This window comes from Oryzias latipes, chromosome 7 (genome assembly GCF_053564925.1).
Source record: "Oryzias latipes strain Hd-rR chromosome 7, Olatipes_Hd-rR_3.1".
Lineage (NCBI taxonomy): Eukaryota > Metazoa > Chordata > Actinopteri > Beloniformes > Adrianichthyidae > Oryzias > Oryzias latipes.
The window spans coordinates 13,946,027-14,194,328 of NC_136243.1; the positions used below are offsets into that span (position 1 = coordinate 13,946,027).

Consider the following 248,302-nt stretch of genomic DNA (forward strand, 5'->3'; position numbering starts at 1 on the left):
TTTTAAATGTTGTTTAGCATTTGTGATTTAAGAGGGGGCGTTTGCCATGGATGAAAGTCAACCCCCCTGCCCTTTACTGTTTGCTAGGAAGCCAAAAATGATTCGGCCACTTAAACCTGAAATCCAGCAAGCACAGGCTAGTTCAAACAGAAACCTGCAACAGCAGCAATGATAACCTATTGATCCTGTCGGGGTTCTTTTGCTTCAACACTTTAACGTTATTTTGATGTTTGAAGCTATGCAGTATTGACATGGCTATTTAGATTGTTCTTGTACTGAGCCTAAAAAAAGAATTGTTCCCTCAAAATAATAATTTGGGCAGGGTTGGAGCTTAGGAGGTCAGGTACGCCCTACAGCAGAAAGCCTTGCCCCCCCCCCCAAATCCTTGACTCAATATAAGTATCATTGTTGACAAATATTAAGAAATCCTAAAAGATTCTTTAGGCTTTATTAATGGCACCTCAGCTAAAAGAACTGCTGTTTTAATATTAACAACAGTAAGAATAAGGAAACTGTTTAAGATATGTTCTTTTGCCCGTGTTCTCATTTGTCACACTTCTAAAGTCGCCCCCTCCCCCATATAAAATGTTTATCTCTGCAATGTCGCAACAGTTTATTATTCTGTGAGCATGAATTCATTTTTCGTGGACAGAAATTAGCTTTTTTTTTAGCACAGTGAACTGAGCCTTTTGTCCACACAAATTAGTATTTTTGTATCAATACCCACTAATAATTTGTAGCATTAAATACTCATTTGTGGCAACAAAAATGCTAATTAAGTGCTCAAAAAAATGCTAATTTGTGGCACACAAAACTTTAATTTGTGTGGCTACAAAACGCTAATAAAATGTTCTTGTGCCCATATAATGTCAAATTGTGGTTACAAAATGCTACATTGTGGTTACAGAATGCTACATTGTGTGCATAATATGGTAATTGTTAATGTGAGGGAACAATTTCTTAAATGTTTTGTACAGGGCTTTCTATTCTTGCTTTTACTTGCAATTGAATTGACCCAAACTTAGGCGTTTTTTTAAGTAACTGAGTTATTGTTATTAAAGGGGTTAGATCCCTGTATTTCCATTTGCTCAATGTTAATAAACACTTGCTAAATAGAACCTCCCACTTTTATTCAGATCTACTCTGTTTTACCTAGATATCAGTAGCGCGCGCCCGTGCGCACGTGTCTGTCAAGTCGGACAAAGCTGCGGTTCTGGGCGTACGAGCGTCAACGGAATCCCGTAGTGCGTCACAAAAGCGCTGTTCTCTCGAAAGGTGCTGTGATTGGCTGCACCATGGAAATCTCCCGCCCACTCATTTGACACGCATGGAAAATGACGTCATGGACAGTGCTACGCTAGAGCAAAAGTATAAGAGAGGCGGGGAGGACCAGAGGAGCCGGACGGAGAACCTGTCAGCTGGGAGACGCTGATCATGAGAGACGGTCGCTCGTAAAGTGGAGAAAATTCACAAAAATACTTTAACGGACTAGACAGGTAAGAAGCATCTTAGTAAATCAATCCTATAGTGTTTATTTGAACTGCTTTATTTTTATTTTTGAACGGAAAACAAATCATCTGACTTTTACAGCTGCACGCACATATGCGGTTTAATGTTTTTTGAAATCGCTTCACGTGTTTAAAAAGTCGATGAAGTCTTCTGAAGTTAGTAGTCTGCTGGTTTAATTTTGCACATGCGTGTTTTGGCAGTGTACTCCAGAGTGAAAGTCAACCCCGCTGCACTTTTCAGGCGTTACTATAATTACTAGGAAATGAGAAATGATAAAGTGGGATTTGATGACTGCTCCAACAAACAAGCACGACTTTCTAGGATTTTCTTATAAATGGAGGTTGACAGGGAAGAAACATGAAAATTCAAGTTAAAAATATTCACTTAAATTACAGAGATACTGTGTCAAAGGGTTGTGATAAACAATACTTTCAATACAAAGATGACAGCAGCAGTAATTATGGTACTCTTGGTTTTTTTATTTGATATATCAGTAAAACATTTGTATAAATTGAAGTTTGAAAAGCCAAATACTGATGCTCCATTGGTAGACACAGGAATTGAATCAGGATCTTAAGGATTGACAATAAGCTGCTCCACTGAGCTGTGTGTATACATTATGTATAACATTTCACTCTGGAGTGGAAGCTTGTTCTTGAAAGCTCATTGAAGACCTAAAATCCAAGCTAACATGTTCATTTCTCTCTCAGTCTCACAGTCATGACTTGCGTACACCCCCGACATGGACGTCAGCCCACTGAGAGCAGTTTCAGCAGCTCTGAGCTTCAGAATGCAGACTTTCTCTCCAGGCTGGCCGTTGACATGAGTGGCTCCCTGGAGCACCACTCTACTCCGTCCCTGCCAAGCATCGGCTCCTTGGTGGGCACACCTACGGGATCTTTTGATGCGTACTCATGCCAGTTCACTACAACCCCTGCCCATGTACCTTCAGCGTCAGGCCAGGAAAGCCCCTTCAAGCTGGACGAGCTCCAAGTTTATGGCTGCTACCCTGGAGCGTTCACTCTGAGTTACCCAGATGAGGCTGTGTCTCCCAGTGGCTCGGATTACTTTGGCAGCCCCGCGTCCGCCTCTTCTCCTTCGACTCCTGGGTTCCAGAGTCAGAATGTGTCTAACTGGGATTCAGCTTTTGGGCCATATTCCCCTGGTCAAGGATACTGGATGACTGAGGACACCTCAGGGCCACATACTCCATCTTTTTTCATGTTTGGCTCAGGTTCTGTGGAGGACATGTCTCATTTGGGTCAGGCACTTTTCCGAGAGCAGGAACCCTTTGCCGCATCTCAACCTCACCCATCTGCGATGCAGTTTCCCGCTATGGGGATGGAACAGGCCCTTTGTCTCGACAGTGCTGAACAGCGGGATGGAAGTCTATCGCCCAAGCTGAAAAGTGGAAGTGAGGGCGGCTGCGCTGTTTGTGGAGACAATGCCTCCTGTCAGCACTATGGGGTCCGCACCTGTGAGGGATGCAAGGGTTTTTTCAAGGTAAGAAAAGACAAACCAGTCCATAGTGGCTTAGTCGCTTCATAGAAACATAGCAATTTAAAAGGTAAAATAACTAATTCCTCTACTGTTTTCTTTTTCACAGCGCACAGTTCAGAAAAATTCCAAGTATGTCTGCCTTGCCAACAAAGACTGCCCTGTGGACAAGAGGAGGAGAAATCGATGCCAGTTCTGTCGCTTCCAGAAGTGTCTGGCAGTGGGAATGGTCAGAGAAGGTATGCAAAGTACAATACCTCATTGTACTATCATATTATTGAAAATAACAACTCTAAAGCTAATGGCAACATTAATATCAAGCATAAATGAAACATGATAGATTCTACATCAAGCTTTAAAATGTTCAATTGGACTGTTCTTTTCCTTAAACAAGAGTCTGCTTTCATAGCAAATATAGAGAAGAGAGATTCAGGGAAGATGAATAATTTGAGACTAACACTTGATGTCACCTTTTTCTACAGTTGTTAGAACGGATAGCCTGAAAGGACGGAGGGGTCGCTTACCATCGAAGCCTAAAGGTGTCAAAGATGCCACTCCCATTGTATCCCCAGTGAGCATGATTGCGTCGCTGGTCAGGGCCCACATTGACTCAAACCCTGCTGTTGGAAATCTGGATTACTCTAAGGTAAGCCAAAGCAGGGTTCCTCTTTTTTTGTAGTTCTGTTTTTGTATACTTTGAATAAAGCTAAACTCCCATTTGTTTTATGTTCTCTTAGTACCTCGAGAAGGAAGTCAGCGCGAACCAGAAGGAAGACGTGAGTGACATAAAGCAGTTTTACGACCTCCTCACGGCTTCTTTAGAGGTTATCAGAAAGTGGGCGAAGGACATCCCAGGTTTCTCTGACTTCTGCTTGGAGGATCAGGAACTGCTGGTGGAATCTGCATTCGTTGAACTCTTTATCCTGCGTCTTGCCTATCGGTGTGTGCCATTCTCCTCTGGTTTCTGTTCTGTTTATCTCTTAATGTTTGAAAAAAAAACAACAACACATACTTTTTTACCATTTATAAAGGTCCAATCCTAAAATGGAGAAGCTCATCTTCTGCAACGGAGCTGTCCTGCATAAAACACAGTGTGTCCGGGGCTTTGGGGAATGGATCGACTCCATCCTGGAGTTTTCTCAAAGCCTTCATCGCATGAAGTTGGATGTCTCCTCCTTCTCCTGCCTTGCAGCCCTGATCCTCATCACAGGTGAGATGTTTGTTGGTCTCAGGCTTCTCTGCACTAACACTAGCTATAGTCAAAAAAGTGTGCACGTGTTTCTTTGTCAGGGACACTAAACAGCATAACCATGAGAGACCGATGTGACAGGTGCATGACAAAGAGCAGCATAACTTCACGTACAGCACAGTAAAGATGGCATAGGAGACCTAAACAGAAACAGAGTGAAGGTTTTATTTTTGACTCAAGGCTTGTAAGGTAACAGCACTTTGAGAGGTTAGCTAAGTGACCTTTGTGTTTGTACAAAAACAGTATACAACAGTGTGCACACAAATGAGATAAACTCAGAGGTGGAAAGTACTTTTATTTGTGTTTATTTTGTAAAATGAGATTTGACAGTGTCTTGCTTTTTTCAACAGATCGACATGGCCTGAAGGAGCCCAAACGGGTGGAGGATTTACAGAACCAGCTCATCACCTGCCTGAAAGACCATGTGACTAGCTGTGGTTCAGAGTCCTTACGGCCCAATTATCTGTCTAGACTTCTCGGCAAGTTGCCCGAGCTCAGGACTCTGTGCACGCAAGGTTTCCAGCGCATCTTTTACCTCAAACTAGAAGATCTGGTTCCTCCCCCACCAATCGTGGAGAAGATCTTTATGGAAACTCTGCCGTTTTGAGTTCCAGATGCAAAGAGACCAACTGTGAAAAAAACATGAGTAGTTTATCTGGATGCCAAAGACAATGGACTTGGTGCTCACACTGCACAATACCTGTAAAACTTTAAGAGTTTTAACAGAATAATAATAATCCTAAGGGATTCTGCAGCGTTAAGGAGAGCACTTCTGAATCACAAAGTGAATGAATAGTTAAATACACACCTAGAGCCACAAATGCTCTTCCTTATTGACTTTCTGGGAAAGTGTGTTGTCTTCAGATGGAAAAAGATTGGCCAGCTCATGGACCAAATAGTGAGTGTTTACATGCAACAATGGGCAAATTATGGAAATACCCCCCATCGTTGCCAGATCTGCTGCTCGAGTATTGAAAAAATCTTCATCAAAGCTCTGTATAACCCTTGTGCTATCCTAGGCACTTTGACATAGGGAGTTGGGTCATCTAGACCCCACTAGACAGTGCGCTGAACTTTTTCCTTCAATGATTTGTGATCTTCACTGGTTTCCATGGATTACATGAAATCGTCTCCACCTTTATCCACCTTTGTCATGGTAGGGAGAACACGTCAATGGTCATCTTGACCCCATAGGATAGCACAAGGGTTAAAGCATTTTTAAAAACTTCCTCTTTGTTGACTGAGCTAGGGCTGCACAGTATCCCTTTATTGACATCAGTATCATTATCTCAACCAATTCACATTTCAGTTCAGTGTCCATTAAGGTTATGCACTGTCTAAAGTGTATGTTACTAACAAATATGAGTGACAGAGTATTAGTTTGAGTTGTTTTTCAGCTCAGACGAAGTAAATTGCATGTTTTCTTGGTGTTGTGCAGCCCTATATATGAGCCAGCAGGAAGCCAGCCATAGGTGAAACCTTCAGAATTGATCACTGGTATCATTCATGTATCATGAATTGTTTTTGAGCAGCTAATATTCTGTTTATTATCCAGTCTTACTCAAAGATCCTGTTTGTGAATGGTTTTTAAAGCTCCAACTGAGCTGTATTCTACAGTGTGGAGAATTGTTGTGGGGTTTTGTTTTTACATACTGAGATGATATTTTGCCATAGTTCAATGTGGAATAAAATAAAAAACATTTTATTTGCAGTGCATTTGTGGTTTTTACACGATAAGCAGAGTGATTTGAGTGTTTTGAAATACAACATTAAGGTTTACTGTGGTTTAAAGACCATCTGTCATTAGTGGTCTTTGTAAACAGACATTGCTCTAATTACAGCCCAAATAAGAGAAATATTGGGATGTTTCTTCCAGGGCCTATATCATGCTTTTCTTAAGCCTTTCAGAGTGAACTATATCCATATATGAGATAATATATTACACCTAAAAGCTCAAAACAAAAGATTTTGCATGATACAGAGCCTTTAAAATTTGAAATGAATTATATATATAAAATGTGTGTTTGCAAATTACATGAGCCAATATTTTATTTATAACAGAACACCTACACAAATGTTTTCACCTCTGCGAAGACAGGACTTGTCTCTGTCTCAGATAGGACGAGCATACTACTGTGGCATTACATCTCTTTTTCTATTATTGACAATTATAAATCGCCGGACTTTAGGATTTGTCTTTCTCGAGATTTGGGTTTGTTGGTTTTTTTTTTTGGGGAAATTTTCATTGAAAGACACACCAGATTCAGTGGGTTAATTGCTCGCCACCTGTGGCCTCACTCACTCTTTTAAACGCCGGTGCCCAGGCACGACTACCACTTTCAACCTTTACCATTGAATGTAGAAGAGAACTGGACTGAGTGACCCCCTAAAATTCCAAACAGGAAGTACCCTCTGGTTCAAAGAACCCAAAATCCCATAGGTTTCTATAGAAAAATAAACAGCTACTCAGTCATACTACTTGTCAAAATAACTAGTCTTGCTCTGTTACCTTTTTTTTAAACATCTTGCTAATCCATTTTTTTTTTCACAATATTTTCTGATGACTGGTTCCAACATGGCGACGTCCATATAGCAAAAAAAGGTAACTGAATTGGCGTCATTTCACTGGAGCAGGAAATAAACCTTTTTCTATGGGTGAAATCACAGTCTCAGTCAAGTTCTCATGTGCACTCATTGACATTTACTGGTGTGTGTTCCTGTGTTGAGGGGGGGGGGGGCACGGTTGGGAGGCTGAATAGAATATTGGCTCATCTAATTTGGAAGTCTTTTTGTTATTAATTTATTCCATCGAACATTTTTCCATTGTTCTTTTTTTCATGAGGCGGAGCAGAGACTCTTGCTGCACCAGCACCTTGGGTCAAGTGCAGCTTCCTCTTTTGGCTGCAGACCAGACCAGCTACAGATCATAACTGCTGAAAAACGATATCCCTCCCAGTTGCATGCTGGTCCCATTTTAGAAGGTGGTGGAATTCCCATTTCTGGTCTCTAATAGCCCAGACCACTACAGTGCAATGCCGCTCCCTCACATGAGCGACACATGTGAATGGCATCACATGAATGCATACCAAACAGTACCCAAACTATTATTCTTTGTTGGAAAATACCACAGTTGATGGTTAAGAAATTTTATTTGCTCACAAGGAGCATGTGGGAGCAGATCCCACACCACAGCGGCCTGCAATCGACAAAGTCAGCAGGAATACAAAGACTTCAAGGGGAAGCAAAAGTGAAACAGGGGCACGTCTCACAGAATGTCATGGAAATTTAAATCCCTGAGAAGTAGAAGTGATTTAAGTTGTTCCACAATCAATTCAGCAATCACAAGACAACTTCAACATGTACATCTAATAAGGATCAGCCACAGGTTACTGCATGAAAGTTTCACTGTAGCTTACTCTGCCATGCAAAGTGTTGTGCTTATATGTGATACTGCCATTTCTGGAACCCTGCTGGGAAGTGAGGCTCCTGCACAGCCAGGAAAGAAATACAAACACAAGGGAACGTGGGCATTCGCTGTCTAGTAGCTGTCTTTTGGGCAGATCTTTGGAGCAGGTGCTGTTTTTAGGGTTTCTTTTTATGGATTCTAAAACGTTTAACTCCCAATGTTTATTTAACATTGTTTTTTTTGTTTTTTTTTAAAGAATATGTATTTGTGTTTCTAAATAAAGCTGTAAACTCTTGTCCCATTTTAGCACCTTCCCAACTGTTGGTCCTTGAAAATGGAGAATCAAACGATGAGAAAAACGAAACGTCAAAAGGACGGTGGTCCTGAAGACCCAGTCATATCAACAAAGCACTCATCACAAAATAATTTAAGATCACTTTGACAATTAAAAAAGCAAAATAAAAAAAACAACTTTAAATTTTAGAAACCAAAACACACAACTTAAAAAATTGAAACCAAAAAAAGAACTTTTTTAGAAAAGTAATTTCCAGAAATAAAAATGAAATAAAATACAACAAGAAACCAGAAAAGGTAGATTCTATGGGGTATCACGTCATCACCCATTTAGTGATGTCCTATAAAATGAACCTTTTCAGATTTCTTATTGTGTTTTATTTTTTAACTTTTCATTTTGATTTCAGGAAATTACTTCTGTTTTGCCAAAAGGTTAAAATTTTGGTTTGTTTCATTTTTTTGTAATTGTGTTTTGATTTCTTAACTGTATTGTTGTTTTTTTATTATTTGTTTTCCTGTTTTTGTGTCGAGTGATTTGTTAGTGAGATTTGCACTTTAGGGCCACCGTAGTGAAAGATCAGGAAAACGAGGGGAATGGGGGGTGACAAATGCTAGCGCTGCACACCAAGATGTCAAGACAGTACACAACTGCTCAGATATATGTAGTCTTCTACAATGTTTCTGTTCCACGTGTGAGAGAAATCAGCAGTGATCCTGTTAGTTTAACATGGATTAAAACAGATTTCTAATTTACTGAGTTTTTTGTTTTCAAACTTTACCTTGCTAAAACATACAATCCTTGTTTTATGCAAAAAGTCGTCTTTTAAATTTCTAGTTTGACTACTTTTGCCGTACTTCATGATAGACCTTTGCCTTCAACACAGAACAGGGCACTATTAGCTCTCATATGATTGCACAAAAGCAATTGCACAACTTTTACATTTGCCCCGTGAGTCAAGGGTCAAGGTGTAGTGCTGAAAATAATACGTAAAGAAATAAGATACTACTGCAACACTGTTAAACGGCATCATAAGTCGCAGCTAGCTACTACATAATGTAAGAGGTGAGTGTTTACAGCTTACAAGTCGCTGCCTTTCAATTGTGGTAATCTCCATCACTTCACTTTCAGACACTCAAAGATTAACATTACCTAAAAGTGTCACAGCATGAATATTTAAAGATAGTGGAATTACAGCCTGACATAAAACAAGCAGTAAAAACACAAAATAAATTAGCTGTTACCACAGGCCTGTCACTGCACCCATCATGGCCCACAACTTCTAGTCTCTCTCTTGACCTACTGAAGTTGAAACGTTGCTGCTAATTCAGTAATTGAACATGCCCGTCTGAAGATTTCACATCTCTGTGTACGTGAGGCTTATGCAACAAGAGGATCTTGACAGTTTGCATCAGTAATTCAGTCACCCTGATTACCGAGCATCCACCGAAGGATATGGTGTGAAAGACGTTCGCTTCTGATCATGCTATCATCTTGCTGCAGTCGGGGGAAAATGGAAACAACACAAGGAGTCCCTGTTAGAAATGCTGGCGCTGACAGAAGATCACAGGCTTCACACAGCCTAGAGGGATTAGAAGGCCAGCTTCACAGCCCAAACTGTCCTCTCCACATTGTGGAGGATTTATATGAAATAAGAAGAGCCTGCCGCAGTATTGGAGTGGTTGAGAGGCTTTGGTTTCAGAGGCGTGCCTAAAGCTTGTTTGCAGAGTGTCTTTCAGGTCAGGTGTTGAAGTTCAGGGTCACATCGGACCAGCAGCATGAACTCTCCACACTGAGGTCTTTGAACAAAAGTTGTGTCAAGATCTACAGTCATTTTTAACAATGTCACGAATAAAAAAAGGAGTCTCAATATCACCAAGTGTTCATCATTTACAGAATGAGTTGTTCTTGTCACTCCAACAGAGTTCAACAGCTCAGTTTGCAGAGTAGACACCTAATCTTCTTCTTCCACTTTCGGCTTTTCCCATCAGGGGTCGCCACAGCGAACAAGTCGCATGGTAAATTTGGCAATGTTTTACGCCGGATGCCCTTCCTGACGCAACCTTCTCAAAGCAACCGGGCTTGGGACCGGCAGAGGAAGAGAAGGGAACAGGGAGCAGCCCGGAGTCGAACCCTGGTTTCACGGATGGAAGGCGCCGCAAACCAGCACGAGCTAAACTGGCTCCCAGAGTTCAACAGCTCAGTTTGCAGAGTAGACACCTAATGGATTTAGAAATCTAGTCATGAAGGAAAGGACTTGTCAAAGATCAAATTTAGCTTTAGGATGAAGATTAGGAAGGTCCTGGCAGAAAAATCCACGTCACAGATTTCAACTGACTTCAAACTAGCTTCTCCAACTTGACGATGAGTTCACTGTGCCCCAATAGGCTTTTCTATGAGATGTTTCCAAAACCTTGTTAAACGATGTTACATAGAATGGGAAGAGTTCTGAAAGTCCCACTCTGATCATCTTTTGATCTAAAGTGCTCTCAGTGGTCTTTCAAGTATGATTGTCATTTTTTGAAAAAAATTGAAAAAAATCTGTGTTTTCTAGGACATAATTTCTGTAGAGTGGAAGTAGTCCATCAGAAATTTGCGTCTGAGTTGTGGGTGGAACTAGAACGGAGTAAGCCCAACCCCATTTCCTATCATCCATTTGTGCACACACTCTCCTGCTAGCTTACAGCCCCTCACAACCTCAATCTAATATTTCTGGTGGAACAAAAGGGCAAGCAATATTGGAGCCATCCAGCTCCAGTTTTGAGCCAGAAACCACCTCAGAAAAGAACAACAAAGACGTTAATGGATCTAGTCGACTACAAGTGGATGCATCAGAATGAAGCGGAGCAGAGAGATGCGAGCGGAGCAGAGAGATGCGACTCTCGCAGCGGATTTTCTACGTAACACCCACAAACTTTATCCAAGAGTATTTTTTCGTCTGCTGATTCACAACGATTTGAAGACAGAAATACTCAGAAATGCCATTTCAAGCTTAATTGTCTTTATACATGTCCTTTATCATGAGAAAAATGCTGCTAGAACATGTTAAAAACAGCAAAAACAGCACTTTCATCTGAGGGATTCTTGAAAGAAAAAAAGTGTTCAGGAATGTTTCATGAGATTATTCTACTATCACTAGTGAGATGAATAGGCAATAGTCCAGGATGTTTTCATTTAATATCTTATTTTAAAATGAAAAGTTCTGCATACAGTCCTACCTTCAGCAGAAAAAAGTCCAACTGCTCTATTTGCAGAGAGGAAGCGTGATGAGGGCGCTCAGTTATCAGCTACACATACACAACACCTAAATTTCAAGGTTCGCAGTCATTTGTGGTATTTTGTGGAGTTGTACAATTTTACTTTAGTAACAGGAATTAATTGGGACTCGATCTGCATGACATAGTCGTTTTTGTGACGTTGCGCTGAAACATGGCCGGGCTTTTTGGAGCTTGTATCGGGATCAAGAGGTCAAGGAAAAGTAGTGACTAGGTAAATAACTGTGATGCAAAAGTGACGTGGTGCAAAAGTCTTTAGATAAACAGAGAAGAATCTATTCTCTTGCAGTAGATGCCTTTGAAGTAACTTTGTGTTAAATCAAATAGAAATGGATTGTGGAGGTTAACCTGATGTGTTCGTGTACAAGTTCTGTAGGGAAGTCTGAAAGTGGAGCTGCACTGTTTTTGGTGCATACATTTTCAGGCTTTGAAATCTCAACTATGATACAACTGTGCAGACTTTTTTTAAACCTCCTCCTACAGATGAAATCCTATTTTTCTTCCTGTCCAGGTAACTTTAAAAGAGAAAACTATGGAGGAAAAGGGGAAAAAAAAGACTGTTCATGGGCTCCAGTTTTAGACACAACTAATGCCGGCGCTTTGTAATGCGGGCAAGTCTATTTACACACAATAATGTATTTGTATTTAGAACAAGGGAATGGGTTTCTCCTGTGAACACCACTATGCAGCTCTTCTCTTCACTCTGAACACAGCCAGTCCTGCCAGTGTATTTTAATGACCTGTGAGGAACAAGATGTGACAAGACTATCCAGTTTCATTTTACACTCCTGTACGCTGGGAGAGTGAATATAGATTTGGTTTTAGGTTTCAGCCCTGAATTAAAAGGGTTTCAATCAATGTTTAGTTACTGTCTGATGCACAAAGGAAAGCCAGCACACGGGACACCTGTAAATTGTGGATGAACGTGAAACACTAAGGAATGCTGGACAGGAGTGAAATGGATGTTTTTTACTTAAACGTCATTAATTCTTTTTTAATGCAGAAGCTTAACGTTTTCCCTTTTTTACCAACCTTAAGGTTGTTATAAGAAAACACGTAATCAAATACGTTCCCAGCTGCGTGCATCATAACATGCCTCCAATGGGAATACTGCACGTCAGAGGGGACAGACACGTTTAAGGTCCAAGTAACAACATACAAACCCTTCTATTGCAGCATTAGGTCCATCAATGAGGATGTGGAAGCTCCTTGAAAGAGATTAGAGTCCTAGATAGGCCCGGGCTCCTAGAGGTTCCCACTGCTGAGAAGCCATAGCTCATCCTTCGAGGTGAGACATTATGTACACTTCTAATAATAGCTGTAGCCAAAATAGACAGTCATCACATGAAATCAATAATGCCACTTTGATATAACAGAGTGAGTTGGCAGGCTGTGCCCACACTTGAATTACACTGACATTACCCCCCACCTCCCTCACTCCCACCCAGAGTCCAGTCCTGAACAGCTGCTTACAGTGAAGAAGGTCTTATGGAGATGAACTTCCACTCCAGCACATCGTCACCCCATTCTTTTTTTGTTTATTTTTTTTTTCCAGAAAAGGAAGAATTTTAAACGAAATAAACTCTAAAGTGACCAAACACCTGGAAGTAGGCAGCCTTGTTAAAAACTCTTTAATTAGAAAATTGGTGAGTGGCGCCACCCTGTGGTCAGCTCTATGTGAAGGCTCCGGATTTGACAAAACATTTATTCTGATTTATTTTATTATTATCCACATCTGTGGTCATATCTACTGCATCCATCACGGCATTGTTTTTTTCATCAAGTCTTTTGTTTTCACAGTGCAGGAATTTTTATTTTAATAATCATATTAAAATGTGTGTACTTTTTCTTAATTTAGTTTGTTACTGTGGACAATTTTTCGCTGTTTTGTTTCATAACTGCCTAAGTACTCTGAAAATCTTCTTAAAGATCCACTCAGATGAAAACTGTTAACATGTTCTTGTAGGCTTTTCCTGATGGCTGACATATATAAAGTAAATTAAGATCAAATTAAATGTATAACAGCAGCATTGGTTGACAACCACAGATATGAACAAGATTGTTGGTAAAAAAAAAAAAGCATACAAATTGATCGAGAAGTAGATAATTGGTTTCTTGCAAACTATGTCAGTTTCTGTTTTTTACTCATTGTCTTTTAATGTGCACTGTGGACAACAAACTGGATTATAAGGCAGATTTTCTATTTTTTTAACATATTCAAGGATTTAAAGTGCATCTTATGGTTTGACAAACACAGTAAGTCATTGGGTCAGATTAAATCTTAGTATGTTTGTCCATTTTTGGCTTAGATGCACCACAAACAGTAAAAATGTTTTAGACTTACTGCTGACATTACACTAAACTACATTTACTGCATTAAGATGATCCAATGTGACAAGGTGTCTTATTTTGAAAGATAGTCATTAGACCCCAGTCAAAAATAATAATCCAGTCCATATTTTGTAAAGTCAATTTTCTCTTTTTTAACACCAAAGAGAGCAATAGTTTATATTTATATTAGTAACAATAACTATTGTCTTATTTTCCTAAAGATATAGTGGCTTCTATTGGGTTGTGGTCAGTGATACGTAAACTCAAACGGCCCAAAGTGTTAAAGGTTACACATCCCTGGTCTAAGTCGTTGTTCTTGATGATTCAGACGTGCATATTCTTTGATGTGAGATGTTCAACTAGTTTTACTTCATTTATACAATCTGCTTTTGATTCATTTCTTTGCCTGTACCGTTACAATGCATGTATGTAATTGTTGACAATTTATTGCAAAGTTTTTTTTATTCCCTTGCTTTATATTTTCTCTAAAGTGTAAAAAATACTATATTTTGGCCTCAGTTAACACAGAGACTATCTCATTGCCACATTTGCGCAGACCTATTTAGATTATTGTAATTACTATTTTCATAGGCTGTTTGCACTGTGGGTTAGGAGGAAAGAAATTTCCTCTATCCTAAATATCTTGTGTAGTATATTTGACAAATAAAGCTGAATTGAGTTGATACACAACATGTGTTATGCGGGGGGAAATACAGAGCTAGTCTTTTCGATAGTTAATCTTTGAAAAAAACAAAGTGAGCATTACCACTCTGTGGGGAAAAAAATATGGAAAAGGAGATACAGTTAATGGTTTTTGATTACCATAATTAAAAGATTATTCCACCCAAACATTCTAGTTTAAAACTAGCTTTTAGTGACAACCATCCAACTTTAACATTTGCAACCCCTAATTAAACAATTCAAATCTATGTAATGAAGAAATCTTTTTCTGCTTCGAATTGTTACGTTTATTTTGCGTTGTGCATAAACAGGGCTGTAAAAAATAAAATAAAATAACACTTGCATCATTACTTCAACAACAGTACCAATTTGACAAAAAAACAGTAAAAATTGGTTTAAAAAAATAAAATATATATATAAAAATAAAAACCTGCTGCATTTTGACCACTGCATTCAGCACTTATTTGTTCAAACATTTGCAATAAAGCCTTTTAAGCATCCAACAACAAAGCAATACAGAGATATAAAAGACAATAATAAAGGCTCGTCTGCATTCAGGTCACATCTAGTATAAAAGATGCTTTGAAAAATTGACCAACAAAAGTAAAAGAAAAAGTTCAATAGAATGCTGAACCCAAACTTAAAATGTATTTTAATTAAAACTTTTTATAACCGAGGTTAAAGAATGCATGGTTATAAAAAGGTCTGCATTAATAACCATTACTGTCTAAAAGATGCCCAGGGGAGGCCATTGGGTGCTTCAAAACGTGGAGGAAGATTGTTGATGGGCCTAACAGGAAAAAAGAAAAAACTGTTTAGGGGAAAATGTGAATACAATATGTTTCAAGGCAGGAGGAAGTAGAACTCTCACTGTTCATTCAGCTGGGGGTTAGCGCCCCACACAAATGGAACAGCATGGTCTTCTGCTTCTGCAGGAAGGACATTAGTTCAACATGAATGTCTTTGTTTCTGAAGAGGATAAGGGCTAAACATTCACATTAAAGTTTAAATGCTATTGTCAATAACAAATAAAATAAAAATCAGCAGCTTTTCTGCAAATATAAGCAACGTAAGAAGCAATACAAAGACTGTCCAGTTCAAGAAGTGAAAAAAAATGTTGATAATCGTACCCATGTCCCAGTCCTCAGTCTTGCATGAATTTTCCCGTGCAACAACAGGAACATACCATGCACAGTTTTTATCTTTGCCTTCAGCTGTTCAAAGAAAATGAAGGTGATCAGACTAAAGCTGTGGAAACTCAATGTGCAAGTCAAACATGATCAATCTCACATTTTGTAGGGTCTGCACGATTCTCACAGATCTCAACATGGTGAGCCAGCTCTTGTTTGGGAATCAGGTGGCGAGCATTAAAAGGACATGCTTTCAGCTCCTCGGCCAACTTCGGGTGATTCTGGATAAAAGAGAAAAGACATTTCTGCAAGCAGCTGTGGTTGTGGTACAACAGGACAACTGTGGGAAAAAAAAAAAAAAAATTCTGCCTTGTAGGAGGCAAGTTCAGAATCTAATTGTTGGTATAGTCAATGAATCCATTACCTTTCATTCTAAAGCACTTTCCATGTATGGTAATCAAAAAGGGGCTTTACATGAACCAAGTGCAAAAAAAGGCAAACACAGGATGTAAAATAAAGATCTTATAAATGGAAGAAACAATGAGAGAAATGAAAGAATTTAAACTTTGAAATCTGTTTTTTTCATTTAAATTAAAACAGAGCAAACTGTTGAGATGTAATCCATCCATCTCCCTCCGCTCATCAGGGACGGGGTCACGGGGGCAGCAGTCTAAGCAGAGATGGCCAGACTTCCCTCTCCCCGGCCACTTCCTCGCATTGGGTAGCGACAGACTTGTGTGAACACCATATGCTAGAAGCGCGTTTGAAAATACCCATTAAGCGATTTCTCGAACGCGCCACACATGGCCGCTGTGTATGCAGCGTCAGGCACTGTTGAGCAATTGGCGGGTACCAAAGATCGCATTGGTGGTTGTTTTCCCAACATGCTTTGGCATGATTCAGCTTGCTTGACACACCTGATTAATGTAATCAGCAATAAGTAAGCCGATGAGATCTGGAAAGCCTGGAGTCACAGCAGCCTTTGAGGCCTGAAATAGCTCATCACATGTTCTTGAGCAGTGGCATGTGTGCATTGTCAATAGAACCAATGACTGTGAAAACAATGGACAAATCAAAATCCCTCCCCTTTGCTTCCCGATAAGGGCGCTGCCATGTTGAAACCAATTGACAGTGATTGTTCCGAGTCGCTCTAAATCATCGTATCTATGGCAATGGCGACAGTGGCCGTCATTGATACAATGACTCAGAGCGACTTGGACCAACTACCTTCGACTGGTTTCAACATCCCATTTTGGAACACGAGAAGAGAGGGGTTAAGCTGTCCAATGTTTTTACAGTCAATGACTAAAACTGAGATTTACAAGATCATCAACTCACCTTCCTGCATTTAAGAATGTGATATGGAAACCTGCAGTGGCGGATCTGGTGGTTTTTGTCAAAAGGACACTGCACGATTTCGTCTGGGTCACCGTTTTCTGTGTCATTAAAGAAAAGGGAAGTTATTATTTGTTAACAAAACAAAAAGTATAAAAAAACGTTTTACCTTTTGCCTCCAAAAGCTGCTCTTTCCCATCTTCATCATGGCTCATCCTGCATGGACTGGTAGATGATCCAAATCTGATCCTGGTCTCCATTTGTTGCTGAGACTTGCACTGGATTCAAGATACTGAGCCAATTTGAATGATGCCAAAACACTAAAATGTTATTTAACATCATTACGTTTTGTAAAATAAAAAGTTTGGAATGGAACAACAAGGAATCCAGCAAAACGTTTCCCAGAAGGACTCAGTCAGTCAGAAGTTTTTTAAACACCTGATTAACACGCTTTAATTAAACACATGGTCTGCAACTGGACTAAACAAGACTTCAACTATCGCGCACACACTTACTAATTACGATTTTACAGCACTGTTAACGAAGCCTTCTCATCACTCATTAAGTAAAAACGGTGATTCGTTAATCGTTCGCTGGCAATTTTGCGAGCGAGAGCCTGAAAATAACCGAATTTAAACATCACCAAACATTAACATAATTACAACTGTGATGTATATTAAAAGGCTTGTAGTGTTTTAAAAATAAAAGTTAAAAATTCTGAAAGTGAAGATTCTTACCCCCTTAAAAAACGTCACCTTTGCCCTAACAGAGACCTCACCGAGAAAATCCGATTGTTTGAAATTGTTGACGGCTCCTAACTTTTTATCCTTGCACGAAATCACGCGAGACTATGACGTCAAATAGTCGTAAAAATTCTGAATTGAGTTGACTTCAGTCTTACTCCAAACTATTTATTTTCTAAACTCGGTGGCCTCCGTTTTCTTATTCAATCTAATTCTAACATTCAATAGTTGCCCATCAAATTAGCCAATTTTCACAAGCAAATGCTTCTGGCTTGGTCCCTAATGTATAAACATTCATTTTCCTCCTCACAACTTTCATATCTGGAATAATACTAATATTTTATGCAAAAATAAATCTTTATTCTTCCTTCAATGGTTTAAAATAATATACTATATGTAAATCAACTTTTTGACTCAAGAGGGTGTTTAATGTCCTACAATCAATTTTTAACCACTTGTATTTTCCAGTTCCCCCAAAAGAATTTGCAATAGTCATGGATGCTATTCCTGAAGGAATTGTAATGTTATTTAAGGGTCTTGCGCACCCTGTACCCTCACGTTCAGTCTCTTTTTTTTAAACCAATATTGATAAGACCTGCTTTACTACGAGAACTTCAACAAAAAATAAAAAAAATAAGATCCTTGTTTCAGAAAGATATTGCAGTTGTACCCTTTGTGATCCACTATTGGAGAAAATTTGCCCCAGATATTGAATGGAAGAAAGTTTGGTCTCTATCCTCGAAATATTTTATTTCAAATAAACCCCGAGATGTTTGCTTTAAACTTCTTCACAGATGCTACCCAGCCAAATCCTCATTACACATAGACACTGATAAAAACTGCTCCTTTTCTAAATTAGACACTGAAACAATCATAAATCTATTCTGGAAATGCCCCCAAACAGCAACTTTTTGGAAAGACTTCACCTCTTTTGTTCAATGTAAAATTTATAAAACATTTGATCTGATATACAAAGATATATTATTTGGGTTTTATAAGGTTAAAATTTCATTAATAACGTAATTAACCTTTTAATAATACAAACCAAATTTCACATTCATAAATGCAAATTTTCTTTAAAAAAGCCCTTATTCAAACTTTTTATGAATGAATTAAACCAATATACCAGAACAAAAAAATCTTCTTCTAACCCCAAAGCTATAATCCTTTTTTCCTTTGTTCTTTATGTTCCCCTGGCACATTTTGTTACTCATTATTCTATCTGTTAACTTTAAAGCCGATTCCATTTTGTATTATGATCCTGTATATCTTCAATAAAAAAATTTTAGGGAAAAAAATAAAGAAAAAAAAGAGTTGACTTCAGTCAAAAAAAAACAAAAAAAAAACGAGTTGACGTCAGTCAAGCTAATGACTATTTATTTTACTTATTTAGTTTTTCCTGTGATCCAGTGTTTTATTTGTTTCAATATATAATACATTTTCTTTTATGTGTATGTAGGCTAGTCTTCAAAAAATTACTTAATGGCTTCACAAATGATAATTAATTTTTTACTTGTTACTTTATAGTATATTATTAACATTTTTTGCAAACTTTACTGAGTTGTGACGTAAGATGTAGACAAACGACAAAAACTTTTTGGCAGGAAAATGACCCATTTCTTTAGACCAAAAAGATTGGCACTTTCTGACCAAAAGCAGGAAAAAATCTAGTTCAAAATATATAAATTGAATATGATAAACAGCCTGCTTTTTTAATTAATTAAAAAGTGTAAAAGTGAAATATCTTCCTACACAACAAACAGCATCTTCTCTCAAAAACTGTTGGTGGCGATCTGTTTTTAAAACATATTTAATAAAATGTGATGAATAAGAACAAACTTATCACACCAAATCAAACTTTATTTTTTTTAAAAGCAATTCTCGTGCACCTCGAAGCGCTTTACATTTAAAAACAAAAAAACATTCACAGTATCACAATTGAAACCCAACCCACCCTTTACCCCCACCTCCTCTTTGTTAACAGACCCATGACCCCACAAAGAAAAAATACTTAAGGATTCTCAATGACCTGAATCTGTGTTGGGGAGGTTTAATGTGATTAGAAGTTATAAACCACATAATGATCATTCATGAAAAGAAAATCTGTGTTGGGGAGGTTTAATGTGATTAGAAGTTATAAACCACATAATGATCATTCATGAAAAGAAAATGGTAAAGTAAACGGGGTGGTATTTTATAAATTCACTTCATTCCACTCCCTTTCAAGCAATCTTTGATTTGATGACTAATTATCCTTTGTTGGATGCGTCTCCTTGATTGCTTGACATAAACCATTTCCAAATCCAAACTTAACTCTTGTGCTATCTTAGATGACCCCACCCTTACATTGACGTGTTCTCCCTACCATGAAAAAGGTGGATAAAGGTGGAAAGATTTCATGTTATCCATGGACACCAGTGAAGATCACAAATCATTGAATTAAAAAGGTTCAGCGCACTGTCTAGTGGGTCTAGATGACCCAACTCCCAATGATGAAGTGCCTAGGATAGCACAAGGGTTAAGGCTTGGCTCTACTGTTAGGAAAAAGTATTTGGGAATCTCTTCATACCAGGAGCCAGCTCAGACACAGGAACATTGACAAAGTGCCCACCCAGACCTGGACAGCATTGGGGTCTACTTCACAGTTGTAAGGCTGCAAACACTAAAATTATTATATTTATACATAATTAATAACTAATAAAATATTTTAACATATTGTTATGTTAAAATTAAATACATAAAATGTATGTTAAAACATAAAATGGAAAAAGCAAAATTTAAAAGGTGGATCTTGAGTCTCTATTTTTAAAACCTCTACAGTCTCTGCGGCCCTGAGGTTCTCCAGCGGGCTGTTCCACAGGCGAGGACCATAATGGCACAATAAACCGACACTGCCATTAAACTGTTCTTCAGGAGACTTAAAGTCCCACTCAAAGCATCTTATGATCTATTTCAAAAGCATTCCAAGTGGTCGTTTCATTATGATTATGCAGTTTTCAGTCAAAACAGTCAACCTGTCTTTTCCCAAGACCTGGTTCCTGCAGTCGTTCATTAGAAACTCATCTCTGAGTTGTAGGTGGGACCGTTGGCGCAGAGCCATCACCCATCTGTTTACACACAACCCCAGCCTGAAATTAACAGTGCAACAAAAATGGCAAGCAATATTGGAATCATCCAGCCGTACAGTTTTGAGCTAGATTCCAGCTCAGAAAAGGAAAACAAAGACGGATATGATTCTATTTGTCTGCAAGTGGATGCATCAGAATGTGGCAAAGCAGGGAGCTTATGATCTGATGATTGTATTTTGTACGTTACTACAAGATTTTTCCAACTGCATTTTTTTGTGTTTGCTCCGGATTCACAATGATTTGAACACAGAAATACTCAGAAATGCAATTTTAAGCTCAACTACCTTTACATATGTCCTCCATCATAAGAAAAATGCTAAAAATGGAGTGGGTCTTTGAAAAAATAAGCCTGGAAAATAATGTCTATCATTTGTTGCATAACTGTTTAAGGATAATCCCTGCCATTTCTGTAAATGTCAGTGAAACTTCTTGATCTACTAACAGCTAGTTTCACCCAACTTCTTGCTAACGAACTACTGAAGCTTCCTAAGGCTAAAGTTTAATGAATGTCTTCTCCACACGACATGTTTCAGCTCTTTAGATGTTTAACAACCTGAGCCACATGCAGGCCTCCCTTATTGTCCCCCAGCCGGACTGTTTTCTGTTCTTGTTTTGGCTTATTTCAGCATCTAAAAACATACAATCTGATAAAAATATTGCACGAAGTCCACTTTGGCTCATACAGCGACAAGTGGTGCTATGTCGCTATGTCGCTTTTACAATTTGTCATGTTTTATGCTCACTATGTACTTTTAGCATGGAGTTCACCGTTCATGCCCTTGAGGCTTATTCTAGGTTCTCCAGGAAGCATTTTGAGCATCTCTCTACAGGTTTTATCTTACACCAGTCAATTTGTCGGCATATGTAGAGGTACTTTCTCAGAAAAGCCCCAAACAGATCTCCAAAACAGGTTTTTCCAACTAAAATATGTCAATTTTAGTGTGCACGTTTACAGCTTTCATGTAACACAAAGACTGACCTCTAGATGGAACAGATGTCCAAACAGTAGAAGAGAAATACAAGATTGATTGTCTAATCAGTAATTATTGAGCAGACTTAAATATAATCACAATTCAGAGGATGTGTTGTGGGTATATCCACTCAGACACAGAACACCTTATTTAGAAGATTTAGAAATCTCCAGTGCTTGACAGTATGCAGTTTACCTCCTCACACCTGCATCTTAAAATGGATTTGATTTATCTGGACTTTTCCAGACGCTCAAAACGCTTAGAATGTGACCATTATTCATTCACTCCTATTCATACTTGGTGATGGTAAGCTACTGTTGTAGCAACAGCTGCCCTGGGGCAGATTGATAGAGGCGTGGCTGGCAGTTTGCGCCTACGGCCGCTCTGACCATATCTCCGGGGACATTCACACATCTCGGCAGTACTGTTCCTACTGACTATGTAGTTTTATGATCTGTGAAGAACAGGATGTAAACAAGGCCATCCAGTTCCATTACACTTGTGGATTCCAAGGGGGTAAATATGGATTAAGTTTAGATTGCTAAGCAAAAGGTGAAAAGGTTCCAAGCACTGAGGTTTCATCGGTGTTTAATACCGACAGAGAACAGAACAATGAACACTTGCAAAGAGCCAATTTTTAAATAGTGGATCTGACATCCATTATAAACTATGAGATACAGACAAAATGAACACGCTTTTACAATTTGTCATGTTTTATGCTCACATTTCAAGCTTGTCCTTTACCTTTTTTCTTCAACTCTTTGATTTTAATCTGCAAATGATTTTTAAATTGTGCACACTTGCTGGCATCTGCATCACAACATGCACTGTGAGCTTTATTCATCACATTTCAGTCCATCAACTGCTTTATAGGTGAAAACAAAACTTTTAAGGCACAAAAGTTCAAAATCAAAACATTATTCCTAAGATTCAATTATTTTCCCATCTTGAGGGAGACTGGAGTCCCACATAGGCCACAGCTCCAAGAGATAGCCCACTGTTGAGAGGTTTTACCACATCCTTTAAAGTGAGACGTCATGACCACTGCCAATAATAGCAATAACCAAAATAGACAGTCATTACATGAAATCAGTCATGCCACTTTCCTTTAGCAGACTGCATTGGCAGGCAGTCTGACACACTGCTCAGTCATTGAACAGCTGTTTTCTCTGAAATGTGATTTTTCAGGACAAATTCAACTCAGCAGCGACATCATGTGCTCAGAGACCCAAACTTCAAAACATGCATGTAACATTTTAAATGTGAATAAAATGTGAATTAAAGGTGAATATGCTCCACAGACCAAGTTTATGTAAATATAAACAGATTTTTCAGCAAAAAATGCTTCCAATTTCACGCTCTACTCTGAAATTTGGGGTAACACAGCAGCAACAAAAACTATGGTCCAAAAGAATGAAGAAAGGACACAAATCACCTGTAAATAAGGTTTTATTTTTAATTTTCTTTTCAAGCTATATCCAACTTGAAAAGAACATGTAAGAAAAAAGAAAGAAAATGAACCAATTTTTAAGTTAATGGATAAAACCATATAGATCACAGGTTTATATTTGGCTGCAGCTTTTTGTTTCATTTTCACTTTGGGTTTAATATTTTTGATTTTGTGTCTGCTGACTCCTAATTGCTTTACTTTATTTTAAGCCCTCATCCAACCCACAACTCAAATTGATAAGCATATGCTCTTTTTTGTAGCACAAATGCACTGCTTTTTGAAGTTCCGCTGTTTTCTTAAATTATAACCCGTATATCGGTCCTTGGACATGTCCTTTTTTGTACGAATACTGGAAGTTAGTTATCTGTCTTTAAACATGAGTGCTGTTTGAAGTTTCACTAGTTCCCATAATTTTAATAAACCCGACTTTAAAAAAAGTGCATTCGTACGTGTCCCTTAATCCACACCATGAACGATTCAAATAAGTCTCTTTGGTTAAATGTACAAAGACTGTAAGCTTGTTTTATAAGCATTGTCCCAAACGTCTACACTGTACTGTAAATATGGTAATATCCACAAATAGTAATAGTAGTAAATGTGATGTGTGGGTGAGTGTATGCTTTGTTTTTCCCAACACTTTACCAGCTTAGTTTTGGCTCGCTTTAAGATTGTGGCTTCCAGCTGATTTTGTGGTCCATAGTTACTCCAAAGAACTCAGCTTCAGCAATTCTTTCCACAACATGATCATCAATAGCAACTTTTATTTTCTAAAACTGCAGGAATGTAGCACTTTCCAAAAAAAAATGTTTTAACATCTTACTTAAAAACATTTTACACAACTGTTCAAAAATACCGATTAGATTAAGCAACATTTTGACTGCAATTCAATTATTAATTTTTTGAAAACCTCATAATATTTGTGTTATGGAAAACCCTAAGTTATTTCAATATTTTGTGACAAGCACATTTGAATTCTATTTTTCATTTGAAAGAGTTGATACTCATGCACTGCAGTTGTGAATTCAATCTGGAATTTTACCGTTTGAGCAATTTGGATAACAATTATGTCCAGGTTATGCACATCAATAAACACTGTAAACCACTGAACAGTTTAAGATCTTTATAACAAAACAGCCAACCAGAAAGGGATTCAAGAACGTCAGAAGCTGCGTGAAGTAGGCTTAGCATATAACAGGTGGTGATAATTTGCATTTGCAATCATCAAAATATACACATATAAACACAAATAATGCAACTTGGAACCAAAACAGAAAGACATGTTTGCATCAATTGGATGTTAGAAAATCCACTACATACTATACAAGCTGCAACATGCTAGAATTAATGATTGCTAGAATCCCAGGGGAGAGTATTGGTGGCTCCAAATTTGAGATCAAAATGCTTGGAAGGGTTTGCTTCTTTCCTGTAAATACAGAAAAAACAGGTCATGCATGTCCAAACTGTGTCCAGAAATGAAATTAAAAAAAACAAAAAAAACAAAAAGTGTAAAAATGCTGAAAGACTGTTCTGCCCTTTCTAGGGGATCCAGATGAACGATTCCAGACAACCAAACAAACCTAAAGTCTGGCTCTATGCAGAGTCCAATTAATTTACAAGACAACTGATAAAACATCAACTTTAGGATGTGAAGCAAAAAGGCTTCAGGGTGAACCACTGCCAAAACAACAAACAAAACTTTAACCCATCTAACCCCAGGAAAAAAATAAAAAAATCTTACCTGAACCAAAAGAAAAGGGAAAACAAAGACAACCACTAACCTCGCTGGACCAACATAAACAGGAGAAAATGAGTACTAGAGAGAATGGCCATTCATCCCTACAGCTTCACTTTTTACTTACACTAAACAGAAATTATTCAGAGTGGGCCACTACACAAAGACAACACAGAACTCTACAAAGCACGTCTGCTCAACACAGGTTAGACTGAAATGGAGAAGAGAGCCGAGCTGAACTGAAGTCATGCAGAGCTCCCTTCTCTAGGGCTGGATGTCCAGCCTGGTGCTTTTAAAGGTTGTCTACATCAGCTCTGGTCCAACAGGAGCCACACCTTCAACACCACACCTGCAAACAATCAGAGACAGACAGACACACAAAGATCTACAAAAACACAGAGGTCCCACTCTGATACAGAAAAACAACACAGAAAACACAGAATAAAAAGAAAAAAACAAAAGTCATGCGGCAACAGCCGTAACAAAGACGATTAAAGTTGATGGCTTACATTTGTCTCAACACAAGATCAGCACCCCACACAAATGCAATACCCTTGTCCTCTATTTCTGCAAAAAAGAGACACAAACATCCTTTGGCATCAACACCATAGGGTGACATTTTTTTATTTGCAATACAATTAAAGAAAATTTGCAATGACTTATGAGAAAAATTAGATGAGATTTTTTGTTTAAAGCTGAAAAAGTTGCAGTAGTTCTTTAACAAACCTTTGTCCCAGTCCTCGGTCATGTCTGGATTCACCCATGCAGTGATTGGAACCTCCCATCCTGTACAGTCATCTGTGCTTGTAACTGTTCAAATCAGTCAAATAATCTTTATTTGTAAAGCGCTTTAACATCTACTAGAGATCCAAAGTGCTGCACAGGTACAAAAAAATAAATAATACAATTACAAGTTAAATCAGTAAAGTCAAAATGCTGTTGAACTGCAACCATTGTGACTCCTATATGCAGGTGAAGACAAAGCAAATTGTCAGTCCAACCTTTCGGGTCCACGGTGACCCTGTGGGCACAGGTCTCCGTATGGTGAGCCAGCTCGTGTGGAGGAATTAGGTGGCAAGCATTGAATGGGCAGGTTTTTAGCTCTGCGGCCAGCTTGGGATGATTCTTGGTTGAGAAAGACATTAAAGAAACATCAAAACATTCACGACAGGTGATAAAACAACCTGAAACTCAAACAAGAACAGATGAAAAATGGCTGAAAATTGTCCTGAAAAATCAGACACTGCTTTTGTGTTATTAAACCGATTCATTGAAAAAAGATGAACAAAGACAAAATTTAAGTGCTTTTAATGTTAAAAAGTCCCAGCTGATGTCACTCTATTCCGACATTTTATTCCGACATGCAAACGCTGCAGACTTATAGAGAAAAAAACCATCATGTGACACTTTGAGCTGCTGCTCTTTCTGCTCTGACGGTGCTGGGTCTCAACTGAATCACAAACCACACATCCATCCACAGGCAGGTCTTCAGCAATCAGGAGGGTTAATCGTGTTGCTAAGAGCCTCATTCCAATCATCACTCGTAAAAGCATTCATAATGGTCTTTTAATTATGGGTTATGCAGATTTTAGGCAAAAAAAAAAGTGTCGTTTTCTAGGACAGTTACTGCAGGATGGCTGTAGTTCATTAGAAATACACCCGAGCTGAGGGCAGAACTGTTGGGTCAGGGTAAGCCAGCACTCATTTCCAATCATCCTTCTGTTTAAATTCTCTCCCAACCTAACCTTACCGGTGCAAACAAACTTGCAAGCAGATTTGAGGCAGATGCTCGTGGCCCGCCAATAGTAGTTTGTAAGTAGAAACTACAAACTTTTTCAAACAACATTTTTCGTCTGCTCCTCATTTGCCACCATTTGAAGAACACAATACCAGTACTCAGAAATACAATTATAATTCTAATTTTCTTTATTCATGTCCCCCATCATGAGAAAAAAAGCCTTGATTAAATGTGAAAAACACCAAAAACAGGTCTTTAAAAAGTTTTCTTAATTTACAAAATCAGCAAGGGATGAAATACTCGTTTCCTCCACTGTATGACGGGAACATCAAGCTGCTTGGAGATGTTCCTACTGCATAGTCTTTACTTTAGCATGCTTGTCCTTGAACTTCTGATCTCTTGGAGCAACCCTCTTTATTTTTTACCTGTCAAACTGGCTAATTCAAGTTTTGAGACCCACCTTAATTTAACATGTCCAAATAGTCTCATATATATTCTTAGGATAACATAGATTTCTCCAGATATTTTTATTAGATTGAATTTTTCATTATTTCAATAAACAATTCAAAATCAATCTTTGTTTCTTTCAATAAATTTTAATTTAATCAGTTTTTGGTTATAATTGCTGTGATTTCTGTCTTTAATAATAGTAAGGTACCCACATTTTTGTGTATTTCTAGTTGTTTCTAGAGTGAGATGTACACCAGAACTCTTTTGAGAATACATTAAAATGTACTCAGAATTGATCTCAAGCAAGCAAATAAGTAAGGGACAACAGGCGTTGAAGTGTGCATCATCAGAAATGAACGCACGCCATGGAAGCCTGAACTGTAAGTGCGTTAAAATCTGATAATCCACTCTTTGTCAACCATTATCCCGCTTATACCATGGTCACTTACAAAAGAAACAAATATTCAGTGTTTAGTACTTTATTCTTGTTATTTTTTTCAGTTTGGATCGCTTTTTCACAAACCAGCACCGATCTCGACTGCAGTGCCAAAGGAAGGCAATAAATATGCTGATTGTCACGATGGTTTAAAGAAAGCATCAGTTCAGAGAGAAAGTTCACCTCTTACTGCTTGTTTTTGTCCAGATGATGAAGCTAAAGTTTGTTTTAAAGAAGCCAGCGCAGTGATACTGAACATTTAAGCTAGGTGACCGGAACTTCTTTTTTAGGGCACGCATTATTACTTTTAAATCCACACCCAGCAGCCAATCAGAATAGAGTATTCACCCAGACTACGGTATAATGTGAAATAATGTCTACTTTTTCCCTGAAACAAATTTTTTCAACCCACCTTCCTGCACTTGATCAGATGGTAAGGGAAGCGGCAGGTGCGGATTAGGTGATTTTTATCAAAAGGACACAGCAGGAGTTTTTCTGGGTCACTGTTTCCTTTTTCATCTAAAAGAGACACATTTTTTAATCAAGCAAAAAACTCACATATTTAGTTACTAGATTACAGGAAAAGACATACTATAAGTGTTTTAAATTGGCTTAATGCAGATCCAGTAAGCCAAAGGAGAAAATTATGAGATAAGGTGGATTTTCCCCCCCAAATAATCTTGATGACCAGGTGAAGTAGTATTGGATAAAGGTAAGATCTAAATCTTACCTTTCATTACTACTACTAATAAAAGGTTTTAAAGTTTTACCATTTTCCGCAGACAGTTGTTCTCTCTCTTCAACTACTGTCCTGGCAGATCCAAAAGTATTGGTGGTTTCCATTTCTTGTTAAGGTTCAGAGTGAACAAGCAAACTGTGTAAAAGAAAAAGACTTCAGGTGAAAAGGCAATAAAAACAAAACAAAAAATAAGCTTTAATTTTGTAGGTTTTAATTATAGATCATAATATATTTAGAGTGTTTAGTCAGCCAGCAATTTTCCAAGTTCTCTCACTTAAAAAGATGAGATAGCCCACTAATTTTCTTTATAGGTATACCTCAACTATGAGAGTTAAAATGAGAAAAAATAATTCAGAAATTTGGATTGTTGTTATAGAATATATTTGGTGCAAAATAAGTATTTGGTCAATAACAGACTTCAACTCAATATTTTGCCATACATCCTTTGTTGGCAATCACAGCAGTCAAATGTGTTCTGTAAGACTTCACAAGTTTTTCCACAAACCGTTGCCAGTATTTTTGGCCCATTCCTCCATGTAGATCTCCTCTAGAGCAGTGATGTTTTGGGGCTTTTGCTGGGCAACATGGACTTTCAACTCCCTCAAAAGATTTTCTATGGGGTTGAGATCTGGAGACTGGCTAGGCCACTCCAGGACCTTAAAATGCTTCTTACAAAGCCACTCCTTTGTTACCCGAACAGTGTGTTTGGGATTGTTGTCCCAAATACAGGTAAGGAGTGGAGGACAGAGTTACAAAAGTTACAGGTCTGTGACTGACAGAAGTCTTGCTTGTTTGTAGGTGACCAAATACTTATTGTCCTCCATAATTTACAAATAAATTCTTTAACAACAATCCGATTTTCTGAATTATTTTTTCTGTGATGAATTTAAATTACATGCCTCTCTCATTATTTTAAGTGGGAGAACCTGCACAATTGGTGGCTGACTAAAAACTTTTTTGCCCCACTGTGCATCAGCAAACTAGATTTCGATTCAAGTATAATCCTTAGCTTTCATGACTTTTTTCACTTTATGGTAAAAATGAACACATTTTTATCTAAGCACGACGTCAGGTAAAACCAAAGGCATATTTTAGCACTAATTTTACACAAAAAACCTTTAGTATTTACCTAAAGCTTTACTTACCTACTTACTTACTTAAGCATCCCCCAAATAGATGAATTAGTGAAAGTGAACCGATGTTAGCAAAACGAAGCTAGCTTAGTTAAATGTTATCAAAAACTATCATCAACTGAACTTTATGGTGGGATATATTGATTTACTGGAAAACTCCACGAAAAAACAACAACAGAAAAATGCAGAAAATGGTATATATGTGAAAATAACTGTTTACCTGGGCGTTTTTCCAACTGAAAAAGGAATTTAATACCTTCGTCCAACTGACTGTATTTGAGGTTTCGGCCTGGATTATGGGTTAGTGGTTCACGGACAGTCACGTGATGACAAACAACCAGCATGCACTCCTTTAAAACAATCCAAAGAAATCTAATTAATATTCATTACTAAAACGTTTTTGTTTTTTCATTTTATCAAATTTTCTTAAAGGGTAAAACAAAACTTTGCGGCTCCTACTATGTTTTATCAGTAGAAAACAAGCACAAATGGCTCTTTTACTGTTAAACGTAAGGTTGTAGATCGCTGTAAGCAGACTGTTGGAGGTGTTGGAAAAAATAAGGATGCTAGTTGATATTAGCCAACTTGTAATTTATTTGGCAGCAAAGGTCCGATACATGGTGGCAGTAAGAACAGTCAATGCAGTTCAAATCAATATACTCAAATTGCAATTAAAGCATCTGACGTCTCACACTGACATCTAGTGGAACAATAACAAAAGTGTTTTGACTGACATAGGTAGTATTTTTTACATTTTAACAGACTTTTTTAAAATGAACTTTATTAACAAATATTGCACATACAAAATACCAAACATTGGCATTCCACACTGTGTGCAAAAAACAAACTTTTCACATTTGCCAGGAAAATAAACAAAAATGTAAAAAAAAAAAGCCATAATAATAGCAATATAAAACAGGTTAAAAAATAAAAATAAAACAAAAATAATAAAGATAAAGGAATCTGTTAAAGTTTTAAAATGACGATATTTCAACTGTTGTAACAGCTTTTTATTAAGTGCAGGATTTAATACTATTAACATACAGAATCATTTCTTTATGAAGAACACAAAAGACTGGTTCTTTTTTGTTAGCCTCTTGTGAATGAAATATTTATCTGTAATTATAAGTAAGTTAACTATATAAATTTTCGCTACATTAAATCTCCAAAAAAAAAAACATGTTCATAGAATAATTCATCTTCACATAGATGGGTTGTTATAAAATGTGTCAAACGTTTGAGCAAAAGTGCAATAACAAAAAACAAGGGGCACAGTTTCTGGTGAGGAATGACAAAACGAACAGTTTATGTCCAGATCTTTTTTTAAACTTGGTTTTAAAAAAAAGTGTTTTGCAGGGTGGAATGTATGAATAATTTTGAAAGAAATGTCTTTAGTTTTTATTGGGGATGAAATATTTTCGGGGCAGGGACCAAACTTTTTCCCACTAAATTCTACAACCAAACCTATTCCAGTGGTGGACAAAATTGTTGGAACCCATCAGTTAAAGAAAGAAAGTCCACAATGCTCAATGAAATGACTTGAAACTTATAAAAGTAACAATAAATTAAAATGTATTAAAATTTAAATAATCTAAATCAGCCATTACTTTTGAGTTGTTGATTAACAGATTAATTTATAAAAACAAACTGATGAAATAGGGCTGGACAAAAATGATGGTACCTTCATAAAAGACAGAGAACTAAATGCCCAGGGGGTCATGATGAACTCAGGTATGTCCTTTAATTGACATCACAGGGAGACAGGGAGACAAATAGTCATGTTGCTGTTTGGTGGAAAGGTGTGTACCACACTGAACATGGACAACAGAAAGAGAAGGAGAGAATTGTCCCAGGACATTAGAAACAAAATTATAGACAAACATCGTGAAAGGTAAAGGCTATAAAACCATCTCTAAGCAGCTTGAAGTTCGTGTGACAACAGTGGCACATATTATTCAGAAGTTTAAGACCCACGGGACAGTAGCCAACCTCCCTGGACGTGGCCGGAAGAGGAAAATTGATGACAAGTGGAGGAGACGGATAGTTTGAACTGTATCCAAAGAGCCCAGAACAACCTCCAAAGACATTAAAGGTGAACTCCTAGATCAAGGTACATCAGTGTCAGATCACACCATTCGTCGTTGTTTTAGACAGAGTGGACTTCATGGGAGACGACCAAGGAGGACACCACTGTTGAAAGGAAATCATAGAAAAGCCAGACTGGAATTTGCAAAAATGCATGTTGACAAGCCACGAAGCTTCTGGGAAAATATCCTTTGGACAGATGAGACAAAACTGGAGCTTTTGGTAAGGCACATCAGCTCTATGTTCGTAGACTCAAAAATGAAGCATACAATGAAAAGAACTTCGTCCCTACTGTGAAACATGGCGGAAGCTCAGTTCTGTTTTGGGGCTGCTCTGCTGCATCTGGCACAGGGTGTCTTGAAGTTGTGCAAGGTAAAATGAAATCTCAAGGTTATCAAGGCATTCTGGATAGAAATGTGCCAGTGTCAGAAAGCTTGGTCTCAGTTGCAGGTCATGGGTCTTCCAACAAGACAAGGATCCAAAACACACAGCCAAAAACCCCCAAGAATGGTTAAGAGAAAAGCGTTGGACTATTCTGAAGTGGCCTTCTATGAGCCCTGATCTGAATCCCATTGAACATCTGTGGAAGGAGCTGAAACATGCCCTTTGGAGAAGACACTTGTCAATCCTGAGACAACTGGAGCAGTTTGCTCATAAGGAGTGGACCAAAATACCTGTGGACAGGTGCAGAAGGCTCATTAACAAATACAGAAACCGTTTAATTGCAGCGATTGCCTCAAAAGGTTGTGCAACAAAATATTAAGTTATGGGTACCATCATTTTTGTCCAGCCCTATTTCATTAGTTTTTTTTAATAATTCTGTTAATCAACAACTCAAAAGTAATGGCTGATTTTGATTATTTAATTTTCAATAAATTTTAATTTGTTTAGTTTTGACCGTTTCAAGTCATTTCAGTGAGCATTGAGGACTTTTGTTCTTTAACTGAGGGGTACCAACATTTTTGTCCACCACTGCAGGGTTTTGTTGCAATCTCACTTTGAAACAGTGAACAGATGCTTTGATTATTTTTTCCAGCTGAAAAACATATTTTTCCAAACCACAATTCTGTAAATATATGGGAGGAGAACATGGAGTATTTGAAGGAGAACTGCTACACAGAAGTCTAACGCCACTTGGGATGGCTCCATTAACCAATGCAAACTCTGTAGGTGAGACATGCAGATTAGAAACTCAACGTATGACATCATTACCTTGTGGATTAATCAGTTGTGTACAATAGAAATGTTCTTTTCAAATCAATTTTCAAGAATAAATATTCTTGTTTTTGTGTAGAATATCTGCGTTATTCCACATATAGTATATATTCAGAATAATTCAAACCCAACTTTATTTGTAGAGCACCTTTCATTTCGGTTGAAAACACAAAGCGCCCAAAATAAAAGCAAATAAAGTCATAAAAAGTGAAAATTAATTAAAACAGAAAACACAGGACAATCACACACAGATGGGACACCTCTCTCACCAGATTCCTCCCTCTACCCACCCAGTCCCCCCAGTAGAACCCTGGAAAAAAAGTAAGAACTGCAGGTTAAAGAGACAGTCTGGCTTGGCACTGCTGTGCAGAAACGAGATCATGGGGATCCATATGTTCCAAGGACCAGGCCGACCACGCGCCCGCCCAACACAGAGCAGCCTAGGGCCCATCACTCTACAGCTATTAGACCGCAGAACAGGACCCCAGCCGGCTCAATGAGTGAGCGCCGCAGCAACAGCACCCCCTACAGGCGGAGCCGGTAGTTCCTCCTGAAAGATGGATCCACAAGAGGAAACACTGGAGTAATAAAAACGTCAGCACATAAATTATAATAAAATAACAATATTAAAAATAAAGAACAATATTGGGTTAATAATTTCTGAGAGTAGTCCCTCCCACACACACGTCTGTGATCAAATTTTTTGACAAGGGTCGAAAGTGAGTTTTCTCCGAGGACGCCGTGAACGCAGCAGTGACGCTGAGCTGCAGACATGGCGCTGTCCTGTTTGAGGATGTGCCGCCTCCTGTCACCGGTTCGACTGTGTTGTGTCGGTACCAGCAGTTCGACACCTAGCTTTTATCTCTCCAGTCTATCGCATCAGTCCAGGTAATGGTCGTAAAGAACACAATTGTCAACATTTTTACGATTTAGCTTAACTGAATTCGTTTAGCATGTGCTAAGCTAGCTGTTTTATTTTGAAAACGTGTGACCGCACATAACGACCTTTCCAAAACAAAATTAACCTTTTTTGTATTTGTTATAATTAAACTTCAACTATCAGTGGACTCCTCGGCACAGAGACATTACAGTGTTTTACTTGTCATTTGAGTATTTCGTGGTGTTTTATATGAAAGTGTTCCTCTTTCTGTCAGGTCTCCTCTGTGTTACACAGTGTGTAGACACTACACCTCATCCAAAGTTAGACGGGGTCTTGGACGTTTTATTTCTTCCAAGCTCCAGACAGCCAACATAAAATATGAGAGTTTCCTCAAAAGGAGGTTTCCCAGATTCTTTCTGCTGTATCACACTTTCATGGAAGGTAAGTTCCCTCTAGTCACCTCTGAAGTCATTTCTATAGATTTATGATCACATTTGACGACAGAAGACGTCCAACTTTAGATTAGTTTTCCTTTGTTTTATCATTGTTTTCTTAATATATATCTTGTTTTATTATTTATTGAAGGCACATTCTTGTTCAAGAACACAATGTTCAAACTCGTGGTTTCATATAGGGAGCTGCTCACTGGCTTGTAACTACCTGAGGCAGCTTCATTGAAGCAATTAGAGTTTCAGGTCTTGCTCAATGGCAAGGCAGTGGGGGAGACTTCTGAGCATTTGTCCCACATAGGAACTTAAACCACTTCAGTGAAAATCGTGCTTTTGGTGTTTCAAACATGTTCTTGTGGCAGTTCTATCTCAGACATTTAAGCTCAAAATCGCATTTCTGAGTGTTTCTTAATTCAAATCGATGTGAATCAGGAGCAGATGTAAAAATGCCGTTTGGAAAAGCAATGATGTTGAAGTTACAGTCGGCAGGCCACAAGCTTCCTGCTCCGCTCCATTCTGATGCATCCACTTGCAGACAAATAGATCGATGGACGTCTTTGTTTTCCCCGTCTGAGCTGACATTTGGCTCCAAACTGTACGACTATATAGCTCCGGTATTGCTCACCATTTTTATTGCACTGCTAATGTTAGGTTGGGGTCGTAAGGGGGTGTAAGCTAGCAGGATAGAGTATAAACAATGGGACAGAGGGATATCAGCAGAGGCTTACTTTTGTGCCAACAATCCCTCCCACAGTCCACCCACAAAGTTTCTGATGAACTACTGCCGCTCTGCGGAAACTGTCCTAGAAAACGACTTGTCTCCTCTTCAACAAGACCACCAGGAACACTTTTATAATAGATCAAAAGATGATTGAACTTTAAACTATCAACCTCTAGGAAGCAAGACCACGAAAGAACACACATGAAGGGCATTTCCCCCCAGAACTATGTTTGAAAAAAATCTGTGGGCTCGCTTTTACTTCCTAGAAATGTGTCCTAAATTGGCACTTGGTTCAAATCCCAGCTGCGACCTTTTTTATGAAGGTTGCATGTTCTCTCCATACATGCCTGGGTTCTCTTTGGGCACTCCAGCTTCCTACCACAGTCCAAAAACATGTTTTATAGGTTAATTGGTGACTTTGTATGAATGTGAGTGTGTGTGATTGTAGTTGTGTTAAGTTTTGTTGCATTTGTTTTTAGCAGCTTGCTTATAAGGTTTGCAAAAAATTTTGTGTTTATTAAAAATTTTTTATTGCTATCCTCCATTAGGCTTCAAAATGTTGTTCCATGATGCCAAAGAGGTGAAGAGGATAAAAATGAAAATGCTTTATGAAGGTGTAAAGCATCAGGACTTGCCCTACAGGGAGATGGAGAAACTAAGACAGGTGAGTCCTTTTTTCCTAAAACACTTTCAAGGAGTTCATCAGAAATGTGCCTGTATTATTAGATTGGGGCCGTGAGGGGCTGAAAGCTAGTGGGGGGAACATAAAAACAGATGGATGACGGGAAAAGGAGGCGGAGTGTCAACAGTCCCACTTACAATTTAGAGGACAATTTCTAATAAACTCCTGCCGCTCTGCAGAAACTATGTCCTAGAAAACGTTTTTTGATCCGGGCTAAAAACGAGAATCATAATTAAACGACCACTGGGAACGCTTTTACCATATCAAGTTCCTCGCTTATAGAAAACTCAATCCAGGCATAATTATCATCAACATCTTTCCAGTCATTGGCTGAATCTTTTATTTACAATTTGTGTTCATGTAAAATAGAAACAGAAACTGTCACCTTGAAACAAACGTACCAACCACTTAAATAAGCCATGTTGGCCAGCCTGCGCTCACAAAGACAAATTAAATCCTGTTCTGGAGAGTCATAGATTTATGTCAGGACTGAATCTAGCACATTTTCATCCAAACAAATGCCGGACGTCTTTCAAAAATGAGCCTGTTCTCTGTGACGATCAGCCGATGAGAATAAATTGTTGGACATGACAAAACTTGTAGACCGTCTCCTGGCGTCACCTGACAGATTTGAGTGGAAAGTTTCTACACCAAAGGCTTTGATGTAGAAACACAACAACTTAGCTAACTTTAATTCACCTTTCCTCTGAACTCAAATGTGTTAGTGTAAATCACGCAACATCACTTCTGGGATATTTATTTTTTAAAGCTGAGGGTTTTAAAAGCTTAGGCTGTTAGATTTGCGCTTGGAGAGTTTCACGTCAGCAGACAGAACACCCAAGCCTTAAGTGTTTATTGCAAATCATAAAGTTAGATTTTGGTGGTTGTAGATGTTGGGATGTTCAGTGCTGTGGGGCAAAAAGAGCTTTGAGTTGAAAAAGTTCAGCATCCTGAAAGCTTTAAAAAGTTCTCTCTGGTTCTGTCTTTTACTCAAAGGCAAACCTTTGATGAGGCATTTCTTCTTTATTTCTTTAGTTCCAACAGAAAACACAGAAAAGTAGCTAGTTTTGTTTTACACATGTAGAAATAAAGCAAATGCTTTCTATATTTTTAGCTGTGTTTCTTTAGTCATAAAAGCAAAAATACCTACATTTGAAAAATGAAGATTTTAAAGTCTAATTTTTCTTTCAGGTTATAGCTTATTTAAGCAAAGTCAGTTCCTATGGACTTTTTCATGACAAATTTTATTGTTTTTTAGTAAACCACCATTTTGCCCAATTGCTGTTTTTAAGGAAAACATTGTTTAGAACAAAGAGTGTTATTTTGAGACAGTGTTGATTTTAGGCTCCAAATAGAAATCCACAGTTTGACAGTTAGTCCAACTTTTTCAATCCTTCATTTAGAAGCTTAGTGATAAACCGTGACATAATAAATTAAAGCAGCAGCTTCCACGACTAGGTTAGACGCTCTGTGACTCAGGACTCTGTTTCTGTTCTGTGCAGGAGGTTCCAACAGCAAAATTAACTCAAAAATGACCCAACAGCCTGTTATTCCCCAATAATTTAATTCTGTCAAACATTTTAGGGATCCACAGCACCTATTCAGGAATCTATTCCTCAGGAGACACAGTTCTGTGTCTGTTTTCCAGTTCTACCTGCCCAGCTTGCTGCTGATTTTGCTGACTCAAGTGATTCCATGTCCTGATGGACTGAAGACCTCCCGATTTAGGTAGTCGCCATCAAGCAGTCAAGGGAGAGCCGGAAAACAGGCTGGGTTGTGTCTCCTGAGGAACAGTTTTGGCCAGTCCTGATCTAGAAGAAAGAAACATAACTTTCTGCTCCACTGCAGCGGTTCCCAACCTCTCTAGGTGAACACGCACAGAGGCAGTTTGCAGAACTTTAAAGAAAAAAGCAGTATGCACACCAGGCATGTGATGCAGGTTCAAGAACACACAAAACAGGAGTTCTTGAACCTTCATTTAGCCCATGGCGTTCACACTGGACAAGCAGGGAGGGGCGTAATCTTCTTGTTCCTTCTTTACCGTTTATTAGCGCCAGTCCTACAGTTGGAAGAGGCTCTGTGTGAAATGTCAAAGCAGTGAAAATCTGGTGAATCTTGCTCCAGGCTTTTTCTTTCACAGCTCTATTCCGATATATGAAAGAATTAGTGTCATATAATTCCAGCCGGAGACAAACCGCAACTGTTAATTTCTTCTCCATGATCAATTGTTTAAACGGTTGACACTTCCATTAATTAAAAGAGGCCCATCCATACGTCACTACCAAATCAAAGTCCCTGTTTGGTCAAAGTTCAGCCTGGTTTAACTTTTAACGCATGTTCAATGGCCGCACATTTTGGATTTAGAAAATGAATTGTAAAAACTTGCTTGGCTATGCGTGAACGTGACTATTTTGAACGCTGAAGGCCGAAAGGGGTTTTTAGGTAGAATTTTCTTCAAAAGTGGCTGCTTGAGCGCGTTACCGAGGGCGGTGCAAACATAGCTATACAGACAGCTTATATGTCTTTACACATCTGCATAAAAATGTTGTAAAAAAGGTCAAAAACATTAAAAACATTGCTAAAAACCTAAATCACAACCCTAGTTGAGATATTTTTGATATGTTAAATTCAATAAAAGATAAAAAACTATTATTATTATAAAGGGGAAAACAAGCTGGTAAAATTCAGATTAAGTGTCTGGCTTCAATTTTTTTTACTTTTATCTCAGGTCTGTATGAAGACCATTGAACCTTTTTTAAAATTCACATTTGGAAAAGAAAACCCAATCAACAGTTTTTATTGATGCATGCAAATGTCATGCTGATTTTGTTGTAGTTACATTATATCATGGTTGTTTTTTCCATGTGACATCTTGTGTTCTTATGACTCTATGCATTCTTGTTAAACTCACGGTGCCTTTACTCAACATTCTTTTTAGTTTCGTAGAGATTTGTTCAAGGCCATCCCTCTTGTGGTGATATCCATCCCTCCCTTTGCCAACTACCTGGTTTTCGTCCTGATGTAAGTCTCTTTCTGATGTTTTCATTCATCTTCAGTGAAGTAAATGTTGCTGTCTAGAGGCACGCACAAACATTTGTGCTGAAGGCATTTGGACTGTACGTGCTCAGAAATCGAGCGGTTTACTTTTAGAAATGCACAGGTATTTAAATGTACAATAGCAACCATTAATCATAATTAAACATCTCGATAAAACAGAATCCGCTGTAAAACACTGCATTGTATTTATGTTTGCAGTGGTCTTCTCTTACACATGTTTTTCACGCTGATGCTTTTCTAATCTCTTCAGCCACAAAGACATCGGCCGTTTGACGGTTATACTGCAGTGTACGTCTGATTAGCGCTAAAAGTGTGTTCTTGAACGCACATTGAGCCCCAATGCTGTTCACACTGGAAAAGTAGGGAGGGGCTTTTCCTTCTTTTTCTTTTGAGTGGGTTTGGTTAATTATTTGAAAAACAAACACAGACGACATTGTTCAATTCAATTCAATTTTATTTGTATAGCCCAAATTCACAACAACAGTCATCTCGATGGGCTTTTTATCGGTAATTGAAAAAGTGAAACAAACTCAAAGGATCATGAAAACATAGAATTCATTAGGAAAATACTAAATTGAACTAACAAACTGACTAAGCTATACTGGCATCCCTGCCCTTAGACCCCCCTTCACGGTAAGGAAAAACTCCTAAAAAAAACGGATTCCGGAAAAAACGAAGAAACCTCAGGGGTGCCCACATGAAGGAGTGATCCTCCCCCAGGACGGACAGGCGATTTACCAGAACTCTTAGAGAAGAATTAACTTATCTAAATCTACAACTACATATATAAATTCCAGCAGACGAGCTTCATCCAGATGGAGTTGGGGGACAGTCAGGGGCGCGCGTCGAGCTGGAGACAGGATCCACAGCCAGGTGTAGGAGCAGGAGCAGAGACGAGGTACACAGCCAGGTACAGAGCAGAGATGAGCCAGAGACGAGGTACACGGTCAGGTACAGAGCAGAGATGAGCCAGAGACGAGGTACACGGTCAGGTACAGGAGGACGGATGAGCCAACTGGAATCTGGAAGCACTCCCACTCACCCCGAGGGGAGAGGGAAAGAGGGACACTACATGAATTGCACTGCACCAAACAGAGGCATGGAGAACTAAATGATAAATAATAATCAAGAATAGAGGAGAGGAAGGGTAGTAGTAGATGAGAAAAGAGGACAGAACCCCAGTGCACCATAGCTACCCCAGCTTCAACTTCTAGCAGCCTACTAAAAACAAATAGTTATTTTTATTAAGTTTAATTTAAACACATTAACATTAAGTTAAATAATCTCTGAATACTAACTAGTCTGACAATAAGCCTGTCCAAAGAGCAATGTTTTCAGTCTAACTTTGAATGTAGAAACTGAGTCGGCCTCTCTTACATGAGCTGGGAGCTTATTCCATAAAACAGGGGCTTGGTGGCTAAACGCTCTACCTCCAACCGTACTTTAATTAACTCTAGGAACCAAGCAGTCCTGCATTTTGCGAGCGAAGTGTTCTTATTGGATGGTAAGGGACTATGAGGTCCTTAATATAGGATGGGCCCACACCATGTAAGGCCTTTTAAGTTATCAGGAGGATCTTGAACTTGATTCTTGATTCTACAGCCCCAAACATCACTGCTCTAGAGGAGATCTGCATGGAGGAATGGGCCAAAATACGAGCTAAAATTTGTGAAAAGCTTGTGAAGACTTACAGAAAATGCTTGACTGCTGTCATTGCCAACAAAGAATATATAACAACATTTTAGAAACATTTCTTTGTATATAAAGAGATGGGATGCTCAGAGATGCTGTTCTGCAGCTCTCAATTGTAACCAGTGGTTTTCACAGAACTGCCCTCACTGGATTTTTCCTTTTTCTCTGACCATTCTCTGTAAACCCTTGAGACGGTTGAGGGTGATAATCCCAGTAGATCAGCAGTTTCTGAAATACTCAGACCAGCCTGTCTGGTACCAATAACCCTTTCTTCCCCCTTCTGGTGACACTTTGAACTGCAGCAGATCGTCTTGACCATGTCTACATGCATAAATGCGGTTACTGCCATGTCAATGGCTGATTAGAAATTTGCCTTAACGAGCAGCCGGACAGATGCGCCTAATAAAGTGGACAGTAAGTGTAGATCCTTCTGATACGCTCCTTGAGACAGTATGGATCAGTATTGGTTTTACACATGTTCACATCCTGAACTCATCACGTGCTCTTAGATTTTAGTGGTACAGAAATTTAACACTCAAACCGATGTTAACTTCATGTGCTCTTTAAGGTTTACGCCGTCCTCTCTTCATCTTCTGCTGTTGAAATATTGTTTTTTTTTCTTCAAAATAAAGGTCGTTATAGCTTCTGTGTTTCATGTGTGTGCATAAAATGTGAGAAATGTTCAAGCAACAGAGTGGTGCTGCAGTGTTGTTGCCCTTTTGTCAGCAAGATGCAAAAAATCTGCTTCATTTAATAAGTACTTGATGCACACAAGTACAAAAAACAGAGACAGCAGAACCAGATTCCCTTTAAAAAAAATTTGAAGAACTAATAAAAAACCTTTAATCAGAAAACATTTCATATCAGTGTGGCTCCACTGCTGTGTGGATGCGTATGAATGTCCCGGTGATCAGAGGTCAGTGGGACCTTGGCGCGTACTGGCAGCCACGCCTCTACCATCACCAAGTATACATGAATAATGGACACATTGTAAGCGCTTTGAGCATCTGGAAAAGCGCAGATAAATCTAATCTATTATTATTATTATTATTACCGATCTAAAGCCTCTGTGGAAATGATGTTTTTATACAAAAGGGCACTCTGGGAACAAGTGAGAATATTTCTCCTTCTCTTCTCATGCCCGTTGTTCTCATGTTCTCTGGCTACAATTTTTTTCCCCCCCTTTTCAGGTACTTTTTCCCACGCCAGCTTTTAATCCCTCACTTCTGGAACCCTCAGCAGCAGGTTGAGTTTCGGAGTTTGTATCATTCCATCAGGACCCGGAACCACCGGCCGATTCTAGAAGAGCTCGAGGTTGCAAGTCATCGTGTCAAAAATGTTCAAGCACAAGCTTGTCTTAAAAGCTTGTGTGATGATGTAAGTGAATGTCTGGAGCTAAGCCTGCCAGGTTTACAAATGAGTCAGAAAGAAATTTGTTTCCGTATTTTTGATCTCACTTGTACTTTTTTATTTACGGTTAATGTACTGATATAATTATAAAAGTCCTTTGGATAAATAGTCTGTTGGCTGAAATGATCATAGAAAATATGATCAAATTTGTAAAACTGCAGTTACAAACTTGGTTATGTTGCTTCCCGTCCATTTGTTACAGCTCAAATAGAAATCATAAAATAAATAAAAGAAAAATGAAATCTCATTACATATTTGAATTTAAAACTGTGCTTGATCAAAATTTCCTAGGGAAGCTTGCAAGAAATCAAGGCCGATTGTTTGAAGTTTGTGTGATCTCAGAAAGTGTCCTGTCATTTCCATAGAGTTGGCATAACATTCATTGTGTGTGGTGGGCAGCTGGATCAGGACGTTAATGCTCTTACAGTGTCAGTCTTTGAATATTTAAATGCTTAAAAACACAGTCGGATGAAAATTGGGTTTTTGCCATTTTTACTATATTCTTGTACAGGTAGTATTTTTTTCATGATGAAGGACATATATTAGGAAAATTAAGCCTAAAATTGCATTTCTGAATATTTTTTTATTCGCCCTTTTTTCTTTAATCAAATGGTTGTGAATCAGGCGCAGATGAAAAAATGCCGTTTGAAAAAGAGCTTGTTGGTGGCATAGAAAATATGGCGGGTGGGTCACAACCTCCCTGCTCCGCTCCATTCTGATGAATGTAGACGACTAGATCCATATACGTCTTTGTTTTCCTCGTCTGAGCTGGCATCTGGCCCCAAACTGTACGGCTGGATAGCTGCAATATTGCTGGCTGTTTTTGTTGCACCACTAATGTTAGACTGGGGATGTGAGGGACCGTAAGCTAGCAGGAGAGTTTATAAACCGATGGGTGATGGGAAGTGCGGTGGGCTTACTCTGCACAAACAGTCCCGCTCGCAACTCAGAGGTGAATTTACAAAGAACTCCTGCTCCTCCAGAAACTATGTCCTAAAAATTTTTTTTAGCTATAAATGGCATAATCATAATTGAAAGACCACTGAGAATTAACTGAGAGACATTTTAAGGAAGAGTGGGACTTAAAATGTCACCACTTGACAGAGTTCTTCATTTAAGTGCTTTAAAATGACTGTGCATCTTTTTTTTAGGTGAGAAGGGGAGCAAACCCCCAGGTTTCTGACATCCTGGCTGTTCGCAGTCTGTTCGTAGGACCACCTTTGGGTATAAAGAGATTGAGCGTTGGTCAAATGGTCCGTAAAGCTCCAATCCGTAGTCACACTTCACCACGTGCCCCCACATCTATCTGCCTTCAAAACAACCTTTTCTCTGTCCTTGTTTGGTTGTGCTTAACCAGCGGCACATAAGCCCCCTGCTCTTCCTGACGCCCCACCTCCCGGGCTTCCTGATGGGCCAAAGGCTGAACACCCATGGCTTGGAGCTGCTCCAGCTGGATCGAGCCCTCAGCAGATTGGGCCTCCATCAGCTGAATGAGTCTGAACTCAGACAGGTCTGTCTTTGCTTTTCCATTTCAAACGACAAAACACTTTCACTTAATGTTTCAATACAGGATTGCAAAACCCATTTCTCTTTCAGGCTTGTTATGTAAGGGGTATCAACTCTTACTGTCTTGGTACTAACCAGTGCCGTGAGTGGCTGTTTCGCTGGCTTCAGGTGTCCTCCTCTCTGAAAGGTATTATGTAGTACGAGATAGTAAGATTTACGATTTAAACATTTCAGTGATTCATGATATTAAATGACCGCTGCATGTCAGGAAAGTTTCATTTCCATTTGTGAAATGTTAACGTTGAAAGATTTTAACACAGAAATGATTGTTCTCTAAACATGAAAAAAAAAAAATTAAAATTTAAAATGTTTGTACACTCTTTGCTGCAGAAACTTTAAGAAAATCTTTTTAAAGTTTTCTTTAAAGCAGAACATTTCCAAAAACTGCACTTTTCCTGATTATGAACTCTCCGTATCTCTTTCAAACAGACTCAGAGGTGTCGCTGCTTTTGCACTGCATCGTATTTCTTTCTGCAAACTACCCGAAGTCTCCTCAACGCTGCTGACGATGCAAACGGCTCTCGCAATTAGGGCCTTTGGGGCGCTGCACAGCGCAACTTCCTCAAAAATTTCAACAGTACCTTGATGAAGGGGGGAAAAACCAAGTTTTTGTAAGTGTGAGAGAAAAAGTGATCAGACATCACTGAAAAGATGCTTAGAAGGCTTAAACATTTGTAGTTAAAAGAATCCTATTTTGACAAAAATATACTGCAGTGTCTTCAGGCAGGTGTGTTGCTGTGCAGTTTTGATTGTTACATGTGTTTAAATGAAGCCCTTATATTAAATATTTATTAGGTTTGTTGCCCTGCAAATTACATCATCTGGTCCCATCTGAGCTAAAACAGAAATATGTCTTTAGGACAATCATAGACAAATAATATATAAAACATATAAGCTCTGTATGAATTCTGTTGTTTTTTACGTCATCAAACTTCTCATTTTGTCGTCTGTCTCTTTGTGTTCTGCTTGTTCTATTTGGCTTTATGCTGGTTTTGAGAACATTAGAAACATGATTCTCTGTTAAAAAGGGAACAAATGCTAATCATCAGAAAACAATCGGAAGCTGGTTTTGGTTCTGAAGCAATGTGTGGAAACTGGCCCGTTTTCCTGCTTGGTGAGAAGCTGAAATTCCTGTTGCACACAAACCAACCCTCTCTGAGCTGCCTGCATGATCGCATTCAGTTTTGATGGCACTTAATTGTTTACCTATGAGTTTTGTTTTCTCTGAGTACTTTATTACATTTGTTTTTTTATGTGCCTTTTGCAAATATTGGTGCAACATTGCCTAAATATCAATTACAACGTATTTTCTTTACATCTTTATTTTATAATTTATTTGCTCAACAAAAAAATGCTGAATGTTTTGTTCCTTTGTTCTACACCATTAGAGAATAAGGATTTTATTAAACATCTTCATGCCAAATGTCTGAGTGGTTTTTAAACAAATTCAATGTCCTTTAAACAGTAATAAAAATGGAACCCAGCAAAACAAACAACAAAAACCTCAAAAAAGAGATTCCCAATTAACATTACAAGCATGAGGTGTTTAGACTTCTTAGCCAAATACATATACTATTGTTAGACCATCATTTTGTCTGACATTTTGAACAAGAAATGTAAAATATCAAAGCAGAGATATTGCTCATCTATGAAATGTAACCCACTATTTCTTTAAGAGAAATGTATTATTCTGTGTACAATGAAAGAAGGTTTAAAATATGTTTTCAAGTGGAGATCCCAGCACACGGCGGCCAAGCGCTCATCTCCTCAGCTGTAGATCACATGACTTCATAGCCACTTCTGATGCTTTTCATCAGCAAGCAGGAGAACACAACACCCAAAATCTGCAAGGAGGAAAGGAAACAGCATTAGTGGTTCCTATTCATGATGATACATTTGTTGTTTTATAAGCTTTCCATAATAAACCAAATATTCCCTTTAGTACAACACGTTTCCACTTTTTGAATGTTAAAAAGTTCTTACTTCTACCTTAGTTGTAAAAGCTCTAAGTGAATTAAAGTTGGGTAAAAAATAACAGAACATATCGGACATATTTTGAAGATGTGCTTTACCTGCACCAAAGCAATGACGATGGCTGCAACGATGACCCACTGAATGTTTGTCTTCAAGAGATTCTCAATGACATCATGGCAACCCTAAAAAAGACAACAAAAAAAGCAAATAATAACAATAAAAAACTAAACTTATTCATATATCAGAAGGATTTGTGTCTTCGAAGTGGCAGGACTTCTTTATAATATCAATGAAGCCAAAGGAATTAGAAGTGAACAAGTTTGTAAAAAAATAAATAAAAAAGCATGTGTAGCCATTAAAATCATGAAGGTGTCAACTTGTGGAAGCCAGCAGGTACGGTAGCTTCTTAGGAACTGACAGCTGCACCTCACTGAGGCCCACAGCACAGAAGGAGACGGGTGGAGAATGACTTCCATGGTGAATTACTTTTTAAATAATTTTCCTAAGTCCAACAAACGCCAGACCTCCATGTGTGAAACATAATCTGCTGAATTTTTCTGTCATGATTCACAAGCTTCTTCCTCTAAACATCTTCTTTTGATGCTGACTTAGGGCTACAGCTAACATTTTTCTCTATAGAATTGTTTTAGGGTCTCTTCCACAACAGGGAAAATTATAATAAACAATAATAAAGCAAGGTTCTTGTCTTACAAAAACCGTCCTTCGACGGTAATTTTTGAACAGAAGACGTTTCACAGAAACCGGATGGCTCTGACCTGTTGCTTTGCCTGTTTGCGTCTGGAATATGTTTGTTTTAGTGACAGTGTTATCAGCGTCATATTTCTGTTTGCATTGCATCGGTTTGGTGTGAGGCTTATGTTTGGTTTTAGTTAAGGAAGTTTCTTGAGATGACACTACCTTTTGCTTTATACCCCTTTAAATGTTCAGTTTGTGTTCAGAGAGTTGAGTCAGTGTGGTGAATTACCTTCTGATACACCGTGCCGGCATTCTTCATGCTCCCTTTCCCGCATCCTTTAGTCTTGTTTATGCAGCATGAGTCCGGAACTGAATTCCCATCAGAGTCCAGGTAACTCCAGTCAGAAGAGCTGTTCACACCGCAGCACTTCAACTGCAAATGAATCCATGCAACATCTTTTAAAAACGAATTTCAGGCTGAACTGTCCATCAAGTACAATGAAAGAAGGACGCTTGTTTTAACTGATGGTGTTACTTGGAGGACAGACAAGCCGGAAGCATTTCCTCAAACATGACTGTGAACTGAAAAGGTTTCCATGGAACTTACGTTCTCCTGTATTTGATCCACAGTTGCTTTGAAATCGTCTGTGCCGTTTTTGTAATTTTCAATCATTTTAGTGAGACCTTCGTTGACGATAGGTGAGATCTGCTCGAGAATCACAACATTTAGTCCAAGTTAAAAGATCATCGTTCAGAACAGAAGATGAAAAAAAGACTGCACTGCACTTACCTTGTTCCTAAAGACAAATCCTGCAATCGCAGCTGCAATTTCAATGATGATGATCAGGGTGAGGAGGACAGCAAACTAGTATGGAGAAAACACATCAACTTGAAGATTCTGGGACCCTGCATGGGTTGTCATTTACAATGCTCTGGATGTCATGTTGGTTTGGTTACCGTGGTGACCATGCAGTAGTGTTCTTTCCAGGCTCCGCAGCAGCCAAAGAAGGCAATGAAGAAAATCAGCGCTCCAACTGCAATGATTACGATGGGAATTCCTGACATCGAAACGTCTTTAATCTTTAAGGTGTTGTGTAGAGACACCTGCACCATGATGCCCACCACAACCAATGCCAGGCCACATAACTGCAGGAAGAAGAAGGGAAAAGACGTTTCATGGGACACATCTTCAGTCTTTGTTACACACTGTCAACTGTTATTTATTTGGTAATTTAAAGCAATGTATGTGGAGTCATGAACACGATAATAATAATAATAATAGATAACAGATAAAAATCACAAAGTGCTTCACAGTACAACACGATAAAACAACAGTAAAACACAGTAAAAAAACATGTTAAAAAGAAATTAAGAAAAAGCCATTTTAAAAAGATATGTTTTTAGCTGCTTTTTAAGAGAAAACTCTGAGTCCACGATGCTTTGGTTTACACGGTTAGAAACTTGTTAGACATCTGCAATGATGGGTAATGTGTTAGAAATGAGAGGATGCACATGAACATTGCAGTAATGGTTACAGAGTTTCTAATAAACCCAAGAATTACAGTAAAAATGATTCTAAAAGTTAGTCTATTACGTTGAAATGTCTTTACAACAACTCAGAATGGTACTCAGTTGCTTGTAGGCCCTCCCTGTGCTTAAATGCATGTCTTGACTGTCTCCGACATGCTTCCAATGAGGGAACAGGCAATGCTCCAGGCTTCCTCCTTCAGGATACAACTGAGCTCCTAGACAGTCTGAGGTGCAGCCTAGTGACACTGAAATATGACAAAAATCTCCCAGTAGACTCTACGAACCCTTCATTGGATGTAGGTCAGGCATTGTTGTCCATCAGGAGGAACCCAGAACCCACTCCACCATCTAACAGGGGATCCAAGGATCATCCAGACACCTTCTTAGTCAGGGTGCCACTACCCAGCCTGTAGAAAACTATCAGGCCTATTGTCCTGTGTACCCAACTGTCGCCCAGCCAACAACCACCATCATCAAATTTACGGATGTCAGACTGGTGTTCTGCCAAGAACTTGGCAACAGCAAAACAAAGGAAATCCTTCTCAGCTTCTTTCCTCTACGTCAACAAAGATGGAGAGGGCTCTTTTCTGCCCACGTCATGTGATCTTCCAATATCAAAGCCATCTTTGAAAAGGCACAGTGGCACCATCATTTCCTGACAAAGCTAAAGAAACCAACTGGAAGCTGACGCTGCTGGTGACTTTCTACTGCTCTGTGATAGAGAGTCTTCTTACACGATATTGCAACTGCGAGGAGTCAGACAGGAAGAGAATTTTCACATTTGGAATAGAGGATTCAAATGTCCTTCCCTTCTTGAAGAACCGCCATCATCTACACTGCCTCAGCAGAGCTCAGATCATTAGCAAAGACCCCTCATACTCCGATCCACTTATGCTCAGCCTACCACCCTCTGGCAGGGGCATCCAGACCCAAACAAGCAGACTCAAAAACACTTTTAACATGGGTTAACCTGCACATTTATAGTCATATGGCTCCACACTTTACAATTACATAACATTTCCCCATGGTGCAATATCCTGTGCAATATGTGTACCTTGCTTTTTTATTCGACCCTGTATAATACTGATCACAGTATTTTGAATTTTACTGTTATTTTATTGCATTTTTTTCCTTATTTATCTCAACTGTTTTTTCTCGATTTGTTCTTAATCCAAAATTAATTAAAACTAAATTGACCTTTTCTTTCAAGTGCACCTCAAAGAGTTTTTGTTGTGATATAAGTTGTTTAGAATAACAATACAGGCATTCTATTGTATTTTATTCTAGTCTAATCTATATGCTTTTAAACATTTAGAGTTTTAATGGACGGTGTCATTCAGTCAAAATGACTAAGTGCAGAGGGGAAGTTGCAACATTGCTCAGTTCCTGAGCACAGAGACAGATTTCTCACATGTTATGACACTCTTTGCTCTTGGAGGGAGACGGAAGCAGTCCATTAGATCCTTTACAAACACAAAGTGACTGAACTGTTTGATTATGACCAGCCGAGCTCAACCTGCTTCTAAGCAAACATCAGAAAATTATCTTTACTTTGCTTCAACTCTATTTCATCAGGTTTCTCAAGGACAAACTGTCACGATGAGAGTCAGTCAAACAATACACACAATACTTCTCATTGACATTATGCTGCTGATAAGTGACTAGTAGATTGTTACCTGAGCAGTAAAACATTAGAACAGTTCAAAGCTAGCATTATAAATGTATTACATTTATTCTTGAAATTTCGTACAGGTTCATTATTTTTATTGATTTATCTAACCAGTGTGCTGGAAAAAAGAGATGATTTTAAGAATCCAGGTAAAACTAATTCAAGGGTTTTTGGTGTTAATTAAAAGAAATCGAGTTTGCCAATTTTTACGCAAAAATACAAAACAAGCTAATTTAAGCTTGAAATGCAGCTCAGTGGCCCGGTGGGTCAGTGTCTGCCCTAAGACTGGGAAGTTGTGGGTACACATTCACGGTCGAGTCATACCAAAGATTACAGAAATGCAACCCAATGCCATCCTGTGTGACACTGAGGGTTTTTAAGTTCCTGAGTGCGGCTCCTGTCAGGAATGGGTCAAATGAGGAGAGGAAATGTTGCACACCCAGATGTACGATTATAGACGTATGTTATGACGGGGATAAAAAAAAAAAGATTACAACTTTTTGGTCTTGTTAATGATATTCTGTGATAGTTCCTCGGCATGGTTTGTGTTTCGGTCCTCGTCTTTGCTTTTATCGTTTGGCTCCGAGGCTTGTTTCTGTGGAAGTTGGCGTGGTTTCACCCGGATGCCCCCCTCCTTCCTGTGGTTCTCGGTGGGGCCGTCCTAGCTGCTTACATTGTAGTTCACTTACTTCAGCGTATTAAGAGCTGTCTCTGGGTGTTCAGCGTTAGAGCGCGTTCTGTTTCCTCTTTGACCTTAGTCCCGTACTGACACCGGTTTCCTCAGTTGTTTGTGCCACACCTGTTCCCACTTTCTTTTGAATCTAAAACGTTTTGACCTACTTTCCAGTTTGGTCCCTGGTCACCTTTGCAGCTACGTTTCCTACTGCCGGCTTGCCTTCACAGTTTATCAGAAAAACAAAAACGAGGATGACAATTGATGGTTAAGTTGTTGATTTTTAATTGGAAATATTCCTGAAAAAAAACATTTATAGAAAGATGCTAAAACCTGAGTTGGAGACTCAGTGTGTTGCTTGTTTGTTAGATAGTAAAGGTTAAATACATGCAGTACAATGAAGCATAAAGTAAATGCGTTCATTTGGCCTTTGAACTTCCTATATATGCGAAAGCAGACTCATTCAGGTAGAAAGATTGCCGTTTTGATCTTCAGCTTGGTGCCTCAGTAAAACTCTGCTTGCTTCATTGTTCATAAACATTTGTTACATTAAACTGACACATTAAAAATGACTGTGCTACTTTTAAGTAACTTATTAATAAATCCACACCACAATAGTTTTCATTGTTGACGTATTTTGACCCTGAGAGGGATTCAGCAGGTTCTGAAGATGAATACTTTTCTTCTACTTTTTTATCTCCACCAGCACAGCGTCGATGAATTCTCTCATCACTACATTGTTAGTTTTAAAAGGTAAAGTAACACTCCAGTCTTGACATAAAATGTCTTTGTTGCTGTGAATGAGCTAGTTTGCTAACTTTGTGACCCATCCTGGATCTGTTCCAGCTGGATTAACACAGTCTCCCAGGTTTCCTGGCATTCACCTTTTCCTCACCTGTTGAGTCAGTCACCCCTAAAAACCAACATATCCCTTTAAAACAAGATAATCTCTCTGTTTGGACATCTGTGTGGGTGCAGTCTACATCTTAAAACGCATGCGTAAATAGATCTACTCGATTTCAAAATATTTAAAGACAAGATGCGTCATTTGTTCCTAATTTATTTAACCACTTGATGGCTTTGACCACAATTTCGTAGGTTTTGTGTGGCTACTGATGTGTAGCCTCACAGAAAATGTTCTCATGTAAACCAATTATGCTTAGGTCGTAGCTGAAAGTCTATCCATGTTGGCGACGCCAAAGTCAATATTTGAACCAGGGCCAAACAGCTGACTTATTGTCTACATTGGAAGAAAATAAGAGCGAACCGATCAAACAAACAGAACCAGCAGGTTCACATTAATCCGGATATTTGATCAAATGCAAATCAATTATTAAATGTAAAAGAACTCGAACAGTTCATAAACTATTCCATTATTGCTCCCTTTTCTTCTCTTAAGGTTAAAATACTGGATTATAGTGAACACAAGTCGATTTTCACCATACCCTCTGTATTTGAAGTGATTAATTTACTTCTAGCCCTTCTTGTTACAAATATATTAGGAGAATATGTCTTTTTTGGTTACTGGTATCGTCTGCAATGAGCATTAGTAGTATTTCTGTTGTTTACAGTTTAATTTTAAGTGTGAAACAAGATTAACAAATTTGATTTTACTGTTGAGTAATGCAGGGCGTGTATTAACAATCTATTATCTCAAGCCTCAGCATTTTAGGGAAGAACCGTGAATAAACATATTTTTGTTACAGTTATACAATAATAATAAATTAATGGCAAGAATTGAAATAAATTCTATGATTTGTCTCATCAGAACCTTCATCGACATGTTGTCTCATAAAAATACACTTTATTCATCCTTGCTCACTTATCACTGGTTTCTGCTCTATTTTATTTGTAACTACCGGTATTTAGAGAAAAAAGTGATAAAAACTCAAGTGTTATCTAATCCTCCTACAGAGTGAAGTGTTGAATTTCTGGTGAAATCCACCCTTGGAAGGATTGTGCAAACAAAACGGTCAAGTGCTGTTCGTGGTAATGCGTCACCAAAGCAGGAAAAAATGAGTTCCCTTCCATCTGCGTGTGTCATATGACTCTTTTTCCACGTCAAAATCTGGTCACAGGATTAAAATTCCATCCTTTCCACCTCTGAAACTTCCAAACACAAGAGAGAGGACTGCAAACCGACACCGTGTAGGAACTGCTCCTTTTGTTCCAGGATTTCATTTATCTGATAGCAAACAAACACTCCTCAAGGATTCAGGAAGTCCACAACAGGAGGGAGCTTCCCAGGTTGTGAGCTTGTGTGCTGGGCAGCTGATTTGGCTTTAAATGCTTAGCAAAGTGGAACTGAGTTATATTTCATGCTTAGTCACATGCAGGGCCCACAAAGTCAAAGTCATGCTCCAAATCTCCCAGAAATATCAAGATTATTTTCAAGTTAAAAGGAATAACCCGTTTTTCCTCATTTTTTTGTTCCAAATAATGGTCTACATCTATTTTGTTCCTTTAAAAACAGGACTTAACAGCTACTTACCCAGCAAATGAAGTTAAAAAAGACAAGTGAGAACTTGACACACTTCATAGCCCCTTCAACGCCCATGGTTAATAATTCTGCATGAAAAAAAACAAAAAACAGAAGACAAATGCAGCAGAATTAGAAGACAGCAATGTTGTAATATATACAAAAGTAGAATCCGAATACAATAGAAAAAAATGACTTTTTTTATAGCTGGAAGCTAGCTGTCTCAGTCACCAAGGAGTGAGTCAGTGAAGGAAAGGTTTATATTTAGAAGCACAGAAAATCCCATTAAAAAAACAAACAAACAATATCACTTACGTTGTAGCTAAATACTCACAAATGACCAGATGTTGAGTTGTTTGAAATGTGTGGTCTTTAGTTTCATTATAAGCTACACAAAATGATGTAAATTTGAACACCCCTTTAGAACAAACAAAGTGAGCCCGTCCAACTTTTCGCACCCAACACCGTTAATTACAGTTAACCAAATTTCATTTACTGCCAAAGTATTTCACTTCGTAGTTTGTAAAGCTAATTGTGTTTTAAAAAATGAAAACACTCCATACTTTTTATGACCTACGTCTTAAAAAAAAATGCCCCCCATTTTGATTTTGAGGGGTTCTTCTTTTTGTCTGCAGTGAAGTATTGGGTAGAATAAAGCGGGTTAGGGTTCTGAAAAACTCCCGTTTCTGTACTTACCTTTGAGTCAAAGTTTTTTTCACCTCCTGTAAAAGCACTTGAGCGTCGAAGTTGTTGACCAAGTTTTCACGTTGCCACCCTTTCGTTCTCAGATACTCCGTTCCGTCTGCCTGCTGAGCGGACCTTCTGCTTTTATCAGGTGTCTGTGCTGCCTTCAAGGACCCTCGTAATATATACCACCATAGGCTTTTTCCACTTGAATGGCCCAACAGGTCAGCGGGAAACTACTTGTAGATCCGTTAATGTGGCTTAAAAAGGGGAACTTTTGCACCGTTTTAAGTAAGCCTTGTAATTAAATGTCTTTCTTATTAGTACATTTATTTTTGTTTCAACTAATCACAAGACCACTTAAACCTTGAGAACATCGTTAATTACCTGGGTAAAGATCATTTTGAATTTTAAACATCAAATTTTCTTTATTTAATTATTAAAACCAACATTTTAAAAAACACAATGCCCGTGTAAAAACCTTAAAGCCTGTTTCCCCCATCGTTACAAAGATACAAGTTTTCATTTAAAAAAAACGTACGAATAAAATAAGAAGTCTTACTTGTTACCACCTAATAAGATTATATTTAAGATTTATGCTCATCTGTCCTTAATCAACTAATTTATTTATCTGATATACCGGTAATAATTCAAAATCATCATATGAGAATTTCATTTATGAAAGTAAGTAAACAAAGCGATAAATAATTTTTTTGAGTAGATAAAAATACCCATTTATTTAACAGAATAACTTTATTTTTCTCACATTTGTTTGAGCCAGAACATCATGTGGAACATCTGTTTTATCCTTATTAATTTGATAAATCTTTGCATTAAATAAATATACTATTTTGTGTTTATATCTACAGCAGATCGGAACATGTACACCATTTCCTTTTTTTTTACATAATTAGTTAATAAAGTCGTGCCTCGAATACAGATTGGGACACAGCAGTTAAACTTTTTGTCAGTTTGGAAACAGTCCCTTTTCCTTTTCCTCTTTCAAACGAAGTATAACATCTGAACATCTGCTGAATAATCTCCTTCTTGTGCAGTAACTTTACACATGAAATGTGTAAAGTTACTGCACAAGAAGGAGATTCTCAAATGACATGTCAAGAATCAGTAAATGATTTGCCGAAGCATTTTCACTAAACTTAAGTGACTTTTCTATCTATAGGCAAATATATCTATACTTTGTAATGTGTTTTAACTTTTTGTGTATCTGAAACAATCATTAAAGTGTATTTTAACTTGGATGCTGTTTTTAAAAAAAAATATATCATTTATTTCTAAAAAGGGAAAGAAATTACTACAGTATATCAGAATGCTTATGCATGGTAACAAGAAAAAATACAATTGCCCAAAAAAAAAATTCTCATAAGACCCACCTGCATACCAGTCACAACAAGGGACATGAATTAAACGTTATATGGTTTAAGAATAGCAACGTGTGGTGTAATGTTTTAACTCATTTCTGGTAATGCTCTTCATGAATCAGAAGTTTTCAGCTGAATGATCATCACTGTTGCGTCACTGTCCACTACACCATGACTAAGAGTCACACTTTAGCAGCAGGATCACTGAGATAAAACATCAGAACATTATATGTTCTATTTCAGCTCAGCTACATCACAATTTTTTTTTTTTAAATGTGTGATTTTTTTTTTTATAATATCACTCCGACAACTAAAAAGGAATCTATTATTTTAAATTTATCCACAAGAGGGCGCTAATTGTTTGACGACCTTCATACTAATGGAGTGATGGGGATTTCAAAGTTCATGCCACAAACAAACAACACATGAAATATTGTAGTTTTCACACAGAAAATCCACCATAAAGCTTTGATTTGAGAGTGCCAATGCGCAGAACACCCTTAAACACTCCTATTTATAAATGTCTTGACCAAAAACTATTGCAAAAGGTCTACAAGTTTGGAAACATCCTGAGATCAGCACACTGTTGTTGTTTCTATTTGTATTTTAGATCACTGCAACCTGGTCTAAAGCCTATACATCAATCTGCATCTAAATTGGTCCTCATAACTTGACCCAAACACGGAAGGTTTAATTCACAAAATAGTAATATTGTTGTTTTTTTTTCAATCATCTTCTAAACCCATTTTGTCCCTTTCTGGGTCACGGGGCTTCCGGAGCCTATCCTGGCCACTCGTGGGCGAAGGCAGAGGACATCCTGGACAGCCAGTCTGTCGCAGGGCCACAGATCACACACCCCTGCACACTCACATTCACACCTCTAGGGACAATTTACAGCAACCATTTAACCTAGGAAGCATGTTTTTGGACGGTGGGAGGAAGCCGAAGACCCCGGAGAGAACCCACACATGCATGGGGAGAACAACATTGTTTCTATCATTAGAAAATACCATAACATACATTGGTGATCCTGAGTGAACACACTGACAGCATCAAGCAGAGGGAAATGTAAATGTCCTTCCCTCAGAGAAATATATAAAATAAAAAACACATTGTTACATTTTAATGTAGTTTAATGAAGTTACAACCATTTCATTATATTGAAATGATTCAAATGTAAATAATTCTTATCCCAGTCTGGTCTGATCACCTTGTTTTAACTGCATTTATACCACAAATAGCACAGCAAAGAAAAACAAGAGTTCTCTGTTTACAGTGTGACTGAAGGGTGACAGGAGAAAACCCTCTTTTAGCAAGAAGCAACTTTCCTCAGAAACAGAATTATAACGAACAGCTTTCTGCACCAATAATATAATTATGTGTGGATGTAAATGTAAGGAGTCTGTCTGTGACCGCCACTACAGAAAACTTTATTATTTTTTATCCCAAAAGTCTCTTGGAGGCACATGATTTGTTGTTCTTTAATCAATGTTGTTTTTAGGTCAAATGTAAAAAGAAAATCAAATCAAGCAAAAATACATTTTTCCTCCAAATTAAATATAACAACAATAAAAAACTCATTAAAAACTATGTGATAAAAGGTTTTTGTTTTCTACAGAAGTGAGAAATATTCAGAAAAATGTTATTAGCATTTAACTCTATTACACCTATGAGAAAAAAGAAACAAGAGCATTAAAACGTTTATTTTAGGTGGTGTTCCTTTGACTTCTTTTCACTGAGAAAAATTCTGACATATTCTAAATTTTAGAAACTAAAGTGGTTTTTCTTGTATCAGGACATCAGTATAATTTGAAAACTTTTGCAGATAGGAAAACAGTGTTTCTCTCATAAATGTACAGTATAATACCAAAAGTATTCACTCATCACCTGCCTTGCCTCACATGTGAACCAAGGTGCCATCCCATTCATAGAGTTCAATATAATGTTGACTCACCTTTTGCAGCTATTACAACTTCAACTCTTCTGGGAAGGCTGTCCACAATGTTGAGGAGTGTGTTCATAGGAATTTTTTACTGTTCTTCCAAAAGTGATGTATGTGGAGAAGGCCTGGCTCTCAGTCTCCGCTCTAATTCATTCCAAAGGTGTTCTATCGTGTTCAGGCCAGTCAAGTTCATCCACACCAGACTCTGTCGTCCATGTCTTTAAGGGCCTTGCTTTGTGCACTGGTGCAGAGTCATGTTTGAAGAGGAAGAGGCCCGCTCCAAACCCGTTCCCACAAGGTTGGGAGCATGGAATTGTCCAAAATGTTTGGGCATCCTGAAGCATTTAGAGTTCCTTTCACTGGAACTAAGTCCTTGCCCAAGTTCTAAAAACAACCCCACACCATAGTTCCTCCTCAATCAAATTTCGCTCTTAGCACAATGCAGTCGAAAATGTACCGTTCTACTGGAAACCTCCAAATCCAGACGCGTCCATCAGGTTGCCAGATGGGAAAGCTTGATTCTTCACTCCAGAAGGCGTCTCCACTAATCAAGAGTCCAGTGGCAGAATGATTTACACCACTGTACCCTTTTCACTCTTTTCCTTCAGATTGTAATTTACCTGTATCAAACATTTTTGTAATTTTAAATTTGTTCGATATGAAAAACAAACTTACCTGAAGGCCTAATGTGTTTGATGACTGTTATTATATAACTCAATAAAAGAGATTACACTAGGTATGTTTTTTTTTGGTGGAGCAGTCATTCTTTGTGCTCGTTCTTTCTTTTTACACTCATTTTTGTGTTCCTTATTATTATCATTATTATTAATAAATATTATCATTGTTGCTATTGTTGTATTTTTTGTTTTCAGCGTTTTTGGCAGTTAAAAAAAAACTTTATCACACATTATGCCATTTTACAGAGATTCACATTCCTGTATGCAATAAGAGAAGAATTTAAAGTATCAAGTACACATCTATATAAAACAAAAATAGAAATGGAAATAGAAATAAGTTTTTTGGAGTACTTTTTTTTCAGCTTTATTGAACATAAAATTAAAGTACAAAACACAACATCAAGTAAGCAAATAGATCATCAGCCGCAACAACCAATGCCATAATACCAAACTTATTCAACCACAGCAAGAAATAAACGTAGCAGAAACACATTCAAAATAGAGCTTGCTGGTAGGAAAATAGAGTATCTTAAAATATATAAAAAGAGTACAAAAAATTAATAATATATACAATAGAAAGTTTTCTTGGAAGAGGGGATAAATATCAAACAAAAAAGCACAAATTGTTCCAGTGTTACTTGCTTTTTTTTAATGTACTCATATAATTGACACATTTTTTGGGAGTAAATTCGATCTCACGGTGCGGTGGAAGTGACGTCACAGCCTTTTGCTATGCTATTGGCCGAATGCCCTGTCGATCACGATGCATTGTGCAGCGGAAGGGGCGGGGTAGTGTGTCAGCGAGGAGGGGGACTGCTGCGGGATTATCATGGCGGGATGCATGAAAATGACAAACGGTTTTGTCTCAGAGAGTTCCAAATGTCTCATTTTTATCGTCACTTTTATTATTTTACCCGAAGCTACACTCCAGAATACAGGTAAGAATTTGGTTACAACACAGAGAAAGTAACCGTGTGTCAACAGACAACTTTTAAACTTAAGCTAATGTTAGCCATTGTTTAATTTAACGTCATTTTTTGAACACGATTATTTTTTTAAACATTTTTTTTTCGCTGTCGGTGAATGCTTATAGTTCAGTGATGTTTGTGTGAGTTCGTATCGATATTTAATGCTGTTTGATCTTGTTTACCTTTCTTTTGTGGCTTTGTTTATCACCTGAACGCTTAGTTTGACCCCTCCTTAATTCTGCTGCTGTATTTAATGATAAAAAATTGGTTTAAAAAAAAAAGACGTTTTTTAACATGCAACAACTTGTCTGATTGTTAACTAGCTAAACACAAATGTTTAAACATGTTTAAATTTCCTTTCTGATTTTAGCCTTTTACTTTTCATTATAAGGATGCAGATCTTGAACAGCCTCCATAAACTAATTTTTAACAGAATATTTCTGTATCTCTATGGAGATGCACCACTAAACCAATTTATTAACTCTTTCCTTTAACCTTTACCATTATTAAAGTGTGTAAAACCCTTAAAATTTTAATCCTAAAAACACAATTTATTCTTCAAAAATCACTAATACTGGAAGTGGATTCCAGCTGGTGTGCAGTTAGTTTCTTGGATTTGTGATGTTGTAAAACAACATTAACTCCTTTAGTACCTTTTTGCCTTTTGGATTTGTTTTCTGTAAAATACCCCAATCAAATTATCATTATTTACATAGGGTCAGGAATTAAACTACAGACCTTTAGGGAATAGAATGCATTTCTAATCAAACCTGTTGAGATCTTTGTGATTGTGTGTCTTTTTTTTTAAAGAAGCTAATATTCATGTGTGTGTGTGTGGGTGTGGGTGTGGGTGTGTGTAATATCTCTAACATTAGGGGACCAAATGATTCTTATGATTACTTATCTTTACTGATAACACCGGTAAGAGATCGTATTTTAAGAAATATCTGGGTTATTAAATTTTTGCACATGAACTAAAACCTTTCAGTGATCAGAACCTTGACCACGTTCCTGCTTTTATAAATGAACACAAGCTCATATCTCCATTTAAATGTCTTATGTAATGAACACTTTGTTTAATTGAACAATAGTGTAACTTTTAAGATTAAAATACAGCTTTAGAACCCCCCCCCCTCCCAATAACAAGTATCAAAAAACGGTAATACATTTACATAAGGGCAGTTAGATCACTTAGTGGTAGCTAAAGATGCTTGGGAATGAACTGTCTTGTATGGTGCAAAATTCCACTATGACTATAACATAAGCAGGCATATGCATAGCTAAATAATCTAGTTGACACACTGTGGTTTTTGTTATTTCTTCTCAAAAGTGGTGATTATTTTAAAAGATGTGTTGGAGTGTTGTAAGAGCATAACTCACGTATTTGATTGTCAAACTCAGGGAATAAGTATGCAGTCACTGATTTGCATGACGGAGAGGAGCTCGTCAAGTCAGGACCTGACTGGTTCTGCTACAAAAACTCGATTGTTCCCACCTGGAGGCAAACCTGGACAAGAATTCAGGTCAGTTATGACACTTTACCACAGGAACTGTTGTCTTCCTTTTTGTTTAGGATGTTCTTGAACTTGAAATTTCCATTTATCTGCATTTGCTTTCTAACAGGGGTTTTAGTTTGCACCAGAGGGAGGATGCATAAATCCCAAATGAGGAATTAGACTCTATATCTTAAATTCAATTTTTGCATTATTGCTATTACACACTTTACTAACTAAAAATATAATCTTGATTGCATAAATAAACCTGTAGGAGGTAACTATATCAATGTATTTTAAGTTCATTTAGTCAAGATATTTGGAAAGACTAACGTTTCGATGTATTTGTTTAGCGTGGATACTTTTTAATATAAAAAGTTAACATTTTCTGCTTCTTGTTTTTAGTTTTCGTGCAGTAATAAACCATGTAGACATTCTTTGATTTTTTTCAATAAAATCTCAATTAAGATGTAAGATAAAAAAAACACAAAAAAGGCAAACTAAAGGATTTTGAGGGAAGTGTTAAAAAGATTTTCCAAGATGCTACATCAAGTTTTTATTTTTAGCCCTGCCTTTACATTACAGTAAAATAATTACAAGTCTGAGATGATATGAGACGGCATTAGAGAAGCACTTCTAAAGGAGCTGCTAGTTGAGAAGGACAGATGCACTGTGGATTGAACAATTTAGTATTTCTCTGAAATGCTCAAAACATAAACAATTGTTCATCTGAGACCAAGCTGTGGACCCAGAACTTTTCATCGGTCAAATAGAAGAATTTTACAGTACTTTTAGCTAACAAGAAGTCTGGAAAGCCATTGCCATGGCAACAAAAGGGGCACACCAATAACAGTGCATTGAAATATCAGAATGATATTAGATCTTCCCATGCAATGGCAGCTTTTCAGTCTAAATTACTTTAAAGTCACTCAGACCTTAAAAATCTGTCTTATCTCTTCAATTATTCTTCTGCTGTGTTTCATATAAAGCATTTTGCGAGTGTTTTCTCAAATTTAGATCTTTAACAAAGACCGGTGTATTCCCAAACTACTGGCATGTCATCCAGCCATCTCCGCCTGGGTTGATTTAACTTTCTCTTGCCGTAGATGTTTCCTTTCTTTGTTAAACCCCTCAGATTAATAAGATGTATTTTGAAACATCCGTTTTGGACACAAACTTGTGAAGTAAGATTTTCTGACAGATACGCCTAAATGAGGACCATTACTGAGGTTAAAATGGCCAGATTTTAACCTCGGAGCACTGAAACAGGCTAACGTCCCCTTTGAAAAAACACCACAAGGGTAAAAGCCAATTCAGATTGAGCTTCCTAGAGCTTAGGCCTTGCAGGCAAAACTGCAGTTTTTAGGTTTGATTGTTTGTTTCTGACAGGTGAAAGTTTGGAGCTCCAAGGTATTCAGGTTGGAGACAGTGGAAGGTGAGGAGGAGCTGCAGGAGCTGGAGCGCTTCAGTCTGTGGAGCTGGTTTCAGAGCTTGTTGCGGGAGCAGCACAATGAAACCACGATTAATATCAGTCTGTTCAAGAAGAAGATTTGCTTCAAGGTCGATCCATCTGAAAACACTCCGTACACTGTCAAACCCACCCGCAGTAAGTTCCAAACGAGAACCACAAATTTAATTTGATTTTTTCTCCTGAACTGCATCTATTACAACAATCTCCATCTGCTTCTTATCCAGCCTGGTGATTTATTTGTCAGAATTCCATCCAACACTCCTCAGATCAGTAGGGTGTTGGGATGGACCACAGAATGGCATGTTGGTATTAACATATAACACGTGCTCACTGTGCTTTCTTTCTTTCAGGGTTTGATATCTACCTGTTTTTGGTGTTTCTCTGTGGGGTTCTGCTGTTTGTTTTTGCAGACTCGCTCAGCAGGTATTTGTTATTCTAAACCAACGTCCTACTATTGCATTTGTAGAAAAAGCACAAGTGTTATTAACTGTATATTTCTTCTTGTTGTGTGAAGGAGTCAAGTGTTTTTCTACTCGGCTGGTATGAGCACAGGCATGTTTGCATCTCTCATAGTGCTGTTTTTTATTCTGGCACGCTTTTTGCCAAAGGTAAATTCATCAATTCTATGAGAATGTCAATTATTGAAAGCACTTTGGTCATTTGAGTGGATTGTTATCACAGTTTGGGTTTCCTTTCTTGCAGAAAAGTCCCTTTTACATTCTGATCGTTGGCGGCTGGTCCTTTTCCTTGTATGCCATCCAGCTGGTCTGCAGGAACCTCAGCACAATCCTGCGAGAACACTGGCATCTAGTCTTAGGTACAGACACCTATTCAACAGTAACTGAACTTGTTTGGATTCATAAAGGCCAGTTGCTCCAATCATCATAGCTAACAGGCATTTGTCATGTGAAGAGTAAACTAGAAAACCATATAGAAATTAAATCAAAACTGTAAAGTCGACCCTTACTCAGGAAAAAAAGCGTTAGAACATCAGAAATCATTTAGAAATGTATCAATAAATCTAATGTGTAAAGATCTTTGAAAGTAAGTTGGCTGTTTCTTCCAGGTTATGTGGTGGTGGTGGGATTCATCTGTTTTGCCGTCTGCTATCGCTACGGTCCTCTGGTGGACGACAAAAGCATAAATATCCTGTCGTGGACACTGCAGCTGATCGGTCTGCTTCTGATCTACCTGGGGATTCAGCTTTACCAAGTTGCCTTCGCCATCATTGTAGCAGCTTTGCTCGCCAAAAACCTGGAGTACCCTGTCTCTCTGGCAGTAGCAGCTTGGAGGTATGCACTTCTGGAACATTACCAGTAGGTGGCAGAAGAGTGCAGGTAAAACAGAAAATCTGTAGGGCAGCACCAGCTCAAGTTACACCTAAATTAAAAAAAAAAATCTCTTTTTATGGTAGAGAACTGTTTAAAAACGTCTTTCTGCTTTTAAGGATCTAATTGTCTCAAATATTTACCAGCAGTGTCTAACCTTAAAAAAAATGTAGTTTTGTCCGTAGGAAAATAAAGGGACGTTTTTATTGGAAGCCACAACCTCGTCGCCTGTTGACTGAGGAAGAGTATCAGAGGGAGGGAGAGGAAGAGACTCGGCTCGCTCTGGAGGAGCTCCGTAAATACTGTAACAGTCCAGAATTCAGTCCGTGGAAGACGGTGTCCAGGCTTCAGTCCCCTAAAAGGTAATTAAAAAATATTTAACCACATTTTTAGTTTTTTAGAAATAGCAATTCCTGCTGATTCAATATAACTCACTCAAGAGGGATTTTAGTTTCCACTAAATCCCTTTTTGTTTGTATTGTATTAGTTTAAACCTGCGGGATCACGACGACATGTCAGCAGGGTGGAGAAAGAGCAGCTAATGCAAAGTCCTTCCTAGAATTGGAATCTTTAGACATTTTTGTAAATATGGTTAAAACATTACGGAAATTGTAATATTGGAAAAAAAAATTGGTGAGAGAACTGTATATTCTTAAATATCTGTTTCCCAACTTGCAGGTTTGCAGATTTTGTTGAAGGATCTCCTCATTTGATGTCAAACGAGGTGTCTGTTCACGCACAGGAATATGACTTTTTGGAAGATGACTTTTTCGACACAGATGATGAAGAAGAGCCTGAGTTTGTATCAAAACAGGAGTGAAAAAGCCCAGAATTTGCAGCATGCAAAATCAAATACTAATTTTATATTGAAACGGTCTTGGGGAAAGTATTTTTTTTATAAATATTTGCAAATACTGACAGCTTACAGAAACTGGATTTTATTCAAACTTAAACCATTTTTGTATCCAAAGAGAAAGGATCAGAGTCAGGGGTATGCAAATCGATTTGCTTAGTATTTATTGATTGCACAACAGGTGTTTTAAACCAAGAGCAGAAATATTCTAAAGAAGACCCCTTGGTTCTGTGTTCTCCCTTGAGTGTCCTTGGCTTTTTCTATCATATTTCTGTTGTAGAACTTCTTTGGTTTCAGTCAGGCATTTGGGTTTCTAACCCACTGAACCCTCCATGCAGCTGCAGTTCATCTTTTTCAGGGAAATGTCTGTTTTTTTTCTATTTTATTGGTCATACCAATGGATTATCTGTGTATTTTGATTAAAAATGTCTGTAATTAAGTGCCGACACTGTTTCAGCATCATTTTTATAAATATTAAGCAGATTGTTTTTTTAGATTGCAGCACAGTTGCCAAAAGCAAATTAGAAACTGTCTTTTATTTTCAAAGATATTTCAAATTTCAAAAACCCAAAAGAAAAAGTGATGCTTTTGAAATATATCTGAAAATCTTTACCTGTGAGGATGAGTCAAATTGAGGGCAAATGACTTAGAGATAGATATGCTCATCATAATTGACTTTTTGGTTTCAGTAACATTTATAGTTGCCTTACATAATGAGAAGAAGAAAAGACCTTGAACCGGTGGAATTTCCTCTTATCTTAAGACAGAACAGAGTTACCGTCTTTAAAAACTATAAGTTGCCGTCCTTTGGGACTGAGATATTCAAAGTGTCGGTAAAAAAAAAACTGACCTTTTCCATTTCTGCAGTATTAGGCATGTAATTGTTTTATCTTTAAAGGATGAGCAGCTTATTCTTGGACTTCACTTAAGCACCAGAAAGTGGAAGAGACTGGTAGAAATGGCGGTATATCATTGACATTTAACTCGATTTTGAGGCTGTCATATTTAAACTGGCAGGACGCTTTATTATTTTTTTTATAATCTATCCTTTGATCTCTCAACGTGATGGCATTTCCACTCCAGCAGCTGACCTCGTCCCTCCACAGGCTCCGTTGTTTGCACCGGTGCTGACGGCGTTTGGAAGTGGGAACAACCCAACAACAGCACCAGAAAATGGTTGCAGGGGATGACTCAACAGGTTTAAAACCGCTGATACAGCTGAACTTATTTGCATGTGTTTCCCAGGTCCTGCTCGGCGTAAGAACGCTCGCATTTGTTTAAACTACTTCCCTAAAGCATTCATCACAAACAGGGAAACCTCGAACTATTGCAAACAAATACATCACAAGCGGAAGGGGGGAAACCCCTTTGATGTTTCAGGAATATAGCAAACATTGTGACACCCCCTTCTTCACACAGGCTCATGTAAAGTGTCTGGATTTCCCCGCTGACCTGCGTGAGATCAGCTGCTGCATCAATCCTCAATACAAAGGGAATTGTAGCATGAGGCTTCAAAGGGATGGCACTGTGCAAGATGAGCAGCGTTTCAGTCAATCATAGGAAAGGACTGTGTATCATAGCAAAAAAAAAAAAAAAAAATTAAAATAAGGGTTTATTCAAGGAGTGTACATGCTGCATGCAACCAGAAGGACCTGCTACAAAACATTCACTTTTTGGGCAGCAACCAAACACAAGCCTCATCTGGATTTAACAACAGGAATGTCAGACATAAATAAACACATTTTCATGGAAGCACAGCTGTGCACTTTCTTCTTTCCTCTCATCTCCCAAACTGAAGACAGTTCAAAAGGCAACAGAAATGTAAAAGTCCAGTGTTGGAATCCAGGTTTCCTTTCTGTCAGTATTTGTTGATGCCAAATACCCGAACACCATGGAATTGTGGGAGCTTGGGGAGGAGAACGCTGAGAAGGGAGCAGGTGTTGATGAAAAAATGCGTAGGATCGTATTTTGTGTAGAAACTTGTGAGAATATACCTGTAAGGAAAGAGAACAACAGAATAGAATTAGATGCTCATTTAGACAAAAAAGGACACAAAACTGTAGGTTTAAAAATACTGGCGATAAAAATGAGAATTAAAAACTTTTTTTTTGCATAATTGTTCCCAAATAATACATTAAGGTTACAAAGCTGCTCAAACCCAGGTGTCCCTGTGAGAAGGTAAACTCCTAATCATGAAATATTAAGTTCAGTGAGTTCATCAATCATTGACAGTAAAAGATGGACTGGACTGAGTGACTGTGACGTCACCCATAGAAAATGGTTTACTGCCGGCTCCAACCAAATGAAAGTCAATTAAGTCGCAGCTTTTTCTAGATACGTATTCTGCCATGCTGGAGCCAGACAACATCAGTAAGCAGTAATTGGTCTAAGTGTTGGAAATCCACACACCTACTACTTGAAAGCGGACTCTGGAGAATCTGTCAAACGTTTCCAATGTTGGACCTGAGACTACATACCTTTGAGGCATCTGATTGGTCAGTATATAACTTAAATTACAGAAAAACGACAGAAGAAATGCATATTAAAAAATTTGAATTAGCAAGAACGTGTGAAAAAATGTATCAGATCAAGAATGGTTACTCTGACAAATAGAATGACGGAGTAATAGGCTAGCTTTTACTTCTTTATAGACGTCTGTGGGATTTTGGCTTCTTGGAGCCAGCAGGTACTTCCTGTTTGGAATGTGTGTGTGTGTGGGGGTGTGGGGGGGGGTGGGGGGGCGGCACTGGTCACTCAGTCCAGTTCTCACATACAGTCAATGTGTTTAATCGAAATGTGTTTGGACATTTGAGTCACAAAGGTTTGAACACTGAGATCTGCTGTACTGCTTAGAATTGAGACCAAAGAGGAAAAGTCCACTAAAGAATCATTGAAGGAACATATGCTGTGGAAAAAAAAGTCGCTGACAAGCATCAGTGTGGAAAAGTTTACAAAGCAATTTCAAAGTTTTTGGAACACCAAAGAACCACAATGAGAGCCCTTATCTTCAAACGGAGAGAAGTTGGATTTGTGGTGAACTTTTCCAAGAGAAGCTGCCTACAAGCTAGAGGTGACTCAACCAAGTGGAATTGTTTTATGACCCTATTGAATGCTTTCCTTGGAAATTTCATTGCAGATAAACAAACAGGACATTGTCTGCAAATGGGCCTTGTGAACATTTTCTCACATAAAGGGATGACCAAACTTTTACTTTGACATCATTACATCTTGGTTCCTTAAAATGGGCCTGAGCCTCCTGCTCTCTTGACCCACAGCTTCCCTGTCACACCTCAACTGTCTCATCTTCCCACCTTCAGCCCTAAGTCATCATCTCACATTCTCTCCAATAGCATCAAGAAGGTGCTGATGTCTCCATCTCCTCCTTCAGCCTGTTTGTGTGTAATAGTCAAGAGAAGAGGAATGAAACTACAGGTCCAGATGGTGTTAGAGCCAGAGTCCTGAAGGCAGACCAGCGATGTGGGCATCTGCTGCACCTCTGCAACCTTAGCCTGCCATAGAACAGACTCCAGTGCTTTGGAAGGCATCCTGCATCATTCCCAACTCCTAACAGTGTTTTTCAACCGTTTTTGGCTAAAAAATGTTGATTAAAAATATAAAAAGTAAAACTCTAAAGTCTGTATTGATGTACTGGCCCGCCACGATCTCACAAGCACTTTTTGAAATAATAGAGGCACAAACATTTTAAGTTGAAGCGGTTTTTCCTAAAAGTTGTGATGATTAGCAATTATAATTTTTCAACTAAATGAGTTGAAAGTTTGTTCAGGTAGTTGTTTTTCCCTCCAGTTTATTAAAAAGCAATTTCATGTAAACTTTACAAAAAACAAAAAAAAAATTATATTCGTTCCAAACAGTCATTTCTTAAAAATATATATAATTTGTGCAAGAGCAATTTAAAAATACATATTTAATCACAGCATGTTTGATGAATTTTAGACAAAAAAGGCCAACATTTTATTCATGTTTGTAAGTTTAATTGTAACTAAACAAAAAGTTGTAATCCTTTTCCTTTTGTCTAAATCAAAAATGTAACTTTAACAAAAAGTGTATTTATTTTTAGCTGAATTAAGGTTTCCTTTTAGTTAAATTGGTCAGTTGGTCACTTCACTGTAATGTAATTTATTTTACTTTCTTACTTATATTATCTTCAAGTTTTTCAAAAGTGAATTAAGTCTGAAACCGAATTTGTTCTTCAATCCAGACATTTTTAGAAACCACTTCTTTCTTTTATAAAGAGGACTTGGACCAAACACTGGAGTCTGACTTTAATTCTTTGGTTCTCCAACACAAAATTGAAGGAGAAATAAACTGTATTCCTGATTTCATCAGGAAGACTTGACAACTGTTAGAACAGATGTTTGCATCTGTTGTCTTCGTGACAGTGCAGGAAGAGACGCTGTCACATTATCCCAATGCATCATGGGAGTTGAAGTGTAAAGCAGGCTCTGAGACCGGATCCAGTGGGAAGCTACTAGGGGGGCACGGATGATCTGCAATCTGATCATTAGCCCCGGTTCTCCACAGACGTGTGCCGCGTCCCGTGTGTTTCATTTAAGTCACTTGTCCGTTCACATCAAACACAATTCTCGCATTAAGTTCGCATTCTCTGCTGTAGTTTTAACCTGCGTTAAAGCCGCTGCTTGACGCTTGTCCAAAAGTGTGTTTGCATACCCGTCGCGTGTGGGAGGAGCTACTGTCAAAAGTTTTTCTCGCCCTCCTAGTGAAAGACACAGAGGATGCTGAGAGGTCCGGTGTTTTTTTGAAGAGCTCCACAAAGCTGTCAGCAAACTACTCAGTGCGCCTTTTTTGATGAACACAAAGCCGACATTCTGATGATGGTAAATGTTTTTAGACCAGTGAAAACGAATAATTTCCCGCAGCACATCTGACCTTCTCTCACAGCACACTGGTCAAAAAACACTGTCCTAAGAAATCTCATCTCTGACCCTAACAACAACCACAGAACTGTTGCCCTAAACATCCCACGTCATGCAGTTTCCTGATTGCCATAAAGCTAAGGCTGAAGATGCCATCTGCTGAAACAGACTCACCGTCATCCTAACAAAAGCAGTAGCACAGTGAGCTTCGTGTCCTTTGATGACTCCACTGCATTTAGTGTGTAATAAACTCCAAATGACACACACAGACACCTCCATCACCACCTGGGTTAGAAACAACCTTTCAAACAGACCACAGTTTGTCAGACTGAAGGATGGAGTCTGATCAGGTCATCAGCAGCCCAGTGACACTAAAACTATTTTCTCATTTATTTTCCCCCATGAACACCTCAGAATTTTACAACAATCTCATCAGCAGAAATACTGGGAGGATTTTGGCTGTATCAGAGATAGAGAAGTAACTAAGTACAGAGGACTAACTAAACACATTTTGATTTCAAAAAGCTTTTAATATTTTTAATTTTCTTTTAAACTTGAGCACTATGAGGTTCAGAGATCGAATCTGAAGGGTGTTACAAACTCAATGAATAATAATTATTATTACTAGTGGATATGTGATGATAACTGCATTAAAGTTCTGCAGACCCTCAGTGTGGCTTAAAGATGATCGTCAGTAAATCTGGACTGTACTTGGACTTATTGAAATTTAAGGATGATAAGAGAGTATGTGCTCCCAATTTTGAGTCTCGGTTGAATGTTTTTTTAAAGTTTACTCTTTAAACCACAAATCAGTAAAGGAGAAACAAAATTCAGTAACCATTTTTGGATTTTCTTTCTTATGACTTTTTGCAAATTTAATTGAAGAGCAGCCGGTCACCCACTCCTATATTTTCATATTAGAATTCGAACTGTGGTTAATAGAATGGGTGCTGTTCAGTGGAGATCAGAACAATCATTACTGATATCTGAGATCAAAGAAAGGCTCAAAAACGGATGGAAATTCATGTTGGCAACACCAAATAGGTGCAACCAAGATGCACAATAAGCGTGTTTGAGATCACCCAGGTGGACGCGACGCTGCGCAGATCACCTGGTGTGTGACATGTGTTTTTGTTTATGCTCTAACATCACCTGTCAATCATCACAAAATATCACCAGAAAGGGTGATATTTTGTGAAACATTGCATTATGGGAAATGTGTCCTGATGGTTTTTGTAGTTAGTGATCAATTAAAATAATTTCTAATATCTATTGATTAGAGGCTACCGGTACATACATCACAAACATTAAAATAATTATAAAAGATATAATAACACAGATCATACTGAGGAGAGGCATACTAAAACTAAATTGAATGTTAAGGACAACAAGTTCCTGATCTCCTTCAGTCTCGCTGCAGCTTTGACTTCAGGCGAGGCGCTGGTTCCTCTCAAACACATCTATCAATGCATTTCCCACACGTATTTTTTAGTGTGTCACTACATGCTGTTGCTCGCACGTGTTTAATGTTAAAGCCCCATTAGCTGTCACGCATGTAGGTGTGGGACATTTATTCTCCGCAGTGACCCATCACCCGTGGGAGAGGTGTGCTGCAGTAAACAGCTGCGCACGAGAACAGTTTGGTTGGGGTTGATACGCCACCGCGCGCCTAACCGTAACCATAACCTTAACCCTCCCCTGGATCCGTGCGACCCAGAAAAAAGTTCAGCATGGACTGTATGTATTTAGAAAATTACATGCGAATAAATACGTTCTAAAAAGGAAAGTAAGGAACTCCTAAATGTGTTCTGGGGAGGGGGCTGTCAGGTTTCCTGCTTTAAATGTTCTCCTGCTTTCAAGCCCGGTCAATGTCACGCCCCCAAGAGTCATATACCCCACTGTGATTGGTTAGTTTGTCAGCTCTCCGCACAAACACAAAGTGTCGTTCATACAAACTGGCGGGACGCATTAACATTAAACTTTCATATTAAGGCGGGGGCCGCAATATATTATCTTGGGGGCCGCACACAGCCCGCGGACCGTGAGTTTGAGACCCCTCCTGGTTTACACAGCTAGCTTACAGCCCCTCCCACCCTCGACCTAACATTACAGGTGCAACAAAAATGGCGAGCGATATCATCCAGTTTTGAGGCAGATGCTGACATCTAAATATCTCTTCTTGGCACTACAACTTGCTACAGCACATAGGTGTTAACTCTTCATCATCTTTCAATTCCTCATGCACACCTGAGCGTGAGCGCGCATGGGGGGGCGGAGCAATGAGCTTTTGGCATGCTTATGTCACAAAAATGCTTTCTTTTTTTTTCAAATTATTTTATCTTGTCTGCTCCTGATTCACAACGATTTGAACAAAAAAATACTCAGAAATGCAATTTTAAGCTTAATGTTCTTAATATATGCCCTCCATCAGAAAAATGCCATAAGAACATTTTTTACAAACATGATTTTCATCAGGGGGGTGGGGTTTAATAGACTAAACTAAAACATAACTGAAACTATTTTAGAGAAGAGACAAAGTACATCGTCCTTCTTGAGGAAACTGAAGTCCTTCAGTAATTACAGCAGGACAGTACATATCTTCTATAGGTCTGCTGTGAAAAGTGGGCAGTAGGTAGCAGCATCATTCCTAGCAAGAGGCTGAACAAACTGAGATTCTGCTCTGGAACCTCTAAAATTGATGATCAAAAGGAGGACGAAAACCATTACTTTGAACATGGAGCTTGCTCTTCATAACAACAACTCTAGAGCAGTATCTTCAGCCAAAGCTTTCTTCAAACCTGCAATTACCCCCGACCCCTAAAGGATGTCCTTCCTACCCACAGCTCAAACAACTAACAAAGACTCTCGCAAGAATAGAAAATGAGTTACCACTCATTGTAATTCCCCTTTGGATTGACAAATTTGTATTTAGTTGAATTGAAATAATTCGGCAGACTGCCAAAGAATCAGAACCTCTACAGGTAAAAATCCAAAAGTGCTGCTACTTACATTTATTCTTAGGAGGCCAAAAGGGTCTGTTGAGATTTTAGACACTGTCTCTGCATTTTGACTGCGTTTTGGATAACAAATACAATGTTCCCTCAATGTATCACGGTTCACCTTTCATGATCTCGCATATTTTTTCAGCGTTATGTTCTTCTTTTTTTGGTACAGCACAATGTATTCTGTGCTGCAGACCTTATCAATCTCCTCTGTGCCATGTCTCCGGTACAGAATGTGTTCATTTTGCCACATTTACACAAATCCTCAATCGTGAACAGATCTTGGTTTTCATTCTATAACATTGGACTTATTTTTCCATGAGGATATAAACTTTGAGAGTTTAAACCAGAGAGAAAAGTGTGAAAAATGGATTTTACAGCCTTCAAACGTTTATAATCCAACATTTGTTAGAAGTTATTTTTAGAATGTAACGAGGGACCACAGTAGTGTACACCACTGTGCAGTACATGATTTATTTGGCCAAACACACGAAACACTGAGGAATTAAGGATAATGCACCTTTTTTTTTCCTTCAAAATATGGCTCTTCAATGCGAACAAAGACAACACTCTGTTTGACAGATAAATGCTGTCTTTGCAGCACATAGGAAACCTAAGGTATTTTTGAACTTGAGATGCAGAAAAAGGACCTTTGGGACAGTTGACTGTGTCATTGACTAGGTACATAAGGGACTTTTCTGTTTATCCTGCTGGGAACTGTTCGCTGGGGTTAAGTGCAACCGTGAACATAAATTAAAAAACTGTTTTAATTCCAGGAACTTCCCCGCCGTGTCTGTCCTGAACTGCATGTTGCGTGTCTGTGTCTGCCGCCTGACTCGTGTGCAGAATATGTTGCTTCTTTGTGCTGTAGAGATAAATCCCTCCCTATCAACAATCTACACCCCCTCGACAGAATGCAAATCTGGTCCACATACTGAAAGTAAAACCCCCTGCCAGTTATGCAGAAAACTTTTCAACGTGAGGAAAATTTGTGCTTACAGTACAATGGGTGAAATGGTGAGGAATTTGCGAGAAGAAGTGAACTGGATGCCGTTGTCCATCTGTTCCCAGTGTGTGAGGAGCCGAGCTTTGCCCTGGTCTGGGGTTTCGAAGGGGGTCCCCTTCACTGTGTGTAGAAACAGGTACATCGCCTGCAGAGAAGTGAAGATGTGCAGCAATTTTAAAATGTGGAGGCAGCTCAGCTTTCAACCTTGTTATTCATTATAAAAGCCATTCTCTAGAAACAAACTAATTGTAAGGGTTTTTTTTTGGATATAGTGAAAATGCATTGATATTTGAAAATAGGGTAAAAATCCCCTGTGGTAGTGGTGAGGATAATCAAGTATGATAGATGAACATCATATCAAACACAAAAAATTAATCAAAAGGCTTTAGTAAATAGACCAAAGTAAAGAAAACCACATTTCTCAGCCAAGTTTAAGTAAACTGCAGCAGCAGATTTCATGAACTATGTCCTGTTCTACTATAACAAAAAAAGGATTAGTTATCATAAATAGCCTGTTAAATTAGGGGTCATTAATTAAAAAGTATAAATAACCAGTTTTTTTTTCTGCTTAGTTTTTAAGTTTAAGGTGTCTTCGAATTAAAAAACTGTCCTGATGACCTTGCTCTGCTTCATTCTGATGCATCCACTTGCAGAGAAAATAGATCCATGTTTGTCTTTGTTTTCCTCGTCTGAGCTGGATTCCGGATCAAAACTGTACGGTTGGACTGCTATAATTTTGTTCATCATTTTGTTGCACCACTAATGTTAAGTTGGGGTTTTGAGGGCTGTAAGCTAGCGAGAGCAGTGTAAATAGATGGATTATGGGAAACGGGGACAGGCTTAGCCCGCACCAACAGTTCCACCCACAACTTAGAGGAGAATTTTTTAATGAACAAGAAAATGACACAGGTTTTCTTTTTTTTAAATTTTGACTAAAATGTCGCTATTGTAATTAAAAGACCACTGGGGACACTTTCAAAATAGATCATAAGATGATTGGAGTGGGACTTTTATTTTTTTGCAACTTGACAAAAATGCCAACTGATTCTTAATGGCGGTAAGGTGCAAGGCGTTTTTAAATACAATTAAAAACTAGCAAACCTCCCGATCATATCCCAAAATGGTAGAAAACTGTTAAAATTGAGCTGATTTACTGAATAGACTGAAATCAAAGTTGACAATTTAAGCCAAGAAATCATTCTACCACTGTAGTAGCAAATCCAAACTTTTAAAAATAATGGAAATCTGATTTAGCAGAATTGAAATCCTAGAAGAAAAGCTGCTTTTCAGGCAAAACAAAAAAACCTAAAGCTAAAATAAATAAATAATTGATTATCAATCAAAATACACTCAACATACCAGGAATCACAAAACAGGTTTTTTCCGTAGCTACTACATTCTGAGCTTAATGTACTTCATCTGAACACGTGTATCTTTCTGATCAGATGTCTGAAGGAATTGTATTGATAGCGTGTGATTACACAAGTATTTTTTTTAATTAATTGAATATTTCTAAAGATTCTAACTTGTTGGGAAGGTTTTCAGCCTCAGTTTACAACAAGCAAAAATAAGAACATAAATAATGGATGAATAAACATTAATAAAGAGAGCAGCTTCATTTTTTTCCTCTGCAATTAAATAAAAAATGCTTCAGAGTAGGTAGACTAAGATTTGTGCAGGATGTGATTGTGGTAACGTTTTACTTTTTTGACTGTAAAAAATTAACATTGAACAATTTGGACTGACCAAGTTGTGGATGACATTTGTGAGGGTCCAGACAAGCGGCACTGTGAGGAAAGGAATGCTGAGTAGAACGACGTGCAACACGACAGTCAATAGGAGATAGGTGAGCCATATCCCTCTGCTGTTCATCACCCTGGTGTTGGGGTTCACCTCACTGTGAGCTACGCCAACATTCATCTGTAGGAGGAAGAACAAATACAGTTTACACTCTGACAGCTACTAACAGATTAGATTAACCCTTGTGCTATTTTAGATGACCCCACCCTCACATTGACGTGTTCTCCCTACCATGACAAAGGTGGAAAGATTTCATGTAATCCATGGACACCAGTGAAGATCACAAATCATTGAAGAAAAAAGGTTCAGCGCACTGTCTAGTGGGTCTAGATGACCCAACTCCCAATGTTAAAGTGCCTAGGATAGCACAAGGGGTTACGCACGTTGGGAGTGGGTTAGTCTTAATGAAGACCCTGTTCACAGAGGTAAATGTGGACAACCTCAGACCATAAAGTAAAGAATATTAATCATTTATTAAAGCCTCTCAAATAGAGTTAATATAATTGCAGCACTGTGATTCCAAAACATCTTTTGTTCAAATTGCAATAAACTTTGCATTTCGAACTGAAATCTGGTTACATTAACTATGCTGCCAAAAGCCCCAATTACAAACCATAAAGACAACTGGATAAAACCCCCGGGAAAATCGCTGTGGTACTGCAACGACATGGACTAACCAAGAATGCCGAGGAGTTAAAGGCTGCTACCAGAGTAACCTGGGCTTTTTTAAACGCAGTCTAATCACCTTCACACCACACTGCTGCTGTAAATGCTGCAAAAGTTCATACTTTTTAGTAATCCATTATTTTTTTCAGAGTTGGCGAATTTTATCTGTGTAACAACTGTACTTCATAATCCCTATTGAAGAAATACACACTTGAAATACAACTTGAAGTGCAACTAATTGACGCAAGTTAAACTGATTTGCAGAAATATACTTTTTGATAATATTACAAGTTATTAGGATGCGCAAATGTCAGTAAAACCAATCAATGTAAACTTTTTTTAAAGCCCCTAACTATACAAACTATAACAAAAAATTACAGTAAGTAGGGAAGTACTGTTTCAGTACAGCTCCTTCTGAATATGGTGGGTTTTTTTTTCTGCATTTACAGTGTTTCTTTATGATGAGAGATTGTGACGAGTTGTATTATATTATTTTATTGTTCCTTCACCTTGAATTTCTTTTTTGCTTTACACCGGCGGATGCCTGATCCCCAGAGCTGCTGTAATGATTGAATTTCCCCACGGCGGAATCAATGAAGTTGATTAAAACTTGTCAACTGTTTCACTAAATCACACATTAAAAAATATCTAGTATTGATCGTTTACATCAATTAAAAGTAGAATGAGAAACATCTCCGCCCGCTCGATGTGCGCCGTGTGCGAAAACACGCTGCTCCAGTTTCAGACATAACTACCCAACATCTCTCGGCTAACAAGTTTAGCTCTAGCTTCATTTGTTTACTGCTCGAGTTAAATATATATATATATATATATATATATATATATATATATATATATATATATATATATATATATATATATCCCATAAACTATATCAATTATATCTTATAAAAAAGTCTCACGGTTCATAGTTACTCAGTTCTCGAATCACTTTCATTGCTATTGCAAAAAGTGAGCTTTTTAAACGACGTTCGTCAGCTTGCTAGCATCTGGTTGTCAGGCTAACAAAAGTTATATCGAAATTAACTATCATTGACAGACGTCGTTTCTGCCAGTGTGGTTTAAAACCGCCTGTTAAACTGTATTTGTGTAGAACAGCTCCAAACATTTTCAGAGTGCTAAACAAAAATATTTTATCTGGGACAAACTTTACCTTCCTGTGTTGCGGTAGCTCACCAGGAAATTCCTTTTTTTTTTTTGGTTGTTTGTATGTTTAAACCCCGCCCCCGTATGAATGGGATTGGTTTGTTCCTCCTTGGTGCAAAAGTTTAGCACCTTATAGTCTCATAACAAAAATATTGTTAGAACTTACTTGTGAACAGTAATTCCACGTGTTCTGCTCTCAATATAGCACTAATTGTTGCTTCTAAAGGCTATACAAACAACGGGCATGGTTGTAATTCTATGTTGACTGCAGTAAGTTAAGAGGCTACCCCAGCACGAGTAGACCCTTCCAATGTGGCGACGGCTCTGCGCATGCGTCACCTGAACCTCCAGATTTAATAGATTTAAAATCTGATTTAATTTTAAAACCGATTTGTGCGCGAGACGGTTACTTTTGTGGTATCATGATACTTTTACCATAGTTTTACCTTAGAAAAATCTTTAATTACAACTAAATCTACAAAGTTAATGCTCCCCTAAAAACAGCGATGAAGTTTAGAATAAAAATGTTTCTGCTATCCAACAAAGTAAAATAATGATCACTTTTATCCAAAACATTTATTTCCCATTTCATTTATATAAATACAAAATAAATACAATAAATATTGTCTTAATAAATATACAGCAGTTCCATTGGAAATACAATTTCCATGCATAATGCAGGGTTGGGAGTGGAAACACTCTCCCACTCATTTTCAGCTTTAAGTACAGTGTTACATTTCTGATCAGTGTGATCTTACAGTGAGCCATTGCACATCATCTTTCAATGACAAAAGATGCTCTACATGCATTTCTGTGCTGAGCTGGCTGTGTGTTGAGCGGGATCTCCAGCAGCAAATACTCGAGCAGTGAAAACAGAGAAGGAAAAGAGTCTGTCCAAAGTGTAGCTGCACAGAAGAGGCTCCTTCCAGTGCTCAATGGGCTGAGTGTCTTCTTCACTGTTGACCAAGTTCTGTAGAAACACGGTTGGGATTAGCTGCTGTGAATGTCTGTCATCCAATCTTGAAATGGCACAAGATGACTGGACTTACCAGAGAATCCCTCAGTCCTCCAAGGGTCTTCACACACTTCCTCATGTCTGTCTGCAGTTTCTCCAGAGCATGCTCCACTTTTCTGGCAGGCTTCATGCAGCTTTGAAATCCAGAAATCCTCTTTACTGCAGAGCTGTAACTTTTCAAGGTTTTGAATATCTTTCCAACACAAGGCTGAAATATAAACAAAGACATTAAAACATGAGTATATTAATCACAGATGGTTTTAGAATAAAGTTTTGGTGTACAATTACAATATTTAACATAAAGTAATATGACTACCTCGAATATTATAGTTTGTCTTACCATAGATTTGTGTCTGAGACTGTCAGGATCACACATGTCACTTGCCTGCATGAAAGCAAGCTTGCTGGAGAAGTTGGCCTGATCTGTTGATCCTTTTTTCACCTGCAAACAAATTGTCAATACATTGCATTATGGGTCAAGTTATTGTAGTACTAAGCGAAGTAAATGATGACATTCCCATCAAACATGTATATAATATCATTCCAGCGTCAATACATTTTAGACGTTATTTGAGACAAAATGTTATGATGACAAGAATTAAAAATACCCAAAATCTAAACACTAGTGACGTTATCATCTGCAATGTAAACATATCTGAACTTGCAGAAAGATGAAGCGCTCACCTCTTCTGATGCGTTCTTTGCTATGTAGCTGAGGACCAGAGAGCTGTCCCGTACGACCTCACACGCGTCATGCGCACCGAACGGTGCGCCAGATGATGCGGTCAAAACCGCCAAGAGAATCACGACCGTTGTGTGGCAGAAATCCATCCCGTTGCACTGCTTTGACTGTCTTTTTGTTTTGTTTTTCAAAGGCACTGAAGTGAGCTGTTTTTCCCTGCCTCCTCCTGTGCGCTCGTGCCGGCTGAACGTGGATGTGATGAGAGCAGAACTGTGTTATATAGCAGTGACGCGCGGAGGCGGAATGCCCACTTGGCAAGAGAGGGGAAAACGGGGGTGGGGGGGAAGTCAACCTCCTGTCCCTTTTCACTGTAAAGTACAATGACACATTTGGATTTACTTCATGCTATTTTATTCGTGCTTTAGGTTATATCTAATAAGTAATTTTACTTTCTGATAAACATTTTTTCCCTTTTGTTTTTAGAGACCAACTTTAATTTTGTGTTAAATGTATTTGAGCATATATACGCAATATTTATAGTTCATATTTCACATCTAGACTTAGACTGTCATAAAAATATCATTGAGTTTAAAAACTGTTTACGCAAAAAAAATGCAAATAATTTGAAAAAAAAAAAGGTGAAAACTTAATCATCCTAATTCATTGATGTTACAATGAAAGTAATTATTTTTTCATACACAAACAGAGCCTGACACTGAAAGTTTAAGACTTTGATGAAACTATAAGAGGAAACTTATAATGTGCATAATGAGTAGATCTTAGTAACACTCAACTCAGAGGCAGATCTGGAGATGAGTTACCTTCAAGTTCGAAGGCAAGGATCTAAAACTTCAACTTTCTTTACCCTTTTCTCCTTATTTACTTTGTACTGTGGCATAAAACAACTGGTAATTTCGATTTAATTGTTGTTGCCTTCATATATTGTGTATCCAAAATGTACCATAATAACAATGGATTTATAAGCTCTTGATCCTTAGCCATGACATGTCACTTGCCTCACATTCAAGAACCATTCAATCAATTGTTTTCAGTCAGTAAAAAACTTCTGAAAATATTTTTGTATAAATCATTCTATTGAACCACTGCACACGTTATTTTTATATTGTGAAAGTCTAATCAACAGAGATGATATTTCAGTGGGACTGAAAGGTGAAAGTCTGCCTTTGTTCCAAACTGTACAACAGTTGGGTCAGTCCACGCCTGGTGCTACATTCAAGTTAGTCCTCTTTTTTTGTTTTTGCTTGTTTTGTTTTATGTAATTGCTCTCATAAACCTATTCTTCTGTTTCTTCAAAATATAAAATTTGTTTTACTATTTGGGGTTGCTTTTTGTCTGTGCATAAATTTAAAGTATATTAAAACCATGAACAAAAGTCCTACATTTCCTAATTTATTATGTTAATTTATCATCTAATTTTTTATAAACATCTTTTGCTTTTTTGAATTTCTACTTTCACTTTTATAGTACTAGTTGTTTACTCTGATCTGTTGTTTGTGATGTTAGAATATAGGGAATAATCGGAATGACGTTTTGGAGTCAGACCAAAAGAGCACAAAGAATTAAAAAAAAAAAAAAAAACATTATTTTGGATGTTAATCAAATACATTTTCTCATTCACCCTTTGGGACGTTGTTTTTCCTGGACAAAAATTAATCTAACAATAAAAGGTCACTGGACCTTTTTAAATTTTCTACATGTTCTATACATGCAATGCTGCTGTTTTCTGTTTTATCTTAAGTGATCTTGGATTTTGATATTTTTAATCCCTCACATTAGGCGTTAAAAAATGTGGTTCATAAATTATTTTTTTTAGGTAACTTTGTCTATTTTTGATTAAGATAGTGAGAAATAATCATTAGGAACCTGATAAGCAAACTTCATGATTCATATTATTTTTTTAAAATCTTATAGTGATTATGGGCATCAGCCAGGAAGGGAATCTTCACATCTGATCACAGCAACTTCCTCTTAAAACGTGACTCTTTCCTCTTTTTCTTCATTGAATCACAGATCAACATTACATAGAGTGCACAGAAAAACATTTCTGCCCAATTGGGAAACTAGCAGGAAGTTCTGGATCTGAAAGAGTAGCAAGGATTGTTTCAGGAAAGCACAGCTTCCTTTTTGAGTCAGCTTGTGTTCAAAAAGACTTCTATAGAAAGTTTCTCTAAGCAGGATTTAAAAATATTTTATTTGACAAGAAAGTATTAGCATATTTTCTTTGGGAAAAAAGATTTAGGGAAAACATCAATCTTCACCATAAATAACAAATAATTCAGAATAAATGTTATTCTAAAACATACAAAGAAATATTATTATACTTAATACATAAATAAATATTATCTTAATAAATAAACAGCAGTTCCATTGGAAATACAATTTCCATGCATAATGCAGGGTTGGGAGTGGAAACACTCTCCCACTCATTTTCAGCTTTAAGTACAGTGTTACATTTCTGATCAGTGTGATCTTACAGTGAGCCATTGCACATCATCTATCAATGACAAAAGATGCTCTACATGCATTTCTGTGCTGAGCTGGCTGTGTGTTGAGCTGGATCTCCAGCAGCAAATACTCGAGCATTGAGAATGGAGAAGGAGAAGAGTCTGTCCAAAGTGTAGCTGCACAGAAAAGGCTCATACCAATGCTCAGTGGGCCAAGTGTCTTCTTCACTGCTGACTGAGTTCTGTTGGGATTTGAAATGACATATAAGCTCTTGTAAATGTCTGTCATCCAGCCTCAAGATGGTACAAGATGACTGAACTTACCAGGTGAAGGTGACTCAGGCTGGTAAGCGACTCCACACACTTTCTCATGTCTGTCTGCAGTTTCTCCAGAGCCTGTCCCACTTTTCTGGCAGACTTCATGCAGCTTTGAAATCCAGAAATCCTCTTTACTGCAGAGCTGTAACTGATCAGGGTTTTGAATATCTTTCCAACACAAGGCTGAAATGTCAAAAAAGAAACTTTATTCAAAATTATATTAACACTTTCAAAGAGTGCTTCACAATTTTGACAAATTAAATAATAAAAATTAAAAAAACGTGTGAATGTTTGGATTACCATAGGCTTTTGCGTGAGGCTCTGGGGATCACACATATCTTCAGCTTCAACAAAAGCAAATAAGCCGGAAAAACTGGCCTGGTCAGTTGATCCATTTCGAGCCTGTAAACCATCACAACCTATTAACAAACTTCTTAATGTAACCAAAATTTGTGGATAATAATTTCATAGTTTAATTGATAAAATAGTTAAATAACCATCTAGTTTTTTTCAGATTGAAAATATCCGTACATTTGACCAGAGCGGCTTTAGCTTTCAGAATCCATTTTATTTGGATCCAGATGTGTAAATGTAGTTTTGCACAAAAATATTTTTTTTATAAAAAGCGAAGGTCCTCACCTCTAATAGAGCGTTCTTTGCCAGGTGGTTGAGTCCCAGGGAGCTGATGCGGACGTCCCCACACGCGTCCTGCACGCCGTAAGGAGCGCAAAGAGCTGCGTTCAGAAATCCAAAGAGAAGCACCAGAGCTCTGAAATTCATGCTGAGCAGTTAATTTCCCCTCTGTTGATTTGACTTATGTATTACTTGTGATCAAAGTGACTGAAGTGATGGATCTAAGAGAGCTCTTTAAATACTGTGTTATTTGGGGGGGGACAAACTTGCTGACTAAGTTTGTGTGTCATGCAGGAAAATTCTGAATGGGTGTCCGGGTACTGCCTGTCGGAATGCCCATAGATCAATGTCTTCAGATGGGCTAATTGTTTACAAATTAATATGAAGAGAAAAATAGAAGTAATTCACTCTCGATAACACCATAAAATGACACATTTTATTACTGCGTGCACTCGCGCGCACACGGGTATTTATGGATGTATTATTTCTTTGAACAGAAACGTTGCACAGAAATGAAAATTGCTGTAAAATATGCCAGTGTTGTCTGCCAAGAAGCGTGCAAAGTGTAGCTTTGCCAACAACACAAAAACACATAAAATCCACAATAAAACTGACAAGTAAAACAAAACAAACAATAAGAAAAACCGTAAGAGTTTGAAAGTGAAATAGTAGTCTCCACACATTTGACCAAAAACTTACAATAATTAAACAAACATTAAAAATGCGGTAGCCTATGCGTGTAGAATTACATATTTATATTTTTTATCATCACTTTTGTTGGTTTGAAATGATCTTAGTATTGGTGGGAATTGTGGGAGTTTCCTCTCATTATTGTCCAGGTGTGCAGGTAAGTGTGAACTAGCTCAGTTTCACTTCATGACAATGGCAGTGCCCAGGAAGTGAGATTAACATTTACGTTTTGCCAAGTTGATTAATTGGAAAAAAAACTTGCCATGGGAATCCTCCTGTCCCTCCTGTCTACCAGAGAAAATGACCAAAATCTTTCCCATGAAATGTCTCTGTGAAAAAGACAGGAAGCAATACAAATAGTGGAATATTATACTTCCTTTGTCTTTCATAAATTGTGTTTAGTATTTTATCAATGAGTCGGAAGAAGTAACTGTTCCTCCTACTCGTTTAAGTAGAATCAGGAATGTTTTGCAATCAAGGACTTTATTGTAAACCTGAAAGAAGCCTTGAAAGAATTCCTTTAGAACTTAAGTGGAAATTAACCAATAATTACACTGTTTTTGCACATAAGTCAAAGTAAAAAAGACTCAACAGTTTAAGTGCAAACTTCTTTAGTGTTGTTTTTGTTTTTCTGATTCTACACTGTTCTTCAGTTATGAAGATTCAGTAACTATTACTCTACTTTTATAGAAGATGCAACACCTTTATGGTTAATATGCCATTGAAAGATAATAACATGCAAAACAATAACCTGAGTAAAAATAATCTTGTTTAAAATAACGTGACACTTTATGTGTTTTAGTTGCATTGGTGTAATACTTGGGGGGGGGGGGGGGGGGGTCCAACATAGAAAGAAATAATCAACAGACGAGGCAGTAATCCACTTCTTAATAAAAAATAAAAAACAAAAGTAAATTCAAACGAAAATACAAATGGATATTGAAGCAGAAGATGGTTTTAAATTTGGGTTAGGTTAACACGCCCTATAACATGGATTTCCAATAAAATATTTGAAAAGGTGGTGGTTTTAATGTCACTGCGTTGCTGAGGATCACTCATTCCTCGATCACTCCATTTACTTAACCAGATTCACTAAACAAAGTGGTATGCGTTTAAAAGAATAGTATTATTACTGTTTAACACAATAAAAAAAGCACTGTGCCCCGAAACAGAAGACAAACGTCACTGTGGGGCCATTTACCCAGAACAGAAGCTCATGAAACCCAGCCGTTCTTGAACTCACCGCCGTTTGCTCCGGAAATACTTGTGCGTTGTTGTTGTGAATGGTGAGCATGGACACCTATGCGCCAAAACATTCCAACAAAAGGTTAGAAAATACTTTAAACACGAATTTTTAATGAGTCCATTTTTAAAGATATGACAAAATCTGCTTAGCGTTGTGTGAATTTAGTGTAAACACGGACGGTGGAAGCATTTTTTTATTTATTTATTTTTACCAACAATGCTAACTTTTAGCGAAATGAACCAACCGTTACTCACAGCTAGCCTTAGCTAGATTATTCTGATGTGACATTAAGAGTTTAGGCGCGAACGCCTAATTCTTTTTGATAAATGCATATATAGTACGATTTATTTGAGCTCTTTTTGTTTTAGCTAAAGATTTCTTTGTGAATTAGGTTCGGTTGAGCTTTCTCGGAGGCAGCGCCCGGTGGGGAATTTCGCCTTTATTTGACGCACGACGTGATCAATGTGTAAATCTGACCTTCATTTGCAGGTTGCTGCTGTAGCTTTTCCCCAGCATGAACTTTGAAGGTCTCGATGCAGGGATGGGGGAATTCCCACCAAACCTTCACGGGACTCTTGACGCGGGACTGGAGCCTTCCATGGACCCTCACCTAAACCCCAGTTTACTCCAGGGTGTGGAGCTGGAAGCGGAGGGCCTCACCATGACGGTTCCCGAGCCTGTGCACATGATGGAGGGAATTTTCTCTGAGCTCCACAGTGTTGTGTCAGAAGTGGGCATCCCAGTCACTGCAACACATTTTGATAACCAGGAAGAAATGCTCTGGATGGGAAACCACAGAGTGAGCGCATATGCAAACTGTGTACATTGTTTCTATAGGAACTCGGCTCTAAAACTGAACTGATTTACCACTGTTTTCTGGTATTCTTAGGGTCATGTAACATCGTTCTTTGGGCCTACAATGGGACGTTATTCATCTTTCCAAGTGCACGCTGCAGATGACATCCGGCACATACAGAGTTTGGAAACAGGAGTGCTCTTCCTTTCCAAATCCAACCTCAAATGCTACACGCGTGGCGGCCTGTTTATGTTTGATTATCCGTAAGTGGATGTGTGGATGTGTAACATTAACATGGTAACTAAAATATTTATTATGCACGTAAGTCTGGAAACAGCCTGGCGTCATAATGTATTAGAAGATATTTTTATGTACATATTTAAGTGAGCAGACAACATTTGTGTTCAGAATGGAGGAGGGAGCGGACATGCATAGTCTCCTCATGACCGGCAACAACACGCTCCTCATGGGTGGGCTGCAAAACTATGTTGCTGAAGTTGACTTGAATACGGTTCAAGAAACTCAAAAGGTGAGTAACAGACTTTCTTTTTAGTTCCTAAGTGCTATATGCAACAGGACCTGCTTAAAAGACCAAATCCGATGAAAATTGTGTTTTTGTCATTTGTTTTTACAATTTCTTGTGACATTTATCAGATGGATGACATATATTAAGAAACTTAGGCTACGTTCACACTCCAGGGCTTAATGCTCAATTCCGATTTTTTGAAAAAATCAGATTTTTTTTTACAAGGCTGTTCACATTTCCAATTAAATGTGAACCTTTGTGATCTCCTGTGTGACCGTGAAATGACCCAGAAGTGACCCGCATGCGCAGAAGAGTTCTCAATGGTGAACGACGTCACTTGTTGTTTGCAGAAGTAGCTAACGTTAACAATGGAATTTCAACAACAGTGTTATCAACAGCGGAGCTCTTTTTGCATTGTTACATTTATTTTCACAAAGGAGCCAGCACAATTACAATCTTCTCATTTTAAGAAGGCATTGGAGCCGGGATCGTCTGTATCCTCTGTTGTGTAAAGGGGATGTGTATGTGTTTGGGGCTGCACACGTGTGTGTGTGTGTGTGTGTGTGTGTGTGTAAGAGACAGGACAGAGCGCGTGCAGCGAGGTAGAGAATGAGGGGGGCAGTGGGGGCGCGCATTCATGTTGTATGTTAAAGGAGGAAGGAGAACGAGAATTAAAGAAGGTTTCCCCCAGAATAAATGCTATTGACTCTTTCTTAACCCGCTCTGGAGAATCTGAGGGTCCGAACGGGGAAGTGAACCCCTAAGGAGGATCCGCCTTCTGCCCTGGAGAAGGTCTCCCCCGCGCTTCTGACTAATTAAAAGCTGAATTAAACCTTGACAGTGGATGAGGCCCTCACATCCTCAGGTAGGCTGATCCACAGACGAGGCCCGTAGTTTCTAAATGAGGCCTCGCTGTGGTTTTTTTCCTGACCTTAGGATCTTTAGCAGCCCGCCTGAGGATCTAAGGGCTCTGGGAGGTTCATAAGTTAAAAGCAAATCTTATATAAAAGAAGGACCAAGACAATGAACACTCTTGTAAACTATTAAAAGAATCTCAAAATCAATCCTGAAGCTGACAGGGAGCCAGTGCAGAGATTTTAAGATCGGTGTAATGTGTTCCCTCTTCCTGGTTCTCGTTCAAAGGCGTGCAGCAGAGTTCTGGACCAGCTGCAGGCGAGATGCAAAAGAAAGCCGCAAAAATTACGCTTTCATCAGTAGCCCTGTAAAATTACTGTAATATTTGTTTTTCATAGCTGTCTTTGTTTATTTGTCTTGTGGTTTAAAAATCTGCTGGACGATGAACAAACTTCTTAATATCTTTCTAGGTGTAAAATAAAGCAATCAAAGTTGTTTGGAAAATAACTTTTCAATCCTTTAATAGATTCTCATGAATTTTATTTTTTTCCTTAAGTAAATGCTGCTTTCCCTCCTGTCAATGTGTTAATGCAGACCTTAATGCTCTGGACAGTGATATGTTAATATGTTGATACTCAAAAGGGATTTTATTTTACCCAAAGGTGTCTGCACAGTTTGCACGGCGTTCTCCTTGTGTGTGTTTGGGTTTTCTCTGGGCCAGCTTCCACCCACGGTCCAAAAACATGCTTCTTAGACTGATTGGTGACTCTAAACTGTGCCTTGGTGTGAATATGAGACGATGGCATGGGGAACTGTCCAGGGTATATCCCGCTTTTGGCCAACAGTAGCTGGGATAGGCTCCAGCAACCCAGTGACCCTAAACAGAAAGAGTGGATGGACGATGTCTGTATTCTGGAGAGTTTTTTTTTACCACAATATAGAAATTGCAGTGTCATATTTTTCTTCATCAAAGGTTTCTTACTTTTCTACAAGAATGGGTCAAATATTTTCAGGTCAAAATGTGTTTCCCTGTCTTTTTTTTTTACTCTCCAGTTCACCGTGGACATACCCGGAGTGGCCATAATGCGGCAAAGCAATCGTTTCTTCTTCTGCGGCCACACTTCTGGCAAAGTAAGGAAGTATCAAAACATCTGCTTCCTAAGGCTTTTTCCTTTTTTTTTAACTTCCCACTCATGTTGAACCCCTGTTGAAACAGGTAACCCTTCGTGACCTTCGCACTTTCAAGATGGAACACGAGTTTGATGCGTTCTCCGGAAGCCTGTCAGACTTTGACGTTCACGGGAACCTTCTGGCGGCATGTGGGTTCTCCAGCCGTGGATTGAACGGGTTATCTTGCGACCGTTTCCTCATGGTCTACGACCTTCGGATGATGCGGGCTGTTACTCCGCTTCAAGTTCACGTGGATCCCCTTTTCCTGCGCTTTATCCCCACTTACACTTCACGTCTTGTGATCATCTCACAGACAGGTCTTTCACTTAAGATTTTATGACGATCTTTAGATGTTTAGTTTTTAACCAGTTTTAGGTGATCTGATCATGTTTGCTTTCTTTGTCCTGCAGGTCAGTGTCAGTTCTGTGAGCCCACTGGACTTGCTAATGTGGCGGATATATTTCACGTCAATACTGTCGGCCAGCTGCTCATGAGTTTTGACGTATCGTCCAGCAAACAAGCCTTAGGCTTTGGGGATTCAGGGGGCTGTGTGCATCTATGGACCGATGTTCCAGAGGTGTCTTTCAACGACTACTCTCGGGAGACGGAGTTTGCTCTGCCCTGCCTGGTGGACACACTGCCCCAGCTGGACTGGAATCACGACCTACTGCCCCTCTCCCTCATCCCGTTACCCCTGACCAGCACTGAGCCGCTACTGTCGGACTGGCCCACATCTCTGGCTGCACCACGTCCCAGGTAACACAGACAGAAAGGTAGCATATACTTGTCCTGAACCCCAAGCTGAATTTGAATATTCTTTTGAAAGCATGTACTCATGACCTGTTGATAGATACGTTAAACTGGAACTACAGACTGCAGTGCAAGGAAAATATAAGGGAAGTGGGAAATAACTAAAGCGCAGACAGCAGCGTTGATGTTCTTTTTGTTTTCTGTTTAATGCGAAAAAAGCAGAAAAAAAGAAAGAAACTTTCCACTCAATCAGTTTAGATGCTTTTTAGATGCACTCAAGAAAGAAATAGAGTCCAAACAATGTTTCACTCATAACATTTATTGTCTCATTACCATTCACTCCACTCAGTATTGTAGCTTTCACTGCCACTTAACACACATGTCATTGATTATACATTTGTGTTATAAAATGTGTCCTTCATTAGGCGTATTTTGTGATTAAAAAACTGAACTATACCTGACTCAAACACTACACCAGTAGTAATAATAAGGTATGTAAGACAAATCTTCATTTCTGTTTTATCTACCTGAGTGTTGTCATAAACCAATCACTGCACTGTTCTGCAAATGCTTACGTTTTTTTTTTTTGCTGAATATTTTCAAAACCTTTAATTGTTGCCTGGAAGCTCATCACTCTTGTTGAGCTGGGAAAAGTGTCATGATGAGGGCTAGAGGTCAGCATAGAGACTTGATGCACAGATTTGTCCGTGTTGGATTTCAGTGTTATTGTCTTTAGGTGCAGTGAGGATGAAGATGTTGTTTGGAACAGGATGTTGAAGAAAACACATCGACACAGTACTGTTTTTCTGGGTTTTGATGTGTTTTCTTCAGAAGTGAGTTCCACATTCTGTCCCAGGATCTCATTTCCAATGTTTTGCTCAGCTACAGTCATCCGCACCACCTTCTCTTTGTATTCCACCGAAAACGGTGGCGTGTGAAAATTCCAACTAGATGCCAGAGGGCCTTTATTTTTGTTGCAGTGTTCACTTAAACTTTCCTTAAAAAAATCTTGGTCTTTCCAACAGGCGAGCTCCCCCTGTGGACCCGGAAATCCTGCGAACTATGAAAACCGTCGGGTTCATCGGTTATGCAGCAAATCCTCGGACACGTCTTCGGAACCAGGCAGGAGTTTCATTTAACTCATCCTTTTATCATCCATTTAAAAGTCTATTTCATAGTTGATCTTGACATTTGAGTAATCTTTTTACTAAATGAATTTTTAATGGCAATATTTTTGTGTTATATTGGTTAACTGGAACATGGTTTGGTGGTTGCAGGTTCCCTATAAGATTAAGGATGCAGAGCTTGATTACGATAATTACAAGCAGGTCCCCGAGTCACCAATTGGGCGCGACGAGGAGCCACACCTCTGCATGGTTTTGAAGAAGTACAGAAAGGTTGTGCTTGCTGTTTCCTTTTACAAAAAAATGACTGTTTTGTCACGTCATGTTTGATTTTTTTGGGTCTGTCTAACGGGGATGTCTGTTGTTTCTTAGGTCACAATTAAATATTCCAAACTTGGACTGGAGGACTTTGATTTCAAACATTACAACAAAACCTTATTTGCTGGCCTTGAGCCTCACATTCCCAATGCATACTGTAACTGCATGATTCAGGTACAGCGATTTTCAAGCCTGATTTGATTTGAGAAGCCAGTTGATTAACCCCTTTTTTTTTGGCCTCTTTAGGTGTTATATTTTCTGGAGCCAATCCGGTGTCTAGTGCAGAATCATTTATGCCAAAAGGAGTTTTGTTTGGCCTGTGAGCTTGGCTTTCTCTTCCATATGTTAGATTTGTCTCGAGGAAACCCTTGTCAGGTAATTATTTATTTTAGTTTTGCTATAATCACCTTTAAACACTTCAGTCGCTTTGTCATGTCAGTTTTTTAATTCTTTGCTCAGGCTAGTAACTTTCTCCGAGCGTTTCGCACCATCCCTGAAGCCTCAGCTCTGGGTCTGATCCTCTCGGACTCCGATGAGCAAACGGGCAAAGCCAAACTGGGTCGCCTCATCCAGAGCTGGAATCGCTTCATACTCACCCAGCTCCACCAGGAGACGCAGGAGCAGGAGGGTCCACAGGCCTACCGGGGAGCTAGCAGCAGGTCTGAGCAGACTCCAGAAACACACCGGAGCCGTCGGCGTTCTGGGATCAAGAATAAACGCTGTATTTATTTCTGCAGCTCTTTGGGCTCCTCCGTGGAATCCGTCATTGGAAAGCTGTTCGGCTGTGAGGTGGAGAACAGCAGTTTGTGCCGCTGTGCAAAGGAAACGGTCCGCTCATCCCTCACGCTGCTCTTTACCATGCACTACCCTGAACAGAACTCTCAGGGTGAGTTCAAGGTGCTTTTTTCAAATTCATAGGTGTGAATCCTCCCATTGTTCGCCAACAGAACATGACAATTCCTCAACTTCCCTTCCCTTTGACTCTACAGAAAAAGTGATAAAGGAGCATGACTTTGCTGAAATCCTGAAGAAGAGCATCTGTCTGGAGCAGAGCACTCAGGCGTGGTGTGAGAACTGTGAGAAGTATCAGCCTACGGTGAGTGACAGCTTGTACTCACACATAGAGGGAGCTGAAACACAAGTGTAGTGTGATGACAATGAGCATGTGTCTCTCTTTAGGTGCAAACACGCAACATCAGATGTTTGCCAGACGTTCTGGTCATCAATTGTGAGGTGAACAGCGCTAAAGAAGCTGAATTTTGGAAGGTTCAGGCAGAGGTAAGGATTTTTCACTCCGTCACATAATCTTTTGTTATCTTTATTGCTGATTGGACTCATGAATAATCGAAACAATTTGAAATGTTGGTTACTTTGATAGTATGCATTCAATAAGGCCATGCAGAAAGAGGCAAAGGATACTTCAAAACTTGATGAAGCTCCTCCACCCATGCCCAGCGAGTGGTGTTTGGAGTAAGATCTCTTTTCAATTTATGTCTTTTTTTTATCAGCTTTGTAGATCAGATGTAATTGTCTGTCATTTTGGTGTAGTGGGGAGGAATTATGCAGCATGGAGGGCTTGACGATTGACACCCGGGCAGAGGATCTGCGGCATGTTTGGATCCCCCTAACGCTAAAGATGTCCATTAGCAAGAGTCAGGGTCTGGAGATCAGCAGCTGTTCTGAGGGAGACGAGGTAAGGAGAGCTTCATCCTGAGTTTGACGTCCCTTTAAAGAGCTTTTGACACTTTTTCTGTTTAGTTAAGTGCTACTGAAGAGGAGGAGGGCGCCTCTCTGTATGACCTGGTGGTCACAGTGCCTCACATTCAGGATGGACGTACAGGAGGAAACCTGGTTGCGCATATCAAAGTTGGTGAGACTTACCATCAAAGAAAAGAGGTGGGTTTTGAGTTAGAAACCAGAATCCTAAATGTTATTCTGTTCAATGATTTTGAGTTCCAGAACAATAAATGTGTTTCAGGGAGTCACACATCAGCAGTGGTACCTCTTCAACGATTTCTTAATTGAGCCCATTGACAAGGTAAATATCTGCCCTTTTTTCTAAGTTTTGTAATGCATTTGCTGAAAAAAAATGTTGTTTTTTTTTGTTTCTTTGGTGAAGACTGAAGTTGCACAGTTTGATGTGAGCTGGAAGGTCCCTGCCATCCTGTATTACGCCAAGAGGAACTATCACACCAAATACGACCTCCGCAGTGAGTTGAGGGTCTCAAATGCACTGTTTCCTTAAGTTCCTCTGCTACATTCAGGTGTTTCAGGCCTCCATGCTTTCTTTCGTTTTGTGCAGTTAAAAATCCTATAGATGCCAGCGTGCTGCTGACCGAGGCCTCTCTGGCTCGGAAGCAGAGGAAGAGTCACGCCACCTTCATCCCTCTTATGGTCAGTGAGATGCCCCAGGCGGGTGACCTGGTGGGGCTGGACGCAGAGTTTGTAACTCTTAATCAGGTCCGTCTTCTACTTTTACTCAATCTGATGTGCCTTTTACTCCGTGTCTAACAAATTAACTCGCAGCGATCTGACAGCTACAATTATCTTGCAAGAGCTGGGGCAGCTGAAAAATAAAAATTGTTTGGTTTTGTAAACTTCACTTGAGAAACAAGAAACAATAAACAAGTTTAAAAACTCAGTTAGTACTAATAATACATTTTATTTGTAATTCTCGTGTTCTCCCTACCATGACAAAGGTGGATAAAGGTGGAAAGATTTCATGTAATCCATGGACACCAGTGAAGATCACAAAACATTGAAGAAAAAAGGTTCAGAGCACTGTCTAGTGGGTCTAGATGACCCAACTCCCAATGTTAAAGTGCCTAGGATAGCACAAGGGTTACAGAAAAATAAGCTCAAATGTGCATTGCTAATTCTCTATTTATTCAAATCATTGTGAATCAAAAGCAGACAATAAATGATGTTGGAAAAAGACTGTAGCAGTGATGTAGAAACTACAACAGCAGGTTCCTGCTCTGCTCCATTCTGAAGCATCCACTTGCAGACAGATAGATTCACGTACGTCTTTGTTTTCCTCGTCTGAGCTGGAATCTGGATCAAAGCTGTACGGCTGCTGCTGACAGGTTTTGTTAGGTTGGGGTCGTGAGGGCTGTAAGCTAGCAGGAGAGCTCGTAAACAGATGGATGACGGGATGTGGAGGTCTCGCCCACAGCTCAGAGTTGAATTTCTAATGAACTGCTGCTGCTCTGCAGAAACTGTCCTTGAAAATGTCACAGGTTTTTTTTTGTTTTGGCTTAAAAAAAACATCATAATTAAAAGATCAGTAGGTATGCTTTTACCATAGGTCAAAAGATGGTCAGGGTAACAAAAAAATCACTATCTGTTATTTGCTAATTATAATACAAAAATGTAAAGAATTTTAGTGCAAAGAATAAAGTCTCCATTTTGCACCTATTAACTGTGATAGGCTGAATGAAAAAAACATTGTAATGGCAGTAAAAAGGGCAGAGAGCTGCAGAACCTGGCTCTCTTCATCCCCTTGAATGTAAATGAGTGAACAAAGCCTCTCATTGTCACATTGAATGAAGAAACTTCAGGACTAAACTGTTTTTAGAGCCAGTCAAACCTCAGTACCTGCAAACACAATACTATGTATCCTCAGTGTGATTATGGTTAAAAAGAAAAGTTAAAATATTGTTTCTAGATCAATAGAAGACAAAATTATAATACACAGTGACGTCATTGTTCACGACATTAGACCTCTTTGTATTAAATACTTGTGTTTTTTTTATTTTTATGTAAAGATGTTTTTTTGACTTCCATTTTTATCTTAGATTTTTCTTATCTCTGCTCTGCTCTCTGGTAAAACAACACATAATCTAATCTGGTCAGATGACACCGAGCCTAACCTTTAGGTGGTAAGTTTCTGAGTTGAAATGCGCTGACTGTGCGTCCGCAGGAGGAGGCAGAGCTGCGCAGCGACGGCACCAAGTCCACCATTAAACCCAGTCAGATGTCTGTGGCCAGGATCACATGTGTGAGGGGCCAGGGGGCCAACGAGGGAATTCCCTTCATTGATGACTACATTTCCACTCAAGAGCAGGTCAGATAGAGGAAAAGTATAAACGGCTTACAGGAAAGACGTCAAATTCACAAAGTATTTATTGATAATTTTACCTAATTGGTATTCAGTCCTGATATTCAGTCCACAGTTGTGTGTGTTTGTGTGTCTGTCATGTGTTTGCTTTGTTACTGTTGCCTTCGTGCTCATAGAGCAGAATAAAAATATAAACACAAACGTAGCAGGATAAACTGCAATGCAGAAAATGAGCATTCATTGGAGTAAAGCTTGGCAGATGAAGGGAGGGAGTGTTTGCCGATACATGATCCCTTGTACAGCTAACGCTGATGTTTGCTCTTCCAGGTTGTTGACTACTTAACACAGTATTCTGGCATCAAACCAGGAGACCTGGATGCTAAAATCTCCTCAAAGCATCTGACCACACTGAAGTCCACCTACCTGAAGCTGCGCTTCCTCATCGACACAGGGGTTCGCTTCGTCGGCCATGGCTTACAGAAAGACTTTCGGGTCATTAATTTATTGGTGAGTTGAACCTTATTCAGATTCTGTTCAGCTGAAGGTTCTGCAGAGGTAAAGTCATTATATGCTGTTTACCTGATGTTGGACAGGTTCCAAAAGACCAAGTTGTCGACACCGTCTACTTGTTTCATCTGCCCCGCAAGAGGATGATTTCTCTGAGATTCCTGGCTTGGTATTTTCTGGGTAAATTTCAAAGATCCTCAATCACACAGTAATGGTAGCAAGAGAATCGTTCTTTGTCTTAGTTCAGAAAATGTGTTCAACCCTGTAAAGCCCTCTACATCAGAGAGTCTTGGTTTTTAAATGATGTTTTTAAACGCTTTGATGAAACAACTTTGCAAAATCGTTTTAAATTGTATCTCATTAGCATGATCCAAACTTTCTTTAACCTTTGTGCTATCTTAGATGACCCCACCCTTACATTGACATGTTCTCACAACCATGACAAAGGTGGATAAAGGTGGAAGGATTTCATGTAATCCATGGACACCAGTGAAGATCACAAATCATTGAAGAAAAAAGTTTTAACGCACTGTCTAGTGGGTCTAGATGACCCAACTCCAAATGTTAAAGTGCCTAGGATAGCACAAGGGTTACAAACCCACTGTATAGAACCTGGTCCATGTTTTTTGACCTGTAGTTCACCACCAATCCACAAGGGGCAGTAGTGTTTCCACTTTTGCCGAAAAAACTTTCTAAATTTTATGGTGAGAACAACTCATCTATTATTATTCATTTTAAATGACTACTTGCTGTATTGACAGAATGCAAAAAATGTTGATAATTCATTTTTTATAAAACGGTTACACCACGTTAAAACGTGTGAATCAAATCTGAGTCGGTGGGTAAATAATGATTTTTTTTTCCCAGCACACTCATGTTAATATTTTTGCATCTTAAACTAACATAGTTGTGAGAAAAAACTTACCAAATCACCCACGAATAATAATATTATCTATATATCATAAAAATACAATAAAAATATCAATACAGCATGTAGTCATTTTAAGTCATTTAAAAGCCCTTCTACTGCCCCTAGCGGAATAATGGTGAACTACAGGTCAGAAAACATGGACCAGGTTCTATACAGTGGGTTTTTAAAGAAAGTTTGGATCACGCTAATGGGATGGAAGTCTCAGAAATGCCTGTGTCAAATAAAAAACAAATGGTTATATCAGGTTAAGAACGAAAAAATCAAACAGACAAACATTAAACAACAGAGGGAGTGATCAGCTCGGTCTAAAAGCTTGCCAGTCTGTTTCTGTCGTCAGTGTTGACGTCTTTTGGTAGTTCAGTTCTTTGCAGGCAGGATTTGCTGCAGAAAAGGATTGATTTATGACCTGAGCTGCATGAATGTACATGGAATCTGTCCTCCCTCAACAAATATTTAACCTCTGGTATAGCACCGATACCTCAAAAGGTGAAGCAGAGTTTGATTAAGTTTGTCAGTCTTTGAAACAGAAGTGTGAAGTGGATAAACAAAAACCTAAAGAGTTCTGTCTTTACTCACCTTTAGCATCAAACAGCAGCTAAACAGTGAATTTGATCTGCATTCAAAATAGATTCTGAAAAATTCTTTAATGGAAGGTTATTCCTTTCAGTAAACAACAATAATGAACTTTTGATAAAGCCTTTAATCTAATGTTTAAGCTTATCATTGCTTTTTCTCAAAATCAGTTATTACAGATGGTTGATTGCATTCTGGAAACAAAAACTATTTAGCATTATTTCCTTCATAGTTCTTAAATCCATCCTAGTGTTGAGGAAAAAGGGTGCAAGACAATTATCGTGGGGGGAACATTTTTCATTTAATCTACCTTTTCAGAATATCTGGCTTCCTTTTATTCCACATCAATAACAATAATATATTAAAGCAGGATCATGAAGTGAAGGATGATCTGACATTTCCTGAAGAAAAACAGTACAAAGGCAGCAATAAACCTCTTTTCTCTGAGTTTGAGGAAATATCCCGGAAGGACAGATCCAGCCACTTCAAACTGCAGGAAGTCCGAATATTCCGCATCAACATCAATAATTTGTATTTTGTAAATGTCGCTTTACCGTCAGCACAGCTCTTGATTTTAGCTGCTTTTATTTCCCTGTTCGCCAAACACTGGCACTGCGCAGGAGTTGGAACGATGCCATGGGAATTCTGAAAACGAGTCATTTCTTGTTGACTTTGGGATGTCTGCAGATCTCAACATCCAGGGAGAAACCCATGACAGCATAGAGGACGCTCGCACTGCTCTGCAGCTTTACAAGAAGTACCTGGAACTGAGCCATGGAGCCGGGAAAGATGAAATGAGAAAGGTCCTGAAGGGACTGTATGAAAAAGGCAGACAGCTTGACTGGAAAGTACCAGAATCGGACGCGGGAGACGGTCAAGGTACTACAAAGCGTGATGTGATGCATACAGGTGTTCATCTGGGCACTATGCTGTTCCCAGAGAAAAGTCACCATCCGAATAAACATGATGTCAAAAAGCCTCCCAAGATTTAGTAGCAGCTGCTTAGAAAAAAGCAGTCTGATTGCAGAAAGGACCAAACCTTTTTGATTTACAGATGAGTCTTAGGAAAGCTTCTTGGCGTGGAATTTGACACGTGAGATTGAACCTGTTCAGGTACAATAAATGAGGCTCCTCAGCTGTTTCATTTCATGTCTGACACAAGAATCATCAGCATTTAGGTTGCAGAAATGAGCTGATTACCTGCATACATATTTAATGTGATGGACTTTTTCATGTTTGTTTTCTGGGGGAGCAGCATTTGACCCGGTTTTTTAAATATTTAAGAAATGATGCTGAACAGAGGTGTTCTTCTGCCTGCAGGCGCTGCTGTGTTTCCCTCTGTGATGGGCCTGTGAGGCGGCCCGAGATCCGCCGTCACTCTGGATCCATTCCCACTCACTCCTCTTTAATTCACTCTTCTGGTTTATACTTATTTACATAATTTTCATGGATGTCTGGAATTTACAGCCTAGCCCCCCCCCCCCGACGACTCCATCACCAACAAACCAATTCTTGTCATCCACACTTCTCCTCTCTTAAAGATTTTAAGTTTAAAGATTTTGTATTTTATGGTTTTGTATTTTTTACTTGTGGGCTTTTTGATGCTTATAAATAAAGGGCAGCATGACTGTTGTAAAATGGTGTTTGATATGAGAGAAGTGAGTATGAAGTATAAAGCAGATTCATTACTGCACATGTATGAATTCATTCATTTGTCCAAATTGAACCCCTTCAGTAGTTTTAGTGGAGCTAATTTTCTACCATGTCCCACTCCAATCATCTTTTGATCTATTTTAAAAGCGTTTCCAGTGGTCTTTAAATTAGGATGATAATGTTTTTAGAAAATAATTTTAAAAAATACAGTGGCTCAGGAAAATGCAGCCTTTATGAGAGCCTGCAGAACCGTGTCCAAACATTGACTAACAGTTGTCTTCCTTGTTAACCCTTGTGCTATCTTAGATGACCCCACCCTTACATTGACGTGTTCTTCCTACCATGACAAAGGTGGATAAAGGTGGAAAGATTTCATGTAATCCATGGACACCAGTGAAGATCACAAATCATTGAAGAAAAAGGTTCAGAGCACTGTCTAGTGGGTCTAGATGACCCAACTCCCAATGTTAAAGTGCCTACGATAGCACAAGGGTTACCCATGACAGAGGTCAAAGGTTTCGGGTAGATCTTCACCAGGTTTGCACTGTAGCTGCTATTCTGGTTCGTTCTAGGTTGCAGATCTTCTCAAGAGCTGTGATGTTCTGGGAAACAGACTTTCAACTCCCTCCACGGATGAAGACGGGAAAAAGTCACACCTTGCATCCTCCCATTTTTATGTTTTTAGTTACTGTTTATAAGGTAGATGTAAAAAAAAAGTATTAGCTGGTTATCTGCCTTGTACTTCCTGTGCTTGAGGATAAAGGGACCAAATCCCACCAACCATGGCTCCATTGCACTGCTGCCTCTTCATTTTAGAGTCCATGTAAAGATTATTCATTTGCTTCTAAGTGCATTGCTGAACTGCTGACATCAGGCCCAGCGCCTGATGTCAGGTGACCAGCTTCTCCTGGAGGTCCAGGAGCTGGTTCCTTATATTAGTGAACATTAATTTAAGATCAAAGCACTTTGGAAAAAAAATCAGGAAAAACTGAAATCATTTCTAAATTTAAATAGAACAAAACTGATAGCAGTTTTCTGCTCAGCTTAATTAATGTCAATAAGCTGAAGGTACAGTATTTCATCCATCCATCCATCCATCCATTTTCAGTAAGAATCTTAATTGAAACCTAATTACTTATTTTAGTTACTCACTCTACTTCTTTATAAATCTAATATGCAATTCTTTACAGAATTGTAAAAAAAATTGTATGCAAAATCTCGTGATTTACAATTCTTTCCACCTGAAATATTTTAAAAGCGATACATTTATTTAACCTATTCATATTTTCTATCACAGCAATTAGTATAAATAAAAACAGGTGAAAACATAAATTTGTTTTTATTTTGCTCTTAACTTCCAAAAATATTTGTAATTTTTTTGTTAAATTGGGTACTGAATAAATATTTTAATAAATGGTACAATAAATCATTAGATTCCATAATTGTCTTTGCCATGAAAAATGTCTTAACCCTGTCACTGCCAACACAACCAGGAAACAGTTTATTGAAAAAATAGATTGTGTGTTTTACTCCCCCAAGGTAATAATAGCAGAAAAACTTTTTTCTTTTTTTTTTGTCTTGGTTGGGTAGTTTAAAGGTCAAACAGCAGGCAAAGGTAAATACATTGCAAACAGCAATCTGGATAAAAACAAGGAATAACAGTTTTAAGCTTTAAACTTTAAAGCTAATTGAAATGAAATAAATGGATGAACTTTTTGTGATTCTGTGATTCCAACATCCCCAATATCCCTTGTGCTATTCTAGGCACTTTAACATTGGGAGTTGGGTCATCTAGACCCACTAGACAGTGCTCTGAACCTTTTTTCTTCAATGATTTGTGATCTTCACTGGTGTCCATGGATTACATGAAATCTTTCCACCTCAATCCACCTTTGTCATGGTAGGGAGAACACGTCAATGTGAGGGTGGGGTCATCTAAGATAGCACAAGGGTTAAAAAGCAAAGATCTTGACGTTTTCTGCTGTGATCAATAGGAAAACTAATTCTTCTTAAGCACATTGAGGTATTTTGTCTATCAAGGTCTTCGATGGTTTTTCTACTGTGTGGCTACAGAATCATCCATCCTCTGCTCCAGCTAGTCTTTCTTGTTCCTGATGTAACTCCTTGTTGTAAGGTTTGTGCCTTAAAGTTCTGCATGTATGCAGATCAGAAATGTTGCTTTTCATGCTTGACGGTTAAAGGGGCACAAAGATGGAAAGTGGACTTGTTTTTGGACCCCAAAGGGAAGTAAAACAAACCCACAAATCCTCCACCTACAGTATGTTGTTTAACCTCTCCTATAAACTTCTTTATTCTGGCTGTGTTTTAACTTGTATTTATTTCCCTCCCTTTCTGTCTTTATTTTTATATATTTCGCTTTATTGAGACCCTCAAAAACTTCATCAATGTCAGTTAACTATTTGTAATTTAGGTTTGGGTACCAAACTCTTGCCTTCTCAAGTGTAAAGCCTCTGGGAGTAAAACCTTCACTGCCTTGTAAGATTGCATTTTTTTGGGCTGCAAAAATCATTTCGCTCAGGTTTGCTTTAGTAGGAACTGTAAATTTGGGCCTCTTGACTTTTCTGCGCTGTCAGGTTGAGAGACAAATCTAGTCTGTCATTTGTGCTCACATGTACCAGGTAAGTCCAGAATCAGGAGAGAGAGGATTTGAAAAACCCCTTCTCTGAATTGGATTTGAATGGTGCTTTTTACTGGACTTCTGTAACTGTAACTGTAACTGTAACTGTAAAAACCACAGTAGGTGTTTAAAACCACCAGGAAACCTGTAGTGGGGTAAAATACCACGTTTCAGTGGAAAGTAACTGGACTTAGAAAATGCAAGTCAAACTGTTACTCATTAGAATTAACTGTAATTCATTCTAATTAAAAAAACAGAAACTAACCACATGCTTCTTAATCTTGACATTTTGCACTCTTAACATTGCATTCATCTTTTCACACTTCCCTAAATTCACTTAAACATTTGTAATCTCAATATTTTTGTAAAAATAATGCATTCTTTTTGTCAATGAACAGTTTTTGTTAAAGAACAGAAGTTAAGGGTCAATTACAATAATAATCTATTCCAATAGCAGGCATAAACACAAAGTCCTAAATATTAGACTATTTACACTTTAACAAAGTGACTATAGTTACAGAGTGATTTGTATTGTTTAAATAAATGTTCAAAGTAACAGATTTTAATCATATCAATGACCTTTTTAGTAACCAAATCTGCATATATTTTGGATAACTGATCTGCATTTGCCATGTTGATTTCTGAAATAGTTATTTTTACATAATAATTAAGTAATTCATCTTTGTCATGTGCTTTATTGATACTTTATGATTCTTAATTCTATCTGATAAAAGCTAGGAACCGGATAATGATAAATTATGTAATAAAATGGTTACGGTAAAACAGGGGTGGGATTATATAAGTTTGCTTCCTTCTTCTCCCTTTCAAGCAATACTTATTAATATGTCTAATTATCCTAAGTTTGATTCGTCTTTGTATGAATGTATAACTGATGATTGAATTGCTTTGTGTATTCTTATTTGATTGCTTGAAATAAACCATTTCAAATCAAATCAAATCAAATCAAATCAAAATGTCCCAAAGCAGTGAATTAGGGACTTTTCTGTTCAGACTCACAAAAGGTTGAAGGGTCTCTTTCATCCCAGTGGCTACATTCTGTCAAACTGAGACGCCTGCTGGTCATTTTATAAAATTGCATTCTTTAAGAATTCTTCACAACAGAATGCATCCCTTGTTGCCACCTTATGGGGTCCAGATGACCCCACGTGCTCTCCCTATCATGATAAAGGTAAAAAGATTTCATGTAATCCATGGACACCAGTGAGGTTCACAAATCATTGAAGAAAAAAGGTTCAGCGCACTGTCTAGTGGGTCTAGATGACCCAACTCCCAACATTAAAGTGCCTTGGATAGCACAAGGCTCAAAAAGATGCAATGCTCATCTTAGGAACCCTTTAGGTTTCCAAGTTTCTTCCTAAAGTTGCCCCCCCTTCTTTTCTTTTGTAGAATAACCAACTCTTTTGCATCCTATTTCATTTTTCAAAACTTCCTTTCAGATTTTCTGAGACGCATTGGCAATAGGAAGCTTTAGATCCGTTAGTGACTCAAGCTGTAACAGAAGGTAACATTCAGCTCTTAGATTGTTGCTTCGAGACCAACCCAGTGATCTATTTTTCTTAATACAAAAAAGTGTCGGTCTTTACTGAAACTACTGCCAAATATCAGAACTTTTCAGGAAACCAGGCGCTCTTAATAGGCTCCGTACTGCCACCTGTTGGATAGTTTTAGTATGACACTACATCTAATCAGAATCGTCACATTTCAAGATTTTTACTTTCCTCATTGCAATATTACAATTTAACTTGTATAAGAACGTTTCAGTTTTTGATGATGGAATCTTCACTAGCTTGTTTTAAAACACACAAGAGAACACAGTCTGTATTGCAAATTGTTTTATTTTTAGTAAATGAAAAGTGTGCCATTCAGTGAGGGGGGGGAGAAAGAGGCCTGGGTGGTCAGGGATGGCTGATGTCTTTGGTCCAAACTCTGGTGGAAACGTCGTTGGGGGTCAGTGGGAGACAAGAGAAGGCACTTGAGTTTACAGTCGTCTCACAAGCTTTGAGGACATAAGTGGAAGAATGAATGACTGAGATGTTTGAGACTTCATCCTGTTTAGTATTAATATCACATACAAAAAAAAAAAAAAAGGAATGCCCAATGTGAGCGCAAAGTCCGAGCTACAGACACAGAAGGAATCCGGGAGTGGGGTGGAAAGCAGGAAAGAGAAGATGATATTTTTCCCTGGAGGTCATTGTTTTTTTTAACAGCCTAAGAGAGAGAAAAAAAGTGATTTAACAGAATGAGATCATGTCTAGGCCTTAAATCTCAGAATGTGATGCAGAAAAATGTTGCTGAAACAAGAGTTTTTGACTGCAAACAGACGGAATTCGCAAAAGCTGGTTTGGATAAAAGCTGTGCCTTTTTAGAAAGAAAGAAAAAAAGTAGTACTTTGAGAAAGTTTGAGCCTCTTTGAGACAAACTGTGCAAACGTTTGGAGGAAAACATCTTTATCCATCAAGCCTGCTTGGATTGGATTTTTAGGTTGGTTCTGAGCGTGTGCACGCCTGGCTTCATGCAACTTAACACCAAAGTCTACCAGCTAACACTTCAAACACCATGTTAATCCAGGTCCGTTTACACCGGTCGACTCCAGGAGTGTCCAACAAAAACAATGAATCCTATTTAAACACAGATGTGTTAATGCAGGAGAACTTTAGGCCAGGTTTCAGGACGTTCCTGCTTGCTCTGGGTTTAACTGCTCACGCACAGAACACAGCTTACCAACTGGAGCTGTGCTTTGAACTCATCAGAATGACACAAAGAAGCTCAAAGCAAAAACCCCACAACTATAAAGATGCAGAAAAGTAACAACAAAAAAAGAATTGCATTTCTTAAGCTTAGACAATAAACAAAGAACCACATCCCAGCTTCTCTCTGGACCGTCAACTAATGAGGGTGAAACCATTCTGAACCAGGTTACCGTACGACGGTTTATGTCAAACCAAGCCACCAGATTCCCCATAATGACCTTATATGTATTCGAACAGTTGACAAAAGGCGCCAACGAGCATATTCTTCAAAATATTTGAACTATTCCTTCAGTCAAATCTCAACAGTATTTCTTAACCAAAGCCTGAAAACACTAATTTCTCCACAATATTAACTAATTTAACTACAAGAGCAAATCTCTTTATGTCAAACCAGAACAAAAAAAAAAACAACTTTCTATTGACAGAAAGCCATGAAAAAGAAAAAAAAAAAAAACAGGAAAGTTAAACAATTTATAATTTGTTCTTTCCCCTAAAAGTCTGCAAGAAGGACAACACTTTAGGAAGACACATTATGCAGCAATAATGTAACACAATTTGTTTTCCCATCTACACTTTTGCAGCTCAGCCTATGTGCAGGACTACGAGATGAGGATGATTCACCAGGGGTCCATGTCCCTTGTTAGGAGCCAAGAGCAAAACACAAAAAACAAAAACGCTTTTTAAATCTCAAACTGGGCCCAACGACAGCAAGATCTGTGAAACCCGACAAGCCTCCTATGCATTCTTCATTTTGATCTTATTTTTGCTCTGACTGAATGAAGTCAGTGGGGATGCCAGAGAAAAATGTGGAGCCAACTCTCAGAAATCCCACATTTGTTCTCTGATCTTTAGCCACTTACAGAAAAAAAAATAGTCGAGATGCAGACATCCATGTTTGTAGAAAGGCAAATGTGAAGTCTGTGACTAAAGGCAAGCATGACATTAAGATGCCATTTGTGTGCATATAACAAGGAACAAGGGAGAAAAGAAAACAGCTGGATAAATGTTCAGAGACATGAAACAGAATGTGCACAAAAAAAAAAAAAGTGAATAAGCCCTCTCTCAAAAAACACAGCATACTTGAAGCCCATTGGCTAACGGGAGGGGATTACATCTCTGCTTCATAGAAAGAAGGACAACTAAAGAAGTTTGCAAAAGCGCTTACTTCCTCCTGCAGGTTGGTAGTCATGAAGTTAAAGCTAGTCGCTGATGCGAGAAGACCGAAATGAGCTTCACAGCAAATCCCGCTCCACCTTAAACCGCCACAAAAACCTCACATTTAAAATCCCGTCAGGTTTTGGTGCGAAGACCTTTAGAGGGCAGCTTGTAAACATCTGCAGAGCTTTAGGAGACGTTCTGTTCTTAAGTCGAGCAGCGTCTGGATCCAACTTCCTCTCTGTTGCACGATTAGATTGTAAAAAAAAAACTTCAGAAGGAAACGGGAAGTAAGTGCGTTTGCAAAAGTTGAACAACTCTTCCGAGGAAACCTTTGCAGCCAAACGTGACCACGTTTTCCCACAGTTTGTAGCAGCCTTACGAAAAGCCCCAAAAACGACTGGTTTCCCATCCGATATGTCTGTCACCGGAAAGATTAAGATGTAGTGTTGATTGCATGTCTGCTCTTCTGTCCACAAACATACCAGTCAATGCTAGAACTAGCTGTGCACGTTCACTACAACAGTGAAGGCATTGAAATGGTTCTGGAAAACAAAACAATAAACATGATCTGACCTTAAATCAGAAACCTGTCAGCGCCACGGCAGAAAAAAAGTACCAGGAGTTCAGCCTGAATAGTGCACAGATTGTTGCAGGCGGGTCTGCCCTTTGATTTGCTGTAAAAGGTAAAGACGCAGCTACGGTAGCAGAGGCTCTCGAGGGGCCCGGGACAGAAAAGGAGAGGAATAGAAAAGAGAGCGATTACAGAAGTGTGACAGCTTTTCAAGTCGGAAGGATGTAGAATGATGGAGAGCGGCGGCACTACAGCTCCACTGACTGAAACATGTAAACTTGAATTTTATTCTTCATTGAAAAGAGTTAGTGGGAGGGTTGAGGGACGGGGGGACGGGGAGGGGAGCACGGGGTGGGTGGATGGATTTAACAGAGGGGACTTCCAATGTCAAGGGCCGTGTGTTCGAGGAAGCCGCTGAGGAAGGCCGTTTTGAGCGGGTCGGTCTTGGTGGTGCGAGGATGTGGACAAATGGGAGGGGCCTCTGGAGCTGGCGGAGTGCTGCGACGTTGGCCCGGAGGAGCCCCCGTCACTCTGGTAGCGCCCGCGGCCAGAATTCCTGTCATAGTGAGAACTGCCGTTGTGACGCGGCCCGCCTGAGTGGTAACCCTGTCCGTGGAACGTGCGCCTGTTTCCTTGGAAAATCTGAAGACAAGAAAAATGAAGAAAGAGGAGGTCAAAAGGACTCAAAAAGTAGAATCCAAAAAGTTCAAAGAAGAGTTTTCCAGCTGACCTGTTTGGCTGGGGGAGGACGGGTTTCACTGGGGGCGCTTTGGGCCTGGGTGGGAGGAGGCGTTTCAATCTGACTTGGGCCGGCGATGGAGGACGACGTGGAGCTACAACGGGACCGATTCGAGTAGCCCGTCCGAGGATGGTACACTGTAAAGCAAGACAAGTGGCTGATGGGTCAGAACCAGCATCTCACCCCAGGACCAGCAGTCACTCACATAAAACACAAGTTCAAAAAAAAAAAAAACCATTCATTCAAATTCATTTAGAAAATGCATCAACTATCCATCACATTAAAAAACATTATGTTCAGGATTTTGCTATAAGAATTATCATTTCATTCTGAGTGGTCCACCTTATTTTGTGTCTTTACATCACTCATTAAGCAAAAAGTAGATTTGAAAGCCCCAAAGAGCCGTTTTGGGAGGAGAATATTTAAATTCTAGGGACAGGAGGTTTAGGGAAAGCAGATTAAATCAAACCACATTGAACTGAGAAATCAAACTGAATTGTGAGGTGACTTAAAACCAAAAGGAGCAGAAGTGGCCAAACAAAAGCCTCCATTTCACTCCGTCCACCCTAAAAGTGTCCACAACATTGAAAACTGGAAGTTGTCAAAGGCAGGAATCTGGAGAGAGGACATGGATCAGCCTCAAGAGGAAGTGTTTGCACTCGTTTACACAGCAACTTAAAAAGGGCTTAAAAGCTCGATAACAAAAAAACAGTTTCTCTTTGTTTGTTTGAAACTGGGGCTTCTCATTATCCTGGGAATATCGGAACTACTTGTCCCAGTAAATAAGTGTCACGTAGAAATGGTGAGAATAAAGTTCATATTTCTGTCACCTCGAGTCAAAAACTCTCATATCTGCATGTTTACGTTCAGAGACGGCAATACCCGGACTTCATTATCCATTTCACTTTATTATAGCTATTTTCCTCTTCACTTATCACAGTCTGTTGCTCATCAGCGTCTAATCGAGGTTTTATCAAACCAGCTTCCGATTCTTTTTTAGATGATTCCTATTTATTTAACCAGACATTTGGGATTTTTCCAACAGTTTCTTGAACAAACCCTTAGTTTTAGTTTCTGTAAGATAAGATAAGATCTTCTTTATTGATCCCACATTGGGGAAATTCAATTGTTACAGCAGTAATCTACAGTATGCTATGCTACAGAAAATTCTGTTAGGCTCCACGTCTTAGATTTGTGTTCACACAACCGATATCTGTGACGCTTCAAAGCTGTTATGAGCAGCAGTTCTACAGGCGGATTTCAGGGCTTTTTAAAGCGGTTATGTGGGACTAAACTTTTTATTTTTGGCAGAATTTAGAGATGGCTATCCACCAAGTTTCCCATTTTGTGAACAAACAACACGTGACAAAAGGCAAAAATTCAACAGTACCTGATCCAAAACCAGAGATGCTCGTCTTCAGTGGTTCAAGTTCAAATGTAAATCTTAAAGCTCTGCCGAGGTCCTCGTCGTATTTACGCTCGCTCACAAAGTGCTGCAAGAAACATTTTGAAAAAAATGCTATCAGAAAGTCAGAAATTCAAACCTAAATTTCCGCTCTCCTCCCCGGTTATTCCACGTGAACCAAAGGCTAAACTGAAGTTCTCGGCACACCTTGATGTCAGCACGAAGTTCAGTCAGCTGCTCCTCTGACATGGAGGCAGATTTGTCCGTCAGGCGCCTCAGCTCCTCTGCTCTCTTCTGCCGAGCATCCAGGATCAACACTGCAGCACACCAACACAAGCCTTTGGAGACAGCACTGAAGCTTTGCCTTGGCAACACTTTTCCCACTGGCTGGAGGTGATTCATTCTAAATGCTGTTTGCTTTCACGTCTTTATCTCGTACCTTTTAAAGCATTGGCAGAATGTAAAGGCACAAAGTGACTAACGTGTTCATAGGTACTGTGGCACCATGAAATAATCCAAACATTTAAGTCCCACTCCGACCATCTTTTCATCCATTTTCAAAGCGTTCCCAGTGGTCTTTTATTTAGGATTATGCCATCCGTCTCTAAGACATCATTTCTGAAGAGCAGCAGGAGTTCAGCAGACATGGACGGAGTTGTGGGCGGGACTGTTGCTATGGAGCAACCCTTCACCCCACCTTAGCATTTATGAAGAAAGAAGCACTTACAAATCCCATTTTTAACTCACTTTTCTTAATGTATGTCCCCCATCATCAAAAGAATGCCACAACAACATTTAAATAATAAAAAAAAAAAACTGATCACAATCCTGATTTAATCCCAAATTCCAAGATGAAAACAAAACCAGGTTTTCAAAGATGCAAGTTTTCCCTAAACAGTTAAAGGATTTAAATCCAAAACCCTTCCATTTGCACAGCTCTAATATGTCACCTATGTTTGTTTTTTTCACGGCTATTCAGGCATTTTGTTGGAAAAATGTCACCGTGACTCAAAGTCATGTCAGACTTTACAAAATCTTTTATAAAGAAAACTGTCAGTTGACTGAACATGTTCGGTCTCAGCACCGCAGGATTATATAGCTGCACAGATGGGAATAAAAACCACTGGCATTCTGGACTTTATATGGTTCAAAACCTACAAATTGTTTGATTTCTTAAGAACAAAACAGTAGAACAAACATTTATAGTTTTGCTTTGATTTTTAATTGAAATAAACCCATTAATGCAGAAAGATGCTACAGTTTATTTGCTTTCCTCTGAATTCATCACACACCTTGCACAAAGACGGCATTGAGTCTCCCTCGACACCTGACACTATTCACTTTTTCCAGGCCTGGAGCACAAGCCTCTGCCTCCTGAGAGGGCAGAACAAGAGAGAATGGCCTACTTGTGCAAATATGCAGTCCTGCTCTGTCATGTTACATATCCGTGCACGTTCACACGCTGCAGGTCTATCAGGAACCGGAGGTCACTGCTGACGTTTTTTTTTGGAGAAACTGGGCCTTGCTGTTTCACAACAATCTCTTTTATTCCCCCCCCCCTCCTCATTTAGGTCAGAATCTCCAGGCTGTTCGGTCAGGAGAGGATTTTATGGGAGAACGCTAGCAGGTGTTGGCTGGTAAGTGACACGCAGGGAACACAAAACCGCAATACTTACTGGCCTCTGCTTTTACTTTGTCCATCTCTCCAAGAAGAGTCACTTCTCTGTCCATTAAACTGGAACACAACAAAGGAGACAACAAAATAAGACAGGAAAAGATACACAATATAGGAGATCTAGAAAAGATTCGTAATCGGTACTTGAAATATTTCTTTTAACCCCTTGAAACAAATAAACGTCAAACCACAAGCAAAAACAAATGAGATTTTTTTTGGGGTTGGAAATAAATTCAGGGGATAATTTAAAAGAAAAAGATGCAGTTTTATCATTTTTTAAATTAAATCTTTGTGTTTACTCTTCAATGCCTGCCATCAAGGAATACTAGAACTATTTGATGATTCCGCCGAAACAATACATGACTTTTTCAGGAGGGAGGGGTCATTTCACTGAATAAGAGGCGATGTCTCATCCCTCAGGCAGCAGTAATACTTACTACCTATAGAGCGCTATGGCTTTACCACTTTAACAAAGACAAACTAAAACCCAAAAGGTACCAACAGTGAATAGGGATGGAGCAGGAAACCATCTAAATCCAGTTTCTCAACAAACTTTCTAAGAAATAAAATAGCATTAGGATTTACTGATTAGAAACAAACAAAAATTTAAAGTGTGTAAAATAAATTGAAGACAGAGGAAAAGCTTAAATGATTATTTTCAATAAACAAATTTTCTTTTCTCTTATTTTCACATTTCTATAAAAGATCTGACCCCACAAACGTAAATCTTGTTTGGTTGAAGTGCTGCATCTGTCCTCTCCATCAGATGCAATTAACTAGTTATCCGTAAAATACATCCTGGTAATAAATAAGAATGAAAGTGAGTCAGAAGTTGAACTTCCAGTAAGACAAAGAGAAAACACTGAAACATCTGAGATCCTGTTCATGCTCCTTTTGTGAGTTCTTGCTGTACTTGGCTGTTAGATCTAGTATTTTGTCAGAACAAGCCGCTTGTCAAAACCACTGTGGGCGTTTCTGTTCGGTGTGCTGAACTCCTTCCATCCATTGAGAGGCTCTTTGCTAAAGAGGATGCTGTTAGTTTCCAGCAGCCTCTGGTTTTTGGTTAATGGTCATAGAAAGGGTTTGGTTTAACCTTTAGAAGTTTAAAAAGCTCATTTACCTGCTGAAAGATGACAGTAAAAATCCTCATTAGGACTGGGTTTCACTGCTAAAATACTTTCTCAATCTGATTTCTTTAACGCTATTCATGCAATTATCAATTTCAAAAAAGAAAAAAAATCTATACCCTTAGATTCTAATAATCTACTGTTTATCTGGAAAAAGCACTGCGTTCATGGATTGATTGATCAGATTTGATTAATCAATGTTGATCGTTTTTTACCAGCAGAATGTAATTTTGTTGAAGCTGAAAAATGCTTGTATAAGATGACATGTGAGAGCATGCAGCTACAGCATGACTGCAGGCATGGATGACACACAATCTCAGGAGATCCCGCTCTAACCATTAACACATAAGGACAACAAAAAACCTGTTTTTAATATTAAAACATGTTAGAAGACACAAAAGTTAAGATTAAAAGAAAGATTAGAAGCTAAAATAAATCTACTAATTTGCCATTTATAAGCAGGATAATCTACTTTTTCCGTCCTTAAGAACAAAGTCTTTTCCTCCAGTTGATGTTTCAGGGATTATTGCGGCTCATCTGAGTATCATTAAGATTAGCAGATCCTTGCGTTTCTCTAAAGTCTGAGGTTGTTTTCACACAGACTTAAAGACGTTTCTGTTTGATCATCGTTCCGTTTTACCAATTCGCACGGAGCAAAAAGAGAAGTTGCGGTGCCAAAAATGGTTGTACTTGGAGATCAGATCTAATAACTTCTGAGATGAATGACGCGTTTCATCTTTCTGGCTTGTGTGGCGTCAAGGACAAACTACACCGCAATGGATCAGAATAAAAGAGCAGCGAATATGCTGTATAAATGGGGCTTACAGAGTTTGTAAGCTGCTTAACAGACAAGCGAGTGGAAATGTCTGTTCTAGTCTGGTTTTTAGGAAGAACGTCTGGAGTGCTTTGTCTCCATCAATGCCACACATACGCCTGTTAAAGTCAAATTTGAAGTTCTTTGCTACTTAGCTGGGAAAAAGACCAAATGGCTGCAAAGGATGAGAAGCATTAGTTTTCACCTCTTCTCAAACAGAAAAACTTACAGGGCTTCATTAGAACTGAAGATTTTTTTTTAAACAGTAAAGTCTGTATAAAAAAACCACAGGCTAGAAAGGCCAGACATTAGAGTAGCTTTATGTTAAAGGCTGGCACCGCTGAACATTTCCAATTGTTTGAGGCGTCCAGATTTCTACTATGAAGTCTCACTTGTTTTTACGTTTTTTACTTGAATCTTGTGAAATCGGGTTCTGTGTTAAGGCCTTAGTCACAACTGCCCTTACAGGTGGATGCGGGCAAAAAAATGGGCAAACCTGTATGCGGCACAGGCATGCTGCAAGAGACAGGTGAATACTTACCATGTAAGGGTAATAAGTGAAGTAAGTGAGACACGGGCATGTCACACAGATTTTCCAACTCAACTAACTCCTGTGCACTGCGCAAAGGACCCATTGTGCTCTTCAAGGGATAACCCCTTGGGGGCTCCTTGCACGCAGACTGACTGTTAGTACTTAGGATATTAGGCTATGAGAGTGTAGTTTCTGTGTGCAGCCTAAAGGAGTCCTATAGGCACTTGCGTATCACGTGCAAACCTATGCGTGACAATCATGAATTCCATTTTCATGTCACTTAAGGTGGCCGCCGAGCCTCAAGGGAACTTGACACGCCTGCGCCGTTTAAAATACGGCCGCTCCTCTCTAAAACCCTTTACCGGCCCGGACAATTCAAAAACTTGCAGCACCCGTTCAGATCAACCCCTGTGTGAGTGTGTGAGACTATAACACAAGCTGGATTGTAGCTCAGGGTTTATCACATCAGTCAAAATTAACCAATCGTGGTCTTTTTCTAAAGAGTGTCAAAGAAGCAGGATGAGCCGTGGCGGCCGCAGCATCAAATGAAGGAACAAAGGAGCTAATCAGAGGGAGAGAGGACATTTTTTTTATATCAAAAGGAAAGTAATCTATGGGTGTAAAACACCCACACCTCTGCACGGAGCAGCATGTTACAGATATACTGCATTTGTTTGCTTACTGATGTCTACAAAGCAGATCTGGAACTAATCAACCGTCTGACCTTCAGTTTATTTAACCCATGATGACAAACGCACAGCTAAGGGCCGAAGGAGGGATTTCCAGAAAAATCATTAAGCACAATAAATACTGTGAGCTTTGGGTATAAACATTACATAAGATGAACAAAGGTTAGAGAAATGCCCTTCACTCACTGTACACTGCTGTACATTTACAGCCATAAACGTGCAGAAGCACCAGCTCAGAAAACAACCAGTTGCTAAAAAGATAGGAATAAGAAAACCTACATAGAAACCCATAAGAGTTGAAGTAAACAAATAGGAAAGTCATACAGGAAATTGTGATTTTCTAACACGTGACGGTCGACACTGATACTTTTTGTGCAATCTCTGCACAGGCACCCTTTATCTTCATGTGTTGATTGCAGCCTCACAAAAGGTTTCCCTCCTTTCACTTAATAGTTTGAGATGGTAAGCGTGGTCAGGTTCTGACATAAAACAGACATACCAGCTCTGCAGCTCAGCAAAAGTCTGTTTCATCCTCTTGATGGAGGAGTCCATCTCCTCCTTCACCACCATCCTGTAGCGCGTCAAGGAGGCTGTGCATCTCTGCAGGTCCTTCACTGAGCGGTCAATGTTGGAAGCTGAGAGGGAGACATTCAAATTGGCTTCAGCACGGGAGTCTCTGCAAAACCTCAGTCTGTGTGCAAATGTTTAAATTTACATTTGAGAGTAAATCTTTCACTTTTGTTAATCAGGTTACTAAATGCAGCGGATTAAAGTGTCCCTTTTTGTTAAGGGTCATTGTAAGAAGAAGATAAGTAGAAAACCAAACCTATTTTCTTTCCCCCTGATGATCCTGGGTCATCGCTGGTTGCTGTTGGAAAGGTGGGGGGATGTGAATTTGAGCCTAGCCTGTGTCTGGACTTGTTGCCCCTGGGACCCTGGTGATTCCTCCCCCCCTGCTGAGAGGCAGGACTTTGAGCACTACCTGGACTTTCTGCTTCTGCACCTGGGAGAAAACAGACAATTTAGAACCAAGTTCACGCAAAAATACATCAGGAAAAAAAAGGAACAAAGGGGAACGCTGGAACTGTTTTTGCAGTTCGTCTTGAGAAGGTCATCACTTCATAGATTCATCCACCTCAGTGTGGGCAGGTTTGGTTGGTAACTGTGGTGCCATGCCAAACAAAACTGCACTTGTTTGTAGAGCGCTCATTTATAAGGTGGCACAACCTATTGAACAGAATTAGGTAACATCCTTGAGCTTCAGAGATCACTTCCTGTCTAAAGGGAGGGGAAAGTAAATATTTCAAAGAAATAGAAGCCCAAGAAGCTTTCAAAGTGGCTTTCAGATGTTCTGTGCAAAAGTGATGACTACGCCAGTGACTTATGCACGCTTCAAACAGGTTTCCAACTGAGCCCAGAGCCCCATAAACCTGAACGCCACATCTACCATCTGAACATTTCCAGACTCAAATTCAGAGATCAGGTGATGGGACTTTTAAAATGAGAGCAGATTATTAATCTGATAGCTCTTCTAATTCAGGCTTCTTTCGGTAGCATAGTTTACAAAGAATCCAATAATGACAGAATAACCCATTTCTTATCAAATAGACTTTATAGACGTATACAGGGCACTGTGCATTTGTGGCAGTTTAAGACAAAAAAGAAAAGGAAATAGTCCTTCAGTGCAGATATTTCCTCTTTCTTGTTTGCTGCATTTTTTCTTAGATGAAGGGAGTACAGTATTGAGTGACTGCATCCTTCCGAACACGTGAAAGTGGGTTACATACATGCATACATGGACAACTGAGTATGTATGTCCAAGATAAATTCCCTTCTCTTTAGTCTTCAGTTCAGGTTTGGCGAGATATCTCTGACTTTCACTTTTCCGCTTATTTTGTGTTGCACAGCTTTACTTGTGCGTATGAGGGGGGTTTACTTTCAAAGCCAGCATTTATAGACTGAAAGATAAAACTTCTGTTCACAAAGCTTCTTTCAAGTATTAGATATAAAAAATTTCAGAAATGCATCACGTTTTCCTTAAAAAGACGGGGCTTATACTTCCAGATTCAGTTTTCTTGTCCATTAAAGTTGCATGTGAATGCTGCCTGAGGGACAACTCTTAGATGGAAAATGTAATTATAATATTATTACTTAAAATAAAATGTGATAGAAAGTCAAATTTACAGGATTAGACATTAGGATGTTGTAAGTTTTTATATTAAAATATTAATACAAAAATATGAATTACCTCTTACATATAGGATATTACTAAACGTTTAATGATGTCGTTGAAATACTTGTGATAGTCTGTCCATTGTTAAAGTTTGAGCATTTATTTCTGCAGGTATTAATGCTTTTTGTTGGACCTCTTGCTTTAAAGACTGATTTGTTTTTCTGAGCTTTATTCAAAAATTGTGACACCAAAAGCAAACAGACTGTGTCATCTTATGTCAGGAAAGCTTCCTAAAGGCAAATATTTGGCTCTTCCCGTCAACTGTCCGCCCCCTTTCAGCACATTTTAGCTACAGCGCCGCGTTTACCTGTAGTCTCAGATGTAGCGGGTTCAGAGTCCAGCTCGGCCGCATCCAAGGAAGCAGAGTCCAACTGTTCACTCAGTGAATCTAGAGACTCTCCATCCATCACTGAGCCGTTGGCATGAAAGCCGTTTATCTCGTCCTTGCCCTCCTCGGACATGGCGGCCTCGGGCTGGACTGCTTCGGCTGAGGGCTCCGGCTGAGGCTTGGGCTTCTTTTTCTTCTTGGGCTAGACATTGAGATCACGTCAGTTTTCATTTGTTCAAAATGACGAAAAAAATGTCTTCAAGTGAATTAAACGTCTCATTTCTAGCAACAGGCCTCGTCTTAACTCGCAATGAATGCTTGGAATTTCAACTAATGAACTGAAACAGGTTGACACAAAAATGCTGACTTGACAAAGACATTTAAAGCATTTAGTCTCACCTTCTTTTTGCCTGTGACATTCCATTCTTTCAAGATCTCAGCTGCGCTTCCTACAACACAAAACCACGGCAACAAGTCAGTGACGTGTGTCAGGCCTCAAAGCCTCGCAAAACCGCCCAATTATAAGAACGCCCGAGGCATTTTCTAGATACTGCTTAAGTGAGGACAAAGCAGTGTGACGTGTGGGGACAGCCCTTTTCTATTTTAAGCCACATAGTTGACGCCTGACACGTAAATTTAAAGAATGACACACAGGATCAAAGCGGCTAAGGATGGGAGAGGCAGAAAACTGGTTAAAAAGGAAACAAAAAAAAGTGAACAGAATTGAAAATATGGAGGATGACAGTAGCAAATTGAAGGGAAAAAAAATAATCTAATTTTAGTTTCTAGACAAGGTGGGAATGACAAATGACAAAACTTCAACAAGGACATTTTCATACCTTCCAAGAAAGCCTGAACGGCTTTGTCGACACTGTTCTCAAAATGCTGCAATACCAGCACAATCTCATTGTTGCTTTTGTTGGGAACAACAGCTCTGACAGCACTGATCTGGAGAGGAAATGTAAAAAAGGGTTATCACAGGTCAACGTTCACGTAAGAACATTTTGACTGACTCAACAAAGAGCTTCCCACACACAACAAAAGAGGAAAACTTCAGACTAACATCTTGACATGATCGCAGACAATAGAATGAATTTGGCCTGTTATCTTGGTATGCATCCAACAAATCTGTCAAATGAGTAAATAAATAACATTCACAGCAAATGGCCAGACCATTTTTACTGACATATTCTAATATGTTAAATTACCAACACTAGAATAAATAGTTAATCAGATAATGTAGTCTTAATGCCTGTGAATGTCTAGTTGACAAGCTTACTTTAAAAAAAATGGATGTAAATCCATCAGGAGTTCATTTTCTACATTGCATTTTTGTCTTTAGCCAGTTTAGCAACCCAGTTGTTTATTGCTGCCAAAAGCATAGCCTCTATCTAAACTGCTGACTAAATCTGGCATTCATTCAAGTGGATGTAAAAACTCGTCGTGTTACACATTGGAAACTGATTTAACCTACAATTTGTCATTTCACGCAGTGGGCAACATGCTTCTTACCTTCTCTTTCATCTTTTCTGCTGTTCCCCCTTGCGACATGGCCATTTTTGAGCGAGTGTCAAACACCACGCTGGATGTATCTGGGGGGGAAAAAAATAAAATAAACGATAAAATCAAATCAGTGCTGTCTAGTGTCAGCCTGCTCAGTCAGTTCAGTTTGACCTGCCTTTGAAAGCCACGGAAGAACATCATTTGCAAAACAAAACACCTGCCAGGAAGTTCAGATTTCTACAAGAAAAAAAAACTGCAGCAACACATGACTCTAAATTACATTTTATAGCAGATTTGGATTTAATGAGACTGATAAGTGAGACAGCATTCATGATCCAGTATCTTCTGAATATGAGCAAACAATGTCATAAAAAGGAAGCTACACTTCAGATATGAGATAACCCTTTAATCACATATGTGCCTTAACCGTCTGAAATCTGCTTTTGATTCAAGAAAAAAAAACGAGGACCTCCAAACAGACATTCTTGCAGGCCAATCAACTTCGAGGCTTTTTAAATCAGAGAATAAAGCAGGTCAACTCATGACACAGCAGGGTTCAGGTTAACCAAGAGGAGAAATGTCTTCCTCCTGTTTGAGGACTTCCCTTTGTAAGCAAAAAAGCACAGCTGTTATGTAGAATCGGAGCACAGTCCGAAGTTAATCTGTAGCAGTTTAGAAACAAGACAAAGAAAAGTGCTGAGCCTTTGTAAAAGTTGTTTTTCTCAATCATAAAAAACAGGCCAGGATCACGGTGAACACCCAGAGCTTCAATTTACCATCCATTATGCAACACTCTTTATCTAGGGATATATGACAACTATTATTCATCATTTAGTCAAATTTTACAACCATGATCTGAATCAATTGTATTTGACTACTGGATATAAGGTTAAGTATAAATCTTACGAAAACATGTTAAATCTTTTTTAAAAGGTATGAAAAATAAACAAACGTACCTTTTTGGCTGTTTTTCTTTGCCATTTTGCCACACAGAATGATCCAGAATGCCTGTTTTTATCCTTCAAATATATGCGAAAGTGTTTGAAGAAAAAAACAAAACAAAAACAAAAAAGGTTCCACTTTTGAGTAGCTGAACCGTCTTTGCTTAAGAAGATGCCAACGAAAAACAGCTCACAACTGGCAGGAAGAATGGAACAACAAAGGTCAAATCCAGGCCAAAGCGTTTAGGCACAAATGGAGGCTTTTCCCTTCTTCCTGCAAAGGAGTGAATCTGCGTGGAGAAAGCAAAGAAACAGAGAAATGAATAAATATGTGAATAAAAACACCATCTCAACACATTCTTGTGATTTAAAATATTACTTCTTGCCACCTTTGTTCATCAACAAACAGCTGAGTCTAGTTATCCAAGATACATGTGTAAACAAAAAAACAATGCTAGCCAAATGATGATCTTTTCTGTTGATAAATGTGAACTAAACTATATATAGATATTTTCCACCTAACCAAATTATCGCAACAAAATCTTCACTTCATCAATTCATTTGCATCTAATGAATATTGAAGTCTAAATTGAACTACATTTTAAAAACCCCACAGTGGCAAAAATGGCGAGCGACCACGTTTTGAATGCTTATGTCACTGACATCGAAGCCTGTTGCCTTGATGTCAGTGACAAACATTTGAGAAATGTGTTTAAAAAAAGCTCAAAGCTTCACAGTATACTGATATTTTTGTGCATTAAAGTGGTCTAACTGATAACTGGAAGACATTTAATGGTGTCAGCTGTTTAGAAAAAAAAAGAGGGTTATGAACTTTGGACTTGGCTGCAACTCAGTTTCATTGCTGTAAATGAAACTGGAAATGTAATGAAATGCAGCACTCCGGGTGGTTTCATAACAAAAATGTAATTAAAATCTTGTTGGGGGGGAGAAAAAAAATGCAGTGGTCCCGGCTGATATGCAACCAATAAATCCCCCCCCCAATCAGCTGTGTCTTCGTGTAGGTTTGCTTTTCTCCTGCAGTTTTCGAGAAACAGAAACTTAAAAAAGGCTGTGTAAACCAACACCCTCATGATTGGGAATTGGCATGTCACAGTCCCGGTTCCACCACACCTTTGCAGACGTCAAGCTCATGGTTAACCCCGGCCGCTGACGCGACAGTGGGCATTCGTGCAGCCCTTAAGACCAACTCTGTTTATCAAGAGGGATGGTGCTTGAAAATTTAAGAGAGCCAGCTACACTTGAGTAAATTCAACAAAAACTTCAAGTGAACAAAGGTTATTTCTTTAGAGACAAAAACTCTGCTTTCGCCTCATGAAATAAGAAAAAAGCAGACAAGAAAAAAAAAGAAAAGCTTGAAAACACTGAGTAGAAAGGGTGATGTTTGCTTTATAATAATACATTGATATTTGAATTTTATTACAAATATTAGAGCTGCTCCAGGGCTGCCACCTTCAAAGAACCTACACCCCCTTAACAACCAAAACAAACGCCATGTCACATTTGCAATATTGACTTTAGCCTTGATTGCTAAGATTACATCCTGATTGGATTGATTCCAGAGATTCCGAGTCCATCCTCTCACGTACAACAGCAATGTGATGCACATTGCTTGCCGTCGAATCGGCTTACGTAGAAATTCCTTAAAATTACAAATCGTAAATATATATAGGTGATACATGCACTTAAAAATATCAAGTCAATCAAAAGAGGAAGCTGCTAGTGCTAGAGATGCTGGTGTTCTTCATATTGGTCCTTTCTTCCCTTTCTCCAGATAAAAATATCTCCCGAAATGTATCCGACGTCTGCGTCCGTTGGTAAAAATCTCAAATAGAGATGTTTAAAGAAAAAAGACACCGCTAGATACACATTTTCTGCAAACGTAAAAATAAGCTCATCAAACAGCTAGTATTAAAACACTGTGACTGACAAACCAACACTTTAAGCTGCGTTATGGAGGTGCGACTTTGCGTCGTTAAGACAACAATGTAGTCGTTATTTTAACGAATAAACAAATAAATAAGCCCCCCTCCCCGAATTGCTACGGCCACATCCCCGTTTCTGCTTCAGACCTTTATTTGGGTAAAACCCCCCATTCCTTCTGAGCTCCTCCGTCCAGAGGTTACGTTACCGTTAGCATGCTAAACAATACGAACGCTAGCCTGACGCAGCGCAGTTTTCGCTCGTTATTTAACAAACGGGTTTAAAACTCGAGCGAAAAAAATGCGATACAGAGTGCAACACACATTACAGATGTTTCATAACAGCGTAAATAAACGAATGCAGTTTTTTCGGATACATTATTTAGCGCAGAGCTAGCTGGCTGCTCTGTTGGTCAGGGCTGGGATCAGACACTCAACTTTAGTGGAAAATAACAAAGATACTCCTTTATCTGCTGCGCTTTTATCCAGTTGCTTAAAACAGACAGTTTTGTATTGATTAGTTAAATACATAAATAAAATTAAATGAAATACCTACTTGATGCTGGCAACAAAGTCTACAGTAGCTTCTGGAAAAACGGTTACCGCAGATCCAACCGTCAGCCGTCTTTAATGCCAAGCAGACTGCTGCTGTGGCCAATTATTTTCCTCGACCAGGCCCCTTTGCGGTTGCCAGGTTGGGTTCACAAAATATTTTATTTTATTTTATTTTATTTTATTTTATTTTATTTTATTTTATTTTATTTTATTTTATTTTATTTTATTTTATTTTATTTTATTAAGATAACCTATGAAATGTACTCCCAACTTTTGATCTTAAATTTGTTTTTTAATTATATTTTTTCACTTGGCTCGTAATAGATTTCAGCTGAAAATAAAAATCATGGTTCTTTTATGTTATTCAACCATAAATAAATTAAGTATGAAAAGTAAAAAAAGTATAAAATAATACATAACCTATGATAAGTTTAAACAAAAATCAGTGACAGTGACATCTATTTTGTACGATGGTGGCATTAAATTTAATTTGGGGAGTTTATTTTTGTTTCATAGATGGTTCTATAAACTAACAAGCAAATTCTGGATGAAGAATTATAATCTAAGGTGTCCATTCCAGATAGGAGTGTGAAATGTATGCAGAACTCTCAATAAAATTCTATTTTTGAGCTCAAAAGTTTATTTGGGTTTTTTTCTTCTCAAAAACCTATTCCTATAGAAAAGACATCATTAAAAGAAGGTTTACAACTCTTTTAATTAATGATTCTGTCTGGATTATTTATTGCTAAAATTTACAAGTTTCATATTTCCTAAAACAGTTTATTTTATGTAAAATACTAACTGTATATGATAGAGCATCCAGCGTTAACAGTGACCCAGACGCTTCTCAAGCAATATCTGGCAACTCACGGTCCACGTCGTCATTTCCGAGGTAAAACACCAGGGTCCGCTCGATTTATCTCCTTGCTCCGCCAGCTACCTTTCTAGTTGTTTGAAAGGGCAGTCATGTTATCTCCCTTCCACTTTAGCCTCCTCTTTAGAACAAACTCGGAGCTAATGTTTGAAAACCTGTAGCTTTTTTGCTGCAAGGGATTAAATAGTGAGGGAACGTTTGGGGACGTAGGGTCCAATTGAGGGGAGCGAAGCAGCACATTTATTACACCAAAATGGCAACCCCCTATGTCACAGATGAATCTGGTAAGACAGTGGTGCAGGTGGCAAACCTATTTTAAAGCGAATCTAAATCCACTTTATTCACATATTTTACTCTCTTAGTTCAGCTTTTTTTTATTCTTTCATCAGCGGATCGATAGTTATTTTGCGCCATGCAGTCGACTCTACTAGTGTTTTGCTGTTTTAGCAGCTCATGTTGCTGCTAACTTAACATTTCTCATCGAGCGACAGTTAGCTTGTTGCTGTCGCTCTCGAGGTTTATTACATATAACTGAACGCTTTGTATAACCATTAGTGACTCAAAAGAAAGACTTTTGTGGCCACAGATGTGTTTTTGTTTGTTTTTAAAGCGTAGTTTTCGCCTTTATTTATGTGCAGTTATTTGCCTGATTCTGCATTAGCAGGCTAGCATTAGCATTGTCACTAATGTGACGAAAGCGACAGCAAACAAACTATGACGACATTTTACTACCGCTAGAGCTCCATCAAACCTATTATTTTTAAGCAAACCCCTTTATTTTTTCCTCTCTCTCTGCGTCTGTACATGAACGCATTGAGGTTCGCTGGATTCTAAATGAAAAAATAATTGCCTTTTCGTGTTCTGCTTCCAATTATAGTTTTAAATTGAGTTATTTTTTATTAGTATGTTTTTAGGGCTTTGTTAAGTGGCCTTTTATTTATAAGAAAACAAATGCAATTACTTTACCAAAAATAACTTTTATAAATAAAAATTTCCCTTGATATTATTCCTTTTTATGTATTAAATTAGGCGTCTACTACAACTACATATAGATATATATTACAACACAATTCTTTTATTGTAAAATTGTTTTTAGAAATAAATCTTTATTTCCCCCGCAAATCTTCCCCCTTGCAAATTATGCTATATTTAACTGCAGTTTTTTGTGGTAAGTTTGAAACATTTGAGATTGCTGCCCTCTGCTGGTTGAAATGGGTTTCCGTTACCATGGAGACGTGCCGTAAATTGTTACTTTAGGCTTGACGCAGAATAAGGAACCCACAGTCCTCATCTGACCTGTAAAACTTAACTAAGGACTTAAAAAAACAGATTATACACCTCAATGTAAATATTTTTTGTGGTTGGAGTTTCACATTTTTATTGGCCCTTGCAATTTAAAAAAAAAATCTTGCAAGTATTTTCAAGTTAATAAGCAATTTGGGTGCAAATCTGTATTGATTTTAGATGTAGATTTGAGAAACTGCAAAACATATGGACATAAGCTTTATGAGGCAATGCTTAAATGGAACTGGAGCTCTAAAGCAGAGCGAGTATCTGATGTTCTACCTACTGCTGTCCAGGAAAATACATTGCTGCTACCCAGCGTCCCGATGGAACATGGAGGAAGCCAAGACGGGTCAAAGAGGGTTACGTTCCCCAGGAGGAGGTCCCCGTGTAAGTGTATTTTCCCTAAAAGTGGCAGTCATGTTGACTGATTTCAGACCAAGCCAGAAACTGTCTCATACCAAGAGCTGATCATTTAGTGTAGGTTGATATGAGAATTTGTATTCAAGCTGCATATTTGATGCATAACTTGGTGGTTTAATGTAAGTAGCCTCTTGGAGAGACTAAAGTTCAATATATGGAGAGACATTGTTTCCCTAGATTTTATTAGATGTCTTAGCATTTATTCAAATAGACAAGAAACAAGAAATATTCCCTCCCCCATCATTTAAAGACACAGAAAAAGAAATGATCCTAAAAGCTTTTCCTAAATTTGTACTGATGTTTATACAGTAAAAAATGTAATGAAAATCTTCTCAAAATATCCTTAAAACTAATCTTTTTGAGTGTTTAAGCTAATGTAAAAAAGGGAGAATGTTTAAAGAAAGTAAATTGAAAAGAAATGGAAGAAATCTCATACATAACTCATTCCATTCATTGGTCAATTTTCAAAAAAGTCCTTATTTGTATATTTAAAAGCATTTTTTCAGGGAGATATTCCCATGTTGTGTTTGTTTGCAGTTGACATACTGTAAATACATCGCCAGTATTAACACAGATCATTTCGTTGACACTTTTTGTTTTTTTTATTATTTTATTTTATTTATTATTAAGTCTGAATGCTAGAAATGTTTTTCTCTATTCTCATCATTCCCACAGTCTTTATTTTTGTTTTTTTGCTTAAATCAAACAGTTTTTAAATGGTACATAATCAAACTCCCAACTAATAATTATAATAATAATAAAAAAAGATGTTTTGTTAGTTTTAAAATGTGAAGCTTCCTGCTTTCTGTTGGTTTCTTGCAGTGTTTAGTCGTGGTGCAGATGCTGAGTGTCTATGTCCATTTATGAATTCAATCTTAAGCAATCAATCAAACTATTCAGATGTGCTGGGATAGGTCAAAGACGTCAATCAGACTTAAAGAAGACATTCTCACTTTAGTGCAGACACACACAGCCTGTGCATAGTTTGCAAACTTCCAGTTTTCAGAGCAGAAGTCATTTGAATGTTGCACAGGCATTTCTAAGAGCACACCATAGGGATCCTGGTGCATTTGGGACTTTAAAAACTTTCCCTCTGTGGGCTTTTCCTCACATTTCATGGCTCATGTGTTCATTGTACAGACCTTAAGCCTGTAAAACAAGTCCACAAAGTAAGAACGGAAAGAAAAACAAATGTATGTTCATGAAAATACTTGTATAATCCAAAGTGAATAAATTTGTCGTTTTATTGTCTTTCTGTTATTTTAGGTATGAAAACAAGTATGTCAAGTTTTTTAAGAGCAAACCAGACCTGCCTCCAGGACTCAGTTCCTCTGAAGCGGCTCAGCAGCAGCAGAAGACGACTCCCGCCAGTGCGGAAAGCGAAGCAGCAGGTCTGTCCAAGTCTGCCAAACGCAACATGAAGCGCAAAGAAAAGCGAAAACAGCAGCACCAGGACCAGGATGGGGAGGCGGAAGTGGAAGCTGTGAGCAACGCTGTGGAAAATGTCTCCATTTCGGAGAGAGATGAGCCGTCAAGCAAAGCAGAGCCAGCAGTCCCTGTGCCGTCTCTCCATGACTCCCCAGAAACAGCAGCTGAGAGGGTCAAGAAGATTAAAAACCTGAAAAAAAAGCTGCGACAAGTTGAGGAGTTGCAGCAAAAAGTGGACTCTGGAGAAATAAAGCAGCCAACAAAGGATCAGCTGGAAAAGCTGGGCCGGGCGGAGGCATTACGAGAGGAGCTCGAGCAGCTGGAGTGTGACTCTTAAAGCAGTACAGGACGAGAGACGAGTCAGGCCGAGCAGAAAGACTTCAAACCGGAGAAGGACCTTTGCTTGACACCTAACATGCCTCTACACCTCTCAGCACTCATGAAGACTGGACGCAAACATCTTAGAACATCTGCGTGAAGTTTCACATCTGCACAGTACAAAAAAAAAATACTTTGTTTTTTTTAAGACACCCGAGAAGTATTGTGATCTCTGCAGCTGCAGCAGCCAGGCCCATCTTTTATAAATGCATTTTAAATTGTAATTAGTTTTGTGCTCGTTTGTTCTTCCTATTTTTTACCTATCGTGTAAAATAGACTCACAAAGTAAAAAAATAAAGACAAATTCTGTTTCAGCGAAAATGGCTTATTTTACCCATCTGTATTTAGAAATGTCTATTTTTATTAACCATGACACACCCTACTTCATGTGTTTCTAGTTCTTCCTAATAAAACCTACTCCACCATAAAGGTCTTTGACATGATTGTAAATGAAAAATTCAAGATTGCCAAACATGAAAGGAAAGAATTTCCATTTCAACTCCTATTTCTGTAATTAATCTAGTAATGATTAATTACTAGATCTTGATACGAAAAGACACTTGGATACAAATGCATTAAGACACTGTTAATAAAATACTGTTTTTAATGGTATGATTTATAACTGAAGGATTAGTGTTTGAGCAGATCTTTATTACTGTTATTGTGCTTTTCAAATGAGAAAACACTAGTAAGAAAATGGGACGTATCAATGTTTACTTCCATCATGGATGCTGACTTTAAAAATTGTGTCCAAGTGGTTTAGTTTTGTTTTCAGATTTAGCTGTAATCTGTTATTTAAAATATTTATTAAATGCAATATTTCATCTGTTTCAGTGTGTGAGGGATCGAGCAGCCAAAGAGGACAACAGAAGTTTATCAAAAATGAAAATTTTAATTTTCTCAAAAAATGTAAAAAGATGAACAAACTGGGCCCGTAAAAGAGGTCAACAGAAACATAATTAACTCAGGCAATAACTTTAACTTAACCAACTAAACAGACCAAGTAACAGAAACAAACTGACCTCCCCAAAGACACAACAGGGGAACATATATAGTGGCTGATCAGACCACTTGAGAAACATGGGGGGGAACTAACATGACTACAAAAGACATTTAACAAAGACTATAAAGACAAGACTATACACAAAACTTGGCCTCTTAGTGGAAGAGAAAATTCATCAAAAGTGGAACAAAATGAATAATGAACAGAAGCAAAGCAAATAAACATTAAATAAGTCCATTGGTTTCTCCCCTGGAGGCTTCAGTAGATGGTGCCTTCCTAATTGCCTGGCTGGAGTATTTAAAGGCTGTGAAGACTTGAGCTCCTCCTTTGCCAGTCCTCACAGCACAGCTCCAGGAACAGAACCTCAGCCACACCCGTAGCGACCAGTAGCCCCCTCAGCACTGGCAACTCAAAAACAGGTGACATTAATTAAACAAACCAAAATAAGTAAACTAAACAAGTGTCCATGTGCTAGAAATTATTGAAAATAAATAAATGTATATTTTAACTCAAATGTGTGCATTTATTTAAGAATAAAGAATCTGAAATAATAAAATTAAAAAGAAAGTGTGCAATGCTGAAGGGAGGTTACCGCCATGTTGTTTGTGGGTGTGGCAGGGTATGCTGCCATCACACAGTGACATTGGTCAACTGTTCTGCTGTTAATAAAAGAACAACTTGTCTTTGTTTAAAAAATTCAAATACTAAAACTTTACACATATGTTTACAATGAATCAGCTAATACAAAAGACACAAACCAAATAATTGTGTATAAAACTTTTTTTTTTACATTCATAGAATGCTTTTTCCTTTATATGAAAATAGAGGATTAAGTGAGGCATATTTAGTTATTTTTAGTTTAGATTCATAACTTTACTTTCTTTTTGAAGAAGAAGTATAGTGACCCACATCATGATACTAATAAACAGCACTGTAAATGGCGTATACTTATATAGCGCCTTTCTTCCTACAAGGCCCAAAGCGCTTTACAGTCACAGACCCATTCACCCAGTCACACACACATTCACTCACACATTCACACACTGGTGGTGGCTCCGCTGCCAAACACAGTCGCCTGCCTACCACCAGAGGCAAGGTGGGGTTCAGTGTCTTGCCAAGGACACTTCGACTCATGGGCGTGCAAGGCGGGAATCGAACCTGCAATCTTACGATCATGGCTCGACCGCCCTACCGCTGCACCACTGTCTGTTATTTGTGTCAACATTTTCTATAAATCCATCTAAAACTAAAGGGGTGTTTTTTAACATGAGCTGTAATGGTGGTTTTAGAAATTATTTCTTTGTTTTTCCTGACAAATCTGAAGATTAATCATTATTGTTTTTCTACTGTGCGAAGTAAACTTGCTTTTATGAAAGTGATTTTTGCATTCCCACTTTTATTTTCATTTTTATTTCCGGTGCTTCCTCAGCTGGAACCTCTCCCTTTGGGTCAGCAGCCGCTGCAGCTCTAGATGGGGACCTGCATCCCCGCCTTGCTGTGGCAAGGCTGGTCCCCGCCTGTGATGCTGCATCTGGCAGCCTATGCATTTATTTACAGAGAGGGAGGTTCCAATTATTAGTGTTTCCAACATCTTGTTTTCGTGCTCAGGTGTGAAAGGAGTGGGGGGTTGTATGTGAGTATGGGGAGGGGGGCTCTATTTTTATTTTTTATGCTTGTTTATTTTAATTTTCAAGCTATTTTTTTTGTTATTTGTTTTGTTTTAATGTAAAGCACTTTGTGTTATGTCTTATATGAAAAGTGCTTTATAAATAAAGTTTGGTTGATTGATTGATAAATCACAAGTTTCCATCTGGCAGTCTGCTGGATGGGTCTGGATTTGGAGGTTTCCAGGAGAACGGTACATTTTGGACTGTATTGTGTTGAGTGTGAAATTTGGTGGAGGAGGTATTATGGTGTGGGCTTGTTTTTAGGAATTGGGCTTGGTCGCTCATTTTCAGTGAAAGGAACTCTGAATGCTTCAGCCTGCCCAAACATTTTGGACAATTCCAAGCTCCCAATCTTGTGGGAACAGTTTGGAGTGGGCCACTTCTTCTTCCTACATGACTGTGCACTAGAGCACAAAGCAAGGCCCTTAAAGATATGGACGACAGAGTTTGGTGTGGATGAACTTGACTGGCCTGCACAGAGCAAAGACTGAGAGCCAGGCCTTCTCCACCTACATCAGTATGACGTAACCAATACACTTTTGGAAGGATGGTCAAAAAATCCTATGAACACATTTGTGGACAGCCTTCCCAGAAGAGTTGAAGCTGTAATAGCTGCAAAAGGTGGACCAACATCATATTGAACTCTACGAATGGGATGGCACCGCGGTTTAAATGTAAGTCAAGGCAGGTGAGTGAATACTTATGATAATATAAAGTACAAGCGTGGAGGGAGAAGCACAAAGTTAATTACATCTTGTGCAATCTAATCTTCAAGAGATAAGCAACTGCAAAACCATGTGGAGAACATAGATTGACTGCATAGTATGATGGTGTGAAGATGACTCTAGTGCTAAGGAAGATGAAGAGGAAAAGGGTAGAGCAACTGGTGGGAGTTGATTACTTAGGGTCAACAGTTTAGAGCAATAGAGAATGTGGGAAGAGGAGAAGAAGAGATGTGTGACAAAAACGTTTTCAGAGGAATGAAAGGAAAGATGAGGAAAACTATGGTGAGAGCAGCTCTGGGAAAGAAGAGAGGCAGAGATGAAGATGGTGAGCGTCTCTATGGGAGTGACCAGGATGGATGGGATCAGGAAGGAATCCGTCAGAGGATCAGGTCATGGTAGACGTTTGGAAGAAAAATGCAGGAAAGCAGATTGAGATGGTTTAGACATATTGAGAGGAGAAACAGTAATGATGCTGGGTAAAGGATTCTGGAGATACCAGGAAAAAGGTCTAGAAAACGTCTCTGTCTAAAAAAAACCGAAACAATATGATCTCCGAGGTGGGAAATACGGAGATTCGTAGAATAATTTTGTCTCTTATCTTTGGTACATTTTTAGTAAATTTAATCAAGAAAAGGTTAAGAACAGAAAATACTCAAACATATACAATACAATGTGAAAATAAGTATTTCAACTGTAATCAAACAGAATGGTGGTAAAAACATGAGCCATGGCAATAATCTCTTCCATAGGAAAAAATACTTAAACTCGGTTTATAACAGAAATATGGTAGAGGGAAGCAGAAAAAGACATCCCAGAGAGAACCTTATGGATGATTTTGCAGCTTTTTTTGTCTTCCTCCAACTCACTGGACTGGAATGTCCCTGGATGGTTGGAAAACATAAAATCTTACACCTCTTATCACGACTGACTTCCTCTCCTACGGAAATTTGGGTCAGGGAGAGAGAAACCCATTCCTTATGGACTGATTCAAACTCGGCAGGATTTGGAGTTTTGTAAAAATAAAATAATGGAATGGACCATTAAAAAAGTAACTCCTAACCATCTAACCAGTCAGAAGAATGTCTGAGATAGAAATAAAATGAAAACAAAAAACCTTTCTCAAGTTTTGTACTTTCCACCTTAGACAACTGACATGACTTTATCTTAGAAACATTAAAATCTGGAAGAAAAAATGAAAACACATTTAAAAAAATATTTTCACCACATTTGAAAAACAAAATGGATTAGCCTTAATCCCAATGTCAACAGTAACAATGTGGGGTTTTACTCTCCTTTTCAACCCATTTTCTTTCCATGTTGTATCTCTTTTGGGGTCACAGGGCTGCCAGACCCTAACCTGGCTATTGTTGGGCGAAGGCGGGGCACACCCCCACACAAAAATTACACACTTACTGTCACGCCTAGGCAAAATTTAGACTACTCAATCAACCTATGAAACATCTCTTTGGACAGTGGGAAGAAACCGGAGGGCCCAGAAAAACTGCACACATGCACAGGAAGAACATGCAAACTCCAAACGGAAGGGTTCCAGCTGGGACTGGAACTGGGACCTTCTTCCTGTAAGGCAAGAGCGCTAACCACTGCACAACCATGCAGCCCAGTTTTCCCAGCAGTAAATAGAAAAAAACACATCACACCTCACTCACCTAATACTGTTTAGATTCATTTCAAAAAACAAAAACTGAGATCTGCAATGGTCCATATTTTTGTGTTTTGAATATGCTATTCAATCATGATTTATCTTCTTTTAGATGTGGAAAGTTTTATTTTTCTTTTCTTTGCAAAAATTCAAAAACGTTAGTAAACTATTTGGTCTGCTGTGTACCTGTTAGTTTTAAAAACAATTTTATTAAAGAAAGCAACAAACTAGAGCTTTTTTTTTTAGAAACAACTCAGAATTATTGCTTTGTTCGTGTTGTTCTTTGGGTTTCAGGAAATTCCTGGTCTGTAATGCCTTTCGCTGTGTGTTTCCTCTGTGGGCACACTGTTTTAAAACATGTTAGATGGATTGCTGTGTTAAGTCATTCTAAACATGCAAGCCTTTTTCTCTTGTCAAACTTATGTCGTGTGAGTTGATCTCATTGTTTTGTTCCTCTTTGACTCTTCACAGACTGAAGTAGATGTGTTTGGTTTGATCATTTTTATGGTAATCATTAGGAGGATTTTAATGTTCTTTTTTTAGTAAAGCAAGTCAATACGTTGTTAGAAGTAAAAAAAATTAAAGTTTCAAAAGAGACACCCTCTAGTGGTCGGAACCAGGCGATTGAGTTCCTCATCTTTAAGTTGAACTCATAAAAAGACACGAGCCGTGTGACTGATTCAGTTTTTATCAGGCTGTAGGAGTGCAGGAAAGAGAGCCGCCCCCCTGTCCCCACTCCAAAATGATTTGTTGCATTGAAATGCCTGCGCGGGGGCGTTGTTGGTTTTTTTGTATGGGCTCATGCAGTACATTAAAAACAGCATAATTAACTGCTGTTGTCCCATCGAGGCTATGCGGTTACTTGTTTTCTTCCCAGAGTGGAAACAATAAAACGAAGAATGTTAAGAATAAACTGCAAAGTTAACAAATGTAAATCAAAAGGAAGCAATGATATTTCAAGTAACACATCAGAACAACAAAAAAGACCCCAAAAAAGATGCTTTAAATTACAGCCTAAAAGTCCTTTTTTCTCTTTTTCTTGCAGACTTAAATCCTAATCAATGTACTTTCTTTAAAGTTATTTTTATTCACTCTAAAGTTGGTATGCAAGTTCAGAAGTTTTTTTTTCCTATGGTCCACATATCACATTCCACGACAGTGTTATTTGTGTGGTTTTTGAGGCATGGCCTTAAATACTTACTATAAAAACTGAATGCCTAAACCAAGAGACCAGCTTCAGCACAGGCATATTTGGTTTAATACACAAAGGATGGACGTACCAACGCCTGCAAAGATAGGAGATTGGCTTATCAGATAGAAAAGGAGCATGTCTACTTACTGTGCTGGATGCTAATTTCTTGAATTTTTTAATTTTGGAAAACAAGCCTGATTTGAGAATGGAGTTGAAGCTGGAATTAATGGTGCTTCTTATTTTGGTGTCAACAGGCTCATCGGTTGCCCTGAGCAGCAGGGGCTTCACAGAAGCAGTGGTAAGAAAGAAAAAGCCCAGATTCAAACAATTTGGACAGGTTTACACAGATATTTCTATGCATCATTGTAATTTCTTAGGACTACTTTTTAAATCTAAAAGTTTTTAGAAAATGCTGGTTATAGTCGTCGATGAGTATGATAGAAACTGGACTGCTTGTGAGAAAAGAAAATGTTATAGATGTAGTGCTGTGTTTTTAATGCTGTATTTTATGGTGTATTTTAATGTTTGACCTGGATAGGTAATGACATTTCTGCATCAGCAGATTATTTTTAAAACTCGTTGGAGTTGTTTAAGTGAGATCAAGCTGTGGGATTAAACCTGTGACACCAAGAGTTTACATTAATGCTCACCAGCAATTCCAACTCTTTTGAATAAATATTAACCTTACAAAATGGAGAGTTTGTATAAAGAAAGCGGTCATTTCACCCTGCCTTACAATGATTTCTCATCCTTCAGGAGTATCTACAAAAGTTTGGGTATCTTCATATCCCACTGGACAGTAAAGATGTTAACTATCCACCTGAAAAAATAGCTGAAGCTCTGAGGTAACCACATTTATTCTGTTATCAAAGCTTTTTTATGCAACATTTATAGTTTTCTTGAATTAAGTTGGACTAAATTTCAAACCAGAATCTTTCAGAAAGTGACAAACATGCAGATGTCAGGAAACCTGGATTCAGCCACCCTGGCAATGATGAATAGAGCTCGATGTGGCTTAGAGGATTCATTCATTGACAACTCTCTCAGTTACAGAGTCATGGGTGGGTGCCTTTGTGTAATAGCGTATCTTCACTGTGGGATGAAACATGTAAACCTAAGGTCTTCTTGTACAGGCTACTGGCGCAAGAAAATGCTAACGTACCGCATTTACAACTACACTCCTCACCTGGGTCTCGAAAAGACCCGTCAGGCCATCCAGAGTGCTTTTAAATTATGGAGTGACGTGTCACCTTTGAGATTCAAGGAGCTTCAACAAGGACGACCTGACATCAAGATCTCCTTTCACAGAAAAGACAAGTCATGCCCCGTGCCGTTTGATGGCCGAGGTAGGAGAAGAGCTGGGACCATTGCTGTGAAGGGAAATTTAAACCAAAAGTGAACCTCTAATATTAAAGTTGAATTGTTGCTCTGTCCTAAGGCCGTGTTTTAGCTCACGCTGATGCCCCTGAGTCAGGCATCGTGCACTTTGATGCAGATGAACTATGGACGGAGGGGAAGAGCCATGGCTTCAGCTTGAGGATTGTGGCAGCTCATGAGATCGGCCATGCTCTGGGCCTGGCCCATTCCCAGTACTACAGTGCACTGATGGGACCAATCTACAGTGGATACCGCTCTGACTTCAAGCTGCATCCAGATGACATAAACGGGATTCAGTCTCTGTATGGTAATGCTGGGATATTAGCACATGAGAATATGACTTCTCTGTGAAGTATTGTTCATGCAGCTGAAGGATGGTTTCCTTCCAGGAAAGCCAAAGAAGATCCTGTCATCTGGAACCCTTCATCAGCCAGTGCCAGCAGGGGTTAGGCCTGATCCTTGCAAGGCCTCTATGGATGCGGTCATGTTGGGTATAACAGCACAGATGCTTTTAGAAAGCTAAAAAAATAATAGTTTTTGTGTTTTCCTCATAGAATATTGAGTGTTTTCTCTATTCCACTGGAATTTGTGTCTGCAGGTCCATCTAGAAGGACATATGTTTTCAGTGGGCAGTACGTGTGGACAGTTTCCAGCTCCAGCTATAGCTCTCCCACTGTAATTTCTGCACTGTGGAGGGAGCTGCCAGGCAGCCTGGACGCAGTTGTTCACTCTCAGCGGACGGGCAAATCCTACTTTTTGAAAGGTAGATCTGTTTTGCAGTTGCTGACATGAATCCAGCCAGAAAACACTTGATGGATGCATGAACACAGTTCAGGAGGTTATTTTTTTTACTCCACTGTGTCAGGAGTATTTATTCTCTGCATGTGTCCTCTCACAGGAGAAAAAGTGTGGAGATACACAGACTTTAAGCTTGACAGTGGCTTCCCGAGACTTTTGACCAACATACCTGGAAATATCGACTCAGCCTTTTACTTCGCTAAAGACAAAAAACTTGTATTTTTCAAAGTAAGAAACAAAAAAATATATCTTTATTTACCGTAAAAGTAGATGAACATCAAGCTTCTAGTAAAACACGTATTTCTTTTTAGGGTTCTGGATACTGGCAGTGGGATGAAATTGGTTCAACAAACCTCAACTCATTCCCAAAACCAATAGGTCATCTCTTCCAAGGAGTTCCCAGCAACATCGATGCTGCTGTGGCATGGACTGATGGCTACTTGTATCTGTTTAAAGGCAGACAGCACTGGCGCGTGAATCTGCAGCGGCAGACTGTGGACGAGGACTCTCCTCAAGACACTGCCTCACACTGGATGCAGTGTGACGACTGAGCCACCAGAGGCCACTAGGGACTTACCAGATCTGGGGGAAAAAAAGCTTCCTTCACGTCCCTCAAGGAGGTGTTCAGTTTAGAAGCTTTCACAGTTGTCACTTTTGATCAAATTTAGCTAACAGAATTTTGGACTGTCAGGATATTTCACTGCTCCACACTTTCAGGATTATTTAAGAGAATTTGACGACATCAGAAATGTGACAAATATGTTTTTATCCCGTTTCTTGGTTGTTCTGCGCCATTGTGCCCACACTCCTTACTTTATTAAATACAATGAGTGTATTCCTGATGTTTACAGAAAGTGTTTATCCCTGCAAATAGAATCATTTCTAGTTTTTTATGAGTTAATCAAGAGCAATAACCCGTGTTTTGCTTTGGGTTGTGTCTGGAAAGGCCTAAACAGGTGAAAAAAGGGAAGCTTGAGAGTCTTTAAAGGATGAGGATTAGCTGCTGAGAAAGTCAGGCACGTGAGCGTAAACAAACCTGCAGGCAGATTAGATCAGTCAGCTGGTGATCCAGGAATATACACGTAGCATTTTCTTTGTTTACTGTTATGGAATCATAAAAAAAAAGAAGTATAAAAAGTTGTACCTTTTCATGCATTTGTCTTTTTTTTTTCTTTGCTTTCGGTTTGCTTTTTTAGTAGGACAGCAATCCTCATGTTAATTTCATGTATGTAAAGACTTTTGTTTCTACAGCAAATACAGATTTACCAACATATTTAGGCAAAAACTGTGCTTTTGAAAATTTCCAAGCACCTTTATTTTCAATCAAATCTCTGAATCTGAATCACTGAATCTGTTCATCAGCTAAATACATCTAAAAATGAACCTGCAAACAGGAAATAGTTTGCAATTTTAGTATAAAACTTCATTGTTTTCTTTAAGGTTGATGACATTTTAAAGTCCTTTTTTGAAGAGAATGACCACTGGATTACTGGAAACCTGAACCATCAGTGGTAGAAATATTCAGTCATGTGAATTCTGACTTTACTTGTATAAGAAAATGAAAGAGTGAAAACCTATGCTTTCCTAAAAATTAAAGACTTGCAAACAATTGTGTTGTACTATGTGTTGTGTACGGCTGGGTTGAATGCTGATTAGTGCCAAAAAAAATGTAAATGCATTAAATCCCTGAGAGTATCCAGTAACTTAAAAGCTATTCAAAGAATAAAAACGCATTCTTCATAGTGTAGTCAAGTAAACCAGTCTGTCTAAGAAGAAGTCTACGATAATCTGCTCGAATAATTATGTAAAAAGGCAGTTAATGACTGGGTTTGCTTGACTTTTTTCTTCTTGTAACTTTTCACATTGAAATTTTCTAACAAATAACATTCAAATTGTGAGAAAATGTCAGAACGACCATTTCATCCCTCAAAGGTCACAGAATGCTGTATGGATACTTTCAGTTTACAGTAACTTGATGCTCAGACTGAGAAGACGGGTGAAGCAGCTGTCAGAGGCACCAAGGAACCCGTGTCAAAGTCAAAGTCAATTAAAGTGTGTGCGATGGTGCTGACGCTGCTGGTGGAGGAGCCTGTTCCCATCTGACGCTCCTGAAGGCTCTGGAGATAACTCTGGAGGACAGACAAGATCTTCTGTATTCGAGAATCACACACAAACAAATCATAAACTGACCAAAAGGATCAAAATTTTAGATTCAGGGACTCACCGGAGCCAGGACGTCCCCTGTGTAACGCTTCAGCACTGGAGGCCTGCGACGCCGGTACGGATGAGGTTTTCCCGACTCTCTGTATTTGTTCTTTTTGTTGTTTTTCTTCTGTTTTTTATGCACTGCTGAAAGACAACCAAGGTTGACCAATTACGTTTTTGGTGCAATTTTAATATAAAGAATAAAAACACAAGCTTCATGAGAACGACTGAAACTCACTTGCTTTGTGGGACACTCCTTTTGCTGTCAACCAGCATTGCACCAACACACCCATGAGACTCAAAACTGGACTGATTCCAGTGATGGCCCAGTTGTACCAGCAGAGTGGACGTGGGGCAGCTTGACAGAAAATCTCATCCACCTGATCTGGCAGCATAAATGTACCGACCATGTAGTCCACACACAGCATGACAACTGTCGCTCCCAGCACAGATGTGTAGATGATGCCGAACAGTTTCTGCCACTGCAGCGTGAACAAGGCAGTGGGGATGGAAGCAGAAAGGACCACGGCGAGAGGCACCCACACCGGGGTGAAGCTGTGAAACTGAGCGATGACCACCAGGATGGACAGGGAGAGGAGGCTCCCCAGCTGCAGGCCGCAGAGGAGGAGTCCGAGCGTGGGCACCATCATGGTCACCAGTCCGCACAGCCCCCCCACTCCCAGGCCAATGCTGGCCTTCGTCTCCTCCCCCAGCTGGGGGTTTAATCCAGGCTCAATGTAATAGGCGAGGAGCACAGCTGCTGAGCCAGACATAAAGCCCGAGAGGAACATGACCATCTTGAAGCATCTGTATCCTGAGAAGTGTGAGAAGAACAGAGGTTCAGTTTTCTGATCAGCTTTCAAGTCCAACATGGTCTGCTGTAAGACTAAAACGTTTGTGGTTTTGGTCTTTCCGGAGCTCCATTAGTCTCTAAATCTTTGTCATAACAAAAAGTATTGTCTTTCATGAAGCATTTTAAGCACAAATATGCAGTCCTTGAGATCCGGTGTCCTTTCTCTGATTTCCCTGTTCTACCTGCTGCTGATTATTTAAATCAGGTGTGCTTTCTCAATGACAGGCTGATAAGGTAGGGTTGAAAGGTTTTGAGCATCACATCAATTATAAAGTACTTTATTTCCACAACAATTAAACTGTGAATACATGGTAAAAATGAAAAAAAAAAAAAAACGTTTTAACTACAGTTTGACTTATATTTATAACAAGACATGAATGTTTTCCTTAGAACTTGATATTTCTTTTGTTTTTGGTGCTTCAGAGAGTTTCTATTAGACAACCTCAGCTTTTTGTCAACAACTTATGTTCAAATCAAGAAAGAGGTGGACAGTTAGCAGCATTCTGATGTTGGCTGTGCTGGAAACATTCAAAAAAGGACATTTAAATTCATTCATTTTAAATAACAGTATACTAATGCAAAAAAGGGGCCCATTAAGAATTTTTTTTTTTTTTAGCTTAGTCAATGAAGCAAAAGGTTTTCCTCCTTTTAACAATTTACAGTTTGTTTTTAAGGGACTTATTTCAATGAGTTAAATTTCTGCCTCAATGAGCATTGTAATTAGTATTATGTTATTGTGATTTTTGTTATAACTTTAATATTCACAAGTTTGTATCATATTAACTGTACTGTAAGTATTAACATGTTAAAAACCAAACCAACTCCACACTGCCTCCATTAGCGCTGGTTGACTGCATCAATGAAGTCAAATCATGGTTGACCTCAAACTTTTTAAAACTCAATAGCAATAACACTGAACTTCTTCTGAAAGGCACCAAATCCACCCTGAGCAAGACCAACCATTTCCCTCATTCCATTGACGGCTCCACCATCTCTCCCTCCCCTCAGGTAAAGAGTTTGGGTGTCATCCTCGACAGTAGTCTCTCTTTTCACTTCTCACATGAACAACGTAACTCCCGCTCAGCCTACTTCCATCTACGCAACATACAACGCCTCCGGCCCTCCCTCACTCCTCAGTCCACTGCTGTACTCGTACACAGCCTTGTCACTTCCCGCCTGGACTACTGTAATTCACTTCTGTTTGGTCTCCCACAAAAAACCCTCCATAAACTTCAACTGATTCAAAATTCAGCTGTTTGTATCATCCCACACACTCAGTCCATCGACCATATCACACCTTTTCTTCAACAGCTTCACTGGCTCCCCATTCCATACCACATTCAATACAAAGTCTTGCTCTACACATTCAAAGCCTTTCACAAACTTGCACCTCCATATCTCTCTGACCTCCTTCATGTCGCCATACCTGCTCACTCTCTCCACTCCCCTTCCTCTATCCAGTTTTCTGTCCCTTCCCTCCCAACACTGACATACTCCCACATTTCAAATCAAAACTAAAAACTCATCTTTTCCAAATGGCCTATTCACTGTAACAGTACATTTTTCATGTTTTTATATACATTTTATTCAATTGTGTATGTATTTAAATTGCTTCAGATGTAATATTTGTCGTCTCAGCAGATCTGGTATAATTGTTACACAGCTTCAAATAATAACTTATTCAAATCAGCGCTTGTATCCCCCACTTTCTCCACCTCTCTTCGTTTTATTCTCTTCCACCCCCCATCCCCCCCTCACATTCTTTCCCTCTCCCGCCCCACACACACTAAATGTAACAAAAAATAAAAAATAACAAAAAACAAAAAGGGGTTTATACAGATTTACACTCTGGTTTTCGAAGAAATAAAACCTCTTTTTGTGACAGTAAAACCTGTCCAACACAAAAGGCCTTCAGCTTTCATCTGTTTGCTCAGTTGTTGGACAGAACAAGTAAAAAAAAAATTGCTTTTGTTTTAACTGTTTATTGTATTTCTTATACTGTATACATGTTGTTCAGCGACCTTAAGTGCCCAGAAAGGCGCCTTATAAATAAAATGTATTATTATTATTATAAATATACATTTATTTGAAAAAAAAATTAAAAAAGCCTGATCCAACCGTAATTCATAAAAGCTCCAGAGAGAGAGACACCACTAACTTCTGTCTAACTATGCAGCCCCTCCATGACTCTCTGCCTGTCAATATAATCTGACAAGCATCACAAGCTGGGATATTGCTTCAGTTACCATGTGGAACCTGCCTTAGTAAAGGCGTGTTCATCCTCTAATAGAAGAACAAATGTTTTCTGTACAGCTGTGAGACAGAATAAACCTCACTTTTATCCTGAAGACCCAAGCTTGTAGTTCCCACACTTCTTTTTAGCTCTGAACTGTTCATGTGCTGAACACAGCTGTCATGGAGGTTACATCTCGCCAACACGGATACTTATTTCTGTCACAAAGATTTGCATTGAGGTTCAGATGGACTGACTTGGATGTTTGACAAGACACATAGTAACTAAGTGAACTGACCCATCTCCAGTAACTTTACTTTTCAAACCTGCCTCAAACAATATCACTTCAGACTCCCAAAGATAGAAGAAGGTGTGGGACTGAAGCTCCTTTTCTTGCCGGCACAGGCCAATGAGAGCAATTAACTGTCTGTCCAGGATGTTTCCTGCTTCACACTGAGCTCATGTATTGAAGTCCTGGTGCTAATCGCACTATAAGCAGCGCAACAACATTATAAGAGGAGTGCAGGAACAATGGCAGGGATTGAGATGGCAGAGATAACCAGATGTTAAGCATTTGTTATTTATTAATTAAGTGGTTTCAGAGAAAATTAAAAAGGAAAGTCACTAAATATCAATTTGATCCAGGTTCTGTTAGCCCCTCTCTTTTTGCATTTGGGTTTGTCCAATCATTTAACAGTTGTCTCACAGCTGGACAAGCAACATTTTCCCCACAGATGTGCTGGAAACACTCTGGGATAACTCCATCTTTTGGACAGTAGAAGAAAAAATGTCTTGCAGCCTTGCCTGGCAGACATAATAAGCACAAGGATCTATTAAATGCTTCTGCCTTTACCTATATTTAATTGACTATGTTTACACATTATTCACTCCTGTGTGCCTTGGTTTAACATTCACCTCAGAATTTGCTGTTTACTTTCAAATTCCTCATGATAAACATCGATTTTTGAAGTTGATTAGAAGTTTCTGAATTTATCTCACCATAACATATTCCATCAGAAAAAAACACTTATTTTGCATAAATAATTTTGTGTTTCCAATGTAGTGTCTTAAAAACCCCATCTGAACCACTTTGAGGGGCTGTCAGCTATGAAACGATGACATCAATGAGAAAAGCTCCCAGTAGCAGGTGGTGTTTCATACATGCTGTCGAATGAAGACACAGAGCCCGCCTGCCACCTCCAGCTTTGAGCTTATCTACACTAAACTCTTGGCAGCCTGCAGACACCTGTCACTGAGGATTTAAGCCATTAGATGACTCAATAAACACTAGAAGCAGTTGGTGCAGTTAGGTGTAACAGAACTGAATTGAAGCGCTCTGGCACCCGGTGGGGTTGTTCATACGTACCAAAAAAGCAATAGATGAGGCCAAATGAAAGGCAAAAGGAGGCGACAAAAGAGGGGAGGGCTTCATGTTGTATATTAATCCCAGAAGTGCAGATGTCCAATTCCGTTGAGCCAGCTCCTGTCTCCTCAGCAACGTAAAATGAAGTGACTGCCATCTCACAGGATTATTGCTTTTTTCGCTGGGCAGGTGATTTGCTCATGAGCCTGCTCAGTTTACTGGACGAGAAACACTGGAACGTCCCTCATGTGAGGACCAGGAAAAGAGGAAGTATGCATTGAAATGTTTCCTGTTTTGCACCTGGAAAGAGAAAAAGACACTTTCAAAAGATAAAAAAGAAAAGAAATTATATTACCTTATTTGCCAGGATTCTCATTTTCTGATGGCATTTTTAGCTTTTCCTCCCAAAGACGTGCCACTTAGAATTTCATTGGTTGACATTTAGCAGGAAACATGACAGGATACAAAAAACGAATTTCCCTGTTCAGGAACATCTAAAGGAAATTCGGGATCTCCTCCAAATTTCTCTTTTGATTCCAGAACAGGATGCAGATGAGGAAACAACCTATTGACTCTACATCATCGGCATCCAGACAAAAAGTTAAAAACAGATTGCATCATTTTCGAAGAAAATATAAAAATGATGAAAACAAAAATGAAGCGAGCAATAAAACTTTTCAAAAGTTCCCATATATATAGAGAGAGAAAAAAAGTATGTAGGGATTTTACCAGGGAACTATTTACTGTTGCCTCATTTAAGTAAATTTACTATTTGACATGTAAAATTCACATTTTTTAACATGAACCTATAATTTTATTGACTAAAATATAAAGATAGAATTTAGAAAAACAAGAATTTCATCCCAAAGAAATAGAAAAGAAAACCTAAGAAGAGTTAAATGAAAGAAGTTAAATCAGTTTTAAACTAAATACTGAAGCAGCATAAAGTTCAACTATTGATCTTGACTAAATTTGAAATACTCATCTGCATATAGGCAGAAACTACGTTTAAATACAGAGCTGATCTTAGATGATAGGAGAACTGTTTACCTGCAGCATGTGCTACTGTTGCGACATTTTAAGCTGTTCAAGGTGGATCCCATAGTCAGCAAATGGCATTAGAGGAGCTTTAGCAGGAGAGTGATTCTCCTGAGAACTCGATATTCTCCCTGTAAGTCAGTTAATCAACACAGCCTTTTTAGATTTAGACATTTTAGACTATGTGGTATAAATGCTTCTTATAGTACAGAAATAGACTATTTTTCTATCAAATAAAATCATTTCTGTAATTTTCTTTTGCAGCTGCAACTGGATTAACACCCTATAAATATACCAAAACTTGAAAGGCAGCAACACCTTTACATATGAGCTTGCAATGCAGCAAGAACAGTTGTGGTCTACCTCCAGCGATTCATATCTCCGAAAAATGACGTCAAATTTCAAAAGTCCACAAATTCCTATGAGTGAGGAGTTGTTGAGGATCTTCTGTGGACAGTGTAGTTCCTCTCTGTGAGCTGTGCGTGAGACTCAGTGTCCAACACACCGAGTCTTTCATCCGTGCTTGTAAACAGCTGACGCCTGAGAGATCGGCCATCTGCCCCCAGCGTCGGTCAAGTCCAAAGGCCGAGTCAGCCGAGTTTAACTCTCCCTACGCCTATGACCTTGTTGAAGCCTGCTGGCACTTTTTTTTAGCCTAATTTCGTTTAGCTTAAAGTAACAGGATACAGTTTAAACTGATTATCTCATTTTCAAGCTTGGGTTTGCTGTCTGACCTCTGAGGTGCAGCACAAATACTTGATCCTTTAATTACTTTATTGAGGTCTTCTGTTCATAATAAATGAACGTCTCAGCTTCAAAAATAAAGAAAGTGTGAGCTAAAATCCCAAAAATACATTCAAAAACATATATACATATTTGATGTGACTTTTTGATCACAGCTGCAGAAAATTAACAAAAAAAGCTGTAGCTTTTGTAGCTTCTCTGTATTTTGCAGTTTTTTTCCCCCTTCATATGTGGATCCAAAGTGTTGTAAGGGCAGATACAGTAAGTGAAGGTTTGGTGCAGTTTCAATCCAGGAATCTACTTCCAGGTACACTGGGTTGTTGTTTCACTCTACATACCATTATCAGTCAGGCCGTCACTCTGAACATTGTCCACCTTTTGACATATCCCTTCAGTGGTTGCCACAACAAATCAGAGCTGATTCACACGTTTGCTTCTGCAGAGATTTTTACGCCGAATGTCCTTCCTGACACAACCCTGTATTTTATCCAGGCTGGGGACAGACACAGGGGGACCCAGACTCTGGCCCCTTTGTGGCTACATAGGTAGGCAGTTGGGTGAAGGGTCTTGCCTAAGGACCCACCCTGTGAGAAACTCATCGCGCCCCCTGGTTTCCCATGCGTCTGTCCCACACGCAGCCAACTGAACCATCCTGCCGCAAGGCCGTCACTATGAACCAAAAGATAAATTACTTCCCTTTTTCTTCTCAGCCAGTCACAATCATATTTATGCTTTTAAACTCATGGATAGTTATCTCTCTGGATTCAGACAGTTTTGCCACTTTTCGAGAAAGTTTTCCTCCACCTCGTTCTCCAGCAGGAATAACCACCGTCAGAGTTACCACTCCGTGGTTTACTCATCTGTGGTCCGAGCCAGAGAAGAACCGCCAATGATTATGGAAATTATTTCCCTACAAATTTACTGGATCACAAGCAAATCTTTATTTGCATTCCTAGGATTTCTCGTTAGTGAAATGCAAGTTACATTATCATTGTTGAGCATTCTCAAGGATGTAGGGGTCAGCTGGAAAGAAACCAAAAAATGGAAGGGTCCCTTTTCAGGATCCAAGCAGACCCACAAAGTCAGAAATCCATGCATCTCACGGCTAGTTGGTTTATTTTGGCTTTTTTGTCTCAAAATGGTCTTCCCTGCACTTTGGTTGACCTAATTTTGACTCAAGAATTGTAGTTTAATTACAATTTTTCTGATAAAAAAAAAGAAACTTGGCTCTTGTTTGAATGTATATTACACCAAAGCAACTCAAAACAAAATTTGAAACTGAGAAAACCCAATATCTTCATTGTAACATTTAGGAAATCCGCTTTCTTTTTTTATTTGCTTAGAACCATAAACCAATAAGTGAACATCCATCCATCCATCCATCCATCCATCCATCCATCCATCCATCCATCCATCCATCCATCCATCCATCCATCCATCCATCCATCCATCCATCCATCCATCCATCCATCCATCCATCCATCTTCTTCCGTTTATTCCCTTTTGGGCTCACTGGGCTGCTGGAGCCTATCCTGGCCACTTGTGGGTGAAGGCAGGGGGCATCCTGGACAAATCGCCAGTCTGTCGCAGGGTCAATAAGCGAACAGAGAAATGTACTTGAAGCGCCACATTTTATCATTACTAAGACTTCTTCTGGTTTTTGGATCATGTCATTGTATAAAACTGGAGAGCATAGAAATACAAATATGGGAAGAATTTAAAGAAAACAGTTATTTACTGTCAGCACCCTCAGCAAAAGTCTCTGTCTATAAATATATAAGAAGAGCCAAACATAAGAAAATGAAAACAGGTCAGCAGGAGACTCGTGGCTCAAACCTCATATATCAGGACAGAGGAAACAAAGTAATAATGGCAGCCCGTGAAATCATATTGTATACAGTAAAGCTGCAGGGAAACTGAGCTGAGATGAAATGAAATTGTCTGGCAGAATGAAGTCCAAGTTGACATGTGAGTGATATTGATTGTACAAGCTTTCTGTTTGTCTGTCATCACAGATAAAAAGACGTTCTTCTTTTTAAAAAAACGAACTGTCAAAGAAAGAAAAAGGAACAAAGCTGTGGGAAAGAAGGCAGAGGACTTGTTTGATCCATTTTTAGATGTTTAATCCCAACTTTCTGTAAATTATTTTGACAGCCCTTTGCATTCTGAAAGGATACATTTTTGCTCGTGCTGTTTCCTTTTTGAGCTTAATAGAAACTTCTTGGCAAATCACAATAGATTATTTCTCAATTTATATGTGTTTATAAAATGAATATATATATATATATATATATATATATATATATATATATATATATATATATATATATATATATATATATATATATAAAAAACCAATCATTCATGGATACTATGAGTATGACTTTGTAAGAGGTTACTGTTCCTGTGACTGAGGCATAGTGCTGATTGATTTATGTGAAAACCTCATTTGAGATACTTTATGACATGTGTGATGGCAGAACAGGAATATTGATTAGAGTGACTACAGTCATGTTTGCAAATGAACCACCTATTTGGTTAAAGAGTCATTAACCAGAAGACATATTGATAATTTCAGGAAAAAAATGCCCCAACTGAAAGTAAATATAGTAAAATCCATGACAAGTTTTATTCTTTCAAATTTTTTTTTACTCAGAGATATTTTTCATGTTTAAGGCTGTAAATCCTGAACAAACAGCACAGTTTTGCTGAGATGTTTAGTCAGTTTTATAATATCCTCAGTGGATGCTTGACATTCTAAATTAAATACTGCTGCATGCATTAGAAAAAAAAACTCCTTTCATATTATGCATCAGGCTGATATAAAACACTCATGCATACTTGATTTAATCAAGCATTATTGAGTATTTCCATTCAGGGTTTAGACCCTGGTTTTCCGAACCTCTCAGCACAATGTCACATTCTTCCTAAAGTGTATTGATGCTTGAGCTATCTAAGGAAAGCAAACGCAACATTTGAGACAACTGTATTGATTTCAAACCTAACACACAATGACGCCTTAAAAGTTCAAAGTACGTCGCAGTGATAACAGCTAATCAATGCAGTAATATTTGTCTTTGCTGTGCAGATTAAGGAAAAACATTCAGCACATCTGCTGAAGCATTCGTTCACCAATGCTTGAAGCTGCACCTTCTGTTTTCAGTAAAACTGAAACAATGAATGTGGCTAAAAGTCAGCTATTTTTTATAAATTGCAACTTTTTGTGAAACATTCATAACTGTAATTAGTATATCAGCTCACTAAAATGAACTGTAATGCATTTTATTTCAACAAAATGAATATTCCAATGTTGGTGGATACATAAAAAACTTAAATTGTTTCAGTGTGTTGATGGATTACCATTTGGGCAGCTGTGATGCAGAGCAGTAGTGGTGGAGCTTTGATCTGAGGGTTGCAGGTTTGATTCCCATCTTGCCTACCCATTTGTCAACGTGTCGTTGGGGAAGACACTGGATCCCACATTGCTCCAGGTTGGCGCCAGTGTGTGAATGTGTGTCGATGGTTGGAAAAACACTTTGCGCTTAATTAATGTAGAAAAACGCTCTATAAGTAGACCTCATTTGCTGTATAGTAAAAAATAAATTGTCTATGCATCCTCTGGGATGGCTGGGAGAAAACACAGTAAGTTCTCAGAAGAAGTAAAAAGGATAATAACAGTTGCAGGGTATTGCTTAGGTTTGAAGATGGTTCAGATTATAACATTTTTGGTGACATTGAAAGGAGTAGATTCCTTCTGAAGATGTCGGTTGAAGTTTTGTTAAAAACGACAAGATACAACATCCAATTTTAAAAAGTTAGTCACGATGAATACATTTTTAAAGTCTTACTGATTAATTTCTTTTGGTTCTTTAAACCAAGCTCTCTAAAACAGTGACTTACTACATTAAGGGTGTATTCAGACTGGATCAACTGTTTGGTTTGGACCAGATCCGCGTAACCGTTGTGCTATCCTAGGCACTCTAACATTGGGAGTTGGGTCATTTAGAATCCACAAGACAGTGCGCTGAACTTTTTGCTTCAATGATTTGTGATCTTCACTGGTTTCCATGGATTACATAAAATCCTCTTCACCTTTATCCACCTTTGTCATGGTAGGGAGAACACGTCAATGGTCATCTTGACCCCGTAGGATAGCACAAGGGTTAATTTGGTCTGGATTGAGTCCTGAACCTTGCATCTGGTCTATATTTTGGCTGCTGTCAAGCGGTCTTTCCTGATTCAAACCAAAGCTTGTAGGCTTAAGCAAAACCACAAGAAGATCTCTTCACTCATTGATCAGGAATTTCCGAGGGCGGGGTACAACAACTAGAGAGTCAGGATAGTTCACTGATTTAAACTTTATATTTTGCTGACCAATTTTAAACGCCTGTATCAACGTCAGGCTTTGGTCCGGTGAAGTTTACTGCAGGCCAATTACTGACAAAAAGACAACTCAGAAGGTACACTCATAAGTGTTTATGACATATAGATTGTCGGGAAAACAGTGAGAAGCAATGTGTATCACATTAAATGTTGTTTTAGTGAGCCTGTATTCATCCTATAACATTTCAACGAGTTGCTGTGTCTCATCGTTGTGGTGTTATGGCACTGTTATTAGAAAATTCTCTTAAGGAAACTACACTGACTGAAGATATAAAAAAATTTAAATATGAAAATATAAATTTAAAATATAAATATAAAAAAATATATATATATTTTGAGGTAGCGTGCAATTAGCATGCTGATGGCAGGAATGTCCACCAGAGCTGTTGCTAGGGAATTGAATGTTTCATTTCTCCACCATAAGCCGTCTCCAAAGGCGTTTGCAAGAATTTGGCAGCACATCCAACCAGCCTCACAACCGCACACCGCGTGTAACCACACCAGCCCAAGACCTCCACATCCAGCATGTCCACCTCCAAGATCGTCTGAGACCAGCCACTCGGACAGCTGCTGAAACAATTGGTTTGTATAACCACAGAATTTCTGCACAAACTGTCAGAAACCATCTCAGGGAAGCTCATCTGCATGCTCGTCTTCCTCATCGAGGTCTCGACCTCACTCCAGTTCGACGTCGTAACCGACTTGAGTTGGCAAATGCTCACATACGATGGCGTCTGGCACGTTGGAGAGGTGTTCTCTTCATGGATGAATCCCGGTTTACACTGTTCAGGGCAGATGGCAGACAGCGTGTGTGGCGTCGTGTGGGTGAGTGGTTTTCTGATGTCAATGTTGTGGATCGAATAGCCCATGGTGGTGGTGGGGTTATGGTATGGGCAGGCATATGTTATGGGCGACGAACACAGGTGCATTTCATTGATGGCATTTTGAATGCACAGAGATACCGTGACGAGATCCTGGGGCCCATTGCCGTATATCCAACATCACCTCATGTTGCAGCGTGATAATGCACGGCCCCATGTTGCAAGGATCTGTACACAATTCTTGGAAGCTGAAAACATCCCAGTTCTTGCAAGGCCAGCATACTCACCGGACATGTCACCCATTGAGCATGTTTGGGATGCTCTGGATCGGCGTATACAACAGCGTGTTCCAGTTCCTGCCAATGTCCAGCAACTTCGCACAGCCATTGAAGAAGAGTGGACCAACATTCCACAGGCCACAATAGACAACCTGATCAACTCTATGCGAAGGAGATGTGTCGCACTTCATGAGGCAAATGGTGGTCACACCAGATACTGACTGGTTGTCTGAGTCCCCTGACCCTTTCAATAAAACAAAACTGAAGATTTCAGAGTGGCCTTTTCTTGTGGCCAGTCTAAGGCACACCTGTGCAATAATCGTGCTATCTAAACAGCATCTCGATATGGCACACCTGCGAGGTGGGAAGGATTGTCTTGGCAAAGGAGAAGTGCTCACTATCACAGATTTAGACAGATTTGTGAACAATATCTCAGAGAACTGGTTATTTTGTGTATGTGGAAAATGTTTCACATCTTTGAGTTCATACCATAAAAAATGGGAGCAATAACAAAAGTGTTGCATTTGTATTTTTGGTCAGTGTACAAGGTAGCCTTTAGGATGATGTCACAGCAGCGCCTTTCAGATGTATGCCATGTAACAAGACACACAATTATATGTAAAACGCATTTTCAGCTGTGTTAAAGTAAAGGTTCTCACAGATAAACAGTTGGACTCTTTTTCAGTCTGATCAAACGACTATCGTTGCTTTACATTTGTCCGCGGCTCATCTGTTGCTAGATTCCTACTGTGTTTACATAACGTTACCACTGGCTACAGTGGCCGTTTTGGTTCAGTTTCTCCGGGAACAGATTGAATTCAAACTGAGGAATCTTAGAGTGAATCGAAGCTCAGTCCGATTAAAAAATGAATGGAGACCACCTCCAAAGATGGATCTGAGAGCAGTTCCCGGACCAAGGTTCGCTTGGGTGTTTTCAGACTGAAAATTTGTTACAGATTATTGGGGGAAACTAACTGGTTCACTTTAAGCGGACCGAATGTGTCCAGTCTGAATACACCCTAAGAGCCACGCATCTATGACGTTTTAGTTACCAAATAAAGGTTTAAAAGCAACAATAAAGGTGGGATGCTGGGAAAAAATATTTTGTTTTTGGCCATTCTAGAAGATGTTTGCCATATCTTTATGAGACCCCTTGATGCCTATTGATGCAAACAGACCACTTCTGCTCCTAAATGAGCTTTATTTAGCATCAACTTGAAAGCAAAAACATATAAGTGAAAATTTTTGTTCATAGCTGGCAGTAGTGTCAGTGGTTTAATAAATTACATTCTGAAAATAAATTTTATTAAAATCTTGTTTCTGAAAAAATATGATTGTCTCTGTATAGTGGACTGCCACTATACAGCTATACAGATGAGGATGAAAGTATAGTGGGAACATTATATAATGCAGCTCATTATATCGCTAGTGTTGAGTCATGAAGCTGTCAACACAGATGTGAAAAACAGAGCACATCTCACAATTCAGCAGCCTTTCAGCCTCGACCTAAAGTCATTGTGTTAGTCTTAGCAGAGTTCTGTCATAGTTTGAATTCTGTTCAGGTCTCTCTTGTGAAGAATCCATCACAAATCTTTATGTTTTCAAGTTTGTACACGTGTTCTCCTAATGAGCTTTCACTTTTTGTAAGCTTCATCTACTGTAAGTTGTAAATGCAGGGTAAGCTGCCTTTCCCCCCCCAACAATTCTTTGGTATGCTCATAAATTTCCATCCAAAAAAGCCTCAACAATCTTATTGATGCCTAATTTGTCAGGTAATGGTCTTGCTGTTTACATTTCCTTAAATCTTTAAATATCAAAGCTTTTGTGAATAATTTTTCCTGTCCTTTTTCTTCACATGAAGCCTTGTGAGCACTCATATGAATAAAAAAATTGCTTGCTATTGCTTCTCCTGTATGGGACATTTAGAAATATAACTATTAATTCAAGGGTATTGCAATAAAAACCCTGGATTGTCTCTGAGTCATCATAAAATCTGGAATATGTCATTTCAGTAAAGAAACCTTTAGAGAGGATTTGGAGAAAAAAAAGTGAAAATAAATGGACAAGAACTGATAAAAGAGCTCTTCTACAGTGTCTAATGGGCTTCTTAAGGCCACAGAACAACTCTTGCTGTCTTTGATCATTTGTGTTGAGTGCTCTTGTCTGATGAGCGGATGGATGATTCATTCACTCAGAAGAGCAGCAGATATAGGCGTATCTTGGTGAAGATACATCTTAGAAATTGGTACATTTTTATTCAACGTACCAATTCTTTCCTTGATCATCAGAAATTAAATAACTTTAAGTGTTTTCTTAAACACTGTATGCATACTATTTAAATATACATGCAACACAGCACAAATGCAAACAAATATGGAGAATAAAATAAAGATTATTGACCCAGACATGCTTTGTCAAGGTTTACTTAGTTCGCAAGAACATCAAAATACATTTTTTTCAGTCTTTTAAATTCTGCGTATGTCTGTGTAATTTACGTGTTCAACCTGTTACCTTTATGTTGATACCTCTTAAACCAGAAATTGCTTATAACTTTATTAATTTATAACATTGCAAAATACTTCCATCTTAAATCTTTTTAGTTTGATTTTTTAAAATTTAATTATACATTTTTTTTAAGTAACAGGTCAATTAATAAGAAACAGATTTTACACAGAAGTTCAGTGACAAGCAGAAGGAGGTGGGATTGTTCACTGAAGAGACTGATGTGGAAACTGTTACAGCTGGCCGGTAGCGGAAAACCCAGGAACAGGAAGGACTTAACAACTCCAGAAGGTCAAAAGATTTAACTTAAAAAAAAATCTGTGGAGTGTGGGTAAAGGTCAAATATCAAAGTACTTAGCAAAATTCTAGGAGGATAACCAGAAAGCACAAAAGACATGTTGATGGAGAGGGCATAGCAGACACACCTTAAAGACCCACTCTGATGAAAATAGTCAGTTTGGGTTTTTTAAATCTGTTCTTGTAGCTTTTTTTTAATGCATATAAAGCAAATTAAGATTAAAATGTGCATTTCTGAGTATTTTATAAATATTTTATATATTCCATCACCAAGACTCCTATTCTTTTTCCTCATTCCAGATGATGTACCAAGTACCTTCCTCCTCCCTATCTCCTTGATCACTTTAGCTGTAGTTTTCCAGTTGGTTTGGGTCTTTTTCTGAAGATTTCTGTTTGAGTTTTGGGCTGTTTAGTTAGCTGATATGTCCCACCCTTTCTGTGGTTCACTTTGGGTCTGTCACAGCGGCACTCAGTCATTGATGTTTGTATTTAAAGAGCTTTCGATTTGTCCTCAGGGTTCTGTCTTGGTGTTTTTTAATTCTAGCTCTAATTCTATTTTTTTTGTTTTTTTGTTAAAGTGGGTGTTAAGATCAGGATTAAAGGATTTGTGCATTTCAAATGCGTATTATTATGTGTATTATTTCTATTTTGATTGCTTGAAATAAACCATTTAAAAAAAAAATGCATCATGTCTAACAACGTTAGGAATCTTTTATTGAATGTGTGATCTTGGTAATCCAGTTCTATTAGTCACACTTCTCTCCCATCTCCCCTTACAAGGCTGAGTCAGACACACCTGATTTAGGTAACCAGAAGTAAAGGACAAAAAATTAAACTGGACTGGATCTAAATGTGAGACTCCAGCTTAAATGTATTTCATCAACCATGAAAAGAAAAGCATAAAAGGGAGAATGTCTTTCATATTTCAGTTCAGTACTCAATGGTTACATAAAAACATGATGCATGTAGAAAAGAATTAGTGTCTGTAGGTAGATGTGGCTTTAACTATGAGGCTTTTAACATGTCCACAAAAGAGCTGGAATGAATACAGCACATGTCCCATTTGTCATTGGCTAACAGGAAGGGCTTCGATGAGCTACACAGGCTGTACATACAGCACAATACAAAGTTTGAATCACCTTTTCATAAATTATTAACACATGGACAGAGATCGTTTCTAAAAAGTGGGTCTCCTATTTTAAGAATTCACGTGTTCCACTTGCCTGTTCTGTTCTGACATTATCTTCATATTTTTTATACACAAAGATGAAGTCTGGGCTTACACTGTTTGCACTTTAGGAACCCTGAAAGCCGCTAAAGTGAGTTTGACACACATAAACACAGATGACATCTTTTCAACAAAAACCTTGGTTTATTAAATAGTAGAGACATTGTAGTAAAATCTCTTTAAGTCTTTTTATATGAAACATCCTCCACTCTTCAGCTGAACTCTTAATAGGTTTTGTTGATGGTCATGGAGGAGGTGTGTACACAAGTTAATGTTCTGTAGTTGTTCTTTTCTTGGCTTGTAAGCTTACAGCAGTCTAACTCAGTACTCAAAAGCATAGAAATCCCATTAAATGAACACAGGTATAAGGGCTTTCTTGTGTTCTCTGTTGTGTTTTATTTGAATTAGATGAATCATTCTGAATTGAAAAGGGTTGAAATGGCGGCTGTGCGCACTGTGTCACTAGTGCAATTAGAAATTGTGGTTCATTTGAGTGCATTAGACACTCCAGTGTGAACGTGTGAAAAACAGAAGTACTCTCAGGAGACCCGGGAACACAAATAATAATAAAGGATGTGATGCAAATGAAGAGGCTCTTGTAAAACTAGTTATCATAAATTGTGGTCTTTTAAAGGGTAAACACAAACATGCAAAACAACAACACGCATTCACACAAATGTGTGTCTTGCTTTTTGTATTTTTTCTTTACTGGTTAAAAGACACTAAAAACTGGGATGATAAAAAACGTCTGATAAATTTGAAATTAATCTGTTTTATTGAAACACACTGTAGAAGCATATATATTTACAGAGTAATTACAGCAATAATGAAAAAGAACTACGTCTAGTTCTACACACAAAGCCATAGACATTTATCATCAAGAACACGTGCAGATATATTTAGGAAATAAGAGGAATTTACACCAAAACTGTATATTTAGATCTATGATTTCCCATTAACACACATTGTCCTGACAATTCTTGCAAAATCTCTTCAAGAAACTTTGAGAGTGCCTTTGTCATGATCTGTGATATTGAATCTGTTTCCAAACTGGCCACCGACGTCCTCCTGCTCTGTGACTGGCTCGTTGCTCCCATGTGACAAATTCTTCATCACGCTGCAGTAGATCGGCGCATCGTACTTCGCCTCACCCCGTCGGCAGCCGCATTTACAGAGCTTCCTGAATGCAACACGAAACTTCTGTGACATGAGGTTGTAAATGATCGGGTTGATGGCACTGTTGCTGTAGATGCACATCCGGCAGAAAAGGATGAACCAGGTGTCATGGTAAGGTGGGTCGATGAAGGAGTTGATGACTACCAGCGTGCGGTAAGGCATCCACAGCAGGGCAAAGAGGACAACCACCACAACCAGCATCTTTGTTATCTGTGTAGACAGAGAAGGACACTTCAAAGGAGAAGAAGTGCAAGAAGAGGCTTTGGATGGGGATTTAAAAAAATTCCTATAAAGGGGAAGCACAATAGTATTTAAAAATAATGTTGGAGTCATTCACGTCCCTAATAAGACATGGATACCTAGTGTTACCCTATAACACCTTTCATCATTTGAAGAAAGAAAAATATTTAAGAAACATAAGAGAAGGCTACTATAATTTTTTGCTTTGTAATAAAAATGAAATGTTATTGAACATTCCAGACAGTCTCCATGCAAAAACATCAAGTGTTCTTCAGCAAGCAAAGACATATAGTCTAGTAGTTGGAATAAAATTTACTGAATCCTGAAGCTCCTTTTCTTAATTCCACCACACAATTAGTTATTAAGTGGTACAATTGACAGCTTGAATCAGAACGTACATGTTAATGGTCTTTAGTCAAAAAAGCATCATAGACGTTTAAAAGAAACAGATTTTTAACAGATACAACTTTGTCTCATTACACAGAAACCCAAAATTAAGAAAATAAAAGAAAATTTTAATAATTTTTTTTTTAAATATTTTTATTGTTCTGTGCTTTTAAAATTTACAAACACTGGAGAAGTCTGCAGACTGACCAATATCAGGGGTGCAATAGTTTTTGTGAGCAACTCTTACTGAAAGCTCATGTATACAAAGTTTGATTACAGGTTATCAGTTTTAATTTATACATGAGTAATTCTTTTTTGTTAGGCTTGCTCTTTTTTTGTGGAACTTTGATCCAGCTCATTTTGGCACGATGAGCTCCGGTTAAAGAGAGGATAAAACATTTCCAGAGGGTTTGTTCCACTCTTGACAGTACAGTGTGAATGTCACAAAAATATAACATCGCATTTGAACTCCCATCTGAACCACGACTGCCAGTTTATTAATGTATCCAATTACCTCTGTGGTTCAGAAATTTGATTATATTCTACAAGAAAAAATTAAGGATTTAGGAAGCCAAAATTCTTGATTGAAAACAAAGCCATATGTTACAGCATTAAACCAAATTGTGGGGAAAGTGAAACATTGCCTCCCTAGTGATGATTCAAACCATCAGTTGAATTTTTCTGGTTTTTATTTTTGTTTGGACTTCAGGGTTTCCTGTTTAGTTGTTTGCCTTTCTGCTTTGCGCCCAGCCCATATCACGCCAGGTTTCAGTTTCAATCAATTTAGCTGTTTCTTCATTTTCCTTAAAGTTCAAGTCCATAGTTTTTAGGTAGACATGATCCTCTCCGTGTTGAATTTCCTCACATGAGATCAATACAGTTCATTTTTATGCTAGTCTATCACCATTGTCAGCCCAGTGTTTTTCACGTTACCGGTAGGTACTTTTTGTATCAGCATCTCGCAAATGGCATTTAAACGCCAAAATAGTTCATGAGTGCAGCTGAGACTTCACCTCACCGCTCCCTGTGGGAACAAGTCAAGTGTCAAGAAGAAGTTTTGCTACACTCAGTTGTGATAACAGTATGACTTTAGCATCCTGCAAAGATGTGACAGGTTAGGTGTTTGCTAGCATTTTGTTAACACTGTAACTAACATCCCAGCTGCAGAACTTTCTCATAAATTAAAAACAATCTTTAGAGAAATCAACCTTAACCCTGACCCTAACCACACATGCAGTTGCAGACATGATTGCACAAATAACTTTTCTATTTGCTTACATCATGCACAAGTAGGCCTACCCATGTTTATGTTTTGTCTCTTTTGACTGGACATACCTTAAACATTTCCAAATATATTTGTAGGATTTTCTGTTAAAATTAATCAATTACATTAGAAGTAGGGAACAATAGCCAAACAGGTAACAAATATCTTTAGTTATAGACAAACTACTAGAAAATGTATCTTAAAGATTGTAGACTCAGCAAGTGTTTTTCTTTTTTAAATACCTGTTTCCTTGCAGCGATGGCCCCTTTATTGGCACTACTGGTACTGTTGTAGTGACCCTGGTGAACGGATCCTCCTCCTGCTCGGTCGCTCGGCAGTGGGCTGATGAACAGAATCCTTGCAATGAGCCCATACAGCACAGTGGCTACAATAAGAGGAACTACATAAAAAACTGTGAAGTCCAGGAAGTAGATGGGCATGTAGAGACTCCTGGAGACTCTGTAGCCACAGTTGACCACCACCCCGTTAGCGTAGACTGTTTCATCAATGTCCACCAAGAAGAACCACATGGTGCAGTAGAGTGAGGTGAAGATCCAGACCCCAGCTATGATCCTCTTGGCCCGGGAAACTGTACATATAAACTGAGCCTTTATGGAGTGACAGATAGCAATGTAGCGCTCGATGGTGAAGGCTGTGATGGAGCAGGATGACACGTTGATGCCAAGGTACTGAAGATAGGTTATAAACAGGCATCCAGTGTAGCCGTATATCCAGCAGGCTACAACATCAGAGATGTTGGGAAGGCCTGCAGCTAGGAGCACAATCAGGTCAGCCACGGCTAAACTGACCAGGTAACAGTTGGTTGGAGTCACCATGTGTTTGGTGCGCAACACCACGAGCACGACCATCACATTCCCTGCAATCCCGACTCCACAAATCAGCAATGTCAAAAATATTGTCACAACTTGCTCTGCTAGAGACTTCATGGGCATTTCTGGTAGATTTACAGCCCCAGTCACATCCTGAAAAATTGTTGTGTTGTTCTCCATCTTGTTCAAGCCCAATGAGTACAAATCTGTCAACCTTTGGGACGAAAAAAACCTTTAAAACAAAAAAAGAAGAGATGTTAAAAAAGCAGGATTAATGCACCAACAACATATGTGGAATTAGTTTGTGATGCCTAATTTATGGAAAAGCCAAAACACAGAATCAAAGCGGGGTACTCTTTGTCCTCCAAAATACCCGCCAGAGACACACACAAATACACCCACACACACACGCACGCATACACGCACGCACCCCCCCCCCCCCCCACACACACACACAGTTTAAAAGTTATCAGATAAACATAATCAGAGAGAAAGAATTAAGGAACTTCTCACTGGAGAAGACACTAGAATTTAAAATAGATACAAATAATTAATTCCATAAACTGACTTAACATGTAAATGTGAAATGCAGTAACAATGATATTAATACAATTAGATATTATGTAACTGATTAACATGTGAAAAAAATCAATCAGAAAATAAATACTTAGTTTAGACAATAAATAGAAAAACAGAACAATAGCAATAAGTATTAATAATAAGTATTTTAATTTACTTGAAAGTCAAAAAGGTAGATGATTTATTACAAACAAGGGTTCATGTGCCCTTTATGAAAATAGGGATGTAATTTACATAGGGGTGGAGCTACGGGAGAAGCGGAAATGGGGGGCCGCTTTGCCCCTCACTTTTTGAGTCAACATTAGTATTTTTATTGACAAAGGTGAAGAAATCATCAAAACAAGCTTTAAGCATTGCATAAATAACAAAAACAATATTTTAAAATGACATCTAAAGCCACTCACATGGCACATTTCATGTATTTTTACAATTAAATATTTTTTATCCTTTTGTAGGGGCTTTCCATTCTGTTGTTTTCATTTGCTACCCTTCCAAATCCTTTTGCCTATCCACCAGCCCCCCATCCCAAATGTCTCAGCTATGCCACAAAATAACAAAAGAAGCCCTATGTGAAGCATAGAGAAACATAAAACTCATTGATTGGATGATTGAAGTTTGTCTGCAGGTTTATAATAAACAATTTCAAAATAATTTATTTATGAACAGGTGTTATCTGTGCAGTTTAAAAAAAAATCCATGTCACACTTTTAACCCTTGTGCTATCTTAGATGACCCCACCCTTGCATTTATGTGTTATTCCTCCCATGACAAAGGTGGAAAAAGGTGGAGAGGATTTCATGTAATCCATGGACACCAGTGAAGATCACCAATCATTAAAGAAAAAAGGTTCAGCGCACTGTCTAGTGGGTCTAGATGACCCAACTACCAATGTTAAAGTGCCTAGGATAGCACAAGGGTTACGGACAGCAGATGGAAAAAGTTCACGTATCAGCGACCAAAGCTGCCTCTTAATTATGTTTTTCCTAATTAAAGCAGATGACATCACCTAGACATAACAAAATCGATGAAATAAATTAGTTTTTGTAAACTAGACTTTTTTTTTGTTTTTGACATTTTAAGTGAAGATTTTGTGTAGTTTTTAGGTACTCTACAAACATTATACAACTTCCACGTCTTACAGCGGTGGATATACTTGAAAATTTACTTTCCCATAATCTTTTAATACATTGGTTCTTTTATCTGCTTGAGTCTGACAAATAATTCATCGTTAAATTGAACCTTTTTCATATTAGACAGCAATTTGTTGCCCTTTTCCCCCTAATTTTAATAAATATGAATTGAAAAACACCTTGATGTAATCAATTTCCTCCTTTTTTGCCATAAGAAACATAAAAACGTGTTCAGAAATGACTCCATCAAAGAATAGGATAAACAATTAGAGAGAAAGTAGTTAGGATTGGGCAGCTCACCGTGAGTTGTGGGAAGCAGTCGTCAGTCTGACATGGTGGCAGCGCTCAGGTGCAGTGAGCGTTAAAACACAGATGACTGCTAAGTCCACCTCTGCAGTCGCCACATCTGTCTCCCTCCCTCTGGTTTCTCTGTGTACAGTCCTCCCTCACTTTCACACCACTCACCATCATGTCCACACTCATCACTTAACTGCACCTCACACTCCAAGAAATCCTGTAATTACTGCCAGACAGAGGGAAAACCACTGCAGTTACTGAGCCAAAATCAAGCTTATTATGGATTGTGTTATGAAGAAACATCATTTCATTCTTTCTGTGTATTTACCAGATATTTATAGAGTTGTGTTACAATGTTGTCACGGCCGAACAGAAGCGAGCCCAAGGAATAGTGGCTATGAAAGGATGACTGGGATTTAAACCGGCAGCAAACAACAAGCTGCTGCTTCAGAATTTAGTTTAGCAGAAATTAACAGCACAAAAAATTGTGATGAAAAAAAATAAAAATAAATAACCAGTGGTTTGCAATAAGTGTGTGGTGAAAGTTATGATTCTTATCAGCAAATCACAAACGTTTGACTGCTTTTTAATGGTATAACTTGGTTCTATTAATTCCTTTTAAGTAATATTAACATTTAGGCTTTTCTGCAAACCCAAGTATAAGAACCAGACTGAACGCTTTAATATTTGTCTGTGCGCAGGGTCATCATTGTGAATACTAATGCATTTTTGCATAAAGAAAATTTTTTCTGCTGGCCACCTTCAGAATATATAAATGTTTAAAAGATTTTTTTTTTAAAGCAGACTTACTATTTAGAACTGTGTGATTCCGCAGCTGCAGAAAGTCTGTGTGATTCTAAAACAGCCAGACAGATTTATAATTTCTTTTAATATTTTATTTCCAAATTCCCATTTGACGTAAGAATAATTTCTGAAGAACTTTGGACAACACCATTTTTTTTTAATTTGCAGTTTTTTCAGGGATGATTGTCACACAGAACACCAGCTGAATATTTGGTGTCTTATTTCCACTTGAATTAAATTTGCAGTTCATTGCGTGTCCAAAAAATAATTGATGTCCCACATTTTATATACTGCAATGTTTAATGCTGTGATGTGATTGTTCCAAGAAGAGAGTCATGAAACACAAGAATCATGAAACACAAATGAAAGTAAAAAATAAACAACCTATAAATAGTTCTTGAATGAATTCTCAAAATAACCCCAGAGCCTCATGGGAAGGAAGAGTTTGACATGTAAGGAGATTGTTCTTTGCAAAAAAAAAACAAAAAAAAACTTTTTTCTTGTTATTTATAACATTTTTCATGGTTACTGGTTAAAAATATACATTTGAATAAGTAAATGGAAAAACAGATTCATGTTAGGACCATTGAGTGAAAGAATAAATATATTATTGCTTATTTTCTGTCAAGAGCTGTTGTGCTGTGTTTTGTTCAAAGAAAAATAGTGGCATCTAGTGGATCTGATAGGTTAAAAAATGGAAAGAGGAAACAAGAAACAAGAAAAAACAGCTTCAGTTAGACCAGGAGGAAACCTACATACACAGTTTGTGTTGGATTAAAAAAAAAGCAACAAGCAGAGTTTTGTGACTCTTGGGAGGGAAAAATGCAACTGTCTGCGTGTTTCTGTCTAACCTGCAAAAAAACCACAAAACTAAGAGCGCCAGCTTTTTCAAAGCTGATGTACTTGCGAAAGAAAAGGTGTTGCTGCAGTATTTCACAAACAGGATGTTCAGTTTCCAGTATCACATCTAAAAAACACAAAAGAAGCACTAAAATGTGTCACCCTGAGGTGACAGCCATGTGCTGCACTAGTGACGGTATGCTTGCATTATACTGCTGGTTTGGAAGAAAATCCATGAAACACTTGTTTAGCAAGTTTTAACAAAATCAGCCAGAACATGTTTAGTTTTATTCCTAAATTCAAATTTGGATTTCAGTCTCTTCAAGCTGATCACTCACACTAAACAAGCTCAATAGTCATGATGGATATGTGAAATAAAACCACCTAATTTGGCGACATTCTGAAAAGAAATAGTCAAACGTAATAACAGCTAAATTATTCAGTCCAACCCTGCTGGTGATCTTTCAAAGTTATTATTATTCATCTAAATTCAATGCAAAGGCTGATTGTTTCCTTTATTATCATCTCCCTTTTCTACCATCTTCTTTTGTAATTTTCTCCTCAGGTATGTCATTCTCCTCTCCTCCTGCTCTCTGTAAAAGGAGGCACATATTTTTCTGCAGAGCCGCTTGGCGTAAACCTCCAGGAACACCATGAAGTAGCTCATGAGCCAGAGGCATCCCAGCAGGAACGTGACTCCTCCGTTCGGGGCTGAAGTTGTCACGGCACAGTTAGATGGCTCTGGGTTGAAGTCCCATCTGTAATCTCTGTGGAAGTTGGTCAGCGTCTGTGTGACGCATGAACTCGGGATGAGGCATAAAACAGGAACGAACAACTCGACCTAAAAGGAAGGAAAGAATTCATGGAAAAACAGAAAAAACTGAAATACAGCAGAAGCTGTGGGCTGTCTTACCTTGTAGTTGAGACTTATACTAGCAGCTGTTGGTGGGAAATCCACCACCCATGGCATAACCAGCTGAACTATATAATACACAACATAGTCTAAAACTACGATTAAAGCGATTGCAGTGAAGTATAATGTTACCACAATCAGGGACAAAAAGGAAGAAGTACATTCTTGGTTTGTCATCAAGCAGCTTCCGAGTTTGGTTTTGTCTCTAATTGACCTTTTGGTCTCACAGGGTTCGTTTTGCAGCAGTTCCTTGGAAATGTAACCATTATCAAACTGAACCGATGTCAGATAGGACTTTAAATATCGTGCAGATTCCAGAATCAGTAAAGCTACAAAGATAGCAGCAAGGATCCGGTTTGACAGCAGTTTGTACTCTCCGATCAGGTCCCGAGCTCCCGAGAACTTTTCCTCAATCTCACCGACCACCTTTGCAAACTTGGATTTAACCAGGGACACATCCACATGTGTGAAATTATTTAAAGTCTTTAGGTTGTTGACTATATTTAGGTCCTCCCACTCTACCTTGATGGTTTCATCGACAAGGTCTTGCTTTGCTTTGTTGAAGAGTTCAGAAGAGTTCAACAGAGTCTTTGCAAATCCTTCAGCTGTGCACTTCAGGATGCGAGCCACTGCTCCGATGTTGACTGCGATGTTAGGGATGACGTTTAACATTAAAATCAAAATGGAGGCTGAGATGAGAAGTTTGCGCCCCTGATTGGAGGAGACAATGGGCAGCATCATTGTCAGCATACATCGCAGTGGGTGGCACAAGAAGGACATGAGGAGCAGGGCCAGGCTGTAGCAGCAGGAGATCTGAACAGATGCTTTAAAGCTGTATTTTAGCGTATTACACAGCCAGTGATAAAGCAGGCCCCCAGTAACAATGGCACATGCTGAACATATAGACAGCAGAGTCAGAACATCTGTGCCTGAAGGAGTGGATGAAGAGTAAACGTCCCAGAGGTAAAAAATAAGAGATTTGACAGCATTTCCAAGACATCTTGCTGTGCTCCTGCAGCAAAGAAATGCAATGTTAGGGAATTCAGAGAAAAATAGACACATTTACAGTGATCCCTCGCTATAACGTGGTTTACTTTTCACGTTTAGCGGTTTTTACGTTTCGCTTCTTCACGGATTTGCATCGTGCATTGTGTTCTGAATTCTGATTGGCTAAAAAGTCACTCCGCTTCTTCTCTACCTGTGCTAAGCGTAACACTTGGTCGCTTAGCAACCATGGTGAGCATGGCGACTGAACTTCGGCGAGTAGCTTAAGAATGGGACCCTTTGATGAGCCGTTCATTGCAGTTCTCCAACATAATCGATGGTGGCATGTCGGTGTATAAGGATCTTTTTCAAAGAAGTAAAAATAGCGACAACAACTGCCCATCACTATGTTCTCCTCCCGAACAAACACACCTGCACAGCGGGCTTCAATAGAAGAAAACACAGCAGAGCGGAGTCAGGATGCAGCGGCTCAGTCCAACTGTATTTTTTTCGTAATCATTTTAATTTTTCTCCCGTTTAATCCAATTACTCGGGTGGCGGTGGGCGGGGCTAATCTCTGCAATTTGAAGCCTTCTGTTCACATTGATGATTAAAATTATTATTTGACAGTACAGTACAGAAGTTATTTGTTAAAAAAACGTTTCTTAAGTACTTTTATTTGTAAAACAAATGCTTGAGCCTGTAAAATGGTTTGTTCTTTCTTGTCAATGTATAATAGAGTATTTAATTGTGTAATAATTGTAAAAAAAAAATAAAGGTTTCTACTTCACGGATTTTGCCTATCACAGGTTCTCCTTGGAACGTAACCCCCGCGAAAAACAAGGGTTTACTGTATACACTGTGCTGGATGCAAAACTCTTTAACCCTTTTACACAGAACTTTTAGCTCCGGTGTTGACATTCTTTCGACAACTATAGCTCTTCTACCGTGACAGCAACTAACATAACTTCAGCGGATTCAGAAGATGAGAAAAGCAGCTTGGCGCTAACATGCAACATTTTACAGGAGTGAAGTGTTTACGCGATCAACAAAAATTGGCTAAATCTGAGGGGGAGGAAAGCAGCATTGACTGCGCAGATATGCAACACTTTACATTTGCAAAGTGTTGCATATAGGTGCAAAGCCGACATGAGAAGCTGCTTTCTCCGCATCAGAATCAGCGGATTCATGCTGATGGGTGTGAATGGTTTAAGGAGTTATGGTGTGTCACAGATCAGGTGTTATTTATCAAATCAAAATAAATTTAAATCAAACTTAATTTGTATAGCACTTTTACAACTCAGGCCACTCAAAGTGCTTTACATAAAAACAAATCAAATTTAAAAACAAAAGGACAAGACAAACAAATATGTTGTTTAAAACCCGCACAATGCAGACCCCCCCCCACACACACACACATACATACATAAAAAACCATGATAAAAAGAATGATAAAATGATGCAACAAAAAAAGAGAACACACACTTCCACAGGCAGAGTTCATAATAACTGAATGAAGCCTCGCTGTATGTTTTAGTTCTTACTTTTGGGATAATCAAAAGGCCTGTATCAGAGGATCTCAGGGTCCGCGAGGGCTCATACTTTAAATTCATATCAGATAAATATGAACGGCCAAGACCATAAAAAACATTTATAAACCAATCAAAGAACTTCACAATCAATTCTGAATTTTACAGGGAGCCAATGCAGCGATTTTAAAATCGCTGTAATGTGATCCCGCCCTCTGGTCCCGTCAGCTGCTGAATTTTGCTGCAGTTGAAGGTTCGACATCCTTCTCCAGGGAAGACCAGAGAGCAGGTCATAACAATAATCCAATCTGCTGGAAATAAAAGCATGCATTTGCACCTCTGTGCTGGCAAGAGAGAGAAAATGGTGGACTCTGGCAACATTTTTAGGATTTAGCGATATCTCCAGTGATAAAGGGTTATGAGCATCAGGTAAATTGTTAAAATTGAAATACACAGTACCAGAATAGTTGACCAAAAATTCTACATCTAAGTCCCAATGCGATTTTTAGGACATTTTCCAACAAATGTTTGATAAAAAAAACTTTTTTTTAAATGGAGAATAACATGTACACAAACACAAGATGTCAAGATGTTTTTAAGGTGGTTTAAGGTGGTTTTAAGGTGGTTTTGTTGTGTTCTGCACGTATTTATTAGGTTTTTGTTGGTGTATCACCTTTTCCTTCTATGCAGGCTGACTGTGGCTCCTCCCAGCGGATCCACACCCTGACATGATCTGTGGAGTGTACAGCTGTCTGCACTGAGCTGATTTAGCTTGCAGAGGAAAAACTAGTTTGAAAAAGATCGTTTTTGGGATGTAGAAAATACGCTGGGCGGGCCACAGTCTCCCTGCTCCACTCCGTTCTGATGCATCCACTAGCTGACAAGTAGATCCATGTCTGTCTTTGTTTTCCTTGTATTAGCTGAAATTGGGATCAAAACTGTCCGACTGGCTCCAATAATGCTTGTCATTTTTGTTGCCCCGCTAATGTGATGCTTGGGGTGTGAGTGGCTGTAAGCCATCGGGAGAGACCGTAAACAGGGCTCTCTCAGTAAGTATTAAGGGAAGTGGGGCAGGCCTACTCTGCCTCAACGGTCCCGCCTCAACTCAGAAGTGAATTTCTAATAAACTACTGCCGCTCTGCAGAAGGTATGTCCTAGAAAACCACACAGTTTCTTTTAAAATTTTGGTTTGATTAAAAACAGCATCATCATAATTCAAAGACCACTGGCACAAAAGATGATCGGAGTTAGCAAAAATGACAAACCTCAAGTAACCTTTGCTACTTATTCTTTTTCTATTCTTACTCCTTTCTTTGTCTTTTCACAGCTTTCTTTCACACTTTCTCCCTCACATACACTCACACACTCCTTCAACATCCCTTACATACTTCTGTTTTTCCATCCGGTCCAAAACTCAAAGAATTTACAATAAAATAGCAGGTAAATGGTTACAACTTATGGTAACAATAAAATCTGTCAAACACAAGAGACACAGTTCTTATCTGTTTCTGATGCTGGAGAGGACATGTAAGAAATAGTGATTGCAAGCCACAATAGTGACAATCTTGTAAACACAAACTGAATATAAGGTGACTATTTTTAGCAAGCATATACCCTTTTTTTTTTTATAAAAATGTGTAACCCTATTATAACAGGATTGCTCAACTCCGGCACATCTAGCATATAGTCTAGAGTAAAATCTATTTGTCTTGCACTGCTCTTAAAATTGGGATTTGAATAACTATAGATTCCATGGATGTTTCCTTTCTTTAAAAACGTATGCTTTTTATTTTCTTTGTTTTCCCTCAGCAGTATTTCAGAAATAAAGGCCGATGTTACATTGACAACAGACACACAGATATGTCTGTCCTAAACCTTGTGCTATCCTATGACCCCACCCTTACATGGACGTGTTCTCCCTATCGTGACAAAGGTGGATAAAGGTGGAGAGGATTCCATGTAATCCATGGACACCAGAGAAGATCACAAATCATTGAAGAAAAAAGGTTCAGAGCACTGTCTTGTGGGGTCTAGATGACCCAACTCCCAATGTTAAAGTGCCTGGGATAGCACAAGGGTTACGAAATAGACTGGATTTAGTCCTCAAAGGTTTGTATGAATTTTTTTACATGACTAATCAAATATTCTGGTTCTTAAAGAATTGTATAAACTGTAACTTTAAGGGGAGTTTGGGTCTTACAGAGACAAAAATTATTAAAATAAAATGTTTTTAAAATACTTACAGAAAATATTAGTTTATCATTTGTCCACAAATACAAATTTCTTATATCTTTATTAGAAATGCAGTTTAAAAACGTTTGAATCGTTTACAGAAAATCCAAGGTGAAAGACTAAATTAAATTAAAGATAAAAAGATCATTCTGAGAGTTCTTACCTGGCTGATGAAACAGTATTTACCATGACTGACCTCATTATCCTTCTGAAACTATCAGCACAAGAAGCAAACACAGAACTGGGAAGTGTTTGGGGACTTTAAACATAAAAAAGGGAACTTAGACGAACAGTCAAAGTCATGTTGATGTGACAGATTTTCCACGTAGAGCTCAAGGCTCACTTTTCTCAGCCTAAACCATACACGAAAGCTTGGTTTAAAGAAAAAAAGCATTGGTTCAGAGAAGAATGAGGCAATGTGACAGGTCACACTGCCCAGCACCAGGATGACTTAAGAAAACATGACGCTGTGTTTTATGACCAAACAGGAACTCGTGATCTGTTAATTTTTACTTCCAATATTATTTAACCCATTCTGAGTTCATCGTTGACAGTTGTCAGTCCTTTCAGCATTTTTGCAGACAAACTTTACTACCTTTAAATATTTACTGTGGTTCTCATTGTCCTCCCTCCAGTTTCAATGCCTTACTTTCACACTGAAACAATCATTACACATTTCCTTTCAGAACAAGTAGAGAAACAGCTTCTATGGTCCAAGTCCATCTGGAATCATTTTAAATTTAGTATTTGTTTATCAGAAGATTCTCTTATCTGTGTTTTTCTCAGGTAGTTTCTAACACAACGGTCTGCAACCTGAGGCTCCAGAGCCAAATCAGGCTTTTATACCCCTTCGTAGTGCCTTTCTGGATGAAGAAAAATAAAATGATAATTGTTTTTAAAAATTAGGGTTACTTGTTAGCATTGATTTAATTTAGAATAGTCCAGTTTATACATTTGTCGGAGTTGCACCTAGAAATAAGACAAACTCCATAATGCTGACAGCAGGAGGCCTTGTTCGCTCTACGCTTCTTTCAGAATGCACAGATTGAGAATAGTAAATTAAACGTTGGTGAAAGGTTTTTATATATATAAAAATGTACTTTATATATATTTGTGTACCTTTTCTACTGGATCATGAACCAATGAAGCAATGTTATATTTTGGTTAGAAGGAGTAGTAAAGTAGGAAAAAAGAGGATGGTTCACCAAAGTAGACCTAAAATGTAACAAGAGAAAGTACCATTTAGCTGGATTGGAATTAACCTGTTTGTCACAGGAATACTTTTATTTGAAAAATGAAGCCATCTGAGCTTCTGTAAAAAGTAAAAAATATAAAAAAAAAAAAAAACACTAGTTTCTTTATAAACCTCTGTTTTTTTCTTGCCACACAAATTGTAATTCATATACTATAAAAGTAATAATGTATGGAAAGCAAAGGTGTGCCAAACTATAATAATTAATAAGACTTTGCTCCCAGGTGTTGATCAGAGAGACACAGGCCCAAATGACTTTTAACTGTTAAAGGTTGCAGACTCCTACCCTAGCAGGTTGGTTCCAGCAGCTGTAGATGTCAAGCAAGCATATTAAGCACAGTATTGCAAATTACATAAACCAAATAAGTAGGTTAAATGCAGAAAACTGAATTGATGCACAGATTTGGTGCCACTAACTCCTTTGTCTGCTGTGAAACCCATGACGAATTGGCTACCAGAAGCTCAAAACTGTGGTTGACAGGAAACAAAAAGTGAAACCCATCAAAAGGGTAAGGAATGCTAAAAGAAATTAGTTTAAGTTGTGTTTGAAGTGTTTTTTTTTGAAAAAGGACAAACCTGTGCTTAGAATCTAAGGAGTTGCAAATTCATGAAAGTACATTTGTATGTCACCCCAGAAACTTACATTAGCCTTATGAATACTTCATTATACACTTAGCACATGCATGACAATTTGATTTTCAGTGATTCTCAAGGGAACTGCAAAATGGACCTACAAAAACCCACTGTACCCATACAGGTGTGACTATACTGCTGGGTAAGGACCTGAGAAAAATGTGCTGAAGCTTCATAATGCAGGCAGCCAAAAACCTCATAAAAATGATATTATTGTTCAATTCTAACAATGAACTTGCTATGTCCATTCACCACTAATAAAAAGACAAAATATTAATTTCACAATTTACATTTATTTAGTACAGTGATTGCAAACCTTGTAGACTACCACATACAGCAGCAACTGTCACATTAAAAGCAAATTTCAGCTTATGTTTCTTTCAAATATTGATGTCAGGGCTTTGTAACATATAATTTACAATTAAAAAACAAGTTTACTGATTTCTCATTTGATCCAGAAGTCTATGTATAGTTATTCACAATAGTTCCTCTTGTCCATCCAGCAGAGGTCAGCCTTGAAGTAACACAAATGACACCAAACAGCAATGAGAGGGATTTTTTAAACAAACTGTCAAAAGCTTTGTAAAATTGAAACCATTTATGAGATCAAAAAGAAAAAAAAAAAGAAAAATGACCTCCAAAGCTTTTTGAAACCCTTGGAGAGACCAAAATGGTAACGGAATGAACAATTACATTGGAGTACGTTTTTAAAATCCAGTAACAGCTGAAGCTCTTGGAGCATTGGGACAAATTCAGACTTTTGTTGCTGTTTAATGATGGATATTCTAAATCTCATACACTAGTGTTTATTCACCAATAGGAGCGCAGTCAAAGTGTAGCGTTGAGCGGCGGCACAGATGAGAAGGGTACAAGAGCAATAGCAGTTTTGTTAACAGGGTGAGCCCATTCTGGGTAACTGTGCAAGTTGAACATGGCGACACCCCAAGTGTTCATAGCCAATGAGACGGAGAGGATACCCAGGATGTTCATGACAAAGCCAGTTTTTACCTGGGAACAAAGGAGGAGACCCAGGAAGAAACATTACCCCAGAGTACTGAATGTTCAATATGCGAAAAACCAGAGTGAGGCTGTTACCATGTCTTTGACCATGAGATGTCCGGATGCAAAGGCTATGGAGTTTGGTGGTGTGGAAACCGGCAGCATAAATGCGTAAGAGCATCCAACCGTTGCAGGTATCATGAAGTACAGAGGATTCACAGAGACACGCATGGCCTGCAGAGACAATTAAGAAGATTGTTTTTGAGACATAATTTTTGCATTAAGGCCAAGAGACCTTTAACACATTTTTATCACCTGACAAAACTATATTAACAAAAACAATTATTCTAACTACAAGTGATTAAATAAAGAAACTTTACAGAAGATATAATACAGTTGTTTGGGATAAACAATTTTCAAATTCTTTTTCAACATGATTTAAAAACTGGTTCCCTTTATTTTCTGTTGAGAAAATGTGTATTTTTTTACTTGAGTAAGACTATAAAACAGAAGTACAAAAAACATGTTATATTATAAATTAGACGTAGTAATACCATTGGAGCGCTACTGTAATTTATGAGTTAACATAGACTCATGTTTTAAGGATAAAATGAAAAATATACATTATATACATACAACACAACAATTTTTGATGCAAAAGATAATTTTGACAGGTATTTTATTGAATTCATTTTTATAGTGAATTAACTTGTACTGCAGCAGCACACTGTGTACTCAGTTAAAGCTGTCTAATGAATTTTTAACTTCCCCTGCGATCTGTCCCGTTTTTCAGTAACTGGAAAATTACCAGAAGGTTCAATGAACACAGAGGTGTCGGCATGGCTAAAATTGCATATAATTCAGTTAGAATTAAATGGTTTATTTTGTAAAATGGCGATATATATTCAGAGACTTAAATTTGTAGTTTGCTTAAGTGCAATGTTAAGTAAATGACAGGATTTGTGCAAAAGAAATGCAACAAAAATAAAAGGTCAGGATAATGATTGGCCACAACAGTAGTTAATGTCCAACAACATACAAACAAAGGAACATCTTTTGCAAGAATTTAACAAGCTCTGTAATCTTTTCGGCAAAGGACAGTCATCAGTAAATCTTTTTTACTGTTCCTTTGATTAGAGTTTGAGTTTGAGCCAGATCTTTTGCCGGAGTTATTTCTCCATTAGTGAGACTAAAAAAAAACACAACAAAAAGCTTTAACTGTTCAGTCAGTTAGTACTGTGACACTCTGGACTCTGACTGCTGCACAAATGTATTGAAATTCTGTAAAACTCTAAAGTAAAGCTGATGAGTCATGCATGATACAGTAAAATCAGCTTTGTCTAAATGTGGGCAAAAAAAGGGCTAAAAAGTAAAAACCGAGACATATTTGTTGGGTTGGCACAGAAAACTGTAAACTAGTTTAAAAATATAAAAAATGTTTGAAGAAGTACATAAAACTGAAATTTGTTTTTGCACTGGGCTCCCTAAAAGTTAACTATGAGTATTGTGCATGGGGAAAAAGTCAAAAGTTAACCCATAATTCTTACAATTAAAATAAACCAGTGCATAAAGATAGTGGATTGAAGACATGCGGCTACAATATATGATGGGTAATTAGATTTAAGAAACCTTTGGGAAAAAAAATCAATAGACAAAAAAATGAGGCAGAATAACCAGAAGGGATACAATTAAAAAGTATTTGGATTTTTAAGGATTTTTTTTTTAACTGAATTGGTTCTACTTGATCTAAATAATTAAACACATTTTCAAAATCGACAACTCATCATAGAGTCAAATCCTTGTGTTGTGGAGTGTAAAAATCCTATTCTTACCAGTTCAGCAATGACAGGCAGAAATATGATAATTGTCGCAGTGTTGCTGGCAAACTCAGTAAAACAGGCCAGAAAGGCCGTGATCAGCATCACAGCTGCAGCAGGAGGGACTTCAGCCAACGGCTGGAGGTGGCCTCCAATCCAGGAGGCCAGACCGGACTCCTGCCAAACAACAGAAGATTCAGCTTTAAGGTCCAATCTCCCATTACAACACAAGAAGCCAAAAAGAACCGAAGTTTGAGAGGACAGAGAAAGCAGCAGAGATATGTACATGTTTGCCTGTCCCCTAACACTCAAATACCTCTTGTAGAGAAGAACACTCTTTCTTAACAATGATTTCTTATGGCGTGTTTAATGTCACTTTCTATTTTGGTTCGGTATTTTACGGTTGGGGGCTCAAACCAGGTGACCATGCCGTATCTTGTAAGTGAGTCAAGCACTGCATTATAAAAATATGCCATGATATTAGAGCCTACACTAAACAGTCTGAGTCCACGTGCACATTCCGTTTTAAAGGATTGTCTGCATAGACACCAAGGTGTTTAAAACTTGCCACCTGTTCTATTTCCCTGCCTCCAATTGTCACTGGCTCATGGAGCAGTAGTCCTTTGGAGTCAAAAACCATTTCTTTGCTTTTGTGCACATTTATGGTGATCCAAGCACCAGAACTAAAAGGAGTCAATTTCTTCAAGATGTGTGGATTTTGTTATTTGGCATGCTGCTTCTGTATTCGTTTGTGTAAAGCGTAAACAAGATTGGCGAACTCGCTGCTCCTTGTGGCAACCCAGTGCTGCAGCCTTTTACTTTGGACAGCGTATACTTTACCTTCACTTGCTGTGACCAATTAGTTAAAAGGGAGTAAAACCACTAAATTAGACAAGGATTTGCATTTAAGTTGTAAGTTTTTGTGCAAGTGAGTCAGGATGAATTGTGTCAAAGACTGAACTAAAGTCAGCAAATAGGAAATAGGGCTCGTTCAGTTTTCTAAATGTTTGATAAGAGACATGCTGATGACTTGAACGCGCATTGCTGAGGGCAGTTTAAACGTAGCTTCATAAGTTCATCTCACTAGGAATGAGGGGTTGACAGAATCAGGTGTTTGTGTCAAGCATTTCCAATGATGAACTATTGCACTTGATTTTTTGGCATTAAAGAAAGAATCATCATGCTTTTCTTTTTTTAGCTGCAAGCAATTTAGCCAACCTTAAACGATGAAGCATGTAACAGTGTTGCACATATCTATGACAAGCTTAATACATTACAAGTAAAACCTGGCAAATTGTCACTTTTTTATTTCCTAAAGCATTTCTCATCTTTTTCATTATTTATAGAGTATGTGGAGTTTCTCAGAGTCTTTTATTTAATAAAGAAATGAGTTAAATTAACTTTTAAAATAACCTTTTTGAGACAGAATGTGCACCTCTTTGTGTTTTCATTAGATGTGATTCTGTCTGCAGCAAACACTTTTCCTCTATCTCCCTTTGTTTTTTTAATAAATCGCATTTTAAAACCTTGCGACTAAAGTCACGTGATTTGGAACTCGCCAAATGTATAGTTTGTGTCAACTGTGGTGTTGTAATGCATATTTAGGAATGTTCTCCCTTGCAGGAGGTTTAAAGCTGCTATCAAGGCCTCAGCTTTGAACAAAACCGCTTCAGATAAGAGGTTTTTATAGACAGTTTACAATCAGGAGTTCTTTTCCTTTTACAGTTTATGACTTTAAGCAAAGAACAAAAGTGACAAGGAATCACAATTTTACCTCGCAAGCTTTGGCCATGGCAAACCCCCCGCCAAGGAGCATTATGATATTCCAGGGAACTGAATCCTGGGCTTTTTTCCATGAAAGAAGGGGAACATAAGGAGTGTTTGCAGCTGAAGAAAAAACATGAAAGGAAACAAGTGTTTTAACAAACTAAAAGAGACCATTGGTAGATTATTAAATTGTAATTATGGCTCAGTGAGCTGCAGATCATTTTCTGTTATTCCAACAGATTTTAAACTGTTCCTCTCAGATGTTTGACCCATAGGCAGAGGGACAAAGGAACCTCATTTTTTGCTGTTTTGTGTTGGTGTCCTGCTGTTTGTTTGACCAGCTGAACATAACACAGGCAGCCACATGGGCCTTCCAAAGACATTAAACACGAGCACTTAGTTTGTGTTAACACTTTAGAGGAGACTGGGTGTTGTGTTGAATCGCAGAAATTGTAAAACTTTCAGTTTCGGCTTTAAAAGCAAACATCAATGTTTTACTAAATCAAGTAAAATAAAAAAAGCTCTCTTAAAAACACAAAAACCCTGAAGTGTGGCCACACAGCTTTAAGAGATTACTATAATCACGGAAACAGTGAAAGTACAGTCTCCCTTTTTAGACGGTACATTTACTAATTCTGTTTAATCTACATAATTAACATTCTTTAGCGTCCTTTTTTTGTATTTTGCAACACCTGATCTAGAAGCAGAGTTCATAAATCTTCCACAAAACCTCGGACACATAAATGAACTTCCAACTCATCTTTTTGCAAGATCATAGGCTACAAAGCTGCTTATTTGTTAAATGCATTACCTTGTGGATCGAACCACCATCTCAGAGAAGGTTTTTGCGAAGGGAAGAAGAACAATATGGACACAATGATCACGCCAGTGACGGCGTCTGAGACATACCTGAAGGCCAACGAGGGGGAAAATAAACAGAAATCTGACTGGTATCAACAATCTAAGTCACCATCTTTACACAAAACGTATTATTAAATCACAACGTTGTCCTTCTTACCCTTTTTTGAAAAACACAGACCAACCGGTGACAAACTTGGGATCCCTCGTGAACAGCAGGACAGCAAATAATACAAAAAAGAAAGAGATGGCTCCTTCTGCAAAGCTATATATGTGCATGAAAAACAAATGTGAGTGAAAGGCAGAAGAAATGCATCCATTCTGCAACATTTGCAACAGATAAGAAGACATACACGAATCCTCACTTTATGGGCCCGAGTTTTTTGTAATCTTCTATTATTAGAGCCTTGGCTTTGGCCTCTGCCTGCGCTCTGCAGTCATGCTTTTTGAAGCACAACCTAAAGGAGATGGAAGAAATACAAAGGAGACAACTGACAGTAAAAAATGTGTGGAAATAAAGAAATGTATTGAGTATTTGGAAATTTGTATTAACTGTCACAGGTTTGACCATGCCGGTACATTTATTACCTTGAATTTAAGCCCCCATAGAGAAAAGAAATCCAAAGCCAGCCCAAAAACAGGAAGAGAAGCATGAGGGGGAAGGCGAATGCAAACCACGAGCCAAAGTTGATGAGGTCGCAGTCTGGGAAATAACTAAAAAACACAACTTAATCAATGTCAAACTTATTCGGATGGCCAACGAAACATTGTTGGGACATTTTCAAAAAGTAACCTTTTCAGTTGTCCAATCAGGATCAGGTTTGGAGCAGTTCCCGTCAGCGTGGCCGTCCCTCCGATACTGGCCGCATAGGGAATGCAGATGAGAAACCCCTTCCACACTTTCATCTGATACTGAGCCTCCGATTTGATCTCTTCAGCTGTCTTCAGGTCGGTCTGCTCCAGAACATCCGGCCTTCAAGGTAACAAACATGCGAGGACATTTAGTTCAATTCTGTATAAAAATAAAAAATGAAAAAAGGCAAAATCACAGAACATTGACGAAGCTGTCTATCTTATAGCTCCATTCTATAGGCCTTATGAGGATAAGAAAGATGTGTTACATAAAGAGTTAAAGCATCATTTTTTCTGGAAGTCTCTAATCGCTTTGAGCCTTAAGTTCATTTACAATTTGGTATCTCCAGAAACAATAAATACCTATAATTATGTCATCAGTTGGTTGTTTTGAAGTTCCACACTTTGTTATTTGTAAAATAGAACAGTTTAAGAGTTAAGACTAGACTTTGGAATGCAAAAACTGACTTGTGAACATTTTTGGTGGTAAAAAAATTCTATTTCTAGAAAAAAATAGAATGATGGACCTCAATACTAGAATTTTTAATGTTAAAGCAATAATATTTAATAAAGTTTTACATGAATAATAATAATAAAGACTTTTTTTAAATCTTCAAAACCCCTGCAGCAGAACCCCATCCAGTCCAGCTTGAATGCATATTTAGATATTGAAAGACAAATTTAGTCTAAATCTTTTGAAAATTAGATTTTGTCATTTATTTGGGGCATTGTTAGAAGCTTGTAAATGTTAGAAATGCTTTTTGGAACAAAGGCGTGAGTAGTTTCTTTTGAGGTTTGTTCAGTAACATCAGAATTTGTGTAAAATTAGAATTTTGGAAAAATAAAGAAAGTTATAGTTATAAGTTGAAGGGAGAATTGCTTCTGGAAAGCTTCTATGGCCAATGGTTCCACTCTGTCTTTCTATAATAAAATCCTTCTGAGGACATACAAATAACAAGCAGCTTCTCTTTGTGTCTACTTCCGTTTTTGATGAGACTTCAGCATAAAAGCTCAACCCCTAAGTGATAAGCAATGCAAACAAAAACATTTTACACTGATTTTACATAAGCTGGATTGTTCAAGTAAAAATGCAGGTTCTTAAATTCCTCCTAAAACACAGTCCAACCCAAAGATCTCTACATTCTTCTTACCCATCCATTGACAATATTTGTTTTTCTGAAGGTACGGATGGCAGTGAATGCAGCTTTACGGACGACTGGCCTGAGAGAAACAGATGCACAGTTATGAAACTACACAGCTGCCATTCAAGCATGTTTGAACTTAAACATTTCAGCCTCTCTGACGAGTTGGGCTTTATGTAGTTGCAATCTTTTAAATACATCACTACAATATAATCAAGGAGCACTAATCAATTACAATTGGAAGACTAACTAACTCTGTATTCTGGGATAATTCACAGTATTGGAAAAAAGTGCTCAAAGTTCATGTTAGGTTACAGATTAAAGCAAAATGGTGACGAGGTTAAAACAACAAAACAATCAAATCCCTGTCTGAGTCTGGATATTGCATAAAATTTCACATTCCGAGCATCACCAAACTTTCTTTAAAGATAAATGTGTGTATATTTTAGCTGTTTAGATCGCATCCTTGACTGACGTGGACATTTGTTTCATTAGTCTTCAGAAATTCAGTAACAGCACACAATGTACCATTAATCAAAGAACTCTCTGGATCATCTAGTGATTGACACTTTTGCTTTAGAGTCTCCAGGTCACCGAACAGGCTCTCCAGAATGGCACTTGCGATAGGCAGCATCATGGCTGTTGTGGCGGTGTTGCTAAGCCACATGGAAAGGAAGGATGAGGTCAACATCATTCCCAAGATGAGCCTGGGAAAACAGTTTAATCTGAGATTTAAACACAGCTTTTCAACACTCAGTCTGAGGCAATCAGCCTTTAAAGATTATTTGCTGTTGACCAAAGACACAGGGCGACGTAAGCATTAGGGTTCACATGCTTCTAAAAGTCTAACTGCAAGTTTTTATTTTAGAAAACTATTCAATTTACAAGCAAAAAGCAGGTAAATACAAGAGGATAACACCAAAACTTTAATGGCAATACTAATGTTTGGTGCTAAAGCCACCTTCCTGTGAAGAAACTTTCTTACCAGGCTGGTTTCACTCCAACAATGCTGAGGACTTTTAGAGCTATTCTCTGGTGCAGACCCCACTCCTCAATGGACGATGCCATTATTAGTCCACTAAGGAAAAGGAAGTTGGTTTCAATGAAGTACTGAGGGCAGACTTTTTTGGCTGGAAGGATTCCCAGAGTCGGAAAGAGGCAAACTGGAAGCATTGCTGTAACAGCCAGAGGCAGGGCCTCTGTACACCAGAATGTAGCCATTAGAAGAATCACGTAAAGGCATTTTCCTTCCTGAAAAAAAGGTTAATACTTGATTAATATTTTTGTTAAAATTCTTTAAAAAAAGAAACACTACTAAAAATGAGCTTGACCCATCATCCCTTGTGCTATCCTAGGCACTTTAACATTGGGAGTTGGGTCATCTAGACCCACTAGACAGTGCTCTGAACCTTTTTTCTTCAATGATTTGTGAACCTCACTGGTGTCCATGGATTACATGAAATCTTTCCACCTTTATCCACCTTTGTCATGGTAGGGAGAGCACGTCAATGTAAGGGTGGGATCATGTAAGATAGCACAAAGGTTAAATTAATCTGACCACTTCCCCCAGTGCAGTGATTAGATGTTGATATTAATCATATCTGTCTGCCACTTGTGATACCTTTTCTTTTTAAGACAAAATTAGTTCATAAAATGGTGCAGGAACTCATTTTATGTTTTAAAATGTTTGGATTAGGAAATGTTGTGCAAAAAGTTGCTCAAAACAACCAAACAAAGGTGAAAGTTGAAAGAATGCAAGTTTTTCTCTCTCAATTTTTGATCAAAAACTTTAGTTTTTGATAAAAAAAACTATCATGACAAATAAGACAAGTTTTAAGATAAATCAAATCCTAAAATGTATGGCTTTCATTGACATAATTACATAAAGTACAATTTTTCTTCACAATGAACTGGTGATGGTGGAAGTTTAAGGAAGACAAACCCACTCACCTTTTCTGGCAGAGTAAAAAGTAAAGGTAGAAACACGAGTGGAGCAAGCAGGAGCAGCAGCTGCTTGTGGACGCACCACAGCTTCTTGGACACAGCAGACAATTTCATCTCTGGCTCCAAGTTTTGCTCCGTTTAGGAAAAGTCCAGACTGGCTTAGAGGAGCTTGCGAGACAGCACTTTGAAGCCTGTGACTCCCACCAGAGAAGATTAACCATTCTGCTGCAGGTTAACTCCTCCTGTAGTTGTTGGTCAACAGAGAAGTCAATTTTCTGTCAGATTTCAAGATAGGAGACTCCCCCCGTCTAGGTTGAAGACAAATCCATAAACTCATACACACATTGTTAGACTGTATACTTTAGAATTTTGTAGACAATTAAAGGAACATGTGACTGTAAGTTGAGTTTGAGTTAGATTTTTCTCCAATGTAGTTAAGCTTTAACAGAGTACTATTCTAAGTAAAGATAAACACATTGTTGTCTTGCTTTAATATTTCTGTATGGAGTAATATAAGAAGATGTTAGTAAGTTCAAAAATATATGTATTTTTTAGAACGTCAGTGTTTTCTTTTTTTGTTCCAAAGAATTCCAAACAACCAGTTCATTTATTCATTTAGATTTGTAGCAATTATAACCACTCTAATGGGATCTAGCAATGGTATGCGTCACTACGGACATTTACACTTGTTTAATATTCCCATGCATGAACACATCCACATGTCTAGAGTGGCAGAAAAGCAGGGGTGAAAGTAGATTTTTGCGTGTGCGGGTACTATAACAAAAAAATCAAAGTAATTTGATAAACATACTTTAATAGTAGTGAATGCAGATTAGGGGTGTAACAAGTAAACAATTAATCGGTTTTTCCAACCAGATGGTTAATCGAATTGACCTACACCATTATAAAATAGTTTCAGAATTAGTTAAATTGAGAATAATTGATCATGGAAAATGTCATTTGGATTGAGGCACAGTAGGTTTACTTTACTATATTGTAAAAACGACACAAGTCATGCGTCAAATACGTCCAGTTAGAAGGTACATACACACCAGCGGTGTCACGAATAAGTGGCCACTTTCCATGAAAAAGTCTATGTACACGCCTGTAAATGGTATGCAAGTTTTTAAGTCCGGTCTCGGGTTCTATGTACAAAACGGGTGTTCATTGCACTCAACCTGTTGACTCCAAAAAAAAATACTGAACTTTGACCAATCAGGCACTAGACTTTTCATTTTAAGTGGCTGCTTGAACGCGAGTCGAAATGGCTGGTGTGAATGTACCTTTAAAGTTAAGTCACTTTTTAAGTCACTGTACAGATGCCATCTGAGGTTCTGTGGTGCGACTTGAGTATCGGGTGCAGCGCGTCGAGCCAGCAGCAGGATTTGGACGTTGCAGCACAGCACGTCAAGGTGCATGATTGGTTGATGCATCGTGTCAACCAATCATGGACTCATGATTGGTTGACACTTGACCGACTTGACGTGTTAAATGATGCAATCAGAAGGTGGAATTCAACACCGGTATGGGGGAGGCTGATTGTTCTCATCCTGTACTTTATGATATCTTTCCCATTTGCTTCAAGACAATAGAAAAAAATCCTCAGATTTTCCCACCTTAGGTTACTGTGGGGCAGCAAATCGTCAAACTGGGTCACCGAGACATGGAAGTAACAGCTAAAAGCCGTCATCATTCAGACGCAGCTCCAGCAGTATATCCTCACGGTAGGCTCTGAATGATTTCATGAACCCAGACACTGGGATGTGTTTACAATTAACAAACCTATTCTCTCGACATCATCCGTGTCTTCCATGCATTGTAAATGAGATAAACACAGACACTCCTCCATGTAGCGATCAGGTTAAAAACTTTTGGCAGTAGCTCCTCCCACACATGTCTGGGGGGTCTAGTTTATGAATGCAGTTTTGAACAAGTGTTGAGCAGCAAATTTGCTAAACAGATGGATGATGGGAAGAGGAGGTGGGGTTACCTTGCACCAACAGTCCCGTTTAAAACTCAGAAGTAAATTTCTCATGTCTATGTCCTAGAAAATGACACAGGTTTTGGGAGACGACTATTGTTCTACTGTTGTAAGATACTGGTATGCTATGTAAATAAATAAATAAACAAATAAAGTCAAACATCTTTTAAACAGAAATGCAAAAAAGAAAAAGATAAAAAGGGAATGGGCAGAGCTACCTACATGCCAACACAGGAACCCTAATATGGGGTTGATGAAGCCTGCAACAACTAATCACTCCACAAATCCTTTTCTGTTCAATCCTATCAGATTATTTGCTCAACGCGTTCCTAAACTGCAGGCAAATGGGTGGAATGCAAAAACTTTGAAAAACATGACTATGGAAAAAACATTCTGTCACCCAGTTTTTGGTTGTGTCCTTACAGAAAGCAACTCAGAAGTTCACTGTATATAAAACACTGATTGATGGAGGTCAGTGTTGTTTAGATCAGTGTTGCCTTGCACTTTAAATCTTGACATGGGTCTTTGTGCGTGAGAATTTGCATCTTCCCCCAACGTCTCTCTTGATTTTCTCTGGGTACTTTGCTTTCCTCTCACAGCCCAAAGAAACATTCTAAGTAGATTTGTTGTTCAAACTTCTTTTTAACAGAGTATAGAAGGTTGATGATCAGGATAAAGGGATGCAGACATTAGCAATATGGAAGACACATAATCTAATGTTTTCCGTTCACAAGGCTTTACATTAGATTGGAAATAACCCGTGGGGCTCATAAAACGGCAGCCAAACAAAGAAAACAGACCCACAATGAAAGTGAAACTGAGTGGGTGGATTTTGAATAGACTGCAGATAGGTATTCCTTAAAAATACATTTTTATGGCTGTTGTTTCTTCTAACCAGCTGTGGGTTTTAAAGACGATTTAAATTAGAGAGGTTTTCTGCTATTTACCTTAAACACCTTCACCATAGGAATTTGAATTTATAATGTATTGCAGTGGAAATAACACAACTCTATGTGACATTACTGCAATTTTTAGAAACATCAATACAATATGTAATATTTGATTATTTGTTTGTTTTAACAGGGTTTGATCCTTTCACATGAAAATTGATTTGAGATGAAGCAGCATATTTTGTTCTGATTAAGGGAAGCTTCCCAGGATATGGAAAATAGGAGTTTCTGTTGAAACCATCTGCAGCTAGACCTGTAAACAAGATTAGCCACAACATTACTTAGGATGCAAAGAATAAAAAGGACTCAATTCAACTGGAATAAAGGCTTCTCCGAAGAATAGAAAATAGAAAACAACTGACACTTTGTTTTTAAACATAATAAGGAATTATGAAGTGAAACAGAAACAGCTTTGTAAAGTCATGCCTTGTGTTGTCTAGGTAACATTAGAAAGAGCAGGAACAGAAAGCAGAACAATCAAACATGAAATTTTTAAGCCAGAAGTTAAATAAGTAAAGAAAACTGAGCAAACCAAATGCTTCTAACTTCACTTTAAGAGAAAACAAATTCCTACATAAAATAACCTAAAAGTTTAGTTTAGGAATTAAATAAAAATAATTCATGTTTTCAAAACATTGTTTTGATCTGACCATCCTAATTTGTTTTCAGCTATAAAGTCTCAGAGCTGAGAAGAGCATTAATCAATTGTCTGATTTCTTTTTTTATATGTAGGTTGATTTCTGGTCTCTCAAAAGCTGGATCGACAACCATGACAGATAAAATAAAAGGGTTTTGACTATTTTTCTTAAACACTTGACATTTAGTAGTTTGTCCCTAGTATGTTACCATACTGTGAGTTTGGGCCTTTGCTTTTTCTGTCTCTCTGGCCTTTGACATTCTCTATGCTGTTGAAAAATCCCAGTTCTGACTTACGTTTTTCAAAGAAATTACGTACTTTTGAAACTTCCCCCAAAAACATTTTTGTGCTTTCATTTAAAAAGTGGCAAAAGAAGTCTAAACTACACCATAAACTGCTGTGAAAAAAAGGTTTATAGATGATTTTCAAACATTTAAATATTTTTTGGAGCCCCTCAAATGCATGTTTTTCATAGAAAATGTTTAACAAAAACAAATCTGTGCTGCAACTTATATTAGCCCACAGCCTAAAATATTTCAAATGAAGTTGGTTTTTTGCATGACATAAATCATAGTTGTTTTTAACTGGGACCCATGGACGACTTTTATTTATGTTTTATCATTAACAAAAGCAATAAGAAAAACAATCTGATAACTTTAAATCTTACTACAAAAACATTTGATGCAGACTATGAGAAAGTTCACAGAAACTAAAATGGATCATGAGATGTTTTTTTTCCACTTAAGCCCCCACATAGGAGATTCCCCATCAAAGTTGTTAAAACAGTGTGTCAGTACCAGATTTTCACAGTTTTAAAACATGAAGTGTAACAGGGGATAAAACAAACCAGAGTAACAAAAAAAAGATTTTATTTATCAATTAAACAATATCCATTTCTGACAATGGTTGTAACAGTCATTACACTATTGTTTAGGTCACAACACAAGCTTGCTGAGGGTTTCTGCTACTCCACATACATACAGCCTCCTATTGCATCAGTTCCTGTTGACCCTCTTTGTGGTAACCCAAAGCTAATGAGTGGCTGGTCTGTGTATTTTCACAAAAAAACATAAAATAGAAACTAACAAGTGCAATTACAAATATATATATTGACAGGAAATCCGTTGTGCTTCCAGTAAGAGCTATTTGAACCGCTAGCTTCGTCGTCGTTTTAAGCACCTGGAACGGATCACCTGCATCAATGTTGAAAGAGACAAAAAAAATGAGACAAAAATGAGTAGAGCGAGAAACTTTAATAAAACTCTTTAAATATGAGAACATCTCTTCACCTCTTCATGTTTTTAAAACAATCTGATTTATGGGAAATACCTCAGAGCTTAGCTTCTGCAACACGCTCTTGTATCTGTGAGTTTGCATTCGCCCACACAGTCCATGTTGACAGTCATTTTAATTTTTTTAAAAAGGGTCTGAAATATCTCCTTTACATGTTTGTACGTTTGTGGCTGCTGCAGGCACACTGATGTTGCAGACTATCATATAAAACAGGAAAAGATTAAAATAAAGGCTGGAAGCATCTTTGAACTGACCTGAAACTGACTTAGATGCAGCCTATGTGAGCCTTAACAGAGCTGGGGTTTTGTCTGTTCAAATCTTTGCTAATAAAAGTTCTTTGATGCGATGAAGTGCATTGGGGGCTTACAAATATTTTAGGGATGTAAAGGATACAGATAGGTATCGAAAAATCAATACTTAATGATTGAAAACCACAGATTCAAACAAGTTTACATTAGTAAAAAGGCACAACATTCATTGGGAAGTAATCAATATTTGATCGACTTTATCCATTTTTTCCCCCCTATTGTGCTCTCGACAGTTTTTGTGTTATGTACAAGTGAGGCAAACACAAACATCAAATCAGAAGCTTGCTACTGCCAAGTTAGGTCAATTACAATTGGATGAAGCTGAACAACAGCAAAAGTGTGGTCTACATATATGACCCCCTTTTTTTCACGGCACAGCAAACAATATCTAAATAAATTAAAATGACACATTTTTATAAACCACATCGGTCTAAAATACCCAACGTGCCAGTTTAGTCTGTTTAAAGCTCTTATGTCACATTTTGTTGTTGTTCAAAATAAAGTTCCAGTAAGAAAAAAAAGGGTTTATTTGTTAAACTGCATTTTCAATAACAGTGTTAAATGCCAAATAAATAATAAAAATCTAGATTATCCATTAAGGTAAAAGAACTGGACTGTATCGTACTGCCACAAAGTTAATTGAATCGTATTATTGTTTTGTGGAACATGTGTTGTGTTGCATCTGACATTCAATCCCTTCCACACAAAAACACCCTTTATGAGCAATTCTTGCTTAGTTTTTGTCCTAACCACAGAACAGAAACTGACCTCATTAAAATCCTTGACCCCCTTATAGCAGTAAGTTCTGGTTTATTCTTCATTCTCATCTTTTTTTACCTCAATACCATTTTTGACATCATCTCTTCCACTATCCTCCTCCAGCTTTGTTCCTACAGTATTGGCATCACCCACTCTCCCCTGCAGCGGCATAACAGGCCCCTTCAAAATAAGCCAATTCTTCTTATGATATTGACAGATTTTCTTTAAATGAGCAAATAATACTAATAATAAAATAAATGAATAAAATCTGCCAAAAGGGTAAGAAAAATGGTCTTATCAAGAATTCTAATTTTAAGAAATGGTTCTAGTCACTTAGACATGTTTTCTCAAACTAAAATTAGCTTTCAATTGAGAAACTTTCTTAATAAGATCATTTTTCTTGCAAGACAGAAAATAAGACATTTTTTTTAAACAAGCGGCTGTTTACTTCCTTAAGTTTCAGTTTTTGCAGTGTATTTGTCAGATAGTTCTTCATCCACCTCAAAACCTTCACATATTGACACGTCAGGTGTGCCCTCAGGCTCTGTCCTGGGGCCCCCTCTCATTATTACTCACCTTCTCCAGTTGTTAGCGCTTTCTGTAAATGTAGATTTTCTCTTGCTGATGACACTGCTCTATTTTTCCAGCCATCTCGCGTTTCTCTGACCAAATGTTTAATGTTTAACTTTGGTGAATATGTGAAATGATTTTTTAAAAGGTTTTTATTGTTTTTGATAGGTTTCTATTATATAAATAGTCAAAAAAAACTTTAAAAAAGTAGAAAGAACATTTATTTAGACAGCCAAATTACATTATTTCAACTTAAATATTCTGACTGGTGCTTTCTTAATTCAATGTATATTTAAATATTCTTGGACTAATTTTTGATTAGTTCACTAAAAACCCCACATACTTTTTGCTCAAGTGAATAAGAAGCCATGTTTACCTTAATAGTGATTATAGATAGAAGGATTTTGACTGCAGCCACTGCTCCAAAGCCCAGCAAACTCCATGTTTGTGGAATGTGCACTTCATTGCAGACCTGGCTTGTCTGGTTTGCTCTCGAGGAGGTAACATAGTTCACTGTTGTCAATTGCACTTCAGTCCTACACACTGCATAAGAACACATACAATTAAAATAACTGCAAAACACAAAAATAAACAAGCCAGCAAAGGCATCTCTAAACTTTGCATCTTTGTGATTACAAACACCACAACTTTGTAGCTTTTGTTTTACGAAGGTTTTGTGTGGATTTTTTATGACACTATGGAAAATATAAATAAAATGGATATTTGGATTTCCTGCCCTTTTGAGGAGAGATGTTGGTCCAGGCTTTTTTCTTTTTATTTAACTAAAAAGTGGAAATGTATGTCTCGAGGTTGGGAGATTTGAAATTTTATCATCAATGGTATCTTATACTACACAGGACATGACAGGAAAAGACAAGACTAATGAAATTGTCCCCTCAAATGAATACTTTGTGGGCACAAAATAACATTTTGCATGCCGTCTTTAGCATTTTGTGGCCTTGATTTAGCAATTTGTGGACGCAATTTAAAGTTACGTACACACAGAGGAAGGTAGAAAGCACTATACAAGTATACGCCATTTACCATTTACCAAAGGCTTCGTAATCACCTCTCCATGTCTGGGTTCATAAGATCATTCAGAGATTCCCCCTGTAGCCTACAGTGAGCTTCACTCCTGCTGCGGGAGCTGTGTCTGAATGATGCAGCTCTGTGTTTCTGGGTCTCTGTGACCCAGTTTGAAGACCTGGGGCCTCATTTATAAAACTTTGCGTAGGATTTGCGTCAGAAGTGGCGTACGGATGAAACATAGGACGTGCGTACGCACAGAAATATTCGGATTTATAAAACCGTGTGCACGCACATCCTACGCATCTTTCCCTTAATAAATCACAACCGATTCTAAATGTAGCGCAGCTTTTGCGGCTTCATGACACGCCCATAGTTAACCATAAATAGTTCGTGAAACGCCCACAAATTAATATTCATGGCTTGCGAAATCATGGCAAACACAGAGAGGAAATAAAAAAAACGTAACTTCACTCAATGTGAAGTAGAAGTTATCGTTGGCGAGGTGGAAAAGAGGAGAAAATGTTGTTTGGAGGGCACAGTGTGGGCATTACTAATGTCAAAAAGGCACGTGAGTGGCAGACGGTGGCAGACGCCGTAAATGTTTTAGCCTCACAACCTCGGACCGTGGCCGAAATAAAGAAGGACTGGTCGGACATCAAAGTCGAGGCAAAAAAAAACATCTAGCGCTGCATCGCCAGAGTGTGTCTGCCATGGGTGGGGGCACCAGAGCGCCAGATGCACCGGGTGACACGTGTGGTTCCTCCAAGTGCTCTTCTGTAACGCCGGGCCCAAAAGCCCGCAGAGGTCCAAGAGGACGGCTCGAGGAAGTCGGAACCGGCTCATAAGCCACTCTTCCTCCTTTGCCAGCAAGTCTTCTTGCTGTCTAAAGATGCGTTCACTCCGAATTCTTCCATTTGCCACATCTTCTAAGTGCGCAAGAGCAGCCATTGTGCGTCATTACGCATTGTGATGGAGCATTTTATTTCCATCCATTTAATTGCATCTGACAAGCTACAGATGTCGGGAATAATGGAAATGGGAAATTGATCAGCGCAAATGTAATTTCTTGTTGCTTTCTGAATGGTTGAGACATACGCCATACATTGTTTTATCAAAAATAAAACAAACTAAAGGCATATGCATGAATACCATAATTCCGTAACTTATGAAGAAATGTTTTAATATGAAAACAACTTTCCCCAGTGGACAATTAGTACGTCTTTCCGTCCGTCCGCACGCCCGCACCTATATCTGCTCCGCCAGACGGACACACTGACGAGAATATCAGTTTTGTACATTATTTCGTTCTGTTAACTATATTATTTATGAGGATGAATTGCACAACATGCCAATATTGCAGAACATATTTCACTTTTCTTTCTGCAAAGAAGTGTTCATTTGAATTTCTTTTGTAATTTTCGTTTGATTTTTTTTGTTTGTTTCACTGGTGATCGATCAAACGGGTGTTCGTGTAGGCTGTTAATTGTAAGACTTGCTTTGTGAAGTCTTCATGTTATTTATGAGAGGCAGTATTGTCATTTTCACTTTCACGTGTTTCTTCCATCTGCCGACGGTGTCGCCGTTTCTCATTTCACCTGTTTTTGTGCGTACGCCTGGGTCAGAGCTTGCGTGAAGGACCGCACATTTTCCCGTCAAGTTTGCTTTTTATAAATATCAACTATTGCGTAGAGAGTGGCGTACGCCTTCTTTTGTGCGAACGCAACGTTTATAAATGGGGCCCCTGGTGTCTCATATTAGTCAGAAAGGGGGGGAGGGTATAGGACCTTTTATATTTTTTTCTCATTAAAAATAAGAAAAATAACATAAGGTTCAGGTAGCCCGAGCAGCCACAGATGCTCTACTGTCTGCACACCAGTCCAGGTGTACGCTGCCTTCGCTCAACAATAGCCTGGACATTTTCCGCCAACCCCGTGGCCGAGTTAAGAAAAGGGATGGATGGAAGGTCAGGATAAGAATGCTTGCATCGATCCTCCATATTGGACTTGTAATTGACCTGCTGATTGAGTCGTTGAACATGTCACGTCAGGAAAGCTGAGTCCCTGATTGGTTGGCGCCATAGACCTCTCCAAAGTTCAGATTTTTTAACCCTAGACTTTAAGCGATGCCCAGATTGAGATGCGATGCTCAAAACATGCTGCTGTCGGACTTAGGCGCCATGCTGGATGCCGAAATTGCGCCACAGGACCTCGGATTGCATGTTTCCATTGACTTAACATCAAAACAGGTCACCCCTGATACGCAAATCGAATTGTGTTTGAACGTAGCTTAACATTATGTGGACATAAATTAGAATTTGTGGGCACAAATTAATATTTATGGACGCAAGTTAGCATTTTCTGTACACAAATTAGTTTATGGGGGGGGTTAGCATTTTTATTAGCATTTTGCGGCCACTAATTAGTATTTTGTGAGTACAAATTGGATTATTTCGGGGGGGGGGGGGCAGACATTTGTTTTTTGGGCACAAATTAGAATTTAGTAGACTCAAGTTAGTTATTTTTGGGCACAAATTAGAAATTTTGTGAGTACATATTCGTTATTTTTCCACAAACAACTGGTTCCCCTTTAGCGATTGTTTCCCACTAATGACCCATAGAGGGTACTGTTGATGCTTGTTTCCGTATTTGTTGCTGACAGAAGCAGAAGAAGCACTGTCCAAAACAAACATGGAAACTAATAGTTTTCCTCCTGAACTTTATGATGTCTTTTTTATTTTTGTTATTCTTTTGATTTTTTCTCTCCTTGAACTAATGCGGTACAGGGAGATGGAAGAACAGCTTAATACATTGTCACTGAGATGCTGCTGCTGCAGCATAGAAGGTAACAATCGCCGTAAGCGCAAAAAGACAATGAACCCAGACATGGAAATGTGATTATCGATACTTACGTAGAGCTCTTCAAAACAAAAATCTCTCAACATCTTCCATATCTTCAGTGCATCATAAATGAGAAATAAAGTCAAAGCCTCCATGTAGTGATGAGACTAAAAACTTTAGACAGTAGGTTCTCCACATGCATAGGGAACATTTAGTCTATGAACACATTTTTGGAAAAGCTTAGAGCAATAAATTTGACGCGCGTCAAAAGAAGCAGCGGAAACGGACTTGACACATGAATCGTGTTTGGTGTGAATGCAGCATTACGCCGGGCTTGGTTAAGTGAGTTATACTCCGGAGCGAGTTTTATATATTTTTTTCTTCTTTACTATGCATTTTCTTTTTACACTCCAAAGCAATTTATATACCAGAAAGTATGTTAATGGGAATAAATTAGCATTTTGTGGGGAAAAAATTTGTTTTTTTGGATACAAATTAGCCTTTAGTGGACATAAATTAGCATTTCAATCTGACTTCTTTTTAGCATTTTGTGCACCCAAATAACTATTTTGTGGGCACAATTAGAGTAGAAATTGAAGATACAAAAAAAATGTGTCCACACAAAGTACTAACTCATGACTCCAAACGATTAATTGAAGCGAACCATTGTTTTTAAAGTCATGTCCAAGGCTCTGTACTTTCCAGCTTTATCTGTGGTATACATTTATGTGAGACTTACCGCGAACTGTGAGTTCTACTCTTGCATCCTTGTTTTGGCCCCCGACATTTGCGCTCATGGCACACAAATATGTCCCCTCATCAGACGCATTGACCCAGTTGAGCAGCAGGGAGTGCATCGTTCCAAAGCTGGCGGTCCGACCATTCTCGAAAGCCATCACTCCATCGTCGCTTTTCCTGATAATACCATGTCTTTTGCCATTGGAATCCTCCTGTTAATTAAGGAGCAACATAGTAAAGTCAACTGAGACGCACCGAGTGTCTGATGATGGAGATACTGACCTTATACCAAGCCAGTGCCAGGAAGTCCATGTTCTCCTGGTTGACAGCAGGACATGGCAGGGTCACATTTCCGTTGCAATCTGCATCAACCTGAGGAATCAGGGCTGCGTAACGCACTAGCAGCAGCTGACAGAGCTGAAAAGCAATAAAAAGTTCAGATTGCATGTGGATTTGACTCCAGTTATTGCATGTTTAATTTGATGAGAACTTACGCAGATGAGCAGTGTCACCTCAGGCATGTTCTCAGCTTCTCCTGCCTCTGATGCGTCTTGTCTGTGTGTTTGTGTGTGGGTTCAGGTGGGTGGGGGAATAAAACATGGCAGTTTTTCTAGAAAAGCAGACGCCTTCCAAAGAAACGTTGCAGTTTAGTTTTGGTTTTGATACCGCGAGTAACTCTTTGAAACATGATGCTAATGAGTGAGATTGAATGTGGAAATGTGACTCTAAGGGAATTATAGAGCTTTCTAGATAGACAAACACTTCTATTCTGTTCAGAAAATGTTAACCTTTATGCAATAACTTTACTAACCAACAATATTGTTTTCAAAAAATATATCTGAAGATAAACGACACCTCCAAGTGGTATAACCGGGAAATGCTTTCACTTGATGTGAGGTAAAACCTCAACCTTTATTGACTCTTTGAAAGCATCTTGTGACTAAAGTGATGAGGTGTCTTGTGGATTGTGGTCATTCAGATAAAGGCTGTGATTTTTTAAAGGACAACTTTTCTTTTTTTTTAAGGTTACTTCTGTGTGTGCTTATTTATAATAGTTTGTTATAATGCAATCCATCCCAACATATTTACTAAAGATGTTTAACTGGATTGTAATGTTCTTTGACTGTAGCGCCACAGTTCTTGAACTGTTTTAACATTGTACCCCTTAATAGAAAAAAGTATTTTTCAATAATTTCACCAATACAAAGACGTCTTTAATTTAAGAAGTGGATCAGAGGAGAGAATTGTGTCATCATTGTCGTATTTTTTTAACAACGTTGTGCAAAACATGCCTAATTTTAAGTGTTTTTAGAATTAATAATCTAAAAGTTAACTTAAGACTTGGCTTTTTTTTTAAATTAATCAAAAGTTTTAATATGAATTAAGGTCTGCCTTTCAAAAAATAATTTTCATCTTAAACTCTGGACTGTTTGAAATTATTAGGGCTCACAGATGTAGCACACGTCACGTTACAGGTGATAGAGAAACTTAAGATACTAATAACTTAGCTTGTAGAATTCCGTTAAGGAAACCATTTTGTATTTTTAAAACGTATCGTGAAAAAAATAGCATTTAGTGTCTTCATAACTACTGAACTTTTATGAACTATTGATTTTGATGGGTTTTCTTTGTCTTAGTCATATTCAGGTGTTATTTTTCCACGTTCTCTTCTGGTTTAATCATCCACAGATAATTTCTATTTGCACTTTTTAAAAAGTCTGGCTTTAAATTCATTTATTTTCACCTGTTTCCTTTTGCTTAGCTTTTCACTTCTTTCATGCAGAAGTTTAGATGTTGTTTATTTATAAAGTTTTAAATTCCTGCTTTAAGCCTGGTTTCCTGTATTTTGGGTCTGCCACCCCCTTTTGACAACACGTATAGGTAATCAAAGCATAATCTTAGTGTTTTACCTTATGTCATTTCAACTTTTTTAATCTTTATTTAATTGACATCAAACACAAGTGCAACAGCATCCTTTAAATGCAAATCAGGACAAAAATAAATACACAAAAGAAGTAACCTGTTTGCAAATATTACTTTTATTTTAAATACTGAGAAAAAAACAGTAAATGAGACTGCACAGCTACATTTGGCAAACAAACATCTCTAATCTTTGAGCGGACGAAAGAATGCGCAGTGTTTTGAACATGAAAGAGACCTCAAGTTTGTGAGCAAGATGTTTCTTCCGGAGGCTGTCTTCTACTCAGGGACTCTCATCAATCTTGCACACACACGCTCGCACTCTTATGAGCCTGGCTCATCCTGTTGTTTTTATCGCAAGGAACTGACCATTGTCTCCTCTCAGGCATATTATTTTTATGTGTCGTTCTGGTTGACAAAAGAGGTCGATATTTGGTTATTAATAGCAGGGTGACTTTATGGAAAAAGGAAGAGCCGGGTCTTTGGATTCCAACATCTGCATTTAACAATACCTCATTCAGCGGCAGCTGGCACCGAAGGGGCAGGAAAAAGAAATGTACTCGTTTACCGAAGAGCATTAGTGAGAATTTGGATTTTTTTTCTGTCTTCTTTTTGGTCATTTCCCACTGGAAAGCCCAAACTGCAGCTGTGAGCAGTTTTACGTCCGAGATTGGGAGAAAACTCAGGGATATAAATATCGAAATATGCTCCACATTGCTGAAATATTTGTCTATGATAGATGTGCTGAAAGTCCAGCACAGATGATTCTAAGATTTTTTAAAGTTTATGCAAATGTGGAGTCACACTGAAACCACGAGGTGTGAAAATTCAGACACCAAAAGATGTCAGAAAACAGAAAAATAGGAGAAAAAAAATCACATCAAAGGTTAAGCGTTGGTGTAAATGTGACAGAGGGCATGAGTGATGTGAGCATGAATGTGCTTGTGTCTGCCTCTCAGACTCATGGTTAAGGGTGTTGCAGGCCATAGTAAATCCCAGAGGTTGTTAGCACGCCCAGCTGCTACACTATGCTGCGTGTTTCTGTCAGTGAGGTTGTTCACTGCATGTTGTTTCGCCTCTGATTGAGGAAATCCTCTGACTGTTTGCTCCGTTTGCTGAAATGAAACATCCCAATGGTTCCGCCGTCTCTCCCTCAGGCCCTGTACACAGACTTTCCCATGAAGCCTGTGCCTGTTTACAAGGGTTTGACATATATATAGCACTTTGATAGCCCCTCACAGCCATGTTTCTGTGCTACAGATGCAGACAGACACATTTTTTTGACTCACATTTACTGTTGCTGAAGAGGGCAACTTGTTTTTCTACTAAGAAAGATTTATGGACGCTTTACAAAATAAAATAAAAAGTCAATTTAATGTAGTAAATGGTAATTTCCTGATGCATTGTATATCCTTGGCATACATGTAAAGTTATTTATGGTTTGGCAGACATAAAGACTTGCAAAAAATTTTCCTGCAGAGACAAAATTAATAGTTATTTGCAACAAATACAGTACAGACCAAACGTTTGGGCGCACCTTCCAATTATTTGAATGAAAAAGGTGTGTCCAAACTTTTGGTCTGCACTGTATATGCATTTGTACTATTGAGTTTTAAGGTCTTAGTGACTGTTTTTAGTACTTCTATCTTTCATTAAATGCGTGAAGTTAGTTTGCAGCTTTTTAAGGGCACAGTGTCCATGATGGAACAACAAAAATAAAAATATTTTCAAGAAAATACAAATTTGCCTTTCTTTTGGTCATTGCTCTTATTTAGCAATCAAAGTACAGCAATAAATTATTAATCAATGTCACACTAATAAGCCAGTTATGCAGTTTTTTTGTGTGACTGGTTACAATTTTTTTTTTTGATTCGCTGTGAATCACATGCATCTGTATTTGATTTCATGTTTCTATAGAAACTTGAAAGCCATTGTTTTAGTTTTGTTTAACCGGCTGCTATTCCGGCTGCGAGTTGTTCTTGGCAGCAGTCATCGGGGGTCTTATGTTCAAAAAAAAATGTAAGTTTCCACAGAAACATAATTACACTTAAAATCTGCAAATACATTCAAATCAGTTTTTTATCTGGTTGTTGCAGGATTTGAAAAATCTTTCTGTTGAAGGAATTATTTAGTATGTGTCTTGTAACAATGTCTAGTGGTGTTGTGTTTGCAATACTCTGTTCTCTAAGAAAATCAGGTGTGATAGTCATATCCAATCAAAAAAACATGATCTGGGTAATTTCGCCAAAAGAAGGGCATTTATAGTCATTGCGTCTGGATTTATGAATTTATGTTTTTGAAACATTTCTCCACTCATTCAAGAGTGGTGAAATGTCCAATCTAACTAACTAATCCAAACTAAATAAACGAAATCTGAGATTTTTGCTTTTACCTAGGGCATGGTGAAGAGGTAGGGCGGTCGACCTCTGATTGGAAGAGCACAGGTTTGGTTTCACAGACAATGAACCCCACATTGCTCCTGGTGGGTATACTGTAGGTTAGCACCAGTGTTCGGCAGTGGAGACGCCATCAGTGTGTGATGGCGTGTGGGTGAATGGGACTTTGACTGTGATGTGCTTTGGGCCTTCCAGGAAGGCATTGAAACACTACATGCCATTAACCATTGATGGTTTTCATAGTTTCCAGCAGAACACTAATTTTAAAGATGAAGTACAGGGTTTGCATTAGATCTGCTTTATTTATAATAGGTAAAGTCCTATTGGGCATTGTTTTTTAGTAATTGCTTGTTAATATTTACATTTTATTTTTGTCATCATATGAAGTCCTAGATCAGAGATAAATGATAAAATATTTTTGATATTAAAAAGGTCATGTATTTTTTGGACCACAAGGCACATCAAGTGAACCTAAACAGTCAGATAAATCAAACTTTGTTCCATTCATTCATAAACAGTTGAAGGACAGTAGTATCAGTCTGTGAAGCTCCAAACTACAGTAGCCTTGATGCTCCAATACTCTATCAAGTGGTGAGGCTAGTGGTTTACAAAAGTCACAATCAAATATTTTGTCTGTTTTTTGAGCCTCACGTACTATAGAAAATCAATTGGAGGTCAGAAGCACAACCACAATTCATACGAAATTTGATTTTCTATTTTTGAAAAATTCTGAAATTTTGATTGCACCATTTCATCTGCTAAGGGTTACTGAGTTAGCTCTGATTCCATTTTTGTTTGTTAGATGAACACATATCTGGATGAGATGCACCACAATTGGTGAAATAAACTGTACATTTCGTTTAAATCACTGCTGGCATTACACCACCTGCTACCTGTGCTTCATTGAGATAATCCTATGTGACACAAGGTGTTTTTTATTTTGAAAGGAATTCACAACTCATGAACTTTTACGTATTTAGAAAAAAGGGCTATTTCCTCTTTAAGTTTATATTTTATTAATACCAAAAAACACACACACAATAGTTCCTTTATATTCATCACAAAACAATAACAAAAATGCAAATCAGTGTCTTATTTTGCTAAAGGATGAAGTAAAACTTTGTGTCTTCTATTCGGTCAGAGAGAAATCAACCTGAATGGTTGAAAGTTGCAGACCCCTGGCCTGAATGATGAATAGCATTATTCAGAATTGAATTTTACTTCATAAACTGACGTGAACTGACTTTAAAAGCCTTTTATTATTCCATCCCTTTGGGTTAGCTGCTATAAAATTTGGTCAGACCCATTTCATGGTGGAGTCAAGCCGAATGAGAGGCCTTATCCTATGAGCACTGTGAGTTGTCACTTGCTTAACCACTACTTCTTTGCTCTTGTAAAACAAAGATCAAATCTAAACCACAAAAATCCCACCACCTATTTCTGATATCTTTTTCATCTTATTGGAACACAAGAAGCCTGGGCAGATCAAAAACAGACGCAGAAAGTTAGAATAGAACACATGGAACTTTACATGTATGCTTTGGTCGACAATAAAATGTTCACACTGTTTACAGTTTCTTTCTTCTTGGTGCGCGCAACCCCGTAATTACATTCCTTTTCATTTTGCACGCATTTCACGCATCCACAACAATGAAACATCTACACACGTGGGTGGAAAGAAGTGTCTGAATCTCCACTCAGGGCCAGCCTGTGTTCCTGCTGTTTAATCTGGATAATGTCTCTGTTTTGCAACGCTGAATACAGCTGTAGCAGCTTGAAATGGTTCTTCCCATTGGAAGCAGACAGAGCTGCATCCCAAAGCTGTCCTCAAATGTTTATTTTTGAAATAAAAGCCTGTCTGCAATTAGGGTCTTTTGCTGGATTCTCACCTCTGCCTCTGAGTTTTGGCATGCTGCTGAGTGCTGGAGGGTGACTGGTCAAGCCTGCATAGGAGCAAGCCGCTGTAACGAGGATCTGCATTGTTCTCTAATTTCTTCTCTGGGATTTCCTCTAACCAGCATCCCCCCACCCAACCATTCTCTTCGCTCTGCACCCCTCAATCATCCTCCCTGTGTCTGAAGGTCCTGCCAAACGCTCTGGCACAAGAAAACAATTGTTCTTGCGTGTCCAAAGAGACGCAACAGACTCCTTCGACGGCTTTTCTCCCTCACAGAAGCCCAGCTTACCGTTCAGGCAGACAGACTTCCCTCTCCTCCATGTGGAAAGTAGCCGTGTCCAGCAAAAGAGGAAGGGAGGCGTCTGAGGATCAAGCCACAAAGTGACACACAACCATTAATATCCTTGACATGCAGGTGGAGCGAGAGAGGCCTTCTTCCCAGCCAATCGGTGTTTGAAGCGTGCTGGAATGAGCTACAGAGGCTATTAAAATATCACCATGTGCAGTTTTGTCTAACCAGAGCTCTCTGGCAAGGATACAAAATGCTGAAGATAAGCTCTCATCTGGGAATCAGGACTGTGGTCCCAGGTGAGGCTGGAAAAGCACTTCACATCCTTCCTGTTTCTGGGTCATCTAGTTTAACTTCTTTTACCGCCTTTCTTTGGGTGAAACAAAAATGCTTTGAGGATTTTTTTTGCAGGCTGGATTGCGCTTTTTTGAATATGAATGGTGCTTTCTAAGTTAATGTCACCTCTACTAAATTCATCCTTCAACATGGAAACATCCTGTGATTTTTCGCTTCAATTTTGCGAGACGTGCCTAATATGTTGTAAAGTTTTTTAGTCCTTACCTAAACACATTCTGACACTTGAGGAAAACATGACTATTTAAGAAAAGCAGAAAAATTTTAGATACAATGATGTGGTGGCTTTATAGTTAGATTTATACATTTGAAGAATAATAATCATCAAAATAAGGTTGCAAAACGTTGAGGGATATTAACAAAAATCAATATCACTTTAGAATTATCATTGATACAAATAGATCCTGTTTGAAAAAAACATTGTCAATCCAGGAAATTCTACTGTCAGTGAACAAAAGCCATCAAAACATCCACAAATGGAAAGTTTGTCACTGCAAACAAAATATTTAGCTTGTCTTCTGACAAAGTTGCATTTCTGTGTTTAAAAAAATGAAACAATCTAACATTTTACAATTTGCATGGACCTAAAATTGTTTAAACTAAGACATTTACAAATCCATGGCTGAACCTTTTTTTTCTTCAATGATTTGTGACCTTCACTGGTGTCCATGGATTACATGAAATCCTCTCCACTTTTATCCACCTTTGTCATGGTAGGGAGAACACGTCAAAGTAAGGGTGGGGTCATGTAAGATAGCACAAGGGTTATAGTAGATCTCTTCCTCGTATTCTGGGGATGCTCAATGAGAAATCAGTATTGGACAGAGATCAAAAAAGGCATGAACAAAGTCCTGAAAACAAAGCTCCCATTCACCTATTAAACCTAGGAAGGATTAAGATAATTAATCTAAAGAGAGTTGATGATTGAAAAATCTTCAGCATTATGACGTTGGCCAGTAAAAAGGCAAAAAATAGGAAAGGGGTTCTAAAGTGGAAGAAAGGGTTGAAGTGATGCTAACCCTGGAGATCCAATAATAATTTTCTGTAAGGCTTTTAAAGTAAATTAAACAAACATTGTTTTTGTTTGTTCATTTTGGGTGCAGAAATTAACAGCAACCAACAACTGAAAATGAAAAATTTGAAAAAGGATTTACATAACAAAAAACGAGGGTCATATCTGTCCTTATGGGATAGAAACTGACATCTTCTACTCTGATCGGAATTAGATCAATTCAATTCTATTTAAAAAGGAAACGTTAAACATGTAAGATCTGACTTTGTGTAGGGCTTGTGTGAGATGCTGGAGTGTGTGTACTTTATACATGCTATAGAAATATATAGAATAAATTGCAAGTACAGAAAGTGTTGTCTGATGGTGCTGTTATCGTATTCGATTCACACTTTGGTTTTAAGTGTTTTATCATGTTTCACTTTCAAGTACTTGTTTAGTTTTCTTTCTTCTCTTTTAGTACTTGTGTGCTACATGAACACATGGACAAATCGTTCTTTAAGGGTCTTTATTTTTTCATTCCATTGGTAAATAACTATCTTTGTAAAATGTTACAGTAATGTGAAGATTCTTGAAAATCCAAAATAAAATTAATTACAAAAAAAAAGAAAATTGAAAACTTTGATCATATCTTTGATTTATCAGTTTTCAGTTTAAGACAGCCACAGAAAAAATAGAAAAAAAGTTTTTTATCTGTGTGTTGCATCCCCTCTTTTTTTGTTCAACAATAATCTACTGACATTAAAAAATGGTGTTAGGAAGGTATCTGCGTTGAAACTTGAATGCATTTCTGGCACTTCTAAAGAGACAATATCTTCACCAGAAAAAGACACATTTATGATAGGAGTATCTATTTCCTTATAAGATGTTCAGCTTTTTTTGTCTTGAATATGTGGGGGCTCACCATGACTCAGTCCATGTTATGGGAATAGCATAGCTGAATCATACCGTTCATGGCTTCTTCTTTCATCATTGAGTTGAACATTTGTTTAACCAACAGGACAAATGGGTTCCTGGAAGTGTTTCTGAGCTACGCTGGGATTTTAATCGGATGATGGCATCATTTTAAAGAAAAAAAAACTGGGCTGCCTGAGGCTCTGGGGTCAAAACTGTACGGCTGGAATGCTCCAATATTGCTCACCATTTTTATTGCACCACTAATTTTAGCTTGGGGTGTGAGGGGCTGTAAGGTAGTGGGAGAAAGTGTAAACAAAGGGATGATGTGAAATGAATGCAAGCTTACTCTGCACCAACGGTCCCACCCACATGTTTTATCTTGGTACACGTAATCAGCAAAAGGAGAAAATACTGTAAATGAAATTTACTAGAAAGCCTTCCTGAAGACAAATCTGTTGGGATTAAGACGGACAGCATCAGAGGAAGAGGAAAGACTCACCAAACAGTTTCGCTATGGTCCCCAGATGTTCCGTCTAGACCCTGCCGGATATGTCAGACACATCTACATTGATCACGCCTGCCTGTCTTTATTTGAACCCAGTTCCGCTGATACTTTCTTTCATCTTTTTTTCCACATGTCTTCTTAGCTTACCTGCAAATGTTTTTTTTAAAAGACAAAAAGTCTTCCGCTGGTGTTGCTTACTGTTGTATTTCTTGCTCTGAGCAGTACCACCAGAGAGCTGTACATCTGGGTCAGAGTTACAGATGATGTCAAGACTGGCGATGACCCAAAGCCCACCGCACAGAGAGTTCCTCAGAGAGGTCGGCTGCTCGTTATTTTCTCTTCCTCTGCCTACGTGACATCTTCCTGCCGTGGGGGGCCTCAGGGAGCCATTTGAGGAGGCCTGCTTCCCCGTACATGGAGGACTTATCTTAACCGGGCAGGTGGGGGAAGGATGCGGACAGAAGCTCCGACTACCTTGCATGCACCTTTATCTCGCTAAAAGTTTTCTTTTCCCCACCACCACTTGTGTCACCAAGGAAGCCCCCTTCATTATGAGGACCGCTTTGGCCATTTTATGCAACACCAGAAATACTCAGCTGTCTGGCTGGAGGCCGCCTGATGCAGAAGCTTCAAAAGGCGGATGAAGATACAAATCTGCTGCAAGAATCTGCTCTCCTTTCACTTTTTGTCAAAAGAGTTGTTTGTATGTGCTGGCAGCCGTGAAGACATTTTAGAGGAAATCAGGCAGAATCTTCAACCAAAGTCCATGAGAAAAAGTACCCCAACAAGACAATTTTGCATCATTTTCTTCATTATATTTCCCTTCATTTCATTTCTCTACTTTGACCTTTGAGCCTTCACCCCATCTCTCCCTGTCCTGTGGGCCCACAGCAGTGATTTATTCCTGTGACACACCGACAGCTGTGTTGGGGCTCGGAGCAGAGTGTGGGCTACTATTTGCCGTAACTAATCGAAAACAGACTTCAAAAAACAGCAGTGGTGAGATTCAGGGGGGGAAAAAAAAACACACCAGTCAATGACATCAGAAACCATCTGCTGTTAACTGCACAGAATTCTCCAACAAGGTTTTGGCAGCAGTGTTTGAAACCATGGAAATGTATGTTTGTGTGTGAGGAAGGCCGAGTACAAAACACCCGAACTCGCGATAAAGACCAACACAAAAGTGGAGGGTTTAGATAACGGCATCCAATATGTTTATGTGCTAAAAGCTGTATTCAAATATATGAAAAAATCCACTCCTGCCTGGTTCTGTGTGACCAGTTCAAATAAAGATCCCATTTCTTTTGATAAAATAAATTTTATTTAAAACTTCTGCCAGACAAAATGACAAAGACGAATACTCGAACATTTCAAACAAATGCACTGCATCTTTGAAAGCCCTAAGGATTTTTGAATCAAGAATAAATAGTCTTTTCTTTCGTTCCACCTTTTCATCCAGCGTGTGCACAAAGCACAGAGTGCCCGCGTCTGTAAAACCAGCTTCCACTCTTCCCTGAGAAAGTCTTTGAGGATTTGCAGGTTGCTCATCTTTCCACTGAACATCAGTCAGCGCCTCATTCTTAGCTGAGCCAGCCCTCGCATTTTCAAGCAGTCTTTTCCATCTTTGATCTGTGAAGGAGAAAAAGACTTAACACATTTGACTCGATAAAATTATCCACTCTAACAGTCACTGTTGTACTTGCAAACCAAACACTTCAAAAAATCCCCAAATTGGGTTGTTTTTTTGAGCCCAACTCCAAGGTTAAAAAAAGACTAACGTTCTCTCTGGATTATTTTAAATCAGAAAAAAGAAGGAAAAAAATCAATTGGGTTAAAATGAAACCACTATAACTCAAGAAAAATTATTACTGCTCTAAAAAAAACCCATAATTATAACATAATAAATGAGCCAAGAATTGATAACAAGTGTTTCGGGAGTGCACCAAAGTTTTTGAGGGCGTTGGTGGTCACATGTGAGGGTGTTAAGGAAAAACATCCATCTATAAGTGGATTTTAAAAGGGTTTTCAGGAACTTCAAAGTTAGTTTAACGTATGTAAACATGTAAACTGCAGATAAACTTTGGTTTCAAGCATTTTGCTGAGAGTTTTGGTGCGTAATGGAACGCACCACCATAGTTTACGCACTTGAGTCTTATGTTTATTTTTGTTTGTTTGTTTGTTTAAGCATGACATGACAGCAGTATTTACCCCTTTTCTCTGGTTGCTTAAGCAGAAGGTGCAGATGGTCCGCGGTTGCCTCCCCCCGCTCTCCCCCTGCGCGTGGCCGCCGAGGCACGGCTGTCCGTCGGCGCAGCCGTCCCCGGTGAGAAGCACGTTGGCGAGGTGGGAAATGTAGCTGGAAGCCAGTCGGAGGGTTTCGATCTTGGAAAGCTTTCTGTCCACAGGCTCAGTCGGGATGAGAGTCCGCAGGGCAGTGAAGGCGGTGTTGACGCTCTGGGTCCGGCCTCTCTCCCGCGCGTTGGCTGCGCTCCTCTGCTTTATCACCACCGCCGTGTCGCCCTCCAGCTTGCGCGACGCGCGTCGCCGTTTCTCTGAGGATCCGCAGTAACTCTGCTCCGAGCTGCCGTCGCTCTCGCTGCGGTTCTCGTCGTCCTCGGAGGTCACTGTGAAGTCCGAATAGATCAAGTGCGTCGCCATGGGCCGCAGCATGGCAAAAGTCATGATGCAGAGTTAACAGCTCCAAAATCCGTCTGTCTGCGCGCGGTCCGAATCCAAACCCGGGCGTCGTCCTCACATCTCCAGACGGCGCAGAATTCAACAGAGGAAAAGCCGTTGTTGTAAAGCTGGGGTGACCGACTTTATCACAAGTCAGTTTGCGTCGGCTTCATTGACGATGGACGCAGAGCAGCAGGTCAGCTGGCCTCTTATAGCTGGATGGGAGGAGCTGACAGCGCAGATTTATAGTAGCTGCAGAGGTAAAATGTGTCTATAAAGTATTCAGTTGATCAATATCTAAGTCAGATGTCACAAACCAAAGGATTCGCACTTTCAAAGTTTATTAGAGAATCAGTCAAGTTCCCGCAGATGATCAAGAAAACCTGGATTTGACTGTATTTATGAATTAGACAGTGAATCAAAGTTAACATGTTCATTGTTATGAATATTTTATTAACTATTTTGGAAGCCTCGCTTTTTAATCAAGTGGTATATAAAATACCAATTTCGTTGAAAATATGGAACAGTCAAAATAGGTGATCTTTTTAAATACATTATAAAGTCCATACGATTTAACAGACTGAATAAAAAAAAAACAGTCACGCAAAACATTTGTTTAAGTCAGGAGAATATTTGTATATTTTCCCTCTGAACTCTGTAATATATCCACAGGTACAAAGCACTGACAGGAACTTGAGTTTGTAAAATCCACATTTTTTTCTGGATCAATTTCTAAGAGCTGCATCAAAGAAGAACCAAAAAGTGGATGGTCAATTAAAAAAACTTTAATGCACACAGAAGCATTCGCAAATTGGAAGAAAAAATTGTTGATCCTTGTTTTTGGTGAATTTAACTTTGTAGCCTCAGAAGCTTCTTTGATTGAAGATGTGTTTAGGGGAAAAAAGGGATGTCCAATGTTTTTTGGGAGTCATATTCTTGCACTTAAACAGAAAAAATAATGTCAGCAGGTCTAAAAGCCAAGCTCAAGTGATAATTGGCTTTGCGGTTGTGTAATTTGATCTTGTGTCACCAAACACCTGTATAGGAGATTTTGTGCTGTTTTTAGGTCAATATTGGATCATGAATGTTTGGATAATTCAGTGGAAAACCAGAATATACATCTATGGTGAAACCATGGCTGCATGGGGAATTTCTATCAAAAAATATGATTTTTTTTTTTTTTTTTTAAATAAGCATTTTTGACCCACTTTTATTTGAGATGAAAGGTCACAATTCATCAACAAATTAAAATGTCATTTTAAAATGTTATGGATTTTCTGCTCCACAAAAGTATTAAAAACTTGAAACAAATATTTTACAAAGTTGAGGTAGACAGATTAAAAATATATTTAAAGTACAGAGCAAACTTTCTGAATACTTTGTTGAACATTTCTGGACAAATGACAATTCATTAAAACATTCAACCATTTGAATGTTTTAAGAGCATTTAGGGACTAATGTTTGCTTTTAGGTCTCTTCACATTCATTGTCTTGTCTGGCATGTTTATTGTCCAGCCACCTGCTGTGATTTCCCTTTGCTGGCTGCTTAGAGTGATTTTGTTAAAGTTTTTCTCTCTTTTTTTAATCCTCTCTGTGGGCATGTATAACTGTGCATTATTGTAACACTAAAACAAAAAAAGCTCCATAATAGTCCAACCATTTAATCCTGCTGTTTTGATGTTGTGTCTCAACTTTAAAGGCTGCTCGCGGGTCGTAAGGATCACTGTTCAGACAGCAGGAGAAAGTTAAGTGTGGGTAAATAAACAATGAACAGAGGATTGGGGAATGACAAGGATTTATTTGCGTGCTGGCCTGAGTTTAAAAAAACAAAAGCGGTGGCAAATGGATGATTTAGTCCCTAAAAGCCACATCAGTAGCCTGAAGCTGGCAGCATTTTTAGCCACTTCAATGTGCCTCAGCTGCATCAACAGTTATCCAAATTGCCAGTGCAGGACTGAGGTCCTCCAGGGGACATGCACTTAATACAGGCACCTGCAAATCAAAAAGGCTGAGGATGTTTCATTAAAAAAAACAAAAAAATGAAGCGTACTGTCTGAAACCCAAGCAGTTAGAAGATGATTCAATTATAAACAAATTAAAGAATAAAGAAAATATCACCTGAAGCATGAGATTTCACTGCAGATCAGTGTTCTGACGCTCATTAATTTGGTTTTTAATATATATATTTTTTGTTTGCCGTTCTCCAGCTCTCATCTAATGTGGGACTGTGAAAACATTTTCCTTATTTCCAGTACAAGTACATCCGTTTATCCTGATGAGGCAAAAGCCTGTTATGTTTGCCTCCCACTGAGCTCCATGCCATGTGCTTCAGAGGCCCTTGAGCAACGGGGTGGATGGTTTTCCAGCTCCAAAGCATTTCCTGCATGTAGACTAGATCTGATTACAAAAAGATTTTTGGTTTTAGTGTTAAACTCTTTAATCTCTATATTCACAAACTGCTACTTAACTTGTGAAAAATCTCAACTTGCAGTTCACACTTTGCCCCCGTCAGACTTGTTCACGCCTAAACTTGTCATCCGGGTTTTTTTTTTAATCAACTAAAACATATTTCAGGTGTTAAATTGCAATAAAAAAAACTTTTCTAAAATAAATTGTGTCTCCAGAGATAAACAAATAGCAACACATTCTAGTCTTTCAGTGTTTGAAAACGATGCTAGAGTTCCAAATAACATTTTTTTGCTTCAGCGTAAACCCGGTTCAGCTTCATATACACTTAGCAAAAATTACTGATTTTTTTTATAGAAGTCTTTTCACCAAAGGCCCTGAAACCAAGAGACCAGTAAACCTTTTTTAAAGTCTGAACTCAATGACCAAAGGGTGCAGACAGTCTCCTTCACAAAACAAAATGGGAACAATCAGTTATCTGTAAATACATGGAGTGTAACTTTATGTGTTACCAGTGGTCATTTCACCACATTTATCAAATTATTGAATTTTTTCTAATAATCATAATATTCTTAAAATGATAATTTGGCCTTTTAGTAAGTGGCCATCATTTACTTTTGTTTGAAGCAACTTAAGCAAAACTAAGTCAGCATCAGCAGGTTATGAGACTTCCTGATATTGCTATCGGTAAATGTCAAGAAATAAATGTAAAAATCAAAAGTAAAGTCTCACTAATAAAAACAACTTCATGGACAAATATGTATTTATTCTTTTATGACTTCTATTGTTGTTGTAAAGCCATTAAAAACACATCAGATTGCTCTCCACTGTGGCACCGCATGACATTTTCCTGTAGTTTATTTTGAACTCACCCCTTACTCACTGTCCTGCTGTGCTGAAAACACACTGCCCTGCAGTACATCATCAGTAGAACAATGCGGCCTTTAGTCTGGTTTGGGTCACGCTGGCTGTGAACTGCAACAACTTTAATGATTTTTAACAGTTACATGGTGACAACAAATGCATTTATAGTAACACATAGGAAAAGTAGTGACAGAATCAACTCCATTTGATTTTGGGTAGAATAATAGATCATGTTTGGTAAAGGAATGTAAAGTCTAACACTAAAAGATTCTCCTAGAATAACTAAAAATTTTAAAATTAAAGTGTATTTGGAGATAATCATGAAAAAACAAAATTTTAACTATGAAGATTAGTTTGAAAAAATGAAAGGATGTTATATATTTATGGAGTAAGGTCACTGTCAAATAGAAACGTATGCATAAAGACAAATGTGTTCACAATTTAATGATTTGTGCACAAATTTGCAAAAAATATAAATACAACATTTAGTTTAATGTTGAACATGTCTGTTTTAAATATATTTTGTCTTTGTTTTGAATACAAAATTTCTCCTGTTAGATTACTGTCAAAATATGTCACAGGCATATACATGAAGGCCTGAAACATCGATCCAACAAAGTGTGCATATGACCGTACATATGTGTTCAAGCTAATTTATCAAACTAATGCAGAGTAAAACTTATTAGAATCTTATTGATGCCATAGAGGGGAACTTATCTTGTTACCATCGCTCTGTTGAACTGATAATAATAACAGCCATCTCCGGCCACTTTTAGTCGTTACCAGGTAACAACAACTTATCGGGTAAACAATGCACCCGCCTTTGCCCAGCAGTAGCCGGGACGGGCTCTGGCAGCCCCCGTGACCCCAAAAGAGATATAGTGGGTTGAGAAAATGGATGGAAAATACCAGAAACAAGTAAGATAACTCTGAGCTAAAGTATCCTAACAGGAAGCCGACTGTCGTGCCATTACAAAAAAACTCAGTGGGATCAGAATATCCAACTGTCTTTCTTTTTCTGAAATTATTTTGTTGGCACGAGTTGTTCTGTTTTAGGCTTATTTACACTCTCCTAAATGTGGTGCAATTGTTTTATTCTATTGCATTGTTAATAAACTACACTGTCTCTTGCGTGTGACGTCACTGCTGCAACATGCAGGTCAGTGGTGATATTATCTCTATATATCAATGATCTACATTTACATAACATTGATAAAGTAATGCTAATAAACAACAATATAAACATGTAAACTGTTCTTCAGTGCCTGATTGCAGGCATTTGCAACTCTAGTTGTGGTCAGTACGCATACTGACCACAAAAAAAAATTAAGTCTCTCTCCAATCTGCTTTAATTAACAACCAACATTATTTTTTGTTTTCAATGCACTCTATGCAAAAAAAACAAAAGATATGGGAACGTTTTAATTGATTTACCATTAGTTAAATCGATGTTTCATTACTCGGTATAAACGCCTGTGAACCAGTGACGATTACGTGTTCAAAACAAAGAAAAGTTGTATTCAAAACAGACATGTCAAACCTAAAACCAAATGTAATTTTTTTTGCAAAGTTGTGCAGAAAGTATTAATTTGTGCACATCTTTGTCTTTATGCATACATTCCTTTCTGACAGCTATCTCAACCCATAAATGCTCCTCACTAAGTCTTTCCAACACAGGCTTTGCTGTTCTCAGAAATGTCAAAGATCTTATTTTTCTTTTTGAAATGAGTTTTGGTGAAGTAAAAAAAATCCTAAACAATAAATATTAAAAGTAAAATGCCTTTTTAAAAATAAGTTAAATAAGATCAATAAAAGTCTTAGAAAAGAGTGTGAAATTCAGAAAGATCACAACCACCTATAGATTTAAAATGGAAGCAATAGCTATAGAGAAAAATGCTGCTAAAAGTGATTTCTTAATTGAAATGCTCAGAGGAAACAAATTCTTGTATATTTAATTTACGGACAAGTCCCGATATATGCTTGGAGTCTTTTTATTAAATCTTTTGTTGCTATCACGTTTCAAGGTATTAACAGCGACATAGAGGGAAAAGCTCTTGCAAAATGTGTCTGTGCAATGAGGTCAGAGGGTGGATACAACATTGCAAATCTGGCACAAATTACACGCTTGCAGCCACCGGTAGTCTGAGGAAATTCCGGTAGGAAGCTGTGAGAAATCCTCATCAACTCAAACGGTCAGAGCTAAACTCCTGCGAAAGAATCTGACTGAAATACCTCCCCAAATGGTACAAACATGGAACTAACTGAAGATCAGATGGTCCACAGTATATTGTTAAGTGTAAAAACTATTAAACGGGACAATCAATTTAAGGACGTCATATATACATTGAGGCTGGAACGGTTGTGTAACACTTTTTCTTAATGCAAAAGCAAGTTGCTGATTTTCTGAGCTGCAATTTAAAAATTGTTCAGCTGTTCCCACATTTTTGACTGCAAACGACATGAGTTCAAGCCCCTGGAAGAGTGCCACAGACTGTTTAAAAATATGTCAAATACATGTTGTACTTCTATTACAGGCAGCCTTAATCTCAATGCAGCTGTACAGTCTGAGATTGTGGTACTTACTGTATCATGATTGACTAGAGGGATAAAATACATTTGTTTTTGTCTGCCCCTTTATGATCATGTGCTGATTTACAATTAGTGTTAAAAGTATTTCTGGTTAGGGTTGCACAGACGTGTAGTGGTAAGGACTCTCACCTTACAGTCAGAAGAAGGCCCTGGTTTGAATCTCGGTGGAGTTCTCTTGTGTGGAATTTGTATGTTGTCCTCATGCATGTGTGGGTTTTCTCCGGACTCTCCAAAAACACGATTAATAAGTCAATTAATTTTTCTAAATGGACTCTGAGTGTGAAAATGTGTGGTTGTGTGGCCCTGTGACAGACTGGCAAACAGTCCAGTGTGTGCCAAGCATTTGCCTGACAGTAGGAGGGATAGGCTCCAGCAACACATTGTAATCCCCAAAAGGGATTAAAATGGTTTGGAAAATGGATGGATAACATTTTGGATAGTTTGCAATTTGTGTATCTTTGGAAGATGTATTGAAATTCTTTTGTGTGGTTGTTTATGTGAAGAAGAAGAAAAATAAAAACCAAATCAAGCTGCAACGTCAGCCAGGGGTGATTTTCAAAATAAGGCTTTAAAGAAGTCAGACTCGTATTAAGATAGAATCATTCTACATAGATTGAAATATTCGGAGAATTTTTTTCTGGTAATATTGATTATTATAAAGATGATAAAAGCCTAAATTTTTTAATTTAATTTAAAATACGTTTCAGTGCAAATGTCAGGCTTCTGAATATTCTGAATACATGAGTTGCTGCATTGATACACAGTGCAGTGATGGCGAACAACCTGTGGGAATGTCTAGTGTGATGGAAGTCTGGGCTGCTTTGATCTGTGCCTTAAGGTCATCTACTTTGTTGGGTCCCTCTTAATTTTCCAATCTCAGCATTCGAAAATGGTCGTTTTTGAAGCGTTTTTTGGTACCATTGGCAGTGGGGGCAGGTGGCAAGTCTTACCAAACAATTAAACTCAGCTTCTCCTATAGGCTTGTCAGCAGAAAGCAGCATGAAGTTCTCCAGGACTGCCTGGTAAATGGCTAAACTGACTATTGACTTCAGGAAACAGAGGACCAACCCCAGCAAATCATCACTGACTGTGGAAGGACACTGTACTTCAAACAAGGTGTCCACTTCTTCTTCAGACCTCAAATTCCAAATGAAATAGAAACATTTCCTTTCATCTGAAAATAGGACTATTAACCATTTAGCAATGTCTAGTTCCTAGTCTCTTTATCCAAGGTGAGACATTTTTTGGCACGAAGCATGTGACATTTGTAGCTCATGTCTTGTACTTTTGTGTGTGTGTGTGGAGGTTCTTGATGCACAGTCTTGAGCCTTGTGAGCAATGACTTTCTGAGGTTTGCCCTCTTTGTTAAGAATGTTAACTGTCTACGGACATCTGTAAGTCTTCATCACGATAGCATAACCCACTGACAGACAGGGAAGCCACGAAGATTCAGGAAATCATTACAGGATTATTTTTTTAGTGTATCAGTTGATCTGGGTGTGATCACGAGTTTTTAACATGTGTGTTTTTTATGGCGTTTCATCTCTGCCATAAAGTGAAAGGGGGTAAAGACAACTGAGCGGGCGTATTCAGGAACTGGGTGAGGAACCTTACAACCGCGCAGGCGCAATTCTACCTGAGCGACCCCGCATTTTAAAACTGCACGCCCGCAATCCTAACTGAGTCGTGATCCCACGCGGTCAGTTCCATTTTGCGCCTTCACCAGGATTTACGCTCAGTGTAAAGGGGGCGTTTTTGTCACTTGGGGCAGGAACCTTTCTGGTTGATCTGATAGGCTAAAATTTGCATGTCCTGATCTTCTGTATCTGAAATGAAAAGCTGGGCTAAATTTCTATCAAACATGTCAGCTTCCCTTTCGTCATCGTCAGAGTCCGTCTCATTGCCGTGCGGCTCCAAAGGACAGTGAAAGCAGAAGCAGTCAAAAAATGTGGCGTAACTTGCCCGGCGCTGCCTCCCAGTAAAAGGAGCGGAGGATGGAGAACTTTTCACGTTCATCTGCTGGAAGTTGCTGCGCTCAGCCTTGAGTCAATCTTCCAACGCAGGCAACCTCCTTTTTCAAGGAAACTCAGCTGCTGCTGCGTCTTCTTGTCTTGTGGGTTTGGTTTTCCAGCGTCCATGCTTGCGAACCATTGATTTATGATTTTAAATTCTCTGGCAGCTAAGGTTCGATAAAGTTAGAAAGATCTTCACAGATTCGGACATCCGGCCCCTATAACTCTTCTGATAAACATTCAAATGTGTCAGCAAGTATCTCAATCCTTTTGTATTAACACAGAGAGTGAACTACAAATGCATTTCTAAAGAAAAAAGATCGTTTTTTTGCCTTTTAATCAGAATTGTTCGCTTCAAGCTGTGAATGCAGACATGCAGCAAGACGGCTGCCAAGGGACCATCAACAAAGTGCAAACTCTGTGAAACACCATTCTGTAAAAATCAATAATCTCACAAAAAAGAAAAAATGTCTATATTTACATGAACTGGTAATGAAGACTCGTCAGTATATTAGTGTTACAATAAATAGTCTGTAGGAAAGTCCATCTTTATTCTATCTTGTTGCATATACTTTTCAAATTTTAATAGATATGAATCATGACTAAAGTTATCAGTAGTTATAAAGATACTGAAGCTACTGTCACCAAATCTTCTGTACAGACTAATCATGACCTTATTGTCATACTAAAATAAAGAATATGTCAACATTTCACTTTGTTTATTTTTAGACATTTTTCATATTTACAAATGGATCAGATATGTCAAAAATCCTCAAAAGCTCTGAAGATGCTAGAATTGCTTCTTACATAATCTTCATTGTATTAGGAAAATAAAGTAATGATTTGTCAGTACAGGAAGTTTTGTGTCAGTAACTACAGCATCTTCAAAGCCATTGAGGATTTTTGACCAAATCTGATCAATATTTAAATATGAAAAATTCCTAAAAATAAACTAAGTGAATCTATGACATAATCTTTGTCGCAGTAGGACAATAAGGTCATGATTAGTCAGTACAGGAGGTTTGGTGACAGAAGCTTTAGTATCTTCAGAGCTATTGTGCACATATAGTATGATTCCTATCTCTATTAAATTTTAAAAACTACAGTATATGCAAAAAAAAAAAAAAATAGAGATCGACTTTCTCACAAAATTTAGCATAATAATAATAATGTAGCATGACTATGCTGACGAGTCTTCATTACCAGTTCAAATTATACATTATGTGACCTAAATATTGTAGGTCAAAACTGGCTTTAGAAACATCTGCTGTATTATTTCAAACTCTTTTCTCCTTATGCATGTTTACATGACAACCTCAATGACAGATCAAGGAAGAAGAAAGTAAACTCTAATATTGTTATATAACACCAGTAAAATATCAAACGGTACAGTCATACTTGGAGTGCCCTAAGGCCATGTTTTTTTTTTTATTGAAACATATTTTCAAATAGCAATAAAAAAACTAACGCGTCTTTTAGACAAAAAATTGGCCAATAACAATAAGATTAAATCACTGTTCTTCCACCACCGTGCTTTACAGCCGGTGTAAAGTCTGCAGAAACAGTGTGTCACTAACTGTTTCTCTGTAAATGATGTCTGTGACGCCACATTCACACCAACCTCTGAAACGCGTGTTCAAGCAAGGGAAAAGTATATGTAAACACGTGTATATGCGTGTTTCTGGCTTTTGCATTCAAAACTCTGATGCTACATACACACCGGGCTCTGAAACACGCCTTCGAGTGACCACTTTCACTGAAACGTCTATGTAAATGAACATATATGTGCATTTCTAGCCTTCAGGTTTAAAACTCTTGCATTCATTTGTCGCTATCCACGTTTTTAAGTCTAATTTTTGGGCTCCACATACAAACCGCATGGCCATTGAATGAGTATTGAAAGTTAAACCAGTTGAACTTTGACCAAGCGAGGACTCCGAGTTGACGTATAGTTAGTGTCCTTTTTAATACATAGAAGTGCCAGCCATTTGAAAAGTGATCGTAAAGGATAAATTAATAATTGTGCTTTATGCCCAGCCAGAAGTATTTGACACCAAATCTTTCATTTATCGGAATGAAAAAGCCTGGAGTAAGATTCAGGAGATTTGCACCGCTTCAACTTTTTTGCACAAAGCCTCTTCCAACTGTGAGAACATGCTCTAGTATCGGGTGGTGACAGACCGGTGTGAACACCATTTGCTAAAAGCGAGTTCAGGAACCTACATTCAAAGTCTTCTTGAACCTGCTTCGCATGCCCAGGGTGTAGGTAGCTTTATTGATTTCCATTTTGCTTTAATGACTAAATAGTATTTTACAAAGGTTTATTGAGATGCATCTATGTGTTTTATGGAAAAATACTTTTTCTTAAAACCTCTTGAATTCAACCATATTTTCTTCAATAGTTTTTTAAACTGTACTGTCACAAATCTTAATAATTGCTTTATTTGAATCTGCAGGGTCTTAGATGCTGCTCCTTTTTTGTAGTTTCTTAGACCAGTGCCTGAGAAACAACTTAATGTGTTTGTTTGCTTGGTTTTCATGATACGACCAGCCTTTGTAGCTTCTGAAATTAACTTTATGATCTGGTTTCCTTTTCCTTTGATTATACTTTGACCCTGGATCCTTTTGAATCCCTGGATCACTTGATTTGCTTCCAATTAAAATAATAACAAAGAGTATATGTTTTACCTTGTAAGTATTACCTATGCTTACTGAGTTCAGACAAACAGATCTATTTTTGGCCTTGAACAATCCTTTGAAAACTTGCCGTCATTATTTGTGATGTCTAATAACTCTTCTTTTAAGTTCCTTTTATTTTTATTATCCCAAAATTAGCATGTGCTTTGAGCAAATAACAGAAAAGTTATCCTGGAGCCATTTTTGGGCAAAATCTTGTATCTTTTTTGCATTTATCCTGTTAAATAGCAGAGAAGGAAACACATAAATAATGACTTTTTAAAAATAGACAATTACTAAAAATCACAAGAACTGAGTAAATGATATTAATGAGAAAAAGGGGAAATTTATTTTTGCTGATCCTACACTGAGGGAAGGTAATTAATGTTACACTTTAATTTCAGTAATAAAGTAATTTAGCCCAGACAGAAAAAAAGGAATACTTAAAAAATAAATGCCAGTAATAATGTATGCTATATTAAAACAAAATTTGAATTAATAAAACCCAGAACATTTTCTTTTGAAGAACCAGCTTTAAATTATATGAAATTACGAAACTTGTAGGTGGCCTGAAAAACGTCCAACTCTTTTGAGACCCCCCCAAAAAAATCCCACTTAAAGTTAAAATCTCCAAAGATAAAAGGTGCAAAGCCACCCATGGAAACCACTCCCAAGAGCAACAGGTGCTGTGCAATTTTTTCTAACTCGTATTGCGTGTCAGTACTCCTTTGAGGATACAGTTACTTCCAGACAGTGAGCGAGCAACAGGAAATCTTCTCACACGCGACGATTCAGAAATTTAGAGTCCTTTAGGGCCGGTCGGTAAAAGTTGCCCCGGGTCGCCCTTCATTTCCTCAATGGTCACAGAGGGAGATTGTCAAGCAGCTCTTAGCATACATTGTGAAGGGTTTGATGTTGGAAAGGCCTCATCTATATTTTACTTATATTATTCTGGAAAACCGCAGTTCCTTCCTCTAAAGCAGGGGCAGGGAGCCGCTGCCTAACATGATTAAGCAAGTGGAGCCAGTCAAGGTCAGAAACAACAAACAAGTCATCATGTATGATTGTTGCGCATCAACTGATTTACGTCATTTATTGTGAGATGAAAGCATTCTTAAAAAAACAAAAACAAACAGTTATTACAAAATTAAAGAAAATTCATTTAAGTCCAATATGAAATAGTGGTGACTTTACATGATTCCCCAATCGTTTACAAAATCTTCATATGATCACAACAGTCTGAAAACAAGCTTTTCCTGCGAGCTGACAAGACTCACAACAGGCAGAATCTTGTGACATTTGACAGCCTGATGTTCTAAACGACCCCTTCTGCAAACCATCTGCTCCACCGGCTCCTTTAGTGTCTCTGATGCGCCAATAAAAGTTGAACGACATGAGAGACCTCCTTTGAAAACAGGGGGCCTCTGTGACACTAAAGCTCCTTTTCTCAGAAAAAGCTTTGATGTCATTCGAATGAGAAGATGATTAGACCTCTATGGTCAAACTAGTGTTGTTGCATTTAAAATGTCCTGTAAGGAAATATGCAAAGGTTTCTATGGGAACGTAATTCCCATTAAATTAAATGCGTTTTGCATTTCAAAATCTTACTTCTTTCCCAGAAGGATGTGCAAGACGAAGAGCATCTTTGGTGGATGAGGAGCGCAGAGTACATATAGAAACTGCATCTCTTAATGGAAAACTCCATATCCAAAGTGTTTCAACCCAACTAGTTGGTAGTTAAGAAGGGTTTGTTAGACATGCAGCAAATCGGTTTTGGAGCATTTAAAAGAAATCAAACACTTGGCATCAAATCCATTCATTGAATTAATGGGCTTTCTTCCAACCACTCATTTTTTGAGCACTTTATTGTTTTGATATATTTTTTGTTATGTTTCACCATTTTATTTTGTTAGAAAATTAAATTAAATCCCAAAAAGATTCATTGTCTGAATGACAGATACAGTGAAAATAATAGGTGAAAATAACATGTCTTAAAAACGTGCAAAATTTCCCAAAATAAAATACAAGATTTTTTTTGTGTTTTATCAGGAGCATTAAACTTTCACCATTGACTACTTTGTTTTAATGGCATTTAGCTAGTTTACACAAAACCATGAGTTTCTGCAGAATCTGATGATGAACTATTTTTTAATTTTTTATTTAATTCACGTGACAGTTTGATGCTACTAGTCATCTGAAATGCTGCTTTCTGTTTAGTTTTCTTGTGATGCTGATTAAATTGAACAACCAAAAAAAAAGTTCAACTATACTATCAAATTTTTCAGTTTTAAACTTAAAATACAGTGAAAAAGTCTACAGCTTTTCAGGTCATTTTTGCAATATTTTCAAGAGATTTACAAATGATGTTACTGTTGCTTTTAATTTAAAAGAATCATTTCAATATTTATATTTTTGAGTGATTATCAAGTGATCCCTGAAAACAATAAATACTTGGTAGAAAATATCAATATTATAACATTGTAATTAAAAAGAATCCCATGTGTCTACAATAGAATTACATTTCCCCCTGCTGGTAACTCCTGTGATCTGCAGCAGCTGCCCAGATGCAAAGGAAACTTTACATATATTAAGTCTGGATCACCGCAGTTCAGGTGTTGAAGCTCCCAGGTAAGTTTTGAGGTCAGAGATGCTTGATCTAATGATTTTGGCAGGAATGGATGGCATGTTCAGTCTTTGATATGCAGCAAACCTGTGACAGCCTCCAAAAGAATAGTAGTAATTTCCTCCTTCACTTCCTTTGATCCAGAGCACATCAATAGGAGGAACAACATGGATGTCTGCAGTTTCCTAAAAGCAAAACAAACAGAAAGGAAAGCCTAATCAGCTACAGCATGTCTATACAATCTATTTGCATCATTTGATTGCAAAAAACAAACGTATATTTAAAATTCAGATATGCAATGGCCCATTTTGACCCAATATTTAAGCTATCATACACTTTAAAGCATCACATGACAGTTTCGTGTAAAACTTTTTTTGTTTGCAATAAAAGATATGAAGAACAAAGGCAAAAGGCTGTGTCACACAGCCACTATCTACATTTACACACACAAACTGCTTAAGTTTCAACAGATCAAAAATTTTGAACAGTTCAAAACCGAAATCCGTAAAGACCCGTCGGCTGAAACCTTCGACGGACATCTGCGCAGATTGACGGATGACAAATGCAAGAAACACTGAATTACGTATCACACATGGACCACGAAAGACCCAATTGTCATGCGTGGAAAATGCGCAAAATGACTTTTCTTCATTGTTACTTGCCCATCGGCAAATTAAAGAAGCTTAGTTTTTTGTTGTTTCGTAATACACAAATCATACATCAAACCAAAAACCGTGACCCAAAAATTGAGGTTTGAACAGAATCATGGGGAAAGTGAATCGTTGCATCCCTGCTTTTTACAAACATCATATCTGTTTAGGAGTTGGTCATATATTAACTATTGTCTTAAATATTGAATGCAAACATACTGCAATAAAATAAAATGTTTAAGTAACTTTTATGCTGTTTCTTTTTACCTTAAGACACCATATGAATAAAAAACAATGCCTATCTTACACCAATCTCCCCAGATATATATATAGTGTATATACCAAAACCCAGAAAATTGCATATTTATTGCTTCTCAAATACAGTACACATTGACCTATTACTAATAAATTGAATTTTGAGTAAGATAATTAAAAACAGGAATAACTGATCGCCCATTATTATAAAACTACATCACTATTGTGAGAAAATGTCAACTTATCATTATGATAACATTGCATGCAGAGATATAATTTAATCTTGCAGACTGTTTTTACTTTTATATTTATTGAGAAATATTCGGAATATTGTCCAAAAGTCGGTTTTATCATTAAATTGCAGTGAGAGAATGAGAAGCTTTATAAAAACAAAGACTATATTCAGGTGAACTTGTAGCATGAAATTGAACAAACCACAACGTTCAAACTCTTTTGTCTTCCAAACAATACATTTGTGCTTCAAACGCAATCATTTTCCATTATGCGCTCTTTGCATAATTTCCTCTGAAGTGTGCAGAACCATTAGTGTTATTTGGCAAAAAAAAAAAAAACATATGGGAAAGGAACAAATTAATTATTCACCTTTCCAGTGCTTGAAAGCATATATTAGGTTGTCTGAAGTTGGTAACAACTTCCACTAGGAAAAATACAACCCTGTCTGTCACTTCCACCCACCATGTCAAATCACAATGCATTCGCTGCAAGTCAGAAGTGAAAAGTTGACACTTTCTCCTAGTTTTTGGTCTGTGATAAACATCACATTCTTATCAGCTGTTATTTAATTCCCTTAAGAAATTAAGAGTTTTCCATCGTGACCTTTGTCGATGGTTTTAAGCTTTTAAAAACCAAATATGACCTATTTTATTTTTGACATAACATGTCAAAAGATTGACTACATCATCGTAAGAAGACCTGAAGAACCCTTCTCGGTGACAAAATGAAGTATTATGCGATGTTCCTCTTTCAAATAAATGATCGTTATTTAAGGTGGCAGACATGATTATGAAATGATGCGGTTACCTTTATAGTGTCCATCAGGCTCTGGACTTTTAGCTCATCCAGCACAGGAGGAAAGGGTCGGATGATGATGTTCAGAGGAACATTATGAACCTCCCCAATATTACTAGAATGAATCGACCTGTTAGCCTCACTGTTAGTGGTACAACTTGTCCCAAACTCACAAGCCGTTTTCGACATGTTTCTATTTAAAAGAATCCCCGACTTTAATACTACCACACGGCGTTGAACAAAGCGAAACATATGTGGTAACATATAAGCTTTTCCCAACTTCCTGAAACTTCTGTTTGGACAACTTCCGGTTGCTTAACTGCAATATGATTGGCTGTTCTGACTGTCAATCATTGGTACACCAAGCCCCCGAAATCCACTGGGTGAAGAAGTTACGTTGTTTAAATATTGGACGGACTTAACTAGTTAGTTAGTTGATTTGTTTAGTAAACAAATGTATTTGTATTTGTAAAGGAGAGAAGTATAGTTATTTGACTCCAAATAAGTATCGGTAAGTAGTAAAAATAAACTCCAATGTGTTTTCAAAGGATTTAATAGGGTTTATTGTCATAAGACAACGGGTTTCCTATGAGAGATGCTTACTTTACTGTCTGCTCCGAATGCCAAAAAGTTAAATTAAATAAAACAAAGATAGGGTAGGATATATACACGATATCTGAAAATACACATAATATGTAATATGACAATGCATCAGTAAATGACTAAACCTATATACAAATCAAATGTGCAAATTTAGCTGAGAGTAACTGTCCAATAGAGACTTATATGAGCTAACGGTGTGATACACATGGATGTTGAATATAAAGGTGTAAGAGCAGGAATAAATAATGAGTATGTGCAAAGGTGCTGTTAGACTCCTGTCAGCTGTTGAGGAGTCTGATGGCAGAGGGGAAGAAAGAGTTCCTGAGTCTGGTGGTCCTGCACTTCACACTCCTGTACCTCCGTCCCGAGGGGAGGAGAGTGAAGAGACCTTGTTGCGGATGGGTGGGGTCATTGATGATGGAGGCAACTCTTCTGTAGACCCAGCGCTTGTAGATGCTCTGCAGCGAGCGCAAAGGAGTACTGGTGATCCTAAATGCAGTCTTCATCACTGTCTGCAGGCTCTACCATGGTGGTAGAGCTGCCGTACCACACTGTGATGCAGCTGGTCCAGATGGACTCACAGCGCAGCTGTAGAAGTTGCTGAGGATCTTTTGGGACATGTCAAACTTCCTCAACCTCCTCAGGAAGTACAGCCACTGATGAGCTTTCTTCCCGAGCTGTGTGGTGTTGAGTGTCCAGGTGAGGTCCTGGCTAAGTCGGACCCCCAGATATTTAAAGCTGCTCACCCTCTCCACTTTCAGACCCCGAATAAGCAGCGGCTGATGAGGGTTCCTCCTCTCCTTCCTCATGTCCACTATCATCTCCATTGTCTTGTCTGTGTTGAGGTTGAGATTGTTGTCCTCACACCATGTCACCAGAGTGGCCACCTCCCTCCCGTAGGCTGCTTCGTGATGCGTCCTATCATGGCGGTATCGTCAGCAAACTTCAGGATGATTTTCTCCTTATGAGAGGCCACGCAGTCATGGGTGAACAGGGTGTAGAGAATGGGGCTGAGAACACAACCCTGTGGTGTGCCAATGTTCGTGATGATGCTGGCTGAAGTCTTGTTCCCTATTCTAACAGGTTGAGGCCTGCCAGTCAAAAAGTCCAGGAGCCAGTCACAGATGATGGGTCCTAGTCCAATGGAGAACAATTTGTGGGTGAGCAGTAAAAAATGTGTTAAATGCAGAACTGTAGTCAGTGAAGAGCATCCTGATGTAGGAGTCTTTATTCTCCAGGTATGAGAGGGAGGTGTGCAGTGCTGCAGCGACGGCATCTGAGGTGGACCTGTTGGGCCGGTATGCGTACTGCAGGGGGTCTAGTGTGTCTGGGATGCTGCTCTGAATGTGGGTCAGCACCACTCTCTCGAAGCACTTCTTAATGGTTGGAGTGAGTGCTACTGGTCTGTAGTCATTCAGGCAGGTGGGAGGGCTCTTCTTGGGGAGGGAGACAATGGTAGTGGTCTTAAAGCAGGGGGGGACAGTTCTCTGGCTGAGGGAGAGGTTGATTCACTCGTTCTTAAACAAGCCCGCAATAAAGCACAGTAATCCGAATTTTTATATGATACTGGCAGAAACATGGCACAGAGTTTGGGTTTGGTACCCATCCCCAAGTAAAATCTAAGTAGTGCATGTCTCATAACAACAAAAAAGCAGCTTCTCGCTGAGATCTTGTTGTTTTGTGTGGTGTATAGCTGCTCAGAGAGGTTCAGTGGGCTCTGATGCCAACTAGTACTCTGAGGTTTAAGTGAAAAACAACAGTCAGACGCTGAAGGACGCTCATAAATAATTAAATAAATTTAATCTTGACAGCATTTTGAATTGATACAAGTATCGCCAAATGAACCATCGCGATATATCGCCGAAATGATTTTTTCCAACACCTCAGGAGCCATGAGCATGTGTTGTTTTCACAACAAACTCTAAACACATTTATTCATCCTAACAGCTTCTCCTTAAAATCCCACCAACTACTCATGCAGTTGCAAAGAGCGAAAAGGAGAAGGAGAAAACAAAAAACAGTCAATTTTTAAAACAATAGTTTTTAATGAGGTAATTTCTTTGTATTGTCAACCGTTTCCTGCCTTCTTCAAACTTAATGACTTGGAGGTAATCTATTATATTCCAGGTTGCTGTGGTTACAAAAAGGACGTCTGGGATCACAGCTCTGCACAGGTAGGGGAAAGACTTCAAAGACCTGCATCGGTTAAAAAGAAAACCAAGTATTGTTGTTTTCTCTAACCCTCAGCTACAACATCTTTTAATGAGACAATTAAAAATGATTGCTTGAACAGCAGACAGATAATCGTGTGGAATTACAAAGTTCTCGAACTGCTGCCTTTTATGTGAATAATTAGTCACAGGGGGGATCAGTTACAACATGAAAGAGGTCCATATATTCTTTCTTATTATAGGTGATATCATTATTATTCTCTCCTAAAAAGAATTCAAGTCTAAATTGTTGTTAAGGTGGTAATACATAGCGTAATAAACATGTTGGCCTCACCATCTGGTTCAGAAACTGCAATAATCTGGTTATTATTTCACATAAATACAGCTGAGGTTTGTAAGAAGCTTTTTGGCTGCATGACTTGGTATTTTGGTATAAATAACAGCAATATGGTTTGTAAGTATAGTGGCAAATCCCCGTGGGTGTTAGCTGCTAAATGCTGTCTTCAAGTTGCTGCTTTTTTTTGTCATTCAAAAGCCACCTCATCATACACTAAAATAAACCAGCACGGCACGTTAAGAAGAGACACTGTCAGTCAAAGCACATGCAAATCCGACATGCAAATCATCCGCAGTGTTGAGGTGTGTTTGGAGTCCCACTACACTCTACGTGACCCTCAGCTGTCACAGCACAACTGCATTGTAGTTGCTAACGCATCTCAATTACTCAGATTGAGATAGTCACACAGGTACAGCAGCAGGTCATGGAAGAACAGTTCCCACATAATGACTTGCTGTTAATATTAGATTTTAGTCCCTATGGGATTGTCACACTTACAGCAGTTGGAGAAAATTACCTGCCAGCTTTTTGACAGAAAGGGAGCTATATTTATTTATGCCGTCTCTCCCTCTTTTTATAAAACATTGACATGCTTTTAAAGTGATAATTATTCTGAGGGTGATTTTCTGTCTTCAGACAATAGCTTTTTGATGGGTGAGATGTGTGAAATCATAATAGAATTTAGCAACAGCGGACGCCGCTGTGTGACCGATCTGAGCGCTGATCTTGATTATTCACCGATGTCGTTTGCTGCCTAAATCTGTGAAATTATTTTCTCCTTTTAGTGCAGCTGCCCTGAATGAGATTTCTGCCTAATGATCTTTCCTTGCCTTGAAATAAATGTCTCCTTCAGTATCTAATCCAGACGAGGAAGAAGTGGAGCTTTGGAGTGAGGTTATTTATGCGTGGATTAGGCTGCAGTCTGTCTTCCCAATTCCACTTGGTTCATTTCATTAACCTTGCTCTAATGCCAGAAGCACAATTTTTTGAACAGTTAAGGCTGAACTATCAACACTCAAATCCACAGAGGGAAATGTAAGAAGTACATAAAGTAAGGCAGTTGTGAGCCCTAGAAACTTTTTTTCCCCATTAGATGTTATTTAGATGAATATTTTCTGGATTTATTGATGCCCTAAAAAAACTATAGCCCTCAAATTAAGAAACAGACACAGTCTATTTTGTTTAAAAAAATAAAGGATTGTTAAAATGACTTGATTATTCTTGGTGAGTGATAATCAAATTGTGATTGCGGCTCTACAAATGGGTCTGAATCGTCTGCTGTCCTTGTTTCTGCGGTGCATTGTGTGAGGAAGAAGAAAAGAGCTATTTCAGGAATGCCCTCCTTGACTTTTGCCTGAGTGCTGATGACAAGTTGGATATCTTAGATGCATAAAAATGAGATTTTGACATGACTTCAAAAAGAGAAGCATACGGATGAGGTGGACCCTCTGCCAACAGCGAGGGGAGGAAACAGATGGGTTTTACACAAACAGCACAAACATCAAGAACACTGAGTTAAAGAGCTTGGCAGTCTCACTTGATGAAACAGTGAGGAATGGAGGCACTTTTAATGAGCATCTCTCCTGTGATGCAGAATGTGAAAAGACAAACTGTTAGCTCTTAAAGCAGCAGTTTCAGTCAGTCCTGACGAGCTAAAGCCCGTTGTTATAAGTTCTTGTTGAATGACTTTGAGCCCTTTGCATGCAGGTTGTTTATGTTATGCTTCAGTTGATGACAATGATTCTTTTTTATTTAGAAGATAAATAAAAAACGGAAATAGCTAAAGTTCTTTTTCAGCTTAACCCTTGTGCTATCTTAGATGACCCCACCCTTACTTTGACGTGTTCTCCCTACCATGACAAAGGTGGATAAAGGTGGAAAGATTTCATGTAATCCATGGACACCAGTGAAGATCACAAATCATTGAAGAAAAAAGGTTCAGCGCACTGTCTAGTGGGTCTAGATGACCCAACTCCCAATGTTAAAGTGCCTAGGATAGCACAAGGGTTACGGATAGAATTAAACTGTAAATTCTGTTTAATGTTTCTGTTCCAGTATTTTGGGGTAAACTGATACGGAAAGTTTGTGATTGACCAACAGATGGCGCCAAATGTTCAGAAAGTGAAAGTAGTGTGAAGAGCATTAGTGTGTGAGTGTGTACAGGAAAAATAACTTGTAGATTATTGTTGTTTCACCTCCACACTTCTGAACTATGGAAAAACAGCTCCTTCCAAGAGTAATTAAGAAATAACACATGACTTTCATGAAATCTATTTTTTTTAAAGAGTAGATTAGTAGTTTTTGCCACATGAAATGATAAAAAAAGGCTGTCATAAGATGTTTTCTGACCAACATATTAATACAAAAAAAACATTTTTTTAATATATTGTGGTCTTTTTGAAGTAATCCAAGGGGAGAAAAGAGCAAATAAAGAGATAGTTATATGATTATTTAGATTCTGGGGAATTTTTTAAATTTAGTTCAAGGTTTTCTGGAGGTCTTTATTTTGGGATGATTGAAGCAAGGCTGGGTTGAGCTGACTCAGAGGCACTAAGAAGGATAAAGATGATCACATTATGTATACACTAAATTAAAAACCAGCTGTGATAATATGCAGGCTAAGCAGTCTCCCTTCCAAAATCACTCCATGATTGTTGTCAATTGACTCTCACTGTTAGGTGTCTTGGTTCAAAACATTGAATACACAGAATCAGCAAATCAGCAAGGAAATTAACCCAATTGACTTAACAAAAGTATTTTTACATGATGCTGAAGAAATGATCAAACACAAAAAAAGGATGTTTTTTTTTCCATTTCAGGCTTGAAATGTTCCAGATTCATGCCACACAAAATGCAAAATAAGTCTGGTAATGTAAAACTGAAGTAAAATTTTTTATATCAGTTCCCTTTTAAACAGTTCTTGAATATTTACAAATTTAATCCCAATATGTTTTACATTATTGACCATATTTAAAAAAAAATGTTTTTGGCAATATGTTTGCAGATACTGATAGATTTAAAAACATTGGCAGCTATTGTGTTCAAACCGATATACAATGAAAACAAAAAATGTTTTTTTTTAAAACCCTCCAGGTTCCACAACTATTATTATTGCTTGAATAATTGAACAATTAGTATATGTAAACTCTGCTTTCCTTCAGGGCTGAAGAGTTGCTCCCCATTTAGCTGTTAACGGGGTTAAACCGGTGTGAGCACGGCTCTGGAAGAGAGCAGTAACCTTGTGACAACCTCTCACCCCATAGTAAATGAAGGCATTGTTTTTACTTTAACCCTGTCTTACAAGATATGGGAGTTCTCAGCTCAATATCTTTGAAGTGTGAACATAGCGTGCTCAGTTCTGCAGGTTGTTTTTAATAATTTACCTGGGAGTGTGAGCGCTGATGGGCGGTGCTGGCTGCTGCGTTGGCCTGTGGAGCGTTGCAGTGATATGTATGCAGAGCCACAGCCGCCCTACCTGCCTCTCTGTGCTGATTGTTACCACACACACAGCACACCCACGGGTGATGTAATTGGATTCCATGGGTCCCCATTTTACAGTCCATTGCCATGTAATGAAATCAGTTATTTACTTTCATCATAAAATCTGATAAGGGACAACATCTGCTGGGGTAAAGTTTGAGCAAGTGCTGCACATGAATGTTGATCTGTGGTGGTTTGGATCAGCCGTGGTGCCGTTTCTTGCTCAGATCGCAGCGAAGCCGCAAACACTTTGACTCACAATGTGGAGATAAAAGTTATTTCGTTTGGCTTAATCAGCACAACTAGCAGAGAAGCAACAGTCGTTGCTTTTCCTCAATGAAGCGAGGGCTGTGGAGCACAGTGTCCCTGCTCCGCTCTGCCTGCTGTCTCATTATGCTGCTGCTGTGCTGCTGGAGGACACCGAAGGACACAAGCGATTGAATCCAAGTGTTGTATATTCCCTGGAAACCAATCAAGAAAGGGCCCAGAATGATAATTCTTGTCCTCTGTCATGATTCATTTTTATTTTGTTCCATATTTTTCTTAGGCTTTTGAGTCAGTCAGGAAGGTAGTTTCAGCATAAAAATCAATGTTCCATTAAAATTTAATGACCAGGAAGGGCTTAATAGTGGTGGAACAGATGCCTCTGCTTTTGAGAACGCAGACATCTCAAGAACTCCTACTCTAAGCTATATTGGTGTTGTCAGATCCTGCGACCATTGCCATCTTTAGCCGCAGCGAAGAATTTCTTCTGCCATAAAATATTACATGAGAAGTTGGAAAAATTGTAGTAAATCTCGTAAAAATTCAGCTAGAGTTGAAAGAAGAGGCTGCAGCTGAAGGCACATTAATGTCTAAATATAATTAGTCACTGTGCTAATGTTGACTAACAGCTACTCCAAACAGACACCAGACTGGCTAAGTGTGAACATTTGCAGAGAACGTGGGTGAGTGTGTGTTTTCTCAGGAATAAAGGACTAACAAAAAAAAAAAAAAAGAAAATACAAGAATATCCTGTTTAAAAACAATAGAATTTGACTAATTACAAGAAAGTACAACTAGACTTGAAGGTTACTTGTGCTATTGTTTTTATTAATGTTATAATTGCTATTGATGTCATTATTAATTGTAGCAGAAAGAGCAAAAAAAACCAAACATCCCTCAGCAATCATGGCTTAAGTTTCTACATGTTTGACTGCAACAGAAGGAGAGAGAGGTAAAAGAGAAAGAGACAAGATGAGAAAGAAAGTGAAAAAATCTTAATCAGGTTTTTTTTCCCTCCTTTGAGGACCATATGGAAGGTTTCAAGCAGCCAACCATATGTTGAAGGCTTTTGTCATGGAAATCATACTTTTTGGCACTTTTTCATTGCGCAGCCAAGCCGGGCACATAAATCAAAAGGATACGAAGGACAGAATAAATATACAGAAATGATCAAATCTTTGAGAGTACACAGAGTTGGAAGTTTTAGTTTGAACTCATAACAGATTGCTTCTTAATCAAGACACTCCCTGATTTACATTGTCACCCAGACTACAGTTGGTACCTGTATTTTGTCTTTTTCTTTTTAAATAGAAAAAAAGACAACATGAATAGAAAAAAGAGCAATTCAAGGTCTACATGCATTGTCATATTATTGCTGTGATATATTTACATTTTTTATTTACAAAACCATCAAAGAGGAACAATGTTTCTCTCCCTCTAAATACAGGAGATGCTTCTTGGGGGTGTCCAATTATGGATCTGTCTCTAAAACTAGTGGAAGATCTTTAATGCTGCCAGGTACAGGACATGTTAGGATGTGTTTAGCAAATGCAGCACCTTTGGATGTCTTAGAACGACCCAGCCCTCAACTTTTTAGAGGATTATGTATTTCTCTCACACTGCAAAATCACAAAATAACTTTTTTGGAAGCATAGATTTTATCATTTGTTTAGGAAAACTGCAATCTGCCAGACTGTGTGTTCTGCAAGATAATCAAGGAGGCAGGTGGTTTGGATGCTCTCATGCAGTGATTCAGCTGTAGCACAAGACTGGATGGTCGTGAAGCACAGAGGAAAAGGCGGACAAACAGAGCTGAAGCTCCTCAATCCTCTGTCTTTTCTTTTTTTTTTCATTCATCTAAGGTTTTGTCTCTGATGTTCGGTCAGGGCGAACTAAGCATTACTGCGATGGTGGAATATGCAAATCGCTGACAGTGCATTTGCCTGCTGGTGCTTGACCTTCCCCTTGGAGGTCGCTCCCTGACTCAATTACGCTCCCTATCTGCAGTCTGTCTACAAACACCTGTTATCCTCCCACTCTCTGCCACCCTCCGCCAATCCCACTTCACCACATCTCATGCTCACTGTGTCCGTTTAGGGGCAGTTGGGACAAGATGTGGACTCAGTGGAGGGGGGAGGGGGGGTCACTGGAGGAGACCAGTGACGCACTTCCAAATCCTACTTGGAAGTGAGTCTCTGTGCGTCGTTTTATTATACATAGCCCTGCGGAAACTTGTTCTTAGGAGGTAATTCACCGCTATGGTTAAAATAAAAATATGCTTTTTGGAGACATCCTTTTGCCACCTCTAACATCTGGTTAAATTACACAAAACATTTTGAAAAAATGAAGAATTTAAACTGTATCTGAATGTTATACTTACTGTTTGTTCATTTTTTAAATGTAAAAAGTTTTAAAAATGTGTTATTTAAATTCAATTTGTCTTGAAATTTAATAATCGCCTTTTTTGTTTTTTGCTTTCTGTGGCTTAAGTGGAGCTACACTTTTGACTTTTAAATTTCTGGATGAAACTTTTCCCAAAAAAACCTTGTTGCCAGAAATTTAGAGACCATTCGAGCTAAAAATCTCCAGTCAAAAGGAGACAAAGGCTTTTAGGAAACAGCAAGATGAGGAGTTTTATCGCCTTTTGTTTTCATTGTTTCTTTTTATTGCCCTAAGTAGATCGTAAACAGAACAGTTGTGATTGTTTTACATGTCAATTGCTTTATCAGTCAAGTTATTGCCACAAAACTAAAAACCATTCTGCATTCATTCACTGGAAGTCCTCTAGCACTGGTACTGTACATTGTTCCTCTTTAAAAACTAAGTCCCTTGGACTGTCTACAGTTTCATGCATATAAACATTTTCTTTGAAGATCAGCAGCATCTTACAAGATCAATGGATGTTCTTTTTTTTCTTAAATTATAGACAAGAAATAAATACACGATAAATTGGTGAGTCTTCAATAAATACACAAAAATAATGTGAATAAATAAATCAATCAATCAATCAATAAATAGATAAATAGCAAGATAAATAAAGTATTTACATGATAAATAGATGGTATGCATCTAAACAAACCATGGGCGGAGCTTTTAGCCACATATAAAAAAGACAAACGAAAATTTAACCGTCACTTTGTAACTGAGGGTGTTTGAGTCCGTACCTTCACTCTGAGGTAATACTGGCGGAGCGGCTGCACCTCAAATACTGGGTGAAGATTGCTTGTTAAGACTGGACTATGCCCCATAAAGGCAGCAGAGTTTATGCAAGCCACCACGGTGGAGGAAGAACAACAAGTTAGCATTGCTATAGACGAGTCAACCGCACATGGCACTTAATATTAGATCATTTGGTCTGGCTTTCACTGCTCTTGTCCAGGTCTGTACATCAGGGTGAGACTTTGTAATTGATCAGACGGCGTTGGCGACGACCTGTTCAACAGGTCAGCGTTTTCAAATCACTGCTCTTACAGAACTGAACTGAACGACTTGTGGTATTTATAGCTTATTTAAAATTAGCTTTTTTTTTAGTACCCACAGTTACAAAGATGCTTTCAATTAACAAGGGATAATAAGCACAAAAAAATAAAATTTAGAAAAATCATAGAAAAATAACATCCGTTGAATTGAAACATTGGTGTGAAAAAAGGGTTTGTCTTTTTACCTTTTAAATGATCTCCCTTTTTTGCAAATACTGTCATAGTTCACATTTTCATAAAAACTTCATGTTGGCAGTTGCAAAAGAATTCAATTCTTAGCAAATAAAAAGCAGCATAAAAATACAAGAGGTCATTTTGTCTCTAAAAAACAAAAGAACATTATTAGTCCTTTTTTATGTTTTTTTTTTTCCTTTTTCTCATTACTATTTCCTATAAAATATCAGGAATCTAAATATTATTACTATTGATATCAATATCATTATAGTCATTGATAAAAATTCACATGCCAGGCCTCATATATAATTGTGTAGGTGTGTATGGTGTGCATGTGGGTACATGCATGTCTGTGTGTGTGTACATGTTCCCACATGTTGCTTAAGTGTGTACAGCTATCATCTACAGTCTCTATTTTGGGGAAGGTTGTTTGATTGTATGTTTCTGTGGACGATTAGCTACTGTGCAGGGAAAAAAATCCAGCATCTTTTGAAATTGTCTTTGCCATAAACACAGGAGTTTCTTCACGTATTCCTGGTGAAAATATTGCTTTCTAAAAAAAGGGAAGAAAAAAGGCATGGAGGGCAGAGTGAACAGGGTTATTGGTTGTGAACCTACAACAGGGGTTCAAATTTTAGCTTCTTTCTTCTTCTTCTTCTTCTTCTTCTTCGCGGTTAGTTTTCTGATCCAGAGTCATCTTCGTCTCCAGAGCCCTTGAAACAAGCTGACTCATAGTGCTTGTTCAGGTAGGACTTGAGAGCGAAGGTCTTATTGCAGCGCTTGCATCTGTAGTGCTTGAAGGCAGAGTGTGTTTGCATGTGGGCGCGGAGGTTTGAACGGTCAGCAAAGGCTTTGCCACAATGAGCGCAGGCAAAGGGCTTCTCCCCTGTGTGTGAGCGCATGTGCCCTTGCAGCAGCCACGGCCTGCTGAAAGCTTTGCTGCACACGTCGCACTTGTGCTTGAGGTCGTGGGTGAGGATGTGCATGGCAAGTGCTGGCATAGACACATACACTTTACCACAGGTGGGACACTTGCGGGCCATCTTGCTGTCCAGGCTGCGGTGCGTCTGCTTGTGTCTGCTGAGGTTGGAGGACGTGGCGTAGGTTTTGCCGCACTCGTTGCAGGTGTGGCGGGGGATGCCCCCTCCCCTCTCCTGAACCCCACCGTTGGCGCTGCTGCTTCTTGAGCCACTTTCACGTTGCTCTCCTTCTCCCTTCCGCCTCGACCGCCCGTCCGAGATAAAGAAGGCATCCATGGTGTAACCCTCGGCCAGGGCCTCCGATTCACCAGTGTAGAAGCCGCTTGCTGTCATGCCAGACTGGGGGCTGTCGGGGTGTTTCAGGTCGGGGTCGCAGTACTCGCCTCCACTGCTCACCTGGGTGTACAGGGGGTCTGACACTGGAGAAGTCAACTTATGTTCCATCTTCTTCTCCCCCTGGAATACAGATGGCGTGATGTAATCCTGGATATATCCTGAGATAGGAAGCACAGAAACTCAGTTGGCCAAATGTTTACAAGGCTCACTTGAAGGAAAGGTCAAACAACATTTTTTACAAAGTTCACGGTTTGCAAACAATGCTAAAGTAAACACACATAAAATAATGTTTATAGCACAGTCACAGTTTTACACAAAAAGACCAGCTCTTCATAATAGGTCATTAAAGAAGTTTCCTGTGCGGGAAGATGCAAAGTAAAGCCCTTCTTTAATAATGCAGATTCATTGATTAAACATCCGTTCTCTGAAAGGTGCTACCAATACTAATACAAGCCAGAGGATCAAATATCAGTGCAACAGTTAACTGAAGACTTCTTTTAGATTTCTTTTAAGAAAAAGACAAATCCTCAAACTGCTTTCTCTGTTTAAGATTTTCCATATCTTGCAGGTCAAAATCTGACGTGGCAAACTTTCATACATGAGTGTGTCAAACGTGCCGAACAAGAAATACAAAGCATTTCTGAGAAATATTGTTATTGGCATCATTCATGTCTTTCCTTTCCATCTGAAACCGCTCAGTGCCAGAGAAGCTAAAAGGCTTGCTGGCAGCTAAATGGACCCAAACTGAGCTCAGTATATGCTGAAAATATCTGGTCCCTAATAAATAGTACGTCTTCTTCCTGCTCGCTTTGGATTCTGTTGCTTAAGCATTTTAAAGGTGCAAATGTAAAATGTGGCAAAAATTCTTTTCTGAGACAAATAGTGCATAACCGCAGAAAAAGGCCATTCCTAAGCACTGTGTGCATCAAGCAGTGGAAATTAGGTATTGACTGTTTTTTAATGAAATTCAAAGTTTTGAACTGATCAATAGGCTATCATCCGTAAAATAGTGCAGCTGCTGGAAGAGTGGAGTTCAGGAGAAAGTAGAAATAATGTTGGGATCAGATCAAGTATCTGCAATGCACAATAATAGTTTATTGAGTGCAGTTTTCTTTGGGGCTGATAATGGGAGACATGGCATCACACGTGTTGGAAGAGAAAAGGGTCACCTGTGTACAGCAGCGAGCAGGGTTGAAGTGCTTTTAAGAAACAAGCCATTAAGAAATCAGTTTAAGTGCTCTCTTTGTAGAGCTTTTCCATTCCCAAGGGTTTCACTTCACACACCCACTCTGCCAAAGACATGACCGTGACACCTGAGGACAGGGAAACACCAGGCCTCCACACGTGGTATTATGCAGCACCGCATGGCGTCACAGTTTCTACCCACACAGATGGTGTTTTTCTGACAATAACATCACTTTCTCAAAAAAAAAAGATTGGTTTAAAAGTAAATCATTAATGAAAAGTAGAAATCCTGCTTCAGCTTAAAAAGAGGCAAGCGATCTAATCCACCTGTTCTACATTTAGCATTATCAATTATCATAAAATAATACCTGAGGGGTCTTTACGCTGCATTTGGCCTATATATTTTCCACTAACAAAGCTGTAAGTGCGCAATCATGTTTACTATATTTCAATTACTCAAGGTCAGACATAGAGCTGGTTGTTTAGGACTCTCGCTGTATCAGCCTTTACAGCTCATAGACTCATTTCTGTAATGCAAAGCAAGCATGTAATTAATGGACCCTCTCAGCCACCCCTCTTTGTTGTTCGACAGACACTCAAGTCAAATGTCTCCACAATGGGGGGAAAGGAAATCTCCCGGCATGGCAGAAGTGCTGATGTTAGGAGTTTCCGCCACGTAGAAAATTATTTCATATCGCCCCATTTTTTCCCCCCAAGTCAGCACTTCAGAATATTTCTTTGTTTCAAGAAAAATGCCTTTTGTCCCATTAAAAGGGTAATTGTAATTTTTCACAGTGTTAAACAATAGGTCTGACAACAGCAGAGTAAAAAAACCCAGATAAATTCAAAAATATCTTTAATCTAGAAGCATTCTTATTAGGAGTACGCATTAACTCCAGTTTTGCAACTAAACTGTTGACTTTACTTTAATTTGTCTACTTTGCAATACAATAAAAATACAATAAAAAGAGAAAAAATATAAAGTCAACTAAATATTGAGGGTGATTTAAAATCCTCTATGTCTCTGACATGTTGGATAACAGGTGGTTATCAACCGCAACATTGTATTGTGGAGTTCGATGCCTCTCATCGCAAAAATGTCTTAAGGAATCACAACAAAGCCGCACATATGGCCCTTTAATCATAGCCACAAAATGGAAGCGACGGGCTTAAAGCAGCCTGCGAAAGTGAAGGTCGCCTCTCAGCTCTGACAGGAGCTTAGTGGGGCCGGTCAGAGTGTTGACCACAGTGCAGTTATGCGCCTTTCTTCGTGTTTACTGTACAATCTCAGTCACATGATCGGGCTCCCTGCTGCCCCAAGCATTTTTTGGTTTCCTTATTCTTCTTCCCTTCAGCCCTGCTCCCCACCTCCCTCCTGGCTTCACTGTACAGTGTGTTGATATCTCTTGTGGCGGCAATGGGCCTGCATGGCTGAAACTCTAACCCCTGCTAGTTTTCAAATGCCCGGAAGGAAGGGAAAGATGTAGTGGAGCGATGGGGGTGGGGAAACTGTGCATGCTCCATTTGGATGGGAAGAGGGGGGCAAGGGAGGATCGGACAGGAACTCAAGGACAATAACAGCTAAGGACGAATGTATCATTTGATACTCATCTATGATTTTCGTGAATTTTTTTTTTTAGCCCACATGATGAGCAGAAATCATCAGTTCGCGCGTTTTCAGCCACCACAGGCTTGCCGCGTTCATCCAAATACGTAAGGGGAGCTGCTGATTAGACACACGTTTTGCTCCCTATTTACATAAACTAATCCGTGGCTGTGACCTGAATTGTGTCTGTCCTTTGCTGGAGTCAAAAAACAAAAGTCTGGGAGCACGGCGGTGGGGGTGGGGTGCCTCCAGAGAGGATTATATTGGATGTTGGTGCAGAAAAATCAGCTGGCTGCATAAAACATGTCACTTTGATTTACATACTACAAGGGTGTTATTGGCTGACTCAAAGAAAAATCTCACCCAATAAAAACAAAAGAGGACACCATCTGCGTGGAAATGTCAGGCATGCTGAAATCAGCAGCGGAGCTGTTACAGGCACAAGTGCTAGCGCATCTTTAACTAGAGCGAGTCAGACTGGAGGCATGTTAACTCACCATTTTCACTCAGACGAACCCCAAGGCTGGTCACCGAGTCTGTGATGGAGCGTGCAAAAGTGAAGGAGTCCTCCAGGTGGTGATGATGGTTGGAGGTGGCCACATTGGATGAAGAAAAATCATCAAGCTTGATCTTCTTCACCAAAAATGAGCGGGGCATGTTTCAATGGATGAACACAGAGTGCTGAGAAAAACGCATGAGAGGAAAATAAGAGACCCTCTCAGGAAGCACACGGGCAGAGCTGACTTGGTAGTAATCCTTGTGGGTAAAATGGTCAAAAACATAAGACAAAAAAAGAAAATGGAAACCAGTGGAAGAACAAGGCGGACGGCGATGCTATGTGATACTCTCTGGTTTCCCCAGCTTCCACCAGAAAAATAAAAAAAATAAAAAAGAAAAGCGATCCTGTTCAGCACTGGATAGCTCCTGTGATGCAGCAGGCTTAAGGGACCAGTGAGGAAGAGACAGAAAGAGAGAGGAGGGAGAGGGAGACTGTCAGACTAGCTGAGATCAGCAATCACGCCAGCCTTTATATGGGGCACAGGCAGTGGAAGATCAGGTGGTGCTGCGAAATGGAGCTGCTTAGCTTTAATCCATCAAATGTCCCCGGGGACACACATCAAATTACTACTGAACCGTCTGTGCATTTGCACACAGACAGAGGAGAAAGAACACAGCCAGACCCCCACTGCCCCCCTGCTGCTCCCCCATCTCCTCCCATCCCCTTTTTCTTTCACCCCGCTTATGCTCCGTGCTCAGAGGAGGAGTAAAAGAGATGGGCAGACAATGGAGATGTGGATGAGAGCACACTTGGTGTCCTGTCCCCCATTGTCTTCAGATGAAGTGGCACAGTTTATGTTTGTCTTGTACAAGCTCTGCCTCCCTCAAGTCATCTCTGTTACCTCAGACGGTCTCAGATCTTTCCTTCCCATGGACTGTCCGCTCTTTAATCACACGCAGAGAGCAAACCGACGGTACAGGAGAGGTTATCAGGGCATTTGGAAGTGCTGGACCTTTTTGCAAAGCTGCTGCAGATTCCACCACTGTTGACAAGCCCAGCAGCAGGAAAGTACTAGTACTGCACGGCTCAGCTTGTCGGACTCCCTCCCATTACTGCTGCACAGATGTGTGTCCTGCCATGCGTAGCACCGAATTATCTGATTAATTAATTACATCTTTTTTGATTAGGGTGAAATCCGGAATTAGATCCATGCTTACCAAAATTGGCTACATATCTCTAGGTTGGTGTATTTTTTGTGTAGAAATTAATTTATCTCTGAATATTATGTGATACTGCATTATATACTTTTTTTTTTGTTAAAGCCTTTTGTTAGGCTGAGATATTTGTGTTGAAAAGCTTTTTGTGGAGGTTTGAATGAACAAGAAATGATACACCTGTTTGATTTGCAGTTTAATTTGTGTTTTTGTTAACATTGCATTAGTGCAACACAAGTATATATTGAAAACAATATTAAATTGTGTATTTTTTCCTATTCCAGTGCACATCATTAAGAATCACAGACCTAAATTTGAATGGAATTGTTTGAAAAAATGTGGTATCTGCTAAGGACTGTTGATAGCCAAGACATAATTACAGGAAAACCTTTGGAGGATACCAGTAATTGAGCTTAGTGGAAATAAAAATAAAAGGAAAGAGGGGATGAATCCAGTGGGATATCTCTGTTTGTGCTGTTGTATGTCTTTGGTTTTAGAACCTCCAGGGCAGTGAATTTCAGACATAATAAAATTAATAAAAACATATTTCAATTTTTATCATTAATTCTTTTGGCAATAGAAGATGGTCCTCCAATATAAAGTAGGCTAACTTGCAAATTTCTAGTCTCTTTTATCCCATATTTTCCAATTCCTACTCCTTCTCCATTTGAATTTTTTCTTTGGTCAGAATTAGGTCCAATATTTACGACATTTAAATATAATTTTAGGATACCGTCAATTTTCTGCAACGTGCCCTCCCACCCTGGTCGCCCTTAATCATCCCTGTCACTAAGAGTGACCCTGCTGCTCGGACACAGCAGGAGTCGAAAGGGGACGTTGTTAAATCAGAGCAGGGAGGATTTATCACATATATGTGATTGTACATTACAGGACAAGTTGACGTTGTCACCAAGCCAAGCATGTAGTGCAGAGACAAGGACAAGATAGGTCACGGGAAGAGTCAGAAATAAAAAAAAACCTGCAATGCAGATCTCCTTTTTGTGAGGAAACACATTTTGTATTTAAATGTCTTCACTATGAGTCACCTCTTCAGGAAAATGATTCATTGTAATTAGTTTGGACTTCTGAGTTAGCTGATTGCACCTAATTGAACATTGCTGCACAAAGCATGACTTGTTCATGAGGGAAATTCTTTGTTGCTGCTGAATTGCTTCTTATATTTTATTCTATAGGTTGAAGAGGTTAAAAGAACAAAGAACCTTCCTTGACTCATGTTGACCTTTCAGAGTAGCTTTGAAGACCTGCATGCTGTCTTGTCATGAACCCCAGTCCGTCATCCCAGAAGCTCTTTTTATTTCGTCTTTTGTATTCATCACTGCACTTCCAGTGTACCTCTATTTAATTCAAGCCTGGCACACTCAGTTTTATTATTTTTTGCGAGGGAACATTTGGGTTTGCATTAGTGTGACTTAGAAGTCAAATTAAAAGGAATTTCTGGATGGTTCCACCCCACAGAAATTATTATTATAGCTGGGATATTCAGCTCCTACATCTATGGATTTTCTTTTGCCTTACTACCCTGTTATAGAGTAACTTGTCCTCTTTGACCTTTTGTATCCAAACATCCAGTCACTTCTAAGCTTTATGAGGTAAACTGGTGTTGTAACAACCCTTTTTTTTAATTTACATTAATTGTTCATTCCCTGTGAAATAAAAATCACCTAGAAATATAATCATTCTGAGCATACCTCCTCTATCATGCTTTTCTGCTTTGAGTTTGTGTTCATTGATTGTATTTTCTGATGTTTATATTTTGTCAGGATTCTTGAAAAGTTTTGTTTTCTTTGGTAATCAACTTCAATCTGCTGGTGTGAAACTTTACTTGAACTCTGTTAAAGATTTCCCTGAAAACAAGTGTCTCAGCACACTTGCAAGTGAACCCTGGTGCAATTTAGCAAGAGTGTGAGTGCCAACAAGGTCTAACTATTCTCGGTTTTTCTTTTGTTTCTGTAACAGATGAATGAAAATCAAATCAAAGTCTGTTTTAACATGTTCTGCTCACCAATTTGGGATAGCAAACACTGGTGGCTAAACAGTTGTTGGTATAAGACGTGTCCTGTTTTTTTCACTTACTGCCCAGATACAGTACAGATACAGCTTGTCAGTTTCAAAAGGGCTAGTGTTTAAAGCTGTGTCAGTTTTGGCATATTCACCATTAGGGAACCATACCAGAGTAAGATGGAGACCACCTTATCAGGAGGGTCTCAGTCCGCTTGTTTGGTGCATACGCTTCCCTAAGCGTATCCACAACAGCACATTTCATTCAGACTAACAAAAAGGAAGGAATTCTGGTCTGTTTTAACTAAATCAAACAAAGCAGGTATGATAACACTCTAAAAGAGTAAGTGACATAACAACAGAATCCACAACAAGAATCTGAAGAAATTAACAAAATGATGGAATGTGTCTCATTGGTGCATACAGTGTGTGTACACTATGTTGTAGTGAGGATGTAAAGGTACTGATGAGCACTTTATAGACACAAAACAAGTGGAATCAAGTCCAAATGAACAACTGCATGATGTTTCTGTCTGTTGTGGTCTCCTTCTGTCTCTAGTTTGATTTCTAGCTGGATTTATTGTCCACGTTTTTAAGTCTAAGATTGAATCGAGTCACACTGGTCAGCTTGGTTAAGCTTTGGCCACATGATCTATGGAATGGTTTTAGATCAGTTTTTAAAAAAATCATTTAATAGTTATAACCTAAAATACAATGGTATTATTAAACTTGCATCAAATAAATAAATAAAACATATTTGGGCTACTTGTAATATAATCCACATTTATAACTAGATTACAGTTCTATTAGCCCTGTCTCATCTGAAAAACGCTTTAAATCATCTTGATTTCTATAAAAGCCAAGAATGAAGAGGGTTTAAGTCAAAACGGTTCTCACACTTAAACAGAATATAATATTGATTTCTCCAAAATCACGCAGCTGGTTGTAATTTAGCATAATGGATCAAACCACCTGCAACTTGAAAAGGCGTCATCCAGAACATTTATACTCATTTCACAATCAACATCCTGTGTTTACAGCTTTCTGAAAGACACTTCCATGTACTGCTCATTAATTACAAAATGATCTTATTACAGTTAGTTGTAAAAACAACTGCAATATGTCAGTTGAAAAATACAAGGCAACTGTTATGGAAAAAAAAAAAGAAATATACTTTGATAAAAACATGTCAGATCTAGCTTTGCTTGCAAAATGCTGAACTTCAGCTGGGCTCTGTTTATAGCCTCCAGATGCTGACATGTAACTTCATGCCCTCCTTTGGACTTTAGAATTGCTGTTTGAAGATCTCTGTGAAGATATATGATTACAAGAAAATGGCGGAAATGGTGATCCACTTGATCACATTTCCTCCATCCAGAGTGGTAGACATGATATCATTTAAATCAGCTGTACATAAACAGAAAAAAAATGAATGTAGGCCAAATATTAAGCAGCTGAAGCCTATTGTATTTTTGACTTTGCTCAAAAACAGCTTTCTTGAAAAACAAAAAAATGGTAAAAAGATTCCAGTTTGATATGATTGCATTAGCTAATGTCTTAAAAACAGAATCCTCTGCATTCATCTCGGTTTTGTTGCATGTGCATAAAAAGAGGAATTGCCATTTATCAGTATGATATAATAGCACCCAGCTATGGGTTGCTCTGTCAGGCTAAACGAAACAAAATGACACTCAAAGGGTTCTACTCAAAATGATGAAATTTACGTACCTTCTTCTGAAGTTTATGGACAAGTTTCATTTTTAAGATGTCCAGAATGGACTATCAGAGTGGAAATATCTCCTGAGCTAAATTCATTGTGGCAGATGTTGTTTTGATATGTACTGTATTCTTAAGACCAAAAGCTAAAATCAGAGTTCAACACTACAATCACAAAATAGACATCTGAAGATTTTAAGCATTAGGTGTAAGATTTTTCTTAGTTGGCCTTTTTGGAACACATACTGACGCATTTCTTTGTTTTTAAATTTATATAATTACTGTCACATTACTCTGTTTTTTGTTTTATTTTACTTTTTCTTAAACTAAATGATTTTATTATTTATAATCTATTATTTATGTGATGGTGAGAGATTTAGAGTTTTTAGGGAAACTGTGTGCTACTTTAAAAGGTAAAAGCTTTTCCCTCTTTGCCCATGTACTTTTTATAGAATTTCAGTAGAAAATTAAATTGAACGCATTTGAAAGGTATGATTTTAGAGGGAAGAAAAAAAAAATACTGGTCTACTTTGCCTGAAGTCCTATCAATGACATAAAAAAATGTTTTAGCAAAAGACTTGCTTGCTGCGATTGTAAAAAAAATTGTAGAAGCACATCACAAAGTGTCTGTGTGTCTGTTTTTTGCTCAATTTAAAAATATTTTAATCACTAAAAATACAGAAACAATCACATATGATTATAACATACAAACAAAGACAAAAACATTTTAAAAAGTAAAAATGTTGTCTGACAAAAAGTAATTTCTTTCTTTTTTCATCTAAAATCACATTTACTTTACAGAAAAGACAACACTGACATGCAAACATTTTCTGTTTCACAATTAAACTTCCTCCTAATTAAGGCATCACAATTGCTTTAAAATAATTTAAAGTAAAAAAAGCAGTTGGATTTAAATGTGTTTAACTGTATAAAACATGAGATTTAAGGTAATGTCAGTCTAAAGACAGGTCTAAGGTCAGTAAATGTGGGAAGAGAAGCTAAAAGTCCATTAGGTGCAGTCATCTATAATTCACCTTGCTTTTGCTTACAGGGTCACTTCAGTGAGTCTTTTTGAGCTTTAACCGTAGGAGGCTGTTGCACTGTGCAAAACAGCAAGAGCCTTTGCTGCTGATGGAAAAGTTTAAAATAGAACACAAATTGACTGAACAAGCAACAAGTACAAACTGCTCTAAAGAAGACTTTTGTGTTGGCCGTCATGCATGAAAATTGTTTTTACACAGACGCTGGTGAGACATGTCTCAGAGAAGAATGTCATGAAAGCCAGCATCAAACATTCTGCTGTTGATTTATAGTCTAAGATGAAGTCTGAAAGGACCTAAACAGCAGATCCAGTCATACTGTAGCTAATGCTGTTTGGCAGATAGTTCAGTGTATCACTCATGCCCTATTTGGCTTGTGTCTGCCTGTTGTCCTGTATGAATCTTGGAGTGTGTGTGCATTTGTTGTCCACAGGCAACTGTTCAGTAAATAGGGCAATTAAGTGTGAAAAGCAGAAAGGAGCTAGCATGTTCCTCTCTCTTTGGTGGGGGAGTTAATTTATGCTAATAACATCTCTACTGCTCAAGCTGCCCAAAAATGATAGCAGACCCTTTTGGCTTCAGAAGAATCTTTTCATCCTCTTGGAAAAGTGGTTTTCAACACCTTGCAAATAAGACAGCTGTGTCGCAGCAAACAAATCTCTCCCTCTCTGCCTGCCTTTCATCTGCAGATGATAATCTTTCCTTCTTTGCTGCGTTTCATAGTGCATGTTTGTTCTTCATTTAGCCTGTGGGATACTTGAAGTCTAGTTCCCCTTTTGCCTGCTGCCTACACTCTCATAGCCTCACACCCTAACGTAATCTGTCATTGTATTTCATTAAAGAGCTGTCAGAAGAATATGCATCCACCGTCAATGTATTTCTGTAAATAGTATCTTAAATTCCAGCACCATGTGCTGCTTCCATGACAAAAACGTATTTTATACTGAGGCGCACAAAAGCATTGGGTGGCTGTGGAGAAAAGGGAAGTTCAATAAATAATCCCAGTGAAAGTGAGAGCAATAAACCATATAAAATCTCTACCATCTGCCCACAGTCATGCTCAGTGAGGTTCTCCCATGTCAGCTGCTCAGAATGAATGCGTAGGCTTCTTTCTCTTCTGCCAGTACAGGAATGCCTGATTGGAAAATGCATTGCACTTACAGGTATTTAGCCTTAAAAGACTTTTGGAAAATACAAAGCAGGCAAGTTTCAAGTCTGTTCAATCAATAAATATTCAAAGTTTAACTGAGATTTGTGTGAGGAATCTCACTTTGGAGCAGATTTAGCTGTTTGGCAAATCATGCCTGTTTCCAGGGCATCAAGCGTAATTTTGCTTTACTTGCGAGATCTCCTTTGGGTTTGAGATGTCATGTTAAAATTAAACATAAAAAAGTATAAAAGGTCACAGTAGGCACTGATGCAAAAATATTGGGAAAAGCTTAGAGGGAGACATAAACCTATTTTGAAAGGGAGATTTAGAGATTCAGCAATGTGGAGAGAAAATACTGCCATAAAATTTTTAGGTTATCTGCGAATGCAAAATTTAATCTTGTTTATCAGAATTTATTGATCTGTGCATCTGTTTCACACTTTCTGTGCAAACAGTGCACAGTAAGTTCATGTAAATCAGATATGACATGCCTTACTGTTTTTTTTATAATAATGTGCTAATTGCTCATGTTCCTGTGGACTTTAAGGATGAAAGGTGTATTTTAAAGAATCTTTCTAAATTAACTCTGATTTGAAAATATATTACACACAATGATATTTCTTTAATAACAATTCTGTATGTCTGTGTTCACCACGTTCAGGGTTGTGTGGCTGCAATTCATATTTTTTGCACAGGTTGAATCTCCAACCTGTTGAGTCTTTAACTAAACCTTAAATAATGCTACAAAGACATACATGCATAAACACTGAACCGCACAGAAAATCAATACTTGAAAACAACCAGCCTCTATTACGCTGATGACCACATTAGCATTGCCACGGTGAATAACAGCGTGGTTTTTTTTCCACAATTTGATGAGTTTACTAGGATGTTGTGATTAATTAGCATTCTAGTCAGGGACACAAAATATATGCCAATGACAGCTGATAAACAGGATTAACCTTTCATTGGCCACTCTCAGAAGTCTAGAGAAAATCAAACTTTAACCTCAAATCATTACACAAACATATTTTTTGGGGCTTCTCCTAAACAAGCTCGCATTTTTATGCAAATTGAAGTTATTACAGAAGTGGCATATGGTTCCTTGCTTGATAAATGGTTAAGCATGTACAGAAAATGAATCAACTAAAAAAATTACACTCCATGGATTGGAGACTAACTAAAATCCAATTTCCTTTAATTTAAGGTCTTTGCATTGGATGCAAGGTTTTCACAAAGAAAAGTGCTTTTTCACTCGGACTTTTGTTTTGTGATTTGATATAAATGCCTGTGAACCGGTGATGCATTTTTGACAGTAATCTAACAGGAGAAACGTTGTATTCAATACAAAGGAAAGTCATGCTCAAAACAGGCATATCAACTGTAAAAAACAAATATTGTACTAGTGTATTTTTTTCCAAAGTTGTGCATAAAGTATTAATTTTTGCACAACTTTGTCTTTATGCATACATTTCTTTTAACATTTAACCTTTACCCCATATTATCCCATTATCCAGTGTTTAAATGCAGTTTGCAAGCAGAATAAACCTAATTAAATATTTTTTGCATTTCTTTAACCTGTCCGGCCTTATTTCTCCTGTCTTTAAAAAACACAATTTGAAGCCAGAAACCTGTCAGTTAGTCTTAAAACGGGCTAGATTTTATCATCTTATTATCTTCTTTTGTTTATCAAAAATATTTCCTAGAAGGTAACGATTTCAAATCAATTGTCTTGAAGACCTTTTTCTTAGTTCAATCTCATTGTTTTGGATTTTAAATCCTTTTTTTAAAGAAAAATTAGCTTAAATTATTCAATTTCAACATTATTTATACCTGAATGTGTTCTTGATGAAAACATTTATTTTTAATGCTTCTGTTTAACCTTAACTACAATAATTATTGCCACACCTTGCCCTGATTTATTAAGAAATAATTGTTTGGATAATCTTAGCCTAAATTAATTAGGTTAATTAATCACAACTGTGCCCTTGGCCTAACTCCCTCAAATGAAGGCATTGTGGGCCTTTTTATATTATGTTCCATCACGAAGGTCATAGCGCTGGGTAATAGACTGTCATTTCTAATTTGTACTTCCTCGCGAAGAAAGAGCAAATGCATTAGCAAGATGATATCAGCCGGTTTAAAACTAGATAACAAATGGTGAGATTTGCAGATCGGATGGACCAGAAAATTGTTTCAGTTTTGTTCAGCAGCAAAACCTGTGAGTATAACAGAGGTTTGAGGTGGGCAAGCAGAGACTGCCTACTTTGTAACATCACCAGACTAAAATTATTAAATAAATAAAAGAAATCTGCAACCAAACAAATTTCCCACCAGGCAACACTGAGACAGGCATTTTTCTTTTATGTGTTTTTTTGTACTAATACGTGTCAGGGAAAGAGGTGAGATCAATTTCTACAGGATTAGGCTGCCCAGGGAAAATGATTGCTTTCTCTAATACTTAGCAACAATTTTTCAATTTCCTGTGGTCTTTGTTACTTTCAACATTTTTGCAAATGAGCAAAACAGAGGCGAGCAACGTTGCTGCTCTGCGAACTTCACCTTGGGACCCAGCATAATTTGCATATATATTGAGAGCATACGTTTTTGGTTTATAATAGTCACCATTCTGGGGTGGGGGTGGGGAACAGGGGGTGGCTGGCAGGCATTCTGTCACCTGTTATGAGGCCCTTGTCCGTGTACATCCCTGGTTGAAGAAAGCAGGCGATAATTACAGTGCTGAGTCTAAACTGGTATTGTTTCCTCCCCTCACACAGTTTTAAATCCAAGGAGGAAAAACAGTAAAACAAAGGCTGCTGGAGGGAAGGCTTTTGGGTTTTTATTTATTTATATTTCCAAACTCCTAGAGCTTCTAATAGGCTACAAAATCCACACAAAATAAAATTAATCTATCAATGCAGCACTGATTCTGTGGTGTTTATAGTTGGAAATAAATCCACACATTCCTCTATTTGCACTTTCGGAGGGGATAACTACATTCAGGCCGAATAGGAGAGGATGCACTGCAGATGGTCACATGACAAATTATTACCCTGTTATGAAGATTTGAATCATAATTGAGTGTTTCTACAGCAATGTGTGTACTTGGTATGAGTCACTGAGAGTGATTAGCTTGAGGACAGATCAGCTCCATCGCTTCTGCCTCATTCTTTTTCAGTGTATTCGATTTCTCGTTAAATATTTCCAAAGCAACCTTGGTATTTCTGTTTGTGGAAAAATGGGAAAAGATGACAATCTAATACTAAAAAGAGATATGATTCACTGAAAAGGACAATTAATTCAACAGCTTTATCCTCACAAACAACACTGAATCTCCTCACTGTAAGATATCTGAATTATTTCAACAGTTCGTTTTAGTGGCTGTATGTGAAGTTGTGTGAGGAGTAACGTGAGCATTCGTGTTTGCACACTGAGGCATGTGCACCACGCATCACTGCTTTTGTGTGTGTTGAGCGCCTTTCAAAGGGCATGCTTTTGTGCAGGCACAGATGATGCAGCTGGCAGAAGCATGAGTATTGCTGGAAGCATGGCCGCATTGGCACACTTACAGAAAACCCTGGCTCCTAGGTCACATTTTAAAAAGGCTACAAAAGGCCTGCATGTCTGCTGTCTGACCTCTACATAAAGATTGCTATAGACATAGTGTGAAAACTGTTCTTTTCTTCAGCCTAGGCGTGAGGATCCGAGTCTTTGATTTTCTTTTCTTTTGTCTTTTTTTTTAGGTTATTTTTTTCGTGTCAGGTCTGTATTTTCTGTTCAATTTTTGACTGTTAGCTTTCTGCTTCTTGGTCATGTTTACACCAAATTCCCCTATTGCTGCCTAACCCCTGAAAGATCATATAGAGCTAAGCCATCCAGTCCCCTCAATTTTAACCATTTAACACCGCAGATGTCGCTGGCGACACCTAAATAACACACAGTCTTTGACATACCATAACTCTTCTACCATTTGCCCTATCAACGTGAATCAGCTGATTCTTACGTTGAGAAAAACGGTCTTTTATATCGGCTGTGCACCGATATGTTACACATTACTAACGCAGAATGTTGCATTACAGAGCAAAGCCGCTTTTCTCTGTGACAAAATCGGCTGATTGATTCTGTAAATGCTTCACTTCTGTAATCTATTGCATGTCACTGTGAGACTGCTTTCATGCGCTGGAATCACGTTAATTGTACAAACGGTGTTAAAGTCCCACTCCGGTCATCTTTTGATCTATTGAAAGAGTGCTGCCAGTGGTCTTTTAATTATGATGATGCTGTTTTTAGCCCAAATCTCCTGCTATCTTATAGTCCCTCACACCCCCAACCTAGCAACATTGGAGCTATCCAGCCGTACAGTTTTTCACCAGATGCCAGCTCAGATGAGGAAAAGTCGTTCATGGATCTGTTTGTTTACAAGTGTATGCATCACAATGGAGTGGGAGCAAGGAGATTGTGACTTGCTGTTGTAGCTTCTATGTCAATCCTAGAAGCTTTTTCCAAAGGCTTTTTTTGTCTGCACCTGATTTAGAACAATTTGAATAAAGAAATACTCAGAAATGCAATTTTGCACTGAATTTTCTTTAAATATACGGTATGTCGTCAGTCCTCTATGATCAGAAAAATTTCTCAAGAACATGTTGAAAACACCAAAAACACAATTTTCTTCTAAGTGGGTCTGTAAAGGGTTAGTGCAATTCGGCCACATGATCACTAGTTTCCTTTTTTCTTTAAACGCCAACTATGGCGTCAACTATTTGCAGAAGTAAAAACCTGATCAACATTTTACATAGACTATTTATGAATGCAATGTGTTCTGATGATGAAAACGTTATGATTTATATGATTTATTAAACATTAACATTTCTTTTTTTGAATGACAAATTGTTCAAACTCAATGCACACGGTTTTTCCGCAGGGACTTCTGGGAAACTTAAAAGATTTGGGAACTCGGACAAAATGGCAAACACGCTATAGTTCGCGTATCAGGTAGTAGTGAGTGAATTCAGACACAACCCAGGTTTTAGCAGGACTTCACTACACTCACTTTAGTTTTGTTAAATAGCAGCATCAGAACACTTTTCTTCATAGTTGATCATTGTTAGATCATTTTTTTTGTCACAGCTTTGTATTTTTGGTGGTTTGCTTGGTTTAGTTTAGGTTCTAAAATATGTATTTTGTAAATATGTGTCTCAGTTGATTTAAGCCTTTAACTCTCCCTTAATTGACTCCAATCTTCTGCATTTGGGACCTTCACAAACCATATTTCACTACAGCTAGAATTATACAGATATTTTATAATGTAAAAAAAATCCACTAATTATTTTTAAAATTAGCTGCTTTAATGCATTTTTTGTTTGGAAGGAGTTATTTGTTGGCCACGATAATGGAAAGAAAAGTACTATGTAAATTTAGACTATTGAAATAAAAATTATGTGTCATGGTGCCTCTGTCAGACTCCTCCCCCCTCTCCTCTCCGCTTGGTTCCTGATTATCCCCAGCTGCTTCCACTCACCTCATCGACACACCTGCCTTCTTAAGGAGCTCCAGGATCTTCATTCAACGCCAGTCCGTTGCCCCTGATGGTGCATATTTGGCCTCACGTCAAGTTCATGCTTTGTTGCCTTGCCTTAAGCCAAGTAGTTAACATATGCTGTCTTACCTGTCTCCAGGAAACCTCAGCCACGAGTGGTCACCCACAGCAGCCGTAATCCGGACTCCTCTACTGGTCTGTTCCCCCCCATCCTCACCACGAGCCTCTGCCGAACCAGCTGCCTCACGAAACGGACCCACGCTGCCGACTCCAGACCCGAACGAGCAGTTCCACCAGTGACGCCACGAGCCGCAGTTACATTCTCGGACCTCCAGTAACAGTTACCTACCTGTCTGGCCATCATATTAAATCTACCTTCTCACAAGACATCTCTGTCCTGTGTCTCATTCCGGGTTTCAGCATCTGGGTCTCAGTCGTTCTATAGTCATGACAGAACGGACTGGCCATAATCCCGACCCAGCTGACCCGGAGGGACTCAGATTAGCCGTATCCCAGCAAGGCATATTGCTTGGTCGCCAGGCCGACGCCCTATCCCAGATGGCCGCGGCCCAACAGGACCTTTTTCATCGCCTGGACGGTTTGACACAGACATTGAACAATTTAACCGGACATTTTTCCCATGTTCCAACAGATACGGCTCAAGCTACGGCTAACTCGGCTACTTCCGTTTCCGGATCACCCTCCGCTCACGAAAACATCCGGCTGCAACCGGAACCATTTACTGGTGACGTCGAAGCCTGCGGAGGATTCCTCCTCCAATGCGAGCTGATTTACCAACAAGCCCCCCGTCATTATCAGTCGGATCACAGTAAAATATCACTGATCGTCAACTCTCTACGCAATAAAGCCCTCCAGTGGGCCCAGGCTTTCCTCTCCTCCAATCCCATAAGCCACCTCACTTATGAACGTTTCCTCAGAGAGTTCCAGTTAATTTTCGACCAACCACGTAAACAGGACGAAGCAACCCGTCGGTTACTCGCGCTCAGGCAGCGTAACCGCTCGGTGAGTGAACACGTTATAGATTTCCGTATTCTGGCGGTCGAGGCAGGCTGGCCCGACGCAGCTTTGAAGGGGATCTTTTACCAGTCTTTAAATGAACAAATTAAGGATCATCTGTGTTCTCAACCCGAAGCCCGGTCATTTGAGGAACTGGTTTCTGCGGCACTCCGCTCTGATGTTCGCCTGCGGGAGCGTCAAAGGGAACGAGGGCCCGTTTTCCAGCGTGCCGCAACCACTACATCCTCCAACTTCTCACACGCTGTTCACGCCACCCCTCTCGACTCCTTCAGCCCCTCTAGACCTCCAGACGAGCCTATGCAGGTTGGACACTCTCGACTGTCTGAAGAGGAACGCCGCAGACGGCGCATGGAGGGGGCCTGTTTCTATTGCGGAGCAAAGGGCCACATTGTCATCTCCTGCCCGCTTCGTTTAAACACCCGAACCCCTCGCTAGGAGACAGGCTGCGAGGGGTAACAAACATCTACCTGGCCGGTAATAATTTTTTACTAATCCCTGTCAAGTTAAGTCAAGATCTCCATGTGCATGAGTTACGGGCCCTGGTCGACTCCGGGGCCGAGCAGAGTTTAATTGACCAGCAACTTGTTAATGATCTGTCGATTCCCACAGAACCCCTGGAGACCCCCATCGAGGCTTCCGGTTTAGGCGGTCAACTCTTATCCCGCATCACCCACCGCACCAAACCCATCCTGCTCATTACTTCAGGCAACCATCGTGAGTCTATCCGTTTCCTCATCACCAAGTCCATCCATACTCCCATAGTACTCGGGTTTTCCTGGCTAAAACTGCATAATCCTCAGTTTAATTGGGCTCAAGGGACTATAATCCAGTGGAGCCCATATTGCCTTGCTAATTGTCTTCTCTCTGCTCTCCCTTCCGTCACTTCTCCTAACGCTGAGTGTCATAGCCAAGTCGATTTGTCCAACATTCCTCGTTGTTATCATGATTTAAAAGCAGTATTTTGCAAAACCAAAGCTAGTGCTCTCCCACCTCATAGACCTTATGATTGCGCCATAAACCTGTTGCCAGGCGCTCCATTGCCCAAGGGTCATTTGTTTAATCTATCTGGACCAGAAAAGACAGCCATGGAGAACTACGTACAGGAAGCCCTCGCCCTGGGGCACATTCGACCCTCCTCCTCCCCCGTGGGAGCAGGCTTTTTCTTTGTGCAGAAAAAAGACAAGTCCCTCCGACCATGCATTGATTATCGCGAACTAAATCAAATCACCGTAAAAGACAAATACTCACTGCCATTAATCACCTCTGTTTTTGATTCCGTCCAGAAGGCTCGCATATTCACTAAGTTAGATCTCCGCAATGCCTACCATTTGGTCCGAATTAAGGAAGGGGACGAGTGGAAAACTGCCTTTAACACCCCGTTAGGGCATTACGAATATTTAGTAATGCCTTTCGGCCTCACCAACGCCCCGGCAGTTTTCCAAAGGCTAGTTAACGATGTCCTTCGGGACTTCATTAATCGATTCGTCTTTGTCTATTTGGACGATATTCTTGTCTACTCCCACGATCTGGCTCAACACGAGCATCACGTTCGCCTGGTGTTGGAGAGACTATTGGAAAATCAGCTTTTCGTTAAGCATGAAAAGTGCGAATTTCATTCCCCCACTGTACAGTTTCTCGGTTACATTATCGAGGCTGGCTGCATACGCCCTGATCCATCCAAAATAGAAGCTGTTACCAACTGGGAACCTCCAACCAGCCGTAAGAAGCTACAGCAATTCCTGGGCTTTGCTAACTTTTACAGACGCTTCATACGCAATTACAGCAGTATTGCTTCTCCCCTTACACGCCTCACTTCCATAAAGCATCCCTTTGTCTGGTCCAACGAAGCCCAACAGGCCTTCGACAGGTTAAAGAAACTGTTTGTCTCTGCCCCGATCCTCATCCAACCTGACCCCTCACGGCAATTTATCGTTGAGGTCGATGCCTCTGACTCAGGGGTGGGCGCTGTCCTCTCACAGAAGGAGGGGAGTTCTGGAAAACTCAAACCTTGTGCGTTTTTCTCTCGCAAGCTGTCCCCTTCTGAGCAGAATTACGACGTTGGCAACCGGGAACTCTTAGCCATCAAACTTGCCCTGGAGGAGTGGCGTCACTGGTTGGAGGGAGCCGAGCAGCCTTTCATCGTCTGGACGGACCATAAAAACCTGGCATACCTACGCTCCGCGAAAAGACTCAACTCCAGGCAAGCTCGTTGGTGTCTTTTCTTTGACCGGTTTCACTTCACCATAACCTACAGACCAGGCTCCCGCAACATCAAACCCGATGCCCTCTCCAGGAAATACAGTCCGTCTGAGAACACTCTATCATCTATCCTCCCTTCATCCTGCATCATAGGAAGTGTCACCTGGGATATCGAGGCCAAGGTTCTTCAAGCCCTGGAAGGGGACTCTGACCATCCACCCGCTCCCAGGGGCACACTGTTTGTACCCGCTCATCTCCGCTCCGAAGTCATCACTTGGGGTCACGCGTCTCGTCTGGCGTGCCATGGGGGGGTCCACCGTACCCTCCATTTACTTCGTAAGAGGTTTTATTGGCCGTCTATGGAGAAGGACATTAGGGAGTATATCTCGGCGTGCACCACCTGCGCCCGATCCAAGACGTCCTCCTCGGCTCCGGCGGGGTTGCTCCACCCACTTCCTACGCCCAGCCGGCCCTGGTCCCACTTGGCAATGGACTTTGTCACCGGGTTACCCCCATCAGCAGGTAACACCGTCATACTCACAGTCATAGATCGATTTTCCAAGATGGCCCACTTCATTCCGCTCCCTCAACTACCCACTGCCACCGAAACTGCTGATATCATGACCAAGCAGGTTTTCCGTCACCATGGCATCCCTCTGGACATTGTCTCTGACCGTGGCCCCCAGTTCATTTCTCAGGTCTGGAAGGCCTTCTGTACGGCCTTGGGGGCCACGGTCAGCCTCACATCTGGCTACCATCCTCAGTCCAACGGCCAAGCGGAGAGAGCGAACCAGGAACTGGAGGCAGCTCTCCGCTGCTTGGCGGCACAGAACCAGCAGGACTGGTCCCAATATCTCGTGTGGATTGAGTATGCCCATAATGCTCATCCCTCCACTGCCACTGGGCTCTCTCCCTTTGAGGCCGCTCTCGGGTACTCACCACCTCTGTTTCCGTCACAGGAACTGGACTTGGCGGTGCCTTCCGTACAACATCACATCCAGCGGTGCCAACGCATCTGGGCACAGGCTAAGGCTGCTCTCCTCCGCACCAAGGAGAGTAACTGCCGCATCGCCAACCGTCACAGGGTGGTGGGACCCGAGTACCAACCTGGCCAAAGGGTCTGGCTCTCCACACGTAATATCCCCATCCAAGCCACCTCCAAGAAACTGGCTCCACGATTCATCGGACCTTACGTCATAGAGAAACTCATCAACCCCACCTGCGTCCGACTCCGTCTTCCCAAGGCTCTGAAGGTTCACCCGTCATTTCATGTTTCCCAGATCAAGCCAGTTCTGGACAGTCCTCTGTGCCCGCCGTCCGCTTCCCCGCCACCCGCCCGGCTCATCGACGGTGCTCCGGCTTACGACGTCAATCGGATCCTGGATGTCCGCCGTCGGGGTCGCGGATTCCAGTTCCTGGTCGACTGGGTGGGTTACGGGCCGGAGGAGCGCTCCTGGATTTCCCGCTCTCTCATTTTGGACCCCTCGCTCATTGTGGATTTCTACCGGGCCCACCCGGATCGCCGCCCTTGACCGCCTGGAGGCGGTCGTTGAGGGGGGGGTACTGTCATGGTGCCTCTGTCAGACTCCTCCCCCCTCTCCTCTCCGCTTGGTTCCTGATTATCCCCAGCTGCTTCCACTCACCTCATCGACACACCTGCCTTCTTAAGGAGCTCCAGGATCTTCATTCAACGCCAGTCCGTTGCCCCTGATGGTGCATATTTGGCCTCACGTCAAGTTCATGCTTTGTTGCCTTGCCTTAAGCCAAGTAGTTAACATATGCTGTCTTACCTGTCTCCAGGAAACCTCAGCCACGAGTGGTCACCCACAGCAGCCGTAATCCGGACTCCTCTACTGGTCTGTTCCCCCCCATCCTCACCACGAGCCTCTGCCGAACCAGCTGCCTCACGAAACGGACCCACGCTGCCGACTCCAGACCCGAACGAGCAGTTCCACCAGTGACGCCACGAGCCGCAGTTACATTCTCGGACCTCCAGTAACAGTTACCTACCTGTCTGGCCATCATATTAAATCTACCTTCTCACAAGACATCTCTGTCCTGTGTCTCATTCCGGGTTTCAGCATCTGGGTCTCAGTCGTTCTATAGTCATGACATTATGAGCAGTTAAAAATAAATCTCTTTTTGGACAGAACAGCATTTGATGCATGTTGTTGTCTTACACAGCTTGGTGCAAAAGGGTTTTTTGCTGAAAAAGCGAAATTGTCTTAGAATTTGACAAATTAGCCTCTGAACGATGAAACCTTCAGGTAGCTTATATTAGGATAGGCCAGTTCACGTCCAGCTGCTTTCCATTTCTTCAATACTCAAATCAAACCTAGGTTTAAATCGTATGACTTCAAGAAGGATCAATCATGTTTCTTATGGAAAGATAGCTCAATTTACTTCTGTAATTGCTTGATAAACTAAGCAGCACAGACACCTGTCAAAACAGCAGACAATCTTTGTAAATCCACGTCCCAACAGGCTCATTTTGATGGGCTAAGTTGGTAATGACAACTCTCCAAGTCTGTCCCCTCGGGCTGAAGGATGAGAGCACCATGGAGTTCTCTCCTCCCTTCCCTGCCTATTAGGATAATGTATCAAATAGACATTTTAATTTGAAGTTCATCTTCTCCTCTAGGCTCTGTAAATGTCTGCGAGCGCACATTTTAGGAGATAACCTTTCAGTGTTATCTTTTGCGTTTTGTGTCCTTATGAAATTTTCATTCGTCATTTTCAAGATTTTGGTATTGTGTAAGACTGTGAACCCTTGTAGTCTGTCAGAGCCTTTGAAATTGGATGCTTCCACAAAACAAAATAATACTGGGAAATGCCTCAGTGAAGGAAGCTCCTCCCCTTTCTTTACCGAAACAAAAACCGCAGATGACTCATTGATTTCTAGAAACAAACCAAATTGCAGAGACTCGTTCACACCAATGTGCTTCTGAGGAAACCTCATCACTCAGCAGTTATATTGTTGTGCACCAAGTGACCTCCTTATTCACCGAGCTACTGTGACAATAACGTGCGTGAAATGAGTGCCGGGGCCTGCCAGCGGTGCCTGAGCCCTCGCCAGCCTGACACCTGCCTGCGCTCAGCTGTTCTTGCTGCGCATGACTGCATGTGGCTAATAAACAGACCTGTCCTTATCACTGGAACTCCATTAACGGGGGGTTGCAGTCACCTGAATCCTCTCGCCGGAATGGCATCAAATTACAAGGCAAATGTAATGGGTTTTGCTATATAGCCACAGACTGAGATAGTGAATTACACCAAAGGCCTGATGTTATTACATGTCCCCAGGATGCTGGCTCTGTGTTTTATGGTGACTACAGTGAAAACCAGGTCAGTGCTCAAATGGTCATGGTCTCCGCCTTCATTGCTCCGATTCTATCTATCAAGTCCACTCAAAGACGAAACAAAGGCATGCAGCAGTTTATCTGCTTCACATGTCAGCTGGTGCTGAGTAGTAAAGATGAGTGTTTCAGTCACACACACATAAATCTTCATTGTTTCGAGTGTGAGGTCATGACTTGTTGAGACCATTCAAAACCAGAGAGACTGAGGCCTTTAACTGCATTCTGTTCCCAATATGTTGGTGCCTCACATAGTATGCCCGGTTACTGGTGCTCTTTGTATCAATCACAAGTGGGGGTTACACTCATTGTTTTGCTGCTGATGGTGATTAGCTTCAGTCCACAAAATAACTTTTTCCATTGCATAAAACGGAGACTTTAAATCTATTTTTCATTGCACTTCTGTGTTCATTAATTGTTTTGCTATTGCTCTTTAATATGTATTTGATTCATCCTCTTTTTATTCAATCAGGTCTTCTCAGACTCCAGCACAGCGTCAGCCTGTCAGCACTGAATTAACCTGTGCCAAGACCATTAGGTACAGTCACAACTTGCAGTATTAGCAAGGCACTTTTGCCTCACCTCAACCTAATTTAAAAATCCCACCAGATCAGGGGTGTTGCAGTTCAGCAGGATATGTTACCCAGTACACCACATGTGTCAAACTCAAGGCCCAAATTTGGCCCGCCATGTCATTTCATGTGGCCCGCGTGATCATAATAGTTTTTAATTTTTTAGAATAAAAAATAGGTTTTGGAATACATAGAATAAAAAATGGGTTTTGGGGGTCTGTGTTTATTCATATCTAGGGGGAATCAGACTTGAACTACCAGATTAGGCAACTATACATTAGGATTTAAACACTGTCCATATGATCTAACCTGACAGAATAAAATTTAAAAGGATGTATGCTAGAGTAACAACAATATATGTTTTCTATGCAACTGTAATTGTCACTTTAAAAAGTTATTGTAAATAAATAATAAGTTATTTTATACTAAGGAGTCACATTTATTTTTCATTACATTTAGTTACATGTATAAGTTATATCTGGCCCTTTGAGGACAACCACTATGCTGATGTGGCCCTCGGTGAAAATGAGTTTGACACCCCTACAGTACACACAAAGGTAGTGTGTGGTGTCCACAGGAAGTGTTGTGTTTTGAAAACAAAAGGGCAACCATTCCAGGTAAAGCTCAAAATGAGTGTCCTGGCCTTTACTGTTCTACTTTTACCACCAAAAAAATATTTAGTCTTGACACATCCCCAAACTGTAAAGGTAAAAATACAAATTTTAAAAAGATTTCAGTCCTGGAGTTGTTAAAGAAAAAGTAATAAAATTTGAAAGAAACTGAAACCATACTGTAAATACATTCATTTTTGGTGTCTAATCAAACTTTTGAACATAGTATTCAATGACAACATTCCTGTTAGTGGTCTTACATGGAAATGCAACATTTTGTACCTCCAGGTTAGCATCTAATTCTGCAATGGGGCTTGGTCAATTTAGGACAAGTGGGGACGCGAGAGTCGAAAGTCTTACTCAAAGTCACTGGATTTAAATGTTGACGTTCAGACAATCTGTATTATAAATTTACTACAGAATAGCTAAAACAAAGGGCTGTACCTTTGAAAAAACATGTACCATAAACCTAAAGTTGTATCAGATGTGGTTGGGCAAAGAACTGGTCTAAAAGGACTCAGAATAAAATAAAGAGAGCCATCAACTTAGTTTTTTATTTATTTTCAAACTTTTGACTCTTCTAATTATTTAGCATTACTGACAAAAACATTCCCAAAGTTCCTAAGAAATAAAAATAAATTAACCCAATGGTGTTTTATTTCAAATGAAATAAAAATAGAGATAAGTGTTTTTACATTGAAAGTTTTGGTGAAGCCTTAATTACTATTAAGGAAAGCATCATATTTTTATTGTTCACCTTTCATAGGATGTTGGCTTTGCCTCCAGATTTTGGTCAGTGCCTTGTAATAACCACTCACTTTCTTTTTTTGTGCATTTCTCTCTGTATTAAAATGAAGGTTCTTACTGCAAAGAAATGGCAGATAAATGTAGCATTAACCCACTTAAACTATTAACATATGCGTGTGTTTGCTTAAAAGACATGCACATATTTTATACAGCCTCCAAGGCTTTCAAAGGTAGAGTAGCTGAGCTAATCCATCAGTGTAAGCACTTTAGTATCACATTTAATAATTTAAAATACGCTTTTATCCAAAGTTACTTACAACTAATGAACAAAGTTCAAGCTTTATTGGCTTTTGAAATATTCCATGTTTTATGTTTTTGTAATCTAACGACTCTCTGATAGTTGACTTTAGCTAGTTGCAAACACTGCTGTTCATCTTCAGACAAACATGAGTTACTTAGATCTTTAGATCTGTCTGTTTGACACTGAGGTGCATTCCTTTAGTAAATAAAACAAGATTCTATAAGCTCTATGTTCTAACCTAAATTATTTCACTCATTAAGCTTTAGTTTACCATTGTAATGACTGCTTGCATGCCTATTGCAGAAAGTCATTAAAATTGGGTTGGCTTGGCTTGTTCATATTAGGAAGGTGTTTTCTAGTTTAAAAATATCTGTAATATGAGAAACAATAGGAAGTACAGCAAAAAAACAAACATAGGCAATATTTATACATTTTAGCCATTTAGCAGATGGTTGACTTACACGGTTTTTCACATTCACACTTCAGAGCCCTCCTGGGGTTAAGTGTCTTGTCCAAGGGCTGTCAAGGCCAGAACACGAAAAGTATTCTTGGTAAAGACCCAGACAATAAAAAGGACAACAGGAAATTGTTACATTTTTGAGGGTTTTGTTTTGTATAATAGAGCAGAAAATAAACGTTTAGCAGTATTTACAATAACTCACTTCATGGGGAAGAAAATAGCTGCATCCCCAAGCATACCTAACCCACAATGAATCATGGTGGTGGAAAAGAAGCATGTTTTGAGGTTGTTTTTCAGAAAGGGGACAAGATAACTGATCCATATGAAGAAAAAATGAATGGGGCCATGTATTTAGCCCTGTAGTTAGATTTTGGGCAAAAACACCCTTCCACCAGTGAGAGCATTTAGGATGAAACATCTCTAGATCTCCCCGAATGACAATGATCCCAAACACATTGGGAACGAAGGCGTGGCTACATAAAACACATTTCAAAGTTCTAAAGTGTCAGTCTCAATCCAACAGAGAATCTGTAGAGGAAATTAAAAGTCTGGGATTGCCAGCAACAGCCCCAAAACATAACAGCTCATAAGA

At 38.7% G+C, this 248,302-nt stretch overlaps 19 protein-coding genes and 1 long non-coding RNA gene across 45 annotated transcripts; 7 read left to right on the forward strand and 13 right to left on the reverse strand.

Annotated features, from left to right (window-relative positions):
* The first annotated feature begins 1,371 nt into the window (after positions 1-1,371).
* nr4a1 (nuclear receptor subfamily 4, group A, member 1) lies at positions 1,372-5,966 on the forward strand. The gene is made up of 7 exons (XM_004070882.5): positions 1,372-1,496; positions 2,220-3,012; positions 3,116-3,245; positions 3,489-3,652; positions 3,744-3,946; positions 4,038-4,216; positions 4,606-5,966. Exons 2-7 carry the CDS (start codon positions 2,230-2,232, stop codon positions 4,860-4,862), a joined length of 1,716 nt encoding a protein of 571 aa, XP_004070930.1. The 5' UTR covers positions 1,372-1,496; positions 2,220-2,229; the 3' UTR covers positions 4,863-5,966.
* Positions 5,967-14,503: 8,537 nt separating this feature from the next.
* LOC101175159 (gametocyte-specific factor 1) lies at positions 14,504-17,582 on the reverse strand. 2 transcript variants are annotated; one of them, XM_004070881.5, is made up of 7 exons: positions 17,443-17,582; positions 16,875-16,983; positions 16,709-16,806; positions 15,531-15,651; positions 15,371-15,454; positions 15,112-15,169; positions 14,504-15,030 (listed from the first exon to the last, which is right to left on the reverse strand). In XM_004070881.5, the coding sequence occupies exons 2-7, from the start codon at positions 16,963-16,965 to the stop codon at positions 14,961-14,963; spliced, it is 522 nt and encodes a 173-aa protein (XP_004070929.1). In that variant the 5' UTR covers positions 16,966-16,983; positions 17,443-17,582; the 3' UTR covers positions 14,504-14,960. The 2 variants fall into 2 exon arrangements, with proteins under 2 accessions (XP_004070929.1, XP_020560520.1); XM_020704861.3 differs by having other exon boundaries at positions 16,875-16,997; positions 17,443-17,572.
* A 6,520-nt stretch (positions 17,583-24,102) lies between these two features.
* Positions 24,103-29,594, reverse strand: LOC101174426 (gametocyte-specific factor 1). 7 transcript variants are annotated; one of them, XM_004070877.5, is made up of 7 exons: positions 29,446-29,594; positions 28,124-28,227; positions 27,766-27,872; positions 25,731-25,854; positions 25,456-25,539; positions 25,239-25,296; positions 24,103-24,420 (listed from the first exon to the last, which is right to left on the reverse strand). In XM_004070877.5, exons 2-7 carry the CDS (start codon positions 28,194-28,196, stop codon positions 24,339-24,341), a joined length of 528 nt encoding a protein of 175 aa, XP_004070925.1. In that variant the 5' UTR covers positions 28,197-28,227; positions 29,446-29,594; the 3' UTR covers positions 24,103-24,338. The 7 variants fall into 7 exon arrangements, with proteins under 7 accessions (XP_004070925.1, XP_004070927.1, XP_078806381.1 ...); XM_004070879.4 differs by having other exon boundaries at positions 24,103-25,078; XM_078950255.1 differs by having other exon boundaries at positions 24,103-25,138.
* A 3,511-nt stretch (positions 29,595-33,105) lies between these two features.
* Positions 33,106-44,405, forward strand: letmd1 (LETM1 domain containing 1). Its single transcript, XM_004070975.5, has 9 exons — positions 33,106-33,413; positions 33,680-33,846; positions 35,124-35,239; positions 38,196-38,278; positions 41,197-41,383; positions 42,568-42,669; positions 42,774-42,926; positions 43,013-43,109; positions 43,412-44,405. The coding sequence occupies exons 1-9, from the start codon at positions 33,298-33,300 to the stop codon at positions 43,486-43,488; spliced, it is 1,098 nt and encodes a 365-aa protein (XP_004071023.1). The 5' UTR covers positions 33,106-33,297; the 3' UTR covers positions 43,489-44,405.
* cd63 (CD63 molecule) lies at positions 44,289-52,900 on the reverse strand. The gene is made up of 8 exons (XM_004070876.4): positions 52,700-52,900; positions 52,016-52,092; positions 46,610-46,798; positions 46,443-46,517; positions 46,260-46,358; positions 45,942-46,085; positions 45,055-45,138; positions 44,289-44,826 (listed from the first exon to the last, which is right to left on the reverse strand). The coding sequence occupies exons 2-8, from the start codon at positions 52,079-52,081 to the stop codon at positions 44,761-44,763; spliced, it is 723 nt and encodes a 240-aa protein (XP_004070924.1). The 5' UTR covers positions 52,082-52,092; positions 52,700-52,900; the 3' UTR covers positions 44,289-44,760.
* Positions 52,901-57,444: 4,544 nt separating this feature from the next.
* nemp1 (nuclear envelope integral membrane protein 1) lies at positions 57,445-63,242 on the forward strand. 2 transcript variants are annotated; one of them, XM_078950261.1, is made up of 10 exons: positions 57,445-57,623; positions 59,055-59,176; positions 60,536-60,752; positions 60,968-61,040; positions 61,132-61,225; positions 61,320-61,434; positions 61,684-61,909; positions 62,119-62,307; positions 62,433-62,527; positions 62,624-62,762. In XM_078950261.1, the coding sequence occupies exons 1-9, from the start codon at positions 57,515-57,517 to the stop codon at positions 62,485-62,487; spliced, it is 1,200 nt and encodes a 399-aa protein (XP_078806387.1). In that variant the 5' UTR covers positions 57,445-57,514; the 3' UTR covers positions 62,488-62,527; positions 62,624-62,762. The 2 variants fall into 2 exon arrangements, with proteins under 2 accessions (XP_078806387.1, XP_011475832.1); XM_011477530.4 differs by lacking the exon at positions 62,433-62,527 and having other exon boundaries at positions 57,447-57,623; positions 62,624-63,242.
* Positions 63,243-64,397: 1,155 nt separating this feature from the next.
* Positions 64,398-83,002, reverse strand: ormdl2 (ORMDL sphingolipid biosynthesis regulator 2). Of its 3 annotated transcripts, none has more exons than XM_078950265.1 (4): positions 82,861-83,002; positions 73,448-73,621; positions 71,695-71,846; positions 64,398-64,792 (listed from the first exon to the last, which is right to left on the reverse strand). In XM_078950265.1, the coding sequence occupies exons 1-4, from the start codon at positions 82,897-82,899 to the stop codon at positions 64,657-64,659; spliced, it is 501 nt and encodes a 166-aa protein (XP_078806391.1). In that variant the 5' UTR covers positions 82,900-83,002; the 3' UTR covers positions 64,398-64,656. The 3 variants fall into 3 exon arrangements, with proteins under 3 accessions (XP_078806391.1, XP_004070922.1, XP_023812588.1); XM_004070874.4 differs by lacking the exon at positions 82,861-83,002 and adding an exon at positions 75,501-75,662; XM_023956820.2 differs by lacking the exon at positions 82,861-83,002 and adding an exon at positions 75,342-75,481.
* Positions 75,892-81,434, reverse strand: LOC144994062 (uncharacterized). 2 transcript variants are annotated; one of them, XR_013657443.1, is made up of 7 exons: positions 80,454-81,434; positions 80,115-80,216; positions 79,821-79,997; positions 77,034-79,738; positions 76,690-76,791; positions 76,384-76,557; positions 75,892-76,304 (listed from the first exon to the last, which is right to left on the reverse strand). XR_013657443.1 is itself a non-coding variant. In XM_078950264.1 (4 exons), exons 1-4 carry the CDS (start codon positions 77,178-77,180, stop codon positions 76,134-76,136), a joined length of 594 nt encoding a protein of 197 aa, XP_078806390.1. In that variant the 5' UTR covers positions 77,181-77,302; the 3' UTR covers positions 75,892-76,133. The 2 variants fall into 2 exon arrangements, 1 of the variants encoding a protein (XP_078806390.1); XM_078950264.1 differs by lacking the exons at positions 79,821-79,997; positions 80,115-80,216; positions 80,454-81,434 and having other exon boundaries at positions 77,034-77,302.
* pan2 (poly(A) specific ribonuclease subunit PAN2) lies at positions 82,898-95,631 on the forward strand. The gene is made up of 25 exons (XM_004070974.5): positions 82,898-83,182; positions 83,273-83,442; positions 83,588-83,708; positions 85,614-85,691; positions 85,777-86,047; positions 86,141-86,486; positions 87,506-87,602; positions 87,758-87,877; positions 87,977-88,096; positions 88,169-88,297; positions 88,382-88,581; positions 88,660-88,808; positions 88,912-89,018; positions 89,102-89,200; positions 89,301-89,392; positions 89,471-89,615; positions 89,681-89,818; positions 89,901-89,960; positions 90,042-90,132; positions 90,225-90,382; positions 91,845-91,988; positions 92,310-92,489; positions 92,576-92,669; positions 94,681-94,872; positions 95,314-95,631. The coding sequence occupies exons 1-25, from the start codon at positions 82,898-82,900 to the stop codon at positions 95,346-95,348; spliced, it is 3,621 nt and encodes a 1,206-aa protein (XP_004071022.1). The 3' UTR covers positions 95,349-95,631.
* Positions 95,632-100,122: 4,491 nt separating this feature from the next.
* spats2 (spermatogenesis associated serine rich 2) lies at positions 100,123-117,405 on the reverse strand. Of its 6 annotated transcripts, XM_078950260.1 has the most exons (15): positions 117,267-117,405; positions 114,965-115,060; positions 114,786-114,848; positions 114,005-114,066; positions 113,839-113,918; positions 113,166-113,274; positions 112,726-112,775; positions 112,306-112,528; positions 110,592-110,768; positions 110,265-110,400; positions 106,605-106,663; positions 105,136-105,245; positions 104,914-105,016; positions 103,515-103,660; positions 100,123-103,426 (listed from the first exon to the last, which is right to left on the reverse strand). In XM_078950260.1, exons 5-15 carry the CDS (start codon positions 113,881-113,883, stop codon positions 103,172-103,174), a joined length of 1,413 nt encoding a protein of 470 aa, XP_078806386.1. In that variant the 5' UTR covers positions 113,884-113,918; positions 114,005-114,066; positions 114,786-114,848; positions 114,965-115,060; positions 117,267-117,405; the 3' UTR covers positions 100,123-103,171. The 6 variants fall into 6 exon arrangements, with proteins under 6 accessions (XP_078806386.1, XP_020560516.1, XP_020560517.1 ...); XM_020704857.3 differs by lacking the exon at positions 114,005-114,066; XM_020704858.3 differs by having other exon boundaries at positions 114,786-115,060.
* Positions 117,406-118,148: 743 nt separating this feature from the next.
* Positions 118,149-122,081, forward strand: pym1 (PYM homolog 1, exon junction complex associated factor). Its single transcript, XM_004070873.5, has 3 exons — positions 118,149-118,423; positions 119,720-119,813; positions 121,113-122,081. The coding sequence occupies exons 1-3, from the start codon at positions 118,393-118,395 to the stop codon at positions 121,609-121,611; spliced, it is 624 nt and encodes a 207-aa protein (XP_004070921.1). The 5' UTR covers positions 118,149-118,392; the 3' UTR covers positions 121,612-122,081.
* Positions 122,082-127,967: 5,886 nt separating this feature from the next.
* Positions 127,968-131,683, forward strand: LOC101156575 (matrix metalloproteinase-19-like). Its single transcript, XM_011477527.4, has 9 exons — positions 127,968-128,197; positions 128,656-128,744; positions 128,830-128,960; positions 129,033-129,245; positions 129,338-129,583; positions 129,666-129,767; positions 129,875-130,039; positions 130,175-130,302; positions 130,386-131,683. Exons 1-9 carry the CDS (start codon positions 128,105-128,107, stop codon positions 130,623-130,625), a joined length of 1,407 nt encoding a protein of 468 aa, XP_011475829.1. The 5' UTR covers positions 127,968-128,104; the 3' UTR covers positions 130,626-131,683.
* Positions 131,366-138,374, reverse strand: LOC101156325 (transmembrane protein 198). Of its 7 annotated transcripts, none has more exons than XM_011477525.4 (6): positions 138,130-138,374; positions 137,779-137,897; positions 136,732-137,028; positions 132,518-133,093; positions 132,299-132,423; positions 131,366-132,203 (listed from the first exon to the last, which is right to left on the reverse strand). In XM_011477525.4, exons 3-6 carry the CDS (start codon positions 136,883-136,885, stop codon positions 132,054-132,056), a joined length of 1,005 nt encoding a protein of 334 aa, XP_011475827.1. In that variant the 5' UTR covers positions 136,886-137,028; positions 137,779-137,897; positions 138,130-138,374; the 3' UTR covers positions 131,366-132,053. The 7 variants fall into 7 exon arrangements, with proteins under 7 accessions (XP_011475827.1, XP_078806388.1, XP_078806389.1 ...); XM_078950262.1 differs by having other exon boundaries at positions 138,085-138,301; XM_078950263.1 differs by having other exon boundaries at positions 132,299-132,420; positions 138,130-138,297.
* Positions 138,375-148,771: 10,397 nt separating this feature from the next.
* Positions 148,772-154,873, reverse strand: trhr3 (TRHR3 protein). 2 transcript variants are annotated; one of them, XM_011477377.3, is made up of 3 exons: positions 153,926-154,873; positions 151,329-152,148; positions 148,772-149,405 (listed from the first exon to the last, which is right to left on the reverse strand). In XM_011477377.3, exons 2-3 carry the CDS (start codon positions 152,094-152,096, stop codon positions 149,013-149,015), a joined length of 1,161 nt encoding a protein of 386 aa, XP_011475679.1. In that variant the 5' UTR covers positions 152,097-152,148; positions 153,926-154,873; the 3' UTR covers positions 148,772-149,012.
* A 134-nt stretch (positions 154,874-155,007) lies between these two features.
* ocstamp (osteoclast stimulatory transmembrane protein) lies at positions 155,008-161,647 on the reverse strand. 2 transcript variants are annotated; one of them, XM_011477519.4, is made up of 3 exons: positions 161,388-161,647; positions 156,480-157,491; positions 155,008-156,407 (listed from the first exon to the last, which is right to left on the reverse strand). In XM_011477519.4, exons 1-3 carry the CDS (start codon positions 161,423-161,425, stop codon positions 156,057-156,059), a joined length of 1,401 nt encoding a protein of 466 aa, XP_011475821.1. In that variant the 5' UTR covers positions 161,426-161,647; the 3' UTR covers positions 155,008-156,056. The 2 variants fall into 2 exon arrangements, with proteins under 2 accessions (XP_011475821.1, XP_020560515.1); XM_020704856.3 differs by having other exon boundaries at positions 156,480-161,647.
* A 1,735-nt stretch (positions 161,648-163,382) lies between these two features.
* On the reverse strand, positions 163,383-172,819 carry slc13a3 (solute carrier family 13 member 3). Its single transcript, XM_004070872.5, has 13 exons — positions 172,495-172,819; positions 171,530-171,795; positions 171,073-171,251; positions 170,554-170,623; positions 169,344-169,523; positions 169,139-169,264; positions 168,916-169,008; positions 168,711-168,815; positions 168,504-168,601; positions 167,700-167,812; positions 165,941-166,102; positions 164,205-164,342; positions 163,383-164,117 (listed from the first exon to the last, which is right to left on the reverse strand). Exons 1-13 carry the CDS (start codon positions 172,600-172,602, stop codon positions 163,938-163,940), a joined length of 1,818 nt encoding a protein of 605 aa, XP_004070920.1. The 5' UTR covers positions 172,603-172,819; the 3' UTR covers positions 163,383-163,937.
* A 4,089-nt stretch (positions 172,820-176,908) lies between these two features.
* On the reverse strand, positions 176,909-184,239 carry LOC101172979 (uncharacterized). Of its 2 annotated transcripts, none has more exons than XM_078950266.1 (5): positions 184,085-184,239; positions 183,873-184,007; positions 183,592-183,802; positions 179,363-179,477; positions 176,909-177,249 (listed from the first exon to the last, which is right to left on the reverse strand). In XM_078950266.1, exons 1-4 carry the CDS (start codon positions 184,109-184,111, stop codon positions 179,374-179,376), a joined length of 477 nt encoding a protein of 158 aa, XP_078806392.1. In that variant the 5' UTR covers positions 184,112-184,239; the 3' UTR covers positions 176,909-177,249; positions 179,363-179,373. The 2 variants fall into 2 exon arrangements, with proteins under 2 accessions (XP_078806392.1, XP_004070919.1); XM_004070871.5 differs by having other exon boundaries at positions 179,363-179,529.
* Positions 184,240-194,155: 9,916 nt separating this feature from the next.
* On the reverse strand, positions 194,156-195,717 carry tcf15 (transcription factor 15). The gene is made up of 2 exons (XM_004070870.5): positions 195,066-195,717; positions 194,156-194,486 (listed from the first exon to the last, which is right to left on the reverse strand). The coding sequence occupies exons 1-2, from the start codon at positions 195,537-195,539 to the stop codon at positions 194,424-194,426; spliced, it is 537 nt and encodes a 178-aa protein (XP_004070918.1). The 5' UTR covers positions 195,540-195,717; the 3' UTR covers positions 194,156-194,423.
* Positions 195,718-210,664: 14,947 nt separating this feature from the next.
* Positions 210,665-213,473, forward strand: LOC144993908 (uncharacterized). Its single transcript, XR_013657206.1, has 4 exons — positions 210,665-211,148; positions 212,324-212,400; positions 212,479-212,538; positions 213,368-213,473. It is a non-coding gene; the product is annotated as an uncharacterized LOC144993908 (long non-coding RNA).
* A 4,826-nt stretch (positions 213,474-218,299) lies between these two features.
* Positions 218,300-226,428, reverse strand: scrt2 (scratch family zinc finger 2). Its single transcript, XM_004070869.4, has 2 exons — positions 225,750-226,428; positions 218,300-222,619 (listed from the first exon to the last, which is right to left on the reverse strand). Exons 1-2 carry the CDS (start codon positions 225,907-225,909, stop codon positions 221,820-221,822), a joined length of 960 nt encoding a protein of 319 aa, XP_004070917.1. The 5' UTR covers positions 225,910-226,428; the 3' UTR covers positions 218,300-221,819.
* Positions 226,429-248,302: the final 21,874 nt, after the last annotated feature.

Coding starts and splice junctions, on each gene's coding strand:
- cd63 (XM_004070876.4), bottom strand. CDS start 52,081: ATGGGCGTTGAAGGGGCTATGAAGTGTGTCAAGTTCTCACTTGTCTTT. Junction 46,086..46,259: donor TGGATCAAATACAGGAGAAC/GTAAGTTCCATG, acceptor ATTCATTTGCAG/TTGAAGTGCTGCGGTGTGAA. Junction 45,139..45,941: donor CCGGCACGGTGTATCAGAAG/GTAATTCACCAC, acceptor TGTCTTTTTTAG/GGTTGCCATGATGTCATTGA.
- slc13a3 (XM_004070872.5), bottom strand. CDS start 172,602: ATGAAATTGTCTGCTGTGTCCAAGAAGCTGTGGTGCGTCCACAAGCAG. Junction 166,103..167,699: donor CCATGGCCAAAGCTTGCGAG/GTAAAATTGTGA, acceptor GTTGTTTGGCAG/GAGTCCGGTCTGGCCTCCTG. Junction 164,118..164,204: donor ATCTCATGGTCAAAGACATG/GTAACAGCCTCA, acceptor CTTTGTTCCCAG/GTAAAAACTGGCTTTGTCAT.
- scrt2 (XM_004070869.4), bottom strand. CDS start 225,909: ATGCCCCGCTCATTTTTGGTGAAGAAGATCAAGCTTGATGATTTTTCT. Junction 222,620..225,749: donor GGTTCGTCTGAGTGAAAATG/GTGAGTTAACAT, acceptor TTCCTATCTCAG/GATATATCCAGGATTACATC.
- letmd1 (XM_004070975.5), top strand. CDS start 33,298: ATGGCGCTGTCCTGTTTGAGGATGTGCCGCCTCCTGTCACCGGTTCGA. Junction 35,240..38,195: donor AGATGGAGAAACTAAGACAG/GTGAGTCCTTTT, acceptor CATTCTTTTTAG/TTTCGTAGAGATTTGTTCAA. Junction 42,927..43,012: donor ATGAGTCTGAACTCAGACAG/GTCTGTCTTTGC, acceptor TTTCTCTTTCAG/GCTTGTTATGTAAGGGGTAT.
- LOC101156325 (XM_011477522.4), bottom strand. CDS start 136,885: ATGGCAGTCACTTCATTTTACGTTGCTGAGGAGACAGGAGCTGGCTCA. Junction 133,094..136,731: donor CCTCATCTATTGCTTTTTTG/GTACGTATGAAC, acceptor CACACTTCTCAG/GATACAGATGCTTCAAGATG. Junction 132,424..132,517: donor AGGAGTGTCCCACAAAGCAA/GTGAGTTTCAGT, acceptor GTTGTCTTTCAG/CAGTGCATAAAAAACAGAAG.
- LOC144994062 (XM_078950264.1), bottom strand. CDS start 77,180: ATGGATTTCTGCCACACAACGGTCGTGATTCTCTTGGCGGTTTTGACC. Junction 76,792..77,033: donor CAAAGAACGCATCAGAAGAG/GTGAGCGCTTCA, acceptor ATTTGTTTGCAG/GTGAAAAAAGGATCAACAGA. Junction 76,558..76,689: donor GTCTCAGACACAAATCTATG/GTAAGACAAACT, acceptor TTTATATTTCAG/CCTTGTGTTGGAAAGATATT.
- LOC101156575 (XM_011477527.4), top strand. CDS start 128,105: ATGGAGTTGAAGCTGGAATTAATGGTGCTTCTTATTTTGGTGTCAACA. Junction 129,584..129,665: donor CGGGATTCAGTCTCTGTATG/GTAATGCTGGGA, acceptor GTTTCCTTCCAG/GAAAGCCAAAGAAGATCCTG. Junction 129,768..129,874: donor TATGGATGCGGTCATGTTGG/GTATAACAGCAC, acceptor TTGTGTCTGCAG/GTCCATCTAGAAGGACATAT.
- spats2 (XM_020704857.3), bottom strand. CDS start 114,810: ATGGCAAAGAAAAACAGCCAAAAAG. Junction 110,769..112,305: donor CGCTACATCTGAGACTACAG/GTAAACGCGGCG, acceptor GTTTTCTCCCAG/GTGCAGAAGCAGAAAGTCCA. Junction 105,017..105,135: donor AACTTCGTGCTGACATCAAG/GTGTGCCGAGAA, acceptor TGTTTCTTGCAG/CACTTTGTGAGCGAGCGTAA.
- LOC101174426 (XM_078950255.1), bottom strand. CDS start 28,196: ATGGAAACCACCAATACTTTTGGATCTGCCAGGACAGTAGTTGAAGAG. Junction 25,855..27,765: donor ATCTGATCAAGTGCAGGAAG/GTGGGTTGAAAA, acceptor TTCTCAACCAAG/AATCATCCCAAGCTGGCCGC. Junction 25,540..25,730: donor GGTCACCGTGGACCCGAAAG/GTTGGACTGACA, acceptor TGATTTGAACAG/TTACAAGCACAGATGACTGT.
- pym1 (XM_004070873.5), top strand. CDS start 118,393: ATGGCAACCCCCTATGTCACAGATGAATCTG. Junction 118,424..119,719: donor CTATGTCACAGATGAATCTG/GTAAGACAGTGG, acceptor ACTGCTGTCCAG/GAAAATACATTGCTGCTACC. Junction 119,814..121,112: donor CCCCAGGAGGAGGTCCCCGT/GTAAGTGTATTT, acceptor CTGTTATTTTAG/GTATGAAAACAAGTATGTCA.
- ocstamp (XM_020704856.3), bottom strand. CDS start 157,541: ATGTGTCTATTTTTCTCTGAATTCCCTAACATTGCATTTCTTTGCTGC. Junction 156,408..156,479: donor GTATAAGTCTCAACTACAAG/GTAAGACAGCCC, acceptor CCTTCCTTTTAG/GTCGAGTTGTTCGTTCCTGT.
- trhr3 (XM_011477377.3), bottom strand. CDS start 152,096: ATGGAGAACAACACAACAATTTTTCAGGATGTGACTGGGGCTGTAAAT. Junction 149,406..151,328: donor CCATCGCTGCAAGGAAACAG/GTATTTAAAAAA, acceptor CTGTCTACACAG/ATAACAAAGATGCTGGTTGT.
- ormdl2 (XM_078950265.1), bottom strand. CDS start 82,899: ATGCTGGGGAAAAGCTACAGCAGCAACCTGCAAATGAAG. Junction 71,847..73,447: donor CAAATGTCATCCACAACTTG/GTCAGTCCAAAT, acceptor ACTTCTCTGCAG/GCGATGTACCTGTTTCTACA. Junction 64,793..71,694: donor ACCATTTCACCCATTGTACT/GTAAGCACAAAT, acceptor CTTTCCTTACAG/GTATATTCTCACAAGTTTCT.
- nr4a1 (XM_004070882.5), top strand. CDS start 2,230: ATGACTTGCGTACACCCCCGACATGGACGTCAGCCCACTGAGAGCAGT. Junction 3,013..3,115: donor GATGCAAGGGTTTTTTCAAG/GTAAGAAAAGAC, acceptor TCTTTTTCACAG/CGCACAGTTCAGAAAAATTC. Junction 3,947..4,037: donor ATCCTGCGTCTTGCCTATCG/GTGTGTGCCATT, acceptor CCATTTATAAAG/GTCCAATCCTAAAATGGAGA.
- LOC101172979 (XM_004070871.5), bottom strand. CDS start 184,111: ATGCCTGAGGTGACACTGCTCATCTGC. Junction 184,008..184,084: donor AGGTGACACTGCTCATCTGC/GTAAGTTCTCAT, acceptor ATTGCTTTTCAG/CTCTGTCAGCTGCTGCTAGT. Junction 179,530..183,591: donor AGTAGAACTCACAGTTCGCG/GTAAGTCTCACA, acceptor GTTCTTATGCAG/TGTGTAGGACTGAAGTGCAA.
- nemp1 (XM_011477530.4), top strand. CDS start 57,515: ATGGCGGGATGCATGAAAATGACAAACGGTTTTGTCTCAGAGAGTTCC. Junction 57,624..59,054: donor AGCTACACTCCAGAATACAG/GTAAGAATTTGG, acceptor TGTCAAACTCAG/GGAATAAGTATGCAGTCACT. Junction 62,308..62,623: donor AGGCTTCAGTCCCCTAAAAG/GTAATTAAAAAA, acceptor CCCAACTTGCAG/GTTTGCAGATTTTGTTGAAG.
- tcf15 (XM_004070870.5), bottom strand. CDS start 195,539: ATGACTTTTGCCATGCTGCGGCCCATGGCGACGCACTTGATCTATTCG. Junction 194,487..195,065: donor TAAGCAACCAGAGAAAAGGG/GTAAATACTGCT, acceptor TCTCCTTCACAG/ATCAAAGATGGAAAAGACTG.
- LOC101175159 (XM_004070881.5), bottom strand. CDS start 16,965: ATGGAGACCAGGATCAGATTTGGATCATCTACCAGTCCATGCAGGATG. Junction 15,455..15,530: donor TCGTGCAGACCCTACAAAAT/GTGAGATTGATC, acceptor TTCTTTGAACAG/CTGAAGGCAAAGATAAAAAC. Junction 15,170..15,370: donor GACTGAGGACTGGGACATGG/GTACGATTATCA, acceptor TCCTTCCTGCAG/AAGCAGAAGACCATGCTGTT.
- pan2 (XM_004070974.5), top strand. CDS start 82,898: ATGAACTTTGAAGGTCTCGATGCAGGGATGGGGGAATTCCCACCAAAC. Junction 89,201..89,300: donor TTTGGAAGGTTCAGGCAGAG/GTAAGGATTTTT, acceptor TTACTTTGATAG/TATGCATTCAATAAGGCCAT. Junction 92,490..92,575: donor TTCGGGTCATTAATTTATTG/GTGAGTTGAACC, acceptor GATGTTGGACAG/GTTCCAAAAGACCAAGTTGT.